This window comes from Saccoglossus kowalevskii, chromosome 4 (genome assembly GCF_978046115.1).
Source record: "Saccoglossus kowalevskii chromosome 4, keSacKowa6.1, whole genome shotgun sequence".
NCBI classification, from domain to species: Eukaryota; Metazoa; Hemichordata; class Enteropneusta; family Harrimaniidae; genus Saccoglossus; species Saccoglossus kowalevskii.
In genome coordinates, this window is record NC_140644.1 from 10,201,252 (window position 1) to 10,417,474 (window position 216,223).

The following is a 216,223-nucleotide window of genomic DNA, read 5'->3' on the forward strand; positions in this document are numbered from 1 at the left end:
ACAATTGATTGTATATTTTATTAGTGACCAGACAAATTCAATGATACACTAACTGGTATTACATCTATATGTAAATTACTTTATTTGTATGCATAATTTATTGTATGTTTTATTGGTGATCAGACAAGTTCAATGATACACTAACTGGTATTACATGTATATGTAAATTACTTTATTTGTATGCACAATAAATATGTTTCCATCAGTGATTAGACAATTTCAACGATATACACATGTACTAGTATATCAAATGTTTTAATTACTTTATTTGTGCGCATAATTAATATATGTTTCATCGGTGAGTAAGAATGTCTGATGTTTTGGATTCAATACATGGCTATTTACAATGTTGTTCGTGATTGGTCACCCAACGCCAAAACCTTACAATCAGTCAAATCAGTTTGTCTGTTCTATTTTTGTAGATATACTTCGACTCAGTTGCAGTTCTATGGTTAAGGGCATTCTAATTGCTTGTTTAAAGTGAAAAGTGTCGTTTTTCATTAATCATCGTCCGAATCCCACGGTCCCGTTTCTTCAACATATAGGCCTCTACACGATAGAGGCTTGGCTGAATAAACTTAGACCTTGGCTAGCGAAGATGTTCATTAATATGTTATTCCGTTTTGTACTATAATAGTCAGGTAGAGGGAAAATAGGTAAGAGGAAAAAATGTCAAAATGATCTGATATAGTGGAACATTAAAATTCGTCTGTGTACAGTACACTCACTCTACACTACGTAGTAACATTTCCAATTATGAAATGTCTAACGTCTTCTTACCATGTGTTGTTATTATTATTATAAATATGACCTTATGACTTGGGTATTAAATGTGTATGTCCACGCTGTGTGATGTGCAGGGAACCTCCTACTGACCCCTATAAGCATAAAAAGAACTTTGGATTTTGTTCAGTTCATGAGAAATCTTATCCAATAGAATCCTGCAATCGGATTTCGAAGTACCACATAAATAAAAGTGAAATTTGAAAAAAAAAACTGTGTTTGAGTTGGTTAGCTCCGACTAGTGCTCCAACATTAGAGGATTTGTTGCCAAAACAACTAATTTTATAATTGCCTTTATGGTATTCACAATAATCAGTGAGACCATATATCGCAGACTGGGGGTGCAATTTAGATTAACGGATTTTAAGCGGACAAAAAAATAAATGGGAATGATCTGAACTTTGTACCATAACTGAAATGACACATGAACAATAGAATGCTGAGTAAAAAAATAATTTCCTGGAAAAAATAGCAGTATATATGAGCAAATCGTTTTCGTTTCGGATTCTAAGTCGAATAAGAGCTGTAAGAATTGTATTCCTAACATTACTGTCATTCTTGGGGGTTTAGTATATTTGTCAACCAATATTCCATACATGATGAGTTGATGTGTTCCAGTGACGTGTAAAACATAAGTTCGAATGAAAATTACATTTCTATAATTTTATTCGGTGAAAATACTCAACACACTGAATGGCAGAACAGACGGCTGAACAGACAGTTCATTGCATTTTCATTTGCCATTCTTCGCAAAATATCGTGCACTACGTGTTGTTCCTGGAAGTACGAATGCCACATGATTAGTGTCGAATCGAACAGGCGAGCTGTATTAAAGGTACTGAGAATTATAGTATCTTTGAGAATATCTGCACTGACTGTACTGTAAGCATTGTATCGAAGTACTGTAATAAATGTTATACTGTTAATATTTCATTTAGTCAGTTAATCACAATCGATAGAACCTCGAATAATGTTCATGTGTTATTAAACCTATCTGGTTTCCAGGATAGCTCTGGGTGAATAGTTAAATTGAAATTTCCCTGGAAACGCTGAGCATGCTAAGTAAATCCCAATCAAAACTGGTTGAAGAATGTCACCAGCTAATACGTTTAAACATGTTGTACTGTGTTTGTTATCTATTTTTTCGAGTGCATTACTACTGAATGTTTTCATTGCCACTGCCTCACATATTGTGCTACATTCATTTGGCTACAAGAGATCGAAGTATATTGTGTTGGGCGGCCATCTTTGCTATCTCTTGTAAACATTTAGCAGACTCTGGGCAAGCTTTAGTTATTTCTATATATTTGCTATATATTTATTGGGGTTTGCCTCAGAAGAGTAAATGGATTCAACTCTACACCAGGAAATACTGGTATACCCAACTGGTTCCTGTATAATGGATACTTACTTACAGTAAACACACTTGCTTCTGAGGTCATTGATATTTGTTATCAATGTGGGGGATGACTCAGTGTCAGAATGTCCATTGATCTACTTGCCACATCAGTTGGGACAATCTCAATATGTATCTGTCCCCTACGTTTCATGATATTAAAACTCAGGAAGTTATCCCTGCCAATCAACACATTAATGGCAATGATAGTGCCAAGGATTGACACGTTGTCTGTGGTCAGATACTAATAGACTGTTGACAATTTCACAACATGTAGGTATGCCAGAACTGTTCTTGACGCTCAAAACTGTCCACGTGATCAGATCGTCATAGGACTTTTCTGAGAGACTGTCTAAAACTATGCTCTAGTTCCACTGGGATAGCACAATCTGGTTATACCAGAACCACTTGCGATACTTACACTCTTGCATTTTCAACAATGGACTCACCCTTTCTATCCGCTTATACCTCAGTTAGTAGATCGCTTAGTCCCCGTTCGGACGAAGTCCGAAAACGGGGACTATTAATTTGGGTTCGTTCCGTCCGTCCGTACGTACATACGTCGGGAGCTATATTTCGGACACCATTGACGGATTTCATTCAAACTTTACATGAAGACAATACATAATGTCTTACATATGCGCGTCAAGTTACTTTATGATCGGAGAAAATATGGGCGACTAGCGGCCATTTTTGATGTAAAATTTGCAGTTTCTCGAAGATGACTGGGCCTATTTGGATCAAAGTTGATATGATGGTCATACATATTGGGTTGTAGGTGCACGTTTTTTTTCGTGATTCGAACAAATATGGCCGACTTGGGGCCATCTTGTTTTTCATGGTACCCATGCTACTTTATCTTGAATGCAATGAACGTTTCTGTTTAAATTTTGTACAAAGATAGTATACCAAGAGATACATCTGCACCAATATGATTTTTGTGATATGGCTGGCCGACGCCCAATTTTCATGTAAAAGCACTAAATCGTCATTTTTACATGTCCGGAACTGTTTCTCAGAGATGACTGGGCCGATTTGGATCAAACTTGGTAGAATGATCATACATATTGGGTTATAGGTTCACGTCATATTTTTTTCGTGATTCGAACAAATATGGTTGACTGGCGGCCATTTTGTTTTTCATAGTACCCATGCTACTTTCTCTTGAATGCAATGAACGTTTCTCTTTAAATTTTGTACAAAGATAGAAAACCAAGAGATACAACTACACCATCATTATTTTTGTGATTCGATTCAATATGGCTGACTGCAATCTGATTAAAATCTGATGTAGTGTACGGGCTTTAATTATTGTGGCTATAAACTTATTTTAATTTTATTACTTTTGTTATTAATGCCCTTTTATTTTATTATTTTACTTTGATTTTGATTTTTTTTTAATTCTGCCCTACCTACATCTGATCCGACGCCTATGTAAGTCCCGTTCAAATCTCGCATAAGTAACAGCCAATCACAGCCCCCCTTTTATACAGGCTGTCGGTTGCTTACTTTTCAGTGTAGCGATACTCTACGGGCAATCTTTCTGTACATTATATTTTGCCCACTTGAATAAACCATTAATAAAAAATTGCTAGTATATTTTTATTTGCAAAAGAAATTCCACAGCATTTTACAATTTTTGTCATTACATTGAATATTTTTTTCACTTCCAACAAATGTGTACACTTCTAGATACATCTTCGCCAGCCAAGGTTCGTTCATTCAGTCATCGCTTCATTTTATCACTGAGCATAATTATCTAGAATGGAAGCAAAAAAATAAGTAAATCGTAATGATTAGAACAACGTAAACAGCTATAGTAAACAATGCAAACTGATTTTAAATTGTATAACGGTCACCGGCCCACGGCATCGACGCAGAAAATTGGAGCAAACAAATATTTCCTGATCAATTGCGATGTGTTCCAATAAAAAATATTTTATTCCAGTCCAAATCAGCTCAATTACTTTAATAAAGAGTTATTGTATAATGTACACAATGATGATACAATTTGATGAATATTTACAGCTACGGCTTCAATACCGTAGACGATGTTGGCCCGATCAACAAAACATCACCCGTCTCCAGGGCAGGCGACTGGAAAAAGACACTGGTGTTCGGTCGAAACGGCGGAAACAAAATCGTCACTCCCAGAATAACAATGCAAAATAACGATCTAAAGTCGAACCATTCGAGCCACAATATTAACATAAAAATGACTTTCGTTGCATTTGACAATGATAAACTTACCGAAAAGCCGGGTTATTCTCGGTCGCTAATGTCGGTATAATCCGCCATTTTATTTGAGTGCGTTTGCCACCCGACTCCGCCCGGTGACGTCATCATGTGCGCTATAGAAGGAGGTATGTGATTCGTTGACTAAAATCGTCGATAGTGGGTCTCGTTGAAATCTCGTTACATAGGCATCGGCTCAGATGTAGGTAAGGCGGAATTAAAAAAATCACAAAATCAAAATCAAAGTAAAATAATAAAATAAAATAAAATAAAATAAAATAAAATAAAATAAAATAAAATAAAATAAAATAAAATAAAATAAAATAAAATAAAATAAAATAAAATAAAATAAAATAAAAGGGCATTAGTAACAAAAGTAATAAAAAATAAAATTAAAATAAGTTTATAGCCAAAATAATTAAAGCCCGTACACTACATCAGATTTTAATCAGATTGGGCTGACTGGCACCAAAATTTCATTTAAAAGTGCTAAATTGTCATTTTTACATGTCCGGAGCTGTTTCTCAGAGATGACTAGGCCAATTTGGATCAAAGTTGGTATGATGATCATACATATTGGGTTATAGTTGCATGTCATAATTTTTCTGTGATTCAAACTAATATGGGTGACTGGTGGCCATTTTGCTTTTCATGATACCCATGCCTACTTTCCTGTGAATGTAATGAACATTTCTGTTTAAATTTTGTACAAAGACAGTATACCAATAGAAACATCAGCATGAACATTATTTTTGTAATTCGATTCAATATGACTGCTCAATGTCCAATTCTCGTGTAAAAGCACTAAATCATAACTTTTTACAAATCCATGTCCTATTAATGGTTTCAATCTAATCTTGATGACTTCATCAGCATCAAATTAATATGTCAGATCACAAAATTTTGAACGGGGACTGTGTCATTAACAATGACTTTATCTACTATGCCACAAATGTTGTTGAAAAATCCCCCATCCACTATGGGGAACATTAAGTCTGTGATCAAAACCGTATTATTTTTCAGTTAGAATAAGGATATTACCAAGACTTTAATTGGGACATTTTTAGGAGGTTATTCCAAAAGTGCACCACTACAACACCAAGGTTGTGTACACTATCTAGGTTTTTGCCATTGGTGATGGTGCCTCTTCAGCATACCTGCTGATTGGTCAAGAAAACATTATTTTCCCATTAAAGTATGTTTATTCACAGATATTTGCAAAGTACTAAAAGCCAAGTGCCAATTTTTGAATATTTGTATGTGTTTCTGACAAATTCACATAAAAAAATGAATTATTGAAAAACAATGGTGAATATGCAATATGGAATGAAATGTGTAATTTTCAATATTGTTGTTTGATACTGTATGTTCATAAATACATTGAAATATGAATAATCGTGACCCTGAACTTGGCAATTAGTACATCTATTAAAAATGAAATTATGTATCCTTTTACATACTGACTGTAGGAATGCTCGTCATGCACAGCACAAAGAGTGGTATATGAACATTTCCTGTACATTCTGTAGGAACACTGCCAAGTGTGCTTTTTGATAAATGTTGTTTCCTGACTATATGTGATATATATGGACATGGCTATAGTGCTGCATTGTTTGTGGTTGTGGTTTTGTAAACTGTGATTGACACCTTCCCCAGTAATTCCCATAAAATGTATGAAATTAAACAACATGTACTGAAATATGGAGGAACAAAGACTGCTTTAATTTTGTAGTATTGATGTCACGATGCTATACAAATCTGAAATTGTAAAAGTATATCATAAACGCATAAATGCATCTTCAAATGTTGCAGTGTACATGCAATGGAGACGTTACTTCATTCTCAGCTGTAATTCCTTCATTCAAGATCTGCAAAAAAATCCACCTCTTCCTTTCCACTGGTGTTTAGTCGTTTATTTTTCCTTTTTTTCTTTTTGCATTTCTCCTGAGGATCAACATCAATGTGGTCTAATTCCTGAATATTCCAAAATTTTATTTTCTGGTCATGAGATGAACTAATGAGAATTGATTGGTCATGTGAGACAGCAAGACTTTCAATCGGGAAATCTTCATGTTCTCCCACAATTCCTAGAAACCTGTTGGGCAGGATGTGAACAGCTCTGCAATAAAAAGTAGTAGTGCGTTATGTTTTTAATAAATATATAATCATATTTGGTGTCAGTATTAGATTTACAATTCTAATAGGCCTTGTTGGCCATTTTGAAGCCAACCACAAAATAAACATGATGTGTATCAATATATCAAGCAATCAGTCTGTCAAACGTCAACAAAACAATTACCAACTTTGACCCAAATCAGTCCAGAATTATTCAAGAAATGGCGAATGGGTTCTCATGAGTTTGGAAAGACAGACTGAAGAGACCCAAAGAAATATTTTTCAACATGTACAACACCTAAACTATGACTCAACTTTACACTTACCTAATAGTACCATCCAATGACCCTGTACAGACAATATCATCAGTTACTTTGACCATACAATCAATAGAAGTTGGATGTCCTGGAAACCGATCACTTAAATTGCCCCATTCTGACCAATTAAAAAGATTCAATGCTCCATCGCCCATTCCACAGACAACTTTTCGGCCACGCTGCCAGATCAATAAAAAACAATTGGCATGTTTCATACACACTCAAGATTTGAATGAAGTCTTCCACGGTATATAAATATTTTACCTTACAGTCAGCCAATTGCAAACAGTCTTAATTTCACATAAAAGCAATCAACCAATGAGATTCACTGTTATACTGACCAGTAGTAATGTAATTGGTTACCTTACAGACAGCCAATGCCAACATCTCACTATCCATAGTTTCAGACTGCAAATCAAATCTATGTCTACGAATATTGAAAACAGATAGAGTACCATCTCCACTAACAAAAAAAAGCAATAAACAAGGTTTGAAAGTAACGGCAGATAAAAAAGAAAACTAAACATCTGTAGATACATAGAATCATCTATATTATGACATTAAAATGTTTTTCTCAGAAGATTTCATGACCATTTAAAAATACCAGCCCCATTATTCATCTACCCATATGCAAATTAGTGTTAATCTTTGTTCTAAAATTTACATCAAAATGACCAATCAAGTAAGTACAACTCAGCAGGCACTGATCAGATTTCTTCAATTTTCCCAAAGCTGTGGTATATTTGAACAGCAATTATTGATAATTTTAAAATTCAAAAGATGTTGCTATCCGAATGTGGAAAAGAACCCAATAGTCCAGTAAAAACAATGATTTAGTATAGGTATAGGTTATTAGAAATAGTTGTTTAGTTTATATTCTGCTGCACTGTTCTACAATTTTTGAAGAGCAATTTTTATTTTGTATCCCTCTTAATTTTTTCACTTTATTTGTTCGAAAAACAGAGGATTTATTTAGCAATCATGTGAAATAAAGGTAGTATCTATGGTAACATTGATTGTTGATTAGATGGACGTATACATGTTCTATTGTGGAATCTTTTAGTGATTCCATTTTATAGTTATTGTGTGTGTTCTTTCATTCTTTACGTTTGAACAATTTCTTATATACCATCGATAAAAAGACATTGCTCAAAATGTCTAGATGTTTTTGCATGGTTACAACAACAATTACCAAATATTATCTACTATTCATCATATTTATTTATTTAAAATTCTAATGAATCATCAAAATATTACAAATTTTAATAACAGAAACACCTCTGTAATTTGCATGGGCTTCTACTAGAGAAATGATCCATTGTATTTGGATACAAACACCCATATTCAATCAGTAACATATAGAAATAAGTGTTTGGATTTACTTACCATGTTGCAAGAAGTGTTTTTTGCTTATCGTCTATGGCTAAAGCACTAATGAAATCTTCATTTTCTCTCATTTCCATGATCGCTTTTTCTTTTCTAGAATCCCAAAGCTAGATAATTTCATAATATACTGAGAATTAGAAATCACACTTCATTCATAATTTTCCGTGATATGCTCTGAAACTAAACTGAAACCATATTATTTGTTCTATGGATATGGAATAGTCCTGTAACCAAAGCCCAACATGTTTTGTATGTTATTTGTTCTATGGATATGGAATAGTCCTGTAACCAAACCCCCACATGTTTTGTATGTTATTTGTTCTATGGATATGGAATAGTCCTGTAACCAAACCCCCACATGTTTTGTATGTTATTTGTTCTATGGATATGGAATAGTCCTGTAACCAAACCCCCACATGTTTTGTATGTTATTTGTTCTATGGATATGGAATAGTCCTGTTACCAAACCCCCACATGTTTTGTATGTTATTTGTTCTATGGATATGGAATAGTCCTGTAACCAAACCCCCACATGTTTTGTATGTTATTTGTTCTATGGATATGGAATAGTCCTGTAACCAAACCCCCACATGTTTTGTATGTTATTTGTTCTATGGATATGGAATAGTCCTGTAACCAAACCCCCACATGTTTTGTATGTTATTTGTTCTATGGATATGGAATAGTCCTGTAACCAAACCCCCACATGTTTTGTGTGTTATTTGTTCTATGGATATGGAATAGTCCTGTAACCAAACCCCCACATGTTTTGTATGTTATTTGTTCTATGGATATGGAATAGTCCTGTAACCAAACCCCCACATTTTTTGTATGTTATTTGTTATATGGATATGGAATAGTCCTGTAACCAACCCCCACATGTTTTGTATGTTATTTGTTCTATGGATATGAAATAGTCCTGTAACCAAACCCCCACATGTTTTGTATGTTATTTGTTCTATGGATACAGTAACACAATAATAGTTTTGTGGCCAAAATAACAAAACAATAGCATAGAACTGTTATGTACAAACTAAATTAAGAAAATAATTTTCAATTAACTTACTTTAATAAATCCATCATCATCCCCTGTTGCTAAGATATTTTCATCGATGACAAGTAACGAATAAATCGGACAAGTATGGGCATTTAGAAATTTCTGTTTAACTTTACCAGTAGTGACATCTACAAGTTGAATAGATTTATCTTTGGAAGCACTAAAAAAATCTGATGGGAAAATGAGCGAGAGCAGCATTACAACCATATATATTGTTTGTTTCAATGACAAGAACCTTCATAGTACCGGTAAACCACATTAATTTTGTGAATGACAAATTTCAGATTTTCACAAATCAGTGAAATCTTGTAGCAATGAAGAAAGTGTCAGTGACTTTTGCAGAATTTAGTCTTCCGGAATGCCATGAAATCATCAAATTGTTACAACTCCTAGAACCTCAAATTAAGAGGTTTATAGTATTTCAAAAGAACTCAGATTGTAATTGTTGTCCATGGAAAAGAAGATACGTTTGTTTTCCTCTTGAATGGTAAAGTAATAAAAAATTATTTATTAAAAGTTGATTCATGTCATATTGGTAACATAACTTTTGATTCACTGTTCTTAAAATTTTGATGTCATGATTGTAAAAGACAGAACTTACGATCTCCACTTTTTGTAAATGAGATGACCCTACAGGACTTCTTGTGATGAGACAGATTTAAAAGTACTTTATTCTCATCATTTGAAAAAGAAAATCTGAAAATGAAAACACGAAATTCTATGCATCACTCAATACACACTAAATAACTAAAGATTCAAGAAAGTGCTCCCATGTGAAGTGAATAGTCTTTGATGCTTACCAAGATTTTAAATCATCCTGAATAATTTGTCGGTATGAAAATTAGCTAATTAACACATGCAGATTAATTACAGAGTTCAACATTCAACTACAAAAACATAAAGCATGTACCAAGTTTCAACCTATTTAAACAAACAGTTGTTAGGATATCAACAAAACAAGTTTTTAATCAGTATGCAAATTAGGTAATTAATATGCACAGATTTGTTCGAACATCTAATCAGGTCTGGAGTTCATCACAAAGTATATGTGTACCACATTTCATCCCAATCCACCCAGTGGTTTTAGAGACGTTGGTGGAACAAGATTTGACACATTCACACATCCTTTCACAGACAGACATTGGTATGATATTAGTCTCTTTTTTGCTCTGCACACAGGAGCTAAAAACAAACTAAAATCATTTCTTGCATACTGTAGAAAAGTTATAGGTCATCATAATCTGTGAAGGTCATAGGTCACCACTTTAGGAAGCTTCCTTTTGATTGGTACTTAAAATGCACCGCTTTGCAACATAATTTACCATATTTTATTTAAATGAATTATTTTGAGATAATAATAGAACAAATTTTGTTCACACATCACGCAAATACATCAGCACCCACGAGTACTTGAAATACGTGAGCTTTCAAAATTGATTGAACTGGTGAAATGTGATTGCAAACACTATCAAAACTTACATATTGATTTCACCGTCTAATTTGCCAGCTGCAAAAATGTTTTCTGATGGATGACTACTCAAACTGATAACAGTCTCATCACAGTCTATTGCCATGGGAACTCTTATTACCTAATAAGAGAAAATAAAAATTGTCCTTCGTTGCCAGAATAAACAAATATTTGCAGTACTGTAAAAGCATTTATTTACACCTAACCATTTCACGACCGGTTTTCCTTGTCCAAATTTGTATGCACAATTTCCTTATAGTCTTCAATTTCTGCAAATGAACACTAATTCTGGAGCCAACAGACAAAATTTGCATCAATTTCCAGTTTCCAAAATTTTCAACTATTTTTGTCCCAATCTTCTGATGGAATGTGCAGGACTATTTTGTTAATTTGTGATGAAAACAAGAAACTGGTGGTGAAAAGGTTAACTGGTAATTTAACTATTTATAGATTCTGCTCATATTCGCTGGGATTAAAATTCACACATTTTCGACAACACAACACTGGATTCTATTGAAATTTTAGTAGATTTACCTTATAAGCAAAATAAAAAAACAAAGTGAAAAAAGAAGTGTATTCACAGTATCAGCAAAATTAAAGATTAATGCACAGTGAATGAAATCTTTAAAAAATACTGAAAGCTGAAAAAAAACGTGCTCATGCATGCTGTGACCCCATTTATTTATAAACTGTAAAAACATGTCTTTTTCGTGAGCATGTGATTTTAGCGAATTTAGCGAGAGATCTAATTCACTAATTCAAGATGTCGCTAATGATTTTATTATAAATTCAAAATTTTGTAAACAACACAAAAGAAATGTACTGACATGATAGATATACTTTATTGAAAAGCAAATTAACACAAAAAAATAAACGTATTCATCGTGGTCACTATTTCAATGAAAATAAATAAATGAAGTGATACTGATATATTATTTCGGAAATTAGTAGTACTTGAGTCCCAATATAAAAGGTCAATATTCTGAATGTAACGCAGCAACGATACCCGCTTTTTCAAATCCCTGTTGAATCACTTGACAGTTTTTCTTTGTTTTCACAGAGGTGATAACTGCGCATTTGTTTTGACGCGCGACAGACAAGTATTGTGAAAATAAGAAATCAAACATGACAAGGGGATTCGCTAAATTAACATTTCGCTATTACGTCATTTTACCCCAATTCGCTAAAATTGCATGTCGCTTTTTCAACATGTTTTATAGTATGTACTTACATATATATGTACATTACTAATTAGTAGAATGTGAATATGGATAAATTGGTATACTAGTCATTCACAGAAATGTTACTTCTCTTAGCAAATTGGTTTTGCTTCTTGTCATCGAGCACATCAGTTTAAAACCAGCATCTCTTACATTTTTTGTGTGTAAAGTGCACCGCATATGGTAGAATAGAGGAATGTTTTGTTTTCTGTTTCAGAAGATGTTTTTGTTGCTGCAAATCAACCTTCAATGCACGATTTCAAAAGAATTATTAAATAAATGTTGAACAATAGTCTTTTATCTTGTTGTTTTGGTATTGAATAATCTTAATAGAAAATAACACAGCTACACCACGTCAAAGCAAAAATTTGTTTGGTTTTACATATTGCTAAGCAATCGTACACATGAGAAGTATCATGATAATAATTGCAAAACAAGTGTTGATAAAATTATGCTAGATAGTGACAGAGCATAAAGGTAAATAAATTACAACTTCTTGAAAAAAAGATGACATTTCACATATTAAGCGGATTTTTTAATGATGAAGCTGCTAGCATATATGTACAGTACTGGTATATAGCAATTCATTTGATTTGATTTGATTTGATTTGATTTGATTTGATTTTCTATTCTATTCTATTCTATTCTATTCTTGTAAATGTAAATTGTATTTGAGAAAAAACAATAGTTGACAAAGTCTGTTTAGGAACGTTGTATGTTAGAGAACAAATGTTTATACCAGAATAGTACCACATTTATTTCATTACTGTTGAATGCAAGTTTTTGCTTTCAAGTTGTTTCAGTATGAAGTTGTTTTCACCACTTCCTACTAATTCTATGCACCAACAGCATTGCAATACCAGCTGACTGTGGCTGTGTCCACTCACAGTTTCATATCCCATCATAAATCCTTCTCTCAACAAACCCATGCGGTATTTCTATTTATGGTCTTGTATGTGATTACATTTGATCAGACACAATATCAAAGCTACCCGGTATCAGCAAAGACAAATTGATCATATCACCTATCAGCTTTATCTTTATGTATTCACAGAGGCCTAGCAATTAACACTTCAGAGTGTTGTACAACTAAATATCAAATAATTTCTAGAGAGCTTATATCAGTAATACAGAGATAGCTAGTCTGATAGTTAATAAGAAGTTTGGAATTGAGACTTGTGCTATTTTGTTGCATTTGTTTGCAAATAATGAAACTAATGGTCATTTTGGTGTGGTGTCTTTCAAGATTGTTGATTCGTCCCACAGGTGGAGTTGTCCCAAGTCGATTCTTCTGTTTTAAGGTTAGCTCGTGCATATTCGCCAGATACTAACTCATCCAATGAAAAAACTTGCCTGGTGTAATAAGGCATAATAAGATCATAACAACAATTGAACTGTATTTAAACATTTTTTGATGAAATAAATTTCATTCATTCATCAGTATATTCATTTCTCAACGAATGTGTGTGAGTTTTTTTTTCTGTAAGGATATGCTTTCTGATAGGAAGCAGTTTGTCTTTTTACCAATATCTCATGGAATGAAGTAACACAAGCAGATGACATTTTTTTTCTAGTTTGTAAAAAAAATTGCAAGAATCATGTTTCAGTATGAGATGAAAAAATTATATCAAATTCATGTAATTGGAACTTGATTCTGTAGGTAGGTATCTGTAGGTTAATAAGATTAATAATCGATGAGACCTTGCACACAAATTTATGTCAAACACCTTACATACCTACATAGAAATCAACATCGTCCTGCTCATGATCGTAAGGTTGATGAAAAGCAAATCAGGGAACACAATGGGATGAATGTAAATTGGAATGAATGTAAATTGAGAAGAATCAACTAGTGTGATGAATGTGTTGGGATAAATGTGAATTGAAACAAATTGACTGTGAATCTTCTGGACATGTGGGTGGTGGCGGCAAATCTATAACTTTCACTCTTTTGACCTCATTGGTTTTCAAAGTTTCCATTTTGCTTCTTTGTGTTATCAATTATTATTATACCTCATAGCCTTAGTAAGCCAATCAGATTTGTGATCAATCTAAAAAAATACTGATTCATCATTTTCTCTGAGAATCACTTGTAATTTATGAACTGGTCAATCTTAATATTTTCTGCTCATCAAGGTATCTTGGGACGAGTTGTGATCTATGTGAATACTTGTAACCGGAAGATAATCATCGAACAACATGACTACATCAGTCAGTCGGCACTGATAACTTCAGTGGCCCTGTGCAGTGTGCTGTTTTTATCTATATTTATTTATAGACATTGTGCCTTCTGAAATGTTAGACAGTTGTTTGTAGCTAGTTGATACCTACAAAAATCTTAAATGTGACAGTAATTTTGAAATGGGAAGTGTGATAAAAACAGCTATTTGTGAATGGAGAACAATTTTGATGTCGTCATTGAAAACTTAAGCGAACAATCTTATCTTTGGGTCGACAAATCTGTATATCGACCTCGGCCCGGATCAATATACCTACTTATAATACCACTGAATTACATAATATAAATCTTCTTCGATTGCTCATTTACATGATTGACATTTTGTCAGCTGGTGTAATTGGTGTTTTCCTGCCTAGTTCAATTTCAAGATAATGATAAAAAAATTTCAATTTGTTGATGTTTAACAAATATATTTCGAACTTTAAATCAGTTTTAAATTAACCAATATCTCATTAGCGTGATTTATGCATGGCGACATCTTGAATCCCGCTAAAATCCCTATCAACGTTCTATGCTAGACTGGCCTAGTCTTGGCAATTTTATAATTCTTTCTTAAATCTTGGTTCGATGTGATATTACTCGTCTATTCTGAGGCGTATTTATTGCTATTAATTATTCATGATATGCAGTGACATTATGGAATCCCGGAGTGGAACACTTCCAAAAGAGGAAAATAGGCGTGCATTTGCGCAAAAAGATTCTAAACACCAGGCTACACATGCGTTATAGATGCATAAAACAGTCAGACCTAACAATGCCTTTATTTTTGGTTGGCAGCTTATAACTACATGTTATGCTATCATGAGCATATTTATCACCCCAAAAAGCAGTGAAAACTATAGAGGGCGCAGCAGAACAGACCAGTCATAGAAATTCTATACAATTTATTTAATTTTTAGTGGCTCAATAAACTTCATGAATTTCGAGTTACAGTTGTTTTGGTCCACCACAAAAATTGGGGAAAAGTGGGCGTGGTCGGTTAAAAAGTGGGTATGTCAGCCCAGAAAAGTATAACTCTAAGAGTGGACGATGTCTATAACTCAAGTCCTAACTCGAACTATGGTAGCCCTGCGTACAGTGCTGTGTGTACGGGAACGCGTTCGGTTGATAGATGTCCCCACCACAGCCCTGCGTACCTCCATAGACAAAGTCCGGGACTTTGAAAAATATAACTTTTTTAATGAAATAACATGCCCAGGTACCAAAAATGATGATCAATTACCAGATATATCTAGAACTCCCAGTTCGGAGTCCAGTTGTGGATGAAATCGGCTACTTTGCCCTAAAAACAAACGCATTCTCTCGCGTGAATGAAATTAAAAATGGCGGCGTTTGGTGGATAATTCCTCCGGTTTACAATTTGTCCGTCTTTACTAGTTGTTATTTAAAGACATTTCAGTTTCAGATAACTTTGTAATTTTTGTTATGGATAACCATCGCCATTTCAACCGATTTCGGCTGGGAAACTACTTATTAAAAGTTATTTTTAACTTGCGCACCAATTACGGTGCGCTCCCGGACTTTGTCTATGGAGGTACGCAGGGCTGTGGTGGAGACATCTATCAACCAAACGCGTCCCCGTACACACAGCACTGTACGCAGGGCTAGAACTATGGAGATAATCTGTTTATACCTCCATGCTCGAACATTGGCTGAACTGTTTTAGTAAGGTAGCGACTAGTGAACGGTAACAGTGCAACGAGTACATGGAAGACAGGGATCTCACACAATTCACAAAACCGGCACAATGTGTATTTATAATTTAAAACGAGTTAACATTTTGTCATCAAGTGTTTACAATGATACACGTCTTAAAAATATTGTAAACAAACACACGCTTACCTCGGGTGCCGCCATTTTGCATATGTGTGTTCGGTGACTCTCTACTCGACTAGAAGTGTTATTTATTTATTTATTTGTTTATTTGTTTGTTAAATATCAAATGTTGTTAAATAAAACTCACAAAAGATTATGAAAAATTATGGAAAGAAAGCTTAAATTCTCCTCACAGTAAAAATGGTAGAGACGGCAATAAAATGAGAACATATATATTGTTTGAATCGTATTTGAAAATAGAAACATACCTAACCGAAATAACTAACTTCAGCCTTCGGAAAATTGTGAGTAAATTTAGGCTTAGTGATCACAATTTAGAAATTGAAAGAGGAAGACAACAACGACCAAAAATTCCTGCGGAAAAGCGATTTTGTAAAAAAAAACGTCATACAAATCCAGTTGAGAAAGAACAACTTGAAAATTTTATCCTAGATTGTGAATTTTGTGACAAAGAGAGAGTGGAGCAAGAAATAGGAATTAAACTAAAACAGACATTTTCATTAAAATAATGGCGTACTTTAAAATTTCAACTACGGTGAACAAGAGTAATGGTTTGCATTCAGTTGTCAGGCTATGCGCAAGGCCAGAAAACACACAAAGCTGCCTTTTTCTAATCGGTGTTTGAATTTGACCGTGACTTTATTTTTAAACACCGCGATCATAATGAGTTGGAAATTAAATATTCGGTCATCTTAAACTACTAGCAACCAAATCATAATTGAGATAGATTAATTATAACACAGACACAAAGTGACGCAAGTTTGCAACTTGAATTTGTTCAAAAAATGGACGTCGGAAAAACAGACAGATAGTAATCTATTCAAAACTTCTGATTCATATTTCCAATTCTACCCAAGTGTTGACGACTGAGATGATACATGAGTACATACATGCTACATCAGAACAACAATTATATGTAAATTTAAGATTCATTTTTTTTTGTAAAATGGATGCAGTTAGTACACCCTAGCCAAGCTTGCGCCCTTGCTCGTACGTGTTTCCACATGGGCGTCAAAATAAACAAAACATTTAGAATAAATTCATATTGATTATGGGAAACCATACTCTAGCACTAGCCTTAGCTCTTCTTAAAAAAACAGCTATGGAACAAAACATCAATAACTATCAGTGTATTAGGTTACAATTAGTGATCATTCTACGTATTCTGTATTCACCATTGGTTGCAAATTGTCTTTATTGTTTATTCATATTTGTTTTTGATTAGTTTTATATTTTTAGAACAGGCTTTTTTTTAGATTATAGTTTTTAAATTTGTAAGACCCTTTTTATCTTTTCCTACGGATTTTATGCGTCTAATAAATATTTTTGTAGCGAACGCCCGACGAGTCCAAAAATGTATGTTGAATTCGTTAGATGCCTTGTTATTACATGTACATTAAATACTTTATTGAAATTATATTCTCATTCGTGATCTAAATAAAATACAATAAAGTTTGAGTAAACAAAACAGTTAAAAAAGAAAGAAAACAATGACAAATAGAACACAAGTAATAAAGAAAGAATTCAAGTAGCTGGTAAATTAGTTATATGAATATTGGTGTATTCTTTAAAATGAAATTGCTAAGAAAAACCGTAGAACAAGGGAATGTGGTGTTTAGAATAAGCTGTCCTGGAACGAGGCCACAGGCTCTTATAACGCGGAAGTGATTATTACCGGACATTTTCAAAACAGACCTTCAGGGTAAACGATTATGGACACGTCAGTGAGAATGCGTCCTAATAATAACACCCCTTCCCGTGCACAACATGTAGTGGAACAGGAGGGGTTTGTCAGACTGTCTTACTGGACCGTAGCTTCGATTATTGCTGGACTCCCACTGGCGTCATTTATTTCAGTTATCGGGCTATGTTATATTGTGAACTTTGAGTCGTGCGTTTCTACACACTGTAATGTAAGTTTAAATTTAGTTTGAGTGGTAATTCAGTGTAAATGCCAGGGCAGAACCATTTTCAATGTCAATGACGAGTATGAACATGTTTTAGTGTATTTATAATTAAGGCGTGGTCGTCAAGGCCAGGCTAGCTACTTAATTGTTTATCCGTATTTATTATTATTATATTCACTTGCTCTCCCATGATGCATTGTACATTTGTTCAGTAGTACAAAATTTGAATTTATCTCCCACAATGCATTGCACATGTACTCAGTAACACACTCAGTAGTGCAAAATTAGAATTGCTCTCCCATAATGCATTGTACATATGCACAGCAGCGAAAATTATAATTCAGCATGAACTAGCAGGAAGGTCTGATGACATTTTATTTATTAAAGAATTCTCTCTGTTGCCTGATTCAAAACCTTGTATGTTTTTACAATGGCTTGGATATAAAAGAACACACTAACCATGCAGTCATTTGTTTATGTAAGTGTCATTTGACAGATTTGAGGACTTCCAAAAAAACTGCAGTATTTCCAGCAACAATTTATGACATACACTTTGTGTTACTAAGACTATGTAAATGTATCGTTTTGATAACCTGTTGTTTTATTTAAACATTTACGAAAGTATTTTCACACCAGTGATTCACTACTAGTTAACAGTTTTGGTGGGCCATTATTCTGTGACAAGGCATTATATTTTAAAACCCAGAAAATGTTATCTTTCTCATTGTCTTCTAAATTGTCTGTGTGAATTTGAAATATGTGGAACAAATGTAGTAGATCTGAAAGGCAGAAAACTGCACCTGTAACTGTACATATTTATAAGAATTTGTAAATACCGACCATCAGCTTTCGTTAAAAGTGAAATATTTAATAGTGGTAGCTATAAATGTAGCTTCAAAGAGCTCAACACTTTCTATGCCCTCAATGGATATGCATGCTTTTATGAGGTTGAGATTGTTTGTTTCTGTTTCATGATCGCTTTGATTTATTTACTTTGTAAACAATTGTCTAATGTGATTATGTGAATAATTCTGGTCAGATTTTTTACAGAGATAAATTGATATCAACAGAGTTTTATTTTTTAATAATGTTAACAGAAATTGCACAACATGACCAAATAACAGATTATTTTACCAGTAAGACTCAACTACCAGCAAAATTTATAAATTAATGCAAATTGTTATTTTTTCTCGTACTGACCCCAACATCATGTTAAGTAAAATGAAATAATTTAAGAATATTTGTGGTGTTCACGTTAGAAACTGTGACCCAACTAGCATAATGTTTCACACGCATAACAAATTTAAAGGTCAACTTGTTATTAATAAATTTTAACCAGAAACAAAATGGAGGATTTATTGTATAAAAGTCAACACATATGTAATGGCAAGGGCGGATACAGGATTTTTTTATCGTGGGGGGGTCCAAACTTTAAAATCGCCAGACTAAGTTAATGATTTTTTTTATATTATACAAAAACAAATTGACTAAATTTTTCAGGGGGGTACGGACCACAAGAAACCCCCCTCCCCCCGATACGCCACTGAATGGACTTAGCATTTTCATGTTTGTTTTTTTTTTTGCGACTTATAAAATAAATGTTGAAATACCGTCTTGGACTATTATTAGGTCCCTTATAAGCCAGAAAATCTACATAATTATTTCTTTTTCGCATTCAAACATATTGGATATTTTATTTAAAGCATTTTGCAAAACATATTTTGTGACTAATGTTTTTTACATGCATTGAATAATGTCACGAGTGACCTGTATAGTGCCACAAGTCACCCATATAATGCCACAAGTCACCCATATAATGCTACAAGTCACCCATATAATGCCACAAGTCACCCATATAATGCCACAAGTCACCAATATAATGCCACAAGTCACCCATGTAATGCCACAAGTCACCCATATAATGCCACAAGTCACCCATGTAATGCGGCAAGTCACCCATATAATGGCACAAGTGACCCATATAATGCCACAAGTCACCCATGTAATGCCACAAGTGACCCATATAATGCCACAAGTCACCCATATAATGCCACAAGTCACCCATATAATGCCACAAGTCACCCATATAATGCCACAAGTCACCCATATAATGCTACAAGTTACTCATATAATGCCACAAGTCACCCATATAATGCCACAAGTCACCAATATAATGCCACAAGTCACCCACGTAATGCCACAAGTCACCCATATAATGCTGCAAGTCGCCCATATAATGCCGCAAGTCACCCATATAATGCCACAAGTCACCCATATGATGTCAATAGTCACCCATATAATGCCACAAGTCACCCATATAATGCCACAAGTCACCCATTTAATGCCACAAGTCAACCATGTTATGCCACAAGTCACCCATATAATGCCACAAGTCACCAATATAATGCCGCAAGTCACCCATATAATGCCACAAGTCACCCATATAATGCCACAAGTCACCCATTTAATGCCACAAGTCAACCATGTTATGCCACAAGTCACCCATATAATGCCACAAGTCACCAATATAATGCCGCAAGTCACCTATATAATGCCACAAGTTACCCATGTGATGTCACAAGTCACCAATATAATGCCACAAGTCACCCATATAATGCCACAAGTCACCAATATAATGCCACAATTCACCCATATAATGCCACAAGTAACCCATATAATGCCACAAATTACCCATATAATGCACAAGTAACCCATATAATGCCACAAATTACCCATATAATGCCACAAGTCTCCCATATAATGGCACAAGTCACCAATATAATGCCATAAGTTACCCATATAATGCCACAATTCATCCATATAATGCCACTAGTCGCCCATATAATGCCACACATCACCCATGTGATGCCACAAGTCACCCATATAATGCCACAAGTCACCCATATAATGCCACAAGTCACCAGTATAATGCCACAAGTCACCCATATAATGCAAATCACACTCGCTTACACCAACTATTTTTTTACTGAGATTGACAGTCTTCTGCAATTGTTACATATAATTTTGCTTACTGGCCATAATTCTTAATTTTGATTGGTCAGCTCGTTATCATACACAATGTATGATAACGATGTGTTTTGCGATAAAATTTATTCCCATATTCGGCAACGTGTCAAATACGGTAAATGTTTTTACTGCGCTGACCTGAACTATTTACTTATCACTACGCACATTAAAAACTCAACCACATCGTGTTTCAATTTTGTTATTGCAATTATTTATGACCGCTGATTGACGACTACATAGTTTTTGTACCCGTGTTTTAGCTGTCATTTCATGGTCGACTGGGAATCACATTGAAAACATGCCTGTTCGTGGCAATTGAAAATTGAAAAATCCAAACTACTGTGTGACATTCAGAATTTTGTGTTATAACTTTGTATCAAGATATTCAAACTGTATATCTAAACTGCAAATGTGCGAAACAACTTTATTTTGTTTCAGACCAATTTAACACTGTAATTGAATGTGAACAATCAATCTATGGTATAAAACGGCATCATCAAGGCGATGTATAAAAATCATATCAACTTTGACCCAGAGTCTGTGCGTCTGTGTGTCATTTACTAGCATACTAGTGGGGCCTTCTAGTACTGAAGGTAATAGCAAAAACATGCTATGAAAATCATCTATACTAGTCCCACAGCTTGTCTAGATCATAAAATCAATTACTAGTAAGCAAAATCCGCTATCAATAATAATCTGTCAGAGCCATATTGAATTCAGATTCGTCTGCTAAAAATTATGGATTATCATTTATTATTTTTATGATATGAATATATGTATGGTAATCTTGCCTATCACATGAAATAATATTCTCAATTTTATAAATGGCTGCAAATTTATTCCCCTTTTTTTCAGGTGGCCAATTACTTCCCTACTATCAGTGCGGCAATATCTGTTTCTCCACAGCGGTACATATGGCGCGTTGGGATAGCACTCCATACTGCGCCACGGATTCTGGTCATTGGTATATACTATAACTATTTCACTGAAATTGGAATGCCCCACCCGGTCCGGTGGTATATAAAATTATGTAGAACAGCATTTACTTTGCAGTTGGTAGAAATTCTGTCTCTCCTTGGACTTACAATGGTTGCATCAAGGGAGTACAAACGTGAGTATTGCATCATGTGGAATCGTTTTTCAACATTTAAAATTAAAACATTTTTTGTTATTACTCTTTATTTATTATAGAAAGAAATTATAGTTGTGCTTTTATAAAATTGAAATAACAAATACAACCACAGAGGGCACTAATTCTAGGAAATAATTTGGTGATTTGACCATAGAGGGTGCTATTTCCAAAAATAAACTGTCTACAAAAGTAATTTTGTGTTGAATAATCCTTGGGGGCGGAGCTACGTCACAGACGTTCTACGTTGCTAAGACGCGCACCACTGTACCACGTATTTCTATGGGCTTTGTGCGCGCTGCTGTGGAATGCCAGTGGAGCCGGTGAAAACTCGAGAAAACAACACAACTCAACTTTGAAGTAATCCTGAACAACCAAATTCATATATGTTACACGCGTAGGGCTAATCTTGTTACACTGTTCAGGGGACTCTCAACAACCATCGCAAAGTACCGTTTTCTGCGAGTTTTTGGTCTTTGTTTTCACCGCAAGGGTTGCCAGGCGGTAGAAAATGCCCGAATGTCCACCCCCGAGGATAGACTATCAAATGACATCAAATCTCCTACACCATAAACTGGACATGTGACATTAGTCTGAAAAGTTGAAAAACCAAGCATCATTATTCTTAAAGAGCCGCAGTCGTTGTGCCGCGTCCTGTTCGATATGGGACTCGTAGCGACGTATACAGCGCGTGTAAAATAAATTGTTTATTTACATTCAATTCGAACACGCGCTGCAGGACAACCACCGCCCTTTAAGTATTTGTTTTTTTGTAATGAATGAACAAACGAACGAACGAATGAACGAAGAAACAAATAAATAAATGTACGATCAATACTAATTGTATTTTTTTTAATTACAGCGGCTCATGAAATTTTCTTTGTCACTTTTATAATGTCGTCTCTTCTCTACATGATTGCTATGAATCTTCAGTACTATTTGTCAAGAAAAAAACTATGGAATGCCTTTACTCTCGAGGTGTGTATTTCTTGATTAATTTAATTGTTCATCTTTGTTAAAATGAAATCAGAAAATGAAGAATATTTGTGCACAGCATTTGTACATTTCTCAGACATTTTAATCACCGATTTATGTCTATTTTAGTACAATTCATTTTTTGATCTGATAAAATATAATTTGATTCTATTCAATAAGATTGTTATTTTTACAATTTCCTACAATGTACAGACAGTTTTGATTCATATTAAACCTTGATTTTTATTTATTGGTAATGGCTAAGTGGTGGACAATTTTATCATAATAATTTCTAATTCCGAATAACCACAGATTTTAATCAAACCTATCATTGAGACATTGAGTTTTATATACAGATGTACCTCATTTGATTTGCAATTCTATAAAACATATTCAAGACCGGGAAAAACTTGCATTCTGAAAGTATTATAAATGTAGTTGTTTTTGATGCTATATTTTGTGAATAATTTTGTGGTGAAACGATCGCCTGCATTCAAATGCACCAAAAAGCCTAGAAATTTGAATGTTTATAATGTATTTTCCATAATTTATGCAAATTCAGACCATTTAATATTTCATATACTGTAAAACTCGTCTTTTTAACTAGCATGAAATTTTAGCTAATTTAGCTAATCTGTAACTTTGCTAATTCAAGATGTCACTAATTTAGAATAATATATATTATCCCAATGAGATTGATGGCATTTTAGCTAAATTAAGATTTTGTTAATTCATGCATGGAGTCAAATTTGCTAAAATGGCATATAGCTATATTAATGTGTTTGACAGTAATTGATCGCCAATACTGCTCTATGAATGTTCTCTAGGTGCTACTTTAATGTCAATTTAAAGTTATTGTGTGAAGCCTCATAATATATGACTAAATTTTTAACTATTAATTTGTTCTTTACAGAATACCCTTATATGGCACGTTGCCATTTGAGGGGGGGGCACTGGTGATTTGCATTTCAGTTTGCAAAATTATGCCTCTGCAATGCAATTGGTAGATGTAACTGTAACTTTTTTTTTTTAAAGGAACAAAAACATCAAAAAAGGCTTTTAGGACTTTTTATCTTTAATATAACCTGTTTTTTTGTTAGTATGTACTTCTTCTACCGACACAATCGGTACTGCGAGCCTGGCGGTGAGTTTGTTTCTACTTGTGTCACACCATTTGCATATTCTTGATTGTTTTCACGGTTGCGAGTATTTTTTTCTGCAACTGTACTCGTGGTGGTTAGCGATCACACAGCCGGTTGTGATTTATCGATACAAAATGTTTTACTGTGGATGTGTGCATTGCATTATGATAAACATTATCAATGATCACATTCATATGAGAGGCAGCAGTTTAATATGGTCAAGCAGTCTACACATTGATATCAATAATGTTGAACTGTTTGAAGAATGTATTTCACTCAATTCTTAACTTGCTAACATAACATCTTCTTCTGCTTGTTCTTATTTCACAGTCTATAGTATCTATGCACTGGTAGAATCTATTATTATTGTTTCTAATATTACATTTCATGTTGCTGAGAGCGCCATGTTCACCAAAAAAGAAATTGTGTTTGGTACTGAAAGTCTGAAATCGCCTCCCAAGTCTGATTAGCATTCATTTGGTTTGTATAATTGGATTTTTATGCAATAGAGGCTAATTTTTGCTGAATTTTCAAGATTTAATGGTTTTATTTATAGCATTCATTTTTCAAATGTTGATTACACTTACTGATTCTAATGCTACACGCTTTCTGGATTTTTACCACCTTGGGAAAATATGTTTCTCTCGAAACAGAACTGTATGTGGGGTCTCATATGAGTGATTGTCCGTAGTTGTCCGTCATCGTCGACGTCAACTTTTTTACTTTTTCGACTTTTCCTTTTTTTAGTTTTTTTCTTTTTCAACATGTTTTTACCACCTTGGGGAAATATATCTCTCTCGAAATAGAACAGTATGTGGGGTCACACAATGCAATATATTGAATATTTCACTCTTGCCAAAGTTAATGATAAATATTTTATCTAAGACATGAAAATGCATTACAGTGAAAATCATCAAGAATTTGTCATTGAGATTCCTCTGGATGTTTTTAAATCTGAACAACTGATTAATACCTACTTTGTCTTAAAATATTGTCAACTGCCAGTAGGTAATCAGTTTTTTAGCAAACCAGTCAACTTTGTCGAGCAAAGCTCCTCATACCGGTATGAATAATTGTCCGTAGTTACTTTTCCTTGAAAACTACATGCCTGATTGCCTTGATACTTGGTGTATATGTACCTTGGATAGACCTCTCTCAGATTTGTACATTTCGTGATGATAAATTCAATTCTCTAATTTTGATGAATATTTTTGTAATTTTTGGTAAAAAGTGATATTTTTGACTTCTTGTTGAAAACTGCAAGTTCAATTACTTTGATATTATATATGTAGGTACTGCATGTGTACCTCTCTCAGATTTGTTCATTTCGTGCTGATATCTTCAATTCTCTAACTTTGATGAATGTTTTTGTCATTTTGGGTAAAAAGTGACATTTTTGACTTTTTGTTAAGAACAGCAAGTTTGATGGCTTTGATATTATACTCATGTGAACCGATCTCAGATTCGTTCATTTTGTGATGATATCTTCAATTCTCTAAGTAAAAGGTGCATTGCTAACAGCGGAGCTATCTCGGCCGAGAGGCTGCTTGTCTAATAGTACATCATCCAGAGAAACCTCAATGGCAATGGCAATATCTTGATAGTTTTTACTGTAACTATGGTATCAAACATTCATCAATTGTTCATATTGTATTTCCTTCTTTTCAGTGTACAGCATATTCTCCCTGTGTGAATATATGATCGTTATATCCAATATTTTATTTCACTTTGCTGAGTCGTATTTCTTTCGAAGAATGGGTGTGGATTTTGGATTTGGTCCATGTATTAGAAGCAAGGTTATTCGAGATGTGGAGTGGCTGCATTACCACTAATGGCCATGTGACCATCATTGGCAGCAGACATTATTCATGTCTATTGTTATTAACAATTTTGAAGTAACTGTTGATATTGGAGCCTGGGACTGTTTTGTTTTGACAAGAATTTGAACCACTGTTTTTATGGACATTGCTGTGACTTGCTTTGGTTACAAGAATTGAAACCACTGATTTGTATTGACTATAGTGTCGCCATAAGAATTGAAACCACCTTGTTTGAGGGATATATAGAAGATAATATTTGGTAATCGTAGTCCTAAATAGCTATTAAAAATAGCTAGACGCTTCGAGCAATGGCTCTTTATCGATAGCATAGAAGAAAATGTTATAACGTACAGGTAGAACATAGGAACGTAAGAACGCGCATATACTATAAGTTAGAATCACAAAAAATTCCAAAATAAAACATATAACACGCCTTAGGTAGTGAGCTCAACAAATGAGATGAACTGTTTGTTGATTCCATGGGGTTCTTTAGTTTCTAGGCGGAATATAGTTTCCTCCTCGACACGCCTTAGCTGATTTTCGTTGCCATTGACAACACATACACCAGAAATAGACATATCTGTAATATTATGTCCACTAGAATTAAAATGAAGTGAAACCGGATAATAACGATTTTTCTGTCTAGTTTGCCGAAGATGCTCAGCAAACCGATCACCCAGTCGACGAACTTGTTTGAGGGATATTGTTTGAACTAGAGCTGCAACGAACCCATTCCCTTTATTTTATATATAATTACATACTTATGGCAACCTGCCAAGTACAGTGAATAATGATGTCATCTGAAAATGTTCCAATGTTATTCAATCGGCTAACCGATACTTCTCATTTTAGTTTGCATTTTTTATTCCGATAGTACTGAAAATTACATTAAACAATTTGTATTGCCTTTTAGGAATGTAGCTTAATATAACTAATTAAATCCCTTTGATTCAATTCATCTGTATGGGAAAGCATAGTGCGCCACCAAGTGGCCAGATGCACAGATTATTATAATTTCAATATAGTTCCCATACAACATCTGTAAATTACTCAGTTTGATTTCTGGCAGGTGCTTAGGCTAATCAGAAAGGAGACTTTTATATACGATAATTTCAGTATTTTTATCTTTTAACTGATCCTGCTTACAAAATCAGAATGTTTACAACAAAAACAATACCGTACATTACATACATGTAATGCTTGTTATTCATTGTTGTTTTTATTTTAGAAATGTATAAGTGTTTTTAATAAAGATCAAGTTTTAATAATTTTCTCACTAATCTTCTTTTGAAATCTAAGCAATATTTGCAACAAAACATAATGTTTTTTATTGTTGAATGTTTTTAGAAATACTTTTTGCCAAAATTATTAAAGAATCGAGTTTAGCTCCGCTGTTCAAAAAATTCTTCATTGTCGGCTGTCATTTTTGTCAACTATACATTTTTTCAGCTATATGGGTTTTATACTCCCTGCAAATGTACTTTGATTGGTTCTCTCTGAATTTTTTTTATTATTGTGACGATAATTTTCAATTCTCTAATATTAGTGATTATTTTTTTTTTAAAGTTATTTTTGACTACTCATTGGAGACAGCTAGCCTGGCTGCTTTTTTATGTCATATGTAGGACATTTGATAAGCCTTTGTCATATTTGTACATTTTGTGATGATAATTTAATTTCTATATAATGTTTTCATAATTTTTGCGAAAAAATGTCTTTTTGGAATGACTTCTTCAAATGGCTTTTCTAGCCGCCCACCTTTGGTGGACTTCTGTCAGATTAGTTAATTTTATTTTGAGACAAGAACTATAATTTGATAACATTGTAAAAATCCAACAGCTCAATTGACTTGGAAGGTCAAATTGATTTGATTCATTCCTCTGTCAGATTAATTTTATTTAGTGTTGACAACTTCAAACATTTCACAGTATGCTTCTTGAACAGTAGAGCTAGTTCGGATCTTCACTATTTACAACAAAAATAGAATGCTTTTTATTGTGTAAGTTTTTTAGAAATAAAAATATATTATTCTGAAATGAATTGTAAATTTAGAACTGTGTACTGAAATAATCACAAGTGATAACTGAACTATTCTATAGATCAGATTAATAAAAGGAAACACTGGAATGTTGGAGGGTAAAATCAATACTACGTTGTTCCATCTATTTCTGATTCTTGTTTATTAACGGGAAATAACGGTTAACCTTGATATCTAGGCTATTCATTCCGGGCTCTGGAAGATGTTAATTCCCGGTGAAGACAATAAAAAACTTCAAACTCAGTTCTTATGACTAGCGCCCTCTGTGGCAAACGTAATTTGTGCTTTTGTTTGAACCTTAGTATGCACATACACGAAAGAAGCCTTCATCGACGAACTTTATGTATGACTTGTTAGTACACTTGTTCCCCGAACGAGTTGCATCTAGATCAGGTGACAATAATTGATGCCGGAATGTTCTACTTTCGCAGCCTAATCGCAGGTTTTTCGAAAAACGTCGAAAAAACACAAGAATTAGTAGAAATGTTCCTATTTTGGGCGTATTATTGATAGAGAATAATGTCTTTATTACAAAAATGCTGAAAAACCGTGAGGTTTTTTTGCGTTATTTATTTTATTATCGGCGAAAAACTGCGAACTCGGAACATTTGGTTGCACAACTTCCCTCTATCATATACACCCAGCGACACCATGCCAGCTGACTGTGGTTCTGTATTAACAGTGTTTAATTGACCATGATTTTTATTTTGGCTACGTTGCGCACTGGTGGGAGATCACCGGCGCCGACATTGTTACACTGTATCGACGTAATCCCAACGCCTTCATTCTAGAAAATACTATCGCAAAACGGATGGAAATAATAAATGATGTAACAGAAGAATACGTCCTAGTAATAAACTAACCGACGTCAGCTTCACGTTTATGTCACACTATGGAAACAACCAAAAACATGTTGCTTGTTTTTGAGCGGAGCGGATCGCCAACCAGCCTACCGGCTTGTTTGAACTATTCTCTGTATTTGTTTATTGCAGGATTACAACGGTCAAAAACAAATAGTATTTTGTGAGTTCGAATGAATAAATATAACGATATATGCTTGCATTACATTAACATTTCCATTGTTTTAAACAAGAATAAGGCCCTGTATCGGACCATAATTGTTACGCCCCATAGACGTCCATGTGTTGACTTCAGCAACCAGCCACGCTAATAGTTCATCAGGACCATGTGGTGCAATAACCGAGCTGCTACGAATCGTCTTACATGGTAGCACGTGTGTCCATGTGATGCGCCACTGACGCAGAGAGACTTGTAGTGACGTAACCAATTATGCTAATTCACTGGCGCGTCATTGAATCTACAGAAAATGATACATTGGATCATCGGGAGGATCGTCACCTGCGTACGCGCGGGAATTGAGTCCCAAGTGACGATAACAACACACGCTAAAACGCAAAGGCTTATTGGTAGACGCTTGTTTGTAAACAATGACGCGCTATGGCCATCTGACGCATGCGCAGGTGACGACTCCCCCGCTTTAAAAAACATCTCACTGTAGTTACAGAATTTGGTAAGGTGAACGAATGTGAGTAAAAAGGTAAACTCCGGTCAATATCGTTTTTGTATCAAGTCTCCTATAGTCACATACAATCTTTTTTTTGGAAGTCTTCTCTCCCCATGCAGTCAGTAAACTGACTCAGAAAAAAAGTAAGCGAAGTAAACACTTTCCTTATTTTACGCATTTCAAAAACTAAGGAAACTTGGCCACTTGGTATAATACTATGCACAGTATACAATATTAAAGACTTAAATATATAATAAATATAGTAAAATAATGGTAAAATAATTACATAATAAAATAAACAAGATATAATATTATTGACATAATGTAAAATAAGAAAATAATATTGAAATCATACGTGTCATACTAATTATTAAAGAATCATATGACAATAATCTTCAAATAATGTAAAAATGATGCAATAATGACATAACAATCATGGTGAAATGTAAGCATAATCAAATAATGAAACTATATAAAATCCTTCATTTCAATGTTAGCCAACTTAAAACGACAGATACAACTAAACATTCAATTCCGTTACTTAATAGATACCATTAGGAAATTCGATTAAAAAACAAAACAAAGTGTTTTATATATTTTTAAAGTTATACTACCACGACGATTTGTCACTGTTTAAACCTACACAACAACGTGTCCCGGAAATAATTTATACTGTGTGTATCGAAGCAGTGTGAATACTAAGGTACGAAATCGTGAAATAGACACGACATAGTTAATATACTGGTAATAGTGCTATATCACTGTTGCGGGCACGGAAACTGGAGCAGGGAATAATAACAACACTGAATCGAGTTTACGACGATGTGGTCTACGTACAAAATATGCACTAACTGCTGTGAGATGTCAATGTCCTACAATAACTAGAACAGGGACATATTTTATCAATACTATCTGTACGCTACTTTACATTTACAATCCGGTTGTTATTCTATGGAATAAACTTAAATGATAAACCTTAGTGCGTCAGTTTATAATGAGTTCGCCATCATGACAAATAGTCGACAATGATACACATGATATTTGTGTGGCACAATGAACAGTAGTATGTGTTTATACTATGAGATTATTACGAGGATACGGCAAAGTATGCACGAAGACAGTACAGCAGAAGTATCGACCGACGCGCAGCTGAGGTCGATGCGACCGCGTACTTATGGCGTTGTGGTGATAGATGTATAATTATAATAGTTTGTAAGAATCGTCGAACCTTGTCACAAAGTCGCATACTGTGGATTGTAAACATTCGTCGCCGCTTTGTCACATAGTCGCATAATGTGATTTGTAAAAATGTTCCGCACTTTGTCACAAAGTCGCAAGAATGTATCGCATTGTGTTCAATTTCTCAACATTGTGTACCAGACACCAGACAGATAACTTTAAAATTTCACCAGTCCTCCCGGAAAGTTGCCAGCCTCGCATACAAAAAATTATTTAAAAACCCATTCTAAGTAAGCATTTCAAATTACTTTATTTACTAGAATGAGACATCGACCACATACGACTGTCTGGGTGATGTCAATGACTCTGTACCTATCATTTTCATCTGTATCTGATTTATATACAGAGTGAAAAAGTGAGAAACTAAATCTTCAGCTACCCGTTTAGCAGCTGTAGTTTCTACAGCATTCTAAAAATACCCAGCCGAGTTTAGTTTCCTATGACAGCACGATTGTCGCCTTGTTTTTGTCGGGTCGTACACCTTATTTTCTTCTGCTGTGTCTCTTTGCCTCCTTATATTCAAAAGCTCAATTCGTAACAAATCATCATTCTCCTATTTCAAATTGTTGCGTTCTTTGTTTCACAATAATTGTATCATTCATTCATTGGAGCAGAAAAACATTAATATTATTTAGTCAAATTGAATTTTTTAAATTTTAATTAAAGTAGACCATAAAAACATGTTCCCGGTCGTTGGCATTATCTGTTTAATTACTACCAAATTGTCTGGGAACCCATGCATTGACTGTTCTGATTCGTAGCAGTCCCAAACCAGCTTTGTTTCATAAAATGAATTACGCACTAATGTGTATATATACTAATTTGACAAAACGAGTTTGACCATGGTTCAGAGTATTACTCGCCCACCAATATTGCCTCATATTTCAAATACTACATTAGTATTTTTTTTAGGGTCGATTCTTATAGTGTAGTCACTTAGGCTAATCTCAATGACTTCAGTTTACATATTTCCATAATATTAGCATGTTTAAGACGCAAGAGTAAATTACTAGTATTATGTCATTTATTCGGCAAAGTGGGGGGGGGGTTGCTGTCAACCTGCCTAAACCCCAACGACGCCCTCACATTAGAAGCTGCAAAGGCTTCAAATTACAAACTCTGAAACATTGCTTCGAAACAGAATACTGCAAAAAAATACAATTTACACAAAATGCAGCAGCTAAAATTACTTGAGGAATATAAAATAGAACTTACACACTCAGAAATACTGCTGTCAGATACAAAACATGTATACAAAAACGTACCCAAACGGTAAGTAAAATCAAAAAAATAGAGAGAGTACAATGGTGAGTCGACTGCTTCCTCAAATTGTTTGTCTTGGAAGTAACTGAGGACCTGAAAAGGTTAATTACCCCATTACATTTTTTCGGTGAAGGTAAATATGGGAGGAGATAGGGGTTGGTAGTGAGATAAAAATCAACAACAAATTGTGAAACAGGTACTACTGGCTTGCAACATACGGCAGTTTGAGTGGACAGCTGTACCCAAATTGCCGCTACTCAAGAATGGTTCCGACTTATTGAAGTCACGCGAGACTGATGAGACTTGCGTCAGAAATCCCGTTAAATGATATTAATCAACCAAGTAGTTCAGTTCATTCACCCCAACGATCCTTCCGCTCACAATGTACATAATAAATAAACATACTGGAAACGAAGCTGTGGTGACTCCAGGGTTTCTCTATACATAATTTTTTTTCCAACATAGTGTGAGATAAACTATAGGGATGTGGTGACTTCCTGAAGAATCCACTCATCATGTGACCTTGCAAGTCAGACACGTACTACGCAATTGACTGGGTCGGTGAATTTCAAAGTGGAAATGACGTCATACACAACCAATATTCAAATTCACAATCCGCAAATAATTAACAACAATCACATGATTGATTACAAACAAATACACGCACGAGTGAAAACACATTACAAATAAACACATGACTTCAAACAAAATTACGACCAAATAAACACACTACTGACAAAATTACGAACTTATAAACGCACGACTGGCAAACATCTGAAAAACAAATAAACACGTTACATACTAACATTTCACGAACGAATAAATACATAACTGACAAACATTTTACTTACAAATAAACACATTATTAAACATTTTACATACAAATAAACACACTATAAAACATTTTACATACAAATAAACACACTATAAAACATTTCACGAACGAATAAACACACAACTGACAAACATTTTACATACAAATAAACACACTATAAAACATTTTACATACAAATAAACACACTATAAAATATTTTACATACAAATAAACACACTATACAAAACATTTCACGAACGAATAAACACATAACTGACAAACATTTTACATACAAATAAACACACTATAAAACATTTTACGAACAAATAAACACATAACTGACAAACATTTTACATACAAATAAACACACTATTAAACATTTTACATAAAAATAAACACACTATAAAACATTTTACGAACGAATAAACACATAACTGACAAACATTTTACATACAAATAAACACACTATTAAACATTTTACATGCAAATAAACACACTATTAAACATTTCACGAACGAATAAACACATAACTGACAAACATTATACATACAAATAAACACACTATTAAACATTTTACATACAAGTAAACACACTATAAAACATTTTACGAACGAATAAACACATAACTGACAAGCATTATACATACAAATAAACACACTATTAAACATTTTACAAACAAATAAACACACTATTAAACATTTTACGAACGAATAAACACATAACTGACAAACATTATACATACAAATAAACACACTATTAAACATTTTACATACAAATAAACACACTATAAAACATTTCACGAACGAATAAACACATAACTGACAAACATTTTACATACAAATAAACACACTATTAAACATTTTACATACAAATAAACACACTATAAAACATTTTACGAACGAATAAACACATAACTGACAAACATTATACATACAAATAAACACACTATTAAACATTTTACAAACAAATAAACACACTATTAAACATTTTACGAACGAATAAACACATAACTGACAAACATTATACATACAAATAAACACACTATTAAACATTTTACATACAAATAAACACACTATAAAACATTTCACGAACGAATAAACACATAACTGACAAACATTTTACATACAAATAAACACACTATTAAACATTTTACATACAAATAAACACACTATAAAACATTTTACGAACGAATAAACACATAACTGACAAACATTTTACATACAAATAAACACACTATTAAACATTTTACATACAAATAAACACACTATAAAACATTTCACGAACGAATAAACACATAACTGACAAACATTTTACATACAAATAAACACACTATTAAACATTTTACATACAAATAAACACACTATAAAACATTTTACGAACGAATAAACACATAACTGACAAACATTTTACATACAAATAAACACACTATTAAACATTTTACATACAAATAAACACACTATAAAACATTTCACGAACGAATAAACACATAACTGACAAACATTTTACATACAAATAAACACACTATTAAACATTTTACATACAAATAAACACACTATAAAACATTTTACGAACGAATAAACACATGACTGACACACATTTTACAAACAAATAAACACATGACTGACAAACATTATACGAACAAATAAACACATTATTAAACATTTTAATGGGGATTGATTGACATTGTTTGAAAACATCTAGAAGTGTCCTTATAAGAGGTGATTTGTCTGATTTAATATCTGTCATAACCCATATCTCCAAAGATACAATATGAAACGGTGAGTTATGAGTCGAAGGCGAACCTCTCTCTTGGAAACTGGCACCCTTATGTTTAATACATGCAACATTAAATTGTATTGTGATGTTTAACTCAATATAAACAAAATATTATTGGCAATAATAATATAACATCTCCTTGTTTGGAAAAGGGTGAATCCGCGTTTGACCAGTTGAATCGAGGCATAATGCAAGGAATGATACGTCGATAAAAAAGGTGCTCTCTGATTGGTCTGACTGTGAGGTGTTAGGTTTGAGTAGCCAATCAGGCACGGTCTTGTAAGTAGTTTTGCATTGATTTTTCAGTGGTGGCAAGTTTTCATATTTGTATTTTTAAAATAATTGTCTAATTGTGTTAACTGCCTATGTTTTTGTTTTGTATATATTTGGTTCATAGTTTCGTAAATATCGTGTAATAATACATTCAAATTGTATGAATTATTTAAGTCTTATTTAGATCAGGTAAAGATTAAGTGTCACCAATCTTCGAATCTTAGCGCACTTTACTGTTACAGTACCTCCAATTGAAATGTCTAGCCAGTCTATTGTCAATGAGTTCCATGTGAGAATAATACAATAACGATGTAGAAGGAAATAAATTGTATTATACTGGTTAAAAAAAATCAAAAAATACATTTCGTATTTGTTTTTTCGGTCAAGAACGTACGTAAACAATGTTATAAATATTATTGTTATTATATATGCAGATGTGGGGTGCATGTTTACATAACATGTATATTATTCATGTTTGCCAATTATTTACATAAGCACAACATGACTCTTGCCGGGGGTTTTCGCCACTCAAACTGCTAAGGTCACGTGAATACCGCAATGTCCCCGGGTAATGTCTGGTTGTTGTTGTTGTTGTTTTTCAAATTCTCATGCCCCTACACACATGCACACACGGGTACTATGCTAAATAGAAACATCTTACGATACTCGTGTTACGACCATCCGACAATAATCAACAAATCTTGCAAATGTTTATTCTTCATAAAACTATTTTAAGCGGATATTAATAATCAGTGACCAATCGCCACCATCACATTATGTACGAGAATAATTAAGATTAAATATCGCACAATGCACCCTTTACCACTTTTAACATTTTGAACATCAGTAATTGTTTAGCGATTGTTCACTGATTATTAATGATTAAAATTCAATATGGAGGTCTGAGATTGAATATTTGAAAACGGCAAACAAACCCCAGAAAATAGATATAGATAAAATATGGAAATTTGAGCATATACCTAAATCTGATTTTAATCTGATTAGGTGTAAATAAAATATAACCAAGTATTTTGCCGGATTCGCCGAGCCGGAGTCGTCGGAATTGATATGGTATGACTGTAAGGTTTCTTTTCTGTGTGTTTAACCGTAATCAGATGTATTAGCTTTCTACTCATCCGATATTACACCGCCTGAATTAATTGTCATCACACTCCACGCAATTATATGATGAACTATACTATACTAAGTTTCACATCCAAAATTAACATAATAAAATTGTAGAACGTACGTCCCGTTTGACCACTACCCTAAATTATATGATGTATTTGGATGTTTATATTTAGAATTGAATTGAAAATATGCTGCCTAAAACCCTATTTGAATATACGCAACCTAAATTCACTAATTGCAGATATGCAACCAAAAATCTAAACGGAAATATGTATCACCAATTGAAGATAAGCAGCCTTAAACCCACATTGAAAACGCGAAGCCTAAACACCCAATCAAAGATAAACAGCGTGGAATTCCCTAAACACATAAATTATATACGCTACAAAAAACATATAATTTTCACTGTCGTTAATAAAACAAGTGCAAACTAAAAAGGAAAACTGTCTATATGTCTGTAATAATGTATATTACAAATTCCATGGTACTGCCGATTCAGTTCGTCCTGTTATGTAGGTCACATCTTCACCCGTGAAAAAGAAATTACCTCTTGGAATAGAATTCATATATTTCTGACATGTGATACACAAGAAGACTCGTCTAACCGTGTAAAGTTATGTAATAAATATATATGAGAGAACATGGCTCAATAAACATTTCATATAATTCACTCGTTAAATACAAGAACTTTCCTTTCAAAACAATGACATTGAAACAAATATCGTTGTAGATAATGGTCGGCCATTATGTACATTCCATCCTCAACGCTTTGAAATACACTAATAGAGAATACATTTATGTGAAACCTTATGACGTTCTGTGTTACTTCCTGGTAGGTAAATTCTGTCCAAGTGAAGAAACGGTGAATTAAAAATTCCAATGATTGCATTTTGCATTTTGTCCCGAAATTGACCATTAATGCAAATGTTTGGACCAGTCTATCAGGGCTAAAATCGGGGAGGGAAGAGGCAATTACGTCAAGGGGACAAGTCAAAAATACCAAACGTGAATGTCGCAATGTAAGAATGCCAAGCGTTCTAAATATGTCAATGTTATAAACATACATAGTCTTCACAGCTTAATTAAGTAGAAAGCAAAAAATTCGTGATTGCAAGTTGAAACAAGATATTAAATATCAAACGTGCTAACATTACATATTAACCACCCTTTATTGCGTTTAACTGGTTGTAAAGTTTTAGTTGGGCATATTGAGTTACTTTGCTGTAGTCTAGTTAGAATTTGTTCAGTATGTATATGATGTACATCTCACGAAACATTGGGGCGTAAGAGAAAAACAGGTGGCAGAGTTTACTTGGTTAGGGTGTCATCATCGGAGTAACTGCATATACACAGGTGAAAGCACAAAATGGGGCTTAAACACGAAATTCAAATATATGCAACACGATTCAAGCACTTTTATGTGTATAAACTATAGAATAAAAAATGGATTTACCAAAAAGCCAAAATGAAAATGAAACATAAATAAACTGAAACGGAAATAAAATAACTGAAATAATAATAGGATGAGCGGCAATAACAAAAAAAATGATGGACGTTCACACAAAAACAGCCAGAATGAAAATGAAACATTAAAAACAGAAAATAAAACTTCACAAACCACCACGTGTAGCTTTCCGCACAACTTGTGCCGGGTTACTATAGGTTAAAATAAACCCCAAATTGCAATTTATCAGACCATAACTCAATGTTAGTTCAAATATTCTGGCTTTGTTTTTAAAGAACTTCCATTTTTCATGTTTTTTATTGCCGTCCATTACTATTAAGGAAGTTTGTATTATATTATATATTTGTTTATATTTCCATTTGTGTTCTTGTGGCAAATCCACGATTTACTTCTATGGCTTATACGTATTCGCCTGTCGCCCTGATTCCAATACAAATGAAGTCACGCCTAATCTTCAAAGTGTATAACTGTTCGCCAAATCATTAAATTCAAACTGACTTTACAAAAACAGCTTGTTTGTCAATTGTCGACTCTAAAGTAGCATAGAAAATCGGACGGAAAATAAACGTATCTACTCTGCCTCTATGTTTATTTCCCCCGGGGGGGTTCTATCCTATAGAATTCTCGTACAGAAATACTGCCTTTCGTCGCGTATGCACAGAGTAACATTATCTAACATCTGTTCCCACCTTGTTTTAGGAGATTTTCTATTGAAAACACGGCATCCGAACATACATATGTTACGACAAACACACAATAAGCTAAATGGACGTTTTTATCTCAATAGGACCTCTCCCTTCAAACTTTACTACCACTGCCCGTTATGACAGGAAAGGACATTATTACATGTAGTAATCAATGCTCATACAATGTATATCGTGGCCAAATGTAATAAACATATAACGACGCTACAGGCGCAACTACATACGCCATTTCCGCTTCGAGATTGTGGGTCAAGGTCCATTAATTCTACTTTATGTAAGCCGAACGAATTCTGTGTCTTCTGATGCCATCTTCCCCGGCCAAGGTTCATTCGGCCGTCGCCTCACCATGGATGGTCGGCTTCAGGGAAACGTGTGAATCGGACGACGTTCTGACGCGTGGGACATTACATCGATTCGCCCTTTCTCCCAGTTACGTGTGATCTGCATGAATCAATTGAAAGCGTTAGGGATGCCTGGAAAATTGGTTAAATTCAATGATTTCAATGATTACGAATCCGAGCAAAATTAAGATATTTTCTGCAATTTGCACACGTGATAGTCCAAATGGCCAATTACCCAGTGTAATTTAAGAGTGTCATTTTAAAAGGGAAAAATGTAATAATAACTTTATTATTGCTCGACTAAAAGCACCACAGTCTTTAATGTAATGTAAAAAGTTACAAAAAGATGATAATTATATCACTGTTGGTGGTGAAATCACTGGTTATTGAGTAATGTTCCCAATTTGAAGTATAGGGTGTGAACTACTTTACCTACTTGACCTTTACTGCGTCGTTCCACGCCAGCAGCCAGCGGGGATTCTTGTAGTTATGTTCGCGTAACCTAATATGAATTTAACATGTAACCCGCAGCTATAAAGTACAACTTACGATTCCTCCTACGATATATGAATTGTATATTACATAGTTGTCCTTGATTGAAACAGATCAAATAGGCCGCGAGTTCTTCTTTCGGAGGGGTTTCCCAAGGCCCACTCTTGGGACGAATTTCCTTCAAAGACACGATATGAGTGCATCTAGCAACCACTGGTTTTCATCCGAGGTTTTCATAATATATAACTTTGATCCCCTCGCTGCTGACACGGGTTGAGCATTACAAACTCTGGGGGAGGCGAAGATTTGGAAAAAAAAATGCACATAGAAAATAATGGGAATGTTTGATCACGTTTCGATTCGGCCAAAACTAACCCACAATTCGGCGATGTTGAATAGAAACGTAAAATTAATGGAGTGCATCCGTGGGCGCTATATATTGACGGCCCTAGTTTTAATTGCACTTTTCGGAAGTCAAACAAGTCATTGCAAATAACGGAGTTCCAGTCAACAATTAGCTATGCCAGCTCAACGATGTTTAAAACCTGAGTTTGAATTATGTTCAGAAATGTGAACAAATATTAGAAAAAGGAAATATTTCTAACAAGTTTGAGCAGGCATGTTCATGTTTACATTTAACGATTTACAAAGATGAGCAGGAATTTATCGCAGTTTCACAACACTGACATTCTATTAGATTAAGGTGTATTTCATCATCTTCCCATAATTCTCTTCTACACGAATGACAAAATTAAAGTAGGAGATATATTTGGGAGATATATATAGCTTACCCCGGCCTACTTCAGTTTTTGCTTGTGGTCAGACAAATTATTGAGAACACGTGTTTGGTATGGAAAAGGCATTTGATATTACATTTGCAAAAGTTGAAACGTTATCCCACGATACAGTACGTGTGCGTGTCTCGGAATTTGCATTCAGAAATAACTATGTAGCAGATAAGCTTTTCCACAATAACTGAGCAGAACAAAAATGCTCTGTAAACTAATCAAAGATAAAGAGCACATTTTAAAAGAGTGTCTTCTAACCGACTCAGCACAGGGTAATCAGACTGGGAAAAGATTAGTATTAGCCAATCAAATGATGACATTTTGACAGCATTCAAACTTGTGAAATAACATTTTAGTACATTATGTTACATTTTGTCAAAATGTTGAAACGATGGCCCGCGTGCTGCCAGTAGTGCCAAGTTGAATCGAGCTCGGTTTTCTGTAACTCAATGGATACTTTGCATCTGACCATGGTGTTATTACTAATTGTTCCAATGAAAATCCTTTGTTTTCTTGCGTTTTTTTTTCCTCCAGCCGTGATCTAAGTGAATTCGTGGTGAAATAGAACCACGCTTTATCGCGACTCTGATTGGTCGAGGGCTGTTGACCATATGTTAAAACATGTTACGTCCACATAAAGTTGAAAATTCTAAGTGCTGCAGTTCGATGTGCACGTCACATACTATACATAAACTATTATTATGGATCACTTCTTGCATTCACTGACCAATCACCCTAAATTAAATCATTAAATCTATTAATCAGTAGCAACATTACTTAGGGTTAATCATCTGAGTACCCATTGATCCTATCTCGAGGTTCACTGAATAGTTATCGAACTTTCCAGATATTAGGTGCCCGTGATAAGATACATCTACGTTATTTTTCTTTACCTTTTTGACTGTGATTTTTTTTCTATCTTAGTCTATCCACGTTTTTTTTTTTTTTTTTTTTTTTTACATGGGTCGTGAAGTGTCAATCATACGATAATGATGTCGTGTACGCTACTTGCGTTCGAATGACGTCATTTTACCACAATAATATATACATCAAGTAATAAGTGAATCACAGTTGGTGTTCGACCTTACGCAACATCTAGAAGAACTCCTGCCGGCAAACAACGCAGAAGTAATTATATTACGCCCCGAGCATTTCATTAAAATGACACATGTCATCCAGGATAAAATCAAAATACTTAATTCAAACTATTTTGACGGCTATTAATTTTAATTATATACCACTATAGTCAGACTCGTGGCGCTAATCACTCAACAAATCACGTGCTCTTCGGTTAAGGGGTATGAGATCAAACCGTCGCAAGTATGGTACTTAGAAATAGAATGTTATTATTTTGATCACACCCCAACGCTTACATGTAGATACATCGTTAAGATTGGGTGAAATGGAGACAGATGTCTTCATGCTGTTGTTATAAATATGGGAAAAAATAATTGCAGTATGAATGTTGGTCCTATATATTTCATTCAAAGGTTAGCCATCGCAATTAGATTGTCACAGTGGTTAAAGGGATCGCGTACTGATCCTCTCCATTTTGAAAACAACTTGTTGCAAGTAGTGGCATACTTGTATTCCAAACTGATACCAGACTAAGCAAGTCCTAGGTTTGTGGTTTAGAGAAATCGATCCGGTTTTGAAGTGGCGGTCTGATACAGTTAGAGTCAACTTTCTCTCATGTTGCCAACACCAGTGTTGTTGAATAAACTTTTTTTTTGCACTTTCCACTTGTGATGATGCTGTTTACTAATTGGCTTTCGACAACTAGACACATCATTCTTTCCATTTTTTAAATATATTTTTAGTATTTAACTCATTGTTTTTATGCGTAAAATAGTCCTGCGTTTTAAGTTTCTATATTGTCGGGAAGTTTAATTCTAGTACGTGGCCTATAGATACGCGCGCCTTCGGAGTAGTTAATGATGTTTATCAAACTTTTATTTCAATTTTAATTACATGATTACAACTTGTTATTTATCAGTCATTCTTACAACGCAATAAACATTTCTACAACATAAGTTATACAGGCCTTGCGTTAAGTGGTTATAAATATAATGTTAATTTTTCATCTTTTAAAGAAATAAAATATGCATTTTCAACATTGCTGCAAATATAGGACCAGTGAGAAGACATATATATAGATATTGCATTTCGGCCACATTAATAATAATAATAATAATAATAATTTATGGCATTCGATACAAGTTACATATGTGCCCCATCGATACCTTTATGATGTCCTTATCATGTCGGGAGACTGTTTACACGATAGCACTGTGATCACCAGAAGGGTAGTCAAACACCACTTGTGCATTATCATCAAAGGGGTCTTAGTTTATACCATTCTCGAGTTCCAGCTATAATAGGATTGTGGCGGATAACACATGTCCGTCAATAATAATAATAATAATAATAATAATAATAATAATAATAATAATAATAATAATAATAATAATAATAATAATAATAATAATAATAATAATAATAATAATAATAATAATAATGGATAGATGAATGAATGAACGAACGAACGAACGAACGAACGAATGAATGAATGAATGAATGAATGAATGAATGAATGAATGAATCAGATGAATGAATCAGATGAATGTCATTATCGTGATACCTGAGAATGCATATGCACTGCGTGAAACACATATGGCTGACTACGGACATTAACATGTTGCGTCCAGTGCAATAATTTGTGGTTTTGTCTTTCTATTTTCTTTTATTGTGCTCTGTGTATACATAAATGTTTTTAAAGCAACGTATTCGTCCACGGTAGGTAGATTATTTGTGTATTTTAGAGGTACGCCGTCACGATCTTCTCTTATATCATGAGTCAGATCGTGCTAGACTGTGTTGCTATGACTACAAATCGTTCAAGAGCCAGCACTTAAACTAACAAGTTTATTATAATGGCACGTAAGAGTTTGTTCTCACAGTCACTCTGCACGTTTACACTTGAAACTTAAAACTAAACTTTTATTTACACTGGTCACATGACTTGCATCCTACCATACGTGCCAGAGCACCGTTAATCTCATATCGTCTTATTGCAATACAGAATGTAGTATCCTATCCCACTCTATCAGCCAATGTTGGCAACATTCGCAGGTCGAATTTCGATAACTGGTCTTATTCTTTAGCACCACCCTTATCAATATTCACAGGAGCTAGTTAATATTAAATTAAATTAAACACGGTGGCGCAGACGACTGCGTGACGACTGGGCGCTGCGTGACGACGATAACGATGCGCGAGAACGTTGGCAATGCGTGGCGTGGCGCTGCGTGACGACTGTAGCACTGCGTGAGGACTGGGGCGCTGCCAATCTCCCAGGCAGAGTTCTATTCCATGAATATAATTTCGGCGATCTAACCGCAAGGAACTCTGGGAAGGAGAATGGGGCGCTGCATGACGACTGTAGCACTGCGTGACGACGGTGGCGCTGCGTGACGACTGTGGTGCTGCGTGGCGTCGGTGGCGCTGCCTGACGTCTATGGTACTGCGTGACGACTATGGTTCTGCGTGGCGACTGTGGCGCTGCTTGACGACTATGGTATTGCGTGGCGACTGTGGTGATGCGTGACGACGGTGGCGCTGCGTGGCGATTGTGTCGCTGCGTGACGACGACTTGTAGCACTGCGTGAGAACTGGGCGCTGCATGACAACTGTAGCACCGCGTGACGACGACCCGGGGGCAATACATAGAACTTGCCTAATGGCGACGTGCCCCTGAAATGAATCTCGTTTTTTTTGGATTTTAGGTATAAGTATCGGTCTTATTTCTGGTCAAGATATAAATATCGGTAATATTTTTCCGATTTGGTATACTTATGGGTCGGTATATGAGCGAATATCTTCACCTCAGATCCCGGCCTGTTTTATTTCGAATAAACAGTGATGATAGAAATGGTACTTTGGTAAAAAAAAAATATGGGTATAGACTTTGTTACTATCCAGGTATAAAAATGGTCATACATTTGAGCACTCAGCGGCACTGCGTAAGGATTGGAGTGCTGCATGGCGACTGTAGCACCGCGTGACGACGGTGGCGCTGCGTTACGACGATGGCGATACGGGAGAAGTTTGGCAAGCGTGGCGACTGCGTGACGACAAGGCACTCTAATTGAATGAGCTGATAGGTGTTGATATTACGTGTTCCAGTTTATCAAAAATAGTGTTACTATTTTATTCATGAACAGAATTTTTTATTGTTTTTGTGTGTTTTGCCAACAAATACGAAACAATTGGCGGGAACTATTTTTGTCTCTGATTTATGAAAACTATTCTCAACGTATTTTCAGTAAGATAAAAACAACGTTGCGACAGATTTTTATTATTCGTTGTTATGACAACAATCAATCAGTTGATGAAAGTATTCATTTTTAGTCATTGTACATTCACTTTCAAAATAATCGGACAATTTTATACCAGAATTCAAAATCAGAATTAAGCATCAATTTGTAGTCTTCAAAACGAAAAAAATACTTATTGCTAATGAAGTTGTGCTAGCAATGGCGTTGTTGGCCAATCCACGCGACTCGGTCTTTATTACGAGTTATCCCGGAAGGATATATATTCTTTCATGAAGATTCTAAGAACAGTATTGAAAAAAAAAACAGATCAGTACGATGCTATATCTTTTCATTGTCAATATTTAAAGATACAATATGAACGACAACATGTATGTTTTTAATATATAACACAAACATCAAATGAACTATTGATAAAAGTGGTAGGATAAAAAGAAATATATATATATTAATCGTTATTAAAATGTCTAGCTCCCTGTGATGAAACCTTTGCCATGACAAAATACCATGCGGCATGTGTAGATACTCTAGACAGCCAAATAAATGTCACAGTTAAAAATCAGATGAATGAATTACATATATTAGTACTGTATGTTTTCCTCGAAAGCCATTAAGTGTCATGTAAGCATGTGGTAGCGAGATTTATTGGGCCAATGTGGGTTAATGTATTACTTGATGTGTTCAGATATCACCGATAGTGTAGTGTAGTGGATACTCCTTGAATATATTCGTTATTTGATTGAGAGTCTGGGGGCAATGAGAATACTTTCTATGTCAACTGCATTATTAATTCCCACAGTGCCTGGGATATAGCAGATGTACATTGTATTTACTTCCTTAGAAGTCATGGAACGAATCGCCATGTGGTCGTATCGATTCGCCGAGCCAGGGCACACAACTACCGCCGTCCAATGGTATCACATGACCATCAGAACGAGGCTGCTCTTCTCGAGCTTTGTGTTACACGACTAATATACAACACAGATGAAGTAAATTCGACTAAAAATAAAGAATTAATAATATTTATAATTTATTTTTAAATTCTTTTTGAAACACATTATAAAAAAACAATCACGGCCATGAAATGATATACACGACCACAAAGTAGTTTATTCTGTTTTGGATGAACCTCATAAAGGTTTATAATTTCCTGTATTTTATTTTGGCATTCTTTCACGGGATTCCATCGACCATACGTGGTTTGGTTTCGTATGCGTGATATTAGATGGTTAGCATCCATTAAAGGGTTTGCACGATTTAACGCAGTCATCACTATACACAGTCGACGAGGTCACCTGCTAACCCATCCATTACAGCTGTGTATTTATTGACTAAGCGTAAACCGTTGATTATCCACATGTGAGACATCGGGTCTTACTAATAAAAGAGTATACGGCGACAGACTTAATAATGCATCAGAATTAATGTATACTAAACATGCTATAAATAAATAGCATCTCGAAATGAAAAAATCGGAGAGAGGTCTACTCAAGGTACATATTATATATCACGTATCAAAGCATTCAGACTTGTAGTTTTCAAACAGAAGTCGAAAACTTTAAAAGTTGACGCAGACGACGAACGATGACGGACAATCACTCATATGATGAACTACGTATACGCCCGATAAAGTCGACAGCGGGACTAAAACACACACAACTTAGACCTTAGAAAATATATAATGCATCATCCCACTGAGAAAGGTGATTCGCGAAACTCTCAAGTCATGATTGTCTGTTATCAGAATCTAAATATGGAGAAGTCAATGTTCAAAACTTATAAATGAGTAGTTACTTTGAATTTTAAAACGCACAACAATCAACAATCTAAAAGTTCTTCCTTCGAAACCAGGTAATAACAGTTATATTTCTTTTTGTCCGGAATATTACTTATGTGACTGTTTTGTGCATTTCAAGGAAACATCAAGTTGCTTGGAACACAAACAGTTATCCGACACACACTCACTCACTCACTCACTCACTCACTCACTCACTCACTCACCGGTTCGAAATCTGTTCTTGTACAGAATCTGATGTCTGATAAGACGTGGATTTTGAAAAATCTGGTGTCTGATCAGATTTTTAGAACATTTATCCTACCATATGCCGACACGGTCACTCACCCAGTAAGTTTCAAGCATTGTGTGGCATAGTACACAATGCTCATGGGTTACTAAACGATTGCAAAACATGCGCTATGCATGGGGTCGACTCGCGGCATGCAAACACATTTCATCAAACAGGGCATTTCATACTATTTGTGACAAATTCAGAAAAAAAAATATTTACTTCAAAATTGTCAAAAACCCATATAAATCACCATCTTGAATTTCCAAGGTATAATGTTTCAGCTTACTGTCTCCACATATTAAACTGATACGAAACCATGCGAGCAGACGTTGATATTATAACAGTGGACACGGCGTGTATTTTGTAAGAGTGGTAAGCATGATTTCTACAAGTTTGTACGGACTCAAAACTGTGGCATACTTAGTCTCACTTACAAGTAAAGAAAATAACAAGAAATGTCAGACATATATTTAATCTAAAACAAGTCTATATGTTTAACAAAGTAATGAAACAACAATGAAACAATTTATAAAAATATTGATGGGTCTAGTTGAAATACTTCTAACCCACTAAAATGTCGAGAAAAAAACCATATTTTGTTTTGCATCATGACATGTTCTCCCTTAAAGCAGGAGGGTCGTTCCCTGCACACGCGCGGGAATTGATTCCCAAGCGACGAAAACAACACGCTAAAAACGCAAAGGCTCATGGGTAGACGCTTGTTTGTAAACAATGTCAATCTATGGCCATCTGACGCTTGCGCAGGTGATGACTCTCCCGCTTTAAAGAAGTTGGACGAACTTCAAGTGGAATCTCTGGAACAAGGAAACAACTGGCGTCTAAATGTATATAACGATATAAAACATACTGGTCAAATTAAAACGTAGCATTTGTTTGGAAATGAAGAAGCTATTTTTTATGTTTGAAGATTTTTTTTCTTCGATGATTTTTATAGATTATTATTAGTAACTTCAGGTGCTGAAAATACCTTTTTCCCAAAGCGAAGACTAGAAGGGCAGACAAATGTACCCCGTCTGCGGCAAACTCGATACATCGTTTCAATTTCAATCACACGTTACAATTTAAAGGGTTTGGCAGTGCGTAAATAATTCTATCACTTTACGCATTATAGAGATTTTGCTGTTTCGCCACACAAATGCAAACAAATCGGACACCCTAGCTCAGTGAACAAAACAGACTTTTCAACAACAAAAAGTTAGGCTAAATTATTTAAAGGATTATGTTTCTGATGTTGTTTTTCTACATTTTTCTGAAACCAAACTGTTGATATCACAGTACTAATTTGAAACCTTGATAAACAAACAACTGGCAGTCACGAGATCAGATAAAAAATTACGTCTAACTTTACCGTGATTTTTTTTCTTCAAAAATATGTATAATTTATAGATTGACATGGTTTTAAAGAAATTTCTTTATGAAAACATGATTTATCCTGATTGTTACATCTTTGCATTGTTTCGACACAGTTTACTTGCTAGCCTAGTTATTTCTTTTATCACTTCCCATTAAATCCTGTATAAGTCCTTGTAAGAAATGCCTGTTCGTTTCCGCGCTCTGCTGGATAGAATTTGTCAGTTTCAGTATGGCGTCTTGGATTTCGCCGATTTCATCTTCCAGTTCCCCATTGTGGCGTTCTAGGAGTTCAATTCTGGTGCGTGCTGTCGTGTAGTCATTACTCAGCTCACTATGTCTATCAAGTAACACATTAATCGACGCTTTTAGACCAGAAACGTCAAAGGTCCCTTTATCCCGTACGGAGGTTACGTCGGCTTGTACAGCCTTCCATTGTTCAGTACAATGTTTCTCGGCGCGTTCCCGTTTCATGGATTCCAGGCTTACCTCGTCTTGGATGCGTGCCACAAGCGAATCGAATTCCTCTTGCCCGTGCTTTAAGTCGACTATACTCGACTTCGATTGTTTTATGTCGTCGCTTATATCATCCAAATATGTATTTGTAGTACTTCTGAACTGTTGTAAGTTGTCATTGATACGGACGACGTCACCGCGAAGCACATCCATGTTTTCCCCACAACATATCTCCTGCAATTCGACTACCTTCTCGTCTAAAATAACCATCTGCGTACTCTGGCTGGCACTCGTAATTCTCAGTTCATCTAGGCCGAGTTGCATTTCGTTCATCGTCCTTTCGCTGTCGTCGGCCAACTCTTGTAGATTTTCCTCAATTCTGTGAACATCATAGTTGAGATGAATTAAATCTACCGACTGTTCATATATATCGTCAATATTTTTCTTTACACTACTTTCTATGTCATGGTTTATCCCGTTTAAGTCTGCCCCAATGTCGGAAACTAATTTCTCCACACCCGACACTCTTTGTTGTACGTTTGTCATAGATCTTACCATACCGGACCGCACCTGTAGAAATTCACTCCACATGTCCCTAATGTCTTCCCGATCGTCTTCATTATCTTCATCCTCGTCTTGTAACTCTGTCAGATCGTCTTGGATGAGATTCAACAGTCGGCCTTGTTCTTTCAGACGCCGTATTGTTAAATTGTAAAAATTTGTATTGACCTTTTTCATGTGTTTGATGTCATCTGCGTTTCCAGTGCTCCGAATGACGGCGTCCTTTATAGTTTCCGTGAGATTTTCCAGAATTCTTGTTTGGTCTTTCAGTTGACCGAGAACTTGGGTATTTGAATGTTGGCTCAATAGTCTTTCCAGTCTGTGTATTGAGCTGCTTACATTCTTGATGCGACGTGCGTGTTGTTCTAGTACACTCTTCGTGTCTCTGGATAAATCCCCATTAGATTGTTGTGCTTCGAGAAATGTGACAGCATTTGTTAAAACGTGGATATTCAGATCTTTGAGACGCGATTCTAATTCTGCTACCTTCGTTTCTATGTCATCGTTACTGGCTTGGTATGCCGACCCATAGTCATCGACGCTATTTGCTAAAACATCAATGTTGTTGTTTTTCCTTTTTCGTACGTCCGCTGTATTTGTTTTCAAAATATGGCCACGCAGCCGATCGGCGTGGTCATACCTATTATCAGCAGCCGCCGAGATGACGGAAGCATCCACGGACGCGCCGTGAATGCAAAAAATAATGACGATACACATCACAGCTATTCTCCCCTGCTCCATTGTGTTAGTTACAAAAAGAAGATTGTCGAGCAGTATTTATCGGTAAGCATTCAAGGTCAAAAGTCGTAACGGAGACAAATCATTTCTTCCGCGGGGGCGAGGGTGCCTACCTGGGTTATAGTATAGAAAACAGGGACGGGTGCAGTTAGAGGGACGCACTCTTACATTGACGTCATTATTGCATTGCATTGTGGGATACATGTGTACGAGGAACGACGGATTTAGAAGGAGCGCACCCCTGCACCTAATTTAAATGCGCCACAGAAAGATCTTTCTTATCTTGCTATGCAATGGCTTGTGTTTCGGTCATGTTCATGTTAAGAACTCTGAGGTCCGAACGTCCAGTAAGTGCCAATTTTCGCTGATTGATTTAAAGAAATAAATATCACCCTCTGTACCTATTCACCCCTATATATATATAAAAGTCATCAAACCCACTTCAAGAAAACAACTGCGCCCTGAAACGGAAGTACGCGAAATGAAAAGTCCCGGCGGAAAGTCACGCTGACTTGGGCTCCACATCCGTAGTAAGGTCGTGCTACCAATGAATTCATAATGACGTACACACGGACTATGTTTTTGTATACCACGCCGATTGTACTTAGATAAAGTGCGTCGCTTTCTTGGCGTACAGCCAGTGGCAAATATTTCAACGTGCGAATGTTTACATCACATTGCTTCTGGGACAGAGGAACCGTGTTTATATCGTTGAACGTAGCATGAGTGAGTGATGCAAGTACGTTGCAATACTATGTGATGTTCTTCGCAAATTCTGCGTTTGTCACACTCGATGCCATTATTCCGCATCTATGGATATCAGCCACGGTCAAATAATTAGATCAGTACTATTATGTGAATTCTTGAGCACAAAATTTACCGTCCCGAGAAAAATGCCTCAGGTGACTTAGTGCGAATATACTCCTCAGTACTTACGTGCACCGTTGTAAACACTGGTACTGTTTTCTTTGCTGCTAGCACAAATGAAAAAAAACAAAAAACATCAAGTAACCAGCCAAGTACTGGTATGTTATGTATACATGTACGTGTGTGTGATGTAATACAGATTATTCATGCAATAATAATAATAATAATAATAATAATAATAATAATAATAACAATAGCAATAATAATAATAATAATAATAATAATAATAATAATAATAATAATAATAATAATAATAATAATAATAATATATTACCCCATATTGAAAAAAAAGATTAGATTGAGATGAGATGTAATAAACGTAAAAAGAAATCAACAAATACAGGACAATAATAATGACAAATCACAGTGATTGACTTTTTTGGGGACATAACATGTCTTTATCACATAATATATCACGATGATTGTTTAAGCGAGTTTCTCGTGCTCTGTGGTCTAGATGCTACGAAGTGAATTCCATCTGTTACTGTGTCACAAGCCTCGCATAGCAACTACACTATAACTGTAATTGCGTTGTCTAAGGCGCGATATAAATTTCAAAGGTTTTCCATTTGAAGGGTGAACATTTGAGGGGGGTGCAAATAGGGACAGTGAAAAAATAAATTTCAATAAATGTGTGTTTTATAAAAAGAATTTAATCTACAAAAATGTCAACAAGCATTCCCTCTTGGCGCAAGGACAAACAAATTTAAATGCTTAGGAAAGTTTCTATTTTCTTTTCGACATTTGAGGCAATACACAAAATCGGTTTTCTACTATATTTAGGTAACCAGTGAGTATAATGAAATTTTACGTTCTCATAAAGATTGCATGGCACGTTCTCAATTTTATGGCAGATCTCAAACAACTGAGGTCGCGTGAATAACCTCAAATAATAGGCAAAAACGAAAGGTGAACTGTCCCATAAATAAAGACTACATTTTTAAAAGCAATCTACAGACCAAGAACTATTTTGTTGGAATTTAATATTAAAAAGTGTCGTTAAGATGAAAGTGTCCCCTTTTCAAATTCTAACACCAAAAATAGCATGCAATAATAGAATTACAGCACTGTCACAAATATTAAATTTATGCGCCATTAAACATGTGAAATTTAACATTCTCGCATGTTCTTGGGTTGATAGATAGATATTCGTCAGTGATATATACAAGCATTCTGAGCTCACTCGCACTAATGATCAATCAACATATGAGAGAAAACTCATAAATAATAATGCGATATGATAATCCAAACATAAGGCTTTTAAGGTGTCGATTAAAAACAATGATGGATTAAATAGATTATAATTAAATGTTAGGGGAGTATCAAATCGACAGAACACTTGAATGTGAAATCACAAAACCAAATTGCCGCCAGATGGCCGTTTTGAATCAAAATGCAAAACAAAATGGCGAGCATCAGTAACCCACCATGAGTGATGGCACGATCAATACCAAGTTCGAATGAAATCGATCAAACAAATATTGTACTGTTGTTTTTGCAGAGTTAATATGCCTTACCACTGTCTTTTTACAATAATTCAAAATGTATAACCTTTTCCAAATGTCATTCTCAAAAAATAATAGTAAAGACTGATGTACCTATCAAGCGTATTCAGCGTTTTAAATCTTCTCTGTGCGTCAGGCGACAACGAACTATCCGAGAAGTATCAGAGACGACTACGCATCCATTTTCGCATTTCAAAACGTTGAATAGATTTGTTGTCAACACGATAAGCGGATTTTTGTTTCTTCTGTTTGCACCAGTCTTTATTATTATGTCATTATGTTTTGAGAATGATATTTGAAAAGGTTAGGTGACAGAAAATAAAGATAATTGTAAAAAAAAATGCAACTAATATATCAGTCGTTTTCCATTACGTTACAAAACATTGTATATCATGGTCGACTTCAATTTAAAATAAAATTTTCTGTGTGACTTAATGCATTCTCATTTGTGTGAGTTGGCATTACATGTTTTATTGATGCGAACGCATTTAATCTAGTCTGCTGATGGTACTATGTAAAACCATTCATTTAACTGCGGGAGGGGATATGTACACCTTAGTGCATCTTGAATTGATGCGTGCTAATATTCAGATCTTCTTTGTCCACGTCTGTCTAGAGGGCGACATACTAGTAAAAGAACTCGGATCAATCTTCGTACTTTAAACATTATAGAGGGCACTATTCGCTGCAGAGAGTTACGACATGACGACGCGAAAACAATACGGTCACGTGACTTGTGCAGCCATTTGAGGCCAAATTTAGTTTAGTTTATTCAGTCTGCATGTTCACCTATTTGTGCAGTTCGAGTGAACCACGAAAATCTTTGCTACTTACGAAAAAATGACAAATTACAAGGAACGAACGGTATATGTGCTTTCTAAAACTTAAAAGTAAATCCGTTGTCATTGGTTCAATGTTTGAAATGACATGCAGCAACAAAAAAGTGCAAAAAAGTCTTGCTAAATAAAAATGTTATTTTGATGAATTCCAAAGAACAAACGGGTGTTATTAGATGTATTTGAACTGTGAATATGTATTCAATATGCTAAACGCAAGTTAAACTAATATTTTGACCAGATTAAATAAAAACCCAAAATAGATCAGCCGTATTTGCCATGCATGGCTATAGTTACATGTACTATCTATACTAATGGTCATACATGTATGGCCATTGCTAACTGAAGTGAAATGAGTCATATTTGACAATTCTTTGTTGCTAGCACACCTGCCAGCAATGTCATAACCATTAAGCCAATAATTGTGCCAAATATGGATGATATTTAAGGGTGCACATTAAAGATTCACATTTTTAAAAAAGATTATTTACATATTTACAGTTCAAATTGTTAAAATATGTGTTGGCTTTGGAATTTATGAAAATAAGAAATTGTATTTGCTTTTCGCATTTCAAACTAAACAATGACAAATAGTTTAGTAAGCAATATAGAATGTGCATAACTATGTTAAAATGAAAAGATTGGAACTAAATTTTAAACACATTTTTTGCCGAAAATTCTAGATTCCTACTTCATGGATGTTTATTATGAATGCAATCTCACAGTAATTTTGAATCTTTAAAAAAAATAATTTTGAAAAAATTACAAAATCAAGACAAGATCATCGTTCATAATGACATATTTCTAATAACTTCAGTTAGAGTTATCGTGTAGACTGTGTGATTTTCATCATTTCCAAATATTAACTTGTAATAGGATGCAGACAAGCACATTTTTTAAAATAATATAATTCTAATAACTTCAGTTAGATTTATCGTGTAGACTGTGTGATTTTCATCATTTCCAAATATTAACTTGTAATAGGATGCAGACAAGCACATTTTTTAAAATAATATAATTCTAATAACTTCAGTTAGATTTATCGTGTAGACTGTGTGATTTTCATCATTTCCAAATATTAACTTGTAATAGGATGCAGACAAGCACATTTTTTAAAATAATATAATTCTAATAACTTCAGTTAGATTTATCGTGTAGACTGTGTGATTTTCATCATTTCCAAATATTAACTTGTAATAGGATGCAGACAAGCACATTTTTTAAAATAATATAATTCTAATAACTTCAGTTAGATTTATCGTGTAGACTGTGTGATTTTCATCATTTCCAAATATTAACTTGTAATAGGATGCAGACAAGACCATTGTTCATAATGATACATTTCTAATGAAGGTCATTTTTTTTCATTCCTAATGCAGGCACATTTGGATTCTCAACAGTTTTAAAGTGGGCGTGTTGGTCATAAAAAGAAGCTAAAGAGTTCTACAGTTCCTACCATTTTCAGTCATAGAAGGACCCCAAAGTCAAGAAAGTCTCCAAAAAAGGCGTGGCCAGTCTGAAAAAGCAATGTGTCCACCCAAGCAACTTGTGACATCTCTCCTTGAAGACCGTGGTTATGCTGCTGACCCACGACTACAAATATTGTCAAGTCATTGTTAGTATCTTGTTTCACAAGATTTTTGACTTCTTTATTAAAATATTCATATTGAATGGGGCATCAACAATTTCTTCTGTTTTCATTTTAAGAATGATTCGTTTTTATCACTTTTTTTTACAAAATGGCGATTATCTCAGCTTCATTTTTTACTCAAAATTTCAACTTTAAAACGGTTTAACTTCTAGACGGTTCATTTGTTTTCAATAATATTTTCAGGGGTGATTATTCAGGTCTATCCTAACGAAGTGGCTTCGTATGGTTTCACAGTCTTCACTGGAACAGAAACAATAGAGCTGCCAATTAGTGGCTCTGTTAATTGTGAACGATTTATAACATGTGATTGTTTCAAAGAGCACTGTGTAAACAATTTTCAATGGAAACACTAATAAATAAGCCATTATGTTCCTAGTGAACAGAAGTTTTAAATAAATGTTTTAAAATCAAAATCAGGTATGCATTCAAAAGTTAAATAGTTTTAAGTGCACTTTCTTCTAAAATGCATGATTTCAACCCAAAATCAACATCACTTAATATGGTATCATAGTACATTATTATAAACCATAAAACTCGAAAGTTTAAATAAAACTCTTTCAAATGATATATAACTTGATGGATAAAAGATATATTTTACTCATGGAGTTACAGTAATTAGAACCAATTAAAAATAATGCCCCCAACCTGCATCTCTACCTTAAGATTTCAATTTTAAGGCATCAAACCTGATTCTCTGATGTTTGTTGTTAATTTTCTGTATTAATTTAGTTTTTTGTCTAATTATTGTTATTAGCTATAGTGAGTTTTTTTAACCCTACAATGTTTTAGAAATGAGTATAATACCGTTAACCTATATCATATTATTTAATTTTGCTTTAATTTTTAAATTTTTAAATATTTAAATCCTTTTTGTTTATATTATCATTTCTTCTTGTTCTCCCTACACTCTTGTTTTGTCGTGAAGCTGAACACAGTAATACTGAAGCTGAAGACACCATGCCGTGTGGAGGTTGCAGAACATCAAAACGCCAGACAAAAATGCAGGAACGCATCAAGGGACTCAAATCTGAGCTCCGTCAAACTAGAAAGAAGTGCAAAGCAATTTATAAAGCAAAATTAAAACAGAAAGCGAAAATCTCAAGGATCTTTGGAAAAAACAGACTCAAGGCTTGTCAAGAGGTGGAATGAGAGAATGCAAGTGGATATCAAGTATTGTGAGAAAAGCTCTTTAGTTGAGATTTTGATGTGGTGTTTCAGGTTACAAACTTCTCCTTTAGCCAAACTTCCCTCTCCCATTAGAGAGGACACTACAAAGACGGATGGAGAATGTTAACCTTAGAAGAAAAGAAAAATTCACTACAATGTTGTTGGGAACAGCAGAACACATTTTATACAATTCATATTTGCTGGCATGAAAAAGCGTGCTATTCATACAAGAATTTGCGGTATTTTTTATAAGTTACAGTGAAATTTTAGTTGCCCGATGGGGGCACAAAATTTTGCTAGCCTGACATCAACAAGCTTAACTGGCCCATGGACATCAGACCACCGCTATTTCTAGCTATACATACAGGTTTTTAGTACATATGAGACAAATTCTGTCTTTAATAAACTTCAAATGTAATATGATGTTTATTCGAAAAAAAAACAAACAAATCAAAACATTTTTTTTCATCCTCAACCAGTACTCCAGACTACCATTAAACAATTCAGTCGAGTGGTTCCACACAATCGGCTCAAAATTGCGATGTGTTCTCAGTTGTAACTCTGTGTATAAAGAAACTCTCGGCTGACAGTCACCTCATCCTGTCTAGGTATGGTCGCGATCAGTGTACTGCAGGTCTTGTACTCCGTATACAATAGTTGTAAGCAACTGGAAAGAAGTCCTATTCTACGCCTATGGTCTAACCATTAAATTATATGTTAAATATTTACAAAAATCATTCATAATTATATGTCAAACATTTACAAAAATCATTCATAATTATAGGTCAAACATTTACAAAAATCATTCTATCATTCCATGAGATAATTTGAAATGTAGACAGTTGGTTTGAACAATAAATGAAATTATATTAGGGTGCCAAGCTGTAGCCCACTTTTAAGTTGTTCAAAATCGTAGCGTGAAATAAATAAACAAGCGTTTGTGGGTTTTATATTTTCTGTAAAATTGCCTTTGCAGGAAAATAGTTAGAAAACGGGAACATTGAAAGCTTTAGTTTTCTGACAGATGGTTCATTTTTTCGGATGGTAAGAAAGTCCAATACAAAGTCTAATTCTTGTGCACTATCAATATCACCCGTGTAGACCAACTACTAGTAGTGCAATTATGGTAGAAGTCATTTAAGATAGCGACTCGCGTTCGTGGCTATTTTAAGGTTTTTATTGTTTTGTCCCTATATTTTTTGAATCTGAATTAAATTATTCAAATAATAGTGTAAGCTACAGAATGAAATTAAGACGAAGAAACGAGAAGAAAAAAACAAACACACATGTCTCGGTGTCTATCGACTTGATTGTACTGTTTGCGATTCAAGTTCGCGGATTACAACAAATTGCGATTACAAATACTTGGGAGACGCTGCGTTTGGTTTAGCTTCCACGGTCGTGTTACACCTCATACAATCAACCCAAATTGCATTGGTTGTCTGAGGTTTCGCAAGTCTATGGGAGGAACCATAGCTTGTCTGTGTCGATAAAAATCCTAACGTCTGAAAATATAAAATTTAATGACACGTAATGTACCAGAAATGAATAAAATACCATCACAAAGACAAAAGACCGAGACAATAAGAGCTGTGAACCCACAGCTAGTCCTTGCCTTGAATTACACACCCTAGATCATCGACATTGCCTTGATCTACAATTAACCTAGTCTGATATGTAGGCGTGAGTAGGCCCTCGCCGACCGAATGGCATCAGACCTGTGTTGGATTTGGAGCACCGCGGAGGGCGCAATTCACGCGACCTCGCCAGGCAGGTGAAGTGTAGATTATACTCTAAAACAACACGGGCGTGTTTATAAAGGATTAAAAATGGCCGCCATAATAGAAAATTTTCGACCCCCCCCCCCCCGATTTGAGCATTTTAAATTGAATATCGTTACAAAAAAAGAACTGTGAATCGGGAATAATATCGATGATATCGATGCAAAAATCATTATTGTCAGTAAATTTAAAACTGTATTTGTGACGCGTTCGGTACAATACTGAAGTTTTCCTCTAATTTCATTTTCAACCGCTCTGACTAACTTTGAACCACGGTAAATAAAGAGTGGATGAGCCGATTCGTTTAAAATGTTAACATCTTGTTCAAATGAACCTCACGCAAAGGAATGTGTCTGTGCTTTTTTCAAAAAAATATTTGGTCACGAGTTTTTCACGTTAGACTATCGAAAATGATGTTTTGAAAAAATAATAATAAAATAAATTGTGAAATAAACAGTCTTGACTGCGCGTGTTGCGTCAAACACATTCACTCGCGCAAAGTAAACACCCATTGTTTAAACCATTCAGTGCGTAAATCGGAGTTTTCATTTCGAAGTTACAGGGCTTATAGAGTGTGTGTCTCTTTGGGGGAAAACGGTTTAATCGTTGAAAATTTTCAAAACCTTTTTTTTCATGTCACCAATTGTGAATGCATAGTCTAAGGATATAAATACAAACTGCCCGCAAAGAGTGTTTTTGTTAGTCAGAATAAAGTGATAAAATGGGAGGGCACGAACGTGAGTCGCTTTTTGGTAGTTAATTTGCACATTGTTTTAGCATAATAATGATAACGTAGGGTACACTCTAACAATAGTTCACCTGGCCAGAGAGGGCGCTATATCAACTATATTTTCATAAACACCAGGGTAAGAAACACCGTCCTGCCACTTCTCACTCTGACTTCACAGCCCGGGAGGTACTCATCGAAAAAGTGGCAGAAGTGTACACCCCCAGTCTCCCTTCATGGCACGGTGTTCCACACCATACAACTTGTCTAAAATATCCAGTTAAATTACTGGTGAACTGTGTTTAATAATTAATTCAGTAAAAACAACATCTCCACATATCTCATACTCCAGGCATCGACTGAGTGCACCTAAGTAACTCCTAGTGCGCGCCAACAACGACGGTAATCAACCGAGGCTTGAAGGATTATCACATCTTTTGTTAAAACAATAAGTTTAGTGATGCGAAGAAGTTACGAAGGATGTACGAGATGAAAATGATTAATGTCCATATAGCACAAAGCTTACTTGACACATGTGACGCAATTAAAGGAAACACAAAACAAAATGTTGGAAATAGTATAGAAATGTCATAGAAATGATGAAGAAGAATTGAAGTGAAACAGAGAGGAAAATGAACGTGACATTGAAATTAATGATGATATTTATATCATCATTAGCTGAACTTGGGGCATATAATAATGAGAATAGATCTAGTGATGATGAAGGTAAATACATTTTGAATGTATCTGAAATTTTAGTGTATTATACAAATTATTATTATTCTGCTCACTAAATTCCAAAGAATTTTTTGGAAGTTAAAGAGTCAGTCACCTATCATTTGTTTACAAGACAAAATTATATACATGTTCACTAAATATCATGTTTGAATGTGGGGAAAGACAGTTCATGAATATAGACACATGGGGATAGTACTTTTTTTTCGTGTGCCAGACACTGACGTCGTGTTAAACGGTTGGGATGTTACTGTAAAATAATTTATTTTAGCTGAAATTAATTTTCGCTGAAAAGATTTTTTGGGTGTTTTGCATGGAATTTATTTTGACTGACTTCGGGCGAGTTGAATGTAAAATATGGAAAAAAAGTATTTTCACTGAACCATTCTTCAGCGAAAAAAAATTACAAGCGAAAATTAAGTACATGTATTTTACAGTAGCTTCTTTGACTTACTAGTATATGCTGATATGTGTAACATTCTCTGCTATTGTAAGATTGCCGGCAAGGGGTATTTTATTTTTGTAATACACCAATGTAATGTAATTTAAATAAATAAATAAAAAAACTTAAATTTGTAGACATGGGCAAGGTGTAAAATGTAATCAGCTATTTTATTCTTCCGTAATTTGTACAAAGATCTTATTTTTGTAAACGTGTAAAACATGTTCCTTATTAAATGTCGCAATTCGTACGCAATTTCCAATTTTGATTCATAAACACAAATTATCAAATATATTATAAAAAGGAATTAGGAATTAGGAATTTGTGTTATCTTTGTAAAAGTGTAAAAACATATTTTTTACTGTAAATGGAACCAAAGACACACTTTTTCTCAGGCTAGTGTCTTTGAAGGAACTGTCATTTCATTTCCTGTAAAAACGTAAAATGCTTTTTTTAAATTTCCTGTAACCTGTACCAGCCCCCCCTTGCTGAGAAGTATGCTGAGAATTATTTACATCGAGCACTGAAGCAACCCTGAGAAGTTATTAACCAAAAATTTGGTAAAACTTCCGCATTTGTCATTGTCCGAAAATCGGGGCTCTCAATCTGAAAAGTAAGCCTTCGAAAGAAGCTCCATAGATTGTTTAAAGCGGGGGGGGGGGGTCGTCATCTGCGCACGCGACCGTGACGATAACAACACACGCTAAAAACGGAAAGGCGCATGGGAAGACGCTTGGTTGTAAACAATTACCATGGCTTGCCAATAAAACATAATAAAAAAAAATTGAAAACAATGACTACGGCCATCTGACGCATGCGCAGGTGACGACTCCCCCGCTTTAAAAATTGTGTACATTATATATCGACTACCAATAGAGCTCGATAGATATACCAGCGTAACAACGATGTGTGGGGGTAATGTTGATGATGCTTTACACTGTGTAGATAGTTTTACTAACCAATACGTTGTAAGAGCTGTTAATAGTTTTATTTCTGAGATCGGTGTGATCAGCCTGTCAGTGCAAAATAAATATATTTCACAAACTTATTCTATTATCTTTCAGCTCATGGTAGTTTTGGAAGTGTTGTTATTTAGTCAATTTTTAAAACTCGTGCACAGCCAGTAATCCATATATTATATGATTTCCGATTTCACAATTGTTGTCAATAATTTCATAAATATTATTTCTTGGTATTCATTGAATCACACTTTTTACAATTAACCCGATGTTATTTTTTAAAAGGGGGCAATGAAGTTGTTTTGTTACAATTAGTAGAAAAACACACCACGTGTCGTGTATACTAGTATTTAGCTAAGGAATTTTGTCATTTCAGAGTTGTTCATTTCATTGATGACATTACTTTGTATTTTATGCTTTTTACTGAATCATATTTATTTTGAACAGATCTTAAACTGATCAATATTTATGCACAGTGATTTATGTAACCGTGCTCAGTTTCAGTGGAGAGCAAAGTGGTGAACATCCGTCTACATCGTCCCTAATCTCAATAAAACGAGATTATTGAAGTATTTTGAATGTTATTGTTATTGAATGTTATTGAGACATTTTTTTTAAAACTCGACAATACATTGTTATGTTTAAGTTTGAATCAGTTCTATTATGTGTGTAATATCGTGTCCGTTGGCGTTTGTGAGTGGAGGAAAAGTTTACATGGTAGTATTCAGGTCTCATGCCACTAATTAACCAATGGCTGCTCAATTTAAATGCCTAGCAAAAACCAATGAAATTTTTTAAATATTATTTTTCTCAGGTGCTCCCTGTTTGAGGGCGTAATCACCTGGGTCAGAGGTGAGACCAACATGTGGTCTTTTGTTTACTACTTAGCGGGTGTGTACCTGTGGGTTTATTCTGTGTGTTAATGGATGTTCTAATCTTGGTGTTTTTCCAGTGATTTCTCTTGGTGCAATCCAAATACAGTAGGTGTGTACGTCTGTTTATCTGAGATTTGCAAGAGTTTGAGCTGGCCAACATGTTAGTTTTTTTCATATGGTTGATTACTGGCATGTTGATTTCCCATTTTTGAGCCATATTTTCAACTTTCTTCGTCATTTTCATATAGCAATCGCGTCATATGTTAACATTGTCGTCTATGGAAATTCAATTAGTGGAATGAGCCCTACTCGATATGTTCGTAAATCTATGCCCATGATGCATTGCTTCCGGAAATAAACAGTGCCCGCGCCATCTTGGGAGTGTTCATTCGACAGGAAGTAATTGACCGAGAGAAATGTATTTAAAATGTGGAAGAATTACAAGTATTTAAATTATTGTATGCCGCTATAAAGTGCAAGGTAGGAAAATATATTTGTAGATCGTGTCCATTTCATAAATAGCAAAAAGTATGTGCCACACTACTACGATATCTGTATGACTATAAATCATAAATTATAACGGTGGCACCATGGATATATGTCCATGCTGGCACTGACACTGTTGGAATTGTTAATTTATATTACAATGTGAATCGGAAGTCCAACCCACAAAACCTGGAGATATGTTGTCGAAGTCGTGCTTAATTGGTATACGCCTCATTGTAAGACCTCTTGACATCACAGTGATAATATTTACATTCCTTGCATCGGGGGATCACGTCGAAATCAGGGGACGGTCTGACCTCTTTGACTTTGATTCAAATGAACATCAGTCACGCATTTTCACCGCACGGTCTGTTTAGGTTTGAATGTGCATCTCATAAAATTGTATCCGCTACTTATGTAATAATCCATGTCCCGTCTCACAAACCATCAACTATCTGCCGATATACATATACACTCATAATAAAATATTATAAATGTGAAATTCCAATATGTAAATATATGTGTTTTCCCGTTTATTTTTTGCAAAAAATCACTTTGAAAAGTCTGCATTATGAGTTTTTCACCAACTACCCTCTGTAATGAGTCATGCGTGATATAATAATAATAATAATCTTTATTGCTTCTTTAGAAATACAATCTTTTTATCAGTCTACAACAATAAAGTAATAAAAGAAAGTTTAGTTAGTTAATAATAAGATAAAAGTAATGGTAAATAAAAGTTAGTACCGTACCTGGTAATGGGTTTATAGAGATTTTTCCTTTCTAGTTTCAAAAGATCTGTAAATATACTTTTCTAGGTGTTATATTTTGGTTATTATTGCTCATCAGAAATATAAAAATGTTTTTTGTTTGTTATCTATTTCTTTAGGGAGTTCAATATTTTCCTTCATTTTGTCTTGATAATTGTTGTAAAGCTGACAATCTATGAAGAAATGTAATGTTCAGTTTTATTTTGAGGACTCGTATGAGTGCTGCTAATGCCAGTATTCGCTGCAAATCATACATTTCATACGTTGGCCAGTGGAAGTACTCATCATATCCATTACAGGTCATAGTTGTAGAGAAACTTGTAATATTGTGGATTTCAATTGGTAGTCTTTCATAATTCCTTGTTGTTTCACTTCTCTCACAAATAGTATAGTGGACAAACTCTTATGAAATGGACATGTAATACCTAATACAATTGTGATATCTCCATGGCACTCAGAACTGTGATTCAATCATCTGGTGTGATAACTACTAGTACCATTCAGTGGGTGTTCCCATGCTGTAGATGTTAACATGTACATTACACACCAGATCCTAGGCACCACTTAGGTGTATCTGTCCACAGACGACTCACCTGGGCTCTTAAGTAAGCCTAGTCTGTGGACGTTTTTCTATTTCACTATCTGTGCTTCTCGTTTCATTACATTAAGTGAATATTCCAACAATGTGCAGTACTTGTAGCAAAAGAAGTTTTATAAGCAGAATGCATATCTCTTTTATTTTAAAGTTTTTGAGGAACTGATTTGGAATATAAATTATTCTGGCATTTTTCTTGTAGCAGAAAATAAAATGTAATTATTCATTGGGTTTTAATTTCCATTCCATAAGTAAAATTTGCTTAATTAAATCCATGTGAACATTTAAAATAACTGCCAAATCTGCCAAAAAGTCAAAGCAGTGAAAATAAATGTTTTTTTTTTTTTTAATTTTTGCTATGGTTTGTAAGTGTTAATCCTGTTGTCTGTCATTTACCGGGTATATAATAAATTACAAACATGCATGACCTGTATTTATGTATTACTGTATTGGCTTTATTAGTAGTGCATTTGCTTATACATGTATAAATGACACTAGTGAGTCTATGGTCAAAATAAGACATATTTTAATGATCTAGCGTACAATAAGTGAAATGTTTTATTCATATGTGCTTCTAATAGAGCAAATACAGTATCTGTTTTCATGAAACAATTGAAAACAGAATCGTCACTAACTGAATCTTGTTTTATTTGTGGAAAATTACTACCGTTTTGTTAAAATTTACTGGACTCAAACATGATTTGAATGATACAATTATTGATTAATTAACATTTTTACTGAATTTTATTTTATGTTGCAGTGTGCTTCTTATAATGTTTAACAATTTCAGGTTGCATATTGCTCAATGTAGATGAAATTTTAGTTACAATTGGTCAGTCATTGTTGCTACCCAGTCTTTCTCACTGATCACATGCCTTTTTTTTTTCATGTGCAGACAACATGACCGCACAAATTAGTCTGGAGGATGCTCTATCCAATGTAGATTTATTAGAGGAGCTGCCCTTACCGGACCAACAACCATGCATCGAGGCACCAGCTTTGTCACTTACATACCAGGCTAACTTTGATACCAACTTTGAAGATCGCAATGCATTTGTCACTGGCATCTCCAAGTACATTGAAGAAGCAACAGTTCACTCCCAGCTGGTAAGATTAACATTTCATCCACTCACTGCTTTGTAGTAACATTACTTTGTAAGGCAGCGTAGCAGTGTTCAAGGCTAAAGTCGGTGTGTCGTTCAAAATCGAAACAAGGCCTATCGACATTAGTCAATATTTATAGCAGCCACAGTGTATTTACATACATGTACAACATGTACACTTGACTCTCAAATACTCTACCTACATTTTACCAATGACAGAAAAAACTTTGTGACATCCCCACCCATTGCCTGGATTTTTCAGGAATTTTCAGTGACTATTGTAGATGCGATAAGGTTACTGTAAAAACTCTATTAATTTGTACAGCCAATTAACTTATTTATTCAATGTATTCTTTTTATTTGCGGTGTTGAAAGACAAATTAAAATTTGTATCTTTTTGATTCTCACTTTTAATATGCGTAACATTGCACAGAGATTATTAATATTAACATTATCAACTCCAGTTCCCTCTTTTCATCACAAATTCACGAAATAGTCACAGTTATAGTCTGCACTGTCCTTCAGAAGGTCGAGACAAAAATAGTTAATTTTTGGGTAAAAACTGAAAACTGACTCAAATTTTGTCTGTTGGTTCAATAAATTATGGTTCATTTTCAGAAATATTGAATATAAAAAAGAGCAGAAAAATTTGGCTGAGAAAGTCCGGTGGTGAAATGGTTAGGCAATTTTTTATTTCATGATTGATGTCACATTTATAAAATTACATTCTGTTCTCTGTTATTTCATTAAAACATCCAAACCGAAGATTGCAAGTGATGATTTCAACAAAACGTGAACTTCATTTATTTTTTACTCACAACATAAAAATGATAAAAAAAAAGTACTTTAAAACAATGCAAATAGATCAGAACATTTCTCAGTCAACACGAATAGAATTAGAGAGTACTGTAGAATACTTTATTTTCGCTATTTTCGCTGAAAAGATGATTCCGTGAAAATAAAATCCAGCGAATATACTTTTTTCCCTATATTTCACATTCAACTCGTCAAAAATCAGTGAAAATAAATTCCATACAAAACATCCTAAATGCTTTTTCAGCGAAAATTAATTCCAGCTAAAATAAAGTATTTCACACTCAGGGATCTCGCCATGCTGGTGGGCGGTGGTGGGCCCCGACCGGCACTCAAAATTAGTGACCACCACGACTATTGTCCGATTGTTATTATAATTATGTACCGACCGACACGCATCCTGCCAGTCGTGGATTATAATTTGTAAACAATAGACCTAGTCGCACGATACGTAGCGGCTAGGCAATTTTGTGAAATTAGCACCTCTTTATTTGTAAGTAAATACTTTCTGCGATAGTGTCTCCGACTGTGTCAGTCTTTAGATTGAAAGGTAAAATTCTTTCAAAATCAATTTCACCCCGATATAACATGGTCAAAGCGGAGTTCACGATCTGACAGTTTACGCTACTCAAGAAAAAAAAATCAACGTGTTTATTGCGTGATTTGGTAAAATACATTTGAACTGTTATCATCGCGATTCATGTAAAAACTCTTCTTTCAAGACCTATTTTACCTTTTAAAAATTGCTAATCACCTCTTTCGATCACCATCGTGCAGTTTTTTTCAACTGAAATCGATGTCAGCACGTCGTGCGACATCGCTTTACTTCCGCAATGTAATTTTTACGATCACTACCATTCGGAAAACTTCGGATTCTACCGGCGTCACCATGCGGCATTCTGATTGGTTAATGGAATTATTGACCCATCGGGTCAAAGGACACGTGCCGATCAACTAATAAGTCACAAACATCATGGCGGGCTGTGTTTTTTACCGAAGCGATCGAGTGATCAAAAATATCCACTGCCGATAAAATTAAGTCAAATTTTACATTTATTTCTTATCAAAAAAACGAAGTAACATTTTTTGCTTGGCATCATGACTGAGTAAGAGGAATTGTTGGTATAATCGGTGTATAACATCGCGAAGTAAGTTGTGTCACGTCGCAACGTTGAAAGTTCGGAAGTTTTATTTGTTCGTTCATTACTGTGAATATATACGTTTTAGAAATTGATGATACGAATAATAAATTAAAACAATACTCCAAATAATTACGTGGTCGATTTTTTGAAGGAGAATGTATTTGGAGTAAATAAGATCGTGAAAATATTCCTTGCTAAAACGTTTCAAATGCATTTTATTTAACTTTTTACAATATACATTAATATTGCAACAATAATTTATTTGTTTCTGTTTTTTAGTCTGCAGCATTTGCATTTCGAATATATTTAATTTTTAAATTCAAACTCTTCTAAATTGTGAAACATAATAAAAATATTTGCTGCGACCAAACTCATTAATATTCATTGCTAATTAATATTCATTTAGCTCATTAATATTCATGACCGACCGGCACTCGCGTTGGGCTGGCGAAATCCCTGCACACTATTACTCAGAACTTGAATGACATTGGAGCCATGTTGTTAAATGATTAAAAGTTCATTGCTACGATATATGGATGCCATCATAAGTGTCCTGATGTCTTTGATTGGATATCTAGGATACTTGAGCCAGTGTCAGTAAAAAGCTCACCAGGTTTCTGAAAGTCTTGGTTCGTAATTTTGAATTTCTGACTCTAACAAGAACTTGTATCATATTTCTTTTGGAGGAAACAAGAGTACCATTGAGGGGAGTCTAGTTTTTTTAATATCCTTCTTGGGTGTAACTTTGATGTCACTGAGTTATTTTGTGACAGATTTGTTTACTCTCCACAAAGCTCCACCAGAACAACAGTGTCATTATGTTACATGTGTGTAAAAAAAATTAGTCTTATTTATTGAGTTGAGCAAAAAAATCAATTTGCATACAAGAAAAAATTAATTTCCATTTGCATTGCATGAGCAACTTACAGGTATATTCACAGGGAGTTGGACAAAGTTATGTATTTTAATAAATTATTAAAAAATAAAATGTTATGCAAATTTTAACACGCGATGTAGGCGCACACCCTATTGTAGTAAAATATCCCAAGGGTTGAAACGCGCCAGGACTGTGGCATGAGCACAACCGTAAAGCCGGTGGGCATTTAATTTATTCATGAGATGCATTAATAAACAAGAAATGCTGCGCAAGAAATTTAAATCCGGCGAGTGTAATCTCTGACGCGACGCAACTTCAATGAATCAGTGACTCTTCTGTAAAATGGTTTCTACTTCAAATGTCGTTCGCGTTGCTCTTCGAGATCTTTCTAATAAAAATAATCAAAATAGCAGCAGCACAATTCATGGGAAAATTGTTTACTTCTGATCATGTGACACAACAATATATGAGTCATTTTTTGCGAGAGAGGCCAAAGTTCGCAACATCCGGTTTCCGGCTTTACGATTGTGTTCCTGCCATGTCGCTCGATCGCAATGAGTTTTAATTTGACAAATATTAAAGTGCAAATGATACTTATGCCAGTCATGGCGCGTTTCACCCCTTGGGATATTTTACTATAATAGGGTGTGTCTACATCGCGCGTTAAAATTTGCATATAACATTAGCGCGTAACAAAGAAGGAAAGAGTGGTATAAACAAAGATCAGTGATTACTTGAAATCGATACCAGGAAGGGGGGGGGGTGTAAAAGAAAAGTTATATAACATTTTATGATTTAATAATTTATTAAAATACACAAGTTTATCCAAGTCCCGGTGGCATACTGCTGGATTTGTCTACTTTAATTTACCTCTCACTGTAACTACGATAAATCACCATTCCTTCTATCATGGAAGGGACTCATGTAGTAAACATGTTATGCTTCTTCAACCATAGACAGATAGTTAAGAAAATAAGAAAATTTGCTCTATTAGATGGGCATCTCTAATTGAAGCGTTAATAAAAACCAAAAAAAAGTGAATTCACTAGATCATTAAAATATGACATACTTTGAACATAGACACACCTGTGTCATTTTAATTATATTGTATGCACACATACTGCAATTTGTAATAGAGCAAATATCCCATGCCAATGTTATCAAGAAGACAAATGCGCATAACAGAAATGAAATTTATATATTATTATAATGCACACAATAGAAACACATGTTTATATGCAATTTATCCACAAGAAGACTCCACGCCATCATTATATCACTGGTGACTGCCATGTACACACCGTTACTATGTCTGGTATCTTTTACAGCTACACGTACTTGCACGGCCATGCCATCACTATCACTGATGATTCCTTCGTGGCTTACTGGTGACATTGACTGCATATCAAGAACATTTCTTACTTATTCTTATCTTTTTAACCATTTTCTGTTCATTTTCAAATATGCTAATCTACCAACCTTGCTCATTTCAACATTAACATTAAAGCTGTATCGAGGAACCTACCTAGAGGTAACCAAGTCACTCTCTAACCATTCTCTGCAGACTCTACCAGTTGAAGCAATTTGGTTTTAATCAAAATGACGTTATTGCATCAACTGTGGGAGTTTCCTGTTCAAACATGTGGTCTAATCACACTGTTGGTTGTGTTATTGCTATAGTTGATATGATACCTTCCTTATTTTGGAATTTTTGACAATATCAACTGGAATTAATTACTAATTAGTTAACATTAATTAATTATTAAATTTAATTGAAGTGACATGTCCAGTAGCCAAAGCACAACCAGCTTGAAGTGACCAATCAGATTTGTTGTACCTTTCTCATTACATCACATCATGTGATCTCATTGTCAGCCAATCACAACCTCTCTATCATGTACAGTTTTTGTTCATATTACTAAATACATATTTCTCTTCAGAATGCATGGTCTTTCATTCTAATCATTCACTTTTTTTGTCTTTTTTTTCTCAATGTAGCTTTGGTGTTGACAAACTGCAGTTCATTATTATACTTTAATACACATGATGCAATTCCACATCTTTCTGAGGGGGTCAATTACTTGATTTTGATGATGTCATATTGTAGATAATTTATACCCTTCCCCCTCAGTGAAATAAAATGGTCTTTCCCTGAACTAAGGATTAAACTTCATTTGGCTGTTTTATGCTCCTTTTCCATCTACATTGCATTATAAACTCTTTAACAATTAATATTTTGCTTTAATTTCTAATTTTCTATAATGAAAAAATTATTGTTCCCATTTGGTTCAGTTGATCATCATTCATTTTGTCATAAGTAGGTATTTTGCTTATTACTTGTAAAATTATTGTGTGGCTATGAGTTTTTTCGGTCTTCACAAGGGAAATAATCTACCACACCAAGGTGCTTTCACCAAGTATGGGAATGATCTGTCGTCAGATTGACAGTTTCTCATTTGTGTTTGGTTTCTGGTGTGCACACTCCAGCCATGTAGACAACACTGGTGACTAATGTAATAATAATAGACTTCCTCTAAAATTCTTACCTATATCGTGTGGTCTTTTATATATCCCTTGGTTCTCAAGTGTTTGCATGCCTTATTTTAAAAGAAACTTTAAAGATTCAGTTACGTTTGATTTCACAGTGCCAAACTAATAAAGCTGTGTATCATTTTTGATTTTTTCACATTGCCTGTTTGTGCAATATTTTCAGAATGAAATGTTAGAAGAGGGCAGTGAGTATGCCGTCATGCTGTATACATGGAGAAGCTGTGCTAGAGCCATTCCTGCAGTGAGTATACTGATTCATGTCTGTGAAGACACACAGAAATATCAGCGGTTTTGGAAATTTCTGCGTCTCTAACTAAACTTAACTTGCTATGTCTTTGATTCCAGAATGTTAAATACCGATAGTGCATTTTCGCGCAATGCAAATCCTGCCCAATATTTTACATAATTCGTAAATTTATCAGATTTCAAAAGTGGCAAAAAGGTAGTTTTCAAGAAGTTCTTTAAAATATGTACAGGGATTGCGTTAACCCCATATTTTGCTTCCCTGACTCCAATTATTGAAGAGGGACCTGGTTTTTCAGGCAAGCTGGGGTCCAATCTCTAATAAGGTTATCCAGTATAAAATTTCTATTTCATAAAATTTTGTAAGTGGAACTCAAACCCTGACATAACTGTACTAAAACTCTAATCTAATCCATGTCTAATCCCAGATTAAATCTAATGAGCAACCCAACAGAGTTGAGATTTACGAGAAGACTGTGGGAGTATTGGAACCCGAAGTGTCAAAGTTGATGAATTTTATGTATTTTCAAGTAAGAATCTATCATTATATTCTAAAACATGTATTTTTCGCGAGCATGTCTTTTTAGCTAAATTAGCGAGAGAACTGATTTGCTAATTCAAGATGTCGCTAATGACTAATGGCTAATTCAATATGGCCAAGGCTTGGGGATTTGTATCTAGTAATCCGGAACATAAAATTCTGGGGCGCTTCCTAATTAATTACAGTTTTTCTTTGTTTTTATCATATGGAGGTGATTACTGCCCATTTGTTTTGGTACGTGACAGAAAAGTATTGTGAAAACAGAAAATCAACAATCACAAGAGAGCTTCGCTAAATCAACATTTCGCTATTATGCCATTTTACCACAATTCGCTAAAATTGCATGTTGCTTTTTCAACATGTTTTACAGTATTGTATTACTTCTTCAGAAATGTTATTAAGGTTAATATTAGCCTTCTCAGAAATGGAAATATTGTTGTGTTGTCATGTAAAAAAAGATGGTTCTGGTTATATATATGAGTGGGGTGCCATCCCCGGGCACATTTTTGTGAATTTCTAGTTTCCTTTTTGTTCGTTTGTTAGAGGAAAGTGGTTGAAAGGTTTTGCTCTGAAGTCAAGCGTTTATGTCACCACGGTAAGAGGAATGACTTTGTATCAGAAGCCTATCTATTGACATTAGGCAAATTTCTCAATATGTTCGCTGTATTAGATGCACTGAAGAACATGAAATCCAGTATCAAGAACGACTATGCTCAGTATAGAAGGTGGGTACAATATTAATGAACTATATGAATATTAATTAGCAATGAATATTAATGAGTTCGGTCGCAGTGCAAATATTTTTGGAATTAAGACATTATGTTTCATAGTTTAGAAGAGTTTGAATTTAAAAATTAAATATATTCGAAAGTCGAATGCTGCAGACTAAAAACAGAAATAAATTATTGTTGCAATATTAATGTCTATTGTAAAAAGTTAAATAGAACGCATTTGAAACGTTTCAGCCAGGAATATGTTCACGATCTTATTTACTCCAAATACATTCTTTGGAGTATTGTCGTAATTTATTATTCGTACCATCAACTTCTAAAACGTATATATTCACAGTAATGAACGAACAAATAAAACTTTCAAAGTTACGACGTGACATAACTTACTTCACGATGTTATACATCGATTATACCAATAATTCCTCTTACTCAGTCATGATGCCATGCAAAAAAATGTTACTTCGGTTTTTTTTATATGAAATAAAAGTAAAATTTGACTTAGTTTTATCGGGAGTGGATATTTTTTGATCACTCGATCGCTTCGGTAAAAAACACAGCCCGCGAAGATGTTTGTGACGTATTAGTTGTCCGGCATGTGTCCTTTGACCCGATGGGTCAATAATTCCATTAACCAATCAGAATGCCGCATGGTAATGCCGGTGGAATCCGAAGTTTTCCGAATGGTAGTGATCATAAAAATTACATTGCGGAAGTGAAGTGATGTCGTAGCACGATGTGTTGACATCAATTTCAGTTGAAAACTGCATGATGGTTTTCGAAAGAAGTGATTAGCAATCTTTAAAAGGTAAAATAGGTCTTGAAAGAAGAATTTTTACATGAATCGCTTTGACCATGTTATATCGAGATGAAATTGATTTTGAAAGGATTTTAGCTTTCAATCTAAAGACTGTGTCTATCGCAGAAAGTATTTACTTACAAACAAAGCGGTGCTAATTTCACAAAATTGACTAGTGCTACGGATCGTGTGACTAGGTCTATTGTTTACAAATTATAATCCACGACTGGCAGGATGCATGTCGGTCGGTACATAATTATAATAACAATCGGACAATAGTCCTGGTCGGAACCATTTCCGTGGTGGTCGCTAATTTTGAGTGCCGGTCGGGGCCGACCAGCGTGGCGAGATTCATGACTGTATTTGTTATATTAAAAGCGCATACGCTTACGTAAATGTCAGATCATGTCTATTGTTCAAATATGTCATTGTTTTTGTTGGATAGATCATACAATAAATACAATTTTTGGTATATATGTGTTTTTGATAGAGCAAATACAGTAAATGTTCGTAATACTAGATAAGCCCTCTATGTTAATATCAAAAATAGAGAGAAAAAGGTGTATTAGAGTGAAATGTGTTTTTCATGTGGTTGCATTAATGTGTTATGTGACTGTCTTCAAAACTTTGATATTGTCAATTGGCAGATATTCAATTACACTTTCTGAGAATCATTTGAGACTTATTCAAATAACAATGAGCTTGTTGTAAGCATCAACCTGAGCTCAAAGCTGTTGAATGACATTCTAAGGTTTTATACCAATATCATTAAGTAGGGACAGGCCCGTAGTTTGGGGGGGGTCCGGGGGCTCGGTCGAACCCCTTAAATTTTGGAAGTGAATAGATTTATGATCGTAGATTAGAACATAATAAAACAAACAGTATTAATGAAAATAATTATCGTTGTTTAAATCACTTGACTCCGTGATGTAACTATCAGAGTAATGTAATGAGTAATGCATAGTAATGAGCATTTAGGTGGCAACGAGCTTTAAATGTCAATCGTGAAGTTATGCCGTCTCAGCTCAACAGCAGCCAACCAAAACAGGTTGTTATAAATAGGCAAGCTTTTATTCGATTTTTCCGCGATGGTGTAATGAAGATCGCGTTCAAGCACCTGATGTTAAATATTAAAACAACATTGAAACAATAATGTAATGGTAGCCACTCTCTGAATGATGTGGTGGTCCTGAATAGGGCACTTTGTCTTGTGCTAATGTTCGCTCAGTTAGTAAAGTGTGGGGATCGAACGGGATTGACACAACACGACACTGCACTTTCCTAGTTTGGTTCATTAGTTTTGTATTTAAGTTAATGATGGCATATCTACTGTTTTGTTCCAAGTGTATCAGCCAAATGTAGTTAACTTATTGTATTAGTATGTGTAGCCTCTGTTATTGGACAATAGTGTACAGCTACGGGTTGGACATATCATTAAAAAAATGCCGAAGATTTATCATCACGAGTTGTATTGGTCGAAGAGCTTCTTGTAACAATTTACCCCACAGTGTTGCTGCGATGAATCATAAATTGCAAACATATTTTTTTTTACACGTTTTTTTTTATGTCTCAGAAAATTTACTATATTTTTAATGGGTTCATAAAAGGAGTTGTAGTCATTGAAGTCTATTGACACCCCTGCTAAACTGCCACTGTATGCATATTATATTACTGCCCTCTAAAAACAGATTTACAGTGAACCAAATATATTTACATACTGTAAGAAACTTGGTAGTATGCCATTGGTTAGTGCATTTAATTAGTTTGATGCAAGCATTGTGCCAACTATTTCTTATGGTAGCGATATTGGGGTACGTAAATTCGGAAATTGAGATGGTACAGATAACATTTTGCAGATATCTACCCGGTACTTAGCATTAATAGTTGTAAAAACAATGTAGCGATGTTAGACGAATGTGGAAGGCTCCATTGTGATGTGGTTATTTCAAGCGTTGTATCTCATATTGGTTAAAATTATATCATGCTTAAACGATTAGACAAGACCGGCAGACTTGCTTGGGAAACCCACATAGAAATCTCCTGTTCAAATATGGTTTCAGCATTGTCTGGTTTGAAAAACAAGTTGGAGATACTGCAAATTTCTTTAGGTATATTTACTCAAAGAATAATAAAAATAGTGGCATGCCTCGATTTCACAATCATCCAAGCTGTGTACTTTTGGAAAAATCAAAGTAGTATTATAACCTGGGAGATTTATTGGCAAGCAATTATAGACTAAAATATATACTGACGAGTTTTCGCTGTTTTGGCCATAAATATAATGTAGAATCAGGCAGACACAAAATGATACAGTTAGATCAATAATTTCTTAGTTTTTGCAGTGATACGTTCGAATTTAGCATGGTAGAAAATGAAATTCACTTTGTGTTTATACATGTATGTCCATTTTATAATGATCTAAGGGCTGATCTTTTGTCAATAACCCTATGCAATTATGCAAATACTGACAGTCTGGGCTTACTTCGTCGCTATACAAACTGCTACACCATATATCAAATAGCTCTATATTTTTTAGCTCCGCTGTCGACTTTGTCGAGCGGAGCTTATCATATGAGTGATTGTCCGGCGTCGTCCGTCGTCGTCCGTGTCAATGTTTTACTTTTTTGACTTCTTCTTGAAAACTACAAGCCTGAATGCTTTGATAATTGGTGTATATGTACCTTGGGTAGACCTATCTCATATTTGTTCATTTTGTATTGATATCTTTAATTCTCTAATTTTGGTGAATATTTTTGTCATTTTTAGTAAAAAGTGATATTTTCGACTTCTTGTTAAAAACCGCAAGTGTAATTGCTTTGATATTACATATATAGGTACTACATGTGGAACTCTCTCAGATTTGTTCATTTTGTAATGATATCTTTAGTTCTCTAATTTTGGTGAATATTTTTGTCATTTTTAGTGAAAAGTGATATTTTCGACTTCTTGTTAAAAACCGCAAGTTCAATTGCTTTGATATTACATATATAGGTACTACAAGTGGACCTGTCTCAGATTTGTTCATTTTGTGATGATATCTTTAATTCTCTAATTTTGGTGAATATTTTTGTCATTTTTGGTAAAAAGTGATATTTTCAACTTCTTGTTGAAAACCACAAGTCCAATTGCTTTTATATTACATACATAGGTACTACATGTGGACCTCTCTCAGATTTGTTCATTTTGTAATGATATCTTTAATTCTCTAATTTTGGTGAATATTTTTGTCATTTTTGGTAAAAAGTGAGATTTTCGACTTCTTGTTAAAAACCGCAAGTCTGATTGCTTTTATATTACATATATAGGTATTACATGTGGACCTTGTTAATTTCGTGGTGATATCTTCAATTTTTATGATTATTTTTGTCATTTTTGGTGAAAAGTGATATTTTTGAATTCTTGTTGAAAACAGCAAGGTCCTTTGCTTTGATGCTATACATATTGTTCATTTTCTAATGATATCTTCAATTCTTTAATTGAAATGTGCATTGCCAACAGCGGAGCTATCTCAGCCGACAGGCTGCTTGTTAAAAGTTTTCAAGCGACGAGATGAATATGAATTCAGCTTAACTTAGTACCATATGTTTACATGGATGTTGTATTGTGTTTAAAACGTGATATGCACTTTTCTACCCATTATTTTGTACAATAGGCTGAGGCCCTGTACAGAAATAAAATTACATAATACAAAATTGACTAATACTAAAATGAATAATTGTAGACAGATTTCGACATGAAATCGTGTCACTTTTATGTGCGCTAACATCTGCGAAGAGTGAAAAAACTCGTAAGTAGCCTTCTACCTTAAAATACTTAGACAATAATGCTAAGATAAGTACAGTCTTGTCTTTTTTGTGTACAACATTTTGCCGTAGTGGATCAATGGTGTTGATATTGTTGTCTGTAGGTGGGGAATGGCTCAGCACCCCTTCTCTAAAATGGTAAAATAGTCCAAAGATGTTATGTGAAATATCTTACCAATGTATTAACGCAAAGTAAACCAATTGAATTTAGAATCGATAATATAAAAATGTCTGTAACAGAGCTCAAAAACACTTTTTGAATATTATAAAATTCACACATTTCACGTCAAATATATAATTGTTGTTTTCGAACCCCCTATTCAAAAGAGCTGGCTATGGGCCTGAGGAATCTGATTGCTGACCTGAGCTTTAGACCCTTGATATTGAGTGTGTGTCTGAACGCTGAGCTTTATCGTATTATTATTTATTTTGAATGTCACATTGAGAATGAAAAATATAAAATGTGGACATGTACCATCTGTCCAAATACTGTAGAATACTTTATTTTCGCTTGGAATTTATTTTCACTTTTCGCTGAAGGGATGATTCCGTGAAATCAAAATCCTGCGAATTTACTTTTTTTCCTATATTTCACATTCACCTCATCAAAAATCAGTGAAAATAAATTCCATAAAGAACGCCAATAAAGTCTTTTCAGCGAAAATTGATTCCAGTGAAAACAAAGTACATTTTGTATTCCACAGTAAAATAGTCAACATGTGTATTAAATCTAAAATATTTAATGGTTTGAATTAGGTACTAAAATGTGCCATTATACTTAGATTCCTTTGATTTGGAATAATGAGGGCAGTTTTCCATTTTATACCTTACACATTGTATATACTCAAATGTAAATGGTATGTCTTGTATGTATGTTTTTCAGGACTTTTTTTAAGGACTGTATTGTGTTAATAACTCATAACTGCTATTTCAAATGTGTGGATATGAGCTGTATACAGCAGTGCTTTCCCTAGTAAATAATATTGCCAGTGCATTCTCTGTAGCTTTGCAAATATACATGTAGATGATTTTAGAGCATATTTTATGGTTGTCCTTGCGAACTAGCTGCGTACACTTAAAACATACTGTGAGCAAACACCAATATATGCTCATTTTAGTGCAGAAGTTTTTGAAACACCACAGAGCTGGCAAAGCAATTTATGATACTCTACACTCACAATTGCTAAAAAATGAATGTGAGGATTTTGTATGCAGCTGATTAGTTGAGTACAGTAGTTAATGTACAATTCCATAATAAGGTTTGAAACGCTTTTGTCATGTGAAATAGATACGCACATTGAATATTTCTTGCCTAGAGTTAAATATCATTGAGGGTTTCTATTGATTTAATTGTGATCGATATTTTAGTATCTTAGGGTGTCATCAAGTAGCCCAATCAGATGTAAGATTTCCACTGTTTAACAATCATAGATGAACTATATTACAAAATAAATATTGGATGCAAAGCATTTACCACTTAGTCCAAGACAGACACCTGACTCTTGTTTCCTATACTGCCATTACAAGTAGGTCCCCCTCTTCATCGAATTTATAGGAAATTCATGAAACAGATGACTTTTTCTTGTTTTCTCAATTTGAAATTAGGAAATTCTTTATAGCTAATTAAAACATGCAAATTCTGGTAATTGAAGTGTTTTAGATAACTAGAATTAAACATGATATTGAACATGTGGCGTATGTTCTTGTTTCAGAGCTGCTCAGTTTCTGCGAAAGATGGCAGATCCTTCGTCAATTCAAGAATCTCAAACACTGTCCATGTTCCTAGCTAACCATGATAAGATAACAAATACGCTCAAGGAATATCTAGAGAAGATCCCAGGTTACGAGGAGTTGTTAGCAGACATAGTCAACATGTGTTCATTTCATTATGAAAATAAAATGTATTTACTGCCCAATGAAAAGCATTTACTTCTCAAGGTAAGTAATTTTAAATTTATTTTTTTTCCGTTTTACGGGGCAGAGTGTAGACAAGGGCTTAATTAAGTATTAATTTTATTTTCTCATGTTTTTATCATTTTTAGTTCACAATACCAGAAATAAAAAAAAATGTTTTTTTTAAATAATTTAAGGTCACCAGACAATTTCTAAAATGTCATCGCCATAGAAACTGGACACTCAAGCCAGAATGTACTCAATACACATGTCTTCACCTGCACTACATTAACCAAACTTTGATTCTTTCTGTATATTAGAATTTAACCAAATTGTGCCAAATTAGAAGTTTAGTTGAGATTTTCCATAGATACCGGGTAAATCAAGTTTTTGGTCATTAATAGTTTGGATTTGTTTAATCTGTTCGGTCCAAAACAGTGCACATCAGTTCGCTGCACATCTACCTCATTATTCTATTCCGTAGTTCTTGGCAGTTATTATGTGAGCAGCTCTTGACAAGCACATGCTTAGTTGGGTTACAACCATTGTACTTCAGACCTGAGAATGCATCTATGTTACAAATATCTAACTTGTAGAACTCTCTCTCTTAGGTCATGGGTTTTTGTTTATTTTTAATGGACAGCAATGTTAGCAATATTTATAAAATGGACAACAAAAAGAAAATTAATATAGCCAAAATTGATAAATTTTTCAAGGTAAGTATTCCTTTTAATTAATCTTCCTTCACTTGAGAACTGAAAACGATGTTCTGTTACATTGTTGTTAGATGTAAAATGTCTGTTTACTTTGAAAACAAAGAATGTCCAATATGTGCTCATATGTTTCATAATAGGCTATCTATATGTAGTTGTACGACCAAATTGAAATCAACAACATTGACCATGGGTGTGTCCCTAGTAACCATGACCACACCCATAGCAACCAGTTCAAAGCATGGTACCAAATGGTCTGATAGCTGCACAACCGTTGAAGGTGTATTATCGATATATATTGTTTGTAGCATTTGACATATCTCGGTTTCAGTTCATTTCTTAATTTACTGCACAAGTCAAAGACTTAACTAAGTGTAGTAGATCATACAGCCTAAATGACTTTTAAATGTTTTTAGTTCCCGTTTGGATGCTGTTCAAGATGGCCGAATGGCGGCCATTTTTGTGCTGCAAAGTCATCAAAATCAAGCATTTCTGGCATTCTGGAATCAAATCTGGGCTGTTGACTGATGGAACCTAGATGCATGTAATTTTGTTTTTCAGAAAATGGCAAACTGGCGGTTAATGAGGTTTTACTAGTGCCATATCTCTGACATGCTTTGACTGATTCTGTTCAAATTTGATATATTCATTATACATCACGCATGGATGTACAGATGTATTAGTTTGATGATCCAATTCAAAATGGTCGAATAGTGGCCATTTTTGTGCTAAAAAATCATCAAAAATCAAGCATTTCTGGCATTCCGAAACCGGATCTTGGTCGTTTATGGATGAATTTTGTTCAAGCTTGGTACATACATTAGACATTATGGCTCCGTGATGTACATCTTTTTGTTCTTCTGATCGGATTCAAAATGGCTGATTGGCGGCCACTTTGTTTCAATGAATGTGTTTCTAAGGCCATATCTGACTGATTATCTTCAATTTTTATATATTCATTATACATCGTGTCATAGATATACAGATGTATTTAAAATGGCCGACCAGTGGCCATTTTTTGTTTTAATTGATGCAATATAGACAAATATTCGTTTGACGAACAGATACAAGATGACTAAATGTCAAACATTTTAATGTTGAAAAATCATCATAATCAAGCATCAGCTTCTGGATCTGTATCTCTGACATGTTTATCTTCCAACTATCTTACTATAAACAAAACTATGTATCTTAAATTTGATAACTAATGGGGACTGTGCCATGCATGGCTTGTTTTTTTCTTTTTCAGCAACTTGAAGTTGTACCACTTTTCGGTGACATGCAGATACCATTGTTTAGCTACATTAAAAATGGTCCAAACTATAGTGAGAACAAATCGCGATGGACTTGTGGAAATAACACCAACGCCAATTCCCAGTACAACCTTCTAGAGCAGCTTGTGCATATACGAGAAAGCCACACTCGATATATCAGTGAACTTGCCAAGCATAGCAATGAGGTACGAACATGGAAACAACAACAAAAACGAGGCAATGGTGTGACTAGTAGAAGAAACATCATAGTTAATTGTTAGCCACCAAATGTCACATCTACCACCACATGGTTGAATAGATGAGTTTTAAGATATAGCGCCATCAGTCTGTTCCCGCATCGCACAATTTATTCACCGGTTTCCCTGGTTCCCTGCATTCTGATAAGATATCAACTGTTCATGCCGTGAAATCAACCTAAATGTGATTGGAACATTTTTACACCAGATCGCAAGGTTTCTAAGGATCTCGAAACTGGTCTAGCTAGAGGAAAACAAACAAACAAATGATGGTGGTCTTACTAATAGTACTGTACTTATTCTGTGTTTTTATTGACATTTCATAATTATCAATATTATATTTAGGTTGTTACAACAGCTCAAAAGGTGACCAGTAGATCAGATGAAGAAAATAAACATCTTCGTGACTTAGCTTTAAAAGGAGTTCAATTGTTAGCTAGCTGGACGTCACTGGTTATGGAATTGGTGAGTTCATCTTTGAAACCTTTTGTTCTAAAAATTGTCCAAAAAAATTTTGGAAACCTGTTTGATCCTAAAAAAGTCATTTATGGTATTGAAATGATCCAATAGTATTATTTTAAAACTCAATTATAAATGAAAGTATAAATATTTATTTCATGGGGGGAAAAATGTCTAATTTGCTGCTGAAATCTTTTTACAAAATTGTTGGCGACAATATTAATTTGGCAAAAATTGATAAACCCAAGTTAAGTTTTTTCTGGTATGTTCAATGCCACATTGTGTCTTCTCACACAACTCTTACAAGGTCTATTCGCAATCCAGGGAGTTTACAAACCCCCTTAACAACCTGTAAATACCCATGTATGTGGGTTTTTTTTTATAACCTTGGGTAATGAAATTATAAATCGGTTACAAAAAAAATGCACATTTTCTATCAGTTTATCAAAGATGTTATTCTCACTTCATTCCATGGTTGTTTGCAGTATTCCTGGAAGTTAGTGCATCCCGTTGACTGTTATTTTAATACATGTCCCAAAGAGGCTGAAGAGTATGAAAGGGTAAGTCAGACTTTTACACACTCATATTATTACAATACAATGGTGTAGATCTATCAATATTATTGACACCGGACTTCTTAGCATATTATAAGGTTAATCACCTGGCATCACAAGTTCCTAGAGTCGGTTGATGCAAGTGACGTCATAGTATTTATTGATGAGTGGAAAAAAAGGAAGTATCAGCCAGCTTTACGAATAAGTGATATCAGGTGATAACCTTTTCGCCACATGACCAACAAATGTCAAAACAACAGAGAAATCATAATTTTACAGAACTACACTTACGAATGATAGATACTAATTGTCGTAGTAGTCATGTGAGTACCAGTGTAATTGTTGTTACCCAGTCTCAACTTCTCGCATCCCAACAATAGAAACGATATCATCGCTCGATTTGGTTTTTTTCTTGTACTGTTCGAGCACACACTGACTGATGACGATTAGCGTGCATATTGTCACGTATAGTGTGAAATATCAGTTTGTCACTACTGTGAATGATACGCATCATCGTCATATGATAATTTGAGATATTAGCCATATCGGGAGATTTACATATACATTGTACCTCAAAGTCACTAGCCACGTGCTTTTCTTTGTAGGCGACACGGTACAACTACAACAGCGATGAGAAGTTTGCATTAATAGAAGTCATTGCAATGATAAAGGGATTGCAAGTACTAATGAATAGAATGGAAAGTGTTTTCATTGAAGCTATCTTGCGTGCTATCTACGCTGAAATACAAGACTTTGTACAGCTGGATCTACGAGATCCACTCAGACAAGCGATTAAAAAAAAGAAAAAACTTATAGAAAGGTAAACAAGATGACATTCGTTATTATCATTGACATTGAAGCAGGTATGAAACCCTGATCTTCGTTATACTGGTGTTTAATTTCATTATACATTTAGCCCCCAAAACAATAGAATTTACTATTCACTATTTTATTTACCATTCTGTGAAAAGCTGTATCTGGATTCATTTCAAGATGTATCTGTGCTCATTTAAATGTTACAATTTTATCTTATTTTTGGTAAACTCTGTCACCGATCTTGATGTGTTCAAGAATTATTGGAATAACATTTAAACACGTTCCTTTGTTTTTATCAGAGCCCTATAGCATGTGGTGGGATTACAGTCCTGTCACTGAACGCAACTGTTCTTCTACCTCTAAATGTATGAAGCTATTTCGTTTTACAGTATTATTAAATCAGTACGTGAGACATGTGCTGATTGGCTGCGTGGTAACGAACCTCATGATGACCCGGCACTGCGAGGTGAGAAGGATCCAAAAACTGGATATAACCTGCATGTACCGCGAAGAAGTGTAGGACCGTCAAGTACACAGGTGAGACACCATATGTGAATGCTTGTTGAAGAAGTCTGAATTCATGTCTGAGGTGGAAGGAACAATGGCCAAAACCATGTTTATAGTAACGTAAAATACAATACATGCTTACACATTACACATACATATTAGAGGTGGTTTTAATATACAAGTTAATTTGACCAAACTGGTGCCAAACATGCTATCACTGTTCACATTGGACAGGTTGTCTTTATATACAGGTTGATTTGACTAAACTGGTGTCAAACATGCTGTCACTGTTCACATTAGACAGGATGTCTTTATATACAGGTTGATTTGACTAAACTGGTGCCAAACATGCTGTCGGCGTTCACATTAGACAGGTGGTCTTTATATACAGGTTGATTTGACCAAACTGGTGCCAAACATGCTGTCACTGTTCACATTAGACAGGATGTCTTTATATACAGGTTGATTTGACTAAACTGGTGCCAAACATGCTGTCGGTGTTCACATTAGACAGGTGGTCTTTATATACAGGTTGATTTGACCAAACTGGTGCCAAACATGCTGTCACTGTTCACATTAGACAGGATGTCTTTATATACAGGTTGATTTGACCAAACTGGTGCCAAACATGCTGTCAGTAGTCACACTAGACAGGTGGTGTTTATATACAGGTTAATTTGACCAAACTGGTGCCTAACATGCTGTCACTGGTCACATTAGACAGGTGGTCGTTATATACAGGTTGATTTGACCAAACTGGTGCCAAACATGCTGTCAGTGGTCACATTAGAGAGGTGGTGTTTATATACAGGTTGATTTGACCAAACTGATGCCAAAGTTCACATTAGACAGGTGGTCTTTATATACAGGTTGATTTGACCAAACTGGTGCCTAACATGCTGTCAGTAGTCACACTAGACAGGTGGTCGTTATATACAGGTTGATTTGACCAAACTGGTGCCTAACATGCTGTCACTGATCACATTAGACAGGTGGTCTTTATATACAGGTTGATTTGACCAAACTGGTGCCTAACATGCTGTCACTGTTCACATTAGACAGGTGGTCTTTATATACAGGTTGATTTGACCAAACTGGTGCCTAACATGCTGTCAGTAGTCACACTAGACAGGTGGTCATTATATACAGGTTGATTTGACCAAACTGGTGCCTAACATGCTGTCACTGTTCACATTAGACAGGATGTCTTTATATACAGGTTGATTTGACCAAACTGGTGCCTAACATGCTGTCACTGGTCACATTAGACAGGTGGTCTTTATATACAGGTTGATTTTACCAAACTGGTGCCTAACATGCTGTCACTGGTCACATTAGACAGGTGGTCGTTATATACAGGTTCATTTGACCAAACTGGTGCCAAACATGCTGTCAGTGGTCACATTAGAGAGGTGGTCTTTATATACAGGTTGATTTGACCAAACTGGTGCCTAACATGCTGTCACTGGTCACATTAGACAGGTGGTCTTTATATACAGGTTGATTTGACCAAACTGGTGCCAAACATGCTGTCACTGTTCACATTAGACAGGTGGTCTTTATATACAGGTTGATTTGACCAAACTGGTGCCGAACATGCTGTCAGTAGTCACACTAGACAGGTGGTCGTTATATACAGGTTACATTACATGTAATTTCAGGGTGTGTCACTGACCCAATTTTACTTGTTTTGTAGCTTTATATGATGAGGACAATGCTGGAATCCTTAATTTCTGATAAAGGTGGTAGTGGTAAGAAGACACTACGTAAGGAATTGGACAGCACAGCCTCAGACTCCATTGATAGTTTTCATAAGAAGTCTTTCTTTTATCAACATCTTTTAAATTTTTCAGGTAAGCTTGACCTTTTTGCTGGACATTTATTTAAATGAATTTCTAATATGAATATCAATATATGGCAATCTTGCTGTAAACAAAATTTCACTTGTTTAGTATATTTATATGAGTAATGATTATAATACGGTGTACAATTTTAGCTTTTCTCCATATAACCGATTTCTTAGAATAATAACATTCAAATAACATTTCAAACTGAAGAATATTTAATAGACCATTTTCCGTACACTGCGAGAATCACGCGTTATGCGTGAAATCGAACGTAAAAACAGGACAAACAAAGGTCATAGCGACGTAGTCGCGTCAAACATCGCGTGGGATTCGACAAACGCGAAAGTATTTCAGGGACATTTCCATGCTTCATCATGTGCTGTCCACATTTGATGATAGGCAATTTCGATTAAGGTAGCGGGACTATTATTTGCCTACTTGTTTTCATCTTCTAATTGTGACTAAATGACTACAAATAAACCCGGGAAAGTATATATTTTTAGAATCGCCAGATTTCAAGCTTTTCACAAGTGTATTTTGCATGCCGGTATCTGCATTCTACGACGTGTTACTCAATCAAAGGTGAAAAATTACTTTTTCTGTAAAAAAAATAATTACGCATTTATGCTGGTGATAAGAAGTATTTTTTTCACTTTTCCTAGTTGTTCAATAGTCTGGTAAATTGAATGTGTCTGGTCAGTTTTATTCAAGCAACGCGTTTTAAAAAATAGTGTGCTGAATTTCAATTACTGTTTTAGTCGCATTGCTCCCAACTCAAACCACAACTCGTTGGTAAATAATCGATGAAATAGTTTGTCTGGACACATTCAAGTTCCTCTCACTGTCACCTTAAAGCTGTGAAAATTTGGTGATAATCCGACGACAATAAGTATACGTTATTTTTTGTTAAAGACCTTGTATTTTGAAAAACATAAACTCCTAGAAAACGTCCATGAAGTAACAGCAAAGATTTTCAAACTTGTTTATCGGCACAATCAATTTGTTTTCCCATCAAGGTCTGTTTTAACATGTGTAGGGACATCCAAATGTATAAGGCTATTGGAAACCAAAAAAATAAAGGAATGGGATAGCGATAATTGGATAAATTCGGCATATGAAAACACCAAAATCAATGATTTTTTTTCAGTGGCTGTATGACCTTGTGTCTGACACATTCATATGCAAATGACTAATCTGTGAAACAAACAGGGGCGGAGACAAACCACTCAAATGTTTGGAAACACTCATTGTGTGTCAGATAGCTACTGATAACACATCCTAACATTGCTTTGTCTTGAGTTTATCTTTGAAACTTATAGGCACACAGATTAAACCTGTGTTGTTGATTTTGGAAAACACTACTGAGGCTGCCTTGCTTCCCTTCAGAAAATTTACATTTTAACCAACTTACATGACATTCTATGTTATGTTGACTTTATTACATGAAAGTTTATAGTGCATTTCATCAATTAATAAATAAATGTGAAAATCGTAATTTTCAACACAAATAATAGTCTCGCTACCTTAAGTGAGGGTATTCGGAAGCAATATTCCTCTGTCGAAGATCGGCCGGTCAATGTAAGCTGCGAAATAAAGAAATTCTAGTTCAAATTCAAATCGTTTGATTTTTGCGGCAGACGTTCGACGCGCGTCTTTCATGCATCTCGCGAGATCTCGCAATTGTTCGGAAAATCACCTATTAACATTAGAGCATAGAAATAAAACATTAAAAATAACAGTTTTAGATTTTAACAGTTTATTCATGTCTGAGGTGCTTAATCTACATAGGTTGGCATAAATGTATGTGCTTATGCATCAATTACGAATATTAATTGTATATTTTGTGCCTAAAATATCAAATAGACAAACTGGAAATACACATATACCCACAATAAAACATGGATTAATAATCTGGTTTCCAAACATTGGGTTTTAAGCATACACATCAGATACAGCCATTTGTTAGTTAAATACACGATGCAACAAAAACATTAAGTCTTTGTACTTCAAAGCTGCTGTCAATACACAATAAAAATTTTACTGACTTACAGAGGTGTGACTTAGTGAGGGGTCACTGTATTTACCTCATAGGTCATAACACTTTCATGTGTTGTGTTTCATCCCGGTACAGGTATGTCTAAACAGCGAATTCTTTTTTATTTCTAGATGCTTTACAGCAGTCTTGTGATCTATCACAGTTATGGTACAGGGAATTTTATTTGGAACTTACAATGGGCAAAAGAATACAGGTAACATGTCGGTTTTATTCCTTTGAGCATCATAATGTAATCTCCCCCCCCCAAAAAAAACTTGTATTTGGAAATTTCTTTTTAGTTATTTCGTTATCATTTTTTTTTTGTTAGACCAAATGGACACAATGCTCCATTGCCTATAGTTCTTAATCAAAATCATTGAAAAATATTATTTGAGACTACCCACAAATGTTGACTTGGCAGACAAACCTTATATACATTATGTCGATGAACAAAAACAAAAAAATAAAACCCTGCTAAAGGCAACATTCAATACGTAAATTATCTTGACTTTGTATCAATCTCTACAATCCTTCTCGTTTTAGTTTCCTATAGAGATGTCCATGCCGTGGATATTAACAGATCATATATTAGAAACTAAAGAACCCTGCATGATGGAGTAAGTTCACATTAAATATGTCAAATATGTTAGGGTTCTAGTCAGCATGGCGATAGTAATGTGTAAATGACAACTGTAGTTCTGAAACTGTTTGTGATGACCTTTTGACTCAAAGACTCAATCATCATCATCGTCATTTTTCTTCTAGGTATGTCTTGTATCCACTAGATTTATATAGCGACAGTGCTCACTATGCATTAATTAAATTTAAGAAGCAATTTCTTTATGATGAAATAGAGGCTGAGGTGGGTGTTGTTTTCATGTTCCTTTCATATCACTCTTACCTATTAATAGAACATTAATGAATGTCTCATGGCAAATCAGAATGGCCAAGTAATATGAATCTTGATTGTACAGTTTGACAATTTCTTTTTTACTGCTTTTTTCATATAGGTGAATTTATGCTTTGATCAGTTTGTGTATAAATTGAGTGATCAGATATTCGGTTATTATAAAGCACAGGCAGGAAGCATATTATTGGATAAGAGATTCCGAGCAGATTGTGGTGCACATGGTATTCATATACCATACCCACCACCAAATAGATATGAGACATTACTGAAACAAAGACATGTCCAGGTAATTTACATCACGGTAGATAATTCAGTGTCGTATTTACTCTATCAGTAGGGGGGATGCACTGACATAAATAAGAAAATTGTGTCTATGGTGAAAGTATTTTAATAATTCTGCATATAATAAATTCATTTTTAGCTCCGCTGTCGACTTTGTCGAGCGGAGCTTATCATATGAGTGATTGTCCGTCGTCGTCCGTGTCAATGTTTTACTTTTTCGACTTCTTCTTGAAAACTACAAGCCTGAATGCTTTGATACTTGGTGTATATGTACCTTGGGTAGACCTCTCTTAGGTTTGTTCATTTCATGTTGATATCTTCAATTCTCTAATTTTGGTGAATATTTTTGTAATTTTTGGTAAAAAGTGATATTTTCGACTTCTTGTTAAAAACCGCAAGTGCAATTGCTTTGATATTACATATATAGGTACTACATGTGGACCTCTCTCAGATTTGTTCATTTTGTAATGATATCTTTAATTCTCTAATTTTGGTGAATATTTTTGTCATTTTTGGTAAAAAGTGATATTTTCGACTTCTTGTTAAAAACCGCAAGTGCAATTGCTTTGATACTACATATATAGGTACTACATGTGAACCTCTCTCAGATTTGTTCATTTCGTAATGATATCTTCAATTCTCTAATTAATTTATTTTGGTGAATATTTTTGTAATTTTTGGTAAAAAGTGATATTTTCGACTTCTTGTTAAAAACTGTAAGTCCGATTGCTTTGATACTATTCATATTGTTCATTTTCTAATGATGTCTTCAGTTCTTTAATTGAAATGTGCATTGCTAACAGAGGAGCTATCTCAGCCGATAGGCTGCTTGTTTAACCTAGGCATGCTTTTATTAGAGATAATGATAAAATAGTCTACAGTTATATGACTGTGTGTATGCATTCCTACACGAATTCATGTAAAACTGATTTATATTTTATCTTTTTCCAGCTTCTTGGGCGATCCATAGATCTGAACCGACTGATAACGCAGCGTATTAGTAGTGCCATGCAAAAATCCTTGGAATTAGCAATAAATAGATTTGAAAGTGGGGACATAACCGGCATTATGGTAAGGCTTCCTTCCGTCTCATATTCTCCCAAATGAAAAAAAAAAATTCTCTGTTCCTATGCTATGAAAATGGTTTGTGTTACTGTATTTGCTCTTTTAGATGCCCACATGCTTACATAAATTATATATCTAAAGGAATAGCATGGATAGTTCAGTGTGGTTTGTATTAGAGATGCACTTCTAATAGAGTACATATGGTACCAGTAAAGATGTCTGATCTTGTTCAGGCAGTGATATGTTCTGAATTTTATTAGTCCCCGTTCGGACGCAGTCCGAAAACGGGGACTTATGTTTTGCCCTGTGTGCGTCCGTGCTTCCGTGCGTCCGTGCGTCCGTGATCACCTGTATCTCGAACATGCATGGACCGATTGAGTTCAAACTTCACTCATACATCACACATTATATGGGACATATGCACATGCATTTTTTTCATGATCCGATTAACGATAGCCGAATAGCGGCCATTTTAAGGCCGAAAATGCATCAAAATCGCACATTTTCACCATTCCGGACCCGGATCTCAGTTATGCATGGACGGATTTTGTTCAAATTTGGTACATACATTAAACATAATAGGACCTTGATGCACGTCATTTTTTTTTTTGGATCGGGTTCGAAATGGCCGACTGGCGGCCATTTTGTTTTAAAGAATTCAGTTCTGGATCCGTATCCAAGACATGCTTGGATTGATCGAGTTCAAACTTCACACACACAAGGTACATCATGTCACAAATATGTATGTGCATTTGTTTCATGATCTCATTAACGATAGCCAAATGGCGGCCGCTTTAAGGCCGAAAATGCATTGAAATCGCACATTTTCACCATTCCGGACCCAGATCTCAGTTATGCATGGACGGATTTCATTCAAATTTGGTACATACATTAAACATAATAGGACCTTGATGCACGTCATTTTTTTTTTCGGATCAAGTTCGAAATAGCCGACTGGCGGCCATTTTGTTTTAAAGAATTCAGTTCTGGATCCGTATCCGAGACATGTCTGGATTGATCAAGTTCAAACTTCACACACACAAGGTACATCATGTCACAAATATGTATGTGTATTTGTTTCATGATCTCATTAACGATAGCCAAATGGCGGCCGCTTTAAGGCCGAAACTGCATTGAAATCGCACATTTTCACCATTCCGGACCCGGATCTCAGTTATGCATGGACGGATTTCATTCAAACTTGGTACATACATTAAACATAATAGGACCTTGATGCACGTCATTTTTTTTTTCGGATCAAGTTCGAAATAGCCGACTGGCGGCCATTTTGTTTTAAAGAATTCAGTTCTGGATCCATATCCGAGACATGCTTGGATTGATCGAGTTCAAACTTCACACACACAAGGTACATCATGTCACAAATATGTATGTGCATTTGTATCATGATCTCATTAACGATAGCCAAATGGCGGCCGCTTTAAGGCCGAAAATGCATTGAAATCGCACATTTTCACCATTCCGGACCCGTATCTCAGTTATGCATGGATGGATTTTGTTCAAATTTGGTACATACATTAAACATAATAGGACCTTGATGCACGTCTTTTTTTTTTTCGGATCAAGTTCGAAATGGCCGACTGGCGGCCATTTTGTTAAAGAATTCAGTTCTGGATCCGTATCCAAGACATGTCTGGATTGATCAAGTTCAAACTTCACACACACATGGTACATCATGTCACAAATAGATATGTGCCTTTGTTTCATGATCTGCTTAACAATAGCGAAATGATGGCCATTTTAAGGCCGAAAATGCATCAAAATCACGTATTTTCACAATTCCAGAACCGGATCTCAGTCATGCATGGATGGATTTTGTTCAGATTTAGCACAATGTGTTGTACATATGCAGGTGCATTTCGGTCATGATCTGCTTTGAATGTATATGTCACTCAAATATGAACGGAACGGGGACGTGTCATTGACAATGACTTGTTCTTGCAGGAGCTGGAAGGTCTGTTAGATGTTAATCGACTTACACACAAATTGCTCAGTAAGCATTTAACGTTAAGTGACTTCGGATCTATGTTTCGTGAAGCTAACCACAATGTCTTGGCTCCCTATGGTAGAATTACTTTACATGTGTTCTGGGAGCTAAACTATGACTTCCTGCCAAACTATTGTTTTAATGCTGCAACAAACAGGTGAGTTTATAACATTGTCAGATGGGAACTGGCTAGTTTTTGAGGTGGCCGCTGGGTGTGTTCTTGATGTGGCCACTGGGTGTGTTCTTGAGGTCGCGACTGGGTGTGTTTTCGATGTCGCCAATGGGTGTGTTCTTGATGTGGCACTGGAGGGTGTTCTTGGGGTGGCCACTGGGTGTGTTCTTGGGGTGGCCACTGGGTGTGTTCTTGAGGTGGCCACTTGGTGTGTTCTTGGGGTGGCCACTGGGTGTGCTCTTGGGGTGGCGACTGGGTGTGTTCTTGGGGTGGCCACTGGGTGTGTTCTTGAGGTGGTCACTGGGTGTGTTCTTGGGGTGGCCACTGGGTGTGTTCTTGGGGTGGCCACTAGGTGTGTTATTGGGGTGGCCACTAGGTGTGTTATTGGGGTGGCCACTGGGTGTGTTCTTGAGGTGGCCACTGGGTGTGTTCTTGGGGTGGCCACTGGGTGTGGTCTTGAGGTGGCCACTGGGTGTGTTCTTGAGGTGGCCACTTGGTGTGTTCTTGAGGTGGCCACTTGGTGTGTTCTTGAGGTGGCCACTGGGTGTGTTCTTGGGGTGGCCACTGGGTGTGTTCTTGAGGTGGCCACTGGGTGTGTTCTTGGGGTGGCCACTTGGTGTGTTCTTGAGGTGGCCACTTGGTGTGTTCTTGAGGTGGCCACTGGGTGTGTTCTTGAGGTGGCCACTAGGTGTGTTCTTGAGGTGGCCACTAGGTGTGTTCTTGGGGTGGCCACTAGGTGTGTTCTTGGGGTGGCCACTGGGTGTGTTCTTGAGGTGTCCACTGGGTGTGTTCTTGAGGTGTCCACTGGGTGTGTTCTTGGGGTGGCAACTGGGTGTGGTCTTGAGGTGGCCACTGGGTGTGGTCTTGAGGTGGCCACTGGGTGTGTTCTTGAGGTGGCCACTTGGTGTGTTCTTGAGGTGGCCACTGGGTGTGTTCTTGGGGTGACCACTGGGTGTGTTCTTGGGGTGGCCACTGGGTGTGTTTTTGGGGTGGCCACTAGGTGTGTTTTTGGGGTGGCCACTAGGTGTGTTCTTGGGGTGGCCACTGGGTGTGTTCTTGGGGTGGCCACTGGGTGTGTTCTTGAGGTGGCCACTGGGTGTGTTCTTGGGGTGGCCACTGGGTGTGTTCTTGGGGTGGCCACTAGGTGTGTTCTTGGGGTGGCCACTAGGTGTGTTCTTGGGGTGGCCACTTGGTGTGTTCTTGAGGTGGCCACTGGGTGTGTTCTTGAGGTGGCCACTGGGTGTGTTCTTGGGGTGGCCACTGGGTGTGTTCTTGGGGTGGCCACTAGGTGTGTTCTTGGGGTGGCCACTTGGTGTGTTCTTGAGGTGGCCACTGGGTGTGTTCTTGAGGTGGCCACTGGGTGTGTTCTTGAGGTGGCCACTGGGTGTGTTCTTGGGGTGGCCACTAGGTGTGTTCTTGGGGTGGCCACTAGGTGTGTTCTTGGGGTGGCCACTAGGTGTGTTCTTGGGGTGGCCACTGGGTGTGTTCTTGAGGTGGCCACTGGGTGTGTTCTTGAGGTGGCCACTGGGTGTGTTCTTGAGGTGGCCACTGGGTGTGTTCTTGAGGTGGCCACTGGGTGTGTTCTTGAGGTGGCCACTAGGTGTGTTCTTGGGGTGGCCACTGGGTGTGTTCTTGGGGTGGCCACTGGGTGTGTTCTTGAGGTGGCCACTAGGTGTATTCTTGGGGTGGCCACTGGGTGTATTCTTGGGGTGGCCACTGGGTGTGTTGAGGTGGCCACTGGGTGTGTTCTTGAGGTGGCCACTGGGTGTGTTCTTGAGGTGGCCACTGGGTGTGTCCCTAATGTGGCCACTGGGTGTGTTCTTGGGGTGGCCACTGGGTGTGTTCTTGGGGTGGCCACTGGGTGTGTTCTTGGGGTGGCCACTGGGTGTGTTCTTGGGGTGGCCACTGGGTGTGTTCTTGGGGTGGCCACTGGGTGTGTTCTTGGGGTGGCCACTGGGTGTGTTCTTGGGGTGGCCACTGGGTGTGTTCTTGGGGTGGCCACTGAGTGTGTTCTTGGGGTGGCCACTAGGTGTGTTCTTGATGTGGCCACTGGGTGTGTTCTTGAGGTGGCCACTTGGTGTGTTCTTGGGGTGGCCACTGGGTGTGTTCTTGGGTGGCCACTAGGTGTGTTCTTGGGGTGGCCACTAGGTGTGTTCTTGGGGTGGCCACTTGGTGTGTTCTTGGGGTTGCCACTTGGTGTGTTCTTGAGGTGGCCACTGGGTGTGTTCTTGAGGTGGCCACTGGGTGTGTTCTTGAGGTGGCTACTAGGTGTGTTCTTGGGGTGGCCACTGGGTGTGTTCTTGGGGTGGCCACTGGGTGTGTTCTTGAGGTGGCCACTTGGTGTGTTCTTGGGGTGGCCACTGGGTGTGTTCTTGGGGTGGCGACTGGGTGTGTTCTTGAGGTGGCCACTAGGTGTGTTCTTGGGGTGGCCACTGGGTGTGTTCTTGGGGTGGCCACTGGGTGTGTTCTTGAGGTGGCCACTAGGTGTGTTCTTGGGGTGGCCACTGGGTGTGTTCTTTAGGTGATCACTGGGTGTGTTCCTGAGGTGGCCACTAGGTGTGTTCTTGGAGTGGCCACTGGGTATGTTCTTGAGGTGGCCACTGGGGGTGCTCTTGATGTGGCCACTGGGGGTGCTCTTGAGGTCGCTGCTGGTTGTGTTTTTGAGATGGCCACTGGATGTGTTCTTGATGTGGCCTCTGGGTGTGTTCTTGAACTGGCCACTGGGTGTGTTCTTGAACTGGCCACTGGGTGTGTTCTTGGGGTGGCCACTGGGTGTGTTCTTGAGGTGGCCACTTGGTGTGTTCTTGGGGTGGCCACTGGGTGTGTTCTTGGGGTGGCGACTGGGTGTGTTCTTGGGGTGGCCACTGGGTGTGTTCTTGAGGTGGCCACTGGGTGTGTCCCTAATGTGGCCACTAGGTGTGTTCTTGGGGTGGCCACTAGGTGTGTTCTTGGGGTGGCCACTGGGTGTGTTCTTGAGGTGGCCACTGGGTGTGTTCTTGAGGTTGCCACTAGGTGTGTTCTTGAGGTTGCCACTAGGTGTGTTCTTGAGGTGGCCACTGGGTGTGTTCTTGAGGTGGCCACTGGGTGTGTTCTTGAGGTGGCCACTGGGTGTGTTTTTGGGGTGGCCACTGGGTGTGTTCTTGGGGTGGCCACTGGGTGTGTTCTTGAGGTGGCCACTAGGTGTGTTCTTGACGTGGCCACTGGGTGTGTTCTTGGGGTGGCCACTGGGTGTGTCCCTGAGGTAGCCACTACGTGTGTTCTTGGGGTGGCCACTAGGTGTGTTCTTGGGGTGGCCACTGGGTGTGTTCTTGGGGTGGCCACTGGGTGTGTCCCCGAGGTAGCCACTACGTGTGTTCTTGGGGTGGCCACTAGGTGTGTTCTTGGGGTGGCCACTGGGTGTGTTCTTGAGGTGGCCACTGGGTGTGTTCTTGGGGTGGCCACTGGGTGTGTTCTTGGGGTGGCCACTGGGTGTGTTCTTGGGGTGGCCACTGGGTGTGTTCTTGGGGTGGCCACTGGGTGTGTTCTTGGGGTGGCCACTGGGTGTGTTCTTGGGGTGGCCACTGAGTGTGTTCTTGGGGTGGCCACTAGGTGTGTTCTTGATGTGGCCACTGGGTGTGTTCTTGAGGTGGCCACTAGGTGTGTTCTTGAGGTGGCCACTTGGTGTGTTCTTGAGGTGGCCACTGGGTGTGTTCTTGGGGTGGCCACTAGGTGTGTTCTTGGGGTGGCCACTAGGTGTGTTCTTGGGGTGGCCACTTGGTGTGTTCTTGGGGTTGCCACTTGGTGTGTTCTTGAGGTGGCCACTGGGTGTGTTCTTGAGGTGGCCACTAGGTGTGTTCTTGGGGTGGCCACTGGGTGTGTTCTTGGGGTGGCCACTGGGTGTGTTCTTGGGGTGGCCACTGGGTGTGTTCTTGGGGTGGCCACTGGGTGTGTTCTTGGGGTGGCCACTGGGTGTGTTCTTGAGGTGGCCACTTGGTGTGTTCTTGGGGTGGCCACTGGGTGTGTTCTTGGGGTGGCGACTGGGTGTGTTCTTGAGGTGGCCACTAGGTGTGTTCTTGGGGTGGCCACTGGGTGTGTTCTTGGGGTGGCCACTGGGTGTGTTCTTGAGGTGGCCACTAGGTGTGTTCTTGGGGTGGCCACTGGGTGTGTTCTTTAGGTGATCACTGGGTGTGTTCCTGAGGTGGCCACTAGGTGTGTTCTTGGAGTGGCCACTGGGTATGTTCTTGAGGTGGCCACTGGGGGTGCTCTTGATGTGGCCACTGGGGGTGCTCTTGAGGTCGCTGCTGGTTGTGTTTTTGAGATGGCCACTGGATGTGTTCTTGATGTGGCCTCTGGGTGTGTTCTTGAACTGGCCACTGGGTGTGTTCTTGAACTGGCCACTGGGTGTGTTCTTGGGGTGGCCACTGGGTGTGTTCTTGAGGTGGCCACTTGGTGTGTTCTTGGGGTGGCCACTGGGTGTGTTCTTGGGGTGGCGACTGGGTGTGTTCTTGGGGTGGCCACTGGATGTGTTCTTGAGGTGGCCACTGGGTGTGTCCCTAATGTGGCCACTAGGTGTGTTCTTGGGGTGGCCACTGGGTGTGTTCTTGGGGTGGCCACTGGGTGTGTTCTTGAGGTGGCCACTGGGTGTGTTCTTGAGGTGGCCACTTGGTGTGTTCTTGAGGTTGCCACTAGGTGTGTTCTTGAGGTGGCCACTGGGTGTGTTCTTGAGGTGGCCACTGGGTGTGTTCTTGAGGTGGCCACTGGGTGTGTTCTTGGGGTGGCCACTGGGTGTGTTCTTGAGGTGGCCACTAGGTGTGTTCTTGAGGTGGCCACTGGGTGTGTTCTTGGGGTGGCCACTGGGTGTGTCCCTGAGGTAGCCACTACGTGTGTTCTTGGGGTGGCCACTAGGTGTGTTCTTGGGGTGGCCACTGGGTGTGTTCTTGAGGTGGCCACTGGGTGTGTTCTTGAGGTGGCCACTTGGTGTGTTCTTGGGGTGACCACTGGGTGTGTTCTTGGGGTGGCCACTGGGTGTGTTCTTGGGGTGGCCACTGGGTGTGTTCTTGGGGTGGCCACTGGGTGTGTTCTTGGGGTGGCCACTGGGTGTGTTCTTGAGGTGGCCACTAGGTGTGTTCTTGGGGTGGCCACTGGGTGTGTTCTTTAGGTGATCACTGGGTGTGTTCCTGAGGTGGCCACTAGGTGTGTTCTTGGAGTGGCCACTGGGTATGTTCTTGAGGTGGCCACTGGGGGTGCTCTTGATGTGGCCACTGGGGGTGCTCTTGAGGTCGCTGCTGGTTGTGTTTTTGAGATGGCCACTGGATGTGTTCTTGATGTGGCCTCTGGGTGTGTTCTTGAACTGGCCACTGGGTGTGTTCTTGAACTGGCCACTGGGTGTGTTCTTGATGTGGCTGCTGCAGGTGTGATTGACTAGAATGTGATGTATATGAGTATATGTGTATGAGATAAACTGCATTATATTACTATAAAATAAAATCTTCACAATTAATTAATTTTTTGTACAATACCTTCCTAATTGCAGGTTTGTGTTAACTCGTTATTCCTATGTGCAACCGTTGGGTCGTGACAAGCCACCACATGCAGCCGCACACTACCTTTATGGATCCAAGGTGTGTACATGTACATGAATCAGATCAAGAGCAAGTCTTTTTTATTGAATAAATATTCATATCATTACCTCTCTGTGAGTTGCCTTAAATATTTTCTGTTGGCCATTATATGGTGAAGTATAATTTGAGTCTTTTAATTTTCAGGCTCTTAATAGTGCTTATACCAATATCTACAGTCTTTACAATAATTTTGTGGGGGCACCACATTTCGAGGCCATTGTTCGTCTTCTTGGTTACCAGGGTATTGCTGTGGTGATGGAGGAACTTCTTAAAATTGTGAAGAGCTTGGTAAGTTCACTACATTATCATCCATATACATTTTACAGATCAGATCAATGGTTCATTTAACAGTCTACATCATTCGCTCAGTCAGCAGGCCACAACATTGGCTGATTTTGCAGGTCAGATATTGGTGTATTTGCCAGTCCATGTCATTGCCTCATTTGAAAGACCATGTCATTGGTTCATTTGATAGACCACACCATTGGTTCATTTTGGCAGACCACGTCACCAGTCCATCTGGCAGACTGTGTCATTGGTTCATTTCGCAGGAACTTTTGTCATAAATATTAATTTCAAAATAAGTGTATAAGGTTTATGTATATATTACTTTGTTTGATTACCTTCCTCCAACCATTTTCTGTGCTGTTTTGTCATCGACAGCTTCAAGGTACTATTCTTCAGTATGTCAAGACATTAATGGAAGTCATGCCTAAAGTATGTAAATTACCCAAATATGAATATGGATCACCCGGTAAGGATTATTTAGAATTTTTTTTTTATTTTGTTGACCACTTTCTTTTGAATTTATGTATTCACGCCGGTTTTCTCACACCCGGCGTGACATACACTGACATGTCAGATAGTAATTCTATGTTTTTTGAACACAGGCGTCCTTGGCTACTACCACGCTCACTTGGAGTCAATTATCCAGTATGCTGAGCTCAAGACTGATGTGTTTCAGAGTTTCAGAGAAGTTGGCAATGCTGTTTTATTCTGTCTACTCATAGAGCAGAGTTTAGCGCAGGAAGAAGTCTGCGACCTCCTGCATGCTGCTCCATTCCAAAACATCATTCCAAGGCCTTTTGTTAAAGGTATGTGTGTTGTTGTGTATTGTACTTTCCTGAAATTATTTTGAATTGCAAAACTGTCTGTATTTGGGTTCCATCCATCTGTCCATCTATCACATCTCAGAAGTTCAGAGACCAATGGTACATGGTTGATACATGATGATATACATATGCCCCAGATTTTTTTTCTGTTCAGATACAAAATGGTCAACTGATGGCCATATTTGACCCCAAAATGGCCAAAAAATATATATTTATATGTGTGGCGCATTGTCACCAATTCTGTTCAAACTTAGAATATGAGTACCAGTAATATCTGTTGGCATACTGTTGGCAAATTGGTCGACTAGTGGCCATTTTAATTGTCAAAATTACTTTTCATGCAGCCATTTTGAAACACAATTTTGAAAATTATAACTCTATACAGACTATTTCAAATATTAATATTATTTGATTATGCAAATGTATTCGATGAATCATGTTGTCATGGCAGCTCAAATTCAAATATTTTGAAAAATGAAAATTTTCCTGTCAAACATAATCCACAAAGACAATCAAAAGTCTGAGTCAATCAATTTATCTTTCAGATGGAGAGAAACTGGAAAGTAAGATGAAGAAATTGGAAGGAAAATATGCACCCTTACAAGTAGTACCAATAATAGAAAAGCTAGGAACTGCTGAGGTGAGGTGTTGAGTTTATTACGACTTGGGTTTTTGACTCCCATGTGCGAAGCACAAAATGGGAGTCTTTGCAGTTAGTGTGTGTGTATGTGTGTATGTGTGTATGTGTGTATGTGTGTATGTGTGTGTGTGTGTGTGTATGTGTGTCCGACTGTTCCACTGCTATCTCAAGAACCATACATCGGTTTTTGATGAAACTTGGTGCATAGATGCTCTGGGCCAATGCGCAGATTTGATTAGGTTTTGGTAAAAATCCATGCTCGTTAATTACCTAATTTGCATGATAATTAGCTAATTTTTAGCTGTTCTATGACTGTTCCACTGATATCTAAAGAACCACTCATTGGATTTTGATAAAACTTGGTACATAGATGCTCTGAACATATGCGCAGATTTGATTAATTTTTGGTAAAAATCCGTGCATATTAATTACCTAATTTGCATGATAATTAGCTATTTTTTAGTGGTTCCATGACTGTTCCACTGATATCTAAACAACCACTCATTGGATTTTGATGAAACTTGGTACATAGATGCTCTGAACTAATGCTAGGTTTTGATTAGTTTTTGGTAATAATCCGTGGATACTAATTACCTAATTTGCATAATGATTAGTCAATCTTCGGTTTTTCCACTGATATCTCAAGTACTAATCATCACATTCCAATGAAACTTGGTACATAGATGTCATACGACACTGCACAGACCTGATAGTTTTTAAGGTAATATCAGTACATATTAATTACCTAATTTGCATAATTAATTAATTTTCAGCATTTGATATAAGTAGTTAGCATTACATTTCAATGAAACTTGGTACTTACATACTCAAGGACTATGCAGAGATTGATTGTTTTCGATAAATATTTGTGCATATTAATCACCTAATTTGCATAATTAGTTAATTTTCAGCTTTTCCACAGGTATCTCAAGTACTAATCATCGCATTTCAATGAAACTTGGTACATAGATCCTTTAGGACTATGCAGAGACCTGATTTGTTTTAGGGTAAATAATTGTGCATATTAATTACCTAATTTGCATAATTAATTTTCAGCTTTTCTACTGATATCTAAAGTACTAATCATCACATTTCAATGAATCTAGAATTATGCAGACCCAATTAGTTTCCGGTAAATATTTGTGCATATTAATCACCTAATTTGCATAATTAACCAACTTTCACACTGATATCTCAGGTACTATACATCACATATCAATGAATGTACATGGATGCTGTAGGACAATAGACAGACCTGAATAATTGTGGGTTAAAATCTGTACATATTAATTACCTAATTTGCATAATTAACCAATTTTAAGCTTTCACACTGATATCTAAAGTACCGTAAAAACTCCAAAATTTCGACCGGTTTTAAATAATTGGTGTTCGATATGTGACGTGTTTTTATAGTCAAAATTAAGGTGCATTTTCGGACGGTCGAATTTTTCAGAATAGAAATCAGCAAATGAAAAAATGGGGATGATAGACAGTGTGCTTCATTAGTTTTTAAAAAATGCAATGTCCGTCAATTGACGTAAACTTCCTCATGTTTCACGGTAAAAGCAAAGGTCGTGGCCGAGTTGTAACTCAAAATCTAAACAAAGTCATCAATCAGTGAGTATTATGACAAGCAAAACAAAACATCAAGACGCGGAGAAGAGGTCAGCACAAAACTAATAGGTCAAAAGACAAAGCTGTCTCGCACTACCTAGAAAAACTTGCGAATGTTCGAAGTACAGGTACCCATTGGACAAAAGATGCATGGAAGTTTAGCAAACTATCTCCCCGACCCAGTGCAATGTATCCGGTTAGAATCAAAGCTCACGTGTCCCTTATTTGAGGGACCAAATTCTGCCGTAAATTCGCCCTTGGATTAAAAAATAAAATGGGATTTAAGAAAATAAAATGGGACTTTTAAGGTGTATTTTGGCGTCATTTTTCGGACATTTCAATCAATCCTGCCGGCTAAAATAGAGTCTAAGTTTTACCGTAGTCATTGACGTTTGTCTATTCAAGAGTACACGTGTATGATTTTTATCGTGACTAGCGTGAGCGGGTAAGCTTCCTTTCGAGAATGAGCTGTTATCACTGTGAACAATGTTAAATTATTCTTCAGATGACCAGTTTATTTTTTAAAAACAACTAATTTTTTTATTTAAAAAAAATCATGCCGTTTTCGCATCAAAATCCAAGCCAAAATATCGTACTACAACACCAATTTCTTCCGCATTGCGTTCAATAACATTAACATATTTAAATAAGCTATGGTAATTTGAACACGTTGGCATCATCCAGCTTTTTGATTGGTTAATTAGCGATTTGACCTATTTGACCTAAGAGAACATGGCGGATATCCTACAGCATCAAACGTTTATACGAGACCGGAATCATTCGCTTACGATGAAACTAAGTTGACTTTTATTTGTATTTCATAACCATTCAACAAATTTATTTTGTGTACATTATTATAATCACTACTGAGTACAGTAATAATCAACAATTCAGAAACGCAGCATGCCGAGATTTTTGTGTTCGTTTTTATTTGAAACTTCGTTTATTTAGAATATATTTTCGTTACCAATAAAATAAAAATCTCTCAGTCAATCAGAAACCCGGATTCATGCCTTCGAGGAAGGTCCCGTTTGAACGCTCACATCGTTTTTTTTTTCGTTTGGGGGAAAACTAAAACTGGTCGCAATTTTCGAATAAGAATGAGTCGGCAATTTTTAGTGGAGTCGAAAATTTGTAGGTAAATAAAACACAGAAACCGGCAAATAAATAGGCGATCGAATTTTTAGAGGGGTCGAAATTTTGGAGTTTTCACGGTACTAATTATTCCATTTCAATGAAACTTAGTATAAAGATGCTCTAGGACAATGTACAAACCTAATTAGTTTTGGGTAAAAATCTGTTCATATTAATTCCCTAATAAGCATAATAATTTTTTGGTTCTAATCACATTTCAATTAAACTTGGAGACATAGATTTTCTGTTACATTGCGCAGAACTCATTAGTTTTACACTCAAATCTGGTCATATTAATTTTCTGATTTGCATAATTAGTTTTCAGCTAAATAATTTCGAATTATATTTAATGTGTCTCCAATACTCTCAGCACATGGGAGTTCTTTCTAAGCTTTCTTTGATTTGACATGCACCTTCACAGTAAACTTGTGTTTACTGATGTCAAAAATAATTGTCAATATATTCATTTGTATTATATTTATGTCAGTTTTGAATGCTTGCTCGTAATGAGAAAAAATAAAGTTTATCGGCTTGTCTGTATTTGATGCATTGTCAGTAAAAGGTAAATTAAATTAAAAAGGTAAATTATTGAGTTTTCATAAAAACTACAGTATTCATTGTGGTCGATCAGTATTTGCAATTAAAAACATTGTATAATGTTAATTTGTACTTTGGTTTCTTCTTCGTAGCAAGCACAGATAGCAAGAGAAGGAGATTTGTTGACAAAAGAGAGACTTTGCTGCGGCCTAACAATGTTTGAGATTGTCTTGACACGGATAAAGACGTTTCTTGATGACCCTGTGTGGCATGGTGAACCCCCAGCTAATGGTGTAATGAATATAGACGAGTGTACTGAATTTCATCGGCTCTGGAGTGCTATACAATTTGTCGTTTGTCTGCCACTCAAACTAAACGAGTTCACTGTGGAGTAAGTAGAGCCTTGTTTTCACTCATCAACATTAGGCAGTGTCACCTCAGTGTTTGGCAGATAATGGCATTCAAGAACGTGTGTGAACACACAAAAAATGGCCGTGGCAAGAACCCAGTACTCAATATGCCCACTCAACAATAACAGAAATACACAGTATTCCCATGTGAAAAGCTCCCAATCCTGTTTATGTTTATCTACATATATCATTGTGAATGTAACACACTACTACCAGATAACTGCATGGGGCTGTACTATAAAAACGTAATCTTCTAAATGTATTATTCTATGTTAATTCTGACAGGGAATGTTTTGGTGAAGGTTTGAACTGGGCCGGCTGTGTTCTTATAGTGTTACTCACACAGCAAAGGCGGTTTGAAGCGCTTGATTTCTGTTACCACGTGCTAAGAGTCCAAAGGGTTGATGCGAGGGAAGACTCTGTCAAAGGCATCGTAAGTAAATTGATGGCTAATGCAAAGAAGTATTTGGTTAATACATGTATCTGTAGAACTCTACTTCATTACTGATTTTTACTATTTTGTAGATATCACCTAGTCGATTCAGAGTCACTGATATTTTCATGACATTGTTGTTACATGCAATATAAACAGTGGCTTGATTAGGAATGAATATAATATGACATGTAATATATAAGGTGATAAATTCCCTGTGCCAATGAATGTGAAACCCTGCAATCTTGAAATCTCGTAATCTCGTACATGTTGTCACACCAGTGTATATTTGTTTGGTAATGTTGAATAACGCCAAGAAAGAGCTTTAGATGCTAGGCAATAAAAGTAGCATGAACAGCTTTTCTCTCATTTTTAGCTCCGCTGTCGACTTTGTCGAGCGGAGCTTATCATATGAGTGATTGTCCGTCGTCGTCGTCGTCCGTCGTCGTCCGTGTCAATGTTTTACTTTTTCGACTTCTTCTTGAAAACTACAAGCCTGAATGCTTTGATACTTGGTGTATATGTACCTTGGGTAGACCTCTCTCAGATTTGTTCATTTCATGATGATATCTTCAATTCTCTAATTTTGGTGAATATTTTTGTCATTTTTAGTAAAAAGTGATATTTTCGACTTCTTGTTGAAAACCGCAAGTGCAATTGCTTTGATATTACATATATAGGTACTACATGTGGACCTCTCTCAGATTTGTTCATTTTGTAATGATATCTTTAATTCTCTAATTTTGGTGAATATTTTTGTCATTTTTGGTAAAAAGTGATATTTTCGACTTCTTGTTGAAAACCGCAAGTCCAATTGCTTTGATATTACATATATAGGTACTACATGTTGACCTCTCTCAGATTTGTTCATTTTGTAATGATATCTTCAATTCTCTAATTTTTGTGAATATTTTTGTAATTTTTGGTAAAAAGTGATATTTTCGACTTCTTGTTGAAAACCGCAAGTCCAATTGCTTTGATATTACATATATAGATACTACATGTGAACCTCTCTCAGATTTGTTCATTTTGTAATGATATCTTTAATTCTCTAATTTTGGTGAATATTTTTGTAATTTTTGGTAAAAAGTGATATTTTCGACTTCTTGTTGAAAACCGCAAGTCCAATTGCTTTGATATTGTACTACATGTGGACCTCTCTCAGATTTGTTCATTTTGTAATGATATCTTTAATTCTCTAATTTCGGTGAATATTTTTGTAATTTTTGGTAAAAAGTGATATTTTCGACTTCTTGTTGAAAACCGCAAGTCCAATTGCTTTGATATTACATATATAGGTACTGTAAAGGGGGTAATTATTCACTGGGTTTTAATTTAGCTTATTTCGCTGACTGGAAAAATGCGCTAAATTAAAACACAGTGAATATGTAAAATTTAGCATAGAACACGTTATCTAAATGATAAAACAGTGAATTTAAAACCCACTGAATATGCCTGTAATGGTAAATCAGTGAAATTTAAACCCAGTGAAAATTAGTCATTTTACAGTACTACATGTGGACCTCTCTCAGATTTGTTCATTTCATAATGATATCTTTAATTCTCTAATTTTGATGAATATTTTTGTAATTTTTGGTAAAAAGTGATATTTTCGACTTCTTGTTGAAAACCGCAAGTCCAATTGCTTTGATATATTATACATATAGGTACTACATGTGGACCTCTCTCAGATTTGTTCATTTTCTAATGATATCTTCTGTTCTTTAATTGCCATGTGCATTGCTAACAGCGGAGCTATCTCAGCCGACAGGCTGCTTGTTTTAGCTCCGCTGTCGACTTTGTCGAGCGGAGCTTATCATATGAGTGATTGTCCGTCGTCGTCGTTCGTGTCAATGTTTTACTTTTTCGACTTCTTCTTGAAAACTACAAGCCTGAATTCTTTTATACTTGGTGTATATGTACCTTGGGTAGACCTCTCTCAGATTTGTTCATTTCATGATGATATCTTCAATTCTCTAATTTTGGTGAATATTTTTTGTCAATTTTGGTAAAAAGTGATATTTTCAACTTCTTGTTAAAAACCGCAAGTCCAATTGCGTTGATATTACATTTATAGGTACTACATGTGGACCTCTCTCAGATTTGTTCATTTTATAATGATATCTTTAATTCTCTAATTTTGGTGAATATTTTTGTCATTTTTGGTAAAAAGTGGTATTTTCGACTTCTTGTTGAAAACCGCAAGTCCAATTGCTTTGATATTACATATATAGGTACTACATGTGGACCTCTCTCAGATTTGTTCATTTCGTAATGATATCTTCAATTCTCTAATTTTGGTGAATATTTTTGTAATTTTTGGAAAAAGTGATATTTTCAACTTCTTGTTAAAAACCGCAAGTCCAATTGTTTTGATATAACATATATAGGTACTACATGTGGACCTCCCTCAGATTTGTTCATTTTGTAATGATATCTTTAATTTTCTAATTTTGGTGAATATTTTTGTCATTTTTGGTAAAAAGTGATATTTTCGACTTCTTGTTAAAAACCTCCAATCCGATTGCTTTGATATTACATATATAGGTACTACATGTGGACCTCTCTCAGATTTGTTCATTTCATGATGATATCTTTAATTCTCTAATTTTGATGAATATTTTTGTAATTTTTGGTAAAAAGTGATATTTTCGACTTCTTGTTAAAAACTGCAAGTCCAATTGCTTTGATATATTATACATATAGGTACTACATGTGGACCTCTCTCAGATTTGTTCATTTTCTAATGATATCTTCTGTTCTTTAATTGCCATGTGCATTGCTAACAGCGGAGCTATCTCAGCCGACAGGCTTCTTGTTTGTTTTTTTTAACTCGTGTAATGCCGAGCAAAAATGAACTTTATGATATCAAATGCTAGAGTGTTCATGCTTACATATATGCAAACAGCACATTGCTTAAAAATGAATTTTTGGTTGACCATTAATTTATATTCCAGCTATTTGCATGTGTTACACTCCAGACTGTGCACACAAAAAAGATTTAAATAAACAATAAGCTTTAACGTTGTAATTCTGTTGTCTGGACTTGAGAACAGTTGCGACAAAAAGAACAAATCTCCTAATCTGTAAAATATTAGCTAATTAAATTGGGCGTGAAAACAAGGTGTGACACATGCCACATGGGCATATCATCGTGTGTTTTCTGATTTTGTACCGCAAAGGAAATTATGGCTCAGTTTATACTTGTATATATATTAAAATATATGAAATCCTCAAACGAATCGTCAAAATGAAATGAAATGCATTAAGATTTCCTGTATCGCCGTATCACCTCATTTTGTGTGCTCAATTGTTTTTCAGGCATTGAAGAGGTTTGTGGACAGAGTTCGGAAATTTCAAATTCTCAACTGTCAAATTTTCTCTATTCTCAACAAGTACCTGAAATCCAGTGATTCTGATAACTTGCCAGTGGAACAAGTCAGGTGTTATCAACCTCCAATACATCAATCAGTAGCCAATAATATCTGAGGTGATTGTGTGTTGAAGTCAAGTAATGGCCGTCAAGTCCAAGAACCAGTAGTAGCACTCTGTTGAGTGTTTTCACTTCACAGATAGCCAAAATCAATTGAAATTTGATTTCCTGTAGCTGTTACATATCACTTAATTGGACATCTTCACCGTGAAGTATGAACTAACAGTCATGTAACCATGGCAATGTATCAGGCAATACTCTTGCTATACTGTCTTTCTGCACTATTTGTCGTAATAATATATCATGTATTTACAACCAATTGGTTGAGTCGATGAACAAAAAAAAACTGCCATACTCTCTCACACTCATGATTACACATTGAGGCTTTAAACCTTGAAACTCAAAATACAATTTTTTATATTAATATAATTTCTTAATTCAATTTCGTGTTTTACCGGGAAAATATGTTTACAATCTTCTGATTTATGATAACGAATGCTAACAAAAATTTGTTTAATTTAGGATTTCTGTAAATGTAAAATATACTTCAATGTGTGCTTTAGAGATAGATGACAGACATAGTGCTCTCCATTCTGGCTCTGCCATCTCATTCCCATCTAACATACTTTGGAACAGGTGGATTTACTATACCAATAATGCTGCAGGGATAGACTGGTTTTGATTCTAATCATGTTTGAAAATAACATTGTGGAATGCAGTGTATTATAATTTAGTCTTCAGATTCAATTTTATTTTAACATTTTTCTCATTTGGTTGAATTTAATTTTTTTTCAGAATTTATAAAATAAGCTGTCTTACAAAACATTGCTATATGCTTAAGATATGCTTCTCAAATAATATCTGTCGGTTTTGCAATATTTGTCATTTTCATGTTTTCTATTGAGTTGTTGTTAGCTCACATGTCCATTATGTGACTATATGTCTAGTGTTATAATCTAAATTAATTAAAATCTGTGTTACATAATGTATATGTGGTAAATCATTCAAATCGTATTATTCTCAAAAATTTTATTTTAAGTGAGGTACCCAAACAACAATTTCCTTGTAATTGCTCAAAATATGGTCATAGTTCATAATAAAATAACTTGATAGAGAGTAATGTAGGAGAGTTTTCTTTAGTTGAATGTTTAGCAAGGTGAGTATGCCCCACTAAATAGTTAACATTCAAACACCCTGTGAAGTACAATTGGAATGAAAAATTAATAGGGGTTAGATGTTTCATTTTTTGGACTGACCTGTAGCATATTTTTGAAAGGTTTATTACAATTGTTTTTAACTGAATTCTGTAAATAGTATATAGAAGTTGTTTACAGTAAAGAATATTTGTGTTATTTGTTGCCTATAATGTAAATATGTAATGTGTCAATTCTTAGTTTTCCAACAAGCATCAACATTTTCATCTTCAGATACCTATTTGGCATGCCTAGCTATTTTGAGTTTTTTCATAGAGTTTCTTTATATTTGAGATTACAGTGCTATTGTCTTTTATGTGTGTACAGCTGTGCAGTGATTAGATCTTCCTCCATATTGTTCAGTAGAATTAGTAATACAATTTGCATGTCATTGGGGTGGGGGTTTATTCAACAAGGTTGAGGTCATTGAAGCATGTGTATTTATTTCTTTATTGTGAATTTATTAATAATTGATAACTAATTCAAAATATTGGGCAGACATTAACCTCAATTTCACTACATGTTCAGTATTGTTCTCATATGATCATCAAAAAGACACATCTGTCAGAAATACACACCACATGTAGGAAATACACACCACCGGTCAGAAATGCACACTAAATGTAAGAACCGCACACCACATGTAGGAAATGCACACTACCTGTCAGAAATACACACTACCTGTCAGAAATACACACCACATGTAGGAAATACACACCACATGTAGGAAATACACACCACATGAAGGAAATACAAATCAACTGTCAGAAACACACCACATGTAGTAAATACCATGGTTGTACTCTAGTACGTCCATGGAAATACACACCAACTGTCAGAATTACACAACACTACATCCAATGTAAAATACAGAGTTGACATCATTATGCGTTCCACTGCCAGTACATTAAAATTATGTATGTATGTATGAAGTTTATGATTAAACATACATTTTATGAAATTGTGCAGATTTAAATTATTGGGATGTTATAATGGATAGGATGATTATAACAGAGTTTTGGGGAACATAAAGTATGTTTTTATGAACACCTGCAATCCCAGCAGACGTGGTGATCTTTTTAAGCATGTTACCGGTAGTTGATATCCTTGGCTGTGTAATTGCAGTCAAATTGGTATTTTGATATTGCAAAAATAGTCAACTAGCAATCATTTGGTATTTTATGTTATTCTTGCAAGTTTCTTCCTATGCATATAATCAGCAATTATAATTTGAACTGAATGCTGAATCGGCTACTGGTAAAAACGTACTGTTTCGCTGTACGTGTGATTATTGTCACCACATTTTGTCAGTCTATGCACCACCTCCACTCCCACTGCATTACAATGGACATGCAGTGTTTATCTCCATGTGATTTGTCCTGAATGTTGAGATCGATTACCGGTAAAAACAACACTAGGACTGTGTTGTTAAAGCTTTGTAATAACAAACTCTAGTCACGTGACAAGGAGATATTCCAAGACAAGGGTAACAACGTAACTGGCACCCTGGCAAAACTCCTTATTCAAAGCCTAACATGGTCAGAAAGACAAGTACAGTAAGATTCACGTTTGTGCAAGTTTGTCAATCTCTGCCCTGTATTTGTGATGATTGGTGCCGTCAGGTGAGAGGTCTTCAGGTAGTGAGAAAGAAATGTGTTCTGAGTTTTGCTTGCATGATGTCTATAGTGAATACCAGGGAGTAACCTAGACCTCTCAATTCGTGCTTCTTCGCTGAATATGACTCCTGAAGGGGATTTGCATTTACATATGTACAAGTCTGATTGTTTCAGAACCTATCTGGGTAAGCGACCAAACCCTTAATATTGAAATTGGCCGCCACAAAAGAATCCCTCTGAATGTCAGTTTGTGACATGTGTAATCAAAACCAGGTGGAAGATGAAGCCTATTTATTTCCTTATCAAATGCAATAAATACCAGGATCTCGGGGAAAATATCTATTTAGCATTGCCGATTCACAATAGTAAATTACTAGATTCACAGTTCATTGAATTAATTTCCAGTAACAACCTACTTGTTTGCATCAATATAGCAAATTTATAAAAACAGGATCAGAAATCAAGCAGGATCAATTCTAGGTGTTTTTTTTTTCACCCCCCCCCCCCCCATGTCTTTTTCTCAACCTTCTGTCCAATTTTTTACTCCTGTGTACGAAGCACACAATGGGAGTCTTTGCAGTTAGTGCATCTGTGTGTCTGTCTGTTCCACTGATATCTCAAGAACCAATTAACAGATTTTACTGAAACTTGGTACGTGCAGACCTGATTAGTTTTTGGTTGAAATCTGTGCATATTAATTATGTAATTTGCATATTAATCACCCAAATTTAATTTAAGCATTTTAACTTGTTTGCTACATAGATGCTCTGCGATAGTGCGAAGTACTGTTTTGTTTTGATTGAAATCCTGTGCATACTAATTTGCATATTAATTAGCCAATTTAAGCATTTTTACTTTTTCTCAAGATCTCAAGATAAGCCATATACATGTTCAGTTTATGATTACATTTTTTCTTACTAATCACCTTATTTGCATAAATTAAGCACTATATACAATGTAGGTGTTCCATAAATATCTTGAGTACCACTGATCATATTTTAATGAAACTAGGTACATAGGAGATTTTGAATAATCCACAGATCTGATTGAAGGATTGAAATCCATGCATATTAATTAGTTATTTGTTTCATATGTGTTTCTTAATATGCATAACAAGTACCGGGGGTACTGGTGGACAACATTAACAATTTCACACACAACTTTTTCGATTTTGTACCCATCGTTTCGTCTTTCACTCTGTACAGGCAAATATACATCACTTCCCAACTAACTTTCTCTATATTCCAGCAAATTTGTTGGCTTTTCTACAAACTTTTTCTACTTTTCATACAAATGTTTTGTCTTTCCATGCAGCTCTTACTTCCCAAGAATCAATTTACTTTTTACCAATTTTCAAGCCAACTTTATTGATCTTCAAAGCAATCTTTCAACAAAAGTTTTTGTCCCTGCAACCACTTTGTCTTTCTGGGCAACTTTTACCAAAGTCCACTTAAACTTTCGAGGCAATGTTTTTGACTTTGACTTTTTTTTTGAAACACTTAACAAAGTGCGCTTTAATACCAACTTTTGTGAGTTCTTGGCAACTTTCACTGCTTTCCAGGTGTTTTTAAAATGTTCCTGCCTATCTTTTTAACTTTTAGTATATTTTTCAACACTCCTGGCAATATTTAGAACTTTCAAATCTACATTTCCAACTTTCCTGATCCTCCATGCAACTACTATTTCAACTTTTTTCATCCAGGATATTTGACTTTGCTCTCACATTTGTTCTTGAAAGGTCACAAGGATTTTTATCATGAAGCTATTGTTCATAATAGAAAATAAATTCCGAAGTAAGGAACTTCAGGTCTTAAAATATGAAACTAACTTAGGTTCCATCTGTATGTATACATCTATTCGTACATCCATCCAGAACAATTTCTGAGACAAGACAGGGTCACCATGAACACTTCCTTCAGTGGTTGGGATTATTTTTTTCATGTTTTAAAACTTATCTCATCAAAACAAACTTAGTCAAAGAGAACAAAAAAATAACATTTTGTACTCTGTGAAATTGGCAGCAATGATCTTGTCCTGTGCGCTGTCAATCTAGTTGGTGATGGAGTTGCAGATGGGATTAAATCAAAGGAAATGACCCATTTTTCTGCTTGACGAGGTCTACTTCAGCAAAGCTCCATTTGTTTTCATTATATTATCAGAGAAAGAAATAAGCACAAAATATGTAACCATGATATATCAACATTATTTAATACTACAAATATAATAATGAACAAAGCAGTCCGTTTATCATACCTATTCTACGATCAAGCATTACAAACGCAGACATGTTATAGAGACTGGCACTCTTACACACTGGCACTTAACACAAAATTACACAGACGAACATTTCAACAACAGATTATAAGAATAGAAGCACAACAATAAACGGTGATAACATCTTTTCAATGGACCCTAATATATTCTTACACTGAGTTTCTCTGGGAATAGCATCCAATATTGGCAGATACTTTCTTTGCAATAAATAGAAATGCTGGGGGAAAAAAGACAAGACAGCTAAAAGATGACACAAACACACTTTGATTATTTTGCCAGTTTGTTATAGTTCCACCACAATAACGCAATAAAATAGAAAAACACTGGAGAAAATAAATAAACGAAAGCTGATCAGATTCAGCAGCTCTAACCTCAAACACAAAAACTCTTGTCAAACTGTTATTGACAATAGAGGGCGCTCTTTAATTTATCTATCAGAATAGCAACTGACCATTATTTACAAATACAATTTTTTTTCCTGACTGCTCCAAATAGTATCTAAAATATAATATAGCAACTTATTGCTATCTCTTTAAGTATGTTTTTAAAGCAAAATCATAAAATATACTGAAACAAAAAACATTCCTCTTATATGGTTGTATGTACAATATAAACAGAAGCATTAAATGCCTTATCTTTTAAATAACTGTCATATCTCGACAAATAACCATGGCAACAGATGCCACAAGCAGACAACAATGCATATAAATGTATTAAATTCAGCTCTTTGATAGAAGAGTATCCCATATTGCTGATTAACTGAATGTAGTTAATATTAATCAATTTTAAGTGTTTTTATCTATCCTGCTTTTGTTTTTCGACATCAAAATAAAAGTGCAAAATTTAATTTTTGATTTTCATAATCAAATCTAAATACATCTTAAGCACAAGGTGTGTTCACACTAGTGTTTTTAAGCAAAAATCCTGCTAGATATGTTTACACTAGTGTTTTAAAGCACAACTACTGCTAGATGTATTCACTACTGTTACATTTAAATATATAGTTTTGATCTAATCACATAAGAGAAGTCGCTATCAAGCAGCTGATTTTAGATTTTAAAAACACAATTTTTTTTCTTAAATATATCGTATATTTTTTTTAATATTAACTTTTCAGTGAATTATTCAAATTAGTTCTCATTACAAAATATTGAGCAGTTACACTGCATTAGACAGCAAGCCACGTTCACACTCAACATATCTGAACTGACACCAAGATTTGGTCTCCAAACTTTACATTTCACTGAATAAACACAAACCAACACAAAGAAAACTGTATAAATAGAGCTAACACATAATCCATCCATTTAAACAACAGTTTATAATTTCTAATATAAATAAATACATAAAATACTTTTCGTCCACAGAGAAAATTGACAGTGAAAAGCAGTAATCTAAAACTATTCATCTACTCTTTGGTTAAGCCATAGATCATAGAGTCTATAGGCCTAGCAAGTGTCTGTCTGCGTACACAAGGCTTGATTGAGCCTCATTACCTTCACCAACACTTGATAAATGCAAATTTTTCAAAATGATAAAGACTAGCAAATACGTCTATCAAGAGGCTTGACACTTGCAGTTAACTGTCTATCGGCACAGAACATAAACATCTACTATCTGCCGTCGATAGAAAACTACATACGTGTGATATTTCAGTCATGTTTGCAAAAAATACAAATCACAAGTAGTTGCACAATTGTTTTTCATAATTCTATTTGTTTCCTTTTCAACCACACTATTCTGACTAATAGAAATGCATATAAAGCCGTAGAAATAAAGACAGCTTTTTGCTTTCTTGTTAAAACATATAAACATTAAGTAATATCCAAATAGAAAAACAATATGCTCCTGAGGGCCAATAAATCTTGGAACATTTATTTATCTTCTTAGTTACTTTTTTATTATTTAATCTACCTTCACTAAATTTTAAATTTCCAAGCACATCTGTTTTTTTTATTTTTTTTATTTTTTATTAAGAAAGCAAGAAGCTTAGCTCTGCAATAGATGCTGAATTTTATTTTAAATAATGAAAACAAGAACAAATCCCAGAGATATTTATCAAAGGACAAAATATTAAATTTGTTTCAAATAAAAAAATTGAATAATGCAAGTCAGCTGCTGGTTGGACATTTACAAACACAAAAGTTGGGAAATTATATCTTTTTTTATACAGTTTATAATAAAACAAATATAGAAATTTGCACTTAATATTAGTATATTTTTTTCTATATGAAAAGATTATGCTCTCACGAAACAAAAATTCCCGGCGTAGATGTAAGTTCTTGGGGCTTGTGAAATGATGGATGCACTAACTCAACAGTAACTGCTTGGTGTGTGATGTCTGCCGTTGTACTGATCACCTCTTCTGTTTGAACTTCTGTTATTGGTGCTTCCTCTATGTCGTTCACCACAACAGTGGAATTTTCTTTTTCGCTCATAACGCTGTCACAGTCACTGTTCAAGGCTTTTTCATTGTCTTCAGGGGTTGGGGTTGCTTTGGCTCCTTCCAAATGCTTGATGGCCTGAACTATTGCATCAAGGTTCTGTCTGGCAGCGTTGTTAGCTGTGATGACAGGTGGGGCGTGTATCAGTTGTACCGGCACAGGTACAACCGTCTGCGTTTGTTGCATTTGCTGAATTTCATGCATTCGTTGAACGTCAAGGAGCTGTTTCTGTTGTTCCTGCAAATCAACGTGTCAACAGTTAAATAAGAAGGCATTGCTCATCTTCAATGTTGTCAATTGTCGTTCTATAAAGTATATTTTGTTGTATTTCAGATCAATTAATTTTTAAAGAATCATCAGCTTAAATTACACACTTTCAATGTTTTACTGCCATGCTTGTGCCTAAAATGTTATTTAGTATGGTGTTAAATGTGTACTGTCATTTGTATGCAAATTAGCAATGTACAGACCGACAGTGGTGGTGGAAAACATTGAAATCCGAATCTTAAGTAATAATACTCGACAGGTACACTTACATGTTTTGCAATCTCTCGCAATTTTTCAGGATAAAGCTGTGCCTCCAAGCTGCGGTTGCGTTCCTCCAACAACATGCGAAGCCTTCGTTCGCGGTCCAACTGTTGTCGTAACTCTACCATTTCCTTCTGTAACTCTTCCATCTAGTGAAGGATGCAATAATAAAAACTGAGTATACAGCAACCATGCCAAGTAACGAGTTCAAAAACTAAAATGATGTTGATGATGTTTTGAGTAAAAGGAATAGCATGCCATCACCTACATCAAAACTCACCGATAAATCTTCCACCTCAGGACTTCCAATACCTTCATCCGATGAAATACTATCCTCATTCTTTCGTCTTTTTGGCGGGGACTCCTTTGTCTCGGCACTTCTCTTAGCAAGCATCTGTCTCATCTGCGTATTCTGTTGCAACAAGCGAGTCTTCTCTTGCTCCAGATTAAAGATGAACTCAGACGTCTGTTGCAATATGGCAGCCTGCAATGAGTAACATTCCATTTTGCATAATATTAGCATATCATTAGCAACCATGTGCTCACAATTAAAGATACCACTGTGGAATGATATTTACCATAGAAGACAGGTGGCATATATCAATTAGTAAGTTGTCACATCACATTGGATAACCAGATAATAAATGACAATACAAATTAATAATAATTTGGTCATTAACAATAATAAGTCAGATAACTAAGTTTCTCAGAATAAACTAAGCTAAATTAGATACATCTTAATAATAATAATAATAATTAGTTGATAAGCCTTAAAAACTATTTTTGAAAAGCACACTATAGTCCATTAATAACAAGATTTTGTCATTAGAAAAAGGCGTAAATGGATATTAAGGCGAGTAAAACAGAAGCCGACTTTTGAGTAACACCGGGCATTCAGTTTTGTTTCATAATTGTATCAATAGTATATCATTATCCTACTACCAGCTATGCTAGTCACCTACTTGAAACGTACGCTGGCAGTGATCTGTTTGATGAGCAGGAATATAGGGCATAAACAGACTATATATATAAACATATATATAGCACGCAGGGCATTGAGTGCAAGGGTGGCTGACAGAGAGGTCATTGGAGTTGATAAAGGTATTGTGCAACAACAGTCTAAATATAGCCAGCCAGCCATCCATGCCTGCATGTCAGTAATTGTTCATAATTTGCATGAGAATAACTAAGTGATCTGAACAGGTTTTATTCCCATCATACAATTACAGTGAATTCCTACGATTGTCGCGACAATGTAGAGCTGTGGGGGTACATAGCTACTATAAAACCGTAATACACTGCGGTTATGTCATACGAAATCCCATCACTGAAATTATGCTGTTTAGCTCTGTGGGTACAAAGCTACTGTAAAACTATGCTACACTGCTGTTATGAAATCATAAAATTGTGCAACCGATATGACAACAGGTTTGATTTTTACCTTGCTCAGTTTCTCGCCATCAGCGTGAGGTAACAATGTCTTTAATGACTGAAATCCTGAGTTGATACTCTGCATGCGTCGTCGCTCATTGCTATTCGCAATTTCTCGTCGGATCCGCCTTTCCTGTTCTCTGTGACTGCTAGGTGATATTCGTCCCAAACTGTAAAATAAATACAAAACAAAGATTTTTAATATAACATTTCTTGGATTCATTTTTACAGGAATTTATGGCATTCATAAAATCAATATTTCACAAAAAATCACTGCTACAAAATTACAGTAATTGCAAAGGTTTTTTTTATGAGCACTAGTGCAGTGGCTACCAACTGTCTCAGTTCTAATGAATTCTGCTTATTTGGTATCATACCCAGTTTATGTTTTTAATCTTTCTTTCCAGCTCAATCTGATAGAGAATTAGTAATTCAATTATACTTAGTTTTACAGCAATTAAACAAAGCATTAAATGTGCAGTCAAGCTGTCCAATCAGTTACTTTGAATTAAGACCAGACATGAGCTAGACATGTTGGAAGTGTACCCAATCCAAGATCGGAATTCAACCTTGGCCTCTACATTATTTACACAATTAATATGTATTGTGGCCATGACTTGTTATGAACAATTTAATATCAATACAATCTTATTCAAAAATATGATCTTCTGGGAGAGAGAAAAAAATACTGGTCTTCTAAGCATTTTTTTTTTTTTGGTAAAATTCACTTTTCTGTCTGAAAAAGCCATGTCAGCTGGTTCAGATAAATAAAAAGTGCAATCAATATTACTTCTGTAAGTCACAGGTAATTGTCCATTAATCCTGACAAAACAAACAATTAACACAGAGAAGTAAATAAATAATACAGCTCAGTACACTGTGATTGACCTGCTGATAACTACAGCAGCTGAATACATTGAATAGTGTGTAGGTGTTGTCTAACAAAGTCCACTTTTGAAATAAAAATAAAAAACACCGGAGATGAATTTGTTCCACTAAATACTCATATGACAGCCAAGAGTTAGTAATAAAGTGTATTGTATTCTATGCACTGGTCATACACACAACACTGAAACTAGCAATGTAAACAAAAAATCAATCTTGACTGGCAAAAAATAATATTTTAAAGACACCCTTTTTTATAATATGCATGAGAATAGTGTCAAACAATGCGTTAAATACTTAATTATATTAATTTGTATATGATTTAAATTGAATAAGAAAATTTACCAAGTCATATTTAATTTTACAGTCTAGCTACTCTGATTTTTTAATATTTTTATTGAAAATACCGAGTATAATATAACAATCGTGCATATCAGAGAGGCTTTGGCAACTTGCCAAGATACACCACCCAGCTGCCCATATGATTAATATTCTTTGCATTTTAATATACATACATTTACATGTCTAAAGAGGTGGAGCTCATTCTGCATATGTATGCCTAGAGTTGATGATGTCATCCCAACTAAAGATGGCACACTGCCAACTCTACACCTGTCATGCTTAACCAGCCCTTTTATAATGCAAATCATCCTGTCTGGACTGCCTCATGTGTTTTATTACATGGGGGAAGAAGGTCATTCACAGTGACACAAGAGGAACTGAACTGACACAATTCCTGTTTTGACCGATGGATGACCCTAGGGAGGGGGGAGGTGTCGACTAAATTCTCAGAAATCTTTCAAGCTACAATTGAACTTGACATATCGAGTCATACAAGATTACATAGACTATTTTAAACGCTTAATTTCAATCTTCTCAATTTTGTTTTAAATACTTAGCATTATTAAGTGTGCTGACTGGAATTAATAACGCTACATCAAAATAACGAGAATGTTTAACTCAAATATTTATTGTAGATTTGTATAATATACATCTTATGCTGAAATATTAAATGTTAATATAGTTGTTTTTACTGGTGCATACTGGATTAACTGGCACTAGGCAAACAAAAACAATGGGATCTACAGTTCCAAGCTGATGAGCCCAGACTAATATGTCATGGTACAGGGGTGCGTCTCATAACACAGATTGTAGCAGATAATTAAAATAATCTTCCCACTCTGGGCCTCTTGCAAATATTTAGGTGTGGTCAGTTGAGGCATGCGGGACATCCCGAGATGAAATGTATATAACAGTGATTGCATTGGTCTCTTGTCTACCACATGAATAAAATATTACTGACTAAAAACTAGCATGTTCACCCAATGTTTAAAAGTCAAACCTTAAAAAAACAGCTTGTAAGTTATGCAACAACAATATTTTAAGTGGATAGAGAAAGAAGGTCAAGATCAAATTCTTTAAGAAAAAATATCCTAATTTCATAATTCGTTTTTTTAGATTCACATCAATAAGAAAAAAAAGTACTATAGCTTCAACAAAAAATGTTAAATCAGAAATCATTGAATGCAAATAATCTGAAAACCAAGAATACCACAAACAGCAACTGAGACACAATGCAGTATGGGAAAAGAAACAAACATGGAGCATTCAAGTTGAACAAACTAAAATTTACTCTAACCTTGAACACTAAAGTACTAAAACACAGTAATATGAAAATAAGAATGGTGTGCAGTGCAAGGATTATGGAGGAAATTTTTTTGGCAGAAAGCCAAAAATTTTCCTTCACAGAAACATCTTCCTGTTTCCAACAAATATAACTGTAGTGTTTTTAAACGTGTCAATTGAATATAACTGTCATACTTTTGTTAGCAGCATTTTAAATGTGTGCATGTTAAAATTCAAGTTTCAATAACCTATGAAACCACATTGTACAAATGGATTTTTTTAAATGTAGTTCAAAATAACAACAAGCAAACTAAGATAAGGAACTAAAAGACAGAAGATTAATTAACAACCTAGACAAAGGTCTCTCAAAGAACGTTATTAATGCAACCCCTCCAATTGTGGCAATGGCACCCACCCCTTTGTAAAATTAAACATGGTATGTTCTTATAAAATTAGCAAGTCAACCTTGGCGATTTGCCAAGTTTCAGTGCGAGCTGAACGAATATGTTCATTTTATTGCCGGTGTATAAAATGAAAATAAATAGATATGGTAGAATTTACGCCACTGTGGACAAATTATATATGAATTTTGTAGCCCTTTTACGAAGTCAAAATCCACATATAGATATTCTGGTAAATAATTTGAAAATACCGTAGAAAAAGTAGTCTACGCTGCTGCATATGCCCTGGTTTTGCGGAGTGTATACAAAGTCAAAACCTGGCAAATTTTCAACATAGAAACCAAGGTGCGCCGGTCAGCTTTCATGCAGACTGGGCGCTTGTAAACAATAACATGTCATTTCCCTCTGTTAGGATAAGTAATATTTTCTTCATATTCCCGTCCATGAAATCGTACACGGCTGACGGAACAGCTGATCAACCAAACACGAGGCCTCATTTGCATACCAACCCACAACAAAAGAATAGAGCACATTTTTAGTCCTTTCATATTCCCAAACAATCTTAGAATATTGCAAACATCTTATCGATGACATTAAAAATACAAATATAATGCGATCAAATAACAAGCGTTTCATTTATAGTGATTTCAAAGATGAGAACATAAGAGAAGAAACATGGCCAGGTCCCACGCCACGCTTTCCTAGTCAATGAAACCACACGCACGCCCATGTGAAAATTGTAAATAAATATTTTTTAAAAATCAGAAATACCATTTTCAATGATAAAAATTATGCAGCCGTTTGCCCTCCATGACAGTGCATCCTATGAAACAGAAAATAGTTTCATATGTGATGCGACGAGCAAAATACAGAGCGAAATTTGTCTCATACATAATGTCAACACGGCCATGTGATCGTAATTTCAAAACATACATACGAATTTTCCCCTATTTTTCTCGCGCATTGCCCATAGTTTTACCGCCCCGTAAACATTGAGATTGATAACCATAAAAATGTACATGACATTATGCATAAATACACATGCTTACTATGAGAATACATGCTCGCGATATTTAAAAAATATATTAAATTAAAAATACTAGAAAATACTACGAGTCGAACAGCTGACGGGGGTCGTTTTAAAAACCCTTACCTGCACAGCCCACCGACAGCCTCGTGTTGTACGCGATAATCGTGTAATCCCTTCGCTTTTTCAGGATTTCTCACTTCAAATGCCATTTTTAACGATCCTGGGTACAGTTATATCACAAACGCGGAAGTTGTTATTGGTGCAAAATATACCAATTTTGGGTCCTCGATACCGGCTTCGTAAAGTGCGTGAATGGTGTGCTATTCTGGCGGGAAACAGCTGGGCCGCCACTCAGCTGCGACAACACATCACTCATTTATCCGTCCGCTTACTACGGCGTCTGAGAATACTGTCTCGTAATTTTTCTCGATTCTAAACCATCAAATACTCAAGTATCTCACAATATGAACACGAATTAGTGACAGCGAGAACAAATTGAGTTAATTTCTTTCAATATGACATTTTTATAATCCTGGATGTTTTAGGAATATTTTTAGCGGAGGAATATGAGTGTGGTGTATGTACGGGCGATGCGGCTGGATCAGCTGACAGTTGGCATGGCGCGGGAAATAAGCAAATACTGTCAACAGCTGTGTGAAATTCCATTCAACGAAAGGTTGGGAGAATATCTATTTTCTGGTTACAATACACGATAGATTAGATCGCATACGTACCTCACACTGCGTAATGCATTATCCATATTCTGACATTCTATAAATATACCTTGTTGCAAATAAATAACAAAAACATTTTGAATATTTTTTTAAAAAAGGGACAATAATTAACGTGTGTATGTATTGTTTATATATAAAGTCTCACCGTCATTTTGGGTCAGTGACATCAATGAATGGAATGCTACAACCACCAATCAGAATCACGGAACAGTCAAAACCGGTAATTATTTCTAAAAATAAACATGCAGATCAAGTCCATCCCTGGCTGTGATTGGATAATGGAAATTCCGCGGGTTTTCGCCACGCGGTCAGCTGTTGTTTACATATATCAGCTGCTACGAGAAACCAGCGCCTTCCCACCTAAGAGCTGCTGATCATAGATTAACAAACTTGGACCAAGTTTCGCCAAGATATGTATGTACAACACGACATAAGTTCCAATACGATACCCAACCTTTTACATGAGTGGAGTCATTTTATATACAATTAGTCACTGACTATGATGAACATGATGAAAGTTGAGTTGTGATGTCACTCACAGCCTTGGACTTGGTGCGTCTAGTCGCACGTGATTTAAATGTAGAACCATGGTAGAACGAAGTTCCAGCAGGGCTTCGTGCAGATACGTCCACAAATTTACGACGAATTATGGTTATGTCCCGGGAGCTGAAAACTTTAAAACCAGTAAATATTTAATAAGGGCAATAAATTAAATTATTATATTAAAAATCATTGCACTGAATACAATATCTATTAAACTTACTTTTCTTTGTTATTTTCTCCGACATGTTGTAGTACACTGTAGTATCATTTTCTTTAGTGTGTTTTAAAAAAACATGTAAGTGAGACGATTAAAATTAAAATGTAATCAAACTAATGAAAATGACACTACAGTTACAATACCGTTATATGAAATAAAAGTTATATACTACATGCTTTATCAATTAAATATGGTACTGACTACCATTCAAACATATACTCAGTTTTCCATTATTTTCATGTTGTTGCTCACATGACCGAAATATTAATGCGTGATCACCGAACTACTTTTTACGGAATGGAAAGAGGTCGAATTTCCACGAAATTGTGATTCACTGGCCAACTAGCGCCCCATGAGATCGCCTTAGTATTTCTTATTTTAACTTTTCACTCTTACCTTCGGTAAAAGGTCTCATGGACATTTAGTTTGGTAACATATGGTAACAAATAAAATCATGCGTAGTTTATTAGATTAACACTCCTTAATATTGTCGTTGAAATGACATTTATAAAAAAAATATATATATATAATGTGTAGCTAATGCATGTGGTATTGTTATTATTTTGTGGCACGAATGAATATATACACAAGTGGTGCGTGTTTTGCCCATAATTAATAATTAATACCCGCAAACGGCATACAGATACAAGCCACGCATTTGTCTTTTCGCAATTATTCAATAGAGTAATTGAAAATATCTGGATTATAAACAGATCAGTAAATAAACTAAGGGACCGACCATTTGTGTTTGCCTTGGTTGTAATTTCCCCAGTAAAACCACTAAACTAAAAGAAAAGCACCACAAAAAAATGGGAAATTCCAACTTGCGATCTTTGTCCAAAGAAGTGAATATAACCACAGAATAGAAATCTATAAATTGTACGAAAACGAATTTACAATATTGGAACCGAATAACTTGTATTGACGAATGAACAATACAAATTTTGCATGAATAAAAATAGCATTGACAATTTTTTCTGCTTATAAGTTTGGTTGTGTTTCAATTTACGTGCAATAAAGAGTATTAGTTTTAGCCAATATGTTTGGGATGCGTATCAATGTGTTTAGTGCTTTACGTGACGATGACGTATTACCTTGTATCTGTATTGCTGCTGTAGTTAGCGTTCATCTGACCGCAAAGGAGAATTTATAAGCATTGCAATAAAGTTACATTGCAACAAGAAAAAAAAATGCGCCAACTTGAGTTGTGAATGTGAGAAAAATGTTCTTCCTGAAAGATATACAGTAATTTCACAGTCAAACCTGTGTATAGTGACCACCCAAAATACTTTTATATGGAGGTTGTTTTTTTTTATTATGAAATTCAAACTCATAATTTTGACACGATACTTACCCAGATAATATTGGGATTGCACTGTTGCAGCAAAGGCACATTTGTTTGAGTTGATCAAAATCAATTAAGTTTGAGAAATGAAACATTATTTTATAATCAGAGAGCTAATTATGATTTTGGTTTCTTAACAATGCCGAATCTACGGAAATTTTGCTGAAAGGGTGGTCTCGTGGATGGATGGTCTATATACGCAGGTTACTCATATATTATACTTTGAGAATGCCTAAAAGCAGGTCACTAAAATGTTTGACTATACACAAAATGTTTTTTTTTTTTTTTTTCATGTATTTTATACACAATGTGGAATATTTTTCTTTCTAAGATTTAGGCGAGCAGATATATTTGTTATGCCTGTAATATTTTTGTTGTTGTAAATTATGAGAAATCCCTTCTTTTGGCAATTTGTTCTTGTTTGTTCTTCAACTGGTATAGTTGGTCCCTTGTATTTGTGACTGATCTGATAGACAGACCGACCTGCAGAGCACAGGTCCATGGACCAATCAACGTGCAACCGCGCCCTCATTTGTTGTAGTCGACTGCGTGGGAGTATGAGCTCGTGTTAAATTTCCCTGGTCAATCCAGTCGAGGCTGTAACGTATATATCACACGCAGTTTTCTCGGGAAATTTTGTCTCTTGCACAATTATAATATCAATAGAAAGTCGTAGATTATAAAGTAATTTCAAGAACATTCAGTATAACCATTAAATGTCAAGTTTTACCATAGTGTCTATGGTTTTTTACTTTGTAAATGCGTACCCCCTGCGAAAGCCCCATCGCTCTGACACAAACACCCAATCTGGGACCCCGCGAAGCCGAGAGCGACCAATCAAAACTATGTTTGGCATGTTGGGGGTCTTAATTGATTTACGCAGTCGCAGAAACGTCGACTCCATGCTGTCATCTTTCCAGGCAATTTTTTCTTTGGGTTTACAGAAAATTTGGGAAAATTGGAAGATTTGCGGAGGGTGGCTTCCATTTCACGATAGCTACCGATTCCCAAGGAGCGAGGCAATTGGTCTGTTTCTACGCAAGACAAGGTTTGTTCCCCGGGTATCCTAATATTTAATGTTTTCTTTGTTACTGTGTTTATTTCGTTCAAATACCGATAAATTGACGGTAAACACGAAGTAACACTTGCATTCATAATTCCAATGGACGTCTATAATATAAGTCAGTGATATTACTGTTTTTTTTTTAAATTATTAAATCATCAGCAACTACTTCCCTTATCTTTGGTATACCAGTGTCAACAGCTTGTAGTTTGTGGTGACCTTTAGGGTACCAATCGTTTAGATACCAGGTCAGGAATACACGGTCTGACATTCACATTATTGTTCGTTTTCATTTATTATGACATTTACTTCAAGTGTCTTCTGTCATTTCATCGAATTCTGCAACACTATTTTGAACTAAAAAGTAGAGTTCTTTAAGGTCTCTCCACCCATAATCTGAACCCTAACACCTCAGCCCCTCCTCCAATGTAATTATATATTCCCCTCTAGATCACATGTCCTGAGGGGCATATACAATTTAAAAAGGATAGCTGCTGGAAAGGTAGGATTAGAGTTATGGGTGAGGCGGTCCTAAGGAAAACTTACTCTCTTTTTTTTGAAATAATACTCATATTTTGCAATGATCACTTTCAGTTTTTTTTTTGTTTAATTTAACCTTGATTATTTGAACATTGATTTCTCCACATAATGAATTAATAGTATAATTTTCATATTCCCTTTAAATCATATTTGTATATAATTTATCCACACACTAAGGGTTTTTTGCCTTGCATGAAATATAATAAATTAATAACATAAAGCTCAATACAAAGTCAAAAATTATAGAAAAAGTAAATAACTAAATATCTGTTGGGTTTGTCGAACGGTGAGGGGGTGATGATTACAGAACTAGCTGAAACTAATTACTGTTTTTAAACCCAGTTGATGGGTCACACACAAAATTTGTCACATTTCCTCAGAAGAATTCTACAAAATAGGTCAAAAAGTTATTAAAATTTATGACAACACATACAAAATGCCTGAAACCACAGAGTTTCCACTGATGCTAAAAAAAACGAACTACAGTATAACAAAGGACTACAGAATTGCAGCTAGTTATGTCCTCCATGTAGCAGATATTTTATAGTTCTTGAGTCTGTCGATATTAGAAAACTTACCTGTAGCTGAGTAAAATAGATGCAGTCTATTATCGTAAGACTACGAAAAATCTATGCCTTTCCCTGGTCAGAACCACAGTCAACTTGTGTACAAGTGATAAGAATATTATAAATGCAATATTTATTATATGCAGACAGCTAGCTATCTTGAATATGGCTTGAAACTATATACAGAGACGATTTGAAAAAACAGGTTTTTCAGTTTCCTACAAGTCAGGAGAAAAATAAAAAACTTGGGGTAACATTATGCGGTTATGCCAATCAGTAATACAATTTGACCACATTCTTCTTTTTTGCATGGGAAAGCCTTACGAACAAATACCTCAATACACAAAGAACATCGGACACTTTCCCCCGTCGCTGATTGGCTCTTGAAAGTGTGTGGACCGTAACTTTTTGCATTTCATAAAGGAGCTGAAAAGAAGGCTGTTTAACTTGGTGAAAAAAACCATCAATTCGTTATAATATAGTTGTTTTTTGGTGTAACCTTGTTGAGCCGCCCATCCTCTGTACAAGATCTCACTTCACCTGTAAATAATCTACTGAATTGCAGTACACTTGCTTCCAAATAGACGAGTACATTTGTTAGAGGTTTTACCATTTACAGGATGGGGTGGAGGACAATATATTCCATAAAATACAGTTGCGACCACATTTACTTTCAATCTTACATTCAAATAATTTGGAAAAAAAACATAGACGAGGTAGTAAAAATGTTTTACAAAATCGTTTATTTATATTCAACTACATAAAATCATTGTATTTCCCATACTGTAATATACTTCATCCAGAGTAGGTGTGGCCACAGGTTGGCACCAACGGGATTTCAAAAGCATGTTTAGTCAAGCAATTGGCCAATTCGCTAGCGAGACTGCAAATTGGCTGCCCCAATACTTCAGGAGACTTGCTGTAATAATATTCAAGAAAAAATTGGATTTTATTCATGATTATGGTGCATATTAATAATGTTATCATAAGAATACATTGAAGTAGAGGTTGATTCAATCCTGTACTCTCTATGTGTAAACAATATGAAAATGACCTGCATTTGATGTGTTGTATTAATTACAGATGCAGTCAGATATTAAGCATGTGAAGGATGGAAACACATTGCATAGTATTGGTAAACTAGGTGAGAGAAGCTATTCTCATCATTATCAGTGTTTGCCACTCAAAGAGTTGATGGTATGCACGAACTGCAAATTGAAAAAAGAGGCTGGCTTTCATTATTGGTTTTGATGGAATATTCAGATTTTATGTCCAAAAGTGAAATTCTGTTTTTATCATTTTACATTCATCAACAGTCTAATAAGTGAGCCTAGCCAGGCCAATATATTCTGAGACTTGTTTGGCGCTACTGCAAAGTTTTAGGCCTCAAACACTGATAGTTATTTTTCCCATGTAACATTTAAATCAATGGAACTGTGAATGATGTAGAGGATATTACATGACAGTCTAATGCTGTTTTACCGGTACTTATGATCTGTTTTTTTTTTTTTTTCAATTTTGTTTGACTCATCAAATTACCCATAGCAAACGTAAATATTTATATATAATCCCATAATATTTTCTTGTGGATTGATGTCAACAGACATGAATTTTAGAGCAGGCAAGAATTGATGCTACTCTGGCGGTGAGCACTCATGCTTGCTGACGTCAACCTAAGAGAAAACATCCTGAAATTATATATCTGTCACATGCATATTTCCGCATTCTGAAAAATTGAAAAACATTGAAGTGTTGAAAGTAAAGTATTGCTGAAATAACACCAAATACAAATATATTGTTGTGCTAATAATGTTGACATCCCGGTGTTCTATTTCACATGAACACTGTGCACAATTCTGCTTGTTAATGATACTTGAATTCCTGATATCCTTTTTAATAGGGATTTCCTTTTTAATTTCAAAAATTTTCTTTTTGAGGGACTGATCAATAATTCCGAAAATACTCACATGAACTTGTCTATATGAATCATTGTTACCATTTGCAGTTATCAGACCATATATAAACCTAGAAAAAAGTTTGGCAGTATGTAACGCCAAACTGTGTGATTTCCATAGAAAATTTCTGTGTTAAAAGTATGTTAGCCACAGGTTGAAAGTTGCTTGTGATCTTCAATTTAGCTTTTGATAGTACTAGTACTAGGGGGTTGCAATAGTATTTACTCTATTAGAAGAATCACATCTCCAATAATAGTGCATGTTAAACAGTTATGTGTATTGTATAATAGATACCCCCCCCCCCTCGGTAATTTAAAATATGACTTATTTTGACCATTGACATATCTATGTCAATTACGTAGACGCATGCATTGCTAATAGGAGCAAAGGGGATATAAAGATTAATTAGATAGATGTTTCTGTTCTCAATGTTTCAGCCTTGCTAATGGAATGTGAGAATGAGTCATCCAATCTATTGGGTGATACAACAATTACGGCATCAGGATTACCCAGACCATTAAACTTGTCCACATCTGGTTTAATGGATTCTCCAGTGGTGTCTGCAGTGTTAGAACCCCATGGATTGATTCCTAATAACCTATCTGATGCAAACACTATCAATGTGGAGGGAACAGTCATTCAGGTAATATTTATTACAGTTAAACAGTTATCATCTTTTTGGCTCCACTGTCATTGATGATGATACTGGAAATGTGATCATCTACAATTTCTCAGCAATGAACAGGCCGATTGAATAAAACTTAGTCTTAACACTGCCTTCTCTCAGCACAATGAACACTATAAATGTGTAAATCGATTGCTTGTAATTATACATCCAGCACTGAAAATAATAGGATTTGGCATTTTCATCTTTGTACTTATAATAGACCAAATACAATTTATTTATTTTATTGCACCAATGGTAACAAAGACCTATATCACCAATGGTAGCAGAGGGGCAATAACACCAATAGTGGCAGAGGAGCAATAGCACCAATGGTGGCAGAGGAGCAAATAGCACCAATGGTGGCAGAGGGGAAATAGCACCTATAGTAGTAGGGATAGCACCTATAAGGGCAATGGTAGCAGAAGGGTAACTGCAACAATGGTAGCAGAGGGGCAATAGCACCAATGGTGGCAGAGGGGCAATAACACCTATAGTAGTAGGGATAGCACCTATAAGGGCAATGGTAGCAGAAGGGTAACTGCAACAATGGTAGCAGAGGGGCAATATCACCAATGGTAGCAGAGGGGCAATAACACCAATGGTGGCAGAGGAGCAAATAGCACCAATGGTGGCAGAGGGGAAATAGCACCTATAGTAGTAGGGATAGCACCTATAAGGGCAATGGTAGCAGAAGGGTAACTGCAACAATGGTAGCAGAGGGGCAATAGCACCAATGGTGGCAGAGGGGCAATAACACCTATAGTAGTAGGGATAGCACCTATAAGGGCAATGGTAGCAGAAGGGTAACTGCAACAATGGTAGCAGAGGGGCAATAGCACCAATGGTGGCAGAGGGGCAATAACACCTATAGTAGTAGGGATAGCACCTATAAGGGCAATGGTAGCAGAAGGGTAACTGCAACAATGGTAGCAGAGGAGCAATAGCACCAATGGTGGCAGAGGGGCAATAACACCTATAGTAGTAGGGATAGCACCTATAAGGGCAATGGTAGTGGAAGGGTAATAACACCAATGGTAGCAGAAGGGCAATAGCATGAATGGTAGTAGGGATAGCACCTATAAGGGCAATGGTAGTGGAAGGGTAATAACACCAATGGTAGCAGAAGGGGCAATAGCATGAATTGTAGTAGGGATAGCACCTATAAGGGCAATGGTAGTGGAAGGGTAATAACACCAATGGTAGCAGAAGGGGCAATAGCATGAATGGTAGTAGGGATAGCACCTATAAGGGCAGTGGTAGTGGAAGGGTAATAACACCAATGGTAGCAGAGGGGGAATAGCGCCAATGGTAGCAGAGGGGCAATAACACCAATGGTAGCAGAGGGGCAATAGCACCAATGGTAGCAGAGGGGCAATAGCACCAATGGTAGCAGAGGGGCAATAGCACCAATGGTAGCAGAGGGCAATAGCACCAGTGGTAGCGGGGGGGGGGTAACATCTATGGTAGTAGAAGGAAGATAGTACTAATGGTTTAGTTGTAACTGTGTTATGTGAAGGTTTTCTATATCTTTAAACAACTACACATAGTATCGCTATTGGGTGTGGTTGAGTTGAGTTGATCTTTGTACGGTTAGTGTATATAATCTAATGGGAAAAGCCATAGGTCCGATACATTCATATTGAATAACATCATCAAGTCTCAGCTCTGGATTGTCACAGTAATTGCAGAAGATGCTTCATGTATTGATTGAAAAATAGTGTAGATTTCAGTTTCATATTTGCATAACATGTGAAATGGCTGGGATCTTTGTGACCACAAAGTTCAATAATTAAACATTGACCTACTTTACATACTATGCCTACTTTTTCTAATAAATAAGATAAGGTTGAATGAATATTGCCCTGCTTGTTACAAGTACAATTGACTTGGCTGGTTGCTGACAATCACTGATCTTAAATTGAGATACTGACATAAACTATCAACATATTGAAACTAATCTTTCAATTACAAATGACCTGAGATTTCCGTTATTAAATTTTTAATGCTGGTATTTTGAGATTGAAGCAAACATTTTAATACAATTCAAATAAATGTTTCTAAATTGCAAATACTATGGAATACTTTATTTTCGCTGGAATTAATTTTCGCTGAAAAGGCTTTTTGGGCGTTTTGTGTAGAATATATTTTCACTGATTTTTGATGAGTTTAATGTGAAATATTGGGAAAAAAGTATATTCGCTGGATTTTATCTTCATGGAATCATCCCTTCAGCGAAAATAGCAAAAATAAATTCCAAGTAAAAATAAAGTATTCTACAGTAGTGGTTTACCAAGTACCCAAGTCAGTGGTGTGAATCCCAAAATGCTACAAGATTTACATTATGGGTGTTAAACAGGCATTGAGAAGTTGGAAGTAGGCTGATTAAACACTATTTACCCAGATACAGAAACTTGGTAGAATCCAAGCAATGTCATACACGCTTTTAACTGAAGTTTATCAGCTACAAGTATAGTACATAGTCCTACATTGCATTGTCCTCCCCACATGTGCTTCTGGATAAACACGTTTCCCCTTACTGTGTACCATATTGTAAACAGTTCACAATAACATCCAATTTTAAACCAGTCCCTATTCTGAAAACAAACCATTTCAAACTTGAGTAAATAAGGATTCACACCATTGGGTAATAGTCGTGCATATCATTAAAACTGCTCAAAACACGTACCTGCACAAAAAGTGACTATGGACATTGAAGGGGACATTTTATGACAGATATTTAAAAGTCTTTGGAGCAGCTGTCGCACATTTTGAAATGCCCATAACTACAAATGTAGCTTTGTACACAAATCAAGCAATCAAACCTCGAAAACTTTCTGATGTGTCTATGAAGGGATAGCCTGAGATGTAGGCGTGAGTGGCGCCCTCGCTGGCTGAACTGCATCAGACACCACTAACGCCTGACAGAATAGTGTATGTCTCGTCGGCAAGATCAATACTGCAAATTTGCAAAGTTCACGCCTTCTTGCAATGAGTTTCATTCATTTTGGTGGTCATGGTGATACCGTGTGGAGGGGGTCAGCACCTTATCACACATTATGTCAACAAATAAACTCTGCCGTGAATGGTTAATCATTGATGGCTGTCACTATCTGACGTTCTGACAAAAAATCGTCGGGGCAAGTGAAAACTACATCCTTCTGTCTGGTGTGTGTTGGGTTTGGAGCACCGCAGAAGGCGCAACTCGCACAACCTTGTCAGGCTAATGAATGTTTAAAAATAATGTTTTATTGGGGTAATAATAGTTTTTTTTTCTCCCCTTAGTTCACGAATACCTCACAAGAATCAAGCTGCCAATCTGAGCATGAATCACAGCCTATTTACACAAGAACTATATTTCACACAGCAAATCTCTCGGATTCTCAGAATGATGATAAACCCAATCATGAGTTACAGCAGGCCATGGAACATGTAGGCCAATTAGAACACCATCAACTTGTTGGCATTCTAGAATGCAAGTGGTTAAAATGTAACCAGAAATTTTCAATTCTAGAAGATTTAGTAAATCATGTAAATGATCATCATATACGGCCGGAGAAAGATGTTGAGTATTGCTGTCGATGGAATGGATGTCCCCGAAAGGGTAAAGGTTTCAACGCAAGGTAATGATCTCGGGTTTGGTTTAAATCTGCGAATGTTGTTACAAAATGTGCACGTCAGCATAATCTTTTTATTAGCTCCGCTGTCGACTTTGTTGAGTGGAGCTTATCATATGAGTGATTGTCCGTCGTCGTCCATGTCAATGTTTTACTTTTTCGACTTCTTCTTGAAAACTACAAGCCTGAATGCTTTGATACTTGGTGTGCATGTACCTTGAGTAGACCTCTCTTTGATTTGTTCATTTCATGATAATATCTTCAATTCTCTAATTTTGGTGAATATTTTTGTCATTTTTGATAAAAAGTGATATTTTCAACTTCTTGTTAAAAACCGCAAGTCCAGTTGCTTTGATATCACATATACCCGATTCGGCTGATACCCCGTCCTAGGCGATCTTATAGAGGATTCACACACTCTGCGACAACTGAGTGATCAGCGACATCATTTTGGGATGCAAGTACTTCTTTGCGAAACTTGCTGCGCGGCGATGCTGACATCAAGTGTGTATTTGATCCCAAGTCACGCACTGAACTGGCGCATTACCTTAGCAACCTTTTTCTTTCGTGGTCCGCACGTCGATCTAGTAAAATTGTTATTATATCCGACGGTACTGTAATTATGCAACTTGTATGCAACTCTGTACTGGCTTTGAATATATCAACGTCATTTACTTTGATTGCTTTGATATTACATATATAGCTACTACATGTGGACCTCTCTCAGATTTGTTCATTTTGTGATGATATTTTTAATTGTCTAATTTTGGTGAATATTTCTGTCATTTTTGGTAAAAAGTGATATTTTTGACTTCTTGTTAAAAACCGCAAGTTCAATTGCTTTGATATTACATATGTAGGTACTACATGTGGACCTCTTTCAGATTTGTTCATTTTGTAATGATATCTTTAATTCTCTAATTTTGGTGAATATTTTAGTAATTTTTGGTAAAAAGTGATATTTTAGAATAGAAGTCTGATTGTTTTGATACTATACATATTGTTCATTTTCTAATGATATCTTCTGTTCTTTAATTGAAATGTGCATTGCTTACAGCGGAGCTATCTCAGCCGAGAGGCTGCTTGTTGAATATCCTTGTGAAAGTGTGAAAAAGATTTAGATTGCATTCAAATCTTTGATTAGGGATGAGTGTCTAGTCTTTCAACAAGAATAATGTTTCAGTATGACCTATTTGGCAATTATGTGTTCCAACCTGCTTCATGTTGCAATGTTTCAAATCGTGCTGTTCAAAACAAATAACCTATTGTTTTTGCATGATGGGGTAAAGCTGCAACTGAGATAGAGTTTACAAATATTTACAAATTAATCGTTGGTTGTACAAGATGATATGTGTCTATGTTGAAGATCTTATGGGAGCGACCTCTTGCAATTTTGCAAGCTTTTGAAAGTGATCCCATTTCATGCATGCAATCATATAGTGTGACAGAATATGTTGGATTCATGGAACAGTTTGATTGGCAGAACAGAAACAGAAATAAACACGATTATTGTCATATTCAATAAAACAAAACGTAGGTATAACAATATATGTTTTGTGAATAAGTATGGACACTATAAAAAAAAAAAATCATTCTTTCTCAGACTAAATAATTTGCATTAGAATAATCAACAATATTAAATCAGACGATCCCCAGTAGCTAGTATTGCGGGTTGATAATATGCAAATAACACAAGGATTGTCACGACAATACACCTGGTCAGTTCTGTGATGTTTATTCCAACGTTTCCCCCTAGAAATAGGGCTTCTTCAAGAAAACTGTTGTAAAACAAATACACATGTATATACAATGTGTAAATGATTGTGATTGAAATGGTCCAGTGAAAATAACGTGATTACAAGTATAATGTATTTACAAAAATAATAATAATACTCCAAAGACTTACCTCTGTTGGAATACCGTGAGATGTAAATTGGCATAACCCATACAGAGGGTGGAAACCTATTTATAGGTGTAATAGGTGGCGCTGTTAGATAAATGCGCCCTCACTGGCGGATGTTAATGCCCAGTGGTGTTTGTGTAATCAATTTTTCTATCCATATAGACTCAAGTTTTTTTCTAAGGTGGTCGTCTGTTTTGTTAATTTTTATTATGCCAGTAAATGAAATATCGTCTATGTCGTGGTTGGTTTTATTAAAGTGCATGGCTACTGGTGTGTCTTGGTTGTGTCTCACTGTCCATAGGTGGTTATTAAATCTGGTTCTGAGCTCCGTCTTTGTTTCGCCAACATATTGTTTTTGACATCGTTTGCACGTGATGAGATAAATGACATTTCTAGTTGTGCATTAGAATGCAAATTGCAATTCCCATGGTGACTTCAATTTGTGTGAAATCATCATTGCATATCATGTACTTACATACCCTCATCTCATAAATCCTTGGTTACTTTTTCACTTTTTACTTCCAATTAAACTGTATCTTCACAGTCGCTAGTATTTTTACCTTGCCTGTATCATCAAAGATGGAAGGGAAAGATATATTAAGGGGAAAATGACTGTCATCATCGTCACTGGCGGCGGCGGCGGCGACGTCATTGTTAATAATTGTTAATGTGTACATAATGACTTTTCTAAGTATAAAATCTTCTCTAAGTTTGAACAACAGATGTCCTGTATGAAAATATCATGCAAAAATTGAGAAATTAGTAGTCAAAGTCTGATAACAATTGTTGGCTGTTTCTGCTTGACTGATCACTGGTGATACATTCAAAGGTCACTGGTCCTTGCATTGCTGTATGTGTTCAATGAAGTAAATCATTTATCTTGTAATATCATTGGTAATGTATCTCTCAAATCCCATGAGAATAGTAGACTGGGTTTCAATGCCAACTCACGGAGAGAGTTGTTGCACAGTCTAATACACGTGTGCAAACATAGCAGTAAAATTCCTAAAGTATCTTATACCAGAAAATAAGATATCAGATAATTGATATAAGCACTCCTATGAATTACCCTTTGGATGCCAAACTTTTAATCAAGATCTGAAGCTGATAGAAAATTATGTCTGTTTAGTCCAAAGTTATCAAAACAAAAATACTGCTCTCTCGATCTGTTTAAATTTACATTCTATGCTCACAATTTTTGAGCATGTGATGTGTTTATGTGTTGCACCCTGGTTGAATGCAGTTTGACATACATATGTCACATGTACAATATGTGATGTGAGTTATACCACAGACTATGAATATTAATTCCCTCGAAAAAGATATTTTTGGTAGAACTTTTGGTAGGCTGCTTTCTCACTGCTGTTTCAATCCTAAAACTTGTTTGTATTCAAAATTAATTATGACAATGCATATTCATATTTCAACAAACTAGAATGAAGGAAATAATATTATATAACAAAGGGCAAGGTCACCAGAGTTATTGTTTTTCAGTTGTTTTTCTGGCTAAGCTGCTCAAACCACGCCTGGCATCAAAATTTGTACATCCCTGATATTTTGGATCGATTCGGTCCCTGATATTACGATTTCTCAAATCATATATTAGAAAATGTTGATACGCTACTATTAATTATAAAGGTGATGTTTATTAGAGAGAGTGACATAACATTTACAATATTTTAATAATGAATAATCCAAATTACATAATTATATATTTACTTTTCAAGAAAAATAATAATTTATATTTTAATAATAATCCTGGTACATACATGCAGTTTGTTGCATTTTTTTCAAGTGCACAAACAGTGAATGAAATGTATCACAAGGATTACAAATCATTTAAAGCAGGGGAGTCGTCACCTGCGCATACAGGTGTCTACCCATGAGCCTTTGCGTTGTTAGTGTGTGTTGTTATAATCGTTTGGGACTCAATTCCCGTGTGTGCGCAGGTGACCACCCTCCTGCTTTAAATCACAAAAGACAATAAATGTAATCACAATGTCTTTATGAGGTGTTTTCTTTTCCAGGTACAAAATGCTAATACACGTACGAACACATACCAATGAAAAACCGCATAGATGCCCACAGTGTGATAAATGCTTCTCAAGGTTAGAAAATTTGAAAATCCACAACAGATCACACACAGGTTAGTATGAGCAAAGTCAGTAGATACAGGCAACCGCGGCAAACATCAAAGGTAGAATGATGTTTCGTACGACATCTCTTGGTACTGTAAAATCTGTATTAAAAGCCACTGCTTTTATTAAAATGATACACTGCAAGAGAGGGGGTGCGGCTTCTATTAGAGCATCTACACATATGAGTTTTTGGGTCTCAATTGTTCAAAAAGAATGGGTGCGGCTTCTATAAGGGATGCGGCTTCTAATACAGATTTTACGGAACATCACATTGTATAACGTAAGCGTCTCGGTGCAGGCAACAAGTCCACATTAGCTGTATCACATTATTTCCAATAGTTTAAAGTAACCCAATTTGTAAAATACTCAGTACCAAATATGTTTATAACAAACTACCGTAAAATCTCTATTAGAAGCTGCATCCCTAATAGAAGTCGCACCCAATCTTTTTAGCTTCGCTGTCGACTTTGTTGAGCGGAGCTTATCATACGAGTCAGTGTCAATGTTTTACTTTTTCGACTTCTTCTTGAAAACTACAAGCCTGAATGCTTTGATACTTGGTGTATATGTACCTTGGGTAGACCTCTCTTAGGTTTGTTCATTCATTTCATGTTGATATCTTCAATTCTCTAATTTTGGTGAATATTTTTGGTAAAAAGTGATATTTTTGACTTCTTGTTAAAAACCACAAGTCCGATTGCTTTGATATTACATATATAGTTACTACATGTGGACCTCTCTCAGAATTGTTCATTTTGTGATGATATCTTCAATTCTCTAATTTTGGTGAATATTTTTGTAATTTTTGGTAAAAAGTGATATTTTCGACTTCTTGTTAAAAACCAATAGTTCAATTGATTTGATATTACATATATAGGTACTACATGTGGACCTCTCTCAGAATTGTTCATTTTGTGATGATATCTTCAATTCTCTAATTTTGGTGAATATTTTTGTAATTTTTGGTAAAAAGTGATATTTTCGACTTCTTGTTAAAAACCAAAAGTTCAATTGATTTGATATTACATATATAGTTACTACATGTGGACCTCTCTCAGAATTGTTCATTTTGTGATGATATCTTCAATTCTCTAATTTTGGTGAATATTTTTGTAATTTTTGGTAAAAAGTGATATTTTCGACTTCTTGTTAAAAACCAATAGTTCAATTGATTTGATATTACATATATAGGTACTACATGTGGACCTCTCTCAGAATTGTTCATTTTGTGATGATATCTTCAATTCTCTAATTTTGGTGAATATTTTTGTAATTTTTGGTAAAAAGTGATATTTTCGACTTCTTGTTAAAAACCAATAGTTCAATTGATTTGATATTACATATATAGGTACTACATGTGGACCTCTCTCAGATTTGTTCATTTTGTGATGATATCTTCAATTCTCTAATTTTGGTGAATATTTTTGTAATTTTTGGTAAAAAGTGATATTTTCGACTTCTTGTTAAAAACCAAAAGTTCAATTGATTTGATATTACATATATAGGTACTACATGTGGACCTCTCTCAGATTTGTTCATTTTGTGATGATATCTTCAATTCTCTAATTTTGGTGAATATTTTTGTAATTTTTGGTAAAAAGTGATATTTTCGACTTCTTGTTAAAAACCAAAAGTTCAATTGATTTGATATTACATATATAGGTACTACATGTGGACCTCTCTCAGATTTGTTCATTTTGTGATGATATCTTCAATTCTCTAATTTTGGTGAATATTTTTGTAATTTTTGGTAAAAAGTGATATTTTCGACTTCTTGTTAAAAACCAAAAGTTCAATTGATTTGATATTACATATATAGATACCACATGTGGACCTTTGATATCTTTGCTTTGATACTATCCATATTGTTCATTTTCTAATGATGTCTTCAGTTCTTTAATTGAAATGTGCATTGCTAACAGCGGAGCTATCTCAGCAGATAGGCTGCTTGTTGAATATTTGAGAACCAAAAATTCATCATTTCTCATACGTGTAGATGCTCTAATAGAAGCCGCATCCCCTCTGTCGCATTGTACCATTTTAATAGAAGCCAGGTTTCTAACAGACTTTACAGTAGTTTGGGTTCTACTATTCACGTCCTGTGGTATAGACTTGTTTTTGTTTGAAAACCAATGAATAAAAATATTGTATTATCATCTACTTTCAGCGTGTCACAATGTAATTGCTCTGCTAAATGTTAACACCAAGCCATTTCGTTACCCGGTTTTAAGCTCTGCTGTCATCATGATGACAAAGAGGAGCTAATCAAATAGGTGATTGAGCGCCGTTGCCTGTCAATAATTGCATTTTTGACATCTTATTGAAAACTATTGGGTGGACCTCGCGAGATCTGTTCATTTTGTGACTATATCTTCAATTCTTTATTTTTGACAAATCTTTGTCATTGTTGGTAAAAAATGTTATTTTCAACTTCTTCTTGAAAACTACCATCCCAATTGCTTGGCATGTAGATACCTTGAATAGACTTCAGTCAGATTTGTTCTTTTTGCGCCAATATCATCAGTTCTCTATTCTCTATCAAACTACTTTTTTATCAGTTAACCACATTTTGTTTTATGGGTGTGCGTTGCTCAATTTGGCTACCACAAAGTTCTTGTAGAACAGTGAAGCTATTTTGACCATCAGGTCGCTTGTTGAAAACATTGCATACCAAATTCATTCAAATTCTACTAATTTATCTCATACTGTTAATGTATTGCAGGTTTGTTTATTTTCTAAAAATTGTCTGTTGATAAACATAATTATTATTTTCATTAATTTTGTGCATCCGTGTGATGCAACTTGTCATGGATTATTTGAATGTAATCTTGTATGTTGAATGTTCAAAATCACATTTGAATTCCTGGAGATGTCACATCAAAGAAAAGAGTGCTGCTGCAATATCCCTGTATTCTCTAGTGTCTTTGGTATATCATTATTTTGAGGTGTTTGTCATTGGTTTGTACTTGAACAGACCACTCTCCATATCTGTGATGTAACATTATACAGGCAGCATAAAATTTGAAAAATTAAAGTACTCTACATATTCTTGAATTTGTTTCCATGGAAACAGTGATTTCTCCATAGCAGTAACTCCAACTCTGGCGGCCATTTTGATTTTAAAATTGATGAAAATGTATGAATTAGCTGTTATGAATGAATTTTCGATTCATTTTGGTGTGCTATACTGCTATATATTCAATTTCTTCTTCCCAGTGCTGAAAATAAAATATTTACTGTCTTTTTTTTGCAGGAGAGAAACCATATGTGTGCCCTGTAGAAGGCTGCAATAAAAGATATTCCAATTCCAGTGATCGTTTCAAACATACAAGAACTCATTTTGTAGAGAAACCTTATTACTGCAAAGTTGTCGGCTGTAATAAAAGATACACTGATCCTAGTTCATTGCGGAAACACATCAAAACACATGGACACTATGTAAATCGGGAAAACAACCAACAACAACAACAACAACAGACGCAGCAACAGCAGTTGATACAAGAAGAAGAAGATTTGGAAGATACACCCGCCACTGTGCCAACAGTTACGACATCTCCACAATTGACTACAAGCACTCTTAATACAATACCTGTCACACTACCTACATCCTTAAGTTCAGCTTTACCAACAAACGCTTTCCCAGAGGGAGTAACAGTATATCCTGTAGTTGGTACACCTGGAGGGTTTATGATTCTTCAAGCTTCACCATCTCAATTACCAGCCCATATTATGCCGATCCCTTTAGCATCTAATCCCCTCCTCTCCTCAACTCTCGTGACATCCCCTATTACAACAACTAGTATGTCTTCATGCACTGATAGTATAATAACCACACAGTCTGTTTTTTCCAAAAATGAAAACCGCTGTGACGTGAGTTTATCACTGCCATGTACCTCTGCTGATCAGTTAAATGTAGTTACAGTAAATAATAGTGACAGTGCTATTGCAACTACTAATAGTTAACTCGAGTCATTGACAAATTATTTGCAATATATAGTGGTGACAGTGTCACCGAGTACTATGGCTATGAATAGCTGAACTCAAGCCCGGATTAGTTGTAGTACATACTACAGACAGTGCTAATATGACTACTCTGAGCCAGGTAGTTATATTACATGGTATAGACAGTGTTATTATGGCTACTAATAGCCGAACTCAATCCATTGACCAGTTAGTAGTAGTACATAGTGCAGACAGTGCTTTTATGGCTACTAATAGCTGAACTCAATCCATTGACCAGTTAGTTGTAGTACATCGTGCAGACAGTGCTATTATGGCTACTAATAGCTGAACTCAATCCATTGACCAGTTAGTAGTAGTACATAGTGCAGACAGTGCTTTTATGGCTACTAATAGCTGAACTCAATCCATTGACCAGTTAATTGTAGTACATAGTACAGACAGTGCTATTATGGCTACTAATAGCTGAACTCAATCCATTGACCAGTTAGTTGTAGTACATAGTGCAGACAGTGCTATTATGGCTACTAATAGCTGAACTCAATCCATTGACCAGTTAATTGTAGTACATAGTACAGACAGTGTTATTATGGCTACTAATAGCTGAACTCAATCCATTGACCAGTTAGTTGTAGTACATAGTGCAGACAGTGCTTTTATGGCTACTAATAGCTGAACTCAATCCATTGACCAGTTAGTTGTAGTACATCGTGCAGACAGTGCTATTATGGCTACTAATAGCTGAACTCAATCCATTGACCAGTTAGTTGTAGTACATAGTGCAGACAGTGCTATTATGACTACTAATAGCTGAACTCAATCCATTGACCCCAGTTAGTTGTAGTACATAGTGCAGACAGTGTTATTATGGCTACTAATAGCTGAACTCAATCCATTGACCAGTTAGTTGTAGTACATAGTACAGACAGTGCTATTATGGCTACTAATAGCTGAACTCAATCCATTGACTAGTTAGTTGTAGTACATAGTGCAGTGCTATTATGGCTACTAATAGCTGAACTCAATCCATTGACCAGTTAGTTGTAGTACATAGTGCAGTGCTATTATGGCTACTAATAGCTGAACTCAATCCATTGACCAGTTAGTTGTAGTACATAGTACAGTGCTATTATGGCTACTAATAGCTGAACTCAATCCATTGACCAGTTAGTTGTAGTACATCGTGCAGACAGTGCTATTATGGCTACTAATAGCTGAACTCAATCCATTGACCAGTTAGTTGTAGTACATAGTACAGACAGTGCTATTATGGCTACTAATAGCTGAACTCAATCCATTGACCAGTTAGTTGTAGTACACAGTGCAGACAGTGTTATTATGACTACTAATAGCTGAACTCAATCCATTGACCCCAGTTAGTTGTAGTACATAGTGCAGACAGTGCTATTATGGCTACTAATAGCTGAACTCAATCCATTGACCAGTTAGTTGTAGTACATAGTGCAGACAGTGCTATTATGGCTACTAATAGCTGAACTCAATCCATTGACCAGTTAGTTGTAGTACACAGTGCAGACAGTGTTATTATGACTACTAATAGCTGAACTCAATCCATTGACCCCAGTTAGTTGTAGTACATAGTGCAGACAGTGCTATTATGGCTACTAATAGCTGAACTCAATCCATTGACCAGTTAGTTGTAGTACATAGTGCAGACAGTGCTATTATGGCTACTAATAGCTGAACTCAATCCATTGACCAGTTAGTTGTAGTACATAGTGCAGACAGTGCTATTATGGCTACTAATAGCTGAACTCAATCCATTGACCAGTTAGTTGTAGTACATAGTGCAGACAGTGCTATTATGGCTACTAATAGCTGAACTCAATCCATTGACCAGTTAGTTGTAGTACATAGTACAGACAGTGCTATTATGGCTACTAATAGCTGAACTCAATCCATTGACCAGTTAGTTGTAGTACATAGTGCAGACAGTGCTATTATGGCTACTAATAGCTGAACTCAATCCATTGACCAGTTAGTTGTAGTACATAGTGCAGACAGTGCTATTATGGCTACTAATAGCTGAACTCAATCCATTGACCAGTTAGTTGTAGTACATAGTACAGACAGTGCTATTATGGCTACTAATAGCTGAACTCAATCCATTGACCCCAGTTAGTTGTAGTACATAGTGCAGACAGTGTTATTATGGCTACTAATAGCTGAACTCAATCCATTGACCAGTTAGTAGTAGTACATAGTGCAGACAGTGCTATTATGGCTACTAATAGCTGAACTCAATCCATTGACCAGTTAGTAGTAGTACATAGTACAGACAGTGCTATTATGGCTACTAATAGCTGAACTCAATCCATTGACCAGTTAGTTGTAGTACATAGTACAGACAGTGCTATTATGGCTACTAATAGCTGAACTCAATCCATTGACCCCAGTTAGTTGTAGTACATAGTGCAGACAGTGTTATTATGGCTACTAATAGCTGAACTCAATCCATTGACCAGTTAGTTGTAGTACATAGTACAGACAGTGCTATTATGGCTACTAATAGCTGAACTCAATCTATTGACCAGTTAGTTGTAGTACATAGTGCAGACAGTGCTATTATGACTACTAATAGCTGAACTCAATCCATTGACCCCAGTTAGTTGTAGTACATAGTGCAGACAGTGCTATTATGGCTACTAATAGCTGAACTCAATCCATTGACCAGTTAGTTGTAGTACATAGTGCAGACAGTGCTATTATGACTACTAATAGCTGAACTCAATCCATTGACCCCAGTTAGTTGTAGTACATAGTGCAGACAGTGCTATTATGGCTACTAATAGCTGAACTCAATCCATTGACCAGTTAGTTGTAGTACATAGTACAGACAGTGCTTTTATGGCTACTAATAGCTGAACTCAATCTATTGACCAGTTAGTTGTAGTACATAGTGCAGACAGTGCTATTATGACTACTAATAGCTGAACTCAATCCATTGACCAGTTAGTTGTAGTACATAGTACAGACAGTGCTTTTATGGCTACTAATAGCTGAACTCAATCCATTGACCAGTTAGTAGTAGTACATAGTGCAGACAGTGCTTTTATGGCTACTAATAGCTGAACTCAATCCATTGACCCCAGTTAGTTGTAGTACATAGTGCAGACAGTGCTTTTATGGCTACTAATAGCTGAACTCAATCCATTGACCAGTTAGTTGTAGTACATAGTACAGACAGTGTTATTATGACTACTAATAGCTGAACTCAATCCATTGACCAGTTAGTTGTAGTACATAGTACAGACAGTGTTATTATGACTACTAATAGCTGAACTCAATCCATTGACCAGTTAGTTGTAGTACACAGTGCAGACAGTGTTATTATGACTACTAATAGCTGAACTCAATCCATTGACCAGTTAGTAGTAGTACATAGTGCAGACAGTGCTTTTATGGCTACTAATAGCTGAACTCAATCCATTGACCAGTTAGTAGTAGTACATAGTGCAGACAGTGCTTTTATGGCTACTAATAGCTGAACTCAATCCATTGACCAGTTAGTTGTAGTACATAGTGCAGACAGTGCTATTATGACTACTAATAGCTGAACTCAATCCATTGACCCCAGTTAGTTGTAGTACATAGTGCAGACAGTGCTATTATGGCTACTAATAGCTGAACTCAATCCATTGACCAGTTAGTTGTAGTACATAGTACAGACAGTGCTTTTATGGCTACTAATAGCTGAACTCAATCTATTGACCAGTTAGTTGTAGTACATAGTGCAGACAGTGCTATTATGACTACTAATAGCTGAACTCAATCCATTGACCAGTTAGTTGTAGTACATAGTGCAGACAGTGCTATTATGACTACTAATAGCTGAACTCAATCCATTGACCAGTTAGTTGTAGTACATAGTGCAGTGCTATTATGGCTACTAATAGCTGAACTCAATCCATTGACCAGTTAGTTGTAGTACATAGTACAGACAGTGCTATTATGGCTACTAATAGCTGAACTCAATCCATTGACCAGTTAGTTGTAGTACATAGTGCAGTGCTATTATGGCTACTAATAGCTGAACTCAATCCATTGACCAGTTAGTTGTAGTACATAGTACAGACAGTGCTATTATGGCTACTAATAGCTGAACTCAATCCATTGACCCCAGTTAGTTGTAGTACATAGTGCAGACAGTGTTATTATGACTACTAATAGCTGAACTCAATCCATTGACCAGTTAGTTGTAGTACATAGTGCAGACAGTGCTATTATGGCTACTAATAGCTGAACTCAATCCATTGACCAGTTAGTTGTAGTACATAGTGCAGACAGTGTTATTATGGCTACTAATAGCTGAACTCAATCCATTGACCAGTTAGTTGTAGTACATAGTGCAGACAGTGCTTTTATGGCTACTAATAGCTGAACTCAATCCATTGACCAGTTAGTAGTAGTACATAGTGCAGACAGTGTTATTATGGCTACTAATAGCTGAACTCAATCCATTGACCAGTTAGTTGTAGTACATAGTACAGACAGTGCTATTATGGCTACTAATAGCTGAACTCAATCCATTGACCAGTTAGTTGTAGTACATAGTACAGACAGTGCTTTTATGGCTACTAATAGCTGAACTCAATCCATTGACCAGTTCGTTGTAGTACATAGTGCAGACAGTGCTATTATGGCTACTAATAGCTGAACTCAATCCATTGACCAGTTAGTTGTAGTACATAGTACAGACAGTGCTATTATGGCTACTAATAGCTGAACTCAATCCATTGACCAGTTAGTAGTAGTACATAGTACAGACAGTGCTTTTATGGCTACTAATAGCTGAACTCAATCCATTGACCAGTTAGTTGTAGTACATAGTGCAGACAGTGCTTTTATGGCTACTAATAGCTGAACTCAATCCATTGACCAGTTCGTTGTAGTACATAGTACAGACAGTGCTATTATGGCTACTAATAGCTGAACTCAATCCATTGACCAGTTAGTTGTAGTACATAGTACAGACAGTGCTATTATGGCTACTAATAGCTGAACTCAATCCATTGACCAGTTAGTTGTAGTACATAGTGCAGACAGTGTTATTATGGCTACTAATAGCTGAACTCAATCCATTGACCAGTTAGTAGTAGTACATAGTGCAGACAGTGCTTTTATGGCTACTAATAGCTGAACTCAATCCATTGACCAGTTAGTTGTAGTACATAGTGCAGACAGTGCTATTATGGCTACTAATAGCTGAACTCAATCCATTGACCAGTTAGTTGTAGTACATAGTACAGACAGTGCTATTATGGCTACTAATAGCTGAACTCAATCCATTGACCAGTTAGTTGTAGTACATAGTACAGACAGTGCTATTATGGCTACTAATAGCTGAACTCAATCCATTGACCAGTTAGTTGTAGTACATAGTGCAGACAGTGCTATTATGGCTACTAATAGCTGAACTCAATCCATTGACCAGTTAGTTGTAGTACATAGTACAGACAGTGCTATTATGGCTACTAATAGCTGAACTCAATCCATTGACCAGTTAGTTGTAGTACATAGTACAGACAGTGCTATTATGGCTACTAATAGCTGAACTCAATCCATTGACCAGTTCGTTGTAGTACATAGTGCAGACAGTGCTTTTATGGCTACTAATAGCTGAACTCAATCCATTGACCAGTTAGTTGTAGTACATAGTGCAGACAGTGTTATTATGGCTACTAATAGCTGAACTCAATCCATTGACCAGTTAGTTGTAGTACATAGTGCAGACAGTGCTATTATGACTACTAATAGCTGAACTCAATCCATTGACCAGTTAGTTGTAGTACATAGTGCAGACAGTGCTATTATGGCTACTAATAGCTGAACTCAATCCATTGACCAGTTAGTTGTAGTACATAGTACAGACAGTGCTATTATGGCTACTAATAGCTGAACTCAATCCATTGACCAGTTAGTTGTAGTACATAGTACAGACAGTGCTATTATGGCTACTAATAGCTGAACTCAATCCATTGACCAGTTAGTTGTAGTACATAGTACAGACAGTGCTATTATGGCTACTAATAGCTGAACTCAATCCATTGACCAGTTAGTAGTAGTACATAGTGCAGACAGTGCTATTATGGCTACTAATAGCTGAACTCAATCCATTGACCAGTTAGTTGTAGTACATAGTACAGACAGTGCTATTATGGCTACTAATAGCTGAACTCAATCCATTGACCAGTTCGTTGTAGTACATAGTACAGACAGTGTTATTATGACTACTAATAGCTGAACTCAATCCATTGACCAGTTAGTTGTAGTACATAGTACAGACAGTGCTTTTATGGCTACTAATAGCTGAACTCAATCCATTGACCAGTTAGTTGTAGTACATAGTGCAGACAGTGCTATTATGGCTACTAATAGCTGAACTCAATCCATTGACCAGTTAGTAGTAGTACATAGTGCAGACAGTGTTATTATGGCTACTAATAGCTGAACTCAATCCATTGACCAGTTAGTTGTAGTACATAGTACAGACAGTGCTTTTATGGCTACTAATAGCTGAACTCAATCCATTGACCAGTTTGTTGTAGTACATAGTGCAGACAGTGCTATTATGGCTACTAATAGCTGAACTCAATCCATTGACCAGTTAGTTGTAGTACATAGTACAGACAGTGCTATTATGGCTACTAATAGCTGAACTCAATCCATTGACCAGTTAGTTGTAGTACATAGTACAGACAGTGCTTTTATGGCTACTAATAGCTGAACTCAATCCATTGACCCCAGTTAGTTGTAGTACATAGTACAGACAGTGCTATTATGGCTACTAATAGCTGAACTCAATCCATTGACCAGTTAGTTGTAGTACATAGTACAGACAGTGCTTTTATGGCTACTAATAGCTGAACTCAATCCATTGACCAGTTAGTTGTAGTACATAGTGCAGACAGTGCTTTTATGGCTACTAATAGCTGAACTCAATCCATTGACCAGTTAGTTGTAGTACATAGTGCAGACAGTGTTATTATGGCTACTAATAGCTGAACTCAATCCATTGACCAGTTAGTTGTAGTACATAGTGCAGACAGTGCTTTTATGGCTACTAATAGCTGAACTCAATCCATTGACCAGTTAGTTGTAGTACATAGTACAGACAGTGCTATTATGGCTACTAATAGCTGAACTCAATCCATTGACCAGTTAGTTGTAGTACATAGTGCAGTGCTATTATGGCTACTAATAGCTGAACTCAATCCATTGACCAGTTAGTTGTAGTACATAGTGCAGACAGTGCTTTTATGGCTACTAATAGCTGAACTCAATCCATTGACCAGTTAGTTGTAGTACATAGTGCAGACAGTGTTATTATGGCTACTAATAGCTGAACTCAATCCATTGACCAGTTAGTTGTAGTACATAGTACAGACAGTGCTTTTATGGCTACTAATAGCTGAACTCAATCCATTGACCCCAGTTAGTTGTAGTACATAGTACAGACAGTGCTTTTATGGCTACTAATAGCTGAACTCAATCCATTGACCAGTTAGTAGTAGTACATAGTACAGACAGTGCTTTTATGGCTACTAATAGCTGAACTCAATCCATTGACCAGTTAGTTGTAGTACATAGTGCAGACAGTGCTTTTATGGCTACTAATAGCTGAACTCAATCCATTGACCCCAGTTAGTTGTAGTACATAGTACAGACAGTGCTATTATGGCTACTAATAGCTGAACTCAATCCATTGACCAGTTAGTAGTAGTACATAGTGCAGACAGTGCTTTTATGGCTACTAATAGCTGAACTCAATCCATTGACCAGTTAGTAGTAGTACATAGTGCAGACAGTGCTTTTATGGCTACTAATAGCTGAACTCAATCCATTGACCAGTTAGTTGTAGTACATAGTGCAGACAGTGCTATTATGGCTACTAATAGCTGAACTCAATCCATTTACCAGTTAGTTGTAGTACATAGTGCAGACAGTGCTTTTATGGCTACTAATAGCTGAACTCAATCCATTGACCAGTTAGTTGTAGTACATAGTACAGACAGTGCTATTATGACTACTAATAGCTGAACTCAATCCATTGACCAGTTAGTTGTAGTACATAGTACAGACAGTGCTTTTATGGCTACTAATAGCTGAACTCAATCCATTGACCAGTTAGTTGTAGTACATAGTGCAGACAGTGCTATTATGGCTACTAATAGCTGAACTCAATCCATTGACCAGTTAATTGTAGTACATAGTGCAGACAGTGTTATTATGGCTACTAATAGCTGAACTCAATCCATTGACCAGTTAGTTGTAGTACATAGTACAGACAGTGCTATTATGGCTACTAATAGCTGAACTCAATCCATTGACCAGTTAATTGTAGTACATAGTGCAGACAGTGCTATTATGACTACTAATAGCTGAACTCAATCCATTGACCAGTTAGTTGTAGTACATAGTGCAGACAGTGCTATTATGGCTACTAATAGCTGAACTCAATCCATTGACCAGTTAATTGTAGTACATAGTGCAGACAGTGTTATTATGGCTACTAATAGCTGAACTCAATCCATTGACCAGTTAATTGTAGTACATAGTGCAGACAGTGCTATTATGGCTACTAATAGCTGAACTCAATCCATTGACCAGTTAGTTGTAGTACATAGTGCAGACAGTGCTATTATGGCTACTAATAGCTGAACTCAATCCATTGACCAGTTAGTAGTAGTACATAGTGCAGTGCTATTATGACTACTAATAGCTGAACTCAATCCATTGACCAGTTAGTTGTAGTACATAGTGCAGACAGTGCTATTATGGCTACTAATAGCTGAACTCAATCCATTGACCAGTTAATTGTAGTACATAGTACAGACAGTGCTATTATGGCTACTAATAGCTGAACTCAATCCATTGACCAGTTAGTTGTAGTACATAGTGCAGACAGTGCTATTATGACTACTAATAGCTGAACTCAATCCATTGACCAGTTAGTTGTAGTACATAGTGCAGACAGTGCTTTTATGGCTACTAATAGCTGAACTCAATCCATTGACCAGTTAGTTGTAGTACATAGTGCAGACAGTGCTATTATGGCTACTAATAGCTGAACTCAATCCATTTACCAGTTAGTTGTAGTACATAGTGCAGACAGTGCTTTTATGGCTACTAATAGCTGAACTCAATCCATTGACCAGTTAGTTGTAGTACATAGTGCAGACAGTGTTATTATGGCTACTAATAGCTGAACTCAATCCATTGACCAGTTAGTTGTAGTACATAGTGCAGACAGTGCTATTATGGCTACTAATAGCTGAACTCAATCCATTGACCAGTTAGTTGTAGTACATAGTACAGACAGTGCTATTATGGCTACTAATAGCTGAACTCAATCCATTGACCAGTTAGTTGTAGTACATAGTGCAGACAGTGTTATTATGGCTACTAATAGCTGAACTCAATCCATTGACCAGTTAGTTGTAGTACATAGTGCAGACAGTGCTATTATGGCTACTAATAGCTGAACTCAATCCATTGACCAGTTAGTTGTAGTACATAGTACAGACAGTGTTATTATGGCTACTAATAGCTGAACTCAATCCATTGACCCCAGTTAGTTGTAGTACATAGTACAGACAGTGCTATTATGGCTACTAATAGCTGAACTCAATCCATTGACCAGTTAGTAGTAGTACATAGTGCAGACAGTGTTATTATGGCTACTAATAGCTGAACTCAATCCATTGACCAGTTAGTTGTAGTACATAGTGCAGACAGTGCTATTATGGCTACTAATAGCTGAACTCAATCCATTGACCAGTTAGTTGTAGTACATAGTACAGACAGTGCTATTATGGCTACTAATAGCTGAACTCAATCCATTGACCAGTTAGTTGTAGTACATAGTGCAGACAGTGCTATTATGGCTACTAATAGCTGAACTCAATCCATTGACCAGTTAGTTGTAGTACATAGTACAGACAGTGCTTTTATGGCTACTAATAGCTGAACTCAATCCATTGACCAGTTAGTAGTAGTACATAGTGCAGACAGTGTTATTATGGCTACTAATAGCTGAACTCAATCCATTGACCAGTTAGTAGTAGTACATAGTGCAGACAGTGCTATTATGGCTACTAATAGCTGAACTCAATCCATTGACCAGTTAGTAGTAGTACATAGTGCAGACAGTGTTATTATGGCTACTAATAGCTGAACTCAATCCATTGACCAGTTAGTTGTAGTACATAGTGCAGACAGTGTTATTATGGCTACTAATAGCTGAACTCAATCCATTGACCAGTTAGTTGTAGTACATAGTGCAGACAGTGCTATTATGGCTACTAATAGCTGAACTCAATCCATTGACCAGTTAGTTGTAGTACATAGTACAGACAGTGCTTTTATGGCTACTAATAGCTGAACTCAATCCATTGACCAGTTAGTTGTAGTACATAGTGCAGACAGTGCTTTTATGGCTACTAATAGCTGAACTCAATCCATTGACCAGTTAGTTGTAGTACATAGTGCAGACAGTGCTATTATGGCTACTAATAGCTGAACTCAATCCATTGACCAGTTAGTAGTAGTACATAGTGCAGACAGTGTTATTAGGGCTACTAATAGCTGAACTCAATCCATTGACCAGTTAGTTGTAGTACATAGTGCAGACAGTGCTTTTATGGCTACTAATAGCTGAACTCAATCCATTGACCAGTTAGTTGTAGTACATAGTACAGACAGTGCTATTATGGCTACTAATAGCTGAACTCAATCCATTGACCCCAGTTAGTTGTAGTACATAGTACAGACAGTGCTATTATGACTACTAATAGCTGAACTCAATCCATTGACCAGTTAGTTGTAGTACATAGTACAGACAGTGCTATTATGGCTACTAATAGCTGAACTCAATCCATTGACCAGTTAGTTGTAGTACATAGTACAGACAGTGCTATTATGACTACTAATAGCTGAACTCAATCCATTGACCAGTTAGTTGTAGTACATAGTACAGACAGTGCTATTATGACTACTAATAGCTGAACTCAATCCATTGACCAGTTAGTTGTAGTACATAGTGCAGACAGTGCTATTATGGCTACTAATAGCTGAACTCAATCCATTGACCAGTTAGTTGTAGTACATAGTGCAGACAGTGCTATTATGGCTACTAATAGCTGAACTCAATCCATTGACCAGTTAGTTGTAGTACATAGTACAGACAGTGCTATTATGACTACTAATAGCTGAACTCAATCCATTGACCAGTTAGTTGTAGTACATAGTGCAGACAGTGCTATTATGGCTACTAATAGCTGAACTCAATCCATTGACCAGTTAGTTGTAGTACATAGTGCAGACAGTGTTATTATGGCTACTAATAGCTGAACTCAATCCATTGACCAGTTAGTTGTAGTACATAGTGCAGACAGTGCTATTATGACTACTAATAGCTGAACTCAATCCATTGACCAGTTAGTTGTAGTACATAGTGCAGACAGTGCTTTTATGGCTACTAATAGCTGAACTCAATCCATTGACCAGTTAGTTGTAGTACATAGTGCAGACAGTGCTTTTATGGCTACTAATAGCTGAACTCAATCCATTGACCAGTTAGTTGTAGTACATAGTACAGACAGTGCTTTTATGGCTACTAATAGCTGAACTCAATCCATTGACCAGTTAATTGTAGTACATAGTACAGACAGTGCTATTATGGCTACTAATAGCTGAACTCAATCCATTGACCAGTTAGTTGTAGTACATAGTACAGACAGTGCTATTATGGCTACTAATAGCTGAACTCAATCCATTGACCAGTTAATTGTAGTACATAGTACAGACAGTGCTATTATGGCTACTAATAGCTGAACTCAATCCATTGACCAGTTAGTTGTAGTACATAGTGCAGACAGTGCTATTATGACTACTAATAGCTGAACTCAATCCATTGACCAGTTAGTTGTAGTACATAGTGCAGACAGTGCTTTTATGGCTACTAATAGCTGAACTCAATCCATTGACCAGTTAGTTGTAGTACATAGTGCAGACAGTGCTTTTATGGCTACTAATAGCTGAACTCAATCCATTGACCAGTTAGTTGTAGTACATAGTACAGACAGTGCTTTTATGGCTACTAATAGCTGAACTCAATCCATTGACCAGTTAGTTGTAGTACATAGTACAGACAGTGCTATTATGGCTACTAATAGCTGAACTCAATCCATTGACCAGTTAGTTGTAGTACATAGTACAGACAGTGCTATTATGGCTACTAATAGCTGAACTCAATCCATTGACCAGTTAATTGTAGTACATAGTACAGACAGTGCTATTATGGCTACTAATAGCTGAACTCAATCCATTGACCAGTTAGTTGTAGTACATAGTGCAGACAGTGTTATTATGGCTACTAATAGCTGAACTCAATCCATTGACCAGTTAGTTGTAGTACATAGTGCAGACAGTGCTATTATGGCTACTAATAGCTGAACTCAATCCATTGACCAGTTAGTTGTAGTACATAGTGCAGACAGTGTTATTATGGCTACTAATAGCTGAACTCAATCCATTGACCAGTTAATTGTAGTACATAGTACAGACAGTGCTATTATGGCTACTAATAGCTGAACTCAATCCATTGACCAGTTAGTTGTAGTACATAGTGCAGACAGTGCTATTATGACTACTAATAGCTGAACTCAATCCATTGACCAGTTAGTTGTAGTACATAGTGCAGACAGTGCTTTTATGGCTACTAATAGCTGAACTCAATCCATTGACCAGTTAGTTGTAGTACATAGTGCAGACAGTGCTATTATGGCTACTAATAGCTGAACTCAATCCATTGACCAGTTAGTAGTAGTACATAGTGCAGACAGTGTTATTAGGGCTACTAATAGCTGAACTCAATCCATTGACCAGTTAGTTGTAGTACATAGTGCAGACAGTGCTTTTATGGCTACTAATAGCTGAACTCAATCCATTGACCAGTTAGTTGTAGTACATAGTACAGACAGTGCTATTATGGCTACTAATAGCTGAACTCAATCCATTGACCCCAGTTAGTTGTAGTACATAGTACAGACAGTGCTATTATGACTACTAATAGCTGAACTCAATCCATTGACCAGTTAGTTGTAGTACATAGTACAGACAGTGCTATTATGGCTACTAATAGCTGAACTCAATCCATTGACCAGTTAGTTGTAGTACATAGTACAGACAGTGCTATTATGGCTACTAATAGCTGAACTCAATCCATTGACCAGTTAGTTGTAGTACATAGTGCAGACAGTGCTATTATGGCTACTAATAGCTGAACTCAATCCATTGACCAGTTAGTTGTAGTACATAGTACAGACAGTGCTATTATGACTACTAATAGCTGAACTCAATCCATTGACCAGTTAGTTGTAGTACATAGTGCAGACAGTGCTATTATGGCTACTAATAGCTGAACTCAATCCATTGACCAGTTAGTTGTAGTACATAGTGCAGACAGTGTTATTATGGCTACTAATAGCTGAACTCAATCCATTGACCAGTTAGTTGTAGTACATAGTGCAGACAGTGCTATTATGACTACTAATAGCTGAACTCAATCCATTGACCAGTTAGTTGTAGTACATAGTGCAGACAGTGCTTTTATGGCTACTAATAGCTGAACTCAATCCATTGACCAGTTAGTTGTAGTACATAGTGCAGACAGTGCTTTTATGGCTACTAATAGCTGAACTCAATCCATTGACCAGTTAGTTGTAGTACATAGTACAGACAGTGCTTTTATGGCTACTAATAGCTGAACTCAATCCATTGACCAGTTAATTGTAGTACATAGTACAGACAGTGCTATTATGGCTACTAATAGCTGAACTCAATCCATTGACCAGTTAGTTGTAGTACATAGTACAGACAGTGCTATTATGGCTACTAATAGCTGAACTCAATCCATTGACCAGTTAATTGTAGTACATAGTACAGACAGTGCTATTATGGCTACTAATAGCTGAACTCAATCCATTGACCAGTTAGTTGTAGTACATAGTGCAGACAGTGCTATTATGACTACTAATAGCTGAACTCAATCCATTGACCAGTTAGTTGTAGTACATAGTGCAGACAGTACTTTTATGGCTACTAATAGCTGAACTCAATCCATTGACCAGTTAGTTGTAGTACATAGTGCAGACAGTGCTTTTATGGCTACTAATAGCTGAACTCAATCCATTGACCAGTTAGTTGTAGTACATAGTACAGACAGTGCTTTTATGGCTACTAATAGCTGAACTCAATCCATTGACCAGTTAGTTGTAGTACATAGTACAGACAGTGCTATTATGGCTACTAATAGCTGAACTCAATCCATTGACCAGTTAGTTGTAGTACATAGTACAGACAGTGCTATTATGGCTACTAATAGCTGAACTCAATCCATTGACCAGTTAATTGTAGTACATAGTACAGACAGTGCTATTATGGCTACTAATAGCTGAACTCAATCCATTGACCAGTTAGTTGTAGTACATAGTGCAGACAGTGTTATTATGGCTACTAATAGCTGAACTCAATCCATTGACCAGTTAGTTGTAGTACATAGTGCAGACAGTGCTATTATGGCTACTAATAGCTGAACTCAATCCATTGACCAGTTAGTTGTAGTACATAGTGCAGACAGTGTTATTATGGCTACTAATAGCTGAACTCAATCCATTGACCAGTTAATTGTAGTACATAGTACAGACAGTGCTATTATGGCTACTAATAGCTGAACTCAATCCATTGACCAGTTAGTTGTAGTACATAGTGCAGACAGTGCTATTATGACTACTAATAGCTGAACTCAATCCATTGACCAGTTAGTTGTAGTACATAGTGCAGACAGTGCTTTTATGGCTACTAATAGCTGAACTCAATCCATTGACCAGTTAGTTGTAGTACATAGTGCAGACAGTGCTATTATGGCTACTAATAGCTGAACTCAATCCATTTACCAGTTAGTTGTAGTACATAGTGCAGACAGTGCTTTTATGGCTACTAATAGCTGAACTCAATCCATTGACCAGTTAGTTGTAGTACATAGTGCAGACAGTGTTATTATGGCTACTAATAGCTGAACTCAATCCATTGACCAGTTAGTTGTAGTACATAGTGCAGACAGTGCTATTATGGCTACTAATAGCTGAACTCAATCCATTGACCAGTTAGTTGTAGTACATAGTACAGACAGTGCTATTATGGCTACTAATAGCTGAACTCAATCCATTGACCAGTTAGTTGTAGTACATAGTGCAGACAGTGTTATTATGGCTACTAATAGCTGAACTCAATCCATTGACCAGTTAGTTGTAGTACATAGTGCAGACAGTGCTATTATGGCTACTAATAGCTGAACTCAATCCATTGACCAGTTAGTTGTAGTACATAGTACAGACAGTGTTATTATGGCTACTAATAGCTGAACTCAATCCATTGACCCCAGTTAGTTGTAGTACATAGTACAGACAGTGCTATTATGGCTACTAATAGCTGAACTCAATCCATTGACCAGTTAGTAGTAGTACATAGTGCAGACAGTGTTATTATGGCTACTAATAGCTGAACTCAATCCATTGACCAGTTAGTTGTAGTACATAGTGCAGACAGTGCTATTATGGCTACTAATAGCTGAACTCAATCCATTGACCAGTTAGTTGTAGTACATAGTACAGACAGTGCTATTATGGCTACTAATAGCTGAACTCAATCCATTGACCAGTTAGTTGTAGTACATAGTGCAGACAGTGCTATTATGGCTACTAATAGCTGAACTCAATCCATTGACCAGTTAGTTGTAGTACATAGTACAGACAGTGCTTTTATGGCTACTAATAGCTGAACTCAATCCATTGACCAGTTAGTAGTAGTACATAGTGCAGACAGTGTTATTATGGCTACTAATAGCTGAACTCAATCCATTGACCAGTTAGTAGTAGTACATAGTGCAGACAGTGCTTTTATGGCTACTAATAGCTGAACTCAATCCATTGACCAGTTAGTTGTAGTACATAGTGCAGACAGTGCTTTTATGGCTACTAATAGCTGAACTCAATCCATTGACCAGTTAGTTGTAGTACATAGTGCAGACAGTGCTATTATGGCTACTAATAGCTGAACTCAATCCATTGACCAGTTAGTAGTAGTACATAGTGCAGACAGTGTTATTATGGCTACTAATAGCTGAACTCAATCCATTGACCAGTTAGTTGTAGTACATAGTACAGACAGTGTTATTATGGCTACTAATAGCTGAACTCAATCCATTGACCAGTTAGTAGTAGTACATAGTGCAGACAGTGTTATTATGGCTACTAATAGCTGAACTCAATCCATTGACCAGTTAGTTGTAGTACATAGTGCAGACAGTGCTTTTATGGCTACTAATAGCTGAACTCAATCCATTGACCAGTTAGTTGTAGTACATAGTACAGACAGTGCTATTATGGCTACTAATAGCTGAACTCAATCCATTGACCCCAGTTAGTTGTAGTACATAGTACAGACAGTGCTATTATGACTACTAATAGCTGAACTCAATCCATTGACCAGTTAGTTGTAGTACATAGTACAGACAGTGCTATTATGGCTACTAATAGCTGAACTCAATCCATTGACCAGTTAGTTGTAGTACATAGTACAGACAGTGCTATTATGGCTACTAATAGCTGAACTCAATCCATTGACCAGTTAGTTGTAGTACATAGTACAGACAGTGCTATTATGGCTACTAATAGCTGAACTCAATCCATTGACCAGTTAATTGTAGTACATAGTACAGACAGTGCTATTATGGCTACTAATAGCTGAACTCAATCCATTGACCAGTTAGTTGTAGTACATAGTGCAGACAGTGTTATTATGGCTACTAATAGCTGAACTCAATCCATTGACCAGTTAGTTGTAGTACATAGTGCAGACAGTGCTATTATGGCTACTAATAGCTGAACTCAATCCATTGACCAGTTAGTTGTAGTACATAGTGCAGACAGTGTTATTATGGCTACTAATAGCTGAACTCAATCCATTGACCAGTTAGTTGTAGTACATAGTGCAGACAGTGCTATTATGGCTACTAATAGCTGAACTCAATCCATTGACCAGTTAGTTGTAGTACATAGTACAGACAGTGTTATTATGGCTACTAATAGCTGAACTCAATCCATTGACCCCAGTTAGTTGTAGTACATAGTACAGACAGTGCTATTATGGCTACTAATAGCTGAACTCAATCCATTGACCAGTTAGTAGTAGTACATAGTGCAGACAGTGTTATTATGGCTACTAATAGCTGAACTCAATCCATTGACCAGTTAGTTGTAGTACATAGTGCAGACAGTGCTATTATGGCTACTAATAGCTGAACTCAATCCATTGACCAGTTAGTAGTAGTACATAGTGCAGACAGTGTTATTATGGCTACTAATAGCTGAACTCAATCCATTGACCAGTTAGTTGTAGTACATAGTGCAGACAGTGCTATTATGGCTACTAATAGCTGAACTCAATCCATTGACCAGTTAGTTGTAGTACATAGTACAGACAGTGCTATTATGGCTACTAATAGCTGAACTCAATCCATTGACCAGTTAGTTGTAGTACATAGTGCAGACAGTGCTATTATGGCTACTAATAGCTGAACTCAATCCATTGACCAGTTAGTTGTAGTACATAGTACAGACAGTGCTTTTATGGCTACTAATAGCTGAACTCAATCCATTGACCAGTTAGTAGTAGTACATAGTGCAGACAGTGTTATTATGGCTACTAATAGCTGAACTCAATCCATTGACCAGTTAGTAGTAGTACATAGTGCAGACAGTGCTTTTATGGCTACTAATAGCTGAACTCAATCCATTGACCAGTTAGTTGTAGTACATAGTGCAGACAGTGCTTTTATGGCTACTAATAGCTGAACTCAATCCATTGATCAGTTAGTTGTAGTACATAGTGCAGACAGTGCTATTATGGCTACTAATAGCTGAACTCAATCCATTGACCAGTTAGTAGTAGTACATAGTGCAGACAGTGTTATTATGGCTACTAATAGCTGAACTCAATCCATTGACCAGTTAGTTGTAGTACATAGTGCAGACAGTGCTTTTATGGCTACTAATAGCTGAACTCAATCCATTGACCAGTTAGTTGTAGTACATAGTACAGACAGTGCTATTATGGCTACTAATAGCTGAACTCAATCCATTGACCCCAGTTAGTTGTAGTACATAGTACAGACAGTGCTATTATGACTACTAATAGCTGAACTCAATCCATTGACCAGTTAGTTGTAGTACATAGTACAGACAGTGCTATTATGGCTACTAATAGCTGAACTCAATCCATTGACCAGTTAGTTGTAGTACATAGTACAGACAGTGCTATTATGACTACTAATAGCTGAACTCAATCCATTGACCAGTTAGTTGTAGTACATAGTACAGACAGTGCTATTATGACTACTAATAGCTGAACTCAATCCATTGACCAGTTAGTTGTAGTACATAGTGCAGACAGTGCTATTATGGCTACTAATAGCTGAACTCAATCCATTGACCAGTTAGTTGTAGTACATAGTGCAGACAGTGCTATTATGGCTACTAATAGCTGAACTCAATCCATTGACCAGTTAGTTGTAGTACATAGTACAGACAGTGCTATTATGACTACTAATAGCTGAACTCAATCCATTGACCAGTTAGTTGTAGTACATAGTGCAGACAGTGCTATTATGGCTACTAATAGCTGAACTCAATCCATTGACCAGTTAGTTGTAGTACATAGTGCAGACAGTGTTATTATGGCTACTAATAGCTGAACTCAATCCATTGACCAGTTAGTTGTAGTACATAGTGCAGACAGTGCTATTATGACTACTAATAGCTGAACTCAATCCATTGACCAGTTAGTTGTAGTACATAGTGCAGACAGTGCTTTTATGGCTACTAATAGCTGAACTCAATCCATTGACCAGTTAGTTGTAGTACATAGTACAGACAGTGCTTTTATGGCTACTAATAGCTGAACTCAATCCATTGACCAGTTAATTGTAGTACATAGTACAGACAGTGCTATTATGGCTACTAATAGCTGAACTCAATCCATTGACCAGTTAGTTGTAGTACATAGTACAGACAGTGCTATTATGGCTACTAATAGCTGAACTCAATCCATTGACCAGTTAATTGTAGTACATAGTACAGACAGTGCTATTATGGCTACTAATAGCTGAACTCAATCCATTGACCAGTTAGTTGTAGTACATAGTGCAGACAGTGCTATTATGACTACTAATAGCTGAACTCAATCCATTGACCAGTTAGTTGTAGTACATAGTGCAGACAGTGCTTTTATGGCTACTAATAGCTGAACTCAATCCATTGACCAGTTAGTTGTAGTACATAGTGCAGACAGTGCTTTTATGGCTACTAATAGCTGAACTCAATCCATTGACCAGTTAGTTGTAGTACATAGTACAGACAGTGCTTTTATGGCTACTAATAGCTGAACTCAATCCATTGACCAGTTAGTTGTAGTACATAGTACAGACAGTGCTATTATGGCTACTAATAGCTGAACTCAATCCATTGACCAGTTAGTTGTAGTACATAGTACAGACAGTGCTATTATGGCTACTAATAGCTGAACTCAATCCATTGACCAGTTAGTTGTAGTACATAGTGCAGACAGTGTTATTATGGCTACTAATAGCTGAACTCAATCCATTGACCAGTTAGTTGTAGTACATAGTGCAGACAGTGCTATTATGGCTACTAATAGCTGAACTCAATCCATTGACCAGTTAGTTGTAGTACATAGTGCAGACAGTGTTATTATGGCTACTAATAGCTGAACTCAATCCATTGACCAGTTAGTTGTAGTACATAGTGCAGACAGTGCTATTATGGCTACTAATAGCTGAACTCAATCCATTGACCAGTTAGTTGTAGTACATAGTACAGACAGTGTTATTATGGCTACTAATAGCTGAACTCAATCCATTGACCCCAGTTAGTTGTAGTACATAGTACAGACAGTGCTATTATGGCTACTAATAGCTGAACTCAATCCATTGACCAGTTAGTAGTAGTACATAGTGCAGACAGTGTTATTATGGCTACTAATAGCTGAACTCAATCCATTGACCAGTTAGTTGTAGTACATAGTGCAGACAGTGCTATTATGGCTACTAATAGCTGAACTCAATCCATTGACCAGTTAGTTGTAGTACATAGTACAGACAGTGCTTTTATGGCTACTAATAGCTGAACTCAATCCATTGACCAGTTAGTAGTAGTACATAGTGCAGACAGTGTTATTATGGCTACTAATAGCTGAACTCAATCCATTGACCAGTTAGTAGTAGTACATAGTGCAGACAGTGCTATTATGGCTACTAATAGCTGAACTCAATCCATTGACCAGTTAGTTGTAGTACATAGTACAGACAGTGCTATTATGGCTACTAATAGCTGAACTCAATCCATTGACCAGTTAGTAGTAGTACATAGTGCAGTGCTATTATGGCTACTAATAGCTGAACTCAATCCATTGACCAGTTAGTAGTAGTACATAGTGCAGACAGTGCTATTATGGCTACTAATAGCTGAACTCAATCCATTGACCAGTTAGTTGTAGTACATAGTACAACTCTTGTTGGTGTATACTGACTTATATTAGTCCATCCTGTATTATATCAAATGTGCCAAAGATGTCATATTTCCACATATTATATTAATATATTTATAAAATTGATTTGAGAACCATTTTGTTAGTGCTGCCAAGTGTTGTTAAAGCCCTCTTAATACTAATAATGTCTATATATTTGATTCTCAATTACACCATAGGACCATAAAGAGACAGACAATTCCCCAGCAGTCATGGTTATTAATAAGCTCAATAATATTTATGTCACGAGAGATAAAATACTAGTGAGGAGATAGGTTATCATTACACAGTGTTTGTCAGAGACGATCAAATTTAATTTGGCTGGGAAGGGTATGCAAGTTGTTGGGTTTTGTCTATTTTCTTGATCCCAATACAAAAAAAGAATCATACAAGAAATTTGGTACACAGACGGACAATACGTATCAATAGATTTTGTTCCAGTCTGTGCATGTTAGTTATTTGATAAAAAGGAATTTGGAAATAGCAGTTTTAAATTGTATTATTACGTACAACAATGAATATGTGCAATTTGTTGACACTATAAACTAACAGATTAGTTATAAAAAGTGTCTAGAATAACAGCAGTCTAAGTGTATAGGGCCTAATGTAGTTTTCAATTGTAGCCACCATTTTGCCTCATCTCAAAGTACATCTCCTCTGACAAAATTTGTCAACCAATTAAAGCATGTCTACTAGAAAGCAGTCAGTGACACGATTTCTGATTGGTAGACTTGACTGCTCACTGCATTGTGAGGAACATAGCATAGATATCACAGTAAATGCTTTGTTCACAACATTTATATTTGCTACATTTATACTTTACAAAATAGGTGCTATTTCAGAAGGTACCATGGCTGATATATCTTTCAATAATACTGTTATAACAACTACTGAATTTGATATACCTGGTACCGTATTTCTGTATTAGAAGTCAAGCTACAATATAAGCACATGTAAACTGACAGTATTGTACATATTGAGTTATTTAAAATACAACTTATTTTGACCACTGACACATTTATGTCAATGCAGACACATGTGCTACTAATAGAGCAGATTACAGTAGCATTTTGACAATTGAAATGTGTGAGGTGCCAGGTTGAAAATCTTGTCAAATTTGTTCTGTCCAATTGACCTTAGATGGCAATGACATCCAAGATTTTGTTGAGTCACATGACTTGTATTTGCCTCTCAAATAGTATTGTTTTCTCTCGTCATGGCAACACTTGTTACAAATATCATGGATAGATCAGGGGACGTAATGGCAAAAGAAAATTGAACACTATTTGAGGCAAAAAAAAAAACAGCCTTTGTGCTCCTCTCCCCCTCAACTTGGTCTTGGTGGCCATGAAAGTCTAAAAAACAGCCTTTGTGCTCCTCTCCCCCTCAACTTGGTCTTGGTGGCCATGAAGGTCTAAAAAACAGCCTTTGTGCTCCTCTCCCCCTCAACTTGGTCTTGGTGGCCATGAAGGTCTAAAAAACAGCCTTTGTGCTCCTCTCCCCCTCAACTTGGTCTTGGTGGCCATGAAGGTCTAAAAAACAGCCTTTGTGCTCCTCTCCCCCTCAACTTGGTCTTGGTGGCCATGAAGGTCTAAAAAACAGCCTTTGTGCTCTTCTCCCCCTCAACTTGGTCTTGGTGGCCATGAAGGTCTAATGTGAAACTGAAATGAGCATGGTAACAAATACACAAGGACACTGGAAAAACTGTAACCTTGTCTCTTTATCTTGCGTCTATATTTCTACATACGTGTGCAAGATTTTCATCACATATCTCTCTCATTGCAATCCCTTGTATCTTATTATCAACTCTTGTCTGCTCAATAATGAAATTTTTTTTTATCTCAAAATGGACATATTTGATACATTATAATTATTGTATTTTTATTTCTGATAAGATTAGTCTTTGGACCTTTTTATGAAATATTTGATAGTTTAAATTTGCATGCATTGTGGGAAAAGAATGAAGATTCACCAGAATTTTGCTTTGTGAAGCGAATCCTTGTGAATTCATGCGCATTTGAAAACTATTCCAAAACTTTAGCAAATGAAATTTGAAATGATCGCATTTGAACGTTTATTATACATTACCCACAAATTCAGCACATCAAACAAGTCGATAAATTCCTTTGGAGTGCAACCTAAAAATGGGTACCCCCCGAAAATGTCTAGCTGTGAATATTGTTAACTGCTTTAATTTTATAAGTGAACAATGTTCATGATTCAATGAAAATCATTAAATTTGCAAACCTTGTTTTCACGAATGCCGTAAAATCATCAAATTGCAGGAATTGCTAGCTGTGAAGATTGAGCGGTTTACAGTATACACAATAAAGTAAAAAAATCAGTTATTTTGATTCTAGTTTTATGCGCATTCCATGTAATAGACGCTATAGTAGGAGGAATATAGCAAAGACTTCCTTCCTGAAAAATGAAATGTTTTCAGTCATAGAGTTGATTGCAAGTCATGAAATGTTGCAACATAAAGTAGGCAGGCCTACTTCTACCAATCGGATCATTCCATAATACACACATGGCTTTATAACAGTATAAGACATGACAAAGAAGTTCTGGAACTTCTCAAATAAGTATGTTATAAAATGTAATATATTCTTAAATTTCATATACCTTGTGCTAATTTTTATACACTGCTGTGTATGTGTGTGTAGATTAGATTTGACGATATTACCGATAAATGGTATTAAGTGCAATGTGCATGCTGCCATTCTGTTATGTGTTTATCTATTTATTGGAAAATATAATTTGTAATATTAAGTAATATTATATATTTTAACAGTTTCTGTTTTATAAGCATAGACTGGTAGTCTTCACTGCAAACCCACTTAGCAATACCTGAGCCTCAGTAGGAATACATTTTTGGTTGAGAAAAATGGCACAATAATCATGGAGTGTTTAATATTTACACGTTTAAAATATGCTTTCATTTGAAAGCATGCTGCATAGCAACTGTTAACTCATGAAACCACACAAACTCGTATCGACTGAATCTCGAACTCACTTTTGTCATTTCATTCCCCAAAATTGCTTTGTGAAACTTTAAAAATGTCTCTTCAATGTTTGATACATTATGCTACCAATAAAAGTTTTGTCATAGAATTTTTAGAAGTTATTTTGTATGTGTGCATAATATAATTTCACATTAACATAATACACATACCAGAATAATTTTTTAGCTATGCTGTCATCGTAGATGACAGAGGGGAGATGTTTCATATAAGCGATTGTCCAATTGCATTTTTGAGACTTCTTGAATACTACGAGCTCAATGACTTTTATACTTGGTATATTGGTACCTCTGTTCATTCCGTGACAAATATTTTTGTCATTTGGGGTAAAAAAATGCTATTGTCGACTTGGTATCAAATTGAGCTGGCAGTTTTCAAGAAGTCTCATGGGTGTGCTTTGCTCGAATTGGCTACAACAATGTACTTGTACAGCGGAGCTATTTCAACAGTCAGGTCGCTTATTTGTTTACATGTGTTGCTTGCTGAAGTTCTAAGCTTTACTGTGATTGATCAACTCGAGTACTCATTGTGTGAACACCAACAGAGCATTTTCGATAAAGGAAAAACATAGACTGTTTGTTACAGTACCTACTTCATTACAGTGAAAGTGGTTATACAACATATAGGTTTTGAACATTAACAGACAAAGCTCCAATGTAGAAGTGTTTGTGATATAAACATCTTGAATGATAATAGACTAAGCTCCAGAATAAAAATGGTGCGAAATAGGTTGTTGACCAGTAAGAACAAAAAAGTAGCCTGCTACCAACGGTGTTTGAATTGGACAAAATCATCTCTGAACAAGTTGTGCATGTATATTAAGATATATCGTAGTTGTCATTCAAAATGGATGCCAGTTTATAGCCATATTTGATTGGATTAAAATGCAAACACCGAAGTGTCTGTACCAAGTTTTACCCCAACAAGTACTTCTTGTTAATAACGTACATTGTACAAAATAGAATAATGCCATAAAACATTAAATAAAAAAAACATTGTTTTAATAATTACCGTTAAGTTCTACATATTCTCGTAAGATACTGAGATCACATGACCAAAATACTGATAATATTATGAGATAATGGACATCAATGAAAAACTGATGTCTCCACAAAGAGATTAAAATATACCTCGGCTTTATTTTGTCTTATTATGGGGAAATGACCTCAGTGGATTGTCAGTTTAGAATTGTCAGCGATCATCAAGGATGGCAACCATGTCGGAATGTGATGGTACTCAATATGGTTTTTCACTGCATTGCTGAAGACTTGTAAAACACTCCTAATTTAAATAAGATGTACAACTGCTGCAAGTGTCATCATGAAGGTGCTGACGGCTCATCAGGTTTGTTTGTTGTCTCTGCTGAAATCCTTTTTCTCTGTTTTACTTCTTCTCTATTTTTAAATTCTTGATCTATTCGTTCTTTTGCTCTCACAACCTGAAATATATTTTATATATGATTAAATTACGTTTACTACTAAATTTACAATGTTGGAAGTAGATCTCAAACTTTAGATAAAGAAAACTATGTAGTCATAAACTAGGACCACCACTGATTTATTTGACTTCAATTGTCACTGGAACCAGTTCAATCAAAAGATTTATAAAGTACATCATCATTTAGAACAGACTTTGGAATTGAATGAAAACTTTATTCCATTGTTTTGAGTTTTAGCCAAATGCGAGTTGATGAATTGTTACTCTGATACGGAAACAGGGGTGAGAAATTTACTTAACATTAAGAAATCACCAGTGAAACATACAAAAGATTATAGCCATATCAGAAGCCTGTTATAAAATGAGTGATGTTAACTCTATATTGGGTGCTGGTGAATCTATTGCCTAACGTATGATCAGTCTGTCCTCTAGGGCAATATGATGTGCCTTTGACGCACAATGATTTGCCGTGGCACTAGTTGTGCTAATTCACCCCAAAAATAAAATCATACATGTACATACATATATAGTGATCTTGAAGAAAATCTTACTTTAGTTATGGAATTTGGTAAAATGAAATTCACATTTTATCAAGACAAAATACGAGTAAAAACGAAAAGAATCAGGGCCACATTTTTTTTTAATTTAATTTTTTCTCTTGAAGACTGACCTCCCCAGCAGTCAACTAGCTGACTCGACGTAGACTCACGATCTCTACAGAATAAGTCCCATTAGAGGGCAGACTGTGTATGATAAACAAAAGTCACTAAAGATACCCATTCAAAATGACTGACCTTGGACTGTATGTAAAATGAACCTCCTTTTGACTTCTCATTCACAGTAAATAAATGATCGTAATTTTTCTGGACTTCTTCAGGATTCAAATTTGGTGAAACATGCAGTATTTGTTGTGCTTCCTGTAAACAAATAAAGTAAAACATCATGTGTTTAGCACTTACTAGTATCCTATTGCAGCAGCACCACAACTCTCCAAGGCTGACCTACATGTATGTCAAGAGACCCCTGGACAATGCGATGCCTAACAAACAAATAATGTTTTTTTTTTAATTTACACCTTCCCTTTCCCCCATGCTAATACAAATTTCCTTCATCGATATTCTGCCTTCATGTTCTCGTCAGGCTTTAAGAATGCATTAAAGCAGGAGAGTCATCACCTGCGCATGCATCAGATGACCATAGCGCGTCATTGTTTACAAACAAGTGCCTACCCATGAGCCTTTGTGTTTTTACCACGTATTATCGTCGCTTTGGACTCAATTCCCGTGCGTGCACAGGTGACAACCCCCTCGCTTTAACTCACACTTGTGCACAAAGCTTTTAGTAAAGTAAACATCCAAGTTGAACAGCGCCCTCTTAGATCAAAATGTAATTTATTTTGTTGGAAAATTCAATACCACCGACTATGCACGCTCTGCAATTAGACTTACCTGTAATGACATTCCCATAACACTGTCTGTAGCAGCAGCTTTGCGTCCTTGCTGCCCGCCACCAGCCCTCTTAGCAGCAGTTTGACTGGCTAGTAGAGTAAAACAAGACAAAGTTAGTGCTGCCTGGCAACTGTATTACAAGTACATATAACACCATCAAAGAGTGATTCACATGCGTCTATTCAGTGTCACATTTTTGCATATTAGCATACCGTTTTAAAAAACGCATAAATAAAGCACACACAGACAATGCATTTATTGAATACTATGAAATACTTTAGCTGGAATTGATTTTCGCTGAAAAGACATTTTTGGTGCTTTGTATGGAATTTATTTTCACTGATTTTTGACAAGTTGAATGTAAAAATATACATATTCGCTAGATTTTATTTTCACTGAATCATTCCTTCAGCAAAAACAGCTAAAATTAATTCCAAACGAAAATAAAGTATCACCCCAAAACAACCTTTTGCCAGTCGCAAATTACAATTTATTTCATTTTTGTCACTAAAGCCGAACAATATGTTTATAAGCATTCTGGTGCCATATCAAAATATGGTTTAACTCTATGTGTGGGCGGGAAATAACCGTGACATAGGTATGAATTACCTGCAAACTCCTGCCTAACTGCCTTGGTGAAGGCCCTTGCAACAACCTGACCACCAAGCACGATTATTTGTGCTAAATATTTTGCCTGAAAAATAAAACAAAATGTGATTACTCAGGAGGATTACTGTTACTGGTAACAGTGAAAACAAACATAGATTTATTGAGAACACATAAAATTCCCCTAGAAGATTACAGTCTGATTTTTTGTTTTGTTATATTTTTTTTTAATTTTTATTAAAGGATGTCAGGCGTCTTGTGTTTGAATTTCATGTGAACAATTTATTTGACACACTGTATACAATGTCATAAGACATCGAAAATGACATGACAAAATGACCACCGACGTGTAATCTTGCTAATATTATCAACAAGATGCTGCTGGACATGTTTTACAGGTTGAAGCATTTTGTAAATGAAAATTACAATACTGCTGTAAAATATTTAATATTTATATAATATTTTTTTCGCATCTAAGGAAGAAAAGGTCAGATAGCATAATTATCATTTACATGTATGTTCAAAACAGTGTCACAATTGTTTTTGTTCTATTTTTCAACCATGACTCACGGATGCAACACTCAAAATGACCTTGCGTGAAAATAAAATCCTTGTGGTAATATTTAGTATTTCACAGTATGTACACATTTATGTATATATCACTCTTGATGTATGCCCTTAATTTATCCACCTTTGATAAGTACACATGGCAGTGATTCGTGGACAAGCTAAAGTTAACATTCAATCTAAAGTTCTAGGTAAACTGTAACGAGAGATTGACGTGCGTACAAGGCTGTTTTGGGGGTGATATATATTTAGATTAGGACTAGACGGCAGCCCAACACTGCGTGGATTGGGTGCCGATAAGCACAGGCGCTCGAAACGTTTCTTGGCTATTAAATTCAGTTTGACCATAGCAGGCAGCAAGGGGCAGGGATTGTCAGAAAGAAACACACACACACACACAAGTGTCTTGGATCCAATAGGGGGTAGAATTTATTTAACTACAACACTATAAGCTATAAAACCCAGCCCCTCCCATTGATATGCAAATGAGCAAATACAAATGCAAATGAGGTAGCTGACCTTGGGAGGGTACTGGCAAACTACAACTACAAACCATAAAACACTATGAAACTAAAGTCCCCAAAGACCCAAGACACTTGTAGGGTAGGAACCTAGGGGCGAACGGAAGGGAGGCCCGCAGCAAACCCCTGGATCGTCTGTAGACGGAGAGGGAGTGACGGGTGCAGATAACTACGAAAAGCATCACTTTTCCAGTCGCCTAACAGACGAATCAACTCAGCCGGGATACCACGGTCAAGGGCCCAAGAGGCCCCCCCACGGCGAAAACTGTGAGTAGAATAGAGGTCAGCATTCGGAACCAATGGCCGCAACAGCAATGACAAACGCTTCACAAACAAGGGGCATGGAACAGGACGTGGCCTAGGAGAGTTGCAGGGGAGGACAAACGCTGGGCCCGTGGATGGCGAGGGTGAAGCCCTGAAGGCGGCGACAATGGCTGATACCGGGCAGAGGGGGTGACCCTTAAGCACTGGGAGGGGTAAAAGCAATTGACGATCCTTGGTCTGTATCGTTTTGGACCACCGAATGACTACTGCTAGACCCCATGGGAAAACCAAGAAATCCCCCCGCTTGAGATGCCGGGAGCCATCAAACTGTGACATGGATGTGGGGAGCACGTTGGACTTCCGCAGGAGTCCAAAAAACAGTGTCAAACAAATGGCCCAAAAAACAATGTCAGCAGGACATGTCAACTCCAGTTGAGCACGGATGCCCAGAAGCAGGTCCGGGGTAATTGGTAACTTCCTCTGAACTGCTGTGCCTTTCACTCGGGCTATACCTCGCAAGATACAGGTAAGTGGGAAGTTACCAGGGATAGGGTTGGCCAACCCGCCTTCAACGTGGAGCAGGCGGACAATATTGAGATACTGACGGATGGAGCTATGGGAGAGACGCCGGGCTAGGTGGGCTGCATACCTCCCTAATACGACAGGTTCAACTGGGACTGGGGAATACCCATACTGATTGCAGAAGGATAGGTAGGCCTTGCGGTGGGTACGGTAGGTAGATTTGGTTGCCATTGCAAAGGTTTGTCCTCGGTAAAAGGCGACTTCCAAGTCCAGTTCATTTTCCAGTCGTGTGATGCCAGGATCTGGGAAGAAATCAAGCGATAAGCCCTGAGAGACATGTGATTTGGGAAAGTGGACACAAAGGCCTGAAAGTCAGACAGAGTTAGTCCAATATCACTAAAAAGAGTGTGGAGGCGTGTGGGCTGGCCCGATTGGTGCAACCTGGAGATGGCATCTGGGATATGGTTATCTTTACCTGGCACATGGCTTGCCTGTATGTGGAAATTGTGGGTGACAGACAGCCAAAACAGTTCTCGGAGTGCAGACATGACAAGTGCATTGCGGGATGTACATTTGTTGATATTGGCCATGGCCACCTGACTGTCAGTGTAAATGTGAACCGTACAATCTTGCCACTTGTGTGCCCACCGGCGTGCTGCCAGCAGAACTGAGAGGGCTTCTTTATGGTTTATGTGGAGTGGGTGCGCTGATGGCCAGTCATGGGCCCATGCAGTATATTGCCAATCACCACAATAGTAAATACCAGATGCAAGGTTGGATGCATCTATATGTACATCGGTAATAGGGCGAGGGTCTATAAATTTGTGGGTACCATTGAAAACTGCCAGGTAGCGCAGCCACCAATCAATGTCAAGGGCAAATTCCTTAGATAAGATAACTCTGTGAGTAGGCTTGCGGAGGGAATGCAGTTGGTCAAGAATGCGGCGGAGGAAAGTTCTCCCTCCTTTGATGACTCTACATGCCCAAGCGAGTTTCCCAGCTAGGGATTCTAATTGGCGGCGGCTTGCACGTTTGCGTTTAGCGAATTCAAGCAGCATAATGCGAAATTCCTCCAGCTTTGGAGTCGGTAATTGTAAAGTTAAGTCAACTGTATTAATTTCAATGCCTTTTGAGTGGGCCCCACAACCTTCCCCCATGCAATACTAAAACCCAACTGTCGTAGGAGTGACAGGAGGGTGTTAAGGGCGACTTGACGTGACTGGTAGTCAGGGGCGATGATGAGAAAATCATCTAGGTAGACCACCATCGCATTAAAACCGCGGCGAGCCATCATACGCCGTACACTCTGTGTCAATCTGTGAAAAATTTCTGGCGATAGCTTGGCACCGAATGGGAGACGTTTATCCACAAGATAAGTGGGTTCTGTGTCCCCAGCAAAAGTCCATTGCAGTCCTGTTGCCGAATAATTGGAGGGGTGCAGGGGCACAGAACGGTAGGCAGCCTTGAGGTCAACCTTGGCCAGAAAATTCCCCTGGGAGATCATCTTTGTTGCCTCATCGATAGTTTGATATCTGAATGGCTCATGAGAGGCATAGTCATTGACTGCTGACCCTAGTGGCTGACTGCAGTCATGGATCAGCCTGATGTCATTCGAATTGGGTTTGGGGATAGCCCCCAAGGCACTGACAATGGTTGGTTTGGGGGGGGGGGAAGTGCCATAATTCCCCTCAGCTAATTCTGACAAAATCTGGGATTCCACCTTCCCCCTGGCCTCACCGGTAGCAGATTTATAATTGCCCATATGGACATTTTTTAATACAGAGTTTTTATCCATGATGCGGAAACCCTGATGGATTCCTTCAAGCAAAAATGCTGCATCAGGGTCCTCTTGAAGTTCGCGCTGCCACACTGAAATTTTCAGTGGAGATGCAATTATGGAGCATGGTGAGTGAGGTAAAGGGGAAGCTGGTAATCCCTGCGCAACTAGTTTTTTGAGAGTTGAGCCAGGTTTGCATCATGCTGTGTTTTGGGGTGGTTTTTCCGGCAACCTTGCTCCAGACATACATGAGCATAAGTGCAATTGTGAAATTCGCAGTTACCCCTATTAAAATTCAGACAGATTGGTCTACCTGACTGATTATCAATTGGGGCAGGTGGACGGTTAGCAGCCAGAGAAACCCCCGATTTCGTTGATGACCCTACAAATTTCTGGGTAGAGGGAAGAGACTGTTGCTTTTCTCGCAGAAAAACAGTAACCAAATGGGGGATATCAGTACCCCATGGAAATTTGTGTGTTGCTTGAAATTGCCGGTATTGACGATCAAACTGCAGTACTGAAAGCCAAGTATAGCGACATGCTAATGAGGAAATTTTATCCGTATATGCCAGGTAATTTAAAACATTATTATTTTTCAAAAGGCCAGTTTGAATTAATTCATACATTATGCGGGCATTTGCCCCAATCCATTGGCATGGCGTAACATTTTCCAGGCGACCCTTTTTGGGCCCCGTTTCCAGAACAAGGCGAAATCCGTCCTCCCCCGAACCGATCACTTGCGGGTCCGAAACATGAGTATCGGCGGTGGGTAAAAAATCAATAATGTCGAAAAATTTCTCACCTTTGCGCGTTTGCATACGGACGAGTGGGTCCAGGTCCGTTCGTGAAACATTAGTGGCAAACGGGTTATTTGAAAAGTTATTTGACAAAGAGTTTGTGTTAAAAGTTGGTGCAATGTTCAATAACGGATGAAATTGTCCTGCTTCTTGTGCTGCTGGGTCCGTAAGCAAGTGTTGCAGCGACGGCGTCTCCCCAATTTTGACGTTTTGAGAGCTGGCGGCCATATTGGATTCTTCACCGTTGGTGGCGCTGACCTGTGGGTTCCCGGATGGACTCTGCTGTTGTTGGTTGTTCGGATTAATAGCAGGAAGTTGTCCATTTGTCGATGCCGCCGGACGAAGATTTTGTATAGCAAAAATAAATAGTCGTCGTTGGGCTAGAGGCTCAATAACCATCGCATCAATGTCTTCTCGGGCGATCAGACGAATGAGCTGCATGTTGGTAAAACCATTCGCCGACAACTTTGCCATAGACTCACTGCTGATGCTATTTACGGCGGCCCATTGTTGAACATCTAGCGGCAGATCGCTGCGTGTGTCGCTCGTAGCGGCGGGTCGTTCCATCCCTGAGAAAGGTGTGAAAGTGGCCCCAAACATATCGGACAGAGAATCATTTGCCATTGAAATTATTGTGCCAGGTAACAGTCGTCAAATTCGTCAGATTCTTGCGCAACTGCGATTGTCTGCGCCTCACTGTCACAGAAGAAACACGGTCGATCGGTGCAACTAACGGAACAGTCGAGTAATCTTGCTAGAAGTGGATTACTTTCACGTAAAATGTACAGTACGTACCGTCGTAGTTCTGCAGCGCCTAGTTGATAATACGGTGGTATTTGGAAGACGAGTCTGACAATGGCCACAACTTGGCAGGTGGCTAACATTGAGCACGTCGACGAGAAAAACTTGCGAAAAGATACAATGTTTCTAGCTGCACTGCAGAAGTTGCACTGATTACAAAATTGAAAACGACGCCACAAATTAATGTATATTTACCTATGGTAATAAGCTGCCAAGCTAGTTCCTGATTGGGCAGCCCTACCAAATCCCTTGGTGATGTCCTGTGACTGACTCCCCATGGCCCCGCCTACAATTGACCTTTAAAACTGGGCAGGCCGGATTATCACACTGAATTTAAAACATGTTAAAAATTAACAAGGCCATAAAAAATGACCTAAAGTGGGATCGGCATAGTTAGTCAGTCGCCGGTAAATCTACCCTACTACTCATTACCGGCGACTGACTAACTATGCCGATCCCACTTTAGGTCATTTTTTATTAGCCAAGAAACGTTCCGAGCGCCTGTGCCGATAAAGCCTCCTACTCCAAGAAAATGGGCTCCTCCACATTCACAGCTACATGTACAACGTCGCGGCTAACTATTATTACTTTAGTGATTTTGAACTAGCCGATCATGGTGTAATGTGGCTTAACTTGTGTCGTGGATCATGATGGTGAAAGTACATCGAAGTCTAATATAAATATGTGCATTTCTGACACACAAAACGGAAAACACTCACCATAGTTTCCAAAAACACTTACTACGCCATATAAAAACAGCCAGGAAACTATCGCACGTTGTACCACACACTGTAATAATGGCTACTGATTACATCAGCTTTATCCAAAAGACGTATGAGAAAGATAGTTTGATTGGGTAGTTCTTGACAAACCTGTTCAACTACAGAATTCATATCCAATCAAAAATGGGTTAACGAAAAACTTTTCCAATAACACGAAGGGTCGTTACCGTCTTAATATTAATGTGGTATACACTCATTTATCTACAAAAAATTGAATTCATGTTGGGTTTATTCATTTAAAAAGGTTATCTATATTATTTTATTCACTACACTGTCATTTGCGATAACAATTTTTCTTTATTTTTCATATATTGTATGATGTCAACCGCCCCTCGTAGGCAGAGTGTCACATCAAAAATAGAATAGTCCATAAAAGGGAGGTCATAGTTCAATCAGCTGGTTGCGGAAACGGCAAACGACGGACACGTCGAAGTTTCTTTACAGGACCAACATACTGTACGTAAAATTATAAAATCTTCTGTGAGAATCGCATTTCCGACGACATGCCTTCTAAAGAACAGTCTCTGAAGGAAAGACTGGATGGAAATGAGTTGGATTTGAGTATGAGCGGACTTCTCAAAGTCCCCGTCAAAGAATTGGTGAGTCAACTTTAATTCAAAATAATTATCAAAATTGTCGCAATCAAATAACAACTTGACGCGACTAATTAAAAAATGGAGTGGTTGCCCGGAATTCGTTGTTTTTGTTTTGTTTGTGTCTAATTTAATTGTTACTGAAATGTAAGTAAATATCTTGGTTGACTTGGACGCCCAACCAAAGGTCGTGCAAGGGTTATTTGATGTTACACTCATGTTGTGAAATCTGACGGTGAGATAACTAAATGTACTTCAGTATGTACTAGACAGTTATCTGATGTGCTCATAGTACACAATAATTCTCACTGTCGTTTCTTGTAAATACATAAAATGCATTGATCTCTCGAATGTAATTTGGAAAGTATTAAGCCTTGTCAATAATAATTTGATTAACTCGCATTTTAGATTAGCTAACTGGATGCTTCTAACTGTTAATATTTACAAATGTAGATTCAGTCAAACAAGAGGTTGGAGTGTGTGTTTTTTGTTTTGTTTTTTTTTGCACTTCCCTCAATGCACAAGACAGATTGCTGATTAGATGATACTAGAATCAAAATTGTATTCATCCCACCAGTGGCGTGTGATCAGTCACAGTTGCTATGATTTGACAATGATTGAACTGCTATTTTAAGTTTACAAATGTTATTTTATGAAATGCTGAATTGTACAAGTTATGGATATTGTGTTACGAAAATCATAGTTACACGAATGACCACGCCCATATGTTAGATACCACATACACTTTTGAAAAACCACACCCAAATTGTAACTCGATGTTCAATCAACAAAACTTTGAGTTACATGCAATATATATTTTTGTTTTAATCAAACATCAACGTTTAGTAACTCAAACTTTAATAAACAGTTAACCAAACTTTGAGTTATGAGCAAGACTTGTTTACTTTAAAATACTTTATTTTTGATTGGAATTGATTTTCGCTATTTTCGCTAAAGGGATGATTCATTGAAAAAACAAAAGTACAGTGAATGTACGTTTTTTTCCTATATTTTACATTCAACTCGTCAAAAATCAGTGAAAATAAATTCCATACTAAACAGCCAAAAAGTCTTTTCAGCAAAAATTAATTTCAGCAGTATTTTACAGTATTCAATTCAGCATCCCTTGTTTTAATAACTTTAGCCATATACATGGATAATCCAAAATGAAAGTGGAGAGACTGATTAAACACCAAAAGTTCTATTGTTGTATTTCAAAACTTAAAAAGCCCTTTCAATTTTGAGTCACTTGACCAAAAAAATCAAAAATTACAAACTGAGTTATACTGATCTAAATTTGACCAGATGATGTGATCACAAAATCCCCAAACTAACATGGATTTTAGAATATTAATACAAATGAGTCAAGTCTGTGAGTGTGCATAGAAATACCGTTAAGTTTGATTGAACTTTAGATCATTGTCTTGGTACAACACACTATAAAGCTTAGGTCTGAAGCAGCTATAAAATAGAGATACATGTATATAGTTTCTTATATTTCATAACCATCTCAATAATAATTGTTCTGCGTACTTGTCTTTTAAACATTTGATCACAGTTGGCTGATGTGTGTATTATGTACTACATATCAGAAGGAGAAAGATGTGAAACCAGGCTTAGAAAACATTGTGATTACATAAAATTGTATCATATTTATATTATGCGAAGCTTTTATTGATATACAATGGTAGCAATGCATGTGAGACTCTTCTAAAAATGCAAGACATTCGCACATTGGCCATTTTTGTTGATTTGAGCATAAACCTTAAAAATAGGTCTACGACAATAGAACAGAAAGTAAGTCATTGACACCTAGTAGTAGTGAATTTGCATAAGAGATTACAAGTAATGTGACATCAAAAGAATTGCCTCAGTTTATTATCCCTCTGCTATGGAGTCTATGGTTTCCTGACAGTCAATTGTTGAAGTTCTTTTATTGCATAAAAAGTAGAGTGCCATGCTGGAGGACATGCTATATATGTAAATATACACATACACTCCACCTCCCTTCTCTACTTCATGACAATTTTTTGCTTAAAATTAAGAACAACTAATAAAAATATGTAGTAAATGTCAATAACTTGTTGATATTCTGTAAAATGACTAATTTTCACTGGGTTTAAATTTCACTGATTTATCATTTCAGGAATATTCAGTGGGTTTTAAATTCACCGTTTTATCATTTTAGATAATGTGTTCTATGCTAAATTTTACATATTCACTGGGTTTTAATTTAGCGTATTTTTCAGTCAGCGAAATAAGCAAAATTAAAACCCAGTGAATAATTAACCCTTGTAATTAATTAACCCTTGTAATAATTAACCTTGACCATGAATTCTGTAGGATTTTATTGTCAATGTGGTTTAATAGTTGAATATAGTGCCCTCAACTGTCAACACTTGACAAAGAACAATTAATTTAATGCTTTTTACACTGCTTGTATTGTAATCATCATAGTTGCATCCTGAGCTCATTCCTGAAGTTGTTAAAGGCCCAGGTATACTATAAATACACTTCTAAAACAATAGGGATTATTTCCCTGCTTGTCACGCTGTAGTAAACAGCTCCAGCCAAGCTCCGATAAAAACGCGTTTTCTCGAACTTACAGGCCAATTATGTCGTGCCAAAGTGGATGCATGTGACTATGAATATCATAGCAGTGACTGTGTGTAGTATTTATGACAATAAATAGTGTACGAGTTGAGATTTTGGCGGATAAAAGTCAAAAACACGAACCGGGGAAGGGGACGCGCTACTAATCTTGACTAATTAACTACTACCAATCAAAGTCACATGATGTTGGGCCGCTGAAACGGGATTCTCTTAATTATTGCGGCCTTGATTAGTTTTGAATCCTCAATATTTCCAGCATTTCTCCCATATTCTTACCATTAAGTGATTAATCTTACACATAATAGTACCAAGACTCCAATAAAGCTGTAGAAATGATCTCAGAGTGCAGTTTTAATATTAAATAGTGCATGTAAATTTTCAGGCATCCATAAGCCATGCCCGATATTTCAAGTAGATGAAATCTATAAATCCTCTACTGCTCAATACACATCAAGTTCTAAGCATCTTTTATCATATGATGCTATTAAAATAATCAGAAGAAAACCATGCATAGAAGGAAATAGACTTTGTAAAAACTGCAAAGAAAAAGTAGTTGACAATGAAAATCATTATTTAAAGAATGTGATATCAAATCAAAACAAAACAGGAAGAGAGAAGACTGAACAACTTTATAAAGATATGCAATTGTAATACTACATTGGCCATTTATTTAACAAATACAATATACAGAATTATATAAATTAGAAACAAGGGGGTTACATTTCTGTAATAGTAATTTTCCTTTTAATGGTGACGCAAAATGCATTGTTTGTTTTTGTCTGTGTAACATATTTATATTTTATTTTTACTATACGTTCATCTAAGGTGTCACTTGTGGAGTGATAAAGTTATTATAATTCAGTTTCATTTTCCTGACTAAGGTTGTGATTAATTAATTAATTAACTTTTAAGTGGTGAAGTCAATGTACATTGGGCTGACAAGCTGAGGTTTAATACCATTTGCATTTTTGTTCTATTAAAAGCACATCTGTAATTGAAATGCCTATGAACCAACACATTGCATTTTATTGTATGCTGATCTATTAAAATATGATATACCCGGTAGGCGACATAAAAATTCTAATAATCCACAGCACATGTCACTGGGGATTTTCTGAATTACTTGTTTTGTCACATTTTTGTAATACCTTGTAACATTTGAATATTTATTTGCAGGCTGCACTCCCAAAAGCGACCAGATTAGATTTATCCTGTAATCAGCTCACCTATTTGCCTGTAAGTACCTGTCAATATTTATACAATACACAATATGATTTTAGCTATTTTGAATAGTTACTTAGGATCACTGAATGTCAAAAAACAGTATATGCTCAGTTTTTCAATTTTTCCTTCTACCAAAATGTTATGTTCTGGATGAAGATTTATTTTATGGCTTTTAACTTTGACTGACTATCATGATCTTGCATATTGTGCTCAAGATGCAAACCAAACATCTGCCACAAAAATCCAATGATTTGATTTTAAACTTGAATTTCTTTTTCTGTAGCTCAATGTCGAATTGTCAATCTTTCAGAGGGTAATATGACCATTATCAAATGCCTATAGCACATTATTACCATAAGCGTGGAATTACTTCTTAAAATTCTTTAATGTTTGTTGAATCCCACGTTTTAATGCTACCGCAACACACTGAATTTCACACGTAACGCAGGATGTCACAGTGAACACAAAATTGTCTATTACAACTGTGAACTAGAATAATGTCTGAATTTATGCGAAAACCATTTTTAATTTTAGTGAAGAAATTCCGGCAATTTTTTTATTTATGTGCTCTTCAGTTGTGAATGTGCTTCTAATAGGCTGACACTTCTTCTTTGACTTCTAAATTTGGATGTTTAAAATTTGACTGATTGTCATATCCTTCATCTGACTGGGCTTTTGCTAACCCTTCACCAGTCGCCAATCATGAACTATGTTATAAAATTTAATTACAACAAATGATTATAAAGACCACATGATTACAACTGTGAACAGTGACATCATGTTTGGCACTAATTTTGTCAAATCAATCTGTATATAAAGACCACCTGTCTAATGTGAACAGTGACAGCATGTTAGGCACCAGTTTGGTCAAATCAACCTGTATATAAAGACCACCTGTCTAATGTGATTACTGACAGCATGTTTGGCACCAGTTTGGTCAAATCAACCTGTATATAAAGACCACCTGTCTAATGTGACCACTGACAGCATGTTTAGCACCAAATCAACCTGTATATAAAGACTACCTCTCTCATGTGACCAGTGACAGCATGTTTGGCACCAGTTTGGTCAAATCAACCTGTATATAATGACCACCTGTCTAATGTGACCAGTGACAGCATGTTAGGCACCAGTTTGGTCAAATCAACCTGTGTATAAAGACCACCTGTCTAATGTGAACAGTGACAGCATGTTAGGCACCAGTTTGGTCAAATCAACCTGTATATAAAGACCACCTGTCTAATTTGACCACTGACAGCATGTTAGGCACCAGTTTGGTCAAATCAACCTGTATATAAAGACCATCTGTCTAATGTGAACACTGACAGCATGTTAGGCACCAGTTTGATCAAATCAACCTGTATATAAAGACCACCTCTCTAATGTGACCAGTTATCTCCACCTTTAGTACTGGTTATAAAACCAAAATGATCGCAGGATTAGTGTTTTAAACTTGTCTCCACACTGACATTTTAATTTAAACAAGACAAGCAAGTGTATAGTTATTTATTGTTCAAATATCTATTGACTAATTGTTGGAAATTCTTATCATATAATTTTTGCTCACAAAATAATTAAATAACTTCTGTATAAACACTACCTGTCCATGAAGGATATTTAGCATATTGTATTTACTTACATGAATATAAAAATTATTCAATCCTTATCTCGCCTTGATCTTATCTGTCTAAACAGGCTGGTAATCAGTGAATAAAAACAATACTGTGCCCGGTCTTGTGTCCTGTATTATTTTGAACAATAAACAAAATATCTATCCTGTAATCATTTTCATTGTAATTTCCCTTTCATTTTCAGGATGCATTTGGTACATTAACACACCTTGTGAAAATAGATTTAAGTAAGAATGCTGTATCTGATCTACCACCCAGTATAGGAGGTCTGGTTAAATTACAGTATCTGGATCTTCTTGGAAATCAGTTGCAATCCCTTCCAGTTAGCTTTGCCAATTTAAGGAGTTTAAAATGGCTTGATTTAAAGAGCAATCCATTGAGTATAGAGCTACAGAAAGTTGCTGGAGATTGCTTAGATGACAGGCAATGCAAAGAATGTGCTAAACAGGTAAGAGAAGATTACCCAGTGTCAGTTATTATTATACTTTATTTCAGACTCAGACATCGGAAACAGCATTATTTATAAAGAAGGCGTCTATAACTACGCCAAAAACTTGACCTTAGAAATAAGTCACTGTTTATACAATTATCAATTATACTATTTTCACTCTGAAACAATCGTTGTTTAAAATTGTATAAAGATTTTCTATGAAGTGTTGAAAAATTGAAAATATTTCTTCTGACATAATTACCGCTTGCACTGCTCGACCTCTCTAATTTAAAAACCAACCGAAGTACGCCAACACCGAAGTGTTGTATGATTTATGCAGAGCATGTAACTGCTTGTCAGTGTAATTCCTCCATACATTTAAGCAATAGTTACTATCCTCGGGGGCGGAGCTACGTCACGATTGTTCTACGTTGCTAAGACGCGCACCACTAAACCACGTATTTCTATGGGCTTTGTGCGCGCTGCTGTGGAACGCCGGTGGAGCCGGTGAAAATTCGAGAAAACAACACAAACTCAACTTTGAAGTAATCCTGAACAACCAAATTCATATATATTACACACGTAGGGCTAATCTTGTTACACTGTTCAGGGGACTCTCAACAACCTTCGCAAAGTATCGTTTTCTGCGAGTTTTTGGTCTTTGTTTTCACCACGAGGGTTGCCAGGCGGTAGAAAATGCCCGGATGTCCGCCCCCGAGGATATAAAAATGACCAAAAATAAAAAAGAGTACATTTCACATGTTCCGAGCACTTCCCAAAATTCCTCAAAATAAGATTTGACCTTAGAATATACATTATTCATTAGCTCTGGCTACCATCTGTTTTACTTATTCTACACATGCTTACAGAGATGCATGTATATGAACATTGCATTGACTAACAAAGTCATCATAGAGGGCATACTATTGTGTATGTCTGTATTAAAAATCTTCTGTACTACCGCCTTGATTTTACAGGTGACAAGTTATATGAGGGCAGTGCAATCAGAACTTGAAAGACAAAAACAGAAACGATTGAATGAAGAAAAGGGTCAGTATAGCTTGGATACGAGTAAATTAATTGTTAGATATTTATTGGTGTTTTAGTCAAAAGTCTGCTCTAAACTAGTCTATAGTTACTTGTGTTACAGTTTCTATGTTTTTCATATACAAAAAAAAGGCATAAAAATGGTATGGCTCTAGAAGTCATTGTATCATTGCTTGCACGGAAAGATTGAAATAAAATGACTTGCATGTAATTTCCCCATAGCAAGAGAAGCTGCAAAGGCAGCTGAACAAGATAGACAGCGAGAAATGAAAAAGAAACAGAAACAAGCAGAGAAGGAAAGAAAAAGAAGAGAATATGAAGCCAAACAAGCTGCCAAAAGACAAGAGCAATTGTTATTAGCTGAGCAGGAGAGGATAGTCAAGGAAGGTCTGTATAAAGTCGGGCATTCCAAACTCTCTGGAATGTTGCATCTTTCCCATTTTCTAACAATAAATTCTCAGTTGTGTGATTATTATGTGTAAAGCTCAAAGTGTCAGTCATTGTGCCACATTATGTTCAATATGAGGTCTCATGCCACATGTATAATATATACAAAAAAACATTGATAACTATCAATTTGGCAGAAAGTTCCCAGAATTCCCATTCCCAGAATGGATTTTATGGAGAAAATTAGTAGCAAGTTAAACAAAATACAAAGCAATGAGAATGGGGAATGCAAGGCAGAAAAATCTAATAATGAGGATACCTCAAAGTATGCACAAAGACACTGTAGCGGGAGTATCGACTGATATGCGGCAGAGGTCAATGCGAGGGCATACTGTCTGAGTGCATACTTTGAGGTATCCTCGTAATAACCTTATTATACATCTTTTCCTTCAAAGGATACATCATGGGAATGCCGAAATCCAAAATGTTTAGAACAGAATCAGCAAACTTCTTTGTGTGGAGTCTGGTCAAACCCTGGTGGCAGCCATGTTTGTTTTTAGTATTAGAGGATGCTTACACGCTTAATCATTCCATATTTGGAATTCTCATTTCCTTATATTAATTATTATTATTATTTTATTTCCATTTCTCTAAAGAAATATACCCCACTAACCTGGGGGAACAGGTTACAATGCGAAAGTTACAGGCGTGACTTTAATCGCCTCAATAAAATAAAGTATTATATATATATACACATACACACACATATACAACTCATCTATTGGAGAACTCACACTAACAAATTATATCTAATCTGAAAAGCTGTGTATACAAATCTTGCAATACTTTGGATGATTTCATGGTTATCCTGAGAAAAAATATATGTAAGTTTACGGATAGGCGAAAGGAACTCAAATTGTGGTTCAATGCGGTTATTTTGATCAAAAAGCGGTTTTCGAATATGGTTATAATCTGGACAAACTACCAGAAAATGAGTTTCATCTTCAACAGCATCTATACATATTTGTGTGTAACTTATGATTAGAGCACCGGAGTTTAGTTAAAGCTTGTCTGTACAGGGGAACACGAACGATATCCAAATAATTCTCGTAAAAAATATTTGTTTTAAATTGGCGAAATGTTCGTAACTTATTTCTACTGTTTGGGGATCTACGAACATCGTCAAATAAAGCATCTTTCCAACTTTTGAAATAAAAATCTCTCTCTTTCTTTCCAATTAACAACATTGTTTCATCGGTAATTTGGGAGATAAACCTATTCTCCCAAACAGTATGCATATTGTGTTTAATTAATAATTTCTTAATAGCTAAAGCAAAACATGGTTTTCCTATCTGTGCCATTTTTTCAGACTATCTATAGGCTTTGTAAACGAGTCGATTAGATGACATTTTCAGAATACGTTTCCAAAATTTAATACGGATTAGATTTCTGCCAATACTAAGTGGATATCGTCCGAGTTCACCTATAACTGCACTTATATGGTAGGATGAAAATACCCCATAAAATACCGCCAGATTACGGCACACTGTAACTTATGCCGTTACGGTGACAGATGTATAATAATAAGAGTAATGAAAAAGTTGGGAGGTGAAAACACTTGTTCAATGAAACAAATGACTGAGCATGTATGGAAAATATACACAGTAATTACATCATGAATGCCGGACATTATTGAAACAACATGAAAATCATGACAACACTTACATTGTAATGAATGTCTTTTTCTTTCATTATCCACAGAAATTAAAAAGCAAAATAGTTCACAACCTGTGAAATCAAAGCCAGACTCTTCAGGTATGTACCAAATTCAGTCTGCACTGGTGATACAGTTTTAGGTTTGATTTTCTATTCTAAGTCGGACCTTCATGGGGCATCACAACCAGAATTTACAAAACAACTTCCAGCATAATGAAAATGAACAGAATGATTTTTTACCTCTGCTGCTTACTTAGCTGATCGACCAAAGCTGTTCATATTACTGTCTATCATTGTCAACTTTACATTTTGACACTTTATACTTGGTATATATGTACTTTGATACTTCGTATATATGTACCTTGGGTGGAACTTTCAGATCTGTTTATTTCATGAAGATATCTTCAAATCTTCATATTTTTGACTTCTTTAAAATGGCTAGCCCCATTGCTATCGATCAAAGTTGCTAATTTCAGATCATAAAATATTGAGTGCCCTCCACATGGTCACATTTTGCTCATCTGGGTGTTACACATTACATTAAAGCAAATACAGTACCAAAAAAAGCTGGCGATCTAATCAGAAATTTGTATTGGGCAATTACCTTAACCCAGTGGTTCATTTGTCAACAAATACTTGTGGCATTATGACATTGAATTATTTTGATTTTTTTTTTAGTGACGCCATTGTCTGTGATGTTCTTGTTTACTATAGTGGTTGCTATAGGATCCATCATCTTTGGTGTTTGTTTCTACTGTCAGAACCATGGTAACAACCCAGCTTGCCAAGATATTTTTCATCGAATTCAACAAGTTACAGGAACAATTCGTAGTTTATTCCAATAACGTAATTCAAGATTGTCTGACCTCAGCTGTCCCCACCAGTCTTACATTCTGTTCTTTCTATGACAGCACTATCACAGGGATGGGGTGGCAACAAATCATGAAAATAAAAATCTGCATGCCCTTGGGAGGGTGGATGTCGCTCAGTGGAAAAAAATTACAGCAAATACATCAGGGAAAATAAAAATTAGCATGAACAAATTTATATTTTGCAGTTTTTCTGGCATCATCCCAGAGTTTCTAATGATCCTTCCTTAATTGTTGTACATATATCGTATGTTGACAAATCTTTTTAGCTAAAGTGCCTTGAATGGGGACCCTTTTTGGAGTCCGATTGTTTAAAACGGTTTCAGCATTCATTATCAAAATAAATCTATTGCAGAAAATAATTTTTAGAAAACATGCTGAGCGGTAAGCCTCAAAGACTGCTGATAATCCCTACTAATTCCTTCTATCAAAATTTCGACACTGAACTTGGAATTCAGTTTAGGTTTCACTGTAGAATTAGTAATGCCTAAAAGACCCTCACAAAAATGGAAAAGGTTTTTTGTTATTTTTTTTAATTTCAATATAAATAAAGAGATACTAACTACATTTTACAAAATATAATAGCTTCTCTGATGTTAAATATATCCTATTTTTACTGCTTATAGGCATACATTGTTGCCACGACTGATCCAGACAATATTTCTTGTGTAATCTAAATATTTTTATTCTATATACAATTTACTGGACAAAGTTACTCAGAAACCATATTAAGACGATTCCAGTAACTTTTAAGCATTTTATGTTGTAAATGAAATTTTCTCTTTTATTCCTTCAAATAAAAACTTACGGTGAAATTATGGAGGTAAAAATGTTGCATCATTTTGTTCGAACGCAGTTTGAAAACTGGAACTTATGGATTGACTTCTGTCCATGGGGACCTATATCTTGGACATGCCTGGACCAATTACATTAAATACTTCATACATACATCATTAAAGATGGCCTAATGACTGACATTTTTGTACTGAAATCAAGCATTTCTGCATTACGGAACCGGAACCCAGTCTTTTATAGATGGATTTTGTTCCAATTTAGTACATAGATTAGACATCAAAATGACTGGTGGCCATTTTATTTTAATGAATGTGGTTCTAAGCCATATCTCTGACATGCTTTGGCTGATTATATTATATTTATTTTAAAATACACCATGTCATAGATATACAGATGTATTAAAATACACCATGTCATAGATATACAGATGTATTAAAATGGACATGTTTTAATTATTGCTGTTCCAGAGCAATATCTCAATATGGACAAGTACTACTTTGATGATCAGATACAAAATGACTGAATGTCAACCATTTTAATGTTAATCAAGCATCAGCTTCTGGATCCATATCTCTGACATGTTTATGTTCCATGTTTATATTACTATAAACAAAACTATACATCTTAAATTTGATAACTGATGAGCGTGCCATGCATGGCTTGTTTTTTGTCAAACTTGCTAAATTAGGCCTAGTACCGGTATGCATTTCAGAAGTAAGTAAGTAAAAAGTGATATTTTCGACTTGTAAAAAACCTCAAGTCCAATTACTTTGATATTACATGTATAGGTACTACATGTGGACCTCTCTCAGATTTGTTCATTTTGTAACGATATCTTGAATTCTCTAATTTTGGTGAATATTTGTCATTTTTGATAAAAAGTGATATTTTCCAATATTGTTGAAAATCGCAAGTCTGATTGCTTTGATACTATAAATAATGTCCATTTTCTAAAGATATCTTCTGTTCTTAAATTGTAATGTGCATTGCTAACAGCGGAGCTATCTCAGCCGAGAGGCTGCTTGTTAACATCAAAATTATGTGAAATTGCGATATCAATACCTTGAAGTGTTGGTGATATAAAAGACATTCTATAAAACAAAGCACAAGTGAGAATTAGTTGATTACCAATGAATCATGTCGCACAGTCGCAAAACTTTAACTCTACATTGTGCAAACAATGAGTGAGGAACTATCAATTTTGTTATTATGTCAGTTATTTTTAATAAATAGTTTCATCTTAGCATATACGCTATATACCGACGCTGTACATTATATCACTTCCAAGTGAAAAAAGTTTGTGTCCAGTCTCGAGATGGAGCCATCTATTGAAATTCTGTTTTGTCAAGCAAATGTGGTACAACTTGGTGGGTGCCCTGGACTGTCAAATACATTGCCATCTTTAAAAGGTAGCCCTTTGCCGGCCTCTCACTGATCATTTTATTTGTCACTTCCCATAATAATGTGCGACAAGATTTCACGGTCCCCACCATGTGACCAGTTTCAGCTACAACACTTTTCACATTGTATGTTAAGTGATGTAGCCTTTTGTAAAATTGCACCTAAAACAGTATTTTAGTATATGTGGTTATATTTAAACAAAAAATGTTTAAATGTTCACAGCTTTGATAGTGAGCAAGGTGTGTGATTGAATTGAGCATATTCGAGATGTTTCAATGTATCAGGTCATATGACTTGTCCAACAAACATGTTGATAGATTTCTTTATGTATATTCTATGCATTGATGTAGAGTCTGTAGTTTCCCCGGAATGAACATATGCAAGATACATGTACAACTTGCTGGGAACGCTTCAATAATCTACTTACAAGATTGTGCCGAATTAACTACTCTGTCATAAGAGAAAGCAGCTTGTTTAGACGCATCAAATTTTGCCTTATATACAACTTTCAGTAGAATCATGGCAGCAAGGGACTGAAATCAAGTTTACATCCATTAGACAACAAACCAATGCATGTTCAAGTGTGAACAGTTATAAGAGTTATTCCCTGCAACTGGCCTACATGTATGAAAATCTCAAGAATAAACTCAAACTAGTATTTTTGTCAATATGCACCAGAATAGGACTTGACGCTATACGGAAGCCATTTAAGTTAGACTTTTGCTCAGCAAAATATCAAGAATTCAAGCTCTGTTTATATGAAGTAAACAATTCAGAGCTGTAATGAGGAATACTGTTCATACCCCTAGGCTATAAACTGGGGATACAATAATTATCCTACTCGTGTAACCCATTCTACCACAACTATTTCTGTGAACCCACTGTATTTATGGTAACTTCAAACCATTCACACTTGTATTGATATGCACAGAGTAATCGCTACAGATAACTGAACATGTAAACCACTATTGTAATTCTGCCCTTGGCTTCCACTGCAATGTCTGGAGCTGAGAAGTTTATGTAAACTATTGAATCAAAGAAAGCTTAGAAAGAACTCCCATGTGCTGAGAGTATTGGAGACACATTAAATATAATTCGAAATTACTTAGCTGAAAACTAATTATGCAAATCAGAAAATTAATATGACCAGATTTGAGTGTAAAACTAATGAGGTCTGCGCAATGTAACAGAAAATCTATGTTTCCAAGTTTAATTGAAATGTGATTAGAACCAAAACATTATGAATTATTATGCTTATTAGGGAATTAATATGAACAGATTTTTACCCAAAACTAATTAGGTTTGTACATTGTCCTAGAGCATCTTTGTACTAAGTTTCATTGAAATGGAATAATTAGTACTTTAGATATCAGTGTGAAAGCTTAAAATTGGTTAATTATGCAAATTAGGTAATTAATATGTACAGATTTTAACCCACAATTATTCAGGTCTGTCTATTGTCCTACAGCATCCATGTACATTCATTGATATGTGATGTATAGTACCCGAGATATCAGTGTGAAAGTTGGTTAATTAGGCAAACTAGGTGATTAATATGCACAAATATTTACCGGAAATTAATTGGGTCTGCATAATTCTAGATTCATTGAAATGTGATGATTAGTACTTTAGATATCAGTAGAAAAGCTAAAATTAATTATGCAAATTAGGTAATTAATATGCACAATTATTTACCCTAAAACTAATCAGGTCTCTGCATAGTCCTAAAGGATCTATGTACCAAGTTTCATTGAAATGCAATGATTAGTACTTGAGATACCTGTGGAAAAGCTGAAAATTAACTAATTATGCAAATTAGGTGATTAATATGCACAAATATTTATCGAAAACAATCTCTGCATAGTCCTCGAGTATGTAAGTACCAAGTTTCATTGAAATGTAATGCTCACTAATATCAAATGCTGAAAATTAATTAATTATGCAAATTAGGTAATTAATATGTACTGATATTACCATAAAAACTATCAGGTCTGTGCAGTGTCATATGACATCTATGTACCAAGTTTCATTGAAATGTCATGATCAGTACTTATATCAAATGCTGAAAATTAATTAATATGTACTGATATTACCATAAAAACTATCAGGTCTGTGCAGTGTCATATGACATCTATGTACCAAGTTTCATTGAAATGTGATAATTAGTACTTGAGATATCAGTGGAAAAAATGAAAATTGACTAATCATTATGCAAATTAGGTAATTAGTATCTACGGATTATTACCAAAAACGAATCGAAACCTAGCATTAGTTCAGAGCATGTATGTACAAAGTTTCATCAAAATCCAATGAGTGGTTGTTTAGATATCAGTGGAACAATCATGGAACAGCTAAAAATCAGCTAATTATCATGCAAATTAGCTAATTAATATGCACAGATTTTTACCAAAAACTAATCAAATCTGCGCATTGGCCCAGAGCATCTATGCACCAAGTTTCATCAAAAACCGATGTATGGTTCTTGAGATAGCAGGAACAGTCGGACACACATACACACACACATACAGACACACTAACTGCAAAGACTCCCATTATGTGCTTCGCACATGGGAGTCAAAAAGGTGGCCAAGGGTGGGGCTCAAACCTTTTAACAGCTGAGCTATTGCTGATTTCGATGGAGGTTGTTGGCAAGCAGATGTATTAGAATGGTCTGCATTGAATTATCCATGAGAGACGACTCAGCGTACCATAGACTGGTTGTATTTATATGTGAAGTAACATCTGTTCAGCACTGTGCATAGAGATATGATTTACATAATATAAATCTAGATTTGGTCAATCTTGAAAATAAATCTTGGCTTTATATTTGTTATACAGTAATAGTTACTTTTCTCCAGAATGCCGCCCTTTAATTGAAATATTTCTTTTTTATCAATATGCAAGTTTTTCTGATAAAAAATTACTGGTACATGCTTGTGAACATACATGTATAAATAATTATGTTTTGTCGTTACAAACTAAAACAGATTTTTTTTTGAGTTAAAGTATGTTTGAAATCTTATTAAAGCTACAAAAAATGTGGATGCCATCAGGAATTAAATGTTATCCATCAGTAGCCACTGTGTATGGTCTTAACACTAAGTTAATTCAAACCGGCTAAAAATGTCTGAAGAACAGTTGATATGTTTATAAAGGTAGAAAGTGACTCTTGTATGAAAATACCAAGAATTTATTCATTTTTAAACGAATTGTACTCCCGGGGAAATACATATCAACTTTAAAAATGTTGGGGTCACCAGCCTAATTTTTGAGAGAATGATTTTCAGTGGATAGTGACCATTTTGATAGTTTATAACCATTTTACCATATGTTCCAATGGCAGGGATATTATGCCATATGATGGGGTACTTTTGTTAAATTTCCTGGTTCAAAAAAAATGGAATTGTCACAATAACCATCACTGTAACACACACAACAAATGCTATTTTATTGTGTCACGAACAACAGCTCTGAGATAGTACACCGATAAATAATGACATGCGATTTATCTCAGACTTCCTCAAAAAATTATGTATATTCAAATGCATGTGAATACGTGACAGATAAACAATGAATGTGACTCGTATATATAATGTAAACAACTCTAATTTTGTATGAATTTCATTGAATGAAAATTACTCTGGAGTCCTACAAAAGTTTGATAATCCTCAAATTATAAAAATTCCTAAATAAGCGTTTTCAGTATACATTGCTATGCAAAGTACAGAATCCTCATCAGATGTACATGGTGAAAGAAACTACTGCACTCTTACTTATTGGTCAGAATTTAGAAAACAAAATAACATGTAAATTTGAGCAAAACCTGTAAAGAAATTTAATAGACATAGTGATGTGCAGATAAACCCAAATTTATTTATCGGTATAATAATTATGGTCCCTGTGGCGGGACAAAACAGAATTTGTAACTCCATTCTTTCATGGATAGAGGTTACATTTGTTTTCAAACAAAAGTTGAAGTCACAGACATAAAGTACAATCCAAATGTGACAGTGTTAATTTGTCAAACAATGAAACACAACTAGTTGAACTACATACATGTATTGTAAAATGCATTAATTATTCAATACTTTTTAATCTTGCTGATAAGTAAAATTTGCTAAAATAAATTCACTTAAACATGTAAAATAACAATTAGAACTCATTGTTTTCCAGCAGAGTTTGTAAACTTAAAACCCTGTGAAATTGGTGAAAACATCAGAATAGTGAAATTAAAAGCCAGTGAAAATCAATGATTTTACAGTACTTCTATATTAGTAACACTCAAATTCAGTCAACATCATCAAACCTATGTACGGTATCAACACTTGTTTCAGCTTCTGCCAGTCGTGACTCAGTTCCATCTAATTTTGCACTGCAATCTCCAGTGTCAGTTGAAGTACTGATATCAGTAGAATCTACTGCTATTGTGATAGAATCAATAATCTGATCATACAACTTCTCGGTATCGATATTATTTACACTCAGTGATTCGTTATCACTTGTAACACAGACAGGTTTATCCGTTTTCACTCTCATATTGGAATTCATACCATACTCTTCTGATAATCCTTCCCCGTGCTGCAACGTCTTGTCATCACATTCAGTAGATTGTTCAACGTTGATATCTTGACTGATAGACTCCACGTTAACAGGTTGTTCACATTTGTGCATCTCCTTCTCACTAATATTATCATTTGGCTGCAATGTGGCATCTGTGGGCGAATATGTGGGAGAGGTGGGACAGTATGAAGGAGAGGCGGGTGAATATGAAGGAGAGGCGGGTGAATATGAAGGAGAGGCAGCTGAATATGAAGGTGAGGTGGGCGAATATTTAGGAGAGGTGGACGAATATTTAGGAGAGGTGGGCGAATAATTAGGCGAGGTGGGACAGTAGTATTCTGGTGACCATGAGCCATCCATGCAGTAATCCGGTGAAGCACTATTGTCTCCTAACTTTGTTGCATCAATGTCAATACTTTTAAAAGAGAAAGTTGAAAATTTCTGGTCAGATGGTAAACTCATACCACTGCTGCTGCTCCTGATATCACAGACTGTGGGTGTTGCTTCTTCTTTAACACAAGTTGGTGAATCTTCACATGATGGTGACATTTTCACTTCAGGCGCTTTCACATGACAAGCATCTTCCATTTGAGGTGAGAACTCTTTAGAGTTATTACTGCTACCAGACATGCATGATACCGGGGGATCTGTAGGAAAGCTGAAACTCCCGCTGCCACCACAAGAAAATAACTTATATTGCATCAAACCATCCCTATCATGTGGTTGATATGACAAGACATTAAAGGCAGATGTGAAACCCTTTGATGCTGGCGCTTTAGATGGGCTGTATTTAACTCTCGTGATCCTACGTCTGACTAGTTTCTTCTTAATTCTACTGCAGAAGACGGGCACTTCACAAGAGTTAAACCTGACTGCATCATCCATGTTGACTTCATTGTTTGGTAATGAATCCTGTTTAGCTTCACTGATGAAGTTTGAAGAGCTTTCCTTTCTAGAGTCTACTGCAGTAAATGTAGAGAAAGCTGGTTTTGATGCATTATTTACAGTGTTCATAAATGAGACAGGTGACTTCAGACAGGGAGATACATCTGACATGGCTACTGAAGATGTCAATACTGTACTCTTGCTGGAATTTGACACACATTGAGATTCAGATTGTTCATTTCCAAATACGCCAAATATTGAATTCATCTTTTCTGGTTTATTACCATTCTTGTAGTTAGCAAATCTTATCTCCTGTAAAATTAAAAATATATGACATTTAGAAAAAAAATTGTGAAAATTGCTTAGTGATCTTTGCTAACAAGTGTGATACAGTGAGTTATACAGTCATAGTGCAAACACTGTGGTCAATAGAATGGTCATTCATTAGACCAGCCAGTGCTGTGGTCAATAGAATGGTCATTCATTAGACCAGTCAGTGCTGTGGTCAATAGAATGGTCATTCATTAGACCAGTCAGTACCGTGGTCAATAGAATTGTCATTCATTAAACCAGTCAGTGCCGTGGTCAGTAGAATGGTCATTCATTAGACCAGTCAGTGCCGTGGTCAATAGAATGGTCACTCATTAGACCAGTCAGTGCTGTGGTCAATAGAATGGACACTCATTAGACCAGCCAGTGCCGTGGTCATTAGAATGGTCATTCATTAGACCAGTCAGTGCAGTGGTCAATAGAATGGTCATTCATTAGACCAGTCAGTGCCATGGTCAATAGAATGGTCATTCATTAGACCAGCCAGTGCTAAGGTCAAGAGAATGGTCACTCATTAGACCAGTCAGTGCTGTGGTCATTAGAATGGTCACTTGCTGGACCAGCCTGTGCTGTGGTCAATAGAATGGTCACTCAGACCAATCAGTGCTGTGGTCAATAGAATGATCACTCAGACCAGTCAGTGCTGTGGTCATTAGAATGGTCACTCGTTAGACCAGCCAGTGCTGAGGTCAATAGAATGGTCACTCATTAGACCTGCCAGTGTTGTGGTCAAGAGAATGGTCACTCATTAGACCTGCCAGTGCTGTGGTCAAGAGAATGGTTACTCATTAGACCAGTCAGTGCTGTGGTCAATAGAATGGTCACTTGCTGGACCAGCCAGTGCTGTGGTCATTAGAATGGTCACTTGCTGGACCAGCCAGTGCTGTGGTCAATAGAATGGTCACTCAGACCAATCAGTGCTGTGGTCAATAGAATGATCACTCAGACCAATCAGTGCTGTGGTCAATAGAATGATCACTCAGACCAGTCAGTGCTGTGGTCATTAGAATGGTCACTCGTTAGACCAGCCAGTGCTATGGTCAATAGAATGGTCACTCATTAGACCAGTCAGTGCTGTGGTCAATAGAATGGTCACTCATTAGACCAGTCAGTGCTGTGGTCAATAGAATGGTCACTCATTAGACCAGTCAGTGCGGTGGTCAATAGAATGGTCATTCATTAGACCAGCCAGTGCGGTGGTCATTAGAATGGTCACTCATTAGACCAGCCAGTGCGGTGGTCATTAGAATGGTCACTCATTAGACCAGCCAGTGCGGTGGTCAATAGAATGGTCACTCATTAGACCAGCCAGTGCGGTGGTCAATAGAATGGTCACTCATTAGACCAGTCAGTGCGGTGGTCAATAGAATGGTCATTCATTAGACCAGCCAGTGCGGTGGTCAATAGAACGGTCATTCATTAGACCAGCCAGTGCGGTGGTCATTAGAATGGTCACTCATTAGACCAGCCAGTGCGGTGGTCATTAGAATGGTCACTCATTAGACCAGTCAGTGCGGTGGTCAATAGAATGGTCACTCATTAGACCAGTCAGTGCGGTGGTTTATAAAGCAACATTAACCCCTCTGTAGAATACAATACAATGTAAGAATCAAATGTAAATAGGGACTCGCGTGCAGGAAACACAAAGTATAATACAGTTTATACTTAACAAATGAACACTCAATACTACATTTAAAAGAGAAAGTGAGATAAAGAAAATTTCCTAAAGGTGAAAAGAAAGCTCTCAGACCCCATCCTTAATTTACATTAAGCTTTTGAATCTATTTGCATAGAGTGCTAGCAGCCATTGAACTGTACCAGCTTTCTGTTCATACCTTCAGGATTTACACTACACGCCAATCTCTAAGAATAAATAAAGAGCAGAAAACTATATTATGATGGAAACACAGACAGTTCTTAAAATATACTGTGGAATACTTTATTTTCGCTGGAATTAATTTTCGCTGAAAAGGTTTTTTGGGTGTTCTTTATGTAATTTATTTTCACTGACTTTTGATGAGTTGAATGTGAAATATAATAGGAAAAAAAAGTATATTCGCTGGATTTTATTTTCACGGAATCATCCCTTCAGGGAAAATAGCGAAAATAAATTCCAAGTGAAAATAAAGTATTCTACAGTAGTTGATAGGATTGAAGAGCTATTACTATTCACGGCAACAGTACTGTTTATTGTGGAAACTGACATACACTTAAAAAGTTACACATTCTATATGACAGGACACAACCATATTTGCCCAGATAGTCATAAAAGCTAAGTAACAAAGGTAACATGGAAAACCAGTGTGACGAAGACAATGGCAGGGTAATATGAACTTACTTCTATACTTTTATCAAGGGACATACATTGAATACCACTGGTGACAGGTTTGAATGCAGATGGGGTTAGTACATCTAGGGACTGAAATCAATACATATACCATGATTTGAATATTAGTATGACTATTAGTCACATATATCATTAGTAGGAAATGAGATGCAAATCAGTAGAGTCGTATATACCTGGTATTATGAAATTAATTGATTTCAATGTATGTATGAGGCATGTGATTTCAATTGTATCTGTTGTAAATGAATCTCTTACATGAACATTTTGATTGCATTCACCTCACCAACAGTGTAAATTCTAGAACTCCTTAACTTACTGGTTTATAGAACACAGCAAATATAGCCACCTAGAAAACAATAATTTACCAGTTTTTAGAACAGCAAATATAGCCATCTAGAAAACAGTAACTTACCGGTTTATAGGACACAGCAAATATAGCCTTCTAGAAAACAATAACTTACCGGTATATCTTTTACTTTATCATTTGAATCGCTAATCTGCATAGGTGTGTTTACTGTAGTATTAAACAAGTCTGCACCTTTTCTGTTTTCCTTGTAATCTTCTAGCCTCAACTCCTACATGTGAAATGAATTACAAATTTACTGGTAGTGTATAATAGAGTGTATCTAGAAATATCAAACTGTGTGTGTGATGAAAAACAATTCGTAATTTATAACATGCTTACCTCAAAACTAAGATGTTGATATTGTTCCATTGCCGAGATACACTGATGCTGCGTTTTTATATTCACTGAATAAATATCATCATTAGACTGTGGAGCCTACAAACAAACAATATATCATCAATGCAGTCACCTAAAACATTGGCATTTGTTCCCAAGATGGAAATACCGTATTTGCTCTAATTTAGATGCACAGCTCCAATAGAAAAGCATTTAAACTAAAAATCACAAGTTCTCTATGATGTGGACCGATATTAAAGACACCGCATTGTATAGGGACATACATCAAAGATGAAAAATTATCCAGAAATGGCTAAAAAAAAAAAAAAAAAAAGGATATGAATCCACAGATTAAAGGTTCTGAATTTCCACGTCTATCCTCAATGAATTGCTGCCACATTACACAACTCCTTGACCTATATCATAATCTATCAACAGGTACTAGATTCGATAATTTAAGGTAGGAGCCTACTCCTAATTTGTGAGAAAGTTGGTCATATATGGCATAACAATGTTCATTGGTTTATTATATACAATCATAGAAATATTATCCCATGGCAATATCAATTAGCATTCATTCATGTGTTACAGTGCCGTTTTTTTCAAAAATTGCTATTTTTAAAACAAATCCATCGAACACAAAAGAAAAATGCATTTTTGACACTTTTTAAAACCCAGATTTTTAAAATAATTTTGTACAACAAAAAGTACCCCATCAGTCACAAAATATGGCTTTTTCAGCTCACATCACCAGCCTACAATTTAAGATATGGCATAATATCTCTGCGATAGAAACCTATGATAAAAGCATTATAAATACTGACAAAATGGCCACTATCCACTAAATTAACAATCATTTTCTCAAAATATAGGCTGGTGATCCCCAATATCCTTAAATTGCCCATGAGTAAATTGTGGGTATTATCATTTTTGAGTAGTCTTCTACCTGAAGACAAAGACTTACGTTAAATTTGACTTGTGGACTTTTAAATGGCTGGTATGGTACTTTAAATGAAAATGATGACCATGCAGGTTGTATTAATTTAGAACTCATAGTTTTAATACTTATGTCTGGCGATGTTTTTGTACTGACTGTCTGCGACATACCACCGGTTTTATGAGCCGATTTAAATCGTTGCACTGATGGAGCCGAAGAGGTAACAGTTGAGTTAAAAATAAATGGTTTGCTCTCCGAATTTGTTTCTGAAAAAAAAAAGAACAGACACTTTCAATACACCGAGAAGCCATCTGGTTTCATTGAAAGACTTGTGTACATCAATGATATAGACAATTTTAATTCAATGAGAAGCCATCTGGTTTCATTGAAAGACTTGTGTACATCAATGATATAGACAATTTTAATTCAATGAGAAGCCATCTGGTTTCTTTCAATGGCTTGATGTGAACCAATGAAATGGACAATTTTAATTAATACACTTACAAGCCACCTGGTTTCATTCGATGATTTAATGTTAGCCAATCAAAGAATCCATATGGTTTCATTCAATGAAATGATGTGATTCAATGACATGAACAATCTTAACAACGAGAATCCATTTAGTTTCATTCAATGACTAGGGTGTATATTAATTTACTATTACGCCATGTTTCAATCTTCTAAGATCCTAAACTAATGAATTGGATGTCTACCAAGTTCACTGTAAATAGCCACAACTTGTGCTGTCACGTTCACATTGTGCTAACGACAGCAGATTGTTTTCATGTGCAATCACATGGCTTGTAAATAGAGAATAATGATAGGCAGTAATATTTATACAAACCTGATTCAGTATTGATTGGCTGTCGCCGTACGATAATTTTTTTTTTACATGCCATATATTTTTTTGGTGCAAGTGGAAACTCTGTGAATAAACATGTATTGTGTCAGTGTGGTTTGACAAGTCACATAGTTATGTATTGTGTCAGTGTGTTTTGACAAGTCACATAGTTATGTATTGTGTCAGTGTGTTTTGACAAGTCACATAGTTATGTATTGTGTCAGTGTGGTTTGACAAGTCACATAGTTATGTATTGTGTCAGTGTGGTTTGACAAGCCACATAGTTATGTATTGTGTCAGTGTGGTTTGACAAGCCACATAGTTATGTATTGTGTCAGTGTGTTTTGACAAGCCACATAGTTATGTATTGTGTCAGTGTGGTTTGACAAGTCACATAGTTATGTATTGTGTCAGTGTGGTTTGACAAGTCACATAGTTATGTATTGTGTCAGTGTGGTTTGACAAGTCACATAGTTATGTATTGTGTCAGTGTGGTTTGACAAGTCCCATAGTTATGTATTGTGTCAGTGTGGTTTGACAAGTCCCATAGTTATGTATTGTGTCAGTGTGGTTTGACAAGTCCCATAGTTATGTATTGTGTCAGTGTGGTTTGACAAGTCCCATAGTTATGTATTGTGTCAGTGTGGTTTGACAAGTCCCATAGTTATGTATTGTGTCAGTGTGGTTTGACAAGCCACATAGTTATGTATTGTGTCAGTGTGTTTTGACAAGCCACATAGTTATGTATTGTGTCAGTGTGTTTTGACAAGTCACATAGTTATGTATTGTGTCAGTGTGTTTTGACAAGTCACATAGTTATGTATTGTGTCAGTGTGTTTTGACAAGTCACATAGTTATGTATTGTGTCAGTGTGTTTTGACAAGTCACATAGTTATGTATTGTGTCAGTGTGTTTTGACAAGTCCCATAGTTATGTATTGTGTCAGTGTGGTTTGACAAGTCCCATAGTTATGTATTGTGTCAGTGTGGTTTGACAAGTCACATAGTTATGTATTGTGTCAGTGTGGTTTGACAAGCCACATAGTTATGTATTGTGTCAGTGTGTTTTGACAAGCCACATAGTTATGTATTGTGTCAGTGTGTTTTGACAAGTCACATAGTTATGTATTGTGTCAGTGTGTTTTGACAAGTCACATAGTTATGTATTGTGTCAGTGTGTTTTGACAAGTCACATAGTTATGTATTGTGTCAGTGTGTTTTGACAAGTCCCATAGTTATGTATTGTGTCAGTGTTTTGACAAGTCACATAGTTATGTATTGTGTCAGTGTGGTTTGACAAGCCACATAGTTATGTATTGTGTCAGTGTGTTTTGACAAGTCACATAGTTATGTATTGTGTCAGTGTGGTTTGACAAGCCACATAGTTATGTATTGTGTCAGTGTGTTTTGACAAGCCACATAGTTATGTATTGTGTCAGTGTGTTTTGACAAGTCACATAGTTATGTATTGTGTCAGTGTGGTTTGACAAGTCACATAGTTATGTATTGTGTCAGTGTGGTTTGACAAGTCACATAGTTATGTATTGTGTCAGTGTGTTTTGACAAGCCACATAGTTATGTATTGTGTCAGTGTGTTTTGACAAGTCACATAGTTATGTATTGTGTCAGTGTGGTTTGACAAGCCACATAGTTATGTATTGTGTCAGTGTGTTTTGACAAGCCACATAGTTATGTATTGTGTCAGTGTGTTTTGACAAGTCACATAGTTATGTATTGTGTCAGTGGATTTTGACAAGCCACATAGTTATGTATTGTGTCAGTGTGTTTTGACAAGCCACATAGTTATGTATTGTGTCAGTGTGGTTTGACAAGTCCCATAGTTGTGTATTGTGTCAGTGTGGTTTGACAAGTCACATAGTTATGTATTGTGTCAGTGTGGTTTGACAAGTCACATAGTTATGTATTGTGTCAGTGTGGTTTGACAAGTCACATAGTTATGTATTGTGTCAGTGTGGTTTGACAAGTCACATAGTTATGTATTGTGTCAGTGTGGTTTGACAAGTCCCATAGTTATGTATTGTGTCAGTGTGGTTTGACAAGTCACATAGTTATGTATTGTGTCAGTGTGTTTTGACAAGTCCCATAGTTATGTATTGTGTCAGTGTGGTTTGACAAGTCCCATAGTTATGTATTGTGTCAGTGTGGTTTGACAAGTCACATAGTTATGTATTGTGTCAGTGTGGTTTGACAAGCCACATAGTTATGTATTGTGTCAGTGTGTTTTGACAAGCCACATAGTTATGTATTGTGTCAGTGTGTTTTGACAAGTCACATAGTTATGTATTGTGTCAGTGTGTTTTGACAAGTCACATAGTTATGTATTGTGTCAGTGTGTTTTGACAAGTCACATAGTTATGTATTGTGTCAGTGTGTTTTGACAAGTCACATAGTTATGTATTGTGTCAGTGTGTTTTGACAAGTCCCATAGTTATGTATTGTGTCAGTGTGGTTTGACAAGTCACATAGTTATGTATTGTGTCAGTGTGGTTTGACAAGCCACAAAGTTATGTATTGTGTCAGTGTGTTTTGACAAGCCACATAGTTATGTATTGTGTCAGTGTGTTTTGACAAGTCACATAGTTATGTATTGTGTCAGTGTGGTTTGACAAGCCACATAGTTATGTATTGTGTCAGTGTGTTTTGACAAGCCACATAGTTATGTATTGTGTCAGTGTGTTTTGACAAGTCACATAGTTATGTATTGTGTCAGTGTGGTTTGACAAGTCACATAGTTATGTATTGTGTCAGTGTGGTTTGACAAGTCACATAGTTATGTATTGTGTCAGTGTGTTTTGACAAGCCACATAGTTATGTATTGTGTCAGTGTGTTTTGACAAGTCACATAGTTATGTATTGTGTCAGTGTGGTTTGACAAGCCACATAGTTATGTATTGTGTCAGTGTGTTTTGACAAGCCACATAGTTATGTATTGTGTCAGTGTGTTTTGACAAGTCACATAGTTATGTATTGTGTCAGTGGATTTTGACAAGCCACATAGTTATGTATTGTGTCAGTGTGTTTTGACAAGTCACATACAGTTATGTATTGTGTCAGTGTTTTGACAAGTCACATAGTTATGTATTGTGTCAGTGTGTTTTGACAAGTCACATACAGTTATGTATTGTGTCAGTGTTTTGACAAGTCACATAGTTATGTATTGTGTCAGTGTGTTTTGACAAGCCACATACAGTTATGTATTGTGTCAGTGTGTTTTGACAAGCCACATACAGTTATGTATTGTGTCAGTGTGTTTTGACAAGCCACATACAGTTATGTATTGTGTCAGTGTGTTTTGACAAGCCACATACAGTTATGTAATGTGTCAGTGTTTTGACAAGTCACATAGTTATGTATTGTGTCAGTGTGTTTTGACAAGCCACATACAGTTATGTATTTTGTCAGTGTTTTGACAAGTCACATAGTTATGTATTGTGTCAGTGTGTTTTGACAAGCCACATACAGTTATGTATTGTGTCAGTGTGTTTTGACAAGCCACATACAGTTATGTATTGTGTCAGTGTGTTTTGACAAGCCACATACAATTATGTATTGTGTCAGTGTTTTGACAAGTCACATAGTTATGTATTGTGTCAGTGTTTTGACAAGCCACATACAGTTATGTATTGTGTCAGTGTTTTGACAAGCCACATACAGTTATGTATTGTGTCAGTGTTTTGACAAGTCACATAGTTATGTATTGTGTCAGTGTTTTGACAAGTCACATAGTTATGTATTGTGTCAGTGTTTTGACAAGTCACATAGTTATGTATTGTGTCAGTGTTTTGACAAGTCACATAGTTATGTATTGTGTCAGTGTGGTTTGACAAGCCACATAGTTATGTATTGTGTCAGTGTGTTTTGACAAGTCACATAGTTATGTATTGTGTCAGTGTGTTTTGACAAGCCACATAGTTATGTATTGTGTCAGTGTGGTTTGACAAGTCACATAGTTATGTATTGTGTCAGTGTGTTTTGACAAGTCACATAGTTATGTATTGTGTCAGTGTATTTTGACAAGTCACATAGTTATGTATTGTGTCAGTGTGTTTTGACAAGTCACATAGTTATGTATTGTGTCAGTGTGTTTTGACAAGTCACATAGTTATGTATTGTGTCAGTGTGTTTTGACAAGTCACATAGTTATGTATTGTGTCAGTGTTTTGACAAGTCACATAGTTATGTATTGTGTCAGTGTGTTTTGACAAGTCACATAGTTATGTATTGTGTCAGTGTGTTTTGACAAGTCACATAGTTATGTATTGTGTCAGTGTGTTTTGACAAGTCACATAGTTATGTATTGTGTCAGTGTTTTTACAAGTCACATAGTTATGTATTGTGTCAGTGTTTTGACAAGTCACATAGTTATGTATTGTGTCAGTGTTTTGACAAGTCGCATTATTACAACTACAAGTGGTATTTCAATCGTTTTAGGTAGCAGTACCCTAGAATTAGGGTAAAGAATTATCCAAGTAAAATTGGCCAAATATTTTGCAAATTACATCATAAATTTGTATACCAAATAGAAAGTTGATGACAATGTTGGTCAATAAATGGAAATACATGTACGAGGTGAAATGGTGATAAAAGCCTGGAATTGATTCACTTGCTATATGCCACTCATTTATGCCTAAATGCCTAGAATCTATGTGACAATCCACTCAGAATACCCTTTCACTAATTGCCTAGAATCTATGTGACAATCCACTCAGAATACCCTTTCACTAATTGCCTAGAATCTATGTGACAATCCACTCAGAATACCCTTTCACTAATTGCCTGGAATCTATGTAACAATCCACTCAGAATACCCTTTCACTAATTGCCTAGAATCTATACAGTGTCCCACTTGCTATACACCACTCCACTAATGCCTAGATTAAATATGGCATTCTAATCACTATACTCAACTTTACTAATGTCTGAAATCTAAGCAGTGTTACATCATTCCACTAACACCTAGAATCTATGTGGCGTTCTACTTGATATACATCATTCCATTAACTTAGGCGAGGGTTCTCCGAACCCGCCTATTCACATAGTTCATACCCACCATAGACTCCGGTCAATCAAAATGACTATTTTGAACTGTCGGCATTAATCAGCGATTCTACCGGTGACGGAGAGATAGAATCTAGGTCAGGGGAAGCCCCATGACCCCAAGATTATTTTACTACTTACGTAACGAACCCACGTGACCGAGGCCACATGGCAGCACCACAGACGGCCGTACAATCACTCTGGTTCCTTTCTCTCCGCCTCAAGGACTTAGACCAACGCTACGGAAAGAGTGTGGTGGTTGGGGGGACCCGCAGTCTATGGTGGGTATGAACTATGTGAATAGGCGGGTTCGGAGAACCCTCGCCTAACTTCACTACATTCAATTACCCACCATAGACTCCGGTCAGTCAAAATGACTATTTTGAACTGTAGGCAGAGTCAGACGCCGATAGGTGGCGGATATTTCCGAGCAAACAGAAAAAAATGATAAAAGTCTTTTCCCAGTCCGGGATGAAAACAAACTCAAAATCTTAATTAAGACCCAAGAAGGGTGGTGTCTTACCTTGCCTGTGCTGTCCCCGAAGCAAGAAGCCAATGCTGCTGTGGTGACAGGGTTCGGTGTGCCCAAGAAAGCTAGACCCAAGTTGAATTTGGGGGTGATAAGCTTGAAGTAGGACCGAAACAGTTCGCATGAGGGCGTAGGTCGAAATAAGAAGCGAAACCTGGGAGCTTCCAGGAAGTGGTAGTGGTACAGACAATCTGCCCGCAAGATTGCTGAGACTGACTTATCGCCTATGCGCAGGGGCCCCTTCAGTCGACCTCCAGTACAGTCGCAGTAATCCACCTGGAGATGGAAGTCGGGGAAGCCAGCTTATCTTGTTTGCCAGGGCCGTAACACAAAAACATGTGTTTGGTTCCCCGTCTGGAAAACCTGGTACGGTTCTCGTAGCAGCTCAACGCTCGGACAGGGCAGAGAAGCAATTTCTCCTGATCCTCTGGACCGACAATATTTGACAGCCGAGGGATGACGATCGGTTGAGGATCGTGTCCTGGGATTTGGTTCTTGGCGAGAAACCCGATTCGTGTCTTTAGTACAACTTGATCGTCTATAAAGGCGGCACAACCGTCCGCGAAGGACAGTGCGCCTAGCTCTGACCGGCACCTACCTGAGGCGAGGGCCAGTAAGAAGACTGTTTTCCACGTCAAAAATTTGAGTGGTGCTGAAACGAGGGGCTCAAGGGTGGTCTGCTTAGCGCTGATAAGAATCAGAATCATTCCCGATGAGGCAGAGATGAAAGAAGAGTGATTGTATGGCTGCCTATGGCGCTGCCATGTGGCCTCGGTCACGTGGGTTTGTGACGTAAGGGGTAAAAGAATCTTGGGGTCATTGGGCTTCCCCTGACCGAGATTCTATCTCTCCTTCACCGGCAGAATCGCTGATTAATGCCTCCAGTTCAAATTAGTCATTTTGACTGACCGGAGTCTATGGTGGGTAATTGAACGTAGTGAATTACTAGGTAACAGTGGCCTGGACCAATAGATAGAATATGGTTATGGTAATCATAGCAACAAGAAAAAAGATTTGACTGAACATCAAAAGATAAAATTAACCATACCTGGATGTGACTCGAGAAACATTCTAGCTAAAGCTGATTTCACATTCCAGGTGTGCAGATACTTTCTTATGATTGGCTGTTCTAAAGACTGTGATTGGCTGTATTTCAAAGCAGTTGATTCCCATCCTAGGCTATAAATGAGAGATAAAATAATTACAATCATGACATAACAAACTGTACAGATAGTGGTATGTTTCAATAACTATTTGAAAAATCCATCAGATTTTTTTTAGATGTCTTTGGTAAGCTATTTGTCAGGGTTCACTCTCCGTAGAAGTGCTATTAAAAGCAACTTACCTTGTCACAGCATCTTGACATTCCTAGCAATAAACAAATTTACACCATCAGTACACAATAGACAGATTTAGAATAACATTATTCAAGAAAATGTACACATTGTCAAAACAAAAAATCATTATAAAACAACATTTAAAACAAGTGGAAAACATTAATACACTCTGTTAATAATAATTATAAATATTCAAATTTGAAACCAGAATTTAAGATTTTAACTCCTTCACAGTGATTTGTTTCAAAATTAGTCAGAATGAACTGACAGACAGACAAACAGACAGACGCACAAGGGAAGTGCACAAGGAAAGTCTAACATAATAGTCCTTTTTTTTAAAAAACTGATTACAAATCCTCTTAAGGGCGTCGACAATGGATAGAAAAGTTCAGCCACAAACACAATATCACAAAGTTTCCACAGCCAATTGTTAACTTGTTTTATAGACACTTCACAAACAGGGAGAAGTTATCGATAAATAAAAAAAATTGCAAGTTTTTAAACAATCTCCTCAATAATTCATGTGGTAAAGTTTAACCAATAGAGGGAAAAGTGGAATTTTTTTCTGGTAGCCAAATGTTATGTGAAATGTAATTTATCATTGGTGACTGGCAAAGAATTAATGTGGCTGCGAACTTGTTTGGTTTCAACTAAGCCAGCAATAACATGAACCATTTGGCTGATAATACAGCTGTGTTGCAAGCAATGTTATTTCAGGAAATCAGTAGATCAACATTGCACAGTAACAGAAGCCTAGTTCTACCAATAACAATATAGGTAAATAAAGTCTAGTTCTGTAGATAGCAATACAGGCAAATGAAAAATTAACTGTAGTTGGTTATTACAAGTTAGTATTGTAAAATCTTTATTAGAAGCCGTCGTTTCTATTAAAATGGTACAAATGTACAATGCAACAGAGGGCCCGGGGGTGCAGCTTCTATTAGAGCATTTACACATATGAGAAATGAAGATTTTTTTTTGGTTCTCAATTGTTCCAAAACGAATAGGTGCAGTTTCCAATACGATATGTTTGACATATTCACAAATTTGGGGAATTATTAGAAAATAGCTACAATCAGATAAGTAAAATATTATAATAGGATAACAAACTACTGAATAATACAAACCTTTATGAATTGAACAAGATCAGTGGCCTGGGATTTTCTCAATTTCTTGGCTTTTTCTAGAATTTCTTTGGATCTCTGTATTTGCTCATGCTTCAACGTGACTCTGCTTTGGAAATCACTAACTTGCATAGTTAACATGTCTTTCATTGCATTCTGTTTAGATCTTATGCAAGATACCAATTCATCACATGTCTCGTCAATATCCTTGGTGGTAATTTTCAAATCACTCTGAAATGAGAATTTCAAAAATCAAATATTAAATAAGTGCCCATGCAGTCTTGAAACTTACTGAATCAGTAGCATAATATAGGATATAGTCACCAAGAACTGCATTACCAGTATATTCTATACCGTATACGTTTCCAGTAACATTTTATAGTACCTCAATTTCTTTATCCAATTCCACTATATTCTTGTCATCCATCCTTTTTTTGAGTTGTTCCTTCATCACAGAAATACTGGATGAAAGTTGTTTCTGAAAGAGAAAAAAATGGTTTTTTTACAGATTCATCAATAATACAAAGTACATGATACTTGTTATACAACCAAGGGCAGAAAACCATGTATTGTAAAAACACGTCTTTTCAGCTAGCAGGTAATTTTAGCCATTTTAGTTAGCCCATGGAAGGTACTAACGGAAGGAGCCACGACGCTATTGTTTTAGCTTTACCCCATGATCGTTTGTCAATGTTTGTTCACAAACATTGTTCTTGTTAGCTTTTAACACCTTCGTACAATGGGTTATGCTAATCTCGAGCATTCGGTAATATTCGGAGCATGTTCGCAAGCGATAGTTGATAGTCGCATGCACAATATTGAAAAAGGCGAACTTTAATGGAAAATTTTCAGATATAACATTGATTGAAGAAACTCTGATGAAATATCGTGAATTTTGTAATGGTAATGAGAGTTAATCAATGATTGCTTGTGACGATTGCATTATTCAATGGTACCATTGTCAGTGAGTGGGTTTGGCGCCCAAAACTGTCGAAATTTTTGACCAACGGACATCGGTGAACACCAACAGAAAAGATAGTATCGAAAGAAGAGCATGCCACGACACATTCTCTGTGATAATATTTCTTAGGAGTCCTTAGGAATTGTTGTTGTATGCACTCGAAATCTTGTTCTAGTTACAGTTGCTAATATTTAAAACATGGGAAATTTGTGAAGTCAAACCTTCATCAGTTGAATTTCCAGTTGTGAAATACGTATTTTGACCTTTTACACCTAAACAAACCCAGTGCGCATGTGTGATGACCGTAGTTTCATAATGCGCATATATTTTATAGTCACATTAAAAAAATGGCGGGTTTGTATCATACTCCGCTAACTCGTTACCTGTGTAAACAATCGCAAACTATCATGGACATCAAAGATGAGCTAGACAATGGCCTTATCAGGATTAATTTGGGTTGAAACAAAAGGAAATAAGCCAGTTAAGAGGCTTAAGTGGCCACTTGATTGGCGTCGTGGCTCCAAATAATAAAGAAACATGGTGAAAAAAAGAAATGACGGAATCTCCATATTATGCACTATATTTAACTTTTTACAAAACAATAATACATTTAAATTTGGAACTGTTACAGCCATTTTAATTATGAGCATTAGCAAACTTCTTACTGAGTGAATTGTTATGCAAATTAGCAATTATCTCAGCTTCTTTTTTGTGCACATCCCAGAATTTTTTAAAAAAATAGCTCCTAGACGCTTTGACCTTTTGTTTTGAAATTTTCACAAATGATTGACAATGTGTTTATCTTCAAAACGCCGTTGGGGCATTGTTTTTGGTTGAACAGTGTTACAACAATCGTACAGACAACTAACCTGGGTGTTAATTTATGCATAAACTTGAAGTAGTGAAATTTGAGTTGCTGCCCTGCAAAATTGACAACTGGTAGACAGTTTTCAAGACGGCATTTTCTTCATAGTAAACAGATGTACCCATAAACCAATTTTGACAGGAAACAGAAGCATGGTTTAGAAGTAAATTTTTTTTAAATCTAGCTAGGTGTGAATGTGCTGCGAGTCATTTTTTTTAGTTTTAACATTTACAGCCAGGCCACACTACGCCATTATTGTCCTTGTCATACACTGATCAGTAAATTTTGTGTTTAAAGAATAGAATATATATGTACTTGTACTATGAGTAAATTATTAGGCCAAAAAAAAAAAAAACTTATGTTGCCCTCAAGTCGGAAAATTAAATCAAAGAAAGCTGAGAGTATTGGAGACACATTAAATATAATTTGAAATTACTTAGCTGAAAACTAATTATGCAAATCAGAAAATTAACATGAACAGATTTGATTGTAAAACTAATGAGGTCTGCGCAATGTAACAAAAACTCTATGTACCAAGTTTAATTGAAATGTGATTAGAACCAAAAAATTATGAATTATTATGCTAATTGGGGAAATAATATGAACAGAGTTTTACCCCAAACTAATTAGGTTTGTACATTGTCCTAAAGCATCTTTGTACTAAGTTTCATTAAAATGGATATTAGTACTTTAGATATCAGTGTGAAAGCTTAAAATTGGTTAATTATGCAAATTGGGTAATTAATATGTACAGATTTTAACCCACAATTATCCAGGTCTGTCTATTGTCCTACAGCATCCATGTATAAACATTCATTGATATGTGATGATTACCCGCAAATAAGCGCCACCCGCAAATAAGCGCCACTCAGTGAAAATTTGTTACAAATGACCCTCCATTAAGAGCCACCAAGAGTTGAGTGGTTTTGTCAATAAGAACCCTGAAATAAGCGCCAGCCGCCCGGTTGTTTACAATCAGGCAGACACCGAGCTTGTCATGCCTCACTTCCACCTGCATTGTTTATTGTCCCACAGAAGGTGTGAGACAAATAAAGATTATCCCCATAACTTGCCTGATGTCCTGTGTAATTGAGAACGGAAGAATGATAGACGAAAGAAATGCACTGAGAGAGTGAATGTGACTGTCAACTTGTCCATTTTATATTTCTGACACACAATCGACCAATTCACAAACTATTCAGTAGTAACTACTAGTATGTTTTTTGCCGAAACACCGAAGGACACGTTGAGATATTCATTGTCAATGTTGTCTTTATAACCAAGTAAACAACGTCACGATTTTAGAACGCCTTTATCGGAAAATCGGAGGTATCGAAAATACATTCTCACAGACGGACCGGAACAGGAAGTCAGCAGAAAACAAAAGATTTTTTCCTTAGCGTGGGGGGAATTTGGTTAGCGTGGGGGAAAACAGAGGTGTTAATCCAGTCATGGCAACGTTTGAGGGATCGTGACGTAGCTCCGACTGTGAGAATGTAATGATTACGCAGCCCACTCTCGCTGATCGTGATTTTGGGTTATTTTTTGCATTTTATTTGAGACGTTCGTTTTTGGATGATTCGAGACAAAATGTTCAGGGAAGTAACAAAATAACTGGTATTAGTTTGGAGAGGACTCTCTTGCCGAAAATAATCAAAATTGAAGTCGAATGGATTAGTTCCACAAACTTGTGCGATCAACTTGTCTTACAGCAAAGTGAAGTCTACGTGACCCGCCTGACCCAAATATTTAAATTAGCTATTTGTGAGAATTGAAAATAATCTGAACTTGTACCAATCAGAAAATGCCTTGTAACAGGCCTGGGCTTTCGTGAATGATTTCGTCTCTCCGATTGGTCACAGGAAATTATTTTTAATACATGTAATTGTTACTTTCTCGGTATCGTTTCGTATTTGGTTATATAGGGGTGGGGCTATAGTTTGACCCTGTTTGCGTGGACTGTGAAGTACGTGAATATCATTATAAGCTGGCTTGATTATGAAACAGGAATTATAAACCAAAGCTGTACTGTCAGACGTCTAGCGCAATTAAAACAATGCCCAAGTACCCAAGCTGTACAAATCTATAGAAAAACGTGTTTTTATTTATTGTTTTTGCCATAAATACAAGTGATTGGGCATCATTTTTATCATTCGTTCCATGCTTCCTTTGCAAGTATGTCCTCTCCTGTCGCTGCTGATCAGATCAATTCTATCCGAAACTATTTTATATTGTCACCAAATCAACCACCACGCCAGCCACAGCCACTCAAGTTATTCCCAGTTTTCAAGAAAAAAGTTTACCGTACCAAACTTGGTAAACAATTGTACAAGTGATTTGAGTGTTGGGTCAGACACTGAGAGTGCTACAAAATCCGACTTCAGGCATCGCTACGCATTGTCAGTGAAACGTGACTTCAGGCATTGCTACACATTGTCGATGAAACGTCGAATCGTCGTATTTATTTGACATTTGTTATTCCCATAACAGTATTTTTACAGAATAAATTAATTGCAATGATACATCATTAATAATTACTTGTCTGTTTTGGTTGTGTGTGTGTTTGCCTATCCCCTTCCCTATTTCACAATGAAAAAGTTTGATGACCCTGGTTTAAGAGTCACTGGCTACAGGGTTGTCAACATGTTACCTCAAATAAGCACCACCCAGAAATGAAAGTGTTACAAAGTGGCTCTTATTTGAGGGTTTTTATGGTAGTATCTGAGATATCAGTGTGAAAGTTGGAAATTGGTTAATTATGCAAATTAGGTGATTAATATGCACAAATATTTACCAAAAACTAATTGGGTTTCTGCATAATTTTAGATTCATTGAAATGTGATGATTAGTACTTTAGATATCAGTAGAAAAGCTAAAAATTAATTATGCAAATTAGTTAATTAATATGCACAATTATTTACCCTGAAACTAATCAGGTCTCTGCATAGTCCTAAAGGATCTATGTACCAAGTTTCATTGAAATGTGATGATTAGTACTTGAGATACCCGTGGAAAAGCTGAAAATTAACTAATTATGCAAATTAGGTGATTAATATGCACAAATATTTATCCGAAACAATCAATCTCTGCATAGTCCTTGAGTATGTAAGTACCAAGTTTCATTGAAATGTAATGCTCACTACTTATATCAAAAGCTGAAAATTAATTAATTATGCAAATTAGGTAATTACATGTACTGATATTACCATAAAAACTATCAGGTCTGTGCAGTGTCATATGACATCTATGTACCAAGTTTCATTGAAATGTGATGATTAGTACTTGAGATATCAGTGGAAAAACCGAAAATTGACTAATCATTATGCAAATTAGGTAATTAGTATCCACGGATTATTACCAAAAACTAATCAAAACCTAGCATTAGTTCAGAAAATCTATGTACCAAGTTTCATCAAAATCCAATGAGTGGTTGTTTAGATATCAGTGGAACAGTCATGGAACCACTAAAAAATAGCTAATTATCATGCAAATTAGGTAATTAATATGCACGGATTGTTACCAAAAACTAATCAAATCTGCGCATATGTTCAGAGCATCTATATACCAAGTTTCATCAAAATCCAATGAGTGGTTCTTTAGATATCAGTGGAACAGTCATAGAACAGCTAAAAATTAGCTAATTATCATGCAAATTAGGTAATTAACGAGCATGGATTTTTAACCAAAACCTAATCAAAACCTAGCATTAGTTCAGAGCATCTATGTACCAAGTTTCATCAAAATCCATTGAGTGGTTCTTTAGATATCAATGGAACAGTCATAGAACAGCTAAAAATTAGCTAATCATCATGCAAATTAATTAATTAACGAGCATGGATTTTTACCAAAACCTAATCAAATCTGCGCATTGGCCCAGAGCATCTATGCACCAAGTTTCATCAAAAACCGATGTATGGTTCTTGAGATAGCAGTGGAACAGTCGGACACACATACACACATACACACATACAGACACACTAACTGCAAAGACTCCCATTTTGTGCTTCGCACATGGGAGTCAAAAATTGGGCCGGTCGGTCGGATTAATTTTTTTTTTTTTTTTTTAAGTTTCAAATTAAAGGTATCGTAAATAGCCGAGCTATATGGGGGAAAAAAACACGACCCGATATTTTATATTTTTCGGTCGGTCGCTGTGGGCGACAAGACAATTTTTTTTTTTGGTCTTATTATTAATCAAAGTACAAAATTAAATGTATCGTCTTTTTTAAATAAAATATTATTTTTAACATAAAAATTGCTTTATTTGAGTGTTGCCTGTTATGAATAAGAATTCCTTTGATTATGATGTGAAAAAAACAAACATTGACAGTTTATTTGCAAGGAAGAGAATAAAGTTGGCAAAAAACCAGACATCAAGTTGACAGATAATGTTCCCATTGTATCCTGTACAAACTGTTTTCTTTCTTGTTTTGTCATGCATGTAATGAACAAGAAATCAAGTTCATGCACACAACTACTTCAATTTTTGAATTGCTATAGCCACATTTACTCTCTGTTTAGGTCATGGAGAAAAAAAAATTACAGACTAACAAAATACTGAGTTGGTTCTAGTCGTAAACGTTTGTTTATTTTTATTTTTTTAATTTCCATTAAATTTGTGCTTTTATATTGATTTTTTAAATTTTTTTCTTTTTTTCCTAAATTTTTTACAAAAATAAGGTGTGAAGTGTCAGTTCTGATGACTAAAAATGTGAATATTCTTATTTCAGGACCAACAACTATGAAGAATGAATCAGATGGAATATTCATTTTTAGTGTCCATAGTTGAATACAGTAGTTTTCTCATGTGCTATTTAGGTAAAATATTCATTGAGTTCGTCAATACCATCAATGTGTCAAACCTATTCTCATCATCAGGATAAACGACAAAGGCAGTTTATATCACAAATAATGCTATTATTTGAAAATCAGATTCTTTATTCGTTGGGGGAGGTGGTAGAAAATAATGAACCGTTAAGAATTCTGTAATGCCTATAGCCCCATGCAGGTAATTCAAAGATTGTGAATGCTTACAGACAAAAGTCACAATTCTCACATATCACAACACTTCAGTATCGATTGCTTTAAGTCCACAATGGTTAATTTGCATAACAATACAATAGACCTAAGGCCATCTCAAGTATTTCAAATACGAGTCATTAAATAGGTGTGTATTCATCACAGTATTGATGTAAGTAAAGTCAAATTCTGAAAAATAAATATACTTGTTTTGTTTTTAAATATAAATTTTGTATGTGAACATTTAGCCCCGAGATTATGTTATACTTGCAAACTTGTAATTTTGATAATTACCGGTACAGCATTAAAGGTAATTTATGCATGTTGCAGCTTGATTTCTCATTACAACCGTTTTGACACCCTCAATGCCCTAGAGACCAATTATCCCATCCCATAGGGTAGGTCTCCCTTATTCCAAATTACAATGCATGGCAGTTAGTACCCTTAGTGGGAAACATTACCATTGTTTAGTAAGGAGATTCAGCAGTGAGGCAGAAAATTGTCACTAAAGAAATGGGTAATTTGCTAAGTAAATCACATTCTTCAGAATTTAACAGATTCAGTCAAGTGCAGAGGAGTGGCAATTGAAGTCTTAGATGCTTGTAGCAAGTCACAAAAATTCTGGTGGTTTATTCTGGTAGTGAACATGTTCCAGGTATGAAGTGCCCTCATACAATAATCATTGTATACACATAAACATGGAAACATTTCTGTAACCAGAACAATGTGGTTCCTACCTCCCTCAGTCTTGTCTGGGATTGTGACTAAACTGTTCATATGTAATGTTTATATATTAGCAGTGAGAAAAGAACACAAATCCGAGTAAACACACAAAATCAATATATGTCATGATATACAAATACTTAAGGTAAGCAAAACACAAAAGAACCAACAGGGTTCACTATTTAACAATTGGTTCAAGGACGACGAAAAAAATAGAAATGTGCACGACCACCGCATAATATAAAGGAATTAGACAAAATGTAATAAACTGTCGTCAGGTGGATGTAAATAAAATATTTGGAAAATTAAATATCTAATTTTTCCAGCCCTCCCAATATTTCAAACGGGAAACACTAAAACGGTGGTCTGAGGAGGAACTGACAAACCCATCTAAAACCACGGGTGCTATTTTCAGTAACCGTGCGCGAAGCAATATATTTTTAGTACTTTACACTACCTTTAATTTCTCGTAAATATCCTGCACCAGGTGAACTTGACTTTCGTGTTTGCTGTGCTTACCGGAAATCTGGCAAAGACAACAGACAAGAACCTTGCACGACGAACAGTAAAAAAGCAAACTCTCGTTATGAAGCTCACACATGCGTTTGTGACTTCCAATCACTGCATGCGATGCTTCCTTGTCTTTCTTGTACTGTGCAATGATGTTTTCCAGTGCTCTGTTCACCTGTAGTTCGTCGACATCTTTGTAACCCAGGCTATAATTCGTACGACAGGTTGGACAGCTGAACGATCTGCGCCGCAGCGAAAACCGATGATCGCCATTTTCGAGTAAACTTCTCACACATTTCTTACAGAAATTGTGCGAACATGATAGAATGATCGGTGTTTCCAACAATTCAAGACAAATGCAACAAGTCAATTCGTTTTCCATGGCAGATTTTGTCTGTAATGCCAACAAAATTATATGATGTTATTTGACGCACAATTTCCGAGAAAAACAGCCTTCCCCACCACAGTATATAGCATCGCCGGTTATGCTCAACATATGACTCGCAATGCATTATAGGTAAAAACACAGGTAGGCGTGACCCCGGGCGTGACTTGATCGGCCCTTTTGACCGTTAGCCTTAGAATTGTGTGGCATTGTGTTCTTTCAGCGCCACCAATTAAAACGTATTAAATTTTAAAATATTATTGTCATGTAAAATAGTTTGAACGGTCACTATCGTTACATATGTGAAGCGTATGGAAAAGAAGTGTGTAACAGAAACAGTTCGTTCTCAGGTTGTCTGAGGTTTGTTTTGTTTTTGTGGGTTGGGGCTAAATAGGGCCGTGCATAAAATTAGGAACGGCTCAATTTGATTTTCAAACAAATCACAGAGCTGTTATGACTGTAGTATTTTAGTGGTGAATTCAATATACGAGTCATGATTACTGATTATGGGTCCGGACCATGAATCCAGTTTTGGAGCTTTCTGATTTCACTTCTCGAGTCGAGAATACAGTTGCTGATCATTTTGAATAGTTGGTAATCTTTTTAATTTTCATTTGAGATGGCAGTCCACACGTTTACCTCGTTTTAATATTTGTGTTTTTTTCGTGGCAAAATGTTCATCTCTCTCTTGCTCTGCTAAGTTTGCTGTCGCGTCATTAAACATACATGTAATTTCATTTGCATATAATTCCAAAATAAATTATTTGTTCCTGAGATATTGACTTGTTTATATGGAGATTGCTGATGTGTATTACAATAAACTAACTATGTGAAGTGATAATGAGGGCCAGGTATCATATATATTAATTACTAATATATATTACACAGTAGACTACTGTAAGCGTGATTTAATTTGGCACGGTGCGCGGTGGTTCAGTTAAATTTGACAATCGTAAATAACTCCTCAATTACTATTATTCCTGTGCGATGTGTTTGACGTCGACGTATGGGAGGCAGCAAATAAGGTGAAAGGACAAGAAAGTTGTCTAGAAGACAGAAACGAGAGGACTGGTTGAAGAGAAAGAAAAGGTACTTTAAGTAATATTTGAGTTGGAGTGACAAAAATAATTTATAGAACTTGATCGCTGATGGCGCTGCTCGTACGTTGTCCTTGAGTACGAAGGACGAAGGAAAGTTATATCGGATAAGCTACGCACCGCCAGAATTGAAAATCCACGTACATATGTGGTGCAGCCACAGTTTTTAAATGACTTTTTCAGTTAACTTTCAAATAACCCAATTATTATTGAAATATATACTTTAAATAAACCTAGATATATAAATAATAAATAGAGTCAAAACCGCGGCAAGAAAACTACTTAACAATTATGAAAAACAATGAACTTCGCAAATCCTTAACAAAATTTAGACTTGGCAACCACTGTCTGAAAATTGAAACAGGCCGGCATATAGGTTTGGATTTTAAAGACAGAGTCTGCAATATGTGCGACAATGACCATGTTGAAGATGAACAACATTTTATCATAAATTGTCCTCATTACAACGAAATAAGATCAAAACTTTACATTGTAGCTAATAAATGTATACCAAATTTTGACAAATTTAGTAATGAAAATAAATTCATATCATTACTAAGTGACGAGAAAATGTCTATTCCTTTAGCACAATATTTAAAAAACTGTTTTAATACAAGACAGCAGCACCTAAATAAACTAAGCTAGTAACACATTCCTCGTATACAAATTTATCTTTCTTTTTTTTTTAATGCTTTTTTGTTCCCTTACTTTTTATGCAGTTATTTTTCTTTTACTAATATTTGATTTGTAACCCTTTCATCCCCTCCGGGGGATGTTGTGTGTTAATAAATAAATAAATACCAACACACCTGTTTCAACCCCAGGATAGTAATACAAATAAAAGAAATAGATACATGCCATTTTGGCGAAATAGACCCAAAACAGAACAGAATCTTAATTTAGCTAAAGTGCCAACAATCTCATTGTGAGAATATACTTTCTTTTAAATTAGCGACATCTTGAATTAGCTAAATTAGCTAAAATACTTGTTAGCTAAAATGAAAGCTTTACAGTGTGAAAAGGCGGTGGTCGTCGTGTCGCGTCTTGTTCGACGTGGGACTCATAGCAACGTATACAACGCGTGTAAAATACATTGTTTATTTACATGAAATTCGAACACGTGTCTGTGAAAAAAAGAACCTAGCAGGCCAGTTTGGCCAATATTTTACAAAAGTCTCCAGTCAGTGTCCTGTGTACCAGTTTGGCCAATATTTTGGAAAAGTCTCCAGTCAGTGTCATGCGTACCAGTTTGGCCAATATTTTGCCAAAAAGTCTCCAGACAGTGTCATATGTACCAGTTTGGCCAATATTTTGCCAAAAAGTCTCCAGGCAGTGTCATGCGTACCAGTTTGGCCAATATTTTGCCAAAAAGTCTCCAGGCAGTGTCATATGTACCAGTTTGGCCAATATTTTGCCAAAAAGTCTCCAGTCAGTGTCATGTGTACCAGTTTGGCCAATATTTTGCCAAATCGTCTCTAGGCAGTGTCATGTGTACCAGTTTGGCCAATTTTTTGCCAAAGCGTCCGCAGGCAGTGTCATGTGTACCAGTTTGGTCAATATTTTGCCAAAAAGTCTCCAGGCAGTGTCATGCGTACCAGTTTGGCCAATATTTTGCCAAAGCCGTCTCCAGGCAGTGTCATGTGTACCAGTTTGGCCACTATTTTGCCAAAAAGTCTCCAGGCAGTGTCATATGTACCAGTTTGGCCAATATTTTGCCAAAAAGTCTCCAGGCAGTGTCATGCGTACCAGTTTGGCCAATATTTTGCCAAAGCCGTCTCCAGGCAGTGTCATGTGTACCAGTTTGGCCACTATTTTGCCAAAAAGTCTCCAGGCAGTGTCATGTGTACCAGTTTGGCCAATATTTTGCTAAAGCGTCTCCAGGCAGTGTCATGTGTACCAGTATGGCCAATATTTTGCCAAAGCGTCTCCAGGCAGTGTCATGTGTACCAGTTTGGCCAATATTTTGCCAAAGCGTCCCCAGGCAGTGTCATGTGTACCAGTTTGGCCAATATTTTGCCAAAGCGTCTCCAGGCAGTGTCATGTGTACCAGTTTGGCCAATATTTTGCCAAAGCGTCTCCAGGCAGTGTCATGTGTACCAGTTTGGCCAATATTTTGCCAAAGCGTCCCCAGGCAGTGTCATGTGTACCAGTTTGGCCAATATTTTACCAAAGCGTCTCAAGGCAGTGTCATGTGTACCAGTTTGGCCAATATTTTGCCAAAGCGTCTCCAGGCAGTGTCATGTGTACTAGTTTGGTGGATATTTTGCCAAAGTGTCTCTAGGCAGTGTCGTGTGTACCAGTTTGGCCAATATTTTGCCAAAGCGTCTCCAGGCAGTGTCAAGTGTACTAGTTTGGTGGATATTCTGATCTGCTCAATTGGAAACGCTCGTTCACATCAGCGCTTTGTGTTAATGAAAAGAGTGAATTTTTCAGTAGCACACATCTGCTGGCAATTCTTAGGCAGTATATATTCATTTGAATAATCTGTGACAAATGAGTATGTATTTTAATTCAAAGTGTTGGTAAAAGTATATTAATTCTCTGGGAATTAGATATGTGCATAATTAATGAAGTCACATGACCAGGTAATAGTTCACATTTCTTCAACCATGAGATAGCTCCGATGTTAGCAATGCACATTTCAATTAAAAAACTTTAGATATCATTAGAAAACGAACAATATGGATTGTAATGTATTCAAATACAAGCCCAGTGTTACGTTCACTAGTTTGATTTTGAATTTTTTTTAACATGGCCGTCATTCAGCCATCTCATCAGATCATGAAATGAATTGACATCCATATGTATCCCAAGATATATATGTGTGAAGTTTGAATGTGATCGACGGAGGCATGTCTGAGATAAACAGGTGGGGACACATGCACGCACAGAGGTAAATTCATAAGAATAATACAAGAATAACACAGTTAAATCACTTCTTGTTTTATTTACTTATTGCACCCAATTTATAAAATGATATTTGAAATTATCAATACAATTCAAGTTTTGCATATACATTAGTGTAACACCTCTGTGGTGTATTAAACTGTGAAATTGCTAGCACACTAGTAAAAAGTAACTCAAAGATGGCATTACACAATCTATATTTATATCCATTAATTCCGATAGCAGATGTCATTTCACCATAGTATGGCCAACAGTAGGACATACATGTATACTCTTAGTAGTTACAATTGCATTTAATAATCTTTTTAAATGCCACAATTTTTTCTGCCAAAATTTTAGTGCTACATTTTTATGTATTTTTCAATAATTTCTTTTTTAAGTAATATCTATTAGCTCCCAACCTTGATCAAATGATGCAGGTTTAATTTCTGATAGATGACAAAAGCTGACCATAGTGCTTAACCTTTTAACTACCAGTTCCTTCTTTTCATCACAAATTTACAAAATACTCCCATTTGTAGTCTGCACTTTCTTTCAGAAGATCGAGACAAAAATAACCAATTTTTTTTTTAGTACAAACTGAAAATTGACTCAAATTTTGTCTGTTGGCTCCAAAATTAGGGTTCATTTCCAGAAATATTGAAAAATATAAGAAAAAAGTGCAGAAGAATTTAGGGGAGAAAGTCTGGTGGTGAAAAGGTTACCTAAAGTTATGTACATGTGTGGTATAACAAACCAATAAGGCTGAACCAATTATAATATGTTTAACATTAAATGGCTTTGATTTGACTTGGAGGGACTCATTCCTATTTCAAAATATGCTAATTGCATAAAAAATTTCGCAATGGTAGTATAGATTTATTTGTGACATATGATATAGCATTATATACCAGGTACACAGTGACCTTAATAACTTCTAAAATACATGTACAAAAGGTAAATAGAAAATGGTCCAGCCGAAAAAAATTACATGTGAATATAATATTAAAGTTTTATAAGATAAAGTTATGCAACTGATGTTATATGTGATGAAGATTCTAACTTAGTTGTATGAATCATGAGATATTCACAAATTCTGCGATGCCATTGGTTAGTCCATTGTTTTTCACAATGTCATTGGTCAGTCCAATGCATTATGTGATTCCATTGGAATGACTGGCATTGCATTCTGTGATGTGATTGGTCAGTCCAGTATTGCATTCTGTGATTCCATTGGTCAGTCCATTGCATTCTGGGATGTCATTGGTGAGAACAAGTTATTTCGACTTATTTGACCATACATGGATATAAAAGTTATAAATCCTTTGTAATTCCTAACATTACATACATACATGCACGTATGTTTCTTTCTG

At 36.1% G+C, this 216,223-nt stretch overlaps 9 protein-coding genes and 1 long non-coding RNA gene across 15 annotated transcripts; 4 read left to right on the forward strand and 6 right to left on the reverse strand.

The window, feature by feature from the left end:
• Positions 1–3,760: 3,760 nt before the first annotated feature.
• LOC146746612 (uncharacterized) lies at positions 3,761–4,723 on the reverse strand. Its single transcript, XR_014929154.1, has 2 exons — positions 4,430–4,723; positions 3,761–3,938 (listed from the first exon to the last, which is right to left on the reverse strand). It is a non-coding gene; the product is annotated as an uncharacterized LOC146746612 (long non-coding RNA).
• Positions 4,724–6,113: 1,390 nt separating this feature from the next.
• On the reverse strand, positions 6,114–16,105 carry LOC100371030 (WD repeat-containing protein 55-like). The gene is made up of 8 exons (XM_085498477.1): positions 16,059–16,105; positions 10,769–10,878; positions 9,891–9,985; positions 9,299–9,459; positions 8,233–8,339; positions 7,210–7,309; positions 6,856–7,025; positions 6,114–6,533 (listed from the first exon to the last, which is right to left on the reverse strand). The coding sequence occupies exons 1-8, from the start codon at positions 16,071–16,073 to the stop codon at positions 6,272–6,274; spliced, it is 1,020 nt and encodes a 339-aa protein (XP_085354603.1). The 5' UTR covers positions 16,074–16,105; the 3' UTR covers positions 6,114–6,271.
• Positions 16,106–17,712: 1,607 nt separating this feature from the next.
• Positions 17,713–28,092, forward strand: LOC102806920 (acyltransferase PGAP2-like). Of its 3 annotated transcripts, XM_085497742.1 has the most exons (6): positions 17,713–17,965; positions 21,842–22,097; positions 22,978–23,093; positions 24,126–24,234; positions 24,563–24,712; positions 25,901–28,092. In XM_085497742.1, the coding sequence occupies exons 1-5, from the start codon at positions 17,765–17,767 to the stop codon at positions 24,700–24,702; spliced, it is 822 nt and encodes a 273-aa protein (XP_085353868.1). In that variant the 5' UTR covers positions 17,713–17,764; the 3' UTR covers positions 24,703–24,712; positions 25,901–28,092. The 3 variants fall into 3 exon arrangements, with proteins under 3 accessions (XP_085353868.1, XP_085353867.1, XP_085353869.1); XM_085497741.1 differs by having other exon boundaries at positions 24,563–28,092; XM_085497743.1 differs by lacking the exon at positions 25,901–28,092 and having other exon boundaries at positions 24,191–24,234; positions 24,563–24,655.
• An 18,399-nt stretch (positions 28,093–46,491) lies between these two features.
• Positions 46,492–49,578, reverse strand: LOC144359465 (uncharacterized). Its single transcript, XM_078012654.2, has one exon. It carries the CDS (start codon positions 49,431–49,433, stop codon positions 47,805–47,807), a length of 1,629 nt encoding a protein of 542 aa, XP_077868780.2. The 5' UTR covers positions 49,434–49,578; the 3' UTR covers positions 46,492–47,804.
• Positions 49,579–61,402: 11,824 nt separating this feature from the next.
• Positions 61,403–107,320, forward strand: LOC100375489 (cytoplasmic FMR1-interacting protein 2-like). 2 transcript variants are annotated; one of them, XM_085497744.1, is made up of 28 exons: positions 61,403–61,515; positions 63,782–63,993; positions 68,329–68,352; positions 69,535–69,612; positions 70,043–70,144; positions 70,699–70,880; positions 77,198–77,423; positions 77,990–78,094; positions 79,341–79,550; positions 79,947–80,066; positions 80,546–80,620; positions 81,220–81,434; positions 81,820–81,967; positions 83,634–83,790; positions 85,951–86,033; positions 86,363–86,436; positions 86,585–86,681; positions 86,830–87,015; positions 87,963–88,082; positions 90,039–90,238; positions 95,766–95,853; positions 95,998–96,141; positions 96,517–96,607; positions 96,744–96,947; positions 97,511–97,605; positions 101,043–101,281; positions 101,586–101,733; positions 105,055–107,320. In XM_085497744.1, the coding sequence occupies exons 2-28, from the start codon at positions 63,787–63,789 to the stop codon at positions 105,220–105,222; spliced, it is 3,786 nt and encodes a 1,261-aa protein (XP_085353870.1). In that variant the 5' UTR covers positions 61,403–61,515; positions 63,782–63,786; the 3' UTR covers positions 105,223–107,320. The 2 variants fall into 2 exon arrangements, with proteins under 2 accessions (XP_085353870.1, XP_085353871.1); XM_085497745.1 differs by lacking the exon at positions 68,329–68,352.
• A 4,925-nt stretch (positions 107,321–112,245) lies between these two features.
• LOC100375636 (transcription factor AP-4-like) lies at positions 112,246–118,928 on the reverse strand. The gene is made up of 5 exons (XM_002738737.4): positions 118,718–118,928; positions 114,663–114,822; positions 113,502–113,705; positions 113,230–113,370; positions 112,246–112,930 (listed from the first exon to the last, which is right to left on the reverse strand). The coding sequence occupies exons 1-5, from the start codon at positions 118,801–118,803 to the stop codon at positions 112,496–112,498; spliced, it is 1,026 nt and encodes a 341-aa protein (XP_002738783.1). The 5' UTR covers positions 118,804–118,928; the 3' UTR covers positions 112,246–112,495.
• A 6,279-nt stretch (positions 118,929–125,207) lies between these two features.
• Positions 125,208–137,842, forward strand: LOC100375781 (uncharacterized). Its single transcript, XM_085498236.1, has 5 exons — positions 125,208–125,223; positions 125,995–126,200; positions 129,507–129,844; positions 133,769–133,887; positions 137,133–137,842. Exons 1-5 carry the CDS (start codon positions 125,208–125,210, stop codon positions 137,840–137,842), a joined length of 1,389 nt encoding a protein of 462 aa, XP_085354362.1.
• Positions 137,843–162,531: 24,689 nt separating this feature from the next.
• LOC100375188 (mitochondrial import inner membrane translocase subunit tim16-B-like) lies at positions 162,532–171,095 on the reverse strand. Its single transcript, XM_002738734.3, has 5 exons — positions 171,007–171,095; positions 165,042–165,126; positions 164,433–164,521; positions 163,779–163,901; positions 162,532–162,985 (listed from the first exon to the last, which is right to left on the reverse strand). The coding sequence occupies exons 1-5, from the start codon at positions 171,007–171,009 to the stop codon at positions 162,866–162,868; spliced, it is 420 nt and encodes a 139-aa protein (XP_002738780.2). The 5' UTR covers positions 171,010–171,095; the 3' UTR covers positions 162,532–162,865.
• A 366-nt stretch (positions 171,096–171,461) lies between these two features.
• LOC100375337 (leucine-rich repeat-containing protein 59-like) lies at positions 171,462–181,719 on the forward strand. Its single transcript, XM_002738735.4, has 7 exons — positions 171,462–171,668; positions 175,452–175,511; positions 177,315–177,578; positions 178,538–178,610; positions 178,830–178,994; positions 180,756–180,809; positions 181,389–181,719. The coding sequence occupies exons 1-7, from the start codon at positions 171,573–171,575 to the stop codon at positions 181,553–181,555; spliced, it is 879 nt and encodes a 292-aa protein (XP_002738781.1). The 5' UTR covers positions 171,462–171,572; the 3' UTR covers positions 181,556–181,719.
• Positions 181,720–186,944: 5,225 nt separating this feature from the next.
• Positions 186,945–210,984, reverse strand: LOC102807286 (uncharacterized). Of its 3 annotated transcripts, XM_085497747.1 has the most exons (11): positions 210,430–210,984; positions 202,790–202,882; positions 202,408–202,635; positions 201,289–201,311; positions 200,992–201,122; positions 194,361–194,441; positions 193,544–193,782; positions 192,583–192,678; positions 192,359–192,472; positions 191,889–191,969; positions 186,945–189,532 (listed from the first exon to the last, which is right to left on the reverse strand). In XM_085497747.1, exons 1-11 carry the CDS (start codon positions 210,862–210,864, stop codon positions 188,063–188,065), a joined length of 2,991 nt encoding a protein of 996 aa, XP_085353873.1. In that variant the 5' UTR covers positions 210,865–210,984; the 3' UTR covers positions 186,945–188,062. The 3 variants fall into 3 exon arrangements, with proteins under 3 accessions (XP_085353873.1, XP_077868781.2, XP_085353874.1); XM_078012655.2 differs by lacking the exon at positions 194,361–194,441; XM_085497748.1 differs by lacking the exon at positions 191,889–191,969.
• Positions 210,985–216,223: the final 5,239 nt, after the last annotated feature.

Bases quoted from the DNA above. Each gene is read 5' to 3' on its own strand.
- LOC100375337 (XM_002738735.4), top strand. From the start codon at position 171,573: ATGCCTTCTAAAGAACAGTCTCTGAAGGAAAGACTGGATGGAAATGAG. The intron at 171,669-175,451 runs GTGAGTCAACTT...ATTTATTTGCAG, and splicing joins AAGTCCCCGTCAAAGAATTG to GCTGCACTCCCAAAAGCGAC. The intron at 177,579-178,537 runs GTAAGAGAAGAT...TTGATTTTACAG, and splicing joins GCAAAGAATGTGCTAAACAG to GTGACAAGTTATATGAGGGC.
- LOC102806920 (XM_085497741.1), top strand. From the start codon at position 17,765: ATGGACACGTCAGTGAGAATGCGTCCTAATAATAACACCCCTTCCCGT. The intron at 22,098-22,977 runs GTGAGTATTGCA...TTTTAATTACAG, and splicing joins TGCATCAAGGGAGTACAAAC to CGGCTCATGAAATTTTCTTT. The intron at 23,094-24,125 runs GTGTGTATTTCT...TTTTTTTTAAAG, and splicing joins GGAATGCCTTTACTCTCGAG to GAACAAAAACATCAAAAAAG.
- LOC144359465 (XM_078012654.2), bottom strand. From the start codon at position 49,433: ATGGAGCAGGGGAGAATAGCTGTGATGTGTATCGTCATTATTTTTTGC.
- LOC100375489 (XM_085497744.1), top strand. From the start codon at position 63,787: ATGACCGCACAAATTAGTCTGGAGGATGCTCTATCCAATGTAGATTTA. The intron at 70,881-77,197 runs GTGGGTACAATA...TTCTTGTTTCAG, and splicing joins GACTATGCTCAGTATAGAAG to AGCTGCTCAGTTTCTGCGAA. The intron at 77,424-77,989 runs GTAAGTAATTTT...TCTCTCTCTTAG, and splicing joins AAAAGCATTTACTTCTCAAG to GTCATGGGTTTTTGTTTATT.
- LOC100375781 (XM_085498236.1), top strand. The intron at 126,201-129,506 runs GTAATATTTATT...TTCTCCCCTTAG, and splicing joins TGGAGGGAACAGTCATTCAG to TTCACGAATACCTCACAAGA. The intron at 129,845-133,768 runs GTAATGATCTCG...TTTCTTTTCCAG, and splicing joins GGTAAAGGTTTCAACGCAAG to GTACAAAATGCTAATACACG.
- LOC100371030 (XM_085498477.1), bottom strand. The intron at 9,460-9,890 runs GTAAGTTCTGTC...TTTTCCCATCAG, and splicing joins ATTTACAAAAAGTGGAGATC to ATTTTTTTAGTGCTTCCAAA. The intron at 7,310-8,232 runs GTAAGTAAATCC...TTTTTTTGTTAG, and splicing joins AAAACACTTCTTGCAACATG to TGGAGATGGTACTCTATCTG.
- LOC102807286 (XM_085497747.1), bottom strand. From the start codon at position 210,864: ATGGAAAACGAATTGACTTGTTGCATTTGTCTTGAATTGTTGGAAACA. The intron at 192,679-193,543 runs GTAAGTCTTTGT...GTTTGTTTGTAG, and splicing joins GTCCACAAGTCAAATTTAAC to GCTCCACAGTCTAATGATGA. The intron at 189,533-191,888 runs GTAAGTTCATAT...TTAATTTTACAG, and splicing joins CCCTTGATAAAAGTATAGAA to GAGATAAGATTTGCTAACTA.
- LOC100375636 (XM_002738737.4), bottom strand. From the start codon at position 118,803: ATGGCATTTGAAGTGAGAAATCCTGAAAAAGCGAAGGGATTACACGAT. The intron at 114,823-118,717 runs GTAAGGGTTTTT...TTTATTTTACAG, and splicing joins GCTGTCGGTGGGCTGTGCAG to TTTGGGACGAATATCACCTA. The intron at 112,931-113,229 runs GTAAGTGTACCT...GTTGATTTGCAG, and splicing joins TGCGAGAGATTGCAAAACAT to GAACAACAGAAACAGCTCCT.
- LOC100375188 (XM_002738734.3), bottom strand. The intron at 163,902-164,432 runs GTAAGTCTAATT...ATTTGTTTACAG, and splicing joins TTATGGGAATGTCATTACAG to GAAGCACAACAAATACTGCA. The intron at 162,986-163,778 runs GTCAGTCATTTT...AATATATTTCAG, and splicing joins CATTTTACATACAGTCCAAG to GTTGTGAGAGCAAAAGAACG.